At 39.8% G+C, this 288358-nt stretch overlaps 6 protein-coding genes and 1 long non-coding RNA gene across 12 annotated transcripts in view; 4 read left to right on the forward strand and 3 right to left on the reverse strand.

The window, feature by feature from the left end:
* Positions 1–1711: 1711 nt before the first annotated feature.
* On the forward strand, positions 1712–2041 carry LOC131681012 (uncharacterized). Its single transcript, XM_058961721.1, has one exon. The coding sequence runs from the start codon at positions 1712–1714 to the stop codon at positions 2039–2041; it is 330 nt and encodes a 109-aa protein (XP_058817704.1).
* A 28514-nt stretch (positions 2042–30555) lies between these two features.
* Positions 30556–31189, forward strand: LOC131682038 (uncharacterized). Its single transcript, XM_058963209.1, has 2 exons — positions 30556–30841; positions 30900–31189. Exons 1-2 carry the CDS (start codon positions 30636–30638, stop codon positions 31138–31140), a joined length of 447 nt encoding a protein of 148 aa, XP_058819192.1. The 5' UTR covers positions 30556–30635; the 3' UTR covers positions 31141–31189.
* A 13731-nt stretch (positions 31190–44920) lies between these two features.
* On the forward strand, positions 44921–181201 carry LOC131685520 (band 7 protein AGAP004871-like). 4 transcript variants are annotated; one of them, XM_058969312.1, is made up of 5 exons: positions 119473–119657; positions 152991–153537; positions 168860–169010; positions 180177–180542; positions 180602–181201. In XM_058969312.1, exons 2-5 carry the CDS (start codon positions 153480–153482, stop codon positions 180921–180923), a joined length of 897 nt encoding a protein of 298 aa, XP_058825295.1. In that variant the 5' UTR covers positions 119473–119657; positions 152991–153479; the 3' UTR covers positions 180924–181201. The 4 variants fall into 4 exon arrangements, with proteins under 4 accessions (XP_058825292.1, XP_058825294.1, XP_058825293.1 ...); XM_058969309.1 differs by lacking the exons at positions 119473–119657; positions 152991–153537 and adding an exon at positions 44921–45595; XM_058969311.1 differs by lacking the exons at positions 119473–119657; positions 152991–153537 and adding an exon at positions 81226–81643.
* Positions 181202–192512: 11311 nt separating this feature from the next.
* Positions 192513–195619, forward strand: LOC131685522 (uncharacterized). The gene is made up of 3 exons (XM_058969313.1): positions 192513–192561; positions 192618–193447; positions 193748–195619. The coding sequence occupies exons 2-3, from the start codon at positions 192764–192766 to the stop codon at positions 194813–194815; spliced, it is 1752 nt and encodes a 583-aa protein (XP_058825296.1). The 5' UTR covers positions 192513–192561; positions 192618–192763; the 3' UTR covers positions 194816–195619.
* Positions 195620–207433: 11814 nt separating this feature from the next.
* On the reverse strand, positions 207434–223487 carry LOC131685523 (uncharacterized). Its single transcript, XR_009304831.1, has 2 exons — positions 213679–223487; positions 207434–213466 (listed from the first exon to the last, which is right to left on the reverse strand). It is a non-coding gene; the product is annotated as an uncharacterized LOC131685523 (long non-coding RNA).
* Positions 223488–223499: 12 nt separating this feature from the next.
* LOC131681013 (putative uncharacterized protein DDB_G0271606) lies at positions 223500–228614 on the reverse strand (the record flags this gene model as incomplete). The annotated part of the gene is made up of 2 exons (XM_058961722.1): positions 223500–227566; positions 227622–228614. Coding segments are annotated over 2 exons (1938 nt in total), but the record flags the coding sequence as incomplete, so codon positions are not given.
* Positions 228379–288358, reverse strand: part of LOC131685524 (protein tweety-2-like) — a 280502-nt gene continuing 220522 nt past the window's right edge. Inside the window, exons 5-9 of one of the 3 annotated variants that reach the window (XM_058969314.1) lie at positions 260687–260929; positions 229563–229960; positions 229229–229501; positions 228572–228747; positions 228379–228514 (exon numbers count right to left, since the gene is read on the reverse strand). In XM_058969314.1, the coding sequence (XP_058825297.1) occupies positions 228615–228747; positions 229229–229501; positions 229563–229960; positions 260687–260929 (1047 nt within the window). In that variant the 3' untranslated portion in view covers positions 228379–228514; positions 228572–228614. Of the gene's footprint in view, positions 228515–228571; positions 228748–229228; positions 229502–229562; positions 229961–260686; positions 260930–288358 lie in introns of those variants that run through there. The other 2 variants (XM_058969316.1, XM_058969317.1) reach the window with 2 other exon arrangements.

A 288358-nucleotide genomic window follows, 5' to 3' on the forward strand; every position in this document is an offset into this window, starting at 1 on the left:
ACGATGGTACGACGGTCGACATTCAGTTATTGACGGTACCTTCTGCAGCCCAGGGCTGGTTGGAAGTTTAAATTGGAGAGTGTGCGAGGGATACACCCACAGCGACCACCAAGCGATCCGGTACACTATCGGAAGCAGTAGACAGTCGGAAGCGCGTATGATCCAATCAAACGAGCGGAGGTGGAAAACAACGAAGTTCGACAAGGGAGTCTCTGTCGAAGCGTTAAGGCGTGGAGATGAAGTGACAACGGCATTAGCAAGAGCGTGCGATGCAACCATGCCAAGAGAAGGTAAACCAAGGTACACTCGCCGCCCAGCCTTCTGGTGGAATTCGGCGATTGCCGACCTACGTACATGCTGCCACCGAGCCCAGAGGAAGATGCAGAGAGCCCGAAACGTCGCGGAAAGAGATGCTCAAAGACCAGCGTATAAGGCGGCAAGAGCCGCACTTAACAAGGAAATCAAGCTCAGTAATAAAGCCTGCCTAGAAGAGCTTTATCGCAACGTCAATTCGAACCCGTGGGGCGACACCTACCGAGTTGCCATGGCGAAGATAAGATGACCGGCAGTGCCACCGGATAGGTGCCCGGAGAGGATGAGAGCCATCGTAGAAGCACTATTCCCGCAGCATGGACAGCCTGGCCGCCCACGCCATACGGGACGCAGTATGACTACGAAGAAGAAGCTCGAGTAACCAACGAGGAGCTGATGGTGGTGGCAAAAACCTTGAGAATCAAAAAGGCCCCGGGACCAGACGGTATCCCCAACGTGGCTGTGAAAACAGCAATCCTACCGAACCCGGATATGTTTAGGAGTGCGTTGCAAAAGTGCTTCGACGATGGTGACTTCCCCGACATCTGGAAGCGACAAAAGCTGATGCTGTTGCCGAAGCCAGGCAAGCCCCCTGGAGATCCTTCAGCATACAGGCCGATATGCCTGTTGGATACAGTCGGCAAAGTGCTTGAAAGAGTAATCCTTAACAGGCTTACAACATACACAGAGGGAGAGAATGGACTATCCAATATGCAGTTCGATTTCCGGAAAGGTAGATCCACTGTGGACGCCATACGAACGGTCGTGGAAACTATGGAGGCTGCACAGAAGCAAAAGAGAAGAGGAAACCGCTACTGCGGAGTGGTTACACTGTACGTAAAAAATGCCTTCAACAGTGCTAGCTGGGCTGCAATCGCCGATTCGCTGCACAGACTGAAAGTTCCCGAGTACCTCTGCAGGATCCTGAGGAGCAACTTCCAGAACCGGCAACTGATCTACGAAACTGACGCCGGAAAAAGAAGTGTAACCGTAACAGCGGGCGTTCCACAGGGTTCCAGTCTCGGCCCAACTCTCTGGTATGCTATGTACGACGGAATGCTGAAGCTGAGCCTCCCCAGAGGCGTGAAGATTGTCGGTTTTGCGGACGACGTGGTGCTCCTAGTGACCGGCGAATCACTTTAGGAAGTGGAAATACTCACAACGGAGGCGATAGACGTTGTGGAAGACTGGATGCGCGAGAAGAAGCTGACGTTAGCTCACCACAAAACTAAAATGGTTCTGATAAGCAACCGAAAGTCAGTACAGCAGGCAAGAATTTCGGTCGGAGCGGGAAGCTAAACAACTGGGAGTGATGATAGGCGACCGGCTAAGCTTTAATAGCCACATCGACCATGCATGCGGGAGGGCCGTAAAAGTGATTTCGGCACTATCTCGGATCATGCCCAACAATTCGACGATCAGCAGCAGTAAAAAGCGACTACTGGCGAGTGTTTCCACATCGGTGCTCAGATATGCAGAACCTGCTTGGGTGACGGCACTGCAGACGAAGAGGAACACATCTCGGCTGAACAGCACGTTTAGGCTGATGGCCATGCGGGTGTCTAGCGCGTACCGAACTATCTCGTCAGAGGCAGCCTACGTGATAGGTGGAACTATTCCCATAAATCTCCTACTCGAAGAAGATAGCGAGTGTTATAGGGATCGAGGCACGAGAGGAGTCCGTAAACGAGTCCGAGCTGACACCTTAATCAAGTGGCAGCATCAGTGAGATAACGCTGTTAACTGCAGATGGACCCATCGACTAATTCCACGCTTGTCGGTCTGGGTGAACAGAGCACACGGGGAGGTGAACTTCCACATGATGCAGTTCTTGTCAGGTCACGGCTGTTTCAAAAAGTATCTGAACAGGTTCGGCAACGCGAGTTCGCCGTTCTGCATCGCGTGCGGTGATGCAGAGGAGACGCCTGAGCATGTTGTCCTCGAATGCCCGCGATTCGAGCACGAGTAAAACGAAATGAGAACCATTGTCGGTGAGGACGTTAACATGAACAATATTGTTCAAAGAATGTGCGCGGATAAAGAAAAACGGGACGCGGTGAACAGAACAGTCGTTCAAATCATGTCAGCGTTGCAACGAAGCTGGCGAGAGGAGCAACGACCATCAAAGTAGCAGTACACGGCTTCGAGCCATCGAAGCTCCGATGAACTGGAAGTTACACTCCAACTGGAATCGCCGGATCAACCATGGTGTAGACTAGGTCCACCGACGGGGACATGTAGTACATGTAGTAGTACGCGACGTAGCACCGGGTTCGGGTCGTCGGGGCGCCAGTGAACCGGACGTCAGGCTTCACCGGAATCGCCGGACCGACCTCGACACCCTACCGGGTAGCTCGAGAGTAGGCTAGATCCACCGCCGGGGATTAGACCGAGTAGACCGCATCGTACAGCTAGCGGTGGGTCGTTGGGGCGCCAGTGAACCCGGAGCTATGCTCCACTCGGAATTGCTGGGTGGACCTCAGCACTTACTGGCTGGCCCGTTGAGTAGACTTGATTCACCGCCGGGAACTAGATCGAGCAGATCGGGACGATGCGGAGAGCTAAATGGCTCACGGAAACGAACAACGGTATCGGCGGAAATCTAACGCTCGGTTTCGGGAGAACCTCTCTCGCCGGGGAATTCTCCGTCGGAGTAGGCTAGATCCACTGCTAAATGGCACCGTACAGGGAGCCAAAGGGCTCAAGAAATTGTGGTGCTAAAACAAAAGAAGAATCGATATCGGGAGAGCTTCCTTCGCCGGGGAATTCTCCGTCGGCGTAAGCTAGATTCACCGCCGGGGACTAGACTGAGTAGACCGCGACGAGATACCACCAGTCGCAGGTCGTCGGGGCATCAGCGAACCGGACGCACTGCTCCACCGAAATCGCCAAACTGACCTCGACACCTGGTTGGTTGGCTCAGTTTCGGGAGAACTTCTCTCGCCGAGGAATTCTCCGTCGGAGTAGGCTAGGTCCATCGTCGGGGACTAGACCGAGTAGTTCGCGAACAAGTCTGGTGCTCAACGAGTAAACGGCGCTGAATGGTGCGAGAAGGGAGTTGCGGTGCTAACTGGCACAAGGGAACCGAAGGGCTCGGTGAATTAGACAGTCTGAAGTTTGCTGCCCAGATTGTCTTCGTAGGGGAGGAGCACTCGACTCACAGCCAGCTTTCCGGCTGCCATGCAGAAATTGCCAGTCTGTGTGGATGGTGGGGAATTGGGGGTGTATCGAGGAGTGGGTCTGTAACCCTGCGGAAGAAACGAACTAGTAAATAGTTGAATTAGAGTGTGTGCTACGCACATAAAAACCCCTCCCCGAAGTAATGCCGTAAGGTAGTGCCGGGGAGGAATCAGGTTCTGGGCAAGAGCAGTGGTTTTTAGCGGGTCGGGTGATGGCAGCCCAAACCCGTTCTCTGAGACATTGGGGTTTTTGTACATTTTCCCTCAGGTCTCAGGGTTTTCCTGAAATTTTTTTACTGCCCTCTCAAAAAAAAAAGAAAAAGTGGTATATGAGACTCGGCCCTCCGGGCCTCGGAGTAATTTTTCAAAGTTTGAGCGAATCCTATACATTTATTTTGTAAGAAATATAAAAAGCCAATTGTTTGATCTTGGTAAAATTAGAACCACCCTAACTGTTGTTTCAACAAAAAGAAGGGACTCATAAACTACGAAAACTTTACCAAAAACATAATAAGGCTAAGTGGTTTGGTTTTAGTAAAATCCAAAAATACCTGCTAAATTTTCATTCTGAACCACCGTGCGGTGTGGACGAGAATGTAACCCGTCAGTTTAGTACTGGGTGAAAATATACCTACTTTTGCTTACTCTCTCCGCATATTTTGTTTACGCAAATTAATGCTCACCACTATCCCACATGATCGTTCACATTTCTCTCTGAAATTCGTTTGTATTTACTGCTGTGAACGTTTCGGTAGGTCTAAAGGGTATAAATACCTGGGGAATTTGATCGCGGGATTTGAGCCGGGTTTTTGTGCCGGATTTTGATCACAGAAAATTTTCCGCCGTTTTCCAAACTGTCAAAATTAAACTTCTGCTGCTTCTAAAAAATGCCAGTTGTTTCAGAACAGCACAGCTTTTTAAACGTAATAAAAACATAATTTTTCCCGACGGAAACAATTCATGTGGAATTGTTTCCGCCCGGATTTTCGGTGTGAGGACATTTTCCAGAATTGGGAATTTTGATTTTTCCGTGTGGGCTTTTTTCCGTCACGGAAAATCGAAAATCCATCTCCCATTAGAAATGGCTGGCGAACAAAATCTCGTGATTAAATTTCCGAGGCGTACAGAAGCCTTTAAATAGGTGTAGAAAACTTTATTCAGCTTTTTACGTACCATAATCTCAGTCTAAATTGTTCAGTTCGTAATACGTTTATTTGCCCTTTTTTGACAATAATCGTTTGCGTCAATCGCCCAGTGAGATTAAGTCATCCTACGTTAGTCCAATGCGTTGGATGTTCATTCAATGAACGCCCGACATCTTCAGCTGGGCGTTGCTGTCAAGCTGGCGTAAACGATTAATGTCAAAAAGGGCAATGAAACGTATTACGAACTGAACAATTTAGACCGCCATTATGACACGTAAAAAGTTGGATAAAGTTTTCTACACCTATTTAAAGGCTACTGTACACCCCGGGAATTTTGTGTAACTAGTGCTAAACTCGCTATTCAGCAAGCTATGGCGGCGGTAGTTGTGGCGGGCAGAGTATGTTATGGGTCGCGCAGCGAAGAAAAGAGAGGAAAAACGAGAGATCGATTCTACCCTTTTTTTCGGGAAGAAAATAGCACGCGTGTGAAAATCGGGCCCACAAGTTGATCCATGTTCATGAAAAATTCATGAATCTTCAGACTGGATCATTAACTCATTAAATTCAATTTTTGTAGTAGTGCTATAAAGTGGTCCTATTGTTTTTCGCTATTTTTTCAAGTCCAAATATAATTTCTTTTAATTTCAATGCAAAGGCGAGAAATATATATTCCATTCTGTTCTTATATACGAAAAGCAATCATAAATTAATTGATTTGCGTAAAAATAACTCGATATTCAAAGAGAGAGAATATAGTAAATGACTGATTTTCAATTTTGTATAAGGTGGTCTTATTGTTTTGTTCGTCACTGTATATGTAGGGATCTGGATAAAATAGAAAATGTGAAAATAAACTAGCCACATTTGCTCATGCTGTCGTACAGGGGCTTAGAATATTTCTTAAGGTAGAACAGAGAAAGGGCAAAAAACGAAAAAGCAGGTTTTTTCCACACCGTGTGTTAGATCTTCTTAAAAATCAATCAGTAGTACTGTAAGAACATTCTACATAAGCTGATTGATTTTTATGAAGATCTAACACACGGTGTTGAAAAAAATCTGATTTTTTTTGTTTTCGATTTTTGCCCATTCTCTGCCCAACCTTAATTTGTAATAAAGGGACCGTTGTGAATCTGGTTCAATCATTCATCCGAGAAACATCTATATCTCGAATCTCACTCTAGTTAAAACTATTTGCACACGAGGCGTCAGGACACACGCCACAAAAATATTCTCTACGGATTTTGTTCTAACTATTCCAACCATTCCAACACTAGCTGTTACCGCGTTGGAATAGCTAGAACAAAATCCTTAACTGATAACGGCTGTACTGGATCAACAGGGGGACCGTGAGAGCTTGTATCGTTGATGGTGCAGGCAATCGAAATGATTGGTATGGAGTAAACCTATATATTATAAATAAAATATTCCATCATCGATCTGCCCCGAAGCAAGATTCTCATCGGCCTATTGAATTGGAATAATTGGTAAACAAAAAAATAACACCAGATGGTACTTTATTAAGTTACTGGGAATGGGATGAAATAAATTACGGGATTAATCTGTGAATTCATTGTTTTCGATCGTATCGAGTGTAGTGTTAATAGCAAAGAGTACGAGTTGTACCCGAAGGGTTGTTTGGACTGAGGGCATAATATTGACGGTAAACGACGCACAATCAACAAAATTATATTAATCGTTTAGTTGATCTTGCTTGTAATGATCATAGTAGTCTAAAATTAAAAACTTTAAGTGTGTATCGAAACTTGAATAATTTAGAAAAAAACCAGTGGCAGAAAATGACTGTTAAATAATTACATCAGCCAAATTGATGCCGACAAGAGCTCCATATATTGTGCAGTTTCTCTTCAAACAGGGAAATGATTAAATAAATTTTAATTACATTATCCGAGCCATTATTTAATATTGTTCCGTTCTAGTAGATTTCAATGGTACACCGGAGAGCTACTTTATTCGGAATTGTTTCTGGATCTCGCGCGGTAAACCGATGTAATTGTTTCCATGTTCATGATCGATTTACGAGGAAAATAATTTTAAAATACTTTTCTGTGATTGAATTACTTTGCTTTGCTCATCGGTGTGTTCCATTTCATTAACCGTATCGATTTTATTCCCGCATAATATCAATCGCTTTGGCGCCATAAAGTAGGGCTACGGTTCCTCAACAACTTCCACAATTTGTTCCCATTACATCGAACTAGATGTTCTTGGTGATAACTTGTTTCTACTGCTCTACATGTTATGCAAATACTACACAGATAATAACGATGATTGCGTGGGAAAACGCCTGCTTACCGCATCCCATTGTGCATCGTGCGAAAATTAGCACCATTGAACTTTTTTTTCTGAGCAACACCTCCGCTGAAAAACTTTACTTCGATCTCTTTAGATCAAACCATCAGCACCAAAGGCAATTCATTCAATGGGTGGGAAATTAGATTTTTAGAAGAAATAAACGGATGGATCAAGTTCAATTCCATAAACAATGAACTTTAAAATGTTATCTAGTTCACACAACCTCGCGGCTGGCTGATAATGAATAGCGGATTGACAGGTTGTATATTTACATTCGTCATTATGGATAATTTCTGGAATAAAATAATAGTTTTAATCAGGTTGATTGAAGGCTAAGATGGAAACGAATCAATTAAAACTGCGTGAAAAAAAATCTGAACGCTGGCATGAAAAACCGGGGACCAGGATCTCGGTTATAGGATGGAATATTGGATTACAACGTCAAAGTTCGCATCGAATAACCTTATTTTCCAAGCAATCTGTACCTGTGGAAAACTAAGAGACATTTTCGTCAAAAGATCAATTGTAAATTTTCTCGAGAAAGATTCGAATAGTTTATCCAATATATATGTTACAATAATATAGTAGACATTTTCTATATTCCTTTATGAGATAACGGTAATCTGTTTTCTATGCGTGTTTAGATTAGATTTCATTTTTCCCAAAATTAGTTTTCAACAGATTTCACGTGTTCTTTGGAAGTTGGTTTTAAAAATGTACAAATATTCTGATGTGTGTAGCCCAAAGTACGCAAGGCCTGCTTTCCTTTGACATTTCAGTATAACAACATGGTTCAAAATTACCTACAACATGTACAAATTACCTTATTTCCGAAATATATATGTACATATTTGGCAAACTGATACCTACAGTGACGTAAGTTACACACCAGCATTCTAAGGTTGTTCGCAATGCTGATGTATTTTATATGAGCTATTCTATTTTACTTTACCGACTAAAACAGATCCATCGCAATGCTGAGATGCAGTATTTTTCGAGCACTTTTTTGGAACAGAACAACTCGACTGTTTCGTTTAAAATTTTCCGCAATTTGAAATACGAATAGAATACTGTTTGAAATATTTTTCATTAGTTCACAGAGAACAAACGTTCAACTTCAGCTTTAAAGTTGTGTAAAAATTGAAAACGTTGTCGAATGTAGTTGGGATACTATCACCAGGTGCGCTACTGTCGTCATTTCATTTGGTGGGTGAGTTCGACCAGGGTTACCACATATATAGATTATTCTGTATTTTTAAGATTTTTCTAGATAATTTTCGATCAAGATTCTGTATTTACAGATTACAGATTTGTAGATATGTAGTACCCAGCCTATCAGAATTTCAAACAACACTTAAAAGGCACCATTATTTTTTGGGAAGCTTCTAGTTATTTTTTGAATACAGATTTTCGATACAGAATTTTTTTCCTGTGATGCAGATTTCCAGATTCTTTTCACGAAAATTATAGATTTTAATGTGGTAACCCTGAGTTCGACTGAATTGACAGCGGCTCGCTAGACATTTTAAGATACCTGACACAATTATACCTCTATCCAGTCAAACCATTCCGAAACCGATTCGGAATTCTGAGTGGATTCAAGATGGATTCCAGCTCAAATGCTACCACCGATTTGTGATATCTTAGAAATTACAATGTAAAATACCTTATAATATCCTATTTCAATGTGGAGTAACCTCCAACCGTTTATTCACTCACTGACATAACACACTGTCTGTCTTTTTGCTCACAGACACACGGACCCGTTAATCTCTAGATACCACATCCTCCCCTGGCAAACAATGAGAGACAAAACATCATGTTGCTATGAGCTAGTGTCCCAATGCGCCTTCAAGCTCCAAGCTGTCGATGTACCTTTGTGGTCGTTTTATTGTTCTGCCATTGCCTCGCCTTGGAACCGGCTCATCATCGTTCAATTCTTGACCTTCAATGCACTGGTCTTCAGATAAACGTTTCATAGACGATCTTTGATTAGAACTGCGTTGAGGTTGTGTCGATGATTCCGGTACGTCGTCCCGCGGTTTTACTATAAATAAATGAGAAAAAAAAATAGAGATTGTATAGGTGTAATTCAGCTTTTTGTTTTCACCATTGGAATTCGACTCGTCCTTTTTAACATATTTCTTCAAATCTTTAACATTTCTGTCATATGTTTTGTTTGTCGTCATATCCACGATGGTCGCTCTACCAGCTCCAGTTATTTGTACCACTTTGTGGAACGCATTTTTGTACGATGAGTCAGTCTTGTCTCGTTTCTGTTGAGCAACTAACACGGTATCGCCCACTCTGATTTGTGACTCGCGAGCACAGCGTCGTGTATCTTCCCTGGAATTACGAGTGAACTTCGCTTCTTTGTCACGATCACGTAACTCATCATCTATGATATTTCGTCGATCTGTACGCACATCCGGTAGCAGGCTCCTGACAGCTCGTCCAAACATGAGTTCCGCTGGCGGTACTTTTGTCACATGGTGTGGCCACTAGGGTGGGACAAAAAATAGAATCCAGCTCCGAGCAACTTTTCAGATACCATTTGGGTCCTAGAACAACTGTGCAAATTCTTAGCTCGATCCCTGAAACTATATTTTTGCGCCCACTGTTTAAAGTTTACATGGGATTTTGCATGGAAAAACTAACTTTCACAAAATAATTCCTCCGGAAGTCGCCCATTGCTTCCTAAAAATAAATCGTTATGTGGCTTTTATAGGAAATTTAACAAAGAAACGAAGTCTCGAAAACCACGAAACGATCTGACGCTTGAGAAAAAAGTTATTAAGCAGAAACCGATTGATGCTCTGACGATTGATAAAATGTTCATTTTTTCTAGCACCACTGCTGTTGGTTTTCCAATTCTATGCAATTTGGTTTGGTCTTCTCTTAATGTGTTTAAATTACTTATCTATGCTGTTTGGCCACTTCGCAAGGGGTTTGGGGGATAAATTGGGGCTTCTTTTGTACATAATAAGAGAAAGTTAAAAATTTTGTATATAATTCGACCGTCAGCAGCAGTGATGCTATGAAAAGTGAAAATTTCACCGATCTTCAGGGCATCAATCGGTTTTTTCTTAATAACTTTTTCCACAAGCATCAGATCGTTTCGTGGTCTTCTAGACTTTGTTTCCATGACAAATTTCCTATAAAAATCAGTCATCTATTTATTTTTAGGCGATAACGGGAGACTCTTGGAAGAATTATTTTGCAAAAGTAGATTTCCCCATACGAAATCCCATGTAAACTTTAAACCATGGGCGCAAAAATATAGTTTCACCGATCGAACTAAAAATTTACAGAGTTGTTCTGGGAGCTAAATGGGACCCAAAAAGTTACTCGGAGCGAAATTTTATTTTTTTCATATAACCATGTCCCACTCTAGTGGCCACGAGTTATACGCAGCTACATAGTCAGCCAAAACATCTTTCCAATTTTGCTTTCCAAGTTTTGCAATAGCCGAGATTTTATTTATACCTTGCATACTTCTTTCAACGAGACCATTTTCCGTGGGATTCATTGGAGTACTGTGGATAAGTTTTACGCCCCATTTGTCTTTTAGCCATGTTTGGAGTCCTACACTATTAAAAGGCGGCCCGTTGTCTGCTTTCAACGTTTTTGGAATGTAGTAGGTGTTGAAAACCCTGTGAAGTACTTTTTTTACGGCTTCGGTATCGGTTTTGTCCATAGGAATCGCAACAAGAAAACGAGAGTAGTTATCAGTCAGGACTAAGGCTTTCCAACTATGCAGATCGGAAGCGGTTGAAAAATCCATTGATACATAATCCCACGGATTTTTAGGAAGTTCAGTCATCGTGATGGGTGGAGGATGACTGTGTGTAGTAACTAGTTGGCATTCTGGGCAGCTTTTGACAAACTCTTCAACTTCTCGGTCCATCTTTGGCCACCATAATCCTTGTCTTAGGAAATTTTTCATTGTGGACATACCAGGGTGACTTCGGTGCGCTAACATTACAGCTCTACTTCGTAGTGTTTTTGGTATCACCATTTTCTCCTGCTTCATGAGTAAATCACTCTGCATATATAAATCTCCTTGAAATGCTTGATACTGCGAAATGTGAGCTGGCCATTTAACACTTTTGTTGAGCCATTTAATGACTTCCTGAAGTTCTTCGTCTTTGAGCAATTCCTCTCTAACTTCTTTGTTAGTCATCGCTAACAGTTCCTTATTCAGGGTAGCAGGGTTGGCTGTTACATTGCATAGCTCATATGGTTCCTTTTTCGCCCCAAACTCTTTATCGTTTCGCTTGACACACATTCTAGAAGCAGCATCAGCAATGTTATCCTTTCCTGCAACGTGTTCAAACGTATAACAAAAATGATCCATTCTAAGCAGCCAGCCTTCAGCTCTCGATATTACTCGTTTACCCACATCTTTGTGGTATTTATTCTTAGTCATGAACATTAAAGCTTCGCTATCAGATCTTAAAATAAAACTCCGTCCAAGAAGATAATAGGAAAATCTCTCCATAGCCCAAACGATGGACAAGGCTTCGCGATGTAGTTGTGGATATCGACATTCTACTGACGTTAAACTTTTAGATGCACAAGCGATAATACGATATTCTCCCGAGCACGCCTTTTGTTGCGCTAAAACTGCTCCAAGTCCCCACGGGGAGGCGTCTGTATAAAGGATAGTTTTGTCATTGTCGTCAAAGTATCCTCTTTTTATCAAATCATATTCTACAGCTTGCTTTAGCTCGTCAAACGCCTCTTGGTGAGGTTTATCCCATGTGAAACTTCGATTTACCGTTAACAGATCTCGTAACGGCTTGGTTCTGTGCGAAAAATGTTTAATGAACGGGCTAATGAAGGTTAACATCCCAATGAAACTACGAAGTTCATGAACATTTTTAGGCCTCTCGAACAACTGTATATCTGAGAGTTTCTTTCTCGTTGGGAGGATTCCAGTACCATCAATGGTGAAGCCGAGAATGTCTACCGTTGTCTGGTCATACGTTGACTTCTCCTCGTTAATTGTAAGGTTGTTCTCAGTCAACCTTCTCTTAACATCTTCCACATGCTTCCTTAGTTCCTCTAATGTTCGACCGTAAATTAAAATATCATCTAGATACACGATGACGTTTTTGCATTTAATCATGAGTCTCTCCATCACCTTCTGGAACAGTTCCGGGGCACATGACAATCCGAATGGTAGTCGTTTAAAACGCATCAAGCCATTAGCGGTCATAAAAGTGGTAAGATGACGGACTTCTTCATGCAGTTCTATGTGAAAGTATGCATCTTTTAGATCCAGTTTTGTAAAGAATAAAACCCCATCACCGTTAGGAATCTCTGTCCAGATTTTCTCCAGAGATGGCATGGGATACGGTTCGCGAATAATTGCCTTGTTGACTGCTCGATAATCTACGACAATCCGAAAATCGTTAGTACCTTTCGGAACTAGCACCATTCTCATTATCTGCTCTTTCAATAATTCCTTTAGCTTCCATAACCCTTAACCTTTCATTTGTATCTTTCTCGAATGCCTTTGGTATATTGTACCGGATAATTTGTTTCGGTGACACTGATTCGTCCATTTTAAATTTAACGCCGTCGATCGGAATTTTAGGGAAATCTTGTTGTTTGTCCGTCGGATTTGACATACATGGTTTAGAAATGTCGCCTTCTGTGACCCTACAGATTGTTGAGTCATCGTATTCATTAACGAAGACTTGATATCCAATACGTATTAAACCCAAACTGCATGCTGTCTCATAGCTGAGTAATGATATCAGGGCTCCATTAACTACGAAAAACTTGGCAAGTTGTAACGGGTGATGGCCGTTCGTAACGCTAATATAAGCTTTAAAGGAGCACTCGATATCCAGTGGTTGCTGATTTGCGTAACTTTTTATAACTTCTTCAGGATGGATAACCAGATCTTGAACTACAGTACGACAGTTTCGTTTAATCCTTTCCCATACATGAGGTGTGATTGTATTCACAGTAGCCCCAGAATCAATCATGAATTGTAGGCTTTCAGTTCCGATTGTGCAATCAATATACCTAGGGTCATCGGTCATTCGTGCGAGGTTTTTACTTCCAGTAATCAACTGTAATAAATAAATGAATAAATGCCAAACGTTTATAACTTATATTAAAATGATTTATTTCTTTAGCAGGATTAATTTTCTCTACTTGAACCTATCTAACTATCTTGTGATTGCTCACTATCTACCTGGTTGATTCTGCCAGCTTCATTTTTCACTTTTTCACGGTGATCGGCATAAGTCTGGATTCTGTGGTGTGTACCATTGTTATTTGATGATCGGCAAAAATCGGCGAAATGACCTAATTTCCCACATCCGTAACATTTTACACGAAAAGCTCTGCAATGTTTTGGTCCATGAGTTCGACCACATTTCGAACAATTAAATACAGCATCCCTGCCGCGCTCGATTTGCGTTTGTGGATTCCATGTGCGATGTCGTAAACCAGATCGTTCGCGCTCAGAACGAAAATTACGATAGGGTTCGTAACGATTTTGGGCGGATCTTGGCTTATGTAAATGCAAAGCATTCAACGGTTTCACCTCGACTGCTGTTTCACTAGCATACCTGTCACTTTTTGTTGACGTTGCTTCCTGAGCTTCCGATCTGATAAAATCAAGATGATTTCCATGGTTAATGATTTTCTCCAAGTTATTGTTGAAGATACTGGATATCTCATATAACTTTTCTGAGATCATTGGAATTGATCTTCTCAACAACGCTTGAATGAACTCTTCTTCCCGTTGCTGCTCACCGAAATCGCAGAATTTTGCTTGAGTTTCCAAGCGTAACACCCAATCAGCAAACGGTTCTGTCATTTTCATTTGCAGTTCCCGGAATTTCATTCGCTCTTTCGTCGTGTCGCAAGTTTGATTAAAATAGTTATTAAGAGCTGTGAGAGTTGCTTTGTAGATGTCTTCCGAACCACCCGGAACAAGTTTCTCTTGCATTTCAATTATAGTCAATAAGTAGTTTCCTGCAAAAATTTTTAACCCGGTTAGCTTCGTGATGGAATCCACGGGCGCCTTGCAAGAAACGATGCGTTCGTATTGATCACGAAATCGGATCCATTCCGCTTTACGCTTATTATTCGTTAATGAATCGTCGAATGGTTGCAGTGGCCATGACCCTGAAAGCCATTCCGCTTTTCGTTCCTTTCCTGCATCATTCTGACTAGGCTGTTGATTCATGTTGCAATCGGATGTATTTTCCGGGATCATCTGCTGTCGCTCTTCGATTCCGCCTAGCTGGTCAATCTCGTTTTCTGACTTTTCCGTGCGCGAAACGTCGCTTACATGCCAAAACCCACTCATTTTTTTCCTTCCTCCGAAAAATGCGACTGATGGTGCATAGGTTGCTTGTACAATAAATCCGTTTTTTCTACACGTTTCACATTTTAATGCTCTCGACATACGTCCACGCCAGTTGTTGTCTTCTCACTCTTCCTTGTTTTGAAATAGCTTCTAAATAGATCAGTGCAGCCGTTTACATCTGTGCACCCGACGTACGTTTCGATTGAGTATCTATTCGTCTTGTTCTTTGGTATGCTCCAACTTTATGAGAACACATGCACTACACACATACCTATTGGAATAGAAAAAGACACGTAATATAAACGCCAGAAAAATTTCTCTGGAAATGGTGAGCCTCAACCTATCCCAGCAAAAGGACTGGCGACTAGGTGGTTTCAACTAGATGCTGGCAAGCGGTAGGCAACTGGAACTTGGTTCTGGGCTACTCGCTGTAACCTGCCGCTTTATGGAAAAACTTGTTTGGGATGTTTAGCGTGCGGGTAGTCAGATAGAGTAAACAGATGTGATTAAATGTCATTTTGAAGGTATTAGTAACGGAATGAAAATTAAAGGTGTATGGAAATCATAATTGGTCACGTCACAAATTTATAGTAAGAGAGAGAGAGAGCAATAGCGTTGGCTTACTTCTGTAAAATGCACGCCATTGGTTTTGATTGTTGTTTTCAGCTTTTAGAATCTATGCTGTTTCTTTTAGCTTGGGTGTATTATTTAATTTGTCTTGAGCTTTACTCGACGAAATTTATCACCGGTCTTGGGCAAAACCCGACTCAGTGGAAAGTTATCTCTTGGCATTGAGCTGAAACTCTGCGCAAGTTTCGCATTGAATTTCTCTTGGCTTTAAGCTTAACTTAGCGCAAGTTGGATTTTGTACTTCTCTCTCCCTCTTGCATTCCCATTTCTTTCCGTCATATGTACTTGCGATTTTCAGCGCTTTTGTATCATTTTGATGGCTCATTACGTTGAACTTTATATATTCAATGAAATGCAACTATCGTGGCAGGATCGCCAATGTGATATCTTAGAAATTACAATGTAAAATACCTTATAATATCCTATTTCAATGTGGAGTAACCTCCAACCGTTTATTCACTCACTGACATAACACACTGTCTGTCTTTTTGCTCACAGACACACGGACCCGTTAATCTCTAGATACCACACGATTGAGTCGGAATCGATTGTTTCCTTTGAGCTGGAATCCATACTGAATCCACAAAGAACAGACATCCATGATCCAACAACAATATTTAAAAGGCGTGTGTGAACATTTGAATTAATATACGATAAACACTAGCGCCGCCACATCAACCTATCCCAACTATCCGTCAAATCCATTGCGGAACCGGTTCGAAATCCTGAATGGATTCAGTATGGAATCTTGCTCAAAGAAAACAACCGATTCCGTCTATCAGTTGATGCATTTGAGCTGGAGTTCATACTGGAAGTCCGAACCGGTTCCGGACTAGTTTGACTGGGTAGAGGAATAACCGCTGTCAATTCTGTCGAACTCTGCCACAAAACCTATTTTAATCCACCTAGCGGTGCAATTGTGCCTTTCTCAATCATGAATCACGAGAATGTGTGCGTTGTTTATATTCATTAAAAACTTTTAAATGCATATATTACATTTTATTATTATACATCACATGACAACTATATACAGGAAAATAAATCATTATTCGAGTTCTAAAATTTTGAAAAAGAAAAAATAGCCATTGTAATATTGAACTGAAAAAAGGTGCGAAATCGGCAAAGTCCCAAAAAGTCGATTTTTATAAAAAAAAATTTTTTCGAGATAACATAAAATCTCGACGTTTCATGCATTTTAAAGATGTTTGGCATCAAAAATACGAATTCGATTTCTGAAATTTCATGAGGTCCCCCCATTGAAAAAAAAATTGAGTTCCGGCTTATATGGGAATTTCATATGTGACCGGACGATTTAGTCTATATTTCCGGACCCATATAAGCGATCCGTACGAAATTTTATAGACATCTGTGGGGATATTATAGCTATCATTTGGGACTAAGTTTGTGAAAATCGGCCAAACCATTACCGGGAAACTGATGTGAGTTCGCAAATTTTGAAAGATGGCCGCTTTTCCCGGGCACTTCCGGAACCATCTATAGTGGTCAATGTAGTCAACGAAAGTTTGGTTGGCCGTCGGTGACCTAGAACAGCAAATTTAAGTTGTTTGAGAGACATTTTAGCGAAATTTTTACCTTTTTTGCTTTCATCGGAGTATCGGTTTGAATCACAATTTGCTATGTGATCGCACGCCACAACCTGTAACTCCGGAACCGGAAGTCGGATCGGGATGAAATTAAATAGCCATTTACGGGGACGCAATACCTTTCATTTGAGGCCAAGCTTAGTCGAATCGGTCTAGCCAATTTTAGATTTAGATACTTCCGCCGGGGCTTCCGGAACCGATGATGGTGGCCAATGTGGCCAAATAGACTTTGAATGGATGTTAGTGACCTAATACTACAAATCGAAGCAGTTGTGGTCATATTTTGGAAAAAAAATTCACCTTTATACATTCATTGCAGAATTTATTAAAATCGACATTTCCTTCGTGTTCGTACTCATCACCCTGTAATTCCGGAACCGGAAGTCGGATCCATTAGAAATTCAATAGCAGCCTATGGGAACGTTGCACCTTTCATTTGAGACTAAGTTTGTCAAAATCGGTTCAGCCATCTCTGAGAAAAACGAGTGACATTTTTGGTCACATACACACACACACATACGCACATACACACACACACATACATACATACACACATACATACACACACACAGAAATTTGCCGAACTCGACGAACTGAATCGAATGGTATATGTCACTCGGCCCTCCGGGCCTCCGTTAAAAAGTCGGTTTTCAGAGCAATTGCAATACCTTTCTATTGAAAAAGGCAAAAACATGACGACAGTAGCGCACCTGGCTTGGATATCCCAACTACCTTCGAAACCGTTAGAGATTTTACACAAGTTAAATGCTGAAGATGGACGTCTGTTCTCTGTGCTGAATCCATTCGAGATTCCGAACTGGTTCCGGAATGGGTTTGACGGGTATTTGGGATAAGGGATGGCGGCGCTAGTGTTTCTTCATTAGGGTGTTTAACCCTCTAAAAGGAAAGTAAAATTTGTGACTTCAAGAAGCATCGCTCCGAAGACCCAATGAAATCAATAGCCTCGTTTTGTCATTTTATCAGTAAATCGAAAGCACCAACAAATTTGAATTTATAACTACAAGTTCTTTAATGCTAGAGAACTGTAACTAGCCGGACCTCTGAGACCCCCTTGCCTTTTTGAGTTAGGTTAATTCCATTCATTCATTGAAACCTATTTTAATTCAAATAAGTTTTATGAACCCTTGAACGTTGCACTGGGGTAAAAATGTACCCCACGCCTTCTTTGGAGCCGTGTGAAAATGACAATTCGGCATTTACCGACCTGGGACCCTAACCATAACTCAATTTAGAGTTCCTAGTAAGAGTAGGAAAAGATGGTATACCAGCCAGTTTGCTTATATAGCCTTTGTGGAAGCAGGTGTCCAAGTTGGCGTGGGAACATTTGTACCCCAGTGTACGGTTGCCGTTAGTGTTTCGTCAGGTTTGGTGCTGTCAGTAGAAATGTGATTCGTGACAATGCCAGTTTAAATGCTGGTTGTTTTACTACGTAAGCAACAATTAGTATTATATAATCTTTTTTAATCATTTATTTAATTTATTTAATATAATATTGAAGCGGAATAAAATATCGTTCTCATTTTTGCTGATTTTTATTGTTTTATTGTTTAGTTTTTATAGTTTTTTCAAAGCAATGGCTCGCAAGTGTAATCTGCGAACAATAACAGCTGTAACAGTAACGTTGTGTGTTACCAATGTATTACTGATCAGAAATATTTTTTCATTTCAATTTCCACCCCATTTCGTGGAATTTTCCAAAACACGATTTTTAAACTTTCACTCCTCAAAATAATTGCACTTTTACAAAAATATCGAAATTCCATTTTATACCGTTCAAGACCATTCTTTCAAATTTTGGAATCATTTGATTTTTTTCAAATCGGTTGAAAATTCGCAAAGTTATAGTAATTTTTGTAAAAAAGTCCAAACCGCGGATTTTTCCTTTTTTTTGGTTCAAACCAATTTATGTATCATTGATTCAATAAATTACTTACTTTCACTTACACAGCTGTTTTCGCAATTAAAAAACGAAGAAAATTATGTATTATACATTTCTTTTGTTTGCATTTTTACCTGCGAAAATTGCGATCAAATGCGCGGGGTACATTTATACCCCAGTGCAACGTTCTAGGGTGCAGAACGCAAGTGCAACGTTCTAGGGTTAATATATTTCGCGGATGTCTGTTCGCTGTGATAGACTGCCCGCAATGCTGTGGTGTATTGCGAATATTTTCTTAAATCCACATTGCGGCTTTTCAGTCATGCGCCCATTTAACCCATTCATGCCCATGTTGTTTGTGGACAACAACGTTTTTAAACAACTATAACTTTTGATTGAGGCAAGATTTTCTCACAATAACAAGTAACGCTAATAAACGTGACTATTGCCTTTCATTTGAGTATTAACAGTTACAAGGATCAGTTCTAGAACTGAAGTTATTGCAATTAGTCTGATTGGATTCCGATGAAGCAGTGCAGCCAGAGACAGTTTACGTTGACGACGGAAAATAAATTTTTCATATATCTTCGTAATGTTGCAATATTATTGAAAACTGATAAAACTTATCAATTTAAACTATCTTTGGCTACGTTTTCCACGAAATTGGACTGTTTTTTTTTTTTTTCAATTTGTTTATTTGATAAGGCACGTATGCGTTAGCTTAAAGGTGCCATTTTTTCATTGTTTTACATTTTGAATTTCTTAAAACTAGGGGGATACACATTTCAATATTATTTTGTTTTATATAATAAAACTAAAAAAAAACTACAGCTAACTTATACATATAAAAGAGGGTATAATATAATATTCGTAAGATTTGGGGGACGGGTCATTTGTGTGTTCTTTGTATAGTAATTCACTTTATGATTTTTAGAAGGGAGATTGTAGAAAAAATAATTATTAACTAAGCGGAACATTTTACAAGCTTATTAACTAGAGATAACTAGAAAGAGTGGTTCAAGATTAAGGGGAATTAATTAGGGCTATTTTAAAGTAGTGGTACTGTTGCGCATTTCTTAACGAGATTAAATATTGTTCAACTAAAACTAGAAGATAGGGGGGCACATAAATTTTGGGAAGATATTCAAGGGGAGAAGGGAGTGAAGTCATACATCTGTGTATCAGAGACATGGGAGGGTGGGTGGACAAGGCTGAAGGGGGGGGGGGGGGGGGTGAGATATAAACTTTCAGTTTCCGGCATCAGGAATTAACGGCCAGGATTACAGATTCGAATGGATTGATCAACTAACACTAGAAGATAGGGGGGGCACATAAGTTTTGGGAAGATATTCAAGGGGAGAAGGGGGTGAAGACATACATCTATGTATCAGAGACATGGGAGAGAGGGTGGACAAGACTGAACGGGGGGGGGGGGGATATAAACTTCAGTTTCCGGCATCAGGAATCAACGGCCAGGATTACAGATTCGAACGGATGTATCAAGTATTGGGACGCCGGGCGGTTTTCCTCGAGCCGGCAGGGGTTCCTCCAAACGATTTCGTAGTACGGCTCAGATACGGATCGGGAACACACCGCGCTGCGCGTGTGATGTTGTACTGTAGATCTCGTGTTGTTGGTTCATTCGACAGATGTTTTGTCTCGTCTTGGAGTCGTATCAAACCATCGTTGGGGTACGGTAGGCGGAAGAGGGTACTTCTGGGAATGATAAGAGAAAAGATAGGGGCATTTAAATTTGGATATTGATGGTTTTGAGGAACGTGTATATAAGGGACATGTAGAGAATATCGCGGCTTGCTAGTACATCTCGAACCGGGACATTGGGTGATCTTCCTCGGGCCCGAAGGGAATCGAATAGTTGAGATCTGGCAGAACAGTACTCGGCACATGCCCAGACAACATGTTCGATTTCGTGATAACCGTTGCCACAAGCGCAGACACCGCTATCCATGAGCCCAATACGCCGGAGATGTGCGTCCAGCGTGTAGTGATTGGACATGAGCCGAGACATCACGCGAATGAAATCCCGACCCACATCCATCCCTCTGAACCAAGGTTTCGTCGATACCTTAGGGATTATCGAATGTAGCCACCTTCCCAGTTCACCATTGCTCCATGATGTTTGCCAACTTTCGAGGGTTCTCTGATGAGTAATACTGAAAAATTCGCTGAAGCTAATTGGTCTTTCATATATGTCACCTTGCAAAGCGCCCGCCTTAGCTAAAGAGTCCGCTTCTTCATTACCTGGAATGGAGCAATGCGAGGGAACCCAAACTAAGGTAATCTTGTACGATCTTGCAGACAAAGCACGCAGGCGCTCCCAGATTTTCCCCAGAAAATATGGAATGTGCTTTCTCGGTTTCATTGAACGGAGAGCCTCGATTGAGCTGAGGCTATCCGAGACAATAAAGTAATGATCGGTGGGCAAAGTATCAATGATCCCAAGGGTATACTGAATAGCAGCAAGTTCTGCGACGTAAACTGAAGCAGGATCATTGAGTTTGAATGAGGCGGTGAGGTTTTGATTGAATATACCGAAGCCAGTGGAGCCGTCGAGGCTTGACCCGTCGGTGTAAAACATCTTGTTGCAGTCGACTTCTCGAAATTTACTATGAAAGATACTTGGGATCACTTGCGGGCGTATGTGATCCGGGATTCCACGAATCTCGTCTTTCATGGATGTGTCAAAGAAAACAGTTGAATCAGAAGCATGAAAGAGATTGACACGGTTGGGATAGTATGAAGAAGGATTGATATTTTGTGCCATGTAATCGAAGTACAAGGACATAAATCGGGTTTGAGAATTGAGCTCGATAAGCCTTTCGAAATTTGCAATTACTAACGGGTTCAAGATATCGCATCGGATGAGCAATCGATAGGAGAGTTCCCAAAATCGATTTTTCAGCGGAAGGACGCCCGCCAGCACTTCTAAACTCATCGTATGTGTCGAGTGCATACAACCCAAAGCAATACGCAAACAACAATATTGGATTCGCTCTAGTTTGATGAAATGTATGTTCGCAGCGGAGCGGAAACAGAAACTCCCGTACTCCATCACCGACAATATTGTTGTTTGGTACAGCCTGATCAGGTCTCCTGGGTGGGCACCCCACCATGTTCCGGTTATTGTACGGAGAAAGTTGATCCTTTGCTGGCACTTCTGTTTCAGATACCTAATGTGACATCCCCAGGTTCCTTTAGAGTCGAACCAGACCCCGAGATATTTGAAAGTTGAAACCTGAGCAATAGTTTGACCCATTAATTGAAGCTGTAGTTGCGCTGGTTCACGCTTCCTTGAAAATACGACTAGCTCAGTTTTCTCCGTGGAGAACTCGATACCTAGCTGGAGGGCCCAAGCAGACAAATTGTCCAAGGTATCTTGCAATGGTCCTTGCAGATCGACGGCTTTGGGACCTGTAATAGAGACCACACCGTCATCTGCAAGCTGCCTTAGCGTGCAGGAATTGACAAGACATTCGTCAATGTCATTCACGTAAAAGTTATAGAGAAGGGGGCTTAGACATGAGCCCTGGGGAAGACCCATGTAGCTAATTCGTGATGTCGATAAATCACCATGCGAAAAATGCATATGTTTTTCAGACAGCAAGTTTAGCAAAAAGTTGTTTAGAGTCGGTGAAAGACCATGCTGGTGCAGCTTCTCAGAAAGAATTTTGATAGAAACTGAATCAAAAGCCCCCTTTATATCTAGGAAAACTGATGCCATCTGCTCTTTGCTAGCATAAGCCATTTGAATTTCTGTTGAGAGCAACGCAAGACAATCGTTCGTCCCTTTGCCTTTGCGGAAACCAAATTGTGTATCTGACAGTAAGCCATTTGCTTCAACCCAATTATCGAGGCGAAACAAGATCATTTTCTCGAACAACTTTCGGATACAGGACAGCATCGCAATCGGTCGATACGAGTTGTGGTCGGAGGCTGGTTTTCCTGGTTTTTGAATGGCAATGACCTTCACTTGCCTCCAGTCATGAGGGACAATATTACCCTCAAGAAACTTATTAAATAAATTCAACAAGCGTCTCTTGGCAGAGTCTGGCAGATTCTTTAACAAGTTAAATTTGATTCTGTCTGGCCCTGGGGCTTTATTGTTACATGATAAGAGAGCAAGTGAGAACTCCACCATCGAAAACGGTGTTTCGTTCGCGTTATTGTGAGGGGACGCGGCGCGGTAGATCTTCTGTGCCGGGGCGGAATCCGGACAAACCTTCTTGGCAAAATCGAATATCCAACGGTTTGAATATTCCACGCTCTCATTGGTACTGTTTCGGTTTCGTAAGCGCCGGGCCGTACTCCAAAGAGTGCTCATCGATGTTTCTCTCGTTAGTCCGTCGACGAACCGGCGCCAGTAGCTACGTTTTTTGGCTTTTATCAAACTCTTCATGCGCGTTTCCGCCATCGCGTACTGTCGGTAGCTAGCTGGCAGCCCGTCGTCCCGGAAGGTCTTATACGCAGCGGCCTTCTCCGCGTACACCTCTGAGCACTCTTTGTCCCACCATGGATTGGGAGGACGCCCGCGTGAATTCGCGTCTGGTACGCGTTTAGTCTGAGCTTGAATCGCGGTATCGAGAATCAAGCCAGCCAGGAACCCGTACTCTTCCTCCGGAGGAAGCTCTTGTGTCGATTCTACTTTTTCGGATATCGCGGACGCGTAGCTCTTCCAATCAATATTTCGTGTGAGGTCATACGAAACATTGATTGTATTCGGTGGCCCTGAACCGTTAGCAATATTAATTACGATTGGCAGATGGTCGCTGCCGTGGGGATCAGAGACTACCTTCCACATGCAATCTAACCGCAGCGATGTCGAGCAGAGGGACAGATCTAAGGCGCTCGGTCGCGCTGGAGGGACAGGAATCCGTGTCATTTCACCCGTATTCAAAATAGTCATATTGAAGTTGTCGCAAAGCTCATGGAGTAGGGTAGATCGATTATCGTCATGAAGGCAACCCCATGCCGTGCCGTGGGAGTTAAAGTCACCTAAAACTAGCCTCGGTGCGGGGAGGAGTTCCGCAATATCGCAAAGCCGTCGGTGGCTAACTGAGGCTCTAGGGGGGATGTAGGTGGAAGCAATGCAAAGTTCTTTGCCTTTAATTCTAGTTTGGCAAGCGACAACTTCAATGCCTGGTGTCGAGGGGAGGTCGATCCGATTGAAAGAATAGCACTTTTTGATCCCCAAAAGTACTCCTCCGTAAGAGTCTTCTCGATCCAAGCGAATAATATTAAAATCGTGGAAGTGTAGGGTTATTTCTGAAGTGAGCCATGTCTCGCATAGGGCAAATGCATCGCATTTCAAATTATTTAGTAAGATTTTAAACGAATCGATTTTCGGGATAATGCTTCTGCAATTCCACTGTAGAACAGTGATTAAATCCTTGACCTCGTTCGATGAATTAGCCATCGAAGGATACAATCGCTGAAAGGAGGGGCCATTTCGCAGTGAACTGCATCAAGAATGTTTTTACTGCGGGGAGAAAGCTTATCAAGATACTTTTAAGGGGGTCAGAAATGTTTAACGCTGTAAGAATACGGTCCACAATGTCAGAGAAATTTATTAAGCCAGCACTGTTTTCTTTCTCTGGCTGTGATATGGGAACACTTGGGGTTTTTGATGTTCCTGGAAGTGCTGGGAACTCCTTTTCTGAGCTCAGGTTACTGAGACCGGGAGCGACTTGCTTCGGTTTTGCACCAGTACTTCCTTGAGTAGTTATTTTAGGGGGACCATGAAGAGACACCTTCTGGCCTTTACGACGAAGCTTGGAAGAGGAAATATTTTTCCTTTTTCTACTACTTCTAGGCACAGCAGAAGATGTTCCCTCCTGGGGTTCATCACAGTCGCCTTCGTCAGTAGACAAGTTGGTAAAGATGTTCGTAGAGACAGGTGGCGTAGCTATCTTAAGCATTTCTGCAAAAGATCGCTTAGAGCGTCCCTGAAGGGAACGCTTAAGATTTTCCTCGCGCTGTTTGTACGCGGGACATGAAGGGAGATCATGTGGGTTTCCCCCACAGTAGAGGCACTTTTCGACATCTCTACCACAGGAATCATCCTCATGATTCCCACCGCATTTCCCACAGCGGGCTTTATTGCTACAATGGGAGGCTGTGTGTCCCAATTGTTTGCAATTAGTACAGTTCATGACCCGCGGCACAAATAGGCGAACAGGTAGACGAACCTTGTCAAAAAGGAGGTAATTAGGCAGGGCAGAGCCGGCGAAGGTCACCCGATAAGAGTCTGAGTTGACGTATGTTTTCTTCCCGTCAGCTGCGACTGATGCTGAATGCAAACGTTTGCATTCCAGTATCTTCACTGGCTTAAGCATGGGGTCTTTGAAACAGCCAGTCCCATATTTTAGCAGGTCCTCGCAATTCAGACTCGAATCGGAAACGACCCCACTGACTTCAACCCTGCTAGCTGGAATATACACCCTGTACTCCCTCGAAAAGGGCTCGTATCCAGCAATATCGTTTGCCTGAGTTGAACTGTTAACCACCACCCGAAGCTTATCAGGCCGAATTTTCGATATTTCTGTCACGGCCGAATACCGATCCGTCAGAACTCGAGAAATCTGCAACAGATTCAAACACTTTTTTTCTTTGGTCCGAAAGAAGATCACAAATGGCCCGGTGGCCGAGCTCGGATATACCTTGAGCCGGGGAGCCGATTTTATTTCGACGTCCATCTCACCTTGAGATGAACCGCCGTCAGGGGAAGTCATTTTTGCACGGGCCTATTGCCCAGTGCACGTTATTAAGACAACCAAGAAGGGAAAACGAAAACTAATACTTAGCTTGTGTATGTAACGGTATCCAGACGGCTTACTAGAAGAACACTGTTTCACTTCACTGACCGGCTAACGGTACTCAGAAACAGAAACACAAAAGAAGGGAAAAAATACTGAAACCTCAACTAGGCGCAGAGTGTGTAAATAACCTTGAACGCGGATTAACACTATTTGTCGCTATAGAGTGTACGGACCGATGACAAAAGACTTCTATCTCGACTGAGTGCTCGATAACGAATGAAATTGGACTGTTGTAAATATTCTAGGAGAAGTGCATTGAGCATTGATAGGTAAAAATTGAGCAGCTTCTAGCACTGCGAGGAAAGCATCTATCTGTATGAGAAAAATTTTTTTTCGTATTTCTTGAGCCCACCTTTTTCAAGGAAAAATAGTTTTGAACCCCTACTTGCACTAGAAAAAAGTTGGGCATGAAAGAGTTAATTTGCATCAGTGCGAGTGAGAAAACATTTTGACGTTTGTTTTTGTTTCGAGCACTCGAGTGTTTCCCATATATTAACAACTTGACGAAATACTAGATTGTCTCGAGATAGACAATAAATCTGTTTCCGATTGACAAGCAGTCGGATAATTTGGATCTGTCAAAAATACATCTAGAACACGGTGTTCCTACAGTTTATATATTGGGTGTACCCAATACGATGATATAGCCATCCTGTTCTGAATATTGTTTTCTTTGATTTTGTCATTGTTTATCACTTATGTGACACATATTGTTTCTTCTGCAGATATTCCGGTTTATTTTTTAACATCAATTCCGATATTCCGATGAAGCTTTTAAATATACCGATTTTTTTGTTTGCCTTAAAACACCGATTTTTAAATATTACAATTTCTTAATACTACGAATGGCTCTTTTTGAAAAGTGCCCATAACATTCCACATTAAGTAATCCGGAAATTGATTCAGAAATGTATCTGGATTGATCTCAGTAAATTTCATTACATATTAGAAAGAACTATAATTCAACGAATTTCACCGTTTTCAGAGCATTTTTGTTATTTTCTTGGTTCTTAACAACAAAGACTGTTGATGCCAATTTGTAGTTTTTTGAATGATTTTTCCATTTTGGCCGGCTGTAAAAAATCGTTAATGATCAAAATATTGCTTGCGATTTTGTAGGTTACAACTCCCGAGAATGTTGTCTTCTTTTAGGCGGGCAAAAACCGAAGTTGATTGGCTGAGTGATTCAGAAATGAGAATGCCCGCAGAATCGAAAAATCTTGTTCCGAGCAAGCCGCCATTTTGGACACCATTTTTGACACCTTACACTCGAAAAATTTTATTTTATAGATGAAACCATAATAAACATTTTGCAGAATAGCGCACATGTCTAAGTCATTTTACAGCTTCAAAAAAAAAATATTAAACATTAGGTACTTATTGCCACAATTATATAAGAAAACCCCCTTAATGAATTAATGAGGCACGCTCCTTTATATGGTGAAAATAGGAACTTTATCCTACATAAACTTCATACCGATGAATACCGAAATTTTATTAAGAGCCATACCAATATTATATGAAATAATAATATAAAATCAGGAGCAATTCTTGGCTTCTGCCGCCGGATGCCAAACTGGATTTGCCCGGAGCAAGGTAATAGTGATACCAACCACCTAGTGAACACCAAACCCTAGTATTCTGGTTGCAGTTGAAAACAGGGATTCCATTATGCCAGATTTATCTGGCATATCCAGACAAAAAGACAAACCTTTCATTCTGCCAGATTTTTAAGTTTTAGAAGCTGATACAGACACATTTTGGAAATTTGGGTAAAATTGTCCCAAATTTTACAAAAATCCATTGATGCAGATTCTATAAAAACAAAAATGTATACCAAATTTCGATGACTTTGAGGTCGCTGTCAAGTGCCAGATTTTGCCAGACATTTTTAGTTGAACTGTAAGATTTTCTTTGAAAAATAGTGGCAACCCTGGTTGAAAATCGAAAGACTGAACTTTCACTCATCGGTTTTTTCCCTATTTGCAGAGTGGGCAACTAATGCGCATCTTGTGTACATGATAGAGAATCAACTTGCGCCACATCTACACGAGTTCGAGTACGCTTTAGTTGCTTACGTTAATAAAAATAGGAGAAAACTTAAAAGCGCAAGTTCTCTATTTCGATTTTCAACTGCAACCAGAATATTAATAATTTGAAAATCGACGATGTTAAAAAAAACGAGCTTATTAAAAAGAGCTATTAGGTTTTTCCCCCGTGCCAAGACGAAAAATTCTCCCAAAAGGCACAGTTTATAAAGAACAGTTGCGCAAAGCCTGAAGCAAATCTACCTATCGAACACTCAAAATGTCTACCTATCGAACACGAAGAATAACAATGCTCGAATGCGTGGGGAGTATCGTTATTATGTGATCATAATTATAAGAAAAAATTCAATGATGTAATATTAACATTATTTCAAACCAGGAATATTTCGCTTAAAGATATAATTATTAAAAAAAAATATATGCACTGATATTTAAATTTCGTACTATTTAAAACACCGGAACAGCTCTGGGTAGTGTTAATAATGTTCCACTGACAGTGGAAATATGAAAGTATTCCTCATAGTTAAAGTGCAGCTAAAATTTTGACAAATTTGTGTATGCATTCCACTTATGTACTTATTCAAATTTATCTTACGCTGCAAATTCGACTGTTTTTATCACTCCCCAATCAGACGGCAAGCGGCAAAAATCAATACATTTCGTTCTTAGTAGCGGATCAGTTGGAATCCAGAAAAGCTTAAATTCTTTATACGATGTTATCGTACTAATTTTCACAAAATAAAACTAAACACTTAATTTTAAATTTTAAAATGCGCAAAATTAACTTCTAACTGAAGCGTTCGGATGAAGTCATTTGAAATTTAACTAAAAATAAAAGGTTGCCAAAATTTAAAAAAGATCAATGATTGATCCAATGTTGCCAATCCTCTTTACGCAACTCTACCATTAAAAACTCTGCCAAAAGGTAATAACTCGCGCTCGCAGATTAGTTCTTTGGTTGAAAATTTCACGTGTAGAGGTCGACACCTTGCACTATTTTATGGCACCTTGCATTCAACATTTGCTGCACGCAGAAAAATATCAGTACACCGAGCCAAAAGCAGTATTTCATAAGTCTCAGCATATGAACCAGCCTTCTGACGAAGCAATTGAACACTGTCAGAATGTCATAGGCAGGCTTATGAATTCATTTATCTTTATTCATGCACTCCATAGAAGTTAAAATAATGTATTTCTCAAGATTCCGCTCCATAAGGATTTCTTATGAAACCCATATGAGATATCCAGCCTTATTCTGCCTTACGACGGATCGCTTTTTCGAACAACGTGATTTGCATGCTCAATAACGACAGCAAAACCAAACGGGAGCCTGCTTCGATCGAACCACATTCGTTCGAAAATGTGATCCGTCGTAATGCAGAATAAGGCTGATCGTCGCTGTTGTGCTATCTTATGACAAACAAAAGAGATTATAACTACTAAAGAGAGTAAAGCGCTACTGTCTCCATGTATTCACGAACTGAAACATGGGGTCTCGCTCTAGCATATTGTATCTTATTACTTTGACATGTGTATACCCGGGGCAATATGTGTCAAAATTACGAGCCTAGCATTTGTAAGAGCGAGGTGATAAATTTTCAGTGCTAACAGCGACATACGACCTCTAGTAGTTATAATTTCTTTTATTGGCCATTAAAATTCGAGCCGTTATGAATGAGAGTGTGAAGCCGAAGCACCCTGCGGAAATTTTCAATAGTTGCATGCAACCTAGGATAGGATCCGCCAGCTCTGTCTACTGTTTTTGAACCAATTCTGAACCAGCTCGTGATTGGACGAAAGTGACATTGGCAAACGTTCGGCTTGGAAACTAAAAGTACTAAAGGGCTGCTTGGAAGTGTTGTCGTATTGTGATATAAAACGTAAAACAACGTTTGTTTACCGTTTTGTTTTTTTTGGTTTTCTTGAGATTCCGCTTTCTTTCCATAACGTCCGTCTGTAATTATGAAGTGAAAGGCATTTTCTGGCAGACGAATTCAAACATATTATCTCTCTTTTCGAAGTCTAACCGAGTAACTGACTATTTAGCCTAAGTATGAACATTATTTCAACTTCATGTAAAAATTGTCTTTGTTCCAGCGCCGAGTAAATTGGGAGTATTGTCTATCGCGGGATAATATAGCATTTCGTCGAGTTGTTGCTATATGGGATACACACGAGTGCGGTCGAAACAAAAACAAACGTCAAAATGTTTTCTCACTCGCACTGATGCAAACTTGATGGGCGCGTAATTCAACGCACGGCCCTGTGGCGCATGGCTGAAAAGTCGCAATGTGGATTTAAGAAAAGATTCGCAATACTTTGGGGCAAATCGTGAGAGTTATCCTGGAAATCGCTAGTTGTTCTTCTTTTAGTATTATCGATACAGTTGAATTTTACAGTTTTTAACCGCATCAATTATCGGTGGAAATAGGAGCGTGTTATTTTCTACTGCTGTTTTCTCCGAAAAAATCACATGAAGTACTGGAACAAACCTAAACACCTATACAAACTAAACAAAAATTAAGCCTTGCAAAAAAAGTAGTTTTAGAATATTTAAACCAAATGCGAACAGAGAAGATTGATCTTGTGAATGAGGTTGCTCGACTCAGAAAACAACTTACAAAAATTAAGAGCATGGAAATATTTTTCGTAATGGCCAACAACAAATCTCGACAAACATATGATTACGGCCTAAAAGCCAACTGTCAAAATCTACTTTGAATGGAAATTCCGGACAAACCGTTACACGCCAATCACAGATGTTGGTAGTAAATGAAAGAGAAAAGTTTTATCTTTCATAAACTGTTGTGAACTGTGTTCGACTAGTAACGGTTTGTCTAGAATTTCCATTCAAAGTGGATTTTGACAGTTGGCTTTTAGGCCGTAATCATATGTTTGTCGAGAAATATATATTATTTTGCTTTGCTGTATTCCGATGGAAGACCCGTAATGATCATTTAAATGCGGATATAAAGACTAAATCATTGATTTTTCCCGGAGCGTGAAATTGATACATAATATAGAATATTTTAATCAGAACAATTTAAGTTTTGGACACGACCGTAACAAAACAAATATTTTGGCAACATTGGTCGAGTGGGGGTATGTCGTTTTTAGCAGGGATTAGCAAAAAATAAGAAGAAGCCAGCTGGCGGATCCTATCCTAGCATGCAACCTTGCTCGCAATAATACTTTTACATCAGGCATGAGGCGAAAAACGTGAGAGCGTGAGAGCGTCACTTTTAGCTCATTTCAATTTGTTTACAAACAAAACATCTGGCGCTTGCTGACTAGCACCGAAGCCAGTTTCTTGTATTCCAGGTTCAAAATCCATGTCTACCGACGATGACAACTGGTCAATCCAGTGCTGCGAACTGGATGACCTGGTGCCGTCTCCAGAGGAACTGGAAGACGCATACGCTGCATTAGAAAATGGAACCTACTCGCTTGAGTTGAACTGGAAGTGTCCCGGCCGAAGGCCTCCCTCACCGGTACAGAAGGACGAACCAAAGGTAGCGGAGGTCGTGGAAAAGGAATCGTGAGTCGCCTTAGCTAGTAGTGCTTAAAACTTTTTCAGTAACAGGTTTGTTTTACAGACCAACCAAAAACAAAGAGTTTGATTTCATGGACGACGTTGCCCTGCCACAGATGCGTGTCCGAACGCAAAACAGCGGACCGAAGGGGTCCGCTAAAAAGAAGACAACCAATTTCGCTGGTGTTCTAGATCAGATGAAGAAACATGGGCGGCTAACGCCGCTGAAAGAGGGTGCTAGTAGCGCGGGTTCCAGTGGGACTGCCAGTACACCCACCACCGGTGGAAGCGTACCGTCTAGTTGAGCTGTTCGAATTAATAGTTTAGAAAATAAGAGTAAAACGTATTAATCGGAAAAAATAAATAATATTGAAAATGAAATTATTTATGACAAATATTGTATGTAACTATCATTTCATTATCGCTTTTGTTGGCTATTTTCGGTAAATTTAAGACTACGAGAAACGAAAACAATTAAATTGATCATCACCAGCACTTATTGTACAGCAACTAGAAGAAACCAAACACGTTGGCTAATAATCGCCTATAGCGAACCCCGAAATGGAGATTAGTGACATGACCATCATTTAAATTCCACAATTTGCGAAAAAACAAACGTCCACTGTGTCGCTTAACATAGCAAGGACAATACCCACGACACTTCGTTCGCCACTGGCATATTTTAATCATGCCAGCCATTCAGTCTTCGGCATAGAGAAACACTCGAGAGTTGCCTCATACATGGGATCTGGAACCCAGAAGATCAATTTTTGGCTGAGATACTTGAACACGCCAGATGTCACACGGCCTCTAGACTGGTTTGTCAGGAGAAATATATTAAAAAGCACTGTTTTTGTGCGAGTTAATGGAATGTTATTAAACATTTATTTATTTAGTGTTTCGACGTCGTTTCATCAGTAACTGACAGGACCGACGTGTTGGAAAATAAATCCTAAAAAAAGTCATCCTACTTGTATGTACGGTTGAACAAGTCGAGACTGACGTGTAGGGGTGTCTTCTCGTTCACGATCACAACCACGTTGCGCTTCACAGAGAAGACATCCTTAACGAGCACCTTCAGTCGTTGTTTTTTGGGTAACCGCTTGTACCCACCTTTCTTCCGAAGCGCCATGTTGCCGTATGGCAGTATCCGGTCAACACAAAGTGCGCCACGATGACGGACCTCTGGGTGGAGCCGGCGGTAATTACAAACCATCGAACGTACTTCCATCGCTGCTTTCGCCATGGCTGCTGTAAACGAACTGATGGAGTCAGGGATGCCAGGTGATGTTTTGAAAAATCTGTGCGCGGCCTATTTAAAAATCTGTGTCAAGGAAAACGTACAAATCTCGCCAAACATATGATTACGGCTTAAAAGCCAACTGTCAAAATTCTCTTTGAAAGAAAATTCCGGACAAACCGTTACTGGCTAAACACAGTTCATAGCAGTTAATGAAAGAGAAAACTTTTCTCTTTTGTACACTACCAGTTTATCTGTGTTTGGCGAGTAACGGTTTGTCTGGAATTTTGACAGTTGGCTTTTAAGCCGTAATCATATGTTTATCGAGAAATTTGGCTGAAAACAAGATGTGGTGACAATTTTTTTGGTTTTTGCGCGAGTCAAAAATTAAGCGCAAGGTAAAAAATTGAGAAATCTGTGCTAATCTGTGCATTCTAGAAGAAAGCTGTGAAAATCTGTGCGTTAAAACAGAAAACTGTGGAAATCTGTGTAGTTTTCGCAATCTGTGCAGCGTATTGAAAATCTGTGAAACACAGATAAATCTGTGCACCTGGTATCCCTGGATGGAGTAGTCAAAATCAAAGCTGATCGAAATTACAAAACACTCAGCTTGGTTATAAGGTTGCCTTTTCAGATCTACTGTTTGTAGATGCCACTTTAGATTGTGATTGCAAACTGATACACAGCGAATTGCGAAAGTACCAAATCACGTGATGTGGGTGCAGGAATCATGTTTCCCAGTTTAACATAGGGCGAATGAACATGTTAACAGATAATCACTATAAGGTGAATTGAACTTTGTTTTCTTTGGGTTTAAAATCATAATAAGTCATTAAAACTCAAAAACAATATGAATAAAAGGACCGAAAGGACAGCCGGTATCGATCAATATGATTAGTTTTCCAAATAAAAAACTTTTTGACGATTTAAGAAAGCCGTCAGTTTTTAGTTAGGGATGGTTGTGCTAAGATAGCACTAGCGTTTAAATGGAATTGCATTCAAATCTGCAATAAACAAACATTACTAATAAGACTACATTTCGAACATGGATGCAACGACATAGGAATTTGTTCTCAGTGAGGGCAGTCCATAAAACATGTTAACCATCTAATAATAAATCCCCAGAAGACCAGCTATTTTCCTCGTTCAACCATTAATCAGCCAAACTTTCTAACGTTTCCCGCCGATAGTGCAACCAGAAAAGTGCCCGAAACTCTGACTCATCCCAGCTGTTGAGCAAATCGCATTAGCACATGATTAGTAAAAATTACTACCCCCAAGACTAACTCTAATGTAAGCAAATGGATGCAATGTTCATATGAACCAACAAACAGAATTTCTCCTCCAGAGACACCCAGACTGCCGTTTTGAGCGCCGAACCGAGCACCCAACAACCAAACCGACCGATCGACGGACGCAAGCAGCTGGGGCTAATCCACATCAATCCAAGAGATCCCGAACCACCAAAGACGATGCGCGATGGCGGCGGCAGAGGCAGTGGTCGATGATATTTTTGTCGAAACGGAATTGAGTGCCTACTCCTTCATCCATTCCTTTTTCCCATTCCGTGGTTTGGCCTCTTTAGCGTCAATGCGCACCATTGAGGCGGCGGTGGCGGCGGCTTTGCAAAACACACATGTTCTGCCTGCCCGCATGCGTGGGGCCAAACCAACGTATAGATGGGCTGATTGAAGAACGCGATTTTTCTTCTCGCTGAATGTTACTGATGTAAACATAAGCTATGTGTAGTGGATTAGCGCATAATGTTTGGATGCTGGTGTGGTACTTGCGGCGGCTGCAAAGATCTAAGCCTGGTTCATTCAAATTTTGTTCCAATTAATGAGTCGTTGCGCCGAAAGGTCATCACTAGTATGATTAAAAAAAACTTTTAACTGGAAATTTAATACGCCAAGCTCTTGACAGTAACTGAAGCAATTTGCAGTCAAATTGGTTTCTGTTATAAAAGAAATGTATAGAATTCGCTTAAACTTTGAAAACTTTTTCCAAGGCCCCGTAGGGCAGAGTGTCATATATCAATCGACTCAGCTCGACAAATTGGGACAATGTCTGTATGTGTATGTGTGGGTGTAAGTATGCGCACTTAGAAATAAAAATATGATGAGTTCGCATACTTTCTATTCCCGTCTCTTTTATTATGCAGTGATTTTTATGAATTTCTAGCATATACTTCTAGTAAGCATTCAATGAGTGGACAGACCGAATATATCCAATGGATAAAAGTTATTGCAGAAGAAACGAGAGGCAAATAGAAAAGTATGCTATAGATGAATAAATAAAGTTCTGTTCTGCGTGTACACTAATATCATGCAATTCACTCAGCAACAGCTGAACGCTTAACGAAATTAGTTTCAAATGAAAGGCCTAACGTGACCATTTGACACTATTGTGCTTGCAGAAATAAATCAAAATATCGGCGCGACCAATTTGACATTGGCCTCTGTGTATAAAGGACGCTATCACCGCAGACAAATATTGTGCCTTGCAGGATAATCATTCGATATGCGATTATATGAAAGCTCAATCCAGATAGGTGCGTGACAGCCGCCTATATAAATTCATAAGCAGCTTATTCTTTGAAGCTTTTTAAAAGCACAAAGCCTCCAGAAAAATAAACAAACATTGCAAGAGAAGATCCTCTACATTCATTTGCAATAGAGACTGATTATCTCTCCTATAGTTCGCTTATGTTCGACAGTCTAGTGAAGTATGATAGTATAATTCATGTCATAAGTGAGCTATACTGTTTTCGAATCAAATTAGTACGTTGAAGAAATTGAAGAACAATTGCGCTTGTTTAGCATTTTTCTGTACTAGGGAAGGTTAAGCAACCCCTTTTACAGATTACCATCGTGAGTGGTTGATTGGTGTTACAGAAATGGTACACATGAGTTTTACGACTTCCAAATCTTAATTTCTTTGCGTACATATTTCAAAATTATAAATGAATAAATTAGTTTAGTTGAATTAGAAGAACGTCATCCGACAATTTAGTGAACCTTTTTTCGGAATATAAACGATTTATTCTTTCTCTCGGTGGTTTTAGTGCGAAGAAAAAATAGAACAACGACCTTACAGAGACAGGAAACTGAGATACAGTGGGCCGAAAAAATTACATGCTCAAGTTCACTAGCGCCTCCTAGCGGAAGAATCCCATATTATTCGATGTACAACCTCGAAGGTTTTAATCTCGTGAGCAACTTTTCCGAATGCACTTACTCGCTAAAAAATCAGGAAATTGAGATAAAGGGCTTACACGAAATTATTGCGAAACCGAAAATGTCATGCCAATTTTCTTATAATGTTTAAAATCAAACCAAAATTTTAGGGTAGTTTTATACATATATTTACTTCAAAAATCAAAAGAAAAGTTAATCGATGGAGCCTTGAGTGTAAAATTGAACGCATTTTCGCTTGATGCCCTCCATCAAAGACTTTACAGTGTAATCCGGTACCAGTTTCTCAGGTTTTTTTTCCATTTTCTTAACATGTCCTCGTCTTTGACTATCTTCTTGCTCTTCCGAAGTTCCCGCTTCATCATTGCCCAGTACTGCTCCACCGGGCGCAGCTCCGGACAGTTTGACGGATTCATGTCCTTTGGAACAAAATGGACAGAATTGGCCTCATACCACTCCAGGACACTTTTAGAATAGTGGCATGATGCCAAATCTGGCCAAAATAGCGGAGCTTCGTCGTGCTGCTGCAAGAACGGTAAAAGGCACTTCTCGAGGCACTCAGATTTGTAGATCTCGCCATTTACTGTGCCATTTGTCACGAAAGGCTCACTCCTCAGTCCGCAAGAGCAGATGGCCTGCCAAATGAGATATTTGGAGGCGAACTTCGACATTTTCTTCTTCTTAAATTTGTCGTCCACATAGAACTTGCTCTTGCTGGTGAAAAACTCCAACCCCAGAATTTGCTTAAAATCGGCTTTTATATACGTTTCGTCGTCCATCACACAGCAGCCATATTTTGTCAGCATCTTCTCGTAGAGCTTCCGTGTCCGAGTTTTAGCTGTCGATTGTTGCCGCTCATCGCGGTTTGGAAAGTTCTGTGCCTTATATGTATGTACTCCAGCTCTCTTCTTTGCATTCTGGACGTAGCTCTGCGACATGCCGATCTTTTTAGCCAAATTACGGCTTGAGACGATGGGATTTGCTTTAATCATCCGCTTCACCTTTCCCTCCGTCTTTTTGCTCTCCGGTCCCGGTTTTCTTCCAGCTCCTTTGTCGTGGTCCAACGTCAACCGCTCCTGGAACCGCTGCAACACTCTGGAGACAGTTGAATAGTGAATGTTCAACATTTTTCCCATCTGCCACAGGTCAGGAAATTCCAGGTGTTTGGAAAGAATTTGTTCTGTCGACTCGCGTTGGTTCACCTCCCTTTTCGTTGAATCGAAAAACACGACTTCGAGTTTGACAGCATGTAAACAATGCACATCCATGAGAAAGTGTGCAAAATTTGGTTGATTTTTACCCAATAATAAAAAAGTTATGCCCTGTTGAATGTGTCGCAATAATTTCGTGTTCGCCCTTTACATTAGGTTGAACAACTGACAGCTCACTAACGCCGCCTAACGGTAGTTTTCTGAAGTATCTGTGTCTTGGAGAGAATCTTCAGACACTGTTCTTTTCTTTATGTCGATGCGCTGCCCGTTATTTCTATCGTCGTATGTGAAAATGGTCATGGGTTGTTCGCGATCGTAAACTATTTTTCTGGATTTAAACCAGTTAACTTTTTTGGTTTTATCTCATCCAATTTACGATTGGTTATTAATTTGTTAATTTCTGATATCGATACGAAATGTTCCATATTCATTTTTGCAACAATGAATCGGTACAATTTATTTCGCATTTTCGATCACAGAAATTCATCTATCTGGAGTTTCAACGCATTTATAGCGTTTTAACGTTGTTCAGTTATTCCAAATTGTCTGTCACAACTATTATAACTATGCCCCGACAAAAAAATGTTGTTCTATTAAACCCATATCACTTATAAACAGAAAATGTAGAAGCAGCTTTACAGTTGCTGGAATATGCTCACGAAAATACTGCTGAACACAAGAACCGATTTCTTGTCCACCTCTACTTGGCACATTTTCCGACCACACGTACATGAACGCTGCAATCTGCAAATAATGCCGGAAGGTTAAGTGTCAAATAATTCAGATTGAAAAAAAAAACTAAGAAGCACCCGATCAGTGATGTACCGCCGGGAAAAATTCCATCTTCCCGGGTTTTTATTTTGGGTTTTTAGCGGGTTTTTTTTTCCCAAATCGTAACCGTAACATAGGTTTTTAAGTTTTATCGATTTTATGAGGTTCTTTTAACGTTTTAAAAAATCTAGCATTTATATTCGAACGACCGAAAATAAAAGCCGCAAGGATACTTTCCAATCCTGCTTCAAATTAGAATTTGAAACTAATTTGCTTCAAATTAGAAAAAAATGTATTTAAAATCCATTTTTGCATCAACTTTGAACTCCCTCGCAGAAAAGATTGTTTAACAATCGTCCTACGTTGATTCACTTTGTTCGATGTTTTGTTGAATGTAGGGCTGGTTTTTTGTAGGGTTTTGACGTCTTACACGCAACGCAAAATGCATTATGAATTTCTATTTTGATGAAAAGAAATGCAATTAATTTAGCTGATTTAAAAATCGCATGGACCAAATCGGGATTTTATAATTTTAGGGGGAAAACCCAAGGTTTTTCTCGGTTAAAACGGCTTTTTCATGGGAAGATTGGGGTTTTTGCAATTTTTCGATATTTTAATAACTGAACATTTATGTATTGTTTTCCAAACATTTTTTTAGTTATGAGCACTATTGTCATTAATTTTTTCTTAAATCCTAAAATTCTGATAAATTTTGGTCAATTTAATCATTTGTCCAATCGCTGACACCACGTTTACTTGCAAATTTTTCAGTTAAATACGTGATATGTTAGCTGTTCAACATGTTCCAAGCTAAGTCGATTGCGTTTCTCACTGTTAAGGTAGGTATTTTGAGTGAATACCCACCTTATTTCGTCAAAAGTGGAACAGCCCCTAAAATAAGAAACAAGTACGATAAAGGTGGCTCGGGCACTATCATTCTGATTTTCATTAGTCAGAGTAACTATGTCTATTGTTCGCTATATAAAATTTATCTTTATTATCTAAGACGAGCTACAATATTTGGCTGCAAACTAAATGGGACACCAAAAATAAAAATCGCAGAAACAGAACATGCTTCGTAAAACCCGTTTCACATATATTAGAATGTAAAAACAGAATATAAACTTCAAGCGTAAAATTCGGACGGAAGCTCTTCGATATAAGAATCAATTAAAAAAAACCTTCAGTATAAAAACCCAGAAAAATGTATCCGATTCTTACCAAGGACTTTCCTATATTGGTAACGTTATGCTGATTTTCCTGCGAGAAACTGTAGGTTTATCCTTGCCTACTTTTTCGGGTGAGAACTTTCAAAGCGATTCTTATGCTGAAGGAATTGTATATTCGATTTTTACATTATAAGATAGTTTTAATGGGATTGGAACTAGTGGCAGATCACGTGTGATGCATGTTTAAAAATCAGCCAAATTAAATGCATTTCTTTCCATCATAATAGAAATTCTTAATGCATTTTGCGTTGCGTGTAAGACGTCAAAACCCTACAAAAAACCAGCCCTACATTCAACAAAACATCGAACAAAGTGAATCAACGTAGGACAACTGTTAAACAATCTTTTCTGCGAGGGAGTTCAAAGTTGATGCAAAAATGGAAATTAAATATATTTTATTCTAATTTGAAGCAAATTAGGGTGGATGTACCAATAGTCGCATACTTAAGGAAAACTTTTGCTAAAAAATCGATGAATAGACCTATGGGCAATGTTATTACATTAATCGAATGCTTTCAATCCCTATTTTATTGGAAAAATATAAAGATTGTTTAATAACCAATTTATGTATTCAAAACCGCTTGTACCACTATAGGAACACATGTACCAATAGTGGTGCAATCGCTAATTTCGGGTCCTATTGTTGCAAATCCCATTGATTTCTTATGGGACTTGCAACTATAGGTGCAAGGGAGCTCAAAATTCAAAGAACACCATTTTTTCAATAGTTATTTGAGCAAATTTCAAGGATAACAGTTTTGTTGTCGCATAATTTTAGTGCGATGAATCGATAAAAAAATATTTGTTGATGGTTGGTACCTTAGGCGTAACCCACTACCGCAGACTAACAGACATAACACTCAAAAACAAAGCTTCGCCCGCTTTAACGGTCATTTTAAAAATATTTGTGGTTGGGACTGTGGCCACATTTTAAATTATGGCGCCACTGACATATAAACAAGCATATGGGGGATAGACCACTAGTGAAAAATTGTTCCCAAACCTGAGGGGTAACCCACCAGTAAATGAGTGTTTGGGACTGTGAATAAAAGGTGGAACTAGTGTTCTGGGAAAATTGTCGGATCGATGTTTTTTGAGGAAATTCCCTTATAGTGTTATGTCTGTTAGTCTGTGCCACTACTGCAACTATTGGTACATCTCAACTATAGAAACACCCACCCTAGCTTCAAATTCTAATTTGAAGCAGGATTGGAAACTATCCTTGCGGCTTTTATTTTTCGTTGATCGAATATAAAGGCTACATTTTTAAAAACGTTAAATGAACCTCATAAAATCGATAAAACTAAAAAACCCATGTTACGGTCAGGGTTAAAACGGTTTGGGAAAAAACCCGATAAAAACCCAAAAATAAAAACCCGGGAAGATGGAATTTTTCCCTGCGGTACATCACTGGCCATGACTACTGGGACGACTCGTCAACTAAGCCAAGAATATACTGTTTACGTTAACCAGCTGCAAGAAATTGTTGGCTTTGATTTGTTCTAAGCCCGCACTCAAGAATTTTAAAAACCTGGACCCGAACCCGAAAGTTTAAAATTTGAAACATCCCAAATATAATCCGAGAATTAAAATTCGAACCCAACTATCTCCAATCCACTATGCTATATTTCTCTCGAACGGAGAAAATTTTAGGTAAAAACTAATTTTTCCAGCAAGGAGAAAATTGCTTAAAACCACATTTGCGTGAAGGGCACATGTTATGGAGTTTGCGTTTCGACTAATACTATGTTCACACTACAGAGTTAAAACACGTTATAATAATTAGCAACAAGAAAAATGTCATCAAGATAGCGTTAAAACACGTTTTAACTCGTAGTGTGAACGTAGTATAAGTCTCATCAGAATCCGATACTAGCTTAGTCCTGGTAGTAAGGCAGTATATAATTTTGATGAGACGAAGTGGAAAGGCAAATTCCATAACTTATTCATCTCTAATCATTACTCAATCAAACGGTTCTAAAACATAACTACCCAGAAAATCTAACCGGAAAATGGGCCAAAATTCTGGCTGGCTCTAGTAAGTATATAAATAAGCCAGCCAGAAATCCGACTGGACTTACCAACGACACGACCAGACACTCGATGAAATAAACCGAAAAAAAAGTGTCCGAGCCATTTACCACCACTTACCAGTACATCGAGTGACCCCTCGGTAACGATGAAAAATGAATTTCTTACGCAACACTGCTTCGATTTTCGTATCCAAGCAATCGATAAACTTTAACAGAAAATAAATCTTTTTGGGAAAAGTACAAATTATGAAAATTAACGAAAGGTGTTTTATTTCGTTAAATAGAGAACAAATCCAAAGTGAAAAGCACTTAAATGAATTGTGTGAGGCTATTAACTTTAGTTGTTGCGTGCCTCCTTTTCCAATGCACGAAAATGTCAGCAAATATTCTGGTTGCAGTTGAAAGCTTGAAAATCCATCCAGCGACAATCGCTTTTTCTGTGCTAAGCTGTTTAGTGCTAATCCATGATGTCGGAAGTAGTGCGCTGGATAGCGCATCATTGTACAAAAAAGCGCACTACTTTCGACGTAATTCCATTGTTTAGAACCAGAGAAAATACGATTGTCGCTGGTTGGATTTTCCAGTTTGCAACTGCAACCAGAATAATAGAATGCGAATGTTCCAATCAGTTTTCACGGTAATCACTCCAATTCCATCAGTCCCATCGCCCTCGTTTAAGCCAAATTCTTCGGATGTTGGATTAGAACGAGACACTGATCCCTTCTTGCAATCCACAGATGACAGCGTTCCGCCGAGACACATTAGTCGACCGTCAATATTGTTGGCGGAATTGCGGCCAGCTCTTTGAAACTGTATGGGATTCTATGTTTATAAATATACATCTATTGAAATCAAGACCTACGTTCCAAGGTCATTTTTGAAATAATTATGGCTGCTGTTTGGAGCTTTTATAAAATATTGATGCAAATTTGCGTAAAAGATCGCAAAATTTAATAATGATTTCAAATAATTACAATTATTATTTGTGACAATTACTATCACCATGAATACTTTGATATGTGACAATAATTTGAAATTAGAATACTGATATCTAGTAAATTAGTAAGTTTGTATTTATCAATTCCCAGAATCCACTGAAAATAGTCCCATAGGAGTTCTCCGGGAACCATGCTTCACACAGAATTTTCTTATTTTTTGACAATACTATTTGTAACGAGATTTTTTTGGAATTGGAATCCTAAACTATTCGATTTGATAAACTTGTTAATGTGAATGACGAAGTAGTCCCACTCTTTGTATAATCAATTATCAAACATCGTGTTTGCCACCTACCCAAATACAGCGCAAATCCGTTAGTTGGGTGTTCACTAATTGGGTCATGCCCCAACTAAAAAGCAACTGGATGTCAAATTCACATTGACAACTAAGCAGACAATAGGTGGAAATGTGAGCAGTTTCATTCTACACTCTACTTAATCTCTTTTGCCGGTTTTTGGCATTGGCAAATCGACCCAACTAGCGAATCGTATTCATTAGTTGGGGTGGGGTCGTGACCCACCTAACGAATCTGCGCTGTAGATGATCAGGTAATTGAAAGTTTGATGGCAATAATAAGTAAAATATTACTTATTATTGCCATCGGTACGGTGTATTAGTATTTATTTCTTATATAAAATGTCAACACTTATTGGTTACGGCATACTATCGAAGGTTCAATAAGTAGATACTTTCGGATGCAGGCTTATGATCGACGTAGTTGACCCTTTGCAAAACATCACACTTGTGTGGCCGGTTTTCGGTGTGAATGTGCTTGTGACGACACTCGAGTTTTGTAGTATCAATCTATTTTCGTAAAATTTTGAACCTTTGAAACATGCCAACGTATTTGTGTGGACGTTTTACTATGTGCCTGTTTTCGTAGCTAACGAGCTGATTTGTTACAATAGAAATTAAGGAATCCTTGTACTGATAGAGCTTTTAACTAATCTGCATTTTTAAATATAAGTAGAATACATTGATTGAATCCTTTGCTACAAATCTTACACTGCAATTTGTTTGCGTTCCATAAACTGCCTTACGTTGCTCTTCCTCATCCATTTGCTCTCCTCAAACTCTTCGAAAGATTACCTTTTCCTAAACAAACCACAAGCTGTCCAGAAATTCGGTCTGTCATTTCTATAGTAGGACAATATCCTTGCAATTTCCGTCACTGCCATCTGTCAGTGCCGATGAGGCAACGCTCCTTGATGAACTCACGACAACGTATTATGTACCCTATTGGATGAAGCAGCATTTTATGAGGAAGCTTCAGCGAGTTTTTAAATCCTCCAGATCATTGTTATACTAAACCCCAGTGCCCTTCTAAACGTCATCTATTCTGCTTGACTTCAGCTTCCGGTTGATGTTTGCCTCTACTTCTTTCTACAGGTTACCCGGTGCCTCGAAGTTCTTTTTGCGTACATTTCCGGACTGATCTGTAGTGCTGATTTTAAAAACAAAAAAATCATGGATTCTAGTTCGAAAATGCACGTCCACTTACCGAGCGCAGATTCTTATACCAAGTACGATATCACGGCAAGAAGAACATCCTCCCCGATAGCAAATCCTCCACAGATCTCAACGGTACTGCTGAAGGTACCTCAAGTCTTAGCCTCAACCGGCAGACCGCATTCGCACTCTGTTTCGTCTCGATCTCCAGATCTCCTCAGCTATTCCTGAATGTATCAGATTCAGTGACTGTTGACAGTCGGATAGGCGTTACCGATTTCAAATATTATAACTCACTTCCGGTGAAAATGTCAACGTGTCGACATGTTGGTTTTCACCGAGTGCTAGATAATTCGCTTTTTTCACCTTGATTGGGCGAATTACTCGTGCTGTGGTGGACCAATTTTGTGGCTTTGCGAGTTTATCGTCGGTTAGTCACAGAAAGTAAAGTCCATTGGACTATAAACGAAGATTAACTGGCAATATAGCTTTATATGCTGTGTCATTTTGGGCTTTGTTTCACAAACAAGCCAAACAGAGGCGAAGAAGAAGAAGAAATATTATAACTAAAGCAGCGGGCTTAAATCCGGTCTTGCATGATAGCCTTAATATCACCAGCACAGTAGTTCATCAAATTTCGGAAATCCTGGTAATCGTTGTCCAGGAAGAAAAATATTTCGCTTTTTCTTGTCAACCTTATAACCAAAACAAAGCGTAACCAAGGGTTGCAATGGTTACTATACATATGCTATTTGGAAAAAAAATAACAGATCCATCAGCGTTGCTAGTTTTATGAATTTTCAAATCAAAAGTCAATTTTGACAGTACCAGTTACCTGAGTCACTGAGGGGTAGTCAGATTTGGGATACAATTTCAGATTGCTAGTGTCTAGTCGTGTCGTTGGACTTACTGAGTAGGTCGCTAGTACACTGTTACTCCATTTGTTTTGACTGAGTAACAGCGGCCGTCGTGCATTGAAAAAGACTTTTTGCTTTTCCTGAGATGAGAAAAATTACTCTTCCAATAACATTGGCATTGCGTGCTTTATGCTTCCAACGATTTATTGCCACCTGATCGTTATGGTTTGAAATGAACATTGCTTTGCATTGCAGTAGTCGCCTGTAAATTAGCCCTGTAGTGTCAACAAAAACAATTATCCCACGCATGACCAGCTCTTGGATATTACCGTAACATAACAAGAAAAATGGCGAAGAAAAGCAGCGATTGCTGAGACCCATCAATCAATCTGTCAAAACAGTGGGAAAATGTCGCGCTATTGTTGTACTCCCTACAGACCCATTTCTCTAACTCGATGATAGAAAAGCGATGATTCACTGTTTCTGGAATTCTCCCGGAAAATTAATCACTCCAACATCTGAAAACCACCGAATCAGAAATAATTCTGCTTATTTTTGGCCGGAATTTGAACTCGGAAAACACATATACCAACATGATGCTTTTCTGATAATTCCCGATCCATGTTTTGCGACTGTATTTTCCCATCACAACCATCCCATCATCATCGGTCTGTGGCCGTCGAACGTAACCCGCCACTTTTTTTTCGCCCATGTTTATATTTTCCTCTGACCAAGCCAAAGCCAAACTGCCCGTGTACTCTTTGCGCTCTGGATCTCGTGGCCGCGTGCGCATCGGTCTTAAATCTGCGTTTAGTAGCTACCGGACGCGTGCTCAAATCGGTTCTCAGCTCACTTTCTCCAACGAGCCGCAGTGGAAGCAAGAAGCGGCCAAAATAATCATAATAATATCTCGTACTCGCCGGATTTGCAGTAAACAAATTTCTGCAATTGAACAGCCTAATGAGCTAAAGGAAGCTGCGGCCAGAACAGAGCACATCTGACCATCTCACTCTTGCTTTCTCTCTCTGTCTGTCTGTCTGTCTGTCTTACTTCGGCACCCGGGAAGGAAAGGCCCGAAATCTTTCCGTAGGACGGTGGTTGTCAAAATATTTGAATCTGCAGCGAAACGGATTCCATTTAGTAGCGCAATCGACCAGTTCGTACCGGAGTCCCGCTCCAGAGAGTTCCGATCACGGCGCCGCTTGATCGATCTCCATCAGCGTTCGACCAAAGTTTGGCGCTTTGTTTATTCCCCTTCACGGTGCTGGGGTCTGCGTTCGTTGTTTATTGGCGATTGATTTATTTCTACCCTGGAGCCGAAAGTTGCACACCCACGCGCGTCGGTTTCGTCCGTTCAATGATACAGTGCCGTCGCGACGCTTCCGTTTCGATTACGCGCGAAAACAGCATAACAGTGCGACTGTGGAAGAGGGGTCAACACTCGCGGAGAAGATTTCGCGTTGAATCACTGGTGCTTAAAAGAAAATAGTAAACATGATCACCTCGGTTAATCCACTAGATGATATAGTTGTCCCGGAAGTTCAATTATACCAGCACCATTTGGGACCGGCAGTTCCAGTGTCACTGTCGCAATCGCAAACTCCTCAACAACAGCTGCAATTGCAGCAACAGCAGCAGCAGCAGCAGCAACAACAACAGCAGCAGCAGCAACAACAACAACAGCAATCTCAGTCACCAGTGCCTCCACGGTCACAGTCTACGTTCAACCCGCCTACTTTGGCAATTCCTATCTCGGATGTGCATAGGATTCGAACAGGTTAGTTGTTTGGCAATGTTAATCGTAATGGTTCGCCTGAGCGATTTTACTGTGGTCAGTTAGTTTATTTTCAACTGATTGACTCTGGCAAAAGTGTGTTCTACGACAGAGAGAAATCGTGTCAGATTTGCGATTAACTTAGGAGTAGGGCGGCGAAGATAGTTGTCAAAATTCACTCTAAGAAAAAAATCCGGACGAACCGTTACTCGACAAGTGCCGCTGTTGATGGTAAACAAAAGATGGCAGTTTTCTTTTTCATTGACTACTGTGATCTGCTCTTGGCCAATAACGTTTTGTCCGGAAATCTCACTCAAAGTTGACGTTCGAAATCTCACTCAAAGTTGACGGTTTGACTATTTGTCCTAATTCGAAGTTAATAGAGAAATATTCTAAGTTTGTGGGTGGAATAATTTTATGCCTCTATAATATTTTTTTCTGAAAAAGAAATCTGTGAAATATAAAAATAAGAAATTAGGTGCCAAAAAAGGTGGTGATTGAGCTCGACATCGTGAAATGTAAGGCAATACTTGTCGACCAACGAGATTAAACTGTAATAAGTATTCCCATTAGTGTGTCACTAGTTGTGGAAACATAATCTAGTAATTGAAAACCGCCGTAATCCAACTGGTGGTAGGCTAGAATTTTGCCACTGTATGTAAGGTTATGATTTTTACAGTTACGTTCTATCAGAATGATGGAACGTGACAACTCAGAGATGCTCAATTTCATCATACCTACCTTGTTTTAATCCACATTTTCTTAAATACAGATCCGTCTTAATACTACTCGGGGCCCCTGGGCACTATTGCACGAATGGGCCCTTATAGTTGATCTGACGTTAACAGAATATCGGCTACATTCAATGAATATGATTAAGCTTCACAGAGATGTATTCACCGTATCGTATTTTACTTCAAGGGTTCCAAAATGGGACATTTTTTGGTGGCAATTGAAAAGATAAGAAAACAATTAAAGGCTAGAAGCAGCTAGAAGTATTCTCTTAATAGCATCCGTAAAATTAAATGCGCAGTTAGAAGTATACTAACAGAGCTAACAATAGTAATTTGACCTGGTTAGTTGCGTGGTTTACACTGATAGAATATATTCGTAAATCGCTGCGAATTAGATTCGTACAGACAATTTTCATAAAATATACGAATATGACGAATCATTCGTAGTTCAATTGAAACACTTTTATTTTTTATTACGAGTTTTTCGTAAAAACCACGAAACGATTTTCGTTGTCTTATTACGAAACGGCTTCATTAGGCAAACGAAGTCTTCGTAATATTTACGAGCATCATTCGTCAAACCGTCAACGTCAAAAGAGAGGTAGAATATGGATCAATTGAATTAAAATTTTTTTAAAAAAATCGTTTTTGTCATGGATCATTGTTGTGATCCTAAAAGAACGATTGAAAAAATATGGTAATAAATGCGAAAACTTTTCTAAGATAAACGAAATGAATTCGTGCAACCAACAAAATCGTCCGTATTATACGCAAACATTTATTAAAATAAACGAATCATTTCGTTTCATTTACCAAAACTATGTCGTTACCAACGACAACAATCGTGCAATGTACACTAAATAAGTAAATATTACGAAAACTTTCGTTCATCAAGCGGCCATTTTTTCATACCACAGTAAAATCGATTTTGCCAGATCGGTTTTTTAAATAAAAAAATCGGTGTTGCCAAATATCGATCTCAAAAGATCGAGTGAAGAAAATATGCTAATAAATACGAAAACTTTTCTAAGACGAACGAAATGAATTCGTGAGACAAACGAAATCGTTCGTAATATTCACAACCGTTTATTAAAATAAACGAAACATTTCGTTTCATTCCCGAAAAATAACATCGTTTTCAACAATAGCATTCGTTCAACGTACACTAAATATGTAAAATTTACGAAAACTTTCGTTCATCAAACGACCATTTCTTCATACCACAAAAAAATTGATTTGGCCAGATCGATTTTTTTAAATTAAAAAAACGGTGTTGTCAAACATTGATCCCAAAAGATCGAATGACAAAAATAATATGCTAATAAATACGAAAACTTTTCTATGATGAACGAAATGCATTCGTGAGGCAAACGAAATCGTTCATTATATTCACAAACGTTTATTAAAATAAACAAAACATTTCGTTTCATTCACGAAAAATAATGTCGTTATCAACGATAACATTCGTGCAGTGTATACCAAATATGTAAAATTTACGAAAACCTTCGTTCCTCAAGCGGCCATTCTTGTTCATGAAATGAACGAAATCTAATATTTACAATGCACGAAAATACTTCGTTGCAGAAAACGACGAATGAATTCGTGTATTTCAGGTTCAATTTCAAAATATTTACGAATTTATATTATCAGTGTAAGGATGAAGAGATTTTAGATCAAGAAGAAGGAATAATGGAGCAGGGTTGATTTACCCTAAATTCATCACTCAAACTATCTTCGAGCGTTTAAGGGGGGCGTCTGGTGTGGTGGGCTAAAAAATCGAATTCTTTTTTATCCGCTTAATTTTTAGTATTGAACCTCTAGAATAGTCTCCCGCAGACTCGGTGGCCCCGCTGAACTTCTTTTGCTTTAAGCAGCCATGCATTCCTCGCGCATATTTGCTATAACACACGCAGATTTCATTCTGTCGGCAACAATTTTCGAAAAACTGACAGCGATACAAATACGGTGTAAACAATACACTCTAAATTGCTTCTATCCAAATTTTCAAACGAAAGTACCCAATGGGAAATTTTCTACAGCGTTTTTTTTTCCGTGATGCAATTTGATGTTGGACACCCTTTAACAGCGATTTTCAAATTGGCGAACACGATAACTCAAAAACTAATCAACGAAATGACTTGATTTTTTTATGAGAATGGACAGTGTGTGTAGCCTGTCGATGAACCACAGGAAACTGAATAAAAAAAATTCTCCCTATTATTTTGAAGAAAAGTGAACGAATTTTAGAGTATAATATGAGATTTTTCGACTTTCATGAAGCCATTTTCCGAAAATCGAACTTTTTTCTAATTTTCGTGATTCATCGACTAACTACAAGTCTAAGCTTTACAAAACTTATTGAATTTACCGAATCAAACAATTTTATCAAGAGATATCGCGTTCGCTGCAGCGCTCCTCGACGTGGATATGGTTGGACGTCTACTCTTGGAACGCTCGTATGTGTGGCTCTGCGTAACTGAAAATATTCGCATATTTGATATATACTCATGGAGGGTCATAATATTAACCCCAGAACGTTGCACTGGGGTACAAATCTAACCCACACTTTCTTTGGAGCCGTGTGAAAACGAGAATTCGCCATTTACCGACCTGGGACCCTAACAATAATTCAATTTAGAGTTCCTAGTAAGAGTAGGAAAAGGTGGTATAGTTTGCTTATAGCCTTTGTGGAAGCAGGTGTCAAAGTTGGCGTGGGGTACATTTGTACCCCAGTGTACGAATGCCGTTAGTGTTTCGTCAGGTTTCGTGCTGTCAGTGGAAATGTGATTCGTGACAATAGCAGTTTAAATACTGGTTGTTTTACTATGTAAGTAACAATTAGTATTATACAATCGTTTTTAATCATTTATTTAATTTAATTTTGAAGCGAAACAAAAATCGTTTTCATTTTTACAATTTTTTATTGTTTTATTGTTTATTTTTTATCGTTTTTCAAAGCAATGGCTCGCAAGTATAATTTGCGCACAATAACTGCTGTTACAGTGACGTTGCGTGCTCAGGCCCGTCGAGAGCCGCGTCGGACCCCAGGTATTACTGCTGCGTCCTTTTAAACCTAAGCTTTTAGTTCAACATGAGTTAGTATCTCTTCAGCCATGGGTATGTCGTGAGTCCATGGTTTCTATTTGTCTCCGGTTGACTCATATTGCCACATCCACAAATAGCGTGCCAGACAGGTGAATTTCGACAGCTTCTTATTTCGTGTATTCGCACCTCGCTTGTGTCATCGATTGCGAAACAAACTCTTCTGCTTGATTGATGGTCTAGAACATAATCAGAACGCTATGTTTAACATGGTGAAATTGTTAGGGTTAACATTGGCCATCTGTAGCTCCATTTGTACTTTTAACACGAGCTTTAAGGAATGAAAGATAAACAGTAATACAGTTTGACCACAATAGGCCACTTATAATCGTCACTCATTTTCTTCGACATAGTGGGTTGAAACACTATATTTTGCTTCTACTGTGCAGACAAAGCAACACACGGATTGATTTATTTGCTGGTTTGCGGTGGAGCAATTTTTAGCTTTCGTTGCAAACAAGATGAGAAGATAACAGATGCAGCTCGAAATTCTTATTTAAAAATATTAAATTAAAAAGATCTTCAATTTACTTAAGTTTATCTCATATTGAATCCAAGAAAACCGTTTCTAATCATAAATTTTATGTAGGTTTTGGTAATTAACAATGTGACATGTCTAACGTAGGAGCCGGTTTTGATATGCTACGAGAATATGTAGGACCCGGCAACAAATAGACACAGAACGCAGTAAACAACTGCGAGTACAGCAGGCAACCGACTACTGCAGCTGTTGGCTGAACTGAACTGATTGGATTTCGCACATTATAATTGGGTTCTTATAGGCATCCCACTGGTGAGGCCAAAAAACACTGTTCTATCTCAACACAATGCATTCCTTGAACGTGCTTTATAGCACAATACAAAAATATAAAAAATATCCATTTTAATCACCGGCTAATTAGAATCAGTCTACCTTCTCATCTCGCCCAGAATAGAAGCTAAAAATCGTTCCTCTATAGATACACGACAAAAACGACTGCAGACGAATGTGTTGCTATTGATTTTTGGAAATGTTCTGTAAGACCAGCTACTCGGGAAGCGAAACAATTACTAAACGTGCAGATTGTGCTCAATCCGGGAGAAGTAAACACCCTGCAAATGCACCAGATCAAATATTAAGAAACACAGTCGTTTGTTTCGCGGAATAACATGCAGCACACCAATGAAAGCTGCAACGTTTACAACATCATTCACGTATATATATATAGGCAAGGGCTCTAGAGAGATGCGCTTACATGAATTATATTCACACACCCCTGACATCATGACTAAAAAAATTATGTCAAGGTACGGAAAACTAACCTCCATAACAGCTGAAACTACGCGTTTCCAGGGTGTCCCAAACGTTGTTCTTGTGGTGAGAACTCTTTTGTACGAACCAACTCCTTAATCGTAACCATTTTATGTGGATCAACCGAAAATGGGACTATTCATCAGACAAAACTGGTAGATTTCTATGCACGAATTCTGCAAAAAGACACTGCACAACAGCAAACATTGTGCAAAAGCGGCTAAGAAAAGCCCGCCTACTATAACTGTGAACATCACACCATTATCTTATGCCAAACCACAAACGGCTACAAAAATATCTACGGATCTGACAGGAACAAATATTCACTCAACAACAAATGCGCCCAGTGTCTCGAAACCAACAACCGCCACCACCAGCGTAGAAGCTAACCTAGAAGAGGACGGATGCGTTTGTCCATGCGCTCGCATTCCTGTTTGACGCTATATTGCTTTCTACGAAAATACTTTGAATAGGCTTCTCAATATTTTGTGGTATATTCCGCCAAATTGGTTTTACATCTTGTGCAAAAATTAGGCAACTAAAAAAACCCTTAAGAACGTTTGTTTTAACAAATGTCAACTATTAAATAAAGTTTTCATTTTTTAAAGCTTTCATTACATCACATTTTAATAAGGCGAATAATAATAAAGAAATTACTATTACTATTTTTATTGCTCTTCTATGAATTCCGGGTAAAAACGCGGGCCCCCAAATACGATCCGGGCCCCAGGGCAATTGCCCCCTCTCATCGAGCCTGTGCGTGTTACCAATGTATTACTGGTCAGAAATATTTTTTCATTTCAAATTGCACCTCATTTCGTGGAGTTATCCAAAACACGATTTTTAAACTTTCACTCTTCAAAATAATTGTACTTTTTCAAAACTATCGAAACTTTTATACCGTTCTAAGACCATTCTTTCAACTTTTGGAATTATTTGTTTTTTTGCAAATCGGTTGAAAATTCGCAGTTATAGTAATTTTGTGAAAAAATCAAAACAGCGATTTTTTAATTTTTGTTTTGTTGAAACCATTTTTTTTTCATTCAATAAATTCCTTAAATGATGTAGAATAAAGTGCCTATTTTCACCATACTAAGTAGGCTGCCTCACTGATTCATTAATTACTCGGCCTACAAACAATGGAATGCGTACAACTTGGCATCAGCAGCTTTGCTTCGTTGTTAAAAATCAAGATAATAACATACATGCGCTGAAAACAGTGAAATTCTCGTGTTTGAGCGCAACGAGTGCCCCTATTGTTGCGCTACAATTTGCCCCTATTGTTGCGCTACAATTTGCCTCAAGCCGTTAAACAAAGATGGCACTGCTCTAACCAACGGCTTCAAATGGGTAGGGTGATAATAGAAACAAAGGGATAATAGGCCCGTCACTCTATTATACATTTCTTCTGTTTGCATTTTTACCTGCGAATATTGCGATCAAACGCGTGGGTACATTTATACCCCAGTGCAACGTTCTAGCACAGAGAACAGACGTCCATCTTCAGCATTGAACTTGTGTAAAAATCTCTAACGGTTTCGAAGGTACTTGGGATATCCAAACCAGGTGCGCTACTGTCGTCATGTTTTTTTTTGTGGCTGAGTTCGACTGAATTGACAGCGGTTATTCCTCTACCTAGTCCGGGACCGGTTCGGACTTCCAGTATGAATTTCAGCTCAAATGCATCTACCGATAGAGTTGGAATCGGTTCTTTTCTTTGAGCAAGATTCCATACTGAACCCATTCAGGATTTCGAACCGGTTCCGGAATGGATTTGACGGATAGTTGGGATAAGTTCGTTTGGCGGCGCTAGTGTTTATCGTATATTAATTCAAATGTTTACACACGTTTTTTAAATATTTTTGTTCGATCATGGATGTCTGTTCTCTGTGGTTTTAGGGTGGAAAACGCAAGTGCAACGTTCTAGGGTTAAGCTCAATGAGGTATTGCGTCCAATTGATATTTATAGTCATCCAAGAACTTATTGAAACTGAATTCCTTGTTTTAAAATTTTTCATGAAAAAAAATCTTTTGCCCCCTCTCTTGTATATAGAATCATATTTCTAGTCTTAGAATAGCTGTAAAATTTCTCTCTTTTATAAAAAAAATATTTCAACGTTGTAACCTCCTAGTTTTAAAATATCAAAAATGTAAAAACAAAAGAATTTGGCACCGCCAAGCTAACGCATTTGTTCCTATCAAATAAACGAAATGAATAAAAAAGAACTTGTTGAAATGCAGAACATCTATAAGAAATGCAGAAGATCTATAAGTGTAATAAGTAATATGATGATGACTTTTTTCTCCGTATGCTCTTTGACATAATGCGCCATATAGTATAAAGTTCAACGGATGTCCCAAGTAAATTAAAGTCGTTTTTTGGCAGAGGTCTAAAGATTTTCAAAACCATTGTGAAGAATAGCAGCCAAAATGAATAGATCAAAATGCAAGTGAAGTAAATCAAGAAATTCTCACAACTGGCTTGACGAGTATCTTACGGATATTAAATATTTTTGAAACGGGCTTGACAAGTTGCTTGCGGAAATCGATGAGTGACGTCATTTTAAAATCCAAGATAGTAACTGCCTGTTCACAAAACTTTTACAATATGGGTATTTTTGGAACAGGCGTGACAAGTAGATGACGAAAATCGATGAGGGACGTCGATTTGAAATCCAAAATGGCGACTATCGGTTGAGTAAAACTCTTCAAACCGCAACAATATCGTTTTTTTGGAACGGGCGTAACAAGTAGATAACGGAAATCGACGAGTGACGTCATTTTGGAATCCAAAATAACTTTCGGTCGTGCACAATTTGCTAAAACCCTTACAATACGGGTATTGAAACGGGTTTGTCGAGTAGATAGCAATTGAAAGTCGCCATTTTCAATTTTCAAGTTGTATCATATATTGACTTGCGGATTCCGGGATCAACTCCGCCAGTTTTAAAATATCCATATTGTATATAAATATAAATGTGATTTATACTAACCATTCTACCAATTTCACGAATGTGAATTTTTTTAATTTTTTTTTGCTTTATTCGTTTTTTAATTTTATTTTTTTTATTCGTGTTCTGCAAACTAATGATTGATCAAACAGTGATATGTGTAAAAAATGTCTCATCTCACTGCTAGGTGAATTAAATCATTTTTTTATAATTCGTTTATTTCACATGGCTTATTGTGGTAATTTAATGGACCTGTGGATATTTTACATATTTGCAGTAAAAAAATAAAGAAAAACAATTACTGTGCGAATATCCTCGGAACTCGCACACGCAACTTACTTTTCGTTCACCTAAATGTCACCATTGTTAATGCACAAATCCTCTTTATGCTATCGGTTGAGATGCATTATCCTCAGCATCTTCCGCGTAACGTTTTTCATGATATGCCAAAAGTATTTGAATGTAGGAATTTATCTTTGATGGTGCATAGCATGGTGTGTTTGATTATAGTTTCGCGAGTTTTACATTCATCATCACCATAGAAACTTTCTGCTTGGGTTAACGTGTTGCATGATATCAGCACTGAATTGCGCAAGTGATGATCCTGAATATAGGCGACTTCCGCCCAACTTCGATTTTCACCTTCAAAAAATATTCCTCCTCACGAAAACTCGCACAGAGCACAATTTGAGGTCAACGATCATGATGTGGGACCGAATCAGTGTTTTTTTTATCAATATCACTAATGCTAGCAAAGAATAAATTTAATGTTTCCTTTGTTCTTGACACAATGTACAGTGGGATTACTAATTGTCGTTCATACTGCGGGTTTCTAGCTCTTACTTGCCAGCAGTCAAAAGTAGCCTGAACGGTTTACTTTGTCTTCAAACAATGCACACAAGACAAAAGCAACAGTTTTGTCATTCGCTTTGCGCTGGCCCGAGCAGTAGAAAAAAGCACACCGAATATCGTGAGGGATGTCTTTAGTGGTTGGGAATAGACTGCACTTTTTTCCTGTCAGCCTGTAATTATTAAAATTGCAAACGACTTTTCGGAGTTGATTATTCTTCTGGCCGTATTCATTACCCTGTAAGGAAGACTTTCACTCGAGCTCAACCAGCTTGAATTTTGTGTGTCGAATTTAGTTCGTCAGTAACTAGCAGCAGCTTGCGCTCAGTGGTTATGCTGAATCGAAGTGGTCGCGCAACTGAACGCCTAAAGTAATCGGCTACTCCCGAGTGATGTCTCGGGAAGCGAGCACAGAAGCTTTCGTTAACTAACTAAAAAGCGGAAACACACTTTTGTTTTGAGTTGAGAACCAAACGTTTGGCCCTGTGTAAAATTTGTTCCCTAAAAGGAAAATTTGGATGGAACCAATTTGTACATAAGGGCATTGGACTTAGAAAGGTTGCATTTCTCGCAGAAGAAATCATCACGACAGTGCGAATTTGGTGCTAGTTACTGGCGAGAAGAATTCCAAACACCGTGCTCAACTTTTCTAAGTTAGGTTCTATATTCTTGTGCTCAAATTGGTTAAATCCATACTTTTTCTTAGTGAGTTAGTTTGCATATTAAAGTGTGCCCCATATTTAGACGTTTGTAAGAGCAGTGTTGCGCTTGTCTTCCCTTTTTTTCTTCTTTCGAGCATGTAGGTCTCTTCCATGTACCGAATTGGTGACTGCATTTACTTTGGAAAATATTCCAAAATTATTTCATAAGTATAAGCAAGTAAGCAAAAAAGCAAGAGCTTGAAGTTTTTCATCATTATTTTTATGGAAAGCGTTTATCAAGCGCATTTTAAAGCTAGTCAGGCTCAGCTCGGAGGCCAACTCTACTTCAATCTGGGTAGACACTTTAATCGATTTCCTAATGAGCTTTTGTACAGGTTTTGCCGCTCATTAAGTCTTAATCCATCGAAATAGTGTTTGTGTGATAGGGCCCAATACTTCAATAAAGTTGACATCTCCCGCCCAGTATCGTATTAGTACCAGCCTTCTTAGATTCTGGTGAGGTCCTGGCACAGTTTGCCCACACGTATATGGCACCCCTATCCCATTTGTATTGAACTGACATAAGTCAACATCTCAGCGGGCACACAAATAGTGGGCCCCACTGACAGTTCAAATTGCTCTGCTTGTTTTGCTCGAAGCTCGATTTTCACTAGTCGGATACCGTACGGCATAACTTAATTTTTAGACATTTGTTAAAAAGCGAAAATATTGGACAACTAATTGAAGAAATGTGTTGTTTTGGAGATGTCGGCGAATAACAAAAACTTTACACAATTGTGCACCAACAAATTAACCGAACTCGACTATCACAAAATTGTGTCGAATGAAATTGATTCTGTTTATTGTGGATCGACCCTAACTCGACGTTTTAGATGTTGGCTTTGAAATCATGGCGACGTAGCAGATACCTGTTTGCCCATTATTGGTTGTCACTTTTCCATGCAAGCATTAAAAACAATCCAGTATTCAAGTCATGCCCTACTATGTTCAAACCGCAGTTGCTAGTTGCATCATTCATTCAAACATCACAGCCGCTCAATCATTTTCATTCGTTTTCAATTTCATTGGCCCCTTGACAGCTCTCTACTAGGTTCTGTACTGACACAGTTAACCTCACTTTTTTGACAATCCCTCTTGTAATGGAATTAGAACAATTTTGTGGACCACTCAAAGCAAATCTTTATGTTTGACTTTGTTTTTATATTTGACATATCCACATCGAAACTCGACTTACCAATCGAGGCCAAAATTTCAAGTACTATTCGACACAGTTCGTCATTCAAACAATTGAAAACATGTTGTATTCGATACACTTTAGCTGATTGTATGAGACATAAACTATAAATCCTTCAATAATATCAAGTTAAAAACTGACTTTGACCGGGTTCAACAGTATATAGCCCCATAAACAAACAGCGAAATTGCAAAGCAAATTCGCAGCCTCATCCTATTCTACACTATTATATAATTTATTTTTAAATACTTGCGCTCATTTATTCTTATAAAATGAGTCGTTGCAACATAACAGTAGCATAATTTTTACGACTAATAAACCGATAGAAGAAATGTTGCTAAATGAGGCCAACCGAGCTGCTTATCTTTTTGGTTTCATTGGGGCTGAAATTCACAACTAGCTAAAAAGCACCGACTGGCGAACTGATGGCGTCCGTCTAAACGACTGCATTTTCGCCTTCTGCTTAACGTTCCACCTACCTATCTCGAAGGAGAAGCAATTTTGGCTACCATCCCATTATACAACCAACGACCGGCTCGATTTCCCGAAAGAAACTGGAGATCTTCCACTGCGCTGCTGTCCCGCTACAACACGTAACCTCCGACGCGACAGCCTGCGGGCGGTGACACCGTGGCACACCACACCACATCCAATGTAATGAGAGAATTTTCTTTGGAATCTTACGATAACTTCCATTCATGCATAGACGGCAAAACATTTCGGAAGCACCGAGACACCGGGCCATCGAAATGAGTATCCCGTTTTAGACAGTAGTTATCCTATGACCATTTCTTATTTGCCGAGTTCTTTGAAAAATCCAGAGAAGAAAAGACAGGAAATTTTGTTTCTTTATATGTACCTTCATAGTCGAGGTGCAGTTCTGGTGTTGGGGAAATCGTCCGCTTGTCAGTACAATTATAAGTTTCTTAATAGTAGACATTTGTGACGCCTGGTAACGATTGTGCAGCAAGTAATTTTTATCGCGCGCCGAAAATTCGTGAACCAGAAAATTCCCAATGCGCTTACATTTGCTTAACCAAGACAAACTACTATGATATCAGTTGACTATGTTACCTAATTTGACGTTTCGATTTCCTCATTTTCTCCTACTTATATGGAAAAAGTTATAGTAAAGACTACAACTGCCTTTCCCGCATTACTACCGTTGTATTTGCGTTGAAGGCAAACAATATTCTTCAGGGGATTGTTAGGTCGAACGATCAGGCAAGGAAAGGTTAAATTAGTTAACGATCGATTTCTACTCGGAGTTTATGTGGAGAGATAGTAGAGTCAAAATCTCCCAAGCGTGCAAAACATTTTTTCGCCGATCGAGCTTTTCGAGAAAAATATTTTTCTAAGAAAAAATATCTCGGCAAAATATAATCAAAAACTGTTTTTGAAGTAGCAGTAAGGTAATTTCACAGGAAAGTTGCCGCGTTGGGTGAGATGCTATACTCTCTACATCTCGCATATAGAGTCACTTTAAAATTACTTGGGTTCTTACTCTGCCTGCCCGGCCGACCCCAGATGACAGGGCGGCCAAGGAGCTTCTACTAGTATTTCGGATTTTCGTAAACACACAAAAACAAAAAAGATGGGTGGATAATGTCATAACCGACATAACCGGAGAGATGTTAAAAGGTGTTTTGGACCAGGAATATTTCAAATTATTCTTGTGGAAATAAAAAGCACAATTTTTGGTGGTGTTATTGTCATCCGCATTGGTGGGGAAAATGCGATGGCTTCGATTCTTGCTGGATGCTTCAGACTTCTCACTATCATGGCCCTATTAGACATCATAGATCACGGTACCGAAAAACACGGAAAACACAAAATCCACCAACTCGCTAGGGACTTTAAACAAAATTACTGCCAAGCAAAGGCAATACTACCAACGGCTTTCTTTGCTTTCGTCCCAAGAATGGAAAGACTGACCTTCCTTCACCAAATATATAGGTATATTTTTAACTGACTTATTTACAATCTGTGATCGCGATGATAGTTTAATTTTCCTCTCTTTCTCTCTCTATATACATATGACAGATTCAGATCGAAGCTATGATCGCAACGATCATTTTCGCAAGTCCTCCTTTTACACTACAGTACTATCACAACAATACTCGCGTCTATAGTGCTGCTCGTTGTGAACTATTCATCTTTCCAAGTTATGCTGCTTCAATTGATAGAAAGTAGCACTCTAAACTTGATATTATCACATTTCAAATGTAGGTAATAAGTTCCGATTATAGTGATTAGGTTGTAAATATTAATAAGGTTTAAAGTTTTAGAAAGTAGTGAGGTATTTAGTATTTATCTTTTAGACATTAGCTTGTGTGCCGAACAGCTACCGAAATTACCCTTACTTTTAGCATGAGCGCATTTCCAATACCATGAAGTATGAGCTTTTAAAAGTGAGTGAGTCCCCTCCCCCATGTAACAAAATGTCACAAATTTCTCTTTAACTCCCTTCCTTATTACGTAACAAATTCCGGGAAAAAATTTCTTTTCTTCATTAAAAACATGTTACGTAACGATCTAGCTTACTCCCCCTCCACCATATGTCACAACATTTTACAATTTGCCGTACCCCCTTCCCCTAAAAGCGTTATGTAATTTATGGATGGTCCTTTTTGAGATTTTGAAAATAATTTTCAGTAGAACCTGGTCTTGACTTGGAAACGACCCCATCGATTGTGACCTGGTTCGCTGGTACATATACTCTTTACTCCTCCATAAAAGATCTCTAAGCAGCAATATCAATTTCCTGATTCAGACAATTGTAGCCGACGCTGACCGATCTTTTGAAGCACGTACTTTTAGCGCCACTCCTTTCGGAGACTACCGGCAAGTTTGAAATGCCCGGATGAGATTGCAGGAATGCTAGTCAGGAAAAGAATCCTTTCTTTGATAGAATCCAGTTCGGTTCAGCTACAGGCACGTAGCCAGAGGGGGGGCTAGGGGGCTAAAGCCCCTCCCGAAACTCTTCTGAAAAAATATTTTCTTTGCGAAATTTCGACTAATCCTACCCAACTTATAATACACTTTCATCTAGTGCATACTCAAGAACTGGTTCGAACATCGTATTGTGAAAATGTTGTGAAAGATATAATATAGAAAACTTAGCGATAAAATTTCCAAAACCAATTCTAGCCCGCTATTGATTGCTACGATAATAAACAACAGATAATTGCTTATACAGGTATTCAATAAGAGTTAAACGTCAGTTAAGTCAGACCGGGTTAGGTCGCAAAACATAAATAAATTAGATAACGATAGCACTGGATAAAGAATTTTTTCAGCTACATTCGGTTTTTGCCAGAATTGAAATATGTAACAATTAGCAAAAAGTTATAGTACAAAGGATGCTGCCTACTGGATTCAAACTTTAAACTCGTTTTTCTCCAAATCAATAAATTGTCACTTAGTCCGGTCTGACTTAACACCGACCACTTGAGCACGTAAACACTAGTAGTATTGGACAAAATTTTTAAGGGGTTCTCATACAAAATTTCCAAAAAATTGATTTTTTACTTTGCTTTTGTGAAAAGTATGAGTGTCTACTGTATTGTGTTAGACGTGTTTTTCGATTCACGTATCAAAAAAGTTCCTATGGGCCATTGTTTGAAGCGGAGTCCTGGCCGCCATGGGAAACTCTCGGCACGAGACGCGCGCCTCAGGTAGAAACCTTTTTATGGCATTATGCACGTTCCCAGAAAGCTTCGTGTTGCACTGTACGTATGTAAACAGGTCTCGTGAACGATTTTCACGGCTTGCTCCGTAGAGGCATCGCAAACTAATCAAAAAACCACAGAAAATTGTGAGAAACGAAAAATGTTGGTGAATATTGTTGAAGTCACATTTTAGTCCGCCATATTGGAATCGCAACTTTTATTTATTATGTTGATTTATATAAACTTTAACTATTGTTTGCAAATCACAAAACCTTTTTTCTTGCTTTTGGATGAAATACCATTTATTTTTTTAGTGGTAGTGCGCCATATTGGAAAGGCTATTTTGAATTTTGAGAAACTTAAAAACCCATAATTCTATGTAATATTGACATTCTACCACTAATAGTTCATCGAAAGTGTTCTCAAAACTTTAAACGCGTTTATCTCAAAACACGATTTTTCAAAACTGCCTGCAATCTCATTGGAAAATGGTTCAATTTAAAAACTATCTTTTGACCTGTCGAAAGAAAACCTGTTTCACTCGAGGAAACCTATAAAATCTACCAATTTTTTGTATTCACTATTTTTAATGAAGCCCTTAAGTGGAAAAAAAGACTAAAAAATCGATCTCAGAGTTTGAGATCGCACTATTACGTCAGATTTGATGTTTTTTACCCGTACTTAGATCGCTCCTCAAATAAATTGAGTTTACTTGAAAACCTCCCCTTAAAATAAGCCACGTGATTCAGTCGTCTCTTTTAGTCAGATGCCGATCACATATAAGTTCAATAGTCACATTAATTTATATCAATTTATACTTCCATCATTGTTCTTAGGTGATTTTATCATTACTATCAGTAGCAACATTTTAGTCTTTTTACATGATTGTATATACAGGTGCAATGTATGATGAAACAGCAGAGACATCAAAACGTAATCTGCGTATGGCACCCCCAAATTAACAGCCAGCAGGAAGCTAATACCAAAGACAGTTTGTGATCCGTAAGTTGAGACAAGAAAGAACATCTGAACACGAACACCATCACAACGTTAACGATAACGATAACGACATGGAGAGTGATTTGGATGACCGCTAAGATAAAGTAGGCGAATAAGCCTTTGTTCCTCTCAGATGAAAGAAAACATTCAGAGCAAATAGCAAATTGCGTGTGCGTGATCTGTCGGATTTTCACTTTTTGTTTTAAGTTTCACACATTGTAAATATATGATAGATCCACGGCTTCGTTAACCTAGCACATTGAGCCGTGTTGCGAGTGATTAAGTCTTTAAGTTGCTCGCAAATACATAGGCTTAGACAGCAACGATGTTTCGAAATATCATTAGCTTTTCTGGTGCTGTGTGCTCGGTCATCTCAAATCATAAACACTATTAAATTTTCATATTGTATTCTTAGCCCCTCCCGAAAAAAAAATCCTGGCTACGGGCCTGTTCAGCTAGGCACATAATCTGAACCCAAGAAATTGGTCCAAATATCCTAGATGGCTAAACTCTCCAAGAACCAAAGTTCAATTTTTGAATCCCACAGTCGAAACTCCCGCATAGCAAAAGCTTACCACCACTGGTAGGGGTGAAAGTCGCAGCAACGCGCAATGGCTATTAGCTAGTTGTCTATACAGACCTAGCGTCCATTGTGTGCATTTTATTCTCTATATATCTGTTCCTCTGTGTGCTTCCAAAATTCGACTGAACTCATGCTACGGTGCTTTCACCCAGAGCGGCAAACGAAGTGCGACTACTGTTTCTACACCCGGGTGTTCATTACATGTGCGTCTCGAGGGTGCTACCGAGAACGTCGTCACATGTGCACATGGATCTTTGATTAAGTCATGAACGTGGCCCGACTGTAAGCGGGGGCTCGGAAAACTGAGCGGTGGAAGGTCTCAAACTTTTCTACGGGTCGTCCTCTCTGGACGTCACTTCACCACTAATAATTTAAAACGGACTCACCAATTCAGCTTCTGTGGAATGAAGACGGTGATGATCATTTTGCTGTTGCACATTTTACCTCCTTCTATCACCTCGCACACAGAAACGGTTCGCACTATTACGCTTTCTACGCACATACACTCAAATTTTAGCTAGTAGGAGAAATAGAAATTTAAAACTTACTGGAATATTAGTCACGTGGGGTAATGGGTATACAAGCGGAAAATTAATCGCGTCACTTCTAACTATAATCCTGTTTTCATCAGATTAAGAAAGGAAATCTCAAAGTACCCGGAAGTACGCCATTTCCGGAGAATTCTTCAGGATTACTCGTGATCTCAGATCATTCAACCATCTAGTTCGCTCTGGCGTAAGCAAGCGGTCTAACTTTTACTTTCCTTCAACTTTGCTGGAAGGATTCTTCTTGGAATTAGTATTCCCGCTATCTCACTCGGACTTGAAAGAAACGAGTGTGATTTTCGGATACAAAAACGGTTGGACTTATCGAATATAGGACACATAGCCTAGATTTTGGCGGATGGAAGAATTAGCTTTGATTGAAGTAGTTGAATGTGGATTCCATGTCTGATAATTTATAACTTATTTGTCGGATTGTGAGTGTAAATTGTAGTAAATTTCTGTCACGGCCAAATATCGCTCCGTCATTTTTGTTATTTGGCCCGGCAAAAGATAACAAAGAGCCCGGTTGAGGAACTTGGATAAAGCGTGAGCCGGGGAGTCGATTTTATTCTGACATCCATCTCACCTTGAGATGAATCATTATCTGTGGAAGTTATTTTTGCACGGCTCTAGAGCCCAGTGCAGAATGGTAGCCGAAACAAGGATAGTATAACGTAGTATAATTGTGGTACTTAGCTTGTGCAACGGTATACACGCGGCTCACAAGCAAAGACACACGCACAAGATAACCTTGAAAGCGGATTAGCAAGCTTTATAGCGCTATACTACAAAAAACGTCCTTTTCGTCTGAGAGGCACTCTACAAATGAAGTTTAAAGCAATAGAGTAAGCTGTTTTGTACCTTCTAATGGAGAAGGCTGATGGAAGAAATCAATTGTTTCAAAATGACTACAATAATAGTAGTCAGGAAATATTAATTTCGTGGATGCGGTAAACCATTTTACGGATACGGTAGATGCTAAGTTTAATAACAATGCGAGATATCGTCAAATTTATTTTGATAATAACAATTGCAATCATAGTTTTTATAAATGAGAAAAGCTTAATTGTACTGCTAGGTGGATTACAACAGGTTTTTCAGTTATCATTACCACCAAAAACTTTCAATAAATTCGGCAAACTTCCAGCTTTCTGGCAATGAAACACTGCTATATGGTTAGAGCATGTTCAGGAGTGTTTCAGTTTTAGATTTATAATTTTGACAGTTCTATAATATAAAACTGAACATTTTAAAACTGGAACTTTCTGTTCTCAGCAGCAGTTTTAGCGGGTGTTCTATTCAGTTTAAAAATCATGTCTCGCCATGCCTTCAGCGTTACTGCATTCAAATTTATTTTTCTCCAGTCTATCGGTTCTAAGTGTCTGTGCTGGAAACTTTGCATGTATTTAAAACACAGTTCTAAACGTGTCTTAAAATCAGCAACAAATAGAACGGCGTCGTATAACAGCTTTAAATTTTGAAACAAAACTGTTCGAATTAATAAAACAATGCGCTCTGCTGGGGATGTCAATGTTTTAGTTCCAGTTCTACTTTGAAACTCCTATATAAAATAAAACGCTCCTGAACATGCCCTTATGTTTGGGCGTCATTGCTTTTTTGAATCTCCTCTTCCAACCTAAACACCGGCAACTTAGACTCGACTTATTCCATCAAGAGCGGCGCTTCGCCTAAATTTATAAAACAAAACATGGTAGAAGGATGGTTTCGTCGGTGAAGATTTAGAACTGACAACATCATGTACTAAGTTACGTGTTTATATACCCCCAAAAAGCCGCACAAAATATACTAAATCGGCATATACGTTTCAAACTGGAAGCGATATACGTACATAACGATTGGAATCGACGATTTCTGACAACAATATACACTTTAAGCGCGATAGTTTCTAGTATTTAATACGATATCCATAACAAGTATACGATTCCGCAACACGTATATACGATTAACTCTGATTAGTCGATAAGGAAGATCGAATGCTACAAACAGTAATTAGGCACATCAATCATCTCCAGCACAACAAAAATACGTAAAAAATCGGGCTCTGGCAAAAACTGATGCCAAACCAACCATAGTACACCTCCTTGTTGTTAAGATCGGATTCGAACTTGTGACGTTTGGATTGTAGAGCAGGACTGACTACTCGGAGCTATTTTGATTATTACAAGTGTGGCAATATTTCGTAATCATATGTCATCTTCAAGTAGAGAAACTCTATTCCGATAAACATTCGCCATAAATGCAGCATTCTCATTTCAAAGATATGAGATAAGTAGGGTCGCGAAATTGGTGTTCTTATATGTTGTGAAATATTAAGTCGTATCTAACTTTTTGAAGTTGTTAATCCGACATTGATCGAAGTAATATACGATCAAATGTGAGCAGGAAATACGATTTTTAAAAATTTATATAGTTGAAGCTAAATGAATATAAGTTGTCAGTGCTATACGACCAACTCCGATCGAATACGATTTAACTAGAACATCAGAGCGATTTTGAATGAAAGATCGTATTCAAATCATGTTTATGGTAATATGCGATGCAAATCAATATCTACAGACTAAAATCGACTGTCATAACGATTTTGACTCTTTGCAGACATATTTACGAATCTTTATTTACTTTGTTATACGATTTATGGTTTGCTGGAAGGTGATACGCATTTGAAAAAGCCAATATATCCTGACTCCTGCGGTAGAATACACAGGCTTAAGTCGTCGGGAAATTTTAAGCTTGCTCACATGACCCTATTCCACGCTTTTCTAAAACTTTCTTCCTTCAACTCCTTGCTCTTCCGTGAGTACTATCCCGATCAGAACGGCATAACTGATTTATAACACCTGGAGTTATTTATTTCAAAAATATTTTGAAACAGAACATGTTATAAATCCGGCTGGTTAGTTGTTATATATATATATATATATATATATATATATATATATATATATATATATATATATATATATATATATATATATATATATATATATATATATATATATATATATATATATATATATATATATATATATATATATATATATATATATATATATATATATATATATATATATATATATATATATATATATATATATATATATATATATATATATATATATTGTTGTTATATATATATAACAAAAAATAAAACAAAAACCTGGCTAATGGTAACAAATTTGTAACAAAATTTGCTATTATTATATCAAAGTTAAAACTAAATGAGATATAATTTTTTTCCAAAAGTATATACGTCCTCTGTGAGGGAACTGTATTAGATATAATCATCTAATGACAATGACCTGGTAACAAACGATAAATTCATAAATTGATGATCTCATAATAGATTATGTTATAATATTGATAGTAAAGAAAACTGTCCGCAATCCACTTTCAATTCCGTTATCTAAATATAACTACAGTTATTATAAATATCAACCATAGTTATAATAGTGTTATTGTTTTGTTATGCTCTTCTGATCGGGATGGCTCCTAATATTGAAACATGTTTCACACCTTCACGTTCCTTGCTAAATCAATATCGTTACAACATAGAAAAGAAAGAACTGACTCACTCTAATAGTTTTAATTAGTTGCTCAAGCCCAAAAAGTACCATCAAACAAAAATTGGGTGGGATGAAGTTGGAGTAAAAAATTGTTTTCTAAAAAGTACTGAGGAAAAATGAAAAAAAAAGCTATACTATTGCGCTGAAACTAAGTAAGTTTTAGGTAAAAATCAGCTATTGAAAATATTTTTCAAGAAATGTCCATTACCTCACAACGTTTAGGACATACATAGTTAGTACTTTCAGGAGAGTTGCTCAAAATTACACTGTAAAACTTTTGTGAAGAAAACAGTTTTTTGCTAAAATTGTGCAATCTATTAATTACCCCTAAATCGTTAGATTTGGGTTGTTGACGTCTTCGGAGGAATTGGTAGCAATGACAGCCCATCCATATGGTGTTTTAGTGAATAATCCCCTTAAGAGTGAGATATATTTACCAACTTTCACTTGCACGCATATATTAAAATTATGTCTTCGGCAAAGTTGTAGAGCAAACTTTTGCGAACAATGTAGCCGAAGGCATAAAGTCTTTATCTTTAATATTTTCAACATTATTGCTGGTTGTTTGTGGATGATCCCTTTAAAGCCAATTCTTTACTATAACCTTTAAATATCATTCTGACAAGTTCGGTATGTTGCGTAAAAAGCTTTGAATTACCAAAGTGGACAACTTTCTACATTATCAATGACAATGGCTTATCTCTAGTATTTTCAAAGTAATTTGGCAGTTTATCTTCTGACCTCGCACAAAGCAAAAGCAAAACGCTACGCTGTAGCAGGCTATAAGCACCAGTGAATCAGGCCAGCTTTTGTTCTATATCGGTGCACAAACAAATTGTATCGTTGCCCCCGGCTGCGGAGTGAAATGAGTTTGCCAAATGAAACAAAAGTGCTCATGCTACGGGATAACATGATTTCGATCGACTTTAATAAAACTCGTGTTAGACCCGCAGTTCAGGAAGTGGAACAATTAGTTAAAGTTTTTTTTTTATTTCGATTATGGAGGTTTTAACCTTCTAACCTCTTCGGGTTAGAAAAGTCTCTTATGAACAATTTCTAACCCTATGTGCGGGGTCGGGACTCGAACCCAGGTGCGCTGCGTACGAGGCAATCGATTTATCAACTACGCTATGCCCACCCCAGTGAAAGTTAAAATGGTGCTTAATCTCGCTGAAGTTACGTACATTCAGCTACACCACGTTAAAAACTGTATTTTGATCACGTTTAGAAGTATAGCACAGGCAGAAGACTTCATTGCAAAGAACAACATGCAACACGAGGTCGAATTTAATAACACCAGATTCAAGAACCCCGTGCATATGGAAAACGACATGATGGACGTGCGTATTCATCCATTCCATCCAGATTGAAAAAAAGTAATTTGGCAATTTTTCAAAAATAAAGTGTTTCAAATTGATTGTTAACTTGAAAACGGCCTGGTTTGCGTCAATAATGTTTTACTCATACAAAAATAGCAAGGTTTGTCATTTTCTGATATGATTTTCGTGATTGTTCCTTCTATAAGTGATATTTTTTAGCAATTTTTTTCTGCTAAGAGCAATGAGCTAACGTCGCTGGAAAAGTTTTGGAGATTACTTTCACAAATGTCTGCTAAATATATTATGTCTCTTCTTTTAATGCTTAGGAAGATATAACTCGCTATATTTGGATGGCCCCCAAAATTATTTTTTACAATATCTTTTCAATTATTATTCCTACGGGTTTCATATATTCTACGAAGTTATTTCAATCGTCAAGGTACACAATTTTTATAAACCCATAATTTCCCTTGTTTCGAGTGTTTTCGAAAATATTGAACATTTTTTGAAAACAATATTTTTTTCAAATCATCTATAACTCTACTAGAGACAAGTGACTTATTTTGAGTTTTGATGTAGCATTTTTAATTGCAGGTAGCTGGTTTCCCGTTCAAAATTTATTACTTTTAAAACTTTTACTAATTTCACCAAAAAATACACCATAACTTCTAAGCCACAAGAGATAGACCAATCTTCTGGAAAGATATGTATCTTGGTATGACGAACAGCTTTCTGGAACATGATGAAGATCTACCTACGATATTTAACGAGTCATGTTGAAATTTTTTTTTCAGGGAATCATTCAACAAACTTCGGGTTTAAATCAACTTTAAATAGAAATTTTTGGACTTAATATGCTCGCAAAAGCAAGTTCATTAACATTTCTGAAGACTGCATCTTGTTTGTTATACTTAGAAAAAAAAATGTAGCAAATAACTCACTGCAAGGAGGATTAATCACTATAACTACATCAGCAAAATGAAGGTCAAGGATCATCATAAAACATCCTCGAAGACATCATTGCTGTTCGCTTTACCATTTTTGCGTGAATAAGTTTCTGCGCGTTGTTGGCGAAAAAACACTGTGCAGTGGCAGTGTTCCGAACTGTTCCTGCGGCTACATGTATGTCTATACACTAAACATAAACTTTGCTGAAGACACTATGCTTCTGTAACGTAACCACAGTGAAGTCCAGTAATAGTGGAAGATGCTAAATCCAGCCAATATAATGTCGGGTCTTCTTGCATTTGCATTCGGAGACAATTCCTAAATGTAATGAAAAAATGAAGCATCCCGCAGATCGCTTGCCAGATAATAATTTTTTGATAAATTTCGACACCTGCTTCCACTTCCACTTGTAAATATTCCTTTCATATGTTTTGGTCACTGTGCTTTGCTTGCCCCTCCAGTTCGGTGTCTCTCGAGCTGTCCAAAGTCCAAAATATTCTATCGCTATTGCTCAAAATAAATTGAAACATGAAATGAAAGGTTGGATCGACGCTTGATTACCATCCTGACACTGGTGTGTCGTGCTTCTACCATCGTTCCCATTAGTTGTCAGATGCTAATTGAACGTTTTGATCACGGGGGACACGGTTCATTTGCGATTACCGATCCATAAATAAGGGCCGAAGCTGCATTATACATTAGCTTCAATTTAATTTTAGCCACACGCATTTTCGAATACTTTCTTTAGTATAATGAATTTATATCAATCCTGAGTGATAGGTCCCAGTGTCACTGGCCCTAGCCTAGCGTGTCCATGCGTAAAGACCACTGTTCTGTAATCTAGTGAAAGCACGAACATTTTCACAGGTGAAATAAGACAACTCATTCTAGCCTTCTAGAGCGACGCACATTGAATTCAAATGAGACAGTTTTCTGTGCCTACTTTGTACACGATTCGTTAGGATGTGATGTATTTTGCAGAATTAGCTATTTCTAGCATTGACCGTGGCATGATAAGAGGAGCTCTCTCATAACCGAGGGTTTCGAAACCAAGATGCAGTAATAAAATGGTGGAAACATTTGTCATTTTTGTATGTGTGTTGTGATGTCATGTTTGCGAAAATAATCTAAACGAATGCCTCATACCAACAAAACCAACTAATCGAAATGAAGACTGTAAGCGTATGAGGAAAACAATTTTGCTCACAAATAGATAAATAAGAACACCTTACATAGTACACCATGTTTCGGAACCAGCAAGCCATCAGTCGCCAGGATATATTTATTCATAAGTTTATGCTAATTAACTGGCTGACATACAAATCACAATCGAGCTCTGTGACCGAGAATTTTGCTTTGTTTAGCTCAATTATTTTTTCTTATGGTTTGGACAAAAGGAGCAAGGCCAACGGCCTCGACTTCCGAGCAGTGCAGCTTGGACGGAACAAGACTTTGGAACGGAATCAAAAACATGCCAATCGTATCTGCTCCGTTGCAATCGACCATCATCGTGCATCGTGTTCATCGGAGGGTCGCATTCCAACCGGCAACAATGTTGGCGACGACACGAGACGGTCCAGAATGCGGAACAATAATCAGTAGGAAAAAGTCTGCGAACAATAAATTCTATCGGGGAAATTGGATTCGGTCAATGCGTTCTAGTGCGGGGATACAGTTTCTGTCGTTGCGGAACTCCAAAAGTGTATTAATTGGATTAGTTTTAAAACTTTTTTAATTCGTTTTATGCGTGCTTTAATTCGGCATTGGGAACTTGGCCCACAAATCTTAAATTTTTCGTAATGATGTCAAAACTGTAATGTTAAACGAAAACTAGAACTGCCAGCCTAATCCTGTTTTGTTTCGTGTACATTTAAAAACAACATTTTTCACCCCTTCGTCAGACGAGCGCCCCGAATTAACATTCGGCATCGGACAAGAAAACAAACAAATTCCTGCGCCTTCGGAAACACGCTTCAGTTGCGCCACTCGAAAGTCCATTCATTTCGATCCGAAAGCAAATTTTCAAACAGAGTTGAAACAACAAACACCAATGATCCAAGTTTAATGTCCCATTCGTGGCACCATTACGGGGGTGGAGCTGATGTTAACCTCCCGCAGTACCGAAGCACATAAATCTACTCAATTTCGTTCATCTTATCTGGGTGATTAACGTTGTCGTATGTCGTTTTTTTTTGTGTGTGGCTATGTTCTTCATTGACACCGTTGGCTGCCGGGGGCAATTTGAAAAGCCGCAAAAATGTGTTTAACCAGCCGACGCACATTGGTCGGCTCTTGCCGTCATTAATCTAAGCTGAACCGCAAGTAGAAAAACTATTCAGAATCGGTTCTCAATTATCTGAAATATTATCGTGATCGAGTGGACTCGCTTCAGAAGATTGATGCTGCGAGCTTATATCAATATGTTCCCATGGCAATGATAATAACAATTCAGAAGACCTTGGAAATTATTCATGACGGAAAAGTCTAGGCTTTAAATTTCCAACTCATTGTACACAAAATATTTAATCTCGTCGCATTCTACATTTAAAGGATAAACACCCAACCCTCTCCTACTTACTCTACAGACACAGCGGACTTATTACAACACCCCCATTACAAAGTACTTCTTAGCATGTGCCGAAGGAAAAGGAAACAAATTTCATCCCGCTCCCAGCAGGGGCTGTAAATAGTTTTAGCAAAAAGCTTCGTAGCCTAATCCGCTTCATGGTTTTCGGAACAATCTGTTTTTTTCTCTCTCTCTCTGTAGCCGGATAGTTTTTCCCTTCAAATTGGAGGGACGACCTCTTCCGGCGTCATAATCTCCTGCCTGTTACCAATCCTGCAAATCTCGGCCGTCTTCCGCTTCGCCGCTGTCGACACATTTTGTGCTTTTATAGCTCATTCAGTATTCAGTTGATATAAGCTACTATTAAGAGTAGGTGAGCTTATTTTGGGTCCATCTCGAAATGTGGTACTGATTAAAGAAACAATTTTTCATCCTAAATTAAATAATTCATTATAGTTTTACAAATTATTTTGATACTGACGAGGTGGACGAGAAAAGCGTAAACACCCTTATTCTACGAAGCGCCAAGCTGCATGACTAAACACAACGGAGAAGCGGAGAGTTAATTTCATATCCTGTTTACCGTGCTCGCTCCATTCACTGAGAAACGGTAGCACTATTCATTCATCATCCTGCTTCCAGTCCCAAGACAGTATCGTTGCTCCTCTCACCGCAAGAGTGCCCGTTAAATGTAGTACCACTGTACCACTTAATGATAAGAAATACCTTAGAAAAATACTTCGATACAACAAGTATAAGAACAAAAAGAAAAGAGCAAACCGAAAACCAAAGAGTAAAAGAGCAAGAGAGCAAAGCAGCAAAAGCACAAAAAAGCAAAAAAAAACAAGGAGCAAAACCGAAAAAACGCAAAATAAGACAACAGCAAATCAGCTGAAAAGCAAAAGAACAAAAGAGCAACAGAGAAAGAGAGGAAAAGCACAGAAGAACAAAAGAACAAAAGAACAAAAGAACAAAAGAACAAAAGAACAAAAGAACAAAAGAACAAAAGAACAAAAGAACAAAAGAACAAAAGAACAAAAGAACAAAAGAACAAAAGAACAAAAGAACAAAAGAACAAAAGAACAAAAGAACAAAAGGACAAAAGAGCAAAAGAACAAAAGAACAAAAGAACAAAAGAACAAAAGAACAAAAGAACAAAAGAACAAAAGAACAAAAGAACAAAAGAACAAAAGAACAAAAGAACAAAAGAACAAAAGAACAAAAGAACAAAAGAACAAAAGAACAAAAGAACAAAAGAACAAAAGAACAAAAGAACAAAAGAACAAAAGAACAAAAGAACAAAAGAACAAAATAACAAAAGAACAAAAGAACAAAAGAACAAAAGAACAAAAGAACAAAAGAACAAAAGAACAAAAGAACAAAAGAACAAAAGAACAAAAGAACAAAAGAACAAAAGAACAAAAGAACAAAAGAACAAAAGAACAAAAGAACAAAAGAACAAAAGAACAAAAGAACAAAAGAACAAAAGAACAAAAGAACAAAAGAACAAAAGAACAAAAGAACAAAAGAACAAAAGAACAAAAGAACAAAAGAACAAAAGAACAAAAGAACAAAAGAACAAAAGAACAAAAGAACAAAAGAACAAAAGAACAAAAGAACAAAAGAACAAAAGAACAAAAGAACAAAAGAACAAAAGAACAAAAGAACAAAAGAACAAAAGAACAAAAGAACAAAAGAACAAAAGAACAAAAGAACAAAAGAACAAAAGAACAAAAGAACAAAAGAACAAAAGAACAAAAGAACAAAAGAACAAAAGAACAAAAGAACAAAAGAACAAAAGAACAAAAGAACAAAAGAACAAAAGAACAAAAGAACAAAAGAACAAAAGAACAAAAGAACAAAAGAACAAAAGAACAAAAGAACAAAAGAACAAAAGAACAAAAGAACAAAAGAACAAAAGAACAAAAGAACAAAAGAACAAAAGAACAAAAGAACAAAAGAACAAAAGAACAAAAGAACAAAAGAACAAAAGAACAAAAGAACAAAAGAACAAAAGAACAAAAGAACAAAAGAACAAAAGAACAAAAGAACAAAAGAACAAAAGAACAAAAGAACAAAAGAACAAAAGAACAAAAGAACAAAAGAACAAAAGAACAAAAGAACAAAAGAACAAAAGAACAAAAGAACAAAAGAACAAAAGAACAAAAGAACAAAAGAACAAAAGAACAAAAGAACAAAAGAACAAAAGAACAAAAGAACAAAAGAACAAAAGAACAAAAGAACAAAAGAACAAAAGAACAAAAGAACAAAAGAACAAAAGAACAAAAGAACAAAAGAACAAAAGAACAAAAGAACAAAAGAACAAAAGAACAAAAGAACAAAAGAACAAAAGAACAAAAGAACAAAAGAACAAAAGAACAAAAGAACAAAAGAACAAAAGAACAAAAGAACAAAAGAACAAAAGAACAAAAGAACAAAAGAACAAAAGAACAAAAGAACAAAAGAACAAAAGAACAAAAGAACAAAAGAACAAAAGAACAAAAGAACAAAAGAACAAAAGAACAAAAGAACAAAAGAACAAAAGAACAAAAGAACAAAAGAACAAAAGAACAAAAGAACAAAAGAACAAAAGAACAAAAGAACAAAAGAACAAAAGAACAAAAGAACAAAAGAACAAAAGAACAAAAGAACAAAAGAACAAAAGAACAAAAGAACAAAAGAACAAAAGAACAAAAGAACAAAAGAACAAAAGAACAAAAGAACAAAAGAACAAAAGAACAAAAGAACAAAAGAACAAAAGAACAAAAGAACAAAAGAACAAAAGAACAAAAGAACAAAAGAACAAAAGAACAAAAGAACAAAAGAACAAAAGAACAAAAGAACAAAAGAACAAAAGAACAAAAGAACAAAAGAACAAAAGAACAAAAGAACAAAAGAACAAAAGAACAAAAGAACAAAAGAACAAAAGAACAAAAGAACAAAAGAACAAAAGAACAAAAGAACAAAAGAACAAAAGAACAAAAGAACAAAAGAACAAAAGAACAAAAGAACAAAAGAACAAAAGAACAAAAGAACAAAAGAACAAAAGAACAAAAGAACAAAAGAACAAAAGAACAAAAGAACAAAAGAACAAAAGAACAAAAGAACAAAAGAACAAAAGAACAAAAGAACAAAAGAACAAAAGAACAAAAGAACAAAAGAACAAAAGAACAAAAGAACAAAAGAACAAAAGAACAAAAGAACAAAAGAACAAAAGAACAAAAGAACAAAAGAACAAAAGAACAAAAGAACAAAAGAACAAAAGAACAAAAGAACAAAAGAACAAAAGAACAAAAGAACAAAAGAACAAAAGAACAAAAGAACAAAAGAACAAAAGAACAAAAGAACAAAAGAACAAAAGAACAAGGGAACAAAAGAACAAAACAACAAAAGATTTTCAAGTTACCACATTTCCAAGCTTCTATGTTTCTATACTTCCGAGTTTCCAAGCTAGCAAACTTCCAAGCCTTCAAACTTTCAAGCTTTCATGTTTTCAAGTTTCTCAGTTTTTAAGTTTACAGATTTTCTAGTGTCCATGTTTCGAAGCTTCCAAGTGTCCAAATTGACAAATTTCCAAACATCCCAGTACACAAGTATACAAGTGTACAAGTTACAACTTTCCAAGTTTCCAAATTTTCAAAGTTCATAGTTCTCAAGTTTCCAAGTTACTAAGTTTTCAAGCTTCCAAGTTAACAAGTTTTCTAATTTCCAGGTATCCAAATTTCCTAGTTTTCAAGTTTTATTGTCTCCAAGTTTCAAAATTGCCAAGTTTTCAAGCTTCCAAGTTGCCAAGTTTCCAAGAATCCAAGTTTCAAATTTTCCAAGTTTCCAATTTCCAGTTTTCCTGGCTCCCAAATGTCCAAGTTTCCAAATTTCAAAATTCCCAAGCTCCCATGTTTCCAAGTATTCAAGCTTCCAAACTCCCAAACTTCTAACCTCACAAGTTTTCAATCTTCCAAATTTCCTAGCTCCCGACTTTTCTAATTTCCATGTTTTCTAGTTTCCAAGCTTCCATATTTTCTAGCTTCTAAGTTTTCTAATTTCCAAGTTTCCTAGTTTCCAAGTTTCGAAGGTTGCCTAGTTTCCAAGTTTCCTAGATTACAAGAATCAAAGTTTTCTAATTTACATGCTTTCAAGTTTCATTTCTAACATTCAAAGTTTGCTGACTTCCAAGTTTTCTGATTTCCAATTTTCCAAGTTACCTACCGAGTTACCGATTTCAAGTTTCTTAGTTTTCAAGTTTCCAAATTTCTATGTTTCCCAGTTTCCATGTTCCTAAGTTCTCATATTCCAACCCTAGTAACAATTGTAGTTTTATGGCGTACTTAAAGCCGCTCTTAAAACTTAGATTGTACTTGTAGTATGCCATAAAACTTCAATTGTTACTTGGGAAGTGTCCATAATTCCAAGTTTCTAAGCTCTCAAACTTTCAAACTTCCTAGGTTACATATTTTCAAATTTCCATGTTTCCAGGTTTCCAAGTTTCCTGGTTTCCTAGTTTCCAAGTTTTCTAGCTTCCAAGTTTCCAAGCTTCCAAATGTCCAAGTTTCCAATTATCCAAGTGTCCAAGTATTCAAGTATCCAAATATCCAAGTTTTAAAGTTTCCAAGTTTGCATGTTTCCAAATTTTCAAGTTTCCAAGTTTCTAATTTTCTAAGTTTGTTCAAATATCCTAATATCCAAGTATTCGAGTATCCAAGCATCCAAGTATCCAAGTATCCAAGTATCCAAGTATCCAAGCATCCAAGTATCCAAGTATCCAAGTATCCAAGTATCCAAGTATCCAAGTATCCAAGTATCCAAGTATCCAAGTATCCAAGTATCCAAGTATCCAACTATCCAACTATCCAACTATCCAAGTATCCAAGTATCCAAGTATCCAAGTATCCAAGTATCCAAGTATCCAAGTATCCAAATATCCAAGTATCCAAGTATCCAAGTATCCAAATATCCAAGTATTGAAGTATCCAAGTATTCAATTATTCAAGTATCCAAGTACCCAAGTATCCAAGTATCCAAGTATCCAAGTATCCAGGTATCCAAGTATCCAAGTATCCAAGTATCCAAGTATCCAAGTATCCAAGTATCCAAGTATCCAGGTATCCAAGTATCCAAGTATCCAAGTATCCAAGTATCCAAGCATCCAAGTATCCAAGTATCCAGGTACCCAAGTATCCAAGTATCCAAGCATCCAAGTATCCAAGTATCCAAGTATCCAAGTATCCAAGTATCCAAGTATCCAGGTATCCAAGTATCCAAGTATCCAAGTATCCAAGTGTCCAAGTATGCAAGTATCCAAGTATCCAAGTATCCAAGTATCCAAGTATCCAAGTATCCAAGTATCCAAGTATCCAAGTATCCAAGTATCCAAGTATCCAAGTATCCAAGTATCCAAGTATCCAAGTATCCAAGTATCCAAGTATCCAAGTATTCAAGTATTCAAGTATCCAAGTATCCAAGTATCCAAGTATCCAAGTATCCAGGTATCCAAGTATCCAAGTGTCCAAGTATGCAAGTATCCAAGTATCAAAGTATCCAAGTATCAAAGTATCCAAGTTTCCAAGTATCCAAGTATCTAAATATCCAAGTATCCAAGTATTCAAGAACCCAAGTATCCAAGTATCCAAATATCCAAGTATTCAAGTATCCAAGTACCCAAGTATCCAAGTATCCAAGTATCCAAGCATCCAAGTATTCAATTATTTAAGCATCCAAGTATCCAAGTATCCAAGTATCCAAGTATTCAAGTATCGAAGTATCCAAGTATCCAAGTATCCAAGTATCCAAGTATCCAAGTATCCAAGTATCCAAGTATCCAAGTATCCAAGTATCCAAGTATCCAAGTATCCAAGTATCCAAGTATCCAAGTATCCAAGTATCCAAGTATCCAAGTATCCAAGTATCCAAGTATCCAAGTATCCAAGTATCCAAGTATCCAAGTATCCAAGTATCCAAGTATCCAAGTATCCAAGTATCCAAGTATCCAAGTATCCAAGTATCCAAGTATCCAAGTATCCAAGTATCCAAGTATCCAAGTATCCAAGTATCCAAGTATCCAAGTATCCAAGTATCCAAGTATCCAAGTATCCAAGTATCCAAGTATCCAAGTATCCAAGTATCCAAGTATCCAAGTATCCAAGTATCCAAGTATCCAAGTATCCAAGTATCCAAGTATCCAAGTATCCAAGTATCCAAGTATCCAAGTATCCAAGTATCCAAGTATCCAAGTATCCAAGTATCCAAGTATCCAAGTATCCAAGTATCCAAGTATCCAAGTATCCAAGTATCCAAGTATCCAGGTATCCAAGTATCCAAGTATCCTGGTATCCTGGTATCCAAGTATCCAAGTATCCAAGTATCCAGGTATCCAAGTATCCAAGTATGCAAGTATGCAAGTATCCAAGTATCAAAGTATCAAAGTATCAAAGTATCAAAGTATCAAAGTATCAAAGTATCAAAGTATCCAAGTATCAAAGTATCCAAGTTTCCAAGTATCCAAGTATCTAAATATCCAAGTATCCAAGTATCCCAGTTTCCAAATTTTCAAGTTTCCAAGTTCCCAAATTTTTAAGTTTTGATGTTTCTATGTTTCCAAATTTACAATTTCCAAGCTCCGAAGCTCCCAAGCTTCAATTGTTTTAAGTTTCGAAGTTTACGTCTTTCAAAGTGCCAAGTTTTGTTTCCAAATTACCAAGTATCCAAACTTCCAAGTTTCCAGGTTTCCAAGATTTTAATCTTCCAAGTTTCCCATTTTCCAAGTTTTCAAGCTCTCAAAGTTTCCAAATATTCCAAATTGCCAAGTTTCCAAACGCCCAAGTTCCCAAGCCCCCATGTTTCCAAGTTTCTATGTTTTCAAGTTTCCAAGCTTGCAAGTTTCTAGGTTGCCAAGCTTCCGAACTTCCCAGCTTCCAACCATCCAAGTTTCCTTGTTTCCAACTTTCCATTTTTACAAGTTTCCAAGTTTTGAAATTTTCAACTTTCTAAGCTTCCTTATTTTCAAATTCACATTCCATGTTCCCAAGTTTCCCAAATATTCAAGTTTCCACGTTAATGGGTTGGCAAGATTTCAAGATCTCAAATTTCTATGTTTCTAAGATTTAAATTTTTTGAGTTTCTAAATTTGCAATTTGGTAAGTTTCAAACTTTTTATTTTTAAAGTTTCCAGGTTTCTAAGTTTCTAAGTCTCCAAGTTTCTAAGTTTCCAAGATTCCAAATTTCCAAGTTTCCAAATCTCCAAGTTTTCAAGTTTACAACTTTCTGAATTTTCAAATTTCCAGGTTTCCAAGCTTCCATGTTTTCAAGTTTCTAAGTTTGCAATTTGTCAAATTTCAAAGTTTGCATTTTTGAAGTTTCCAGGTTTCCAAGTTTTTAAGTTTCCAAATTTCCAAATTTCCAAGTTTCCAAATTAACAAGTTTCCAAGCTACCAAGATTCCAAATTACCAAGTTTCCAAATCTCCATGTTTTCAAGTTTCCAACTTTCTGAGTTTCCAAGTTTCCAGGTTTCCAAGTTTTCAAGTTTCCAATCTTCCAGCTTTCCAAGTTTCCAGCTTTCAAGTTTCCAAGGATCCAAGTTTCCATATTTCCCTGTTTCCAAATTTCCACGTTTCCAAGCTTCCAAACTCTCAAGCGTCCAAGTTTTCATAAGCTGGATTTGAATGCTTCGTTTTTCACTCGCCAGTAACTGACACCAACTCGATATCAGTTCCTAATCTTACAAGTTTCCGAATTATCAAGTTGTCTAGTTTTTAAGGGGGGCATCTGGTGTAGTGGGCAAAAAATCGCTTAATTGTTAGCATTGAATCTTTAGAATAGTCTCCGCAATCTCGGCGGCCACGCTGGCTTTCTTTTGTTTTAAACAGTCATGAATTCCTCGCGTGTATTTGCTGTAACACAGGTAGATTTCAATCTCTCGGCAAATTTAATGGCGTTTATCTCAAAACCGCGTTTTTCAAATTGGCGAACACGATAACTAATCAATGAATTGACTTGATTTTTTATGAGAATGCAGAATATGCGTAACCTGTCGATGGACCCGAGAAAAAATAAAAATTTCTTCCTATTATTTGAAGATAAACTGAGCGAATTTTACAGTAAAATATGAGATTTTCGGTGTTTATGAACCCATTTTCCGAAACTCGAACTTTTTTCTATTTTTTTATTTATCCAGTAACTATAAGTCTAAGCTTTACAAATCTTATTGAATTTCCTGTGTCAGACAATTTTATCAAGATTCATCGTGTACGCCTCGTCGCCCCTCGACGTGGAAATGGTTAGACGGCTGCTTGTGGAACGCTCGTAAGTGCAGCTCAGCGTGACTGAAAATATTTTTTTCACACAATGAATTTATAAATAAAACTTAACATTACACAATAGATTCATTGTTACCTTCTCTTTAAAATCGTAAAACAAAATAACTGAGCACTTTATACCAGACGCCCCCCTTAAGTTTCCAAGTTTCCTAATCTCTAAGATTTTCTAGTTTCGTAGTTCCAAATTTCATGTTTCAAATTTCTATTATTTCAGAGTTTCAAGTGTCGAAATTTCCAAGTTCAAGGGGTTGAATACATTTGTTTCCATGTTTCCAACATGGAATTATTTTTTTTTTTTGGATTTTGACGTAAGTGCCAATACTTTATTTAAGATTATAATTTTATCCTTTTGGCGGTGTCCAAAGGGAAAACAAATAGAAATGGTGAGTTAAACGAGAGCAATTATGTGAAAAAAATTCTCTCCAAAGGCAGGATTCGAACCTGCAACCCTTGAGGCTTCAACCCAATGCACAAACCCTTATGCTATCCCTGAGCTATGATGACGTCCCAGCAAAACACATTATCTAATACCCATCGACAAAATCAACAGTCTCCATTAGCACATTCCCACCGAAGTTCGAATGTGCATTGAACCGGAGTCCCGAGGGTTGCAGGTTCGAATTCTGCTTCCAGGGGAAACTTTTTGACACAGTTGATTTCGTTTAACTTACAATTTAGATCTGTTTTCCCCAAGTTGCAAGTTTGCGAGTTAACAAGTTTCCAAATTTCCATATGTCTTACTGATAAGTTTTGACGTTTACAAAATTTCAAATTTCCAAGTATCAGATTTCTCATGTTTTCGAATTTTTGGATTTACATTTACATTCACATTTTCGACATACCGAAATTCTGTGTTTCAGTGTTTTCCAATATTCAAAATTCAGTTTAGAGCTTTTCAAGATTTCTAGTTTCGAACGTTCTTTACAGGATAGATTAAAAGCTTCTCTAAGGTTCAGGGTTTCAAACTATCCTAGATAAAAATTATCGGAAGTTTAGCGATGGTTTAAGAATTTACAACTCGTGCACCTATTTTAAAGATTCAATTCTGTAACGTTTCAAGTTGTCTTTAGTGAAATTATAAATAAAATTCGTCGTCAGCAAATGAGTTAAATAAACTAACTATTTTTTCGAACCATAGCCTGTACAGTAAGTTTATGTTCCTTGTTTATGCGGGCTCGCGCGAATGATGCAAACTAAGTAAGTTATGAAAATTGCCTGTGGAGCTGTTACAAACATGCTCTTTATTGTTATGTTTACAACATAGGGCTTCTACTGTCCTTAGCTGAGTCTGTATGGAATTGGGAGAAGAACAGTGCCAAGATTCAGGTCGAAATTAAATTGAGCACCTTTCAGCATCCCAACGAAGCAGCCGGATCAGCTAAAAGTGCTGTTATGCGTTTCGTGAACACGTGCACTCTGGCATACATAAGTAACTCAACGAAGATGTTCGGAGAAATTTTGCTGTCCGTGGCTCGTGCCACTTGGTACTCAAAACCGTTGAAATAGCGGAGGTGGAGTGGTCCTTAAATTTATGGAACAAAGTTAATAAGTAATTAATTAATTTTTGGTTTGATCTAGCTCAAGGCAATTTTTTTCTAGCAGTTTTTGTAATTATAAGCAGTAGATCAATCAGTTTTGCTGCCTTAAGAAAACGCACGTCGCAGTGCTCAAAAATTCTTTTGAACTTTACCCTACCCTAACTTTCGCATAGTATTTCTCCACACAGCATTTTCCGTAGTTCTCTTTTTCTCTCTCTCTCGCACCAAAGATTGCTATCGTATGTCGAAATCGGATTCTGAGCTCGCACAGCTGTGCTAAAGACATCCGACACGACGAACCGACGATGATAATATGCACAACCAGTTTCCCTGCTCGTTCCTGGTCGCATCCAGATGGGGTATCCGGTATGTTTCCCAGCAAGACACGCCGACTCGTGGTCGTAGCCTTTGACCCAACTTGTACAGTGCCGAATGGAGAGTTTGTTAGATCGGGCGGCGTTGATAGCAGCTGAGTGGCGGTGGCGGCAAGCTACACAACGATAACATGCACAACCGAGCGAATGGAACCGGTCTGTTAGCAGCAGGGTATTAGTTGGAGAGTACAACACCGCTTAGTGCCAACAGTAGCTAGCTCCACTGACAACCGCCAGTAGCAGCATCCCGGCTTTGCTTTGTTTCGTTCGGGCTGCTGCCTTTGGCTGTTGTAACAAATTTTCCGAGTAAAAGCAATCGAGGCAGGCGACACGCAGCAGCAGCAGCAGCAGCTCCACACGATGGGCCGACGAGACAACAAAAAAGTCGTCCCCCGTTCAGTAGCACGTTGGAAATTCTCGACACCGGGCGGAAGAAGTGCGGCGAGTCGTTTGTTATACGAAACCTACGTACGTTCCTTAGCGTATGGTCGTGGCCGCGTTGTACGATGTCGTAGTGGCGATTACCCAATAGCGATAGGCGAGAGTGTATCGTCTCTAAATAAATACCCGCTCCCGAAGATTCGTGATTGTGTAATTTATGACCACCGGTTGTGTACCCATCCGTAGCATTATTATTGTTAGTGCCGGGCACAGAAAAGAAGCAGGCCAACAAATTCACTCGACGTGACCTGGGTCACGGCGAATGCGGATCCGGATCCAGCTGGCATCCCCCCGGTCAGGAACAACGCAAGGCATGCAGATGTACGAACCGCCCAAGTGGAGAGTCAAAAGTACGTAAGAAATCCGTTTTTTTGTTTCGGGGAATCGACCGCTAGAAGAGGCGATGATCGATGTGTTTGGGTTTGATCCCACGCACACGTGTGTCCGCGGTCTCAACTAACTGCAGGCTATTATAGTTTAAAATTAAACAGGTGCCAAATCTACGTGCTGTCTGATTTTAAACTATCCGAGACGGTGTGATAATCTATTGATCGGTACGTGATTTTGGGACCGGCTGGTCCTGGAATGGAACCGGGTAGGGATCGAGCGGTGTTTGTGAATGAATAGTTTCGGTAATCATTCCGAGACGCATACGTCGCTAGGCAACCGTACGTGGGTTGATTGTTTACTAATTCGGCGCGAGTAAAAGCAACGGCGGGTAGAATTGGATTACGAAAGAGTGACGACTGTGGGGATTATCCAAAAAACTATCAATGTTACGGGGTAATAACTATTACAGTACAGATCACGATCGTCAAGTGAGGAAATTTTAAGTTGGCTTAATCCTTATTTTTTGACAACTGAATACATGTGTCCAATTGTGAAAGAACAATGATTTCTTTTAGGTTCTTGAAACTAAATTTAATAACTTTTCATTTGAGGTACAGCAGTTCAGAAGCAATGATTTTTTTTTAAATCTACTTTTTAAAAATCAGGATTTTTTGGGCCAGCCTAACGTGAAAAGCGACACTTAACGACGAAATAAAAAAGCGTGTCTAGCGTTTATCGATTAGAAACAATTCCACCCGATCTTACGAAATTCTAAAAGATCGTAGAACTTTTTTCAGGGAATTTCTGTATGAAGAATGAAGCTTAGTTCTGTAACGGTTTTATTTTAATGAGTAAGCTTACGAATTTATTATATTTATGTATTTACACGTAGGTTTTTATGCCTTTTTGAAAAGTGATTAGAATTGCATTTAACTCAAAGGGGCTTTTCCCTACTTAATAAAATTATCGAGTAATAAATAAATATAGAAATAAAAAAAAACATTTGCGCATCAGGCATCAGAATATATTGGCTCAAATGGCACGTTCCTGTATGTAGTCGATGATGTGTGCCACGCCGTGTCCTTTCATAATTTTTCTGGTCGTTAGGAAAAGAGAAGGAGGAAGTATAATTGGAGGGGTGGAAAAAATGATCCCATAAAAAAACAGCAGGTAAATTATTTTTTTACTATTTTTGTTAACCATTTTTGTTAACGACCTATTGAGTCAATTTGTCAACTGTTGTTTCGGCATTTAATTAGCAAGGAACTGAAAGGTGAAGTATATTTTTCAATATTATGAGCCATAGTACTCAAGGGAGAGCAAGGAATTGAAGAGAGAAAGTTTAGAAAAGCGCGGAAGGGTCATTAGAGCAAGCTTAGAGTTTACCGGCGACTTAATCCTTTGTCTGCTACCGTAGGAGTCAAGGTTTTTGGCATTAGAAATGCGAATCAAGTCACGGTAAACTTCCACACTAAGCATTTGCGACGTTGAAACTCATTGGTCCCTCACCAATTGCCTGCCTGGGTTTTTTATTTATCGACTATTGTGACTGTATCAGCGTCTTTGATATATGGTCACATGGACACGCCGTAGACTCAGGTGATTCGCATTTCTAATGCCAAAAGATCTTGACTTCTACGGTAGCAGACAAAAGGTTTAGTCGCCGGTAAACTTCAAGCTTGCACATATGATCCTTCCACGCTTTTCTAAACTTACTCCTTTCAATTCCTTGCTCTCCCTTGAGTACTATGGCTCTTAATATTGAAAAATATACTTCACCTGACAATCCCTTGCTAATTAAATGCCGAAACAACAGTTGACAGGAAAATTAAACTTACAAATAATTCTAATTGCCTGCAAGAAAGCCACCGCACTGGATTGGAATGACTCCATGGTCAGATTCACCACAAAGATCACAGGCAATGACTCAGTGCGCTGAATAGTTGCCATGTGATAATTGAGTTTGAAGTTGCCTGTTAAAGCCCTAGTCAGCAAGTCACTGTGGCACGATTTTTTTTTCCAAAAAAACTGTTGTTTGACGACAAGTTTGTGGCTTGCTTCAATAGTTACAGTGCTCGGTTTAAGACCAAGACCGGATCTTTAATGCAACTTTTTTTTCGAGAGTTGTCCTACTGGAGCTGTAGAGCTAGGTTCTCGGAAGGGCTCCCCGTCAGAATCACATACTACAATTTGCAGACGAGACAGGCAATGTCGCCCAATAAAACACTGCATTAGGCCAATTGTAGCGGGCCGTGATTCTGAATGTGATATTCATTGTACGGTTCAGGCAACGACACGACTAGACACATAATGAAATATAAAGAAGAAAAAATGTCCGAGTGATTTACCGCCAGTTACCCGTACATTGACTCACCCCTCGATAATAATGAAAAATTAATTTCTCGAGCAACATTGCTTTGTTTTTGCGTATCCTGACAATCAGTTCACCGCAAACATAAACAAAGCTTCCAACTAATGAAAAAACGGTGAAACTTGCGAAACTAGACTTAAATGCTACTTTTGGTGAGTTTGAAAGATTTTATTTGATTTACATGCGATTTAAAATTGACTGGTGATGTAATCTCGTTGCAGCTCTCACAATGATTCGAAAAATGTTTCTGAAAGTTATTACTACTAGCTGCTGAGAAGACAGTGTACATACCTAGCTACCGACTGTTTTGTTCATTGGCAATCTAGGATAATTTGTCTCCATTAAAGTACGGGAAACCAAATACCTGCAGCCGGTGACGGCTCTGTTCCGATGGTTCACATTTTCGGTTATGACCAGCATAGCAATCGGTTTTTTCGCGCAGCAACCGGATCTACGGATGGTGCGCAAACCGTACTAGCCCTTGCATTTATTTTTTATGTGTCATCACTGTTCATTGACACCGATCGCCAACAAGAAAACAGTCACCTGAATGGAATGTTTGCCTTCAACGACGCTAAGGATGTGTACACTCTGAACGTATCTCTAACCCGGACTAAAACAGCGATTTCCTGAAAGCAATCGTAAGCTTCCTGATCGCAGCTCAGCAACCTGCAGAAACTGTTCATCGCACAGAGGAGTAACTAGAACAAATTCTTGGCCAAAAACCAAAATATTTTTTTTTCGATTTTTTTGTTTCATTATATTTTTTTTACATACCTAAGAACCTACTATATAACGTGGCAAAATTAGGAGTATATCAAAAATTGTAAAAGAATTTTTGCATGTATGCCCAATGGTGATATTTTAAGGGATATTTTAATCGTTTTCGTTATATATTCAGCAAAATTGCTTTCTAGTGATGATGACTGTATTAAATAAGATAATATTATTACAAACGTAGTTCAACACAACCGTTTGTTTAACTTCAGCCTAAAACTAACTAAAAAAAGTAAACTTGCTGTGTATTGCACCAACTTTAAAAAATACCTTGTTTTAACATTTTATTCCAAATTTGAAGTATAAAAAAGTTACATTATACGGCTAGATCCGGCAAAGTTGCTGAAGCAGTATTACAATACAAGATTTCAGCTATACAAAAAATATTCGAACTCTTCTGATCTTGTCCGATCCACCAATCCCCAGCGATTTGAAAATATTGAAATTTTGACTAATTTGAGGTACACCGAAATGCTGTAGGGCCAAATATTATGTTTGCCAACATGTATCTCTATGAAAATATGCACAGGCGTCCCTTTTCTTCTCCCTTTCCCACTGATCAAATGTTTATGCAACTGGAAAAATAAATGTATTCACAAAGATCAAATAACTAGTATTTAAAAGGATATAGAAAATTGGCCTCTGCACTGGTAGGTGGGTAGATGCCAAATTGTTCCAAAAACTAGTAATTGTCTATTTTTAGTTCATATTAAGGCATAATAACAAACATTGCAGCAGCAAATAATTTTGGCCAGGATTCGACCCCAATTACTCCTCTGTGCATCGGCACGATTCAGCTGAATTCGTACAATTTCTTCGTGCGCCGGTTGTTTTTTTCTACTAGCGGTTCTAGCATCGATCGTGGGCTTCTTCGCCGAATATCATTTTGCTGGTTGGGCTCACAGGGTGCTATGCTGGAACCATTATGCACTATTTTATTCATGTGTTTCTCGGGTTACGAGCGAGGCGAACCCGCGATAGCATTATCAATCTTGGAATCGTGAACGAATTTCGCAAGCCATTCAAAAGATATCTTTAGCTACTGCTGATTGTACCGTGTCCGATCTGGTGCTGGTGATAATCGATCTAATGAAGTAGCTAAAGTATGTGGGAGAAGGCATGCCGAAAGTTCCAGCGTTGAATATCTGATTATACAAAATTTTACCGTAGGCAAATGTATATGATTGGTTGGTGATAATATATTTTAGAATACCATAAGATTGTTTTGACTCGTTCTGTAATATTTACTGCTATTTACGGTTTAAAAGAGTGTACGACGAATTTGATGGTAATAGCCTTTTATTTTTCGTTCCTTATACAAGAGAAAGAGAGAGCAAACAGTACCACTAGCAACAATTCCAATCAGGTTCTGTCTTCTATAGAAATATTGCATATTTGAAAATTTTCATTTGAGATAGATTGAATTGAAACAATATCGTCGTCCAATTGAATTGAAACAATGCAGTTGTCTAATGCCACAGAATAAATAACTGCATGTAGATAACAGCCGACAAATAGCAGTATCATCACAGACTAACAGACATAACACTATGAGGGAATTTCAAAAAAAATATCGATCCGGCAATCTACCCAAAACACAAGCCCCACCTTTTACTCACGGTCCCAAACACTCATTTGCTGGTGGGTTACCCCTCAGGTTTGGAAACAATTTTTCATGTATGGTATTGGTATGTCTGTTAGTCTGTGGTATCATTTCTACAAAAGATTGATAATGTATATAGAAAAATTGTGGCAAACGGTAATATTAATCACACCGAAACTGTCATTAACGACTGAACACACCAAATTGTTTTCTAGTCCGGTCACTCGTATCATTTTAGGTAGCGCTCGTCGCCGAAAAGTAACGAAAGAGATATCAGCTTTCGTATGACGTTCTATATATTAACAGCGAGACTGGACGACAGCTGCAGTGTGCGCTATCGCGTCGTGAAATAAAAACCTTTAATAAATGCACATAATTATCAATCAGCGAAAAATTGCAATTGAAGCAAAAAACTTACACAAACATCGCCACACGATCTCGTAATAAAATCTCGGGCCCCACCATTTTTTTAGAGACGGACCACTGCGACCAACATTTAGATCTTTTGTGGGAGCAGCTGGTCGATGATCAAGAACACTAGATCTTGTAGATTCAGGATCTTACTTGCGTCCACCAAGAAGCGTGGTTCAACCGGAATACAATGAAACACCAGCAGTGCTGGACGATGTGCCGCATGCGCTCATACGAGCTAAGCACGCCGAATCTCCTTTTGCGATTCTTTCCACTGATTATATTTCATCCAGTTACTAATTCGGCGGCATCTGATTTTTCTCGCTTCAGTGACGAATCTCTGCAGGAGTAGTTTTTAACTTGAAATTAGAGTAAATAAATGAGCACTTAAGCAATTTTTAATAGATTTATTGCAATAAAACTTACCTTGAGTCGAAATGCTGGCTAGTCCTAGCTCATATTCCAGCTCAAGTACAAACATAGCATATTAGTTAGAATCGGTTGTCACTAGAGCCGGAATGCCAGTTAGAACCAGCCGGAATTCCGGCTCATTTCCTGTTGAATATTACTAAGTTGCCTCGTACTTATGTACGGCACATCTGGATATTCCTAAACACCATGGATTTTCAAAGAGACCAGTAACTTTCGATGCTTAACACAGAACTTTTTTTTTAATCCGTGTACAACAGATAGAATTATGTTATGAAAAAAGTTTAGCAACGGTAACTATAGGAGCGTAGAAACAGATTGTTAAAAGAAAGTAACAGATTCATAAGTGCTGCTAGTTTCATACATTTTCTAACCAAAAGTCATATTTGACATTACCAGTTACCCGAGTCACTGAGGGGTAATCAGATTTGTGATACAGTTTTGGAATGCCAGTGTCTAGTCGTGTCGTTGGTTCAGGTATGTGCGGACGTAGGGACTCGCGATCGCATGTATCATCGCGAAGGGTTCGAGCATTTGTACGTTAACGTGTTCGATCGCGTGTGCGTTTGTATGTCGCGTGTGTTAACGTGTATGTAACCTCGCGTATATAAAATCTATTTTATAACCGTGTGCATTTCGCATATTCGCGTGTGTTCTTTGATAATCGTGCGCGGACCGTGAATCTAATACTTTATATTTGGTGTACGGCTCAGATGCTAAATGAAAGTGAGATCTTCCATATCACGAGTTCCCGGCGATGTCGCCGTTGAGCGTGTGGTCTAGTGGATATGAGCTTTATTTTTTTGATTGGTCCAACTGAATGTATAGACCTAAATTACTAGAATGAAGGCTAAAGATTTCCGGACGTGACCGATTCACGATCGCGCGCGTTTGCGGATTTGCGTTCGTAACTTCGTAAGTACTAAAACGTTCACATAATTACCGGAGTGTTATCAAGTTTGCGCGATAGCGGGCATAGGTGTGCGTAGATGATCGCAAAGAGCTTAAGCGTTCGTATGTTGACGTGTTTGTCGCGTGTGCTCACGTGTATGTGACTTCGCGTGTATAAATTCGATTTTGAAACCCTGCGGCCATTCATATATTCGCGGACCGTCATTCTGATATTTAGTTTGGTGTACGGATCACATTCTGACAGGGAGTGAGTTTTCCCATATCACTAGAGTTCCCGGTCATGTCACCATGGAACGTTTTGTCTAGTGGATATGGGAGCAATTTTTTTTTAATTCTTCAATTTTATTTATTTTTTTTTAATAAACATGGACCTAGACTGTTGGTATCGAGGATAGAGACTTCCGGACGATTCCGATTCATGATGGCGCAAACGCGGGAGTTTGTAGATTAACGCTTGAGATCGCGTTGGTAAGTTTATGAGCGCTGAGACGTTAACCTTATCACCGGGGTATAATCATGCTTGCGAGTTGGTGGGCGTAGGTTGTTTAGAAAATCGCGAGGGGTTTGTACGCTAACGTGATTTTCTAACATATTTGCGTGTGTTGTGTGGTCTTGAATGGTCGCGCGAACCGTGAGTCTGATATTAAATTTTCGGTGTGCGGCCAGAATTCTGGCAGAGAGTGGGATCCCTTATATCGATGAGCTTCCCGGTTATGTCGCCATGAGACGTGCCGCCGAATAGGTATGAGCGTATTTGCCCAATTGGTCCAGCTGAAGGCATGGACCCAGGCTTCTGGGATCAAGGGTAGACCTCCGTACGTGACCGATTCGTAATCGCGCGCGCGAGGGCATTTTTGTAGGTTCCCGCTTGAGACCGCGTTTGAGAATGTGTGAGTCTTAAGATGTTGGCTATCACCATCTTTGCTGACCCAGCTGAAGGCGAGAGTAGAATGGCAGTATAGGATTCGAAAAGAAGAGATAAAAGACAATATATGAGAGACGCAATAGATAAAACAGGTACAAGATACAGCTAAAGTTATGATCATAACATGAAAGACATACATTAGTAATTCAAACACTACTAATACTTGAATACCCAACCACCACACATAGCACATCCTTTCTCAATTATCTATTTGTTACTAGTTGATTGTTGTTTATGAGCGGGTGAATAGAAGAAAGATAAAGAACAGAAAAAAGGCTCCTATCAGCCCTCCCGGCCTCCTCGATACACCACTATCGAGGCGTATTGTAATCAACATCTTGAAGCGGGCTTCTTATATAAATAAAATCTTGCGTCATAATGATTGGTGGATTATTGACATAAGAACTAATTAACCTCTAGTAGTAGCACTTGGTGCAAATAGAAACCAAAAAGAGCGAAGGGTCCTTATATTTAGATAATTCTATTTAGTCTATTGTGGCTTGATGATGTTTACAATACCGTCAATCCTCTTGCGAGAGGGATAAAGAAATAGATATTAATAGATAATAGAATAGATAAGATAATAGATAACACAGAAATAGATATTACATGCATCTAAACTACTTTTTGGTGTTTGGTGATGTGGTTCACGTGGATTGGATTTCTTCAAAAACTACGTGTTTCAGTTTATTAAGTTGATCTAGTAGAGCATTAACTAGTGGCTGAACAGTATGTTTAAGAGAAGGTTCCATCCATAAGAGATTGTCATCTCTGTTTCTGAAAACAGCGAATCCGATTCGTTATAAACGAGTGTTACTCGCCATCTTCACGAGCCAGAGCGACAGAGCGATTTAAGAGAAAAAAAACACCCACCTTCAGTCTGATCATCTCTTATAGATGACAGTCCATCGATCCGAATCGAATGAATGACTCGATCACTCTGCTCATGATCAAATGAGTCCCCGAACAATCGAACCAGCATGTTCCCCCATTTGAAAGTAGAAACATCCATATCAGCCGCCGGCCAAAACACTCGATCGAATGATTATTAGTCATGAGATTCATAGGTCAATGAACCAGCACTCGCTCGGATCTCCCACTCTTATCGACCAAGCAAGAGCCCATTAGGCTCATCACCCAAGCCCAGGGTAAGACCGGATCTTTAATGCAACTTGTTACAAATTGGTAAAGCAGGCTCAGGTCCAACAATATCTGCGCCTGCTCTGGTCAATTCGTCGACCCTTTCAATTTTAGTAATGCAAAAATGTCCGAACACCCAACGAAGTTGATAGTATTGTTAATGCTAAATTCTACTATTTGAATTCGGCATGCAATCGCTAGCTTGGCTCGGGGCAGAAGTTCATGCCTGACGAGCTCTGTTGAAGAGCCGATTGTACACCGCATATAATCGCGAAGATTTCTGTTTGGAATGTAGTACAGTATCTGCCAAGCGATCGAGACTGCTCCAATCTCATTTCACGACAGTAGACACCAGCACCAGCACGTCCCTCCATCAGAGAAGAGTCAGTGTAACAGGTCACTTGCGTTTGTTGTTGTCTCTTCACGCAGCCTGTTGCGGAAGCTTTATCTTCCTGCATAAGTCAAGATAAATTCATAGTTACTGTTCATTTATGCTGGAGATTGATTTGTGGAATTCTAACCATTGTTGATTAGAAAACTGTTCATTTCATTTACAACATACAACAATTGCACAACAACTAGAGGACAACGACCAAGTTGGGATGTTAACGCATATACCGAGCTATATCAGGTTTACGATCAGTTGATACTCACTATTTGCGATGAAAATAATGGTCCACTGTGTGCGAGTAATAAAGGACTACATCGGTTACATGCCCTTTCATAAAGTTGAGATCGACGGTGTGGTCACTGATTCAAATTTCTCGTTTGAGGCATGATGGTTCAAGAACCTGCTTTGCGGTTAAATACGTCTTCTTTGAAAAGGATTGTCTGCCCGGTCGTTTGTTTGTACCTCTCGTCATGCATCGCACTAAATAAATGAAATGGATCATTGTAGCAATAAGGCTCTGTGTGCCACTGTCGAAGAAAATCATCTGGATAACTCTTGCGTTGTAAATGCTATAATATGTGTCTATTGTGGGGAGAGTCTACATGATCTATTACCATGCCCCGCGTACAAACAGCGTCCGATGAATCTGAAGTGTTCTCTTGAAAGACACTTTAAGCACTCTTTGGTAGAAATACTAAAAAGAACTGATCCACTCACCACGACAAATCATTATGCTCCTTTGGATCAGGAAAACTGTGACTATTCTCATGTAGTGACATCGTTTACTGCTGCTAAAATTTTTGGGCTAAGGTTTAAACAAACAGCTGCTGGGCTTATAAAATGAAGACCAAACAAGGAGCTTCCAGCGCTTCTAAGAACACCCAAGTAAAGATTCCAACATAGTGCAAGACAGGTTAGGGTTAGGTTGGGCAACGGCTACTTTGTTATATTGCGGATCTTCTCCTGCCACCTAGTGCACTTCAATCCACTCGTTACGGCATGGGATTGTAATCTCGATGACAATTGATCTAGCATATTCCACGATTTTCGCTACAACTTTAAGGAGTATAAGTCATATCTGTCCACTCGTGTTTCTACTTTACTTATCCTCACTTATTTTGTATAGTGCAGCGCCCTTCTAAGTATGGCGCCCTTGACGGGGGCCAAGCCGGTCAACCGCACACCACGAGTAGGGTTGTGGTACCGGTATTACCGGCTCCGAACATCCCGGGAATTCCGACCAAAATACCGGTAATGAATAAAGATAAGTACCGGTATTTGCGGTACTATACAAAAGCTTCAATGGGGAATTCCACCCTTATTCTATATTGCAACGGATCGCTGTGCTACAAAGAACGAAACGAAAAATTGTTGGTTTCACTGTTTAGTGGAAAATAAATTACAGATAACTGAACGTTTAATTATAAACTTTGCAATGTAACACCTTGAATAATTTCCGTTTTTCATAGTGTGGGGTAAGTTACGTCGTTACGTTATTTTATTTGCTGTTGTATGTTTCTCTATAAAAGAACGAACACCGATTTTTAAACTCTCCATGTTGGAATTGGCAGGTATATGAACCGCATAGAGTGGCATTACATCATCATTAGCTGGCAAGCGGGAAAGGCAGTAACCATCAATAAGCCTAAATATATACAGGAAGATGTGGAAAAACACTCCTACGAATTGTAGCAAAAAAGAGGAGCTGGCGAACCGTGCTGCTACATAAAGCCACTTTGGAATAAATTGTGATGTGTTACATTCGCTGCATTCAAGTGAACCTCCACGATGCAAGTTCACAACAAAGTAGTTCGATATTATTTGTCACTGTATATAATTTGCTTGCGTTTTTCCAACTTTCTAGCTTTGATTTGTTGTAGCAGCTATCGAAATCGAAAAAAATCGCGCAACAGAATAAATGATTCCAAAAGCCTTCTAGACGTCGATGGCAAAAAGAAGCAGGATCAGTAAAAAATCTAACGAAATGTGAACTTCGACGTGGTTTGTTGACCAGAATAGATTTTAAAGATAATTTTAAAAAGCCCTTTTCCGCACTAAAACGTTTCTCACTATATTAAGAAAAAATCTTCGAGTACTGGTATTTTACAGGTATTACCGGTACTGAAGGATTCGGTGCCGTAGAACCGGTTCTCGCCAAAATGGTTCAGTACTGCGAACCCTAGCTACGGGTGTAACAAACGACTAGCTCAATAGGGTTTTATTTCACCCAGGATCGGTTTTCACACTGCTCGAGGGAGGACTCACAACATTTGACGAAAGAAACAGATCAACATTTAAGACAGGCATAAGGCTCCGAGTTAAAGAAAGTTATACAAAACAAAATCAAAAGAAATGCATCTTATTGTATTTATTTAATTTTCTTTCATGTCGTATACTGATGTTGTCGTCAGGAACTGTTGGGGCCCTTGCTGCTTCGCAGATGAAAAGAGGGCGAGAAGCTGGAGCCTTTCGTTGCTGCACGCTGGGTGCTGGTTCGTAGGTAGGTGTGTATAGAGCTATCCTGAGCATGGACTTAGCTCATCACCAAATCGGTATGTGTTGTGACAAAGGGTGCTCGGGAAACTTGTAACGGTTGCTCTATTCGCGGTGCCCGAAGACGCCGTGGGAGCTCATCGGTCTAGGTGTAGACTCAAACCTCCAAAAGGATCGTTCTCGCACTCAGCGAAAGCGTGTGACATGGCGTTGGGCCACCAGCGCCTTTCCGGTGTCCAAGTGTTGGGTTCACATAGTGGAGATCGATAGTCCCGATAACCTCCTTCGAACCGTGTTGTCTTTCTCTCTCTCTCTCTCTCTGCGGTAACAACTGGCTCAAATGGCACGTTCCTTATGTTGATCGGAGATTTGTGCCTTGGCATGATTTGTCTTTTCGTCATTTCCCTGATGGGCAGGATTGGGGAAGTGGTAAGGTTAGGGATAAGGAAAATAACGACACAGAGAACATAGACAATACGGAAGAATTCTTCACTCTCAAGGAAAAAAACTTCTCGATGAGCAGATATATCAACACCCCCAAGGGGACATTGAGATAACAGAACGATAACACTCCTGAAGAGATACTGTCATTCAAATTCGGTTTGAACCGATTTAGGGTTATAAACTATCGTCATGACATTTGAAAGCCATAGTTCAGCTGATAATCCTTTTTCACTAGAAATTTTAAAGAACGGTCGTCGATACTGCAAAAATACTGCTGTATTTTCTCTGAAAGCGACTTGGTTCTCAGGACTTCCCAGCAAACTGCCCACGAACCAGGATTATGGAACTCTAGCCTCATCAAAACATCAGTACTCTTCAAACACTCCTTGGGATTCGACGGAATGTAATATCAGCTGTTGAGATTTCGGCAAAAGATTCAAAAAAACTGAGATTCCGCAGAAAAAATTAAGTGTGAAGGCTATATGGTTCGCCAATAAAACGAAAGTCCCCTGCCTTCTCACTTATCTCCTCCAATTTATATTTCAGCCAGGTACAGCTTTGTTCGTTACCCGGAGAGAACCAAACAATGCCATACCTAGCCAAACTCACTGAAACTGGAGATGAACGAGTTAGGAGGGATTGAAAGGAGACACCCGTGAATATCTTTTAAGTGTTAACAGATCATCCGAGATCGCAAATAGCATCCTACTGCCTAATGGCCGGAAATTGTTGCCGAAGTAATGTAAAAAATAAACTATAATAGCGCCTAACGGGGCTACCCACATCGCTTCTATCCGTGTGCTCGGACCTCAAATGAAAAAAAGTATTTGTAATATCCAGACAATGAAAACAATGCGAAATTCGTTTAATCGATATAGGAAAATTTAGCTCATGCCGGGAAGCCCCGAAAGCTGTGTAGGATAAGCTTCGGTTCCCTTTCCCTCCTTTCTATTAAGCATCCGATCTGAAGCCCATTCAGCCTAATGACCATTCGGCCTAATGCCTATTCGGCCTAATGCCCATTGGGCCTAATGACCATATGGCCTAATGTCCTTCGGCCTAGTGACCTGCGGCCTAATGGCCGGACACCGTTGTGGCACATGACTCAATTTTCGATTCCCCGAAAATTCCAAAAGGATCTACACGCATCAACGATTTCATCAATACGAGTGGGAATTTACAATCTATCAAAGTCTATACAATTAAATCCAAATTTTTCTACCACTTATTCAAAATTGAATTATCACACAGTAGAACCGCAAGACGTTGCTCCATCTAGGCGTTCAAATGAGCGAAGACGACGGTTCGAGCTCGTTGGGTACGAGCCAGTTTACCAACTCATGTGTAATACAGTCAGATCAGAGAGTTACATCTAATACCTCTTCTTTGCCAGATCGTGCGAATCGTGATTTGCTACATTATGTATATGCAAATTTGTGCCGCTTAAACAGTCCATCAATTTGGTGCCTCTCAAATTGATATCTAAGGGATCATCCATGAATGACGTAGCATTATATGGGAGAGGGGGAGTTTTGTATTTTGTGATGATGTGTGACAACAGGGGGGTAGGGGGTCATGTCATGCTACGTAGCTTCTTTAAAGGGGAATAGGGGTTGGCCTGATGTCACGACGACCTTACCCGTTTCATCTAACTAACATCGTTTATTATATTTTTTTAAATTTTTGCGGGAACAAGGGGGGAAATTTACCGTTAAGTTACGTAATTACCAGGGGGTATTTAGAGTTTTGTGACGAAATGCTACGATGGGGTAGCGGGTATTAAAAATCGCTCAAAAAATGCTACGTCATTTATGGATAATCCCTAAGCTGCCTCAAATTATGTGGTGGGTATTTGCATCATTGCCGATTGTGAGTGGAAATCCATTTATGCCACAGTATGATACAACCCTTTTGAATCCTTTGCTGTATGGCCGCACTTTTCAACCCGTAACTCCGGAACCAGAATCCCTATCGAACCGAAATCGATAGTAACCGATGGTAAGGTTTTACCTTTCATCCAAAAGTATGTTTGTGCAAATCGGTTCATCCATCTCTCAGAAACAGAGGCAATATTATTTGCAACATAGGCACATACGGTATACGGCCATTAGGCCGAAGGCCGTAAGGCCGAAGGTCATTCGTCCGAAGGCCGTAAGGCCGAAGGTCATTCGTCCGAAGGGCATTAGGCCGAATGGTCATTAGGCCGAATGGTTATTAGGCCGAATGGTCATTGGGCCGAATGGTCATTGGGCCGAATGGTTATTAGGCCGAATGGTCATTAGGCCGAATGGTCATTAGGCCGAATGGTCATTAGGCCGAATGGTCATTAGGCCGAATGGTCATTAGGCCGAATGGTCATTAGGCCGAATGGTCATTAGGCCGAATGGTCATTAGGCCGAATGGTCATTAGGCCGAATGGTCATTAGGCCGAATGGTCATTAGGCCGAATGGTCATTAGGCCGAATGGTCATTAGGCCGAATGGTCATTAGGCCGAATGGTCATTAGGCCGAATGGTCATTAGGCCGAATGGTCATTAGGCCGAATGCTCATTAGGCCGAATGGTCATTAGGCCGAATGGTCATTAGGCCAAATGGTCATTAGGCCAAATGGTCATTAGGCCGAATGGTCATTAGGCCGAATGGTCATTAGGCCGAATGGTCATTAGGCCGAATGGTCATTAGGCCGAATGGTCATTAGGCCGAATGGTCATTAGGCCGAATGGTCATTAGGCCGAATGGTCATTAGGCCGAATGGTCATTAGGCCGAATGGTCATTAGGCCGAATGGTCATTAGGCCGAATGGTTATAAGGCCGAATGGTCATTAGGCCGAATGGTCATTAGGCCGAATGCTCATTAGGCCGAATGGTCATTAGGCCGAATAGTCATTAGGCCGAATGGTCATTAGGCCGAATAGTCATTAGGCCGAATGGTCATTAGGCCAAATGGTCATTAGGCCAAATGGTCATTAGGCCAAATGGTCATTAGGCCGAATGGACTTTAGGTCGGGTGCTTAATAGAGAGGAGGGAAAGGGATCCGAAAAGAGGGATCCTAAGCTTATCCCGTACAGCTTTCGGAGCTTCTCGGTATGAGCTAAATTTTCGTATCTCTATTTAACGAATCTCGTATTGTTTTCATTGTCTGGATATCATGAATATTTTTTTTTTCATTTGAGGTCCGAGCACACGGATTGAAGCGATGCGGGGTAGCCACGGTAGGCGCTATTATAATTTATTTTTTACATTACGTCGGCAACAATGTCCGGCCATTAGGCAGAAGGATGCTAAGCACATTAAATGTGTCTGTAATTAAAATAATCTGTTCTATGATAATTTAATCAATAATGCATTATAAAGTCTTGTGGAATGGAAACAATCCAACAATTTCTTCTTTCATATTCCTTCTCTACCATTTTGTTTCACCTTCTTCCACTATCTCTAACTTTTCTATTTTGTTCTACATTCTCTCTCAAAATCTCTAATTATTTCCCTAACTCAATTAATTTAAATCACTAATGTTTTATCGTTCTTTTTAATAAGAGCTGTTCTTTCAAATTATATCCTGTGCATTCCACGACTTCTATCCAGCTATTCAAGTTACGGAAGTTGACCTAGATGACAATTCACATTCATAAAACATTGTATACAACTTTTACTAAAGTTCAATCTCTTTAATTCGATTACGGTAATTAAAACGGATAACTTATTCTAGTTGTCATTGTACATGTCACTAAGTTGCAATTTTTTTAGAAGGCATGAACAAAAACACTGTCGGGTCAAATATTTCACTAGAAACACGCATATTTATTTATTTACTTTTTGAACTTTCTACCGCATGCAGCGAAGCCTGTGTGATGCGGCTTTGCCGCATAACCTAGGCCAAGGATCCGAAGCAGCGTAAAGTTGCTGAGGATCCGCCGGACGAGGTGGCCGCCGACCCACCGTCGGAAGCGGCGGCCCCTCGCAAGCGAAGTTGTGATCTACTCGTTTGCCCGGATTATTCAAACATATGGGCTATCAATTAGTTTAAGTCCGACGGAGCGGTAGCGATGTCGGACATCACCCGGATTGAAGCGATGTGGCGTAGCCACATTAGGCGTCCATTTTATTTTTTATTCCATGCAGTCAATAAATCAGCGAGAAATGGGGTGTAAATATGCTAAACGTTATTATTTTAAGTTAAAAAAAATCTACACCCAGGTTTTTTTCACGCGGTTTTTTGCGCGGTTTTTTACGAGGTTTTTTTACGCGGATTTTCCAATTAACGCGGTTTTTGCAAAAATATTCTAAGTCCTTTTGAATGCAAAAGACTTAGACTCTTTTCTGAAAAAAATTTCTAAGTCCTTTTTAATGCAAAAGACTTATAAGATTTTCGGAAAGATGGAAGAGACGGGTCTGGAAGATTCCTTATGGCCCGCACCCCAACAATATGGGTATTTTCGGAATGGACTTGATGAGTAGGTGCCAGAAATTGATTTTTGACGCCATTTTGACATCAAAGATCGCGACTTCCGGTTTAGTGAAATTCGCTATAACTCAATTAATATGGGTATTTTCGGAATGGTATTGACAGGTAGGTGCTAGAAATTTATGCTTGACGCCATTTTGAAATCCAAGATGGCGATATCCGGTTTAGCGGAAATTCCCTAAAACCCATGCAATATGGGTATTTTCGGAATGGTCTTGACGAGTAGTAGACAAAGATCGATGTTTGACGCCATTTTGAATTCCAAGATGGCGACATCCGGTTTAGCGGAAATTCCCTACAACCCATGCAATATGGGTATTTTCGGAATGGTCTTGACGAGTAGTAGACAAAGATCGATGTTTGACGCCATTTTGAATTCCAAGATAGCGACTTCCGGGTTAGCCACATTCACTATAACCCAGTCAATATGAGTGTTTTTGGAATGATATTAACGAGTAGGTTCCAAAAATTGATTTTTGACTCCATTTTTAAATCCAAGATGGCGATTTCCGATTTCACGAAATTCGCTATAGCCCAATCAATATTGGTATTTTTGGAAGTTGAAGTTGTAGTATAAATAGTTTTAATTAAACAGTTGAATTTACTTAAATTTAAGCAATATGTTTAATTTGAATAAATTCAAACCCCCAACTCACACCACATACGTCTCTTTCTTCTCTCTCTCTCTTCCATTCTCACCGCACTTTCCTGGATGAACAAATAAAAATATTTTGCATTTTCCTGGTTTATGATTAGATCTTATTTTTGAGGATGATTTAGATGATTGTCCAAATTTTTCATGCGGGAATTTCGGTAAACCGGAAGTCGCCATCTAGAATTGTAAAATGACGGCAAACATCGCCGTTTGTCTGCTTCTCGTCAAAACCATTCCGAAAATACTCATGTTGATTGAGTTGTAGACAATCTCGCGAAACCGGAAGCCGCCATTTGGGATTTGAAAATGGCGCCAAATATCAATTTTCATGGAAAACCTTGCGGGGAAGGTGCAGATTTATTTATTTCTGGCACCTACTCGTCAAGACCATTCCGAAAATACCCATATTGATTGGGTTACAACGAATTTCGCTAAACTGGAAGTCGCCATCTTGGATTGCAAAATGGCGTCAAAAATCAATTTCTGGCACCTACTCATGAAGACCCTCCCAAAAATATCAATACAGTAATGACCCGTTTTTATCAACCAACCGAAACATTTTGGTTGATAAAACGGGTAAGTTGATAAAATAGGGAATTTTTTTTTAACTTCTTTTTTCCATCCTACATAATTAGAAGCAACTTGAGAATTGTCTCAAGTTGTTAATTTGCAGAAAAATTAACCCTAATGCCGTATCAGTGCAAAAAATCGTATTCAACCGAACCGCTCGACAGTTGTCTAATCCAACTTCCAAGCAAAGGATCGATCTGAAATTAGACTCATTATAAATGACAATGCATTCTGTAAACGAAGTTTAACAGTTAATCTCCTTAAAAGTGAGAAGCAGAAATTATTCTTTGATTAATTAGACACAGAGCGTTGGTAGTTTACTGTCATTCTACTCCTATGTTCTAAAACTGATAACTAAGAAAAACGCGATGGACGATGAAAACTAAATTAGTGATCTGGAGAGAAACGGTGGATCAAATGAAGCTTTACAGTCTAAAATTACGTTCATAATCAATGTTTCTAGTGTAATTAGTCCAGTTTTTCATTAGAAAAATTTAATTTACGGAAGATTTTACGAAAAATGCTCAGTGGGAAAATCTTACAGAAATCGGATAATTCTGAGCATATTGGTCCAAGTTTGCGCTGAGAGCTTTCTTGTTAAGCGACTTCAAGTTTTACTAAAATCGGAAATGGATGAGTTCGCCATGTTTTAAGTTTTTGGAAGCGACGACAGAGATGAATAGTTGTGCAGAATCGATCTCACTATTGCAGTTTGTAATATCGTACCCATTTCTTAGTTGACACACTTAATATTTACTTTTCTGATTATTTTATTTGTGGGACAGTTATGTGTAGAATTTCAACAGGGAGAAAAACAGGCTTGTTATGTTTTAAGGGTTTTCATCATCAAACAATATTCCGTAACGGATATCAAAGAATTTGGAACCGGCACACGTATTTATTATGGAGATGGGCGGTTTGAGCCTAGATCAGTGGCTTTCGACTGGCATGACCCATTCTCGTTGGTTCGGACTGGTTGGTTTGTTCCTACTTACAAGTGAATAGATCAATTCGCTTGGATGACATAGGAGATAACAATAGAAAACTGGAACAAGAATCAGTTATTGATTCAATTCGAAGTTTGTTTAGTGATGACTCAAGAGCGCTGGCAGGACATCGTTTTATAGGAGTAGATAAACTAGAGAACAGACATCACAGTCTCTAAGACAAACATGCGCTAAATTGTATCCTCGGGACTAGTGTTTACAGATAGTCCGCAAAAAATAGTCTTTGGTATAAATTTTGTTTGCAGTTTGTCATGAACTACGACATATTTAAGATATAATATTGCTAAATATAAAATTTTTACTACATACGGTGTCTCTTCCAATTGTTATGTTTTCCACGGAGAATATGTGAAAGTGTGTTATTTTATCATGAAAACCCACAGCATTGTTTTTTTGAGAATTCAAGCAAAATGTGATTGTAGTTTTCAATTACCTTAAATAGGACCAAAATTGGGTAAACTACCCTACATTTTGACTGCTACTTAACAATGCAAAACTCATTACCTTAATTGTATCAATTGTAAAATTGTAGGTCTGAATTGCTGGCATAAAATGATGAATTAACGGGAGGTTGATAAAATCGGGTACAAAAAGTTCATAAAATCGGGGGTGCATAAAACCGGGAGTTTATAAAAACGGGTCGAAACTGTATTGATTGGGTTATAGCGAATTTCGCTAAACCGGAAGTCGCCTTCTTTGATTTCAAAATGACGTCAAAAATCAATTTCTGGCACCTACTCTTCAAGACCATTCCGAAAATACCCATATTGATTGGGTAATAGCGAATTTCGCTAAACCGGAAGTCGCCATCTTGGATTGCAAAATGACGTCAAAATTCAATTTCTGGCACCTACTCTTCAAGACCATTCCGAAAATATCCATATTGATTGAGTTATAGCGGATTTCGCTAAACCGGAAGTCGCCATCTTCGATTTCAAAATTACGTCAAAAATCAATTTCTGGCACCTACTCTTCAAGACCATTCCGAAAATACCCATATTGATTGGGTTATAGCGAATTTCGCTAAACCGGAAGTCGCCATCTTTGATTTCAAAATGGCGTCAAAATCAATTTCTGGCACCTACTCATGAAGACCCTCCCAAAAATACCAATATTGATTGGGTTATAGCGAATTTCGCTAAACCGGAAGTCGCCATCTTTGATTTCAAAATGACGTCAAAAATCAATTTCTGGCACATACTCTTCAAGACCATTCCGAAAATACCCATATTGATTGGGTTATAGCGAATTTCGCTAAACCGGAAGTCACCATCTTTGATTTCAAAATGACGTTCAAAATCAATTTCTGGCACCTACTCCTCAAGACCATTCCGAAAATACCCATATTGATTGGGTTATAGCGAATTTCGCTAAACCGGAAGTCGCCATCTTGGATTGCAAAATGACGTTCAAAATCAATTTCTGGCACCTATTCTTCAAGACCATTCCGAAAATACCCATATTGATTGGGTTATAGCGAATTTCGCTAAACCGGAAGTCGCCATCTTGGATTGCAAAATGACGTTCAAAATCAATTTCTGGTGCCTATTCTTCAAGACCATTCCGAAAATACCCATATTGATTGGGTTATAGCGAGTTTCGCTAAACCGGAAGTCGCCATCTTTGATTTCAAAATGGCGTCAAAAATCAATTTCTGGCACCTACTCATGAAGACCCTCCCAAAAATACCAATATTGATTGGGTTATAGCGAATTTCGCTAAACCGGAAGTCACCATCTTTGATTTCAAAATGACGTTCAAAATCAATTTCTGGCACCTACTCTTCAAGACCATTCCGAAAATACCCATAATGATTGGGTTATAGCGAATTTCGCTAAACCGGAAGTCGCCATCTTTGATTTCAAAATGGCGTCAAAAATCAATTTCTGAACCTACTCTTCAAGACCATTCCAAAAATACCCATATTGTTGGGGTGCGGGCCATAAGGAATCTTCCAGACCCGTCTCTTCCATCTTTCCGAAAATCTTTTGCATTAAAAAAGACTTTTTTGCAAAAACCGTTTTAATTGCGAAATTCGCGCAAAAAAAAACTTCCGAAAATATTCTAAGTCTTTTGCTGAGAGTTTTTTTTGCGCGTTTTTTTACGCGGATTTTCCAATTAACGCGGTTTTTTTACGCGGATTTTCCAATTACGGCGGTTTTTTTACGAGGATTTTCCAATTAACGCGGTTTTTTACGCGTTTTTTTACGCGGTACGTATCCCCCGCGTAAAAAACCTGGGTGTAAATAAATCATCCTTCATTGAAAACTGATCATTCTTTCCCGTTCCAACCACTTCATCTATCACTCTCTTTGGTTTATTTGTTCTAATGGCCATTCAGCCTTTTGCATTCGGATGAATGACCATTCGGTCTAATGACCATTCGGCCTATGAACATTCGGCCTAATGCCCTTCGGCCGAATGACCTTCGGCCTAACGGCCTTCGGCCTAATGACCCAGCATCGTCGAATGGTATCCAAGACACGGCTCTCCGGGCCTCCGTCAAAAAGTCGATGTTTGGAGCGATTGCATAACCTTTCTATATGAGAACGACAAATTGGTCCATCTGTTACCATAAAAATTGCCCCGTGTTACCGAGAGTGGAGCGAGTAAAGCGATTATGACGCATAACCAAATACATCACTTGGTTTCCACACACACACTCTAAAACGAAGCCATATTTAAATCGTACGTTACCATGAACGAATGAAAAAGACCTAAAATCGAAAAGAGTTCCTATCGATGCTCTCGAGACAGAAATCTATAAGAGAAAGGTAAAATGTTTTATATGGAAAAATCACGAGTGATCGGATTCTTTTACTTATCTCCGAAACCAATACTTCGTTGAAATGAAATTCGGTAGCAATCAATGTGAATACTACACCTTTCAAATTGTGAGAATCCAGTCAGCAATATATGAGAAACAAGTGTGAATCTAATTTTGAACATGGAACATGCCCATTTCCTCGAATTTGTGGGATACTCAACAGTTCTGCAATTAGTTCTGCAATTAGTGATCTGGACCAATTTAAAGCAATTTAGAACTTTTTTCAATTAGTTTTACATCATTTAGATATAGTGATTATACATACCGGTTTGCATGGAAATTTCGCATGTGACCGCATACTTCAAACCGTAACACGGGAACCAGAACTACGATTCCAATGAAATTCATTGACAGTCAATAGGGATTCCGTAGCTTTCATTTGAGACCAAATTTGAAAAAAAATAGAGTCAGACATTTCTAAGAAGCAGATGAGAATTCACTTCAAACAAATTCCAAACAAATAATATATTAGAATACGAATTTAGAAAAATCCAACAAATATTAAAAATAAATATTAGATTATCAAACTTCGGAAATGAGAGCCCAATAGAAAAATTGTCCAATTTCGTGCGACCAATTTAATGTTATATCACCTTCCTTAATGGAAAATGAGTCAAACTTACTTCAATTGTTAAATGTGACACTTATTGTATTCACACCTTTAAGTTGTAGGTCATGCATCCACTGAAACGAACGAAACAATAGTGCCCATCGTAACTGGTTTGTTTGCAGTACGACACTTCTGAAAACGCACATCGTTCCAATATACATTTTTAATAGCTTCTCATTAGGCAAGTTTTCCGGTTTAGTTGCTCCATAGGAGCCGGAATACAGGACAGAAATGTGCACCCTGAAAATGTGTAGTGTAGATTGGTTTGTATCTGGTTCAATGGTTCCCGTGAATGTATTACGATATATAGAGAACCACATCTAGATGGTAGGATAGTGGGTCATTATAATTGTACTACACGCAGTAGGCTGGTTCCGTTATGTGAATCTATTGTTTAGTTTCCTTTGTCGTACAGTGGTTTACTTATTTATCACTTGGCTCGAGATTGTATTCAGAGAACTTGCAACACAATTGTCGTAAAATACTGTGTGAGTAGTACTAGGGTGGATGTACCAATAGTCGCATGCTTAAGGAAAACTTTTGATAAAAAATCGATTAATAGACCTATGGAGAATGTTAATACATTAAACGAAAGCTTTCAGTCCCTACTTCATAGGAAAAATATAAAGAGGGCTTAATAACCAATTTATGTATTCAAAACCGCTTGTACCACTATAGGAACACATGTACCAATAGTGGTGCAATCGCTAATTTCGGTTCCTATTGTTGCAAATCCCATTGCTTTCTTATGGGACTTGCAACTATAGGTACACTACATCAACTATAGGTGCAAGGGAGCTCAAAATTCTAAGAAAATCATTTTTTTTTCAATAGTTATTTGAGCAAATTTCAAGGATAACAGTTTTATTGTCGCATAATTTTAGTGCGATGAATCGATAAAAAAATATTTGTTGGTGGTTGGTACCTTAGTTAGGCGTATAACCCACTACTGCAACTATTGGTACACCTCAACTATAGGAGCACCCACCCTATTAAATGAAAATGTATGCATACCGTGTTAGAATCATTCCATAAATTTTCGATAAAAGGACACCGACTTAAATATAAATTTCTTTAGACTTTTAATGAACATCTATCTTGAATTATAACAAATATTATTAGAACTTTTTTTTCTGAAATGCAATGTTGACATAAACTGGTAATGATTTTTATTGCCCTACTGATGTGATAAGATTTGTGGTCACTCAGAACATACTTGGCCGAACAAGCAGCTGCTGCTGCTGCTACGTACCATTACTTTTTATGGAAAGTTTGCATGTTTCATTGAAAATTATGGCTACGAATATCAGTTTCATTCCAGTTGGGCCCTTCCAATAATGATTTAGTGTAGCTGATTCGAAATGACATTATCGACAATAGTGTGTTTTTAACCATTGCTTTCCTTCTCGCCGAAGACGCCTGGTAGCACCACCAATCCTCGATAGTCGCATCATAGCCCATAAAACATACATATTTTATGAATCGCTCACTTCCCCAACCCTAACGAGCGCATCTTTAAAGATTTTCTCTTCCAGCAGTTGGCAGACACTCGACCGAGTTCTGCTGCACAAACCCATATTTCTTGATAATTGCAAAGCCATTAAACACCACACAATATACTGGCGTTTACACATTCGTGAAGTTGGCTCACACCTCGTAAACATTTCCCATTTGCATCAATTTCCCACTAATTTTGCAACCCGTCCCGGGTCCGACCGCCTTACCGCATTGTCGTCGTCGTCACGGTCGCTGGGGGGCTGAGCTTGAAGCATGGACGATGGAGTGTCTGGGAAGCTGATCTTCACTGAATGGCCAAGCCGAGTCGAGTCGGGTCGAGCCAGGAACGGTGATGAAAGGCGTTATCTCAAGAGGACACCACATGCTGCACGGTTCGTTCGCTGTTCTTGTTTTAAAATCTCGCTCACTCTCTATCTCCCTATCCAAAGATAGAGAAGGTGGGTGTCGAAGAAAACGTGTTCATTAATCCCTGGCCGGTAGGAAAGAATAGGAATCACTTCGGCCAGCATTATGATATGGTCTCCAACCATCATTATAGCACGTCCCACGGTAAATTGTTCTTCGATGCGGACCGCACCAGCACCGGTATTTAAACACTGTTAAAAATAATAAATAAACAAAAAACTGTAATGGCCAAATATTGGTTCAGTTGTTTTTTTCTGTACGGACGTCGTGTCAACACGCGGGTTGATGGCATTTTAAAATGGTTTGTCAACATCGTTATATAGGGACATTAGGGGGAGAAAATGAGTTCTCACGGGATGCCGACTGTTGAACGACTATTACTTTCACGAGGTATACATAAAAACGGAAAAACATCTGTTACTGGCACCTAAAATTTTAATTATTTTTTAATCTGTCCGATTTTCACTTCCATCATTGGACGAACGATTTTTATAGTGCTCCCTGGGCAAAGACGGCTGCTACGATTGGATCAATCTTGCCCACTCAAGATAACCTTGTCTGTTTTGATGTTGTCTCGCTCGCTATGTGTTATGTTTTGCACTCTCGATGCTGTTGGCCTAGTAATGTGATTAAACTTGGAACAGTGTAGAGCAATCACGAAGCCGACGAAATCGCGAACACGTGGTGACATATTTATAAAGTGAAGACCTAAGGCCAGGACACCTGACACAGAAAATAACGAGATCGTTGTGTGGATTTGCTGTCTTGTTATTAGGACTTGAAAATTTTTAATGCAAATGTTTGTCTTCTCCGTTTTTCAGTTAGATTAACCCGGAGACTTTTTGGTGAGTCATTGAGAATTGAGAAATTCAGTTTCAAACACAAGTAAAGTATACAAGGAAAATTACCCAAACAATTACTAAACTCTTACTAATAGCATTATTTAAGTTCCATCTTTCGTCGCTGCGACCACCAAAAAAAAATCGTATTCTATTCTATTTTATTCTAACCCTTACACAGCCAGGATTGAAAGCATCCTGGAAAACACTGCAGTTATGCTGTGGTGTTTTTCTTGTCTTGTCGCAAATAGTAAAACGGCCAGGCGTACTGTGCAGAGTGGGGTTGAAGATGTTTCAACAATAGACGTTAATTAAATTATTCATTTAATTAATAATTTAACTAACAAATTGATTTGAATCTTAAAGGAGGAAGAAACGAGGACAACCGTACCGACCGTATCAGTTTGAAGGGGATATAATAAATCGTTGGGAGTGACTTTGCTAAGAAGGTTAATGTCACTCCTTTGGTCCTCTGGAATGGGACAGAGGTATTTACACCTTGCCCCGGGCTAATAAGCCTAGGTCATAGCGCCTTTACTCGCTCGCTGAGACCACCAAAAAATTCGTACAGGAAAAAGTCACAAATCATAGTCCTATACCCACAGTGCTGTGAATCGCGTGCTTTAATCCTTTGCTCTACCTTCCGGCGGAATTAAATGGGCTTAGTTCTCACGTGAAGAAATCAAGCTAAGCCAAATGCCGATGGCAAACCACAAACGATAACGAACATCATCGTCTTATCTGTGGTCTACGTCAACTACAAATAATAGATAACAAGCGATTGCATTATCTGTAGTGTTGACTTTCGAAAACAAAAGCTAAAGCTTGTTTCAGTTAGAATCTGGACGAACAATTTGTTGCACAACATGTCATGGAGAGGACTGATGTGGTAGTGCACATATAGCGTTTATTAATATTTACTATTCGTTGTGCGCAAAGCGTGAAGGCCTGTGAGCGAAAGGATGACGGGGTTTGCCAGTAAATAAATTTCCACTGAGTGACAGTTATTCGTATTGGTCACCTAAGAGGTTTCAATACCCGCAATACCGAGGCACAGAAGGGCGACAATAATTAAAATGAAAAAAGTCGCTCAACCTACACCCTCCAGCAAGGCCGTCGAGAGCCGCGACGACATAAAATACTAACAATATGTGTATTATAGTAACATATGTAAGTATGACAAATAAATTGGCTGCACTGCCAATCTCGCTAGCCACATCCCAGTTAAACTCATTCCGGAACCGGTTCGGATTTCTGAATGGAGTCATTATGGATTCCAAATCAAATGCAACAACCGATTCCGACTCAGAATCGGTTGTTGCATTTGATTTGGAATCCATACTGACTCCATTCAGGATTCCGAATCAAATTCCGAATGGTTTGACCGGGATGAAGTCATCTATCAACAATTATTTAGCAGGGCACAAGAAAGGCAAGCAAACCAAAATTTAGTTCTATAAGATGACAAGACGAGAGAACTCATGATGAATTAAGTTCATGTTTGATAATTCTTGAGCCTTTTTTTCAAAAAGACATATCTACAATGAGTTACTCTCTTTGTTTACTTTCTCTTTCTTTTTTACGGCGTCACTATAGCACTTTTCACTTATTTTACAGTACAGATCGAAAGACAGTGGTTTTGACTAGCGTATTATGCAAAGAGTTGAGGGATAAATGTTAAAGCGACTGAATTATTAACAGAAGAGAAAGTAAACAAAGAGAGTCACTCATTGTAAATATGTCGTTTTGAATAAAAGGTCTAGAATTCTCGGTGGTTTGTTTACTTTGTCGGTTGTTTGAGTGCGAGTGCAACGGGTGCTCATCTGTTACAATCGGACTCACATAATTCCCATGTAAACAAACCAACGACAATTGTCAAACGAAGCTCATCCGTCTTATTTTTTGGGGTTATGCCCTGACGAGCATCCCGATTCTTTGGCGCACGATGAAAAGAGAGAAAATGGCGGGTTTCACCTTGGATCTTCCGATTCGCTTACTTAGTGACACTTTTCATCTTCAAACTACTGATAAAAATAATTATTATTACCCAAACAAAACAAAACTTATATCAACAGAAAAACCCACTAAGTCATTTGTTTATACTTTTCTTTTTCATATCCTCCTGATTTATCGGCTTCATCGAAGAAAAATGATAACCTACTTCATCCACACTGATAAAATCAAGTACCCATTAATGCGTAGAAAACTAATCATTTTCAATAAAAGTGGAATAACCCATTAAATAGGTAAAGCATTTGTACCCATAAATGAGTACAGACCTTGTACGTCAAACTGGGTATGTTTCACCCATTATTTTTCGCAGAACTGTTACAACAAAATGCGTAAAAAATACCCATTCATGAAATTCGCGCCAGAATGAAAAATACTGTCAATAGAATTATTCCTGAATTAAAAAAAAAACATAAAATAACATTCATTTCACATTATTGTTTCCTTATAAAAGTATAGGAATCTAGATAGATATTCTATTCTATAACTACTTAACAAAATAAAACCGCCAACTGGATATATTTTTGATGGCTGGATCTTTTGGCTGCTCTAAAAATGCTGAACTGGCGCATATTTTCAACATCCTCAGTAGTCTAAACAGACGTTGTTTTCGGAGCATTGCCGAAATGTTCCGTTTCCACCACGGACTCCGATACAGGGCGATAATTTGCAGGTTCCACTACGATCCTTAGTTTGCAGGTTAACTCGCTTGAAATAATGCTTAAGAATTTTTCACCCATTATCAAGATCAATATACCCATTGACATTACCTAATCGAGTAGTTGTGAAATGGATAAAAAGTACTCATAGTTAGAAACAAAAAAATACCCATTTTTTGACAGCTCGAATAACTTCCGAAAATGGACAATTTGAATACATAAAATGGGTAAAGTTTTTTTAGCGTGCAGCGAAAAAAAAAGTTCCTAGCTGTATCCCAGGGTGGCCAGACCTACCGATTTATCGGTAGTCCTAGTGAAGACTACCGATTCACAGACGACCAACGCAAAACTACCGATATATTGTTATCCCTACCGAAAACTACCGATTTTTATTGATTTTGTACAGATCCTACTTAACATTCATTTTTTGGGTTGGATTTGGTCTGAGATCTGTGTTTTCAGTATTTTACAATTCTATGTCAACACTACGTTTTTGGGACAACAGCCCGGCCTACCCCTCTATTTTCAGGTTCTGCGATATCCATTAATTTATACGGGTTTTTTAATATTGAACTATGGGAATACATAAACTATATAGCAATAGAAAAAAATCTCGATTAATTCCGAATTGTTTGGTAGTAAAAAGACGGAGATCCATCCATACATAACAGGGATATTAGCATTGAAAATAGTGACGCAAAACGTGAAAACGTTTAATTTTAAAGTTTGGAATGATACCCATCCCCAGATAGTGCAGTAAGACATTTTCAATGTCAAAGCTCATATACTTTACCTAACAGGAAGATCTAAGCATTCTGATACTATTCATCACGAATGTTTCTTCCATTTAAACTATCAATTGTCCCATAAATAGGCCGTTATTTGTTCGAGTTCTGATCAGAAATTATTCTCAGTTTCCGCAGAAGTGATGCATTGTATTAACCTTGTGGTGGCCCAAATTAATCTGGGCGTTTCAAATTAATCTGGGAAGTGAATAAATAATCCGAAAAAACGACCTTAGAACAAAATTTTAAGAAGGAACCTAAAACAATTAACAGACTAATCATTTTTATGCAAACTTTAAATGCTTCTGCTAATAGAGCTTCTTTATGTGTCTTGTATCATCAGCCAATTGTTTGAGTTAATGTTAAAAAATTGTAATAAATTATATTAGAATGATTCAATCTCACTATTAAGTGAATTTAATCGTTGCGCTACGTCCAATAGATTCAGAAAATTTCTCTGGAAAATTCTTATGAAGACACCAAGTCTCTGAGATGAACATGATGTTTAAGGTATTAACAACATTAGGTCCAATTTCAGGATTCATAATACTAAATATTTTCAATGAGAGAAATATGTTACGATTACTGTTTTTATGGTATGAAGTTTTTTATATTTTTCCTCAATCTCCACCAACATTTCTATAATCAGATAAACATGCGGGCCTCTAAAATAGACCCGAGTGACCGGGAGTTGCCCCCTGACCCCCTCCCCTCTCGTCGGGCCTGTCCCCTTGTGTCGTTTTAAATCAAGCAAAAATGACACTGCCCAAATTTGGGCGAAATCAATTAACCCTAACCACTTCCTCAAAGAGCATAAAGTTTGTATGGGATTTGTGGCCAAAATGTATGGAAAAATACCCGCAGTTATCAAAATCTCCGCTAGAGGTCGCTGCATGGATGGAGTTAAGCTTATGAGAATATGCCGAACAACTTTGTCGGAGACTGCAAGACAATCCAATCAACTGTTGAATAGTTATTAACATTTAAGTTTGGATACTGCTGCTGAACATCCGCAAAGGGCGTACTCCGCTTAAAAAATTGGAGAAGCTTTTCGTTCCAAGGACTTAGAATTTAAATTTCATTGTAATGCTTTCCAAATGCATGAAACGTCAAGATCCAACATTAAAGCAAAAAGTGCCGTGCTGAGCAGTGATGCCACAAGTACTGATTTATCTACAAAGGTACAGATTTTTTAAGTATTTTTGGTACAGATTCTGTACGGTACAGATTACAGATTTTTGTAACAAAGTACAGATTGGTACAGAATTTTTTTTAACGTGACTGCATCGTAAAATAATTAAACGCTGCAAACCCAGTGAACAGTTGGTAAATATTGAGTAAGACCACTGACAAAATGGCAGCGAGAAGCTGAGCTGGACCTGTCAACATTAGGATGCGAGATATGAGAAATCTGCTTGCAGTAAATCAAATGGTGCATACCAGAGTAACACTAGATAATCCGTGTAGATGCGCTTTTCAACTTTCTGTACAGATTTAAATATGGCAACACTGGTGTTGAGTATTGGCATTTTACTATGTGCTTTTCTTCCCGTATATCGCTTGCTCTCATCGCAGAAATGTGGTGTATCGTGTCGCGCGTCGGTGGTTGTTGGTTGCCTCTCGCAGTAGAGGCATACCTAATGCGCTGTGAACCCAACTGGGCTGACATTGGTTGTACGATTACGGGGCTTATATTTTGGTGATGAGCGAGTGCTATTAGGAACATTTGACTTAGTGACTTTTTCGTCATATCTGGTATCGCCTAACACTTGGGAATGGGTAATCAAAAAATAATCTGTCACATTACATAGACTGACCGGATCAGGTACAAAATTCCGTTAGAGCATTGCCAGTTTGGGAAAAGTACCTTGGTAGGCAACAATCTAATTCGCGCAATGATTTAATTCTTAAAATACTTCTAACTCAAAAAGTACATATTATATAAGAATTCCACGAAGATCCGTCCGAAAATCTCCAAAATCGTGACTGAACATCTTATATTCCGATGAAACTTTACAGTTTTCACCCTATACCCTATTTTATACAACAAAACTATCTTCGAATGAGTTACAGGGAATGAATACTTCTTCATGAAAAAATATACACTGAAAAAATGTTGTGTAAATTTTCTACATGTTTTTAAATTTCATACTAATTGACAAACAAATCTTTCAATAGAAAAGTCATACCGTTGCTTAAAAATAAGCGCATATAGCTCTACAACGACAATGTTATGACATACACATTTTTATTTTTATTATGATGCTTATTATTATTATTTATTAAGGCTTTAACCACGGGGGTCATTCGCCTATTTATGACAATAATATTTAAGTCATGAAAGATAAAAACAAAAAAAAAATACCGAAAGTTATTGCTGCCGTCTATTCTGGGCGCTCTGCTTTCCGTTTCTCGTATTAATTTTCTTTCTTGGTGGTGAACAATGGTCAGGTTTACCCCATGTTGCTTGCTTCTCCCTCGCTCGTGTTTGCCTCTATGTTATTGTCGCTAGAGTAGCTCTGATTTTCACTGTTAGATGTTTGGTGCTTTCTATGTTTTCGAGTGACTCTGGTATTGCCGTCTTCTTTCTTATTTGTTTTTCCCTAGGTATGTTAACTATCGGCTTAGGGATTGGATATAGTAGATGAGTTTGCTTTAGTTGTTTTATTGCATCGCTTACTGTAGTGTGCCGTCTGGTTACAGATCTGACACGTGGACGTCTGCGCAGAGTATGTGCACAAGGACAGAGTTAAAAATAATCAAAGCTTTTTTTTTGACGGCTGAATATCAACCTGATGCGGCTCGTGGTGACTAGAAAACATATTCATTCGAAAATTCATGTTATTCATTCAGTTGAATATCGTACAATAACATTCATTTCACTAATTATCTAGGTAAATGTTTCCAAATGTTGGAAAAGCATATAGAATAAAAATTATCATCGTTTACATTGTATCGCAGCCAGTGGTGCAAATTTTCATTTTCAAATGCAAACTTTCAGTTCAATCAAACCCAACCATGATTCAAATTCAAAGCCTCCCTCAATCATTCACTTTCAATTTGGCGGGATTTTCATAACTGAATCGTACGTCTTCATTTCAAATTGATGCTTTTTCATTCACCACCCAAAGCTGTCATCTGCTCTGTAGAGGCCAGTTTAGGTTAAATGTCAACATGTTTTGCGTTTTCAAGCTTACATGGACAGTAAGAACCAGAGTCGGAAAATGTTTTTTTCATTTGCCAAAATCAGGCGAAACTGACGAAAGAACGAAGCTTCTTTCCATACCACTAGCACTTTGCGAAATCGAAAATGACACAACGGGCTAGGACAAAGCAAGCATGTAGCAGAGCGTTTTCATTATTCTCTCCGCACGCTCGTTTTCGCTTTGAGATTCAGAATGATATTGGTAACTTCGATATTGATCTTACTGCTGGGGAAACGAAAATAAACTAGCAATGATATTTATTTGTCCATGCTCGATTCTGTAGATTTGCGAGCTAATGATAGTATTGTAAGACGGAAGCCTGATCGGTGTGCATATTTCTCAATTTAACTATGTTCTAGTTGCATTATTAGATGCACATTGCATTAATTTCATTTAATGAATGATAATCGCAAATTACAGAGAATACATCAAAACGAAATTGAAATTCGGATTGTCATAGGAAAACGAAAGTCGCTGCTGCTGCTACTCGTTTTCGTAGAATCGAGAGAGGAGGGGAATCGCATTTATTGTTTTATTTTTTCATGCATTTAGCGACGAAAGAGGAAAGGAAAGGACGAAGATGAATTCTCTGAATTTCGTCGTTCATTGAATAGGTATGAGAATTTTAGGCTCTGGTAAGAACTATGTTCAGAGTAGTTTTGTTGGACAAACCTAGTCAATACCCCAGTAAAGAGATATTCACAGGGTCAATGAAATTGAAAATGAATGGAAAATGATTGAGCAGGTCGCCTGTATGAATGAATAATGGAAACGAACAACTGCGAGTTGAACATAGTAGGGCATGATTTGAGATTTTTTCCTCCTTCAAGTTCAAAACAAACTGTTGAAAATTTGCAGCTCTGATCGCAGCCTACTTTGATACGTTTGATTCGTTGCTGCACGTTCGCTTCGTGCAATATTCGGAGATGAATGAAAATCTGCATTGAATGAATGGGCAGTTTGTTCGTTTGACGTTTTCAGTTGCGCCACTTAATATTGAAAATGAATGCTGCTGAATATGATCAATTTTCATTCAATGAATTTGAATATTTTTAACTCTACACAGGGATCTTTGTATGTAGTTTACACCTTGAGATGACCTGCCCACGAAAGTCAAATGAGACGGTATGGGTTAAGAGAATAAGTTTCTCCAAGTGTCGATGGTGATGGATTTCACTTATCCATATTTCGACAAAAAAAATTTTAATAAAACCCGTGCTAGTAGGAGGTGCTAAATCGTGTAGGCGAATTTCCGACAGATCAAGGTCCATATACACGGGGATCTTGGATTTGATATTTTCTTATTCGACGTCGTGTTGCATTTTGTTCTTTGCAATGAAGCTTTTTTCCTCGGCTAAGGAGTTGAACTTTACTAGTACTGGTTATCTTGTATGATGTAGCTGTATGTGTGACATTTCTGTAAGAGCATGTCCCATTTTTACCTTTATCAACTGTTCCACCTTGCGCGCTATAGGACGGGTCTCCGAAAAGTCATTCGCGATTGTGTTCTCTCGTAATGGGCGAAATTGATTTTGTGGTATTGGCGCCTTCTACGCGGTAAAATGCGGCACTAACATTTTCTAGTTAAAAGATGGCTCATATTATGCATTAGAATTATTTTTTTTTTCAAACTTCTGCTACGGAAGTTGGATTGATTTGCAGTCTTCAACAAAGTTGTAGACAATTCAATAATCTATCTTATTTCAACTTGCAATGATAAACTGATACATACAGTGCCACCTAGCCGTGAAAATGCAAGTTACTGCACTTTCTCCATGTAAACTGTCGAAAAATCCCTTTCAAGCTTCGAACACGTTGCACAGTGTTTCCAAATAGGCAAAATCGTAATCGAAATTATTTTGATCACACAAAATCGATTTTCGAGCTAGCGAGCTAACAAGATTATAACAGAACGTCATTTTTGTAGTAAGCTGTGTTATAAATTTGGTCTCGCTTGAAGTTAAAATAACAAAAAATTAAAACAAGTAACAGCGCGAGATATAGCTTTGAAACGTTTTTGTTATGTGTTTCGGATGAGGTAGTGTCTTCAGCAAAGTTTGTCCATGAAGTGTTCCCCTCATTTCGAACTAATACTTTAATAAAATGGGGAATATTTCATGACAAACTTTGCTGATGACGCCATAGCTTGAAAATCGTTTTTTCGCTGTCAAAACAATTTCGATCGCATTTTTGCCCACTTGGAAATATTGTGCGTTGGTCCGGTAGCTGGACTTGTCCGAATTGGTTCAAATTTTGACATTCCTGGTGGGACTAACAACCGACTCGTCCGATGGGGATCATGTGTTTTCTCGTTACTCCAACAAGGACTTGCGGTATCGAAAGATTCATTCAAAACATTTTTTTATTGGCAAGTACGATTTTTTAAAAATACATTTTTCCATCGGAAAAATATAAAAACAATTCATAACATTGATATGAAAATTTGGACGAGTAAACGGAATATTTTGAAAAAAAAAAAAAGATTGATTCAAAACTTTTTCGGTAATCCTAATCACCGCAACGATATTAACACTATAACTTTGCTTCTACTGCTTGGTTCTCTATATAAATTTGAAATGACATTCCTACGAAACTCTGCTTTATGATAAAACATTTTAAAAATCGATTTTTTGACCGGCCTCAACAAATATAACCACGTAATGATGAGCTTTTTCCAAAGTCTTCGCAAGGGTGTTCATGTGATGAAAATGCGTCTGACAAAATTTAACCAGCGAACATTGTATACGCACCAATGACCAATCCCTACGTTTGATATTGTAAACACACTAATAATAATTCATGCACTGTTGTTCGATGTACGTATGTACGCTTGCTCTTTCTATAAACATTTCACAGGGCGAATCCAAAAAAATGGGGTGCGAGGGGCCTAAATTTCGATACAGTGAAGACCCGATTTTATCAGCATCCGATTTTATCAGTCCCCGATTTTGTCTACCCCCGATTTAATTAGCTTTTTGACCCGATTTGGTCAGCCTTATATGAAAATTGATAGTTGGTAGTTTGAAGGGGCTCCAGTAGACGAACCAAGTTGATTTCGAGTAAATCCTTTCTTAAGCATATTTTTCTTATCTTAGAGATTTTTTTTAATTTAGTAGCTGGACTTGTCCGAAAAGAGAAATTTAAACTAAATAATCAGAAAAGTTATGAGGTTATATGTAGGGATCAAATAGGAATATTTTAAGAGCTTCGGTTTATTAAAAAGAAAAATTTATGTCCCGATTTTGTCAATGTCCCCGTTTTATCAGCCTAAACTTCACCAAGGGGCTGATACAAACGGGTCATTACTGTAATGAAATTAACATTGTACAATACGTAATACACCGGGCGGAGTTGAATTAACCCATTATTGCCCAACCTACTATATATAGTAGGTGCTAAGAAGAACTCCTATTACTAAAACAATAACGCAGACCAGGCATTACCAATGAGTTAATATTGTTCATATACTCTTGCATAATACGTTTAGAGAAGTTAGAGTGATTAAACTGGCGTTTATGTTTTGTTTTCAATCAATTTTTCCTTAAGGGGTTACACATTTTTGTCAGGATGAAAAAAATCGAATTTTTGCAAATTAGATATTCTGAAACTACATACGCTGAGGAAAATTTTCTCAAAATTTCATTAAGATCAGAATACTACATCTTGAGTTACAGCTATTCAAAGGCCGCTACCCATCGACCACTAGTAGGCGGCGCGTAGTGTTTGATACGCTAGACTGCTGACTCGCTGCACCGACAGTAAAACTCGATTATCTCGGAATTGTATTTTATTGAAAAGTTCATTCGCGGCGATCACGATATCTCAAGAACCAATTTATCGATCAATCTGAAATTTTCACAGGTTGTTCCTTATTATATCAGCTACTTTAAGTACAGAAATAATTATACTGGAATGACCACATCATTTTTTCCGATCGGAAAACTTAATTTGTGATGCGCGTGAAAAATAAGTTGGGCAATAATGGGTTAACTCATTACCGCAGTCAGATTGACAGCGAGGACCTATGTTAAGTTGTAGAAGTTGAATCAATGTTGCCGGGTTCAGATCTCGTCCAGAGAAAAAAGACTTTCCTGAGCCTCAAAATTACTCGAATCTATAAATATGAGCGCTAAAAAACATTCAGCTAGTCGAGTGTGTATCAAATTACTCTGGCGCCCTATGCAGTCGATTTTCATCCATCCAGATTTATGAATTTTAATTTCGGAATTCTGATTACTGAACTCCTATTTCTGCTTTTGACTTTTGGTTTCCACAAGTCACTAAAATCAAACTTTCTTATTATGTGGCCTAGCGATCTGGTATCCTCGACATAAAGAGTGTACGGAATAAAATTGCACCACTTTCACATTGCTGTAACTTTATTTTCAATAGGTATTTTCTATTGGAATTTTGGGTGAAATTAGTTCAATGTATATTGTTTACAAGTGTCACTAGCAATCATGCGACCGTTGCAAATCGCAAGCACATCGCTCTGGTGTGAATAAATTTTGTCCACTTTACGGTTAGTCGTGTTTTGAAATGGTACAACGATCGTTTGAACGTCGATCGGAAGGAAAATGTTTTTCTAGTAGGATTTAGCCTTTGGTACCAAATCCAGCGAACACACTGGAATTGCGGCTAATTGAGAAATTCTAGGCTATCATGAAACAGGCACTCCGGAAGCATCATAAGGAAGTGCAATTGGAAGCGGAAATGAGGAAAAATAGATTTTCACACAAAAATAAGTTGACCCAAACGTTGTACAAGACCTTATGAGTAGTGGTAAAAGGAAAGTAGGACATGTTTTAGTATATAGTTATGTAATTAAATAAAACGAACATGGGTAATGTTTAGTAATGACTTCTATTTTATTCCCTGAAAACGTTCGTTTTAATGGGTAAATTTTGGCAAACGTTTTCCTGTGATTTGATTTGATTCCGTACACCCTTTAGTTATGTATGTAATAATATTATATAATATTGCCTAGGGTATCAAAATTTCAAAGCCTACTGGTACAAAATTTAGTAATAAATAAAGATATAAATCATTATAAACTGATTAAAAACATCAACACAATCAATACTTAAACAGAAACCCAACCTCATGTGCTACGTGTGCAATAATCAAGTCACGCACATTATCTGATAATCTAATATTGCTTTTTAAATTTAAGCTACACAAATGCATCGAGCGAATGAGACATACTTATTATACCTAAGCTTTAGTGAGTGTTGTCGAAATAACACTAGCAATTGCAAAAAACGATTACCCCATAAAAAGTTCACTTCTAGTACCATCTGATGTCACCCGTTTATCACGGATTGGGATGTACATGAGGTTACACAAGTTTACATCATACTAGAACGTCAACAATCCGGTTTGACCACTTTCAGTTGACTGATTAACTGATTCTGTTGCAGTGTTCTATGAAATGCGGTTGGCGCTGAAATTGTAATTAAATCCACTTCCTCGGCGTGAATCAATAGTTTATATTAGAGTGATTCAAAAGTTGATTTTTTGCACGATTCAATTATAAGTCATGCTAGATCGAGGGCCAACGGGTGCAGGTTTCCATGGAGCAAATTCGCATGATTGTGTCGCATATCGAATAGAACACAAAAATACCCGGAACGCGTCATTATTACTATTTGCCATTAACTTAGAACTTCCTGTGCCACGGCAGTAATATTTGTTTGAAGCTTTGTCGCGTGATTTAACGATAATTTTACAGCGTTGAAGAATGAAAATAAACGATTTCGTTGTGGGATTCCCCTTAAAATGATTATTTTTTCACCCTCGTATTGTTTGAATACTTCCAGATGCAATAAATGAATAGGGTTTACATTCCATAATCAAAACGTCATCGAATAGTGGGATCGTACGAGCCATAAATAATTCTAGATTCCTTATGAAGAACTTTTTAAGCAAATCTGTATAACAAAAAACAAAAAAACGCACACACAAAATGTGACATAACAGAAGAAATCAACAAGAAACCTTTTGATGGTACATCAACCCTAAAAGCAATTCGGTTGTTATTGTCATACTGACGAGTTAGATAATGTGATTAGCTAATCAGTCTCAAATCAGATATGATCAGAGCCGTCACAATTTCAAAATTTGCCTTCTAATTGAATTTCCATAAAAATTGAATCCTCATTTCGAAATATGTAAAAGTAATTTACAATTTGCGCAAATACAACCATTTCTAGAATTTTGTCTTTAATCTTCTATTTTTAAACCGGCACTTAACTCACTATGACAATGATACAATCAAACCAACAACCGACCGCCTCGCAGCAACCGCGCTGTTATCTTCAATGACTAAAGGCCTAGTTGGCGTTGCGCCGTATTCTTTCTTCGCAACGCGTACTCTCCACCGGTCGATTCAGACAGTTTGTGTTTACATTCGAAGCGCGACCGACGTGTGACATATTGCTGTTGTTCTGTTTTGGTTTGACTTTTTTACGTGTGTGATCGCTCTTGGACAATGACAGCACAATCATCGGCCCCCACAGCCGGTTCCAGCAATACGAGGGTTACGATTCCGTCAGGGCCTACTCAAGCCGTAACAATCCGATGTAAGTTTACTGATTCATAGCAGATGTTTTTTATGGGACATATTTGTCCCATTTGAAACTCGATTCTCAAATCAACTGAATTATTAGTTTAGTGAGTGCTGTCAATTTATTCTAGTTTCCCCTGACTGATTGAAACTTATGGCAATCATTAACAAAGTTTACGAAGGACAATTTGGGCATTGGACCCCTTACAAAACCCGCTTTAAAATTAAAACTTTATGAACTGGCAGTGGTTGGGTTAGAACCTGGCTCAGTTTCGGGATCAAGCATAAACGGGATTAGATTACACTCGGGGGGTGGGCGTAGCGTATTGGTAAATCGATTGCCTTGTACGCAGCGCACCTGGGTTCGAGTCCCGACCCCGTACATAGGGTTAGAAATTTTTCCTAAGAGATTTTTCTAACCCGAAGAGGCGAATGACCTTAAGGTTAAAACCTCTATAATTGAAATAAAAAAAAAAAAATAGATTACACTCGTAGGGTGATGTATAAAACGTAAATTTCCACTTTGAATTATTAATTACAATATTTAAAGGGTTTATCCTCAACCGATCAAAGCTTTTAAGAAGGGCATGACAATTAAAAGCAACGAGTGAATTGTTTTATGTCGAACAAACAAGCAAATCTGTGACTAACACTGCAGGCGAGGATTGGCTTTCACCGTCTCATGGGTCTTATCAGCTATCACACTTTTGAGTGCAAGTCAATTACGTCTATTTATCAGTATTTAATAGCTTTGAATGTGGCTATAGCGCTGCTCAAATGAAAAACATTAATAGAAACGTGGAAAAATGACTATTGTTAGGACGGCGCCAGCACTCATCATCGCAATGACAGATTTTGCATTTTCAATGTTATTGGTAGCGAACAAGTTATGCGTTTGTGTATGAGTGTGTGGGTTTCACTGTATAGGACCACAGGAAGATTGACAGCATTCCTCCCAAAGGAAAACCTCTAGTGGTACTCATGGTTATAGTCTCGCATCCCAGTGACGCTATCACAGTTCGGCAGCACAATATTTCAGTAATTCAATCGACAATAGTTCACTTTCACCGTAGATTCAGTCACATGCTAAGCCCATTCGTAGGCAGTGTTGTCGAAAACTTCCTCAAGATCGCGGCATTTTCAATCTTTTTGATAAGATTGTGTAATGCTGTATTAGTTGATTTTCCAGATTGAAAAGCAAACTGTTTATTATTAAGTGGATGCTTGCTGAGAAATTTAAAAATACATTTTAGAAAAAAAAAGTCGTCGGAGTGATTAGTCCAATTGGGTCCAATCCGCGTTAAGCTGATTAACATCATCATCATCAAGCTTTTTATGGCTCTGTAGTTCATTTGTTATGCCAATTCCGCGCAGTTTATTATTAATTATTACTCCAAGATACTTTTAGTCCAGATCAAATTCGATAGTGGTTCCACTTAGAATAAGTGGTTTCATTTCGACTTTCCTTTTCATTATAAATGCAATTGCTGTGATTTTTTGAGGATTTATGCCAAGATTTCCTCCTTTACACCATTGCCATGCCACGTTTAAAGCAGCTTAAATACGAGCTGAAATCATGGATTCATCCTTACCATAAACAGTGATGACAATATCGTCGGTGTAGCTCGTTGCGTCGAATCCAGTTTGATGAGGAGAAAATTCACTACCATGGACCATAGAAGCTGTGACAGCATTCCTCCCTGAAGACAGCCTGTAGAGGTTCTCATAGTTATGATCTCTCCTCCCAACGGCAGTCCAACAACACAACATTTCCGTAATTCATTCGAGAATAGATCGCTCTTTCATCGCACGCCAAATCGATTTGAACACAGTATTGTCGATGAAAAGCGATATTGAGTATTCTTTGTTTCGCAGAGTATTTTTAATCTTTTTGACTAGTTTATGCAATGTCGTAACAATTGATTTCCCAAATTGATGTGTATTTTGATTATTATTCAGTGGATGTCTGCTAGAAGTGCAATCCTTACGTGCGAATCTGTTACCGTTTTTATACCTTTCAGAAGACAAGATATAAGGGTAATTAGTCCAATTGGGTCCAATCCGCGTTAGGCTGGTCAATGGTATGTCTACCTGTTTCTAGTATGCATACTATCCTGTCTCGTCTCCAGCATACCGGCACGTATTCCAAAGTAAAATTTTACCTAAAGATCCGTACCAGACCTTTTTTGATGAATCCTGGAAATATTCTATCCAAACCCGATGTTTTGTAGGGTCCGAAAGATTGGATTGCCCCCCCCCCCCCCCCTTTGAAGATTGAACATTCCTTTGGTTACCGGTATGCATCTTGACGGTTCTAATGTTTCCGATGCAGATTAATCGACCAGTTGAATCATGGGAATGTCAGTACTGATAAGCAACTAAATCGTTTCCTTTTGATTTAAAGTGGGTTTTCTGGTTCCCTCAGTGTAGCAATCTCATCACAGTGATCTTTGCTGAGAATAACCCAGATATAGGTGATGCGGCACGGGGTAGTTTAATGATGAATAATAGAGTTATGTACATGAGAAATTGATAAAATTGATCAATCGCATAGGTTCCATTTGATTTCTGTGATTTTTTTACATTATAAAATAACATGCAATACATGATGTGTAGCATAGAGCAGAAATGTTAATAGAAAGTATGTATTCCGGAGACAAAATAAACAAAACTTCCACACTTCCTGTATTATGAAAAAAGAGATATCCAGCATTCTACATGCCATAATGGCGGTCTAAATTGTTCAGTTCGTAATACGGCCCTTTTTTGACAATAAACGTTTACGCCAGCTTGACAGCAACGAGCAGTTGAAGATGTCGGGCGTTCATTGGATAAACATCCAACGCATTGGACTAACGTAGGATGCCTTAATCTCACTGGGCGGTTGACGTAAACGATTATTGTCAAAGAAGGGTCATTAAACGTATTACGAACTGAACAATTTAGACCTCCATTATGGCACCTAAAAAGCTGGATATGCCTCACATCTATGATATATGGGACCTTTCTTTTTTATACAGTTCGTTTATTTAATAAGCACAAATGCGTTAGCTTGGCGGTGCCAAATTCTTTTTTTTACATTTTGAATATCTTAAAATTAAAAGGTTACAATGCACAAATATTTTTTTAATATTGAGAGGAACATTGTTTACAATTATCTTAAACTAAAAATACGATTCGATATACAAGATTGAACAATAATTATTTTTTACAAAAAATTTTTTTACAGCTATCTTAAGACTAGGAATGTAGAATAATATAAAAGAAGGGGAACAAATTTTTATGAGAAATTTCACAGCTATCTTAAAACTAGGAATACAATTAGATATACAAGATGGGAAACGAAAAAAATGGAAAGGTTTAAGACTATCTTAAAACTAAGAATATAATTCAAATTGGTTTTTGTAACAGCAGCAGGAGTTGTATCAGGAACAGGGGGAGTAAGGGAGCACGACGACGGGGAAAGAAGAACAAAACTTGCAACTTTCAGGCAAAGAGAATAACAGTGACATGAGTTAGAGCCTCAGGCTTGGAGATGGTAGATGCCTAGGATCGGGTTAACGGTGGAGAATCCTTCAAGAGTGATCAGACCATCGACCTGCTCTCGCTTTGACTTCATTTTTGCAGGCATGGTAAAGGTGCCGGCAGTCACATAGTGGCACTCTGGTGCTCCGAAAGGAAGGACAGGGAACTTCTAAAAACGAGATATAAAGAATATGGGCTAGATTAAGATATTTGTCGATTTAATAAAAAGATAGATGAGGAAAATCGCGACTTGCCAGGATATCCCGAACTGGAACATCGAGTGGTCTACCTCGGGCCCGAAGGGAATCCTTTAACTGAGACCTGGCGTCATAATACCCGGCGCACACCCAGACAACGTGCTCGATGTCGTGATACCCCTCGTCACAAGCGCACAGACTACCCTCTGCAGGCCCAATACGCCGCAAATGCGCATCCAATATGTAGTGGTTGGACATAAGCCGGGACATTACACGTATCCCGACCCACATCCATCCCCTTGAACCAAGGCTTCGTTGATACCTTTGGGATAATCGAATGTAGCCATCGTCCAAGCTCCCCATTGCTCCACTAGGTTTGCCAACTGTTGAGTGTCCTCTGACGACAAATACTAAAAAATTCGTCGAAGCAAATTGGTCTTTCGTATATGTCACCATCTAATGTGCCCACCTTGGCTAATGAGTCGGCCTTTTCATTGCCCGGGATAAAGCAATGAGAGGGGACCCAAACAAAGGTAGTCTGATAAGATTTTTCAGATAACGTACACAAGGACTCCCGTATCTTCCCCAGGAAATATGGGAATTGCTTTTTGGGCTTCATCGAACGAAGAGCCTCGATAGAGCTGAGGCTGTCCGAAATGATGAAGTAGTGATCTGTGGGCAATGTGTCGATGATCCCAAGGGTGTACTGAATAGCAGCTAATTCGGCGACGTAAACTGAAGTAGGATCATCGAGCTTGAATGAAGCGGTGACATTATCATTGAAGATACCGAAGCCAGTGGACCCATCGAGATTTGATCCGTCGGTGTAAAACATTTTGTCGCAGTCGACTTCTCGGAATTTCTTATAATATACATTGGGGATCACTTGCGGGCGTATATGGTCCGGGATTCCACGAATCTCTTCCTTCATGGATGTGTCGAAGAACACAGTAGAATCAGAAGTATCTAGGAGACGGACGCGGTTGATATTATACGAAGAAGGATTGATGCTCTGTACCATGTAGTCGAGGTACAAGGTCATAAATCGGGTTTGAGAATTAAGCTCGACTAGCCTCTCGAAGTTTTCGATAACCAACGGGTTCAAGATGTCGCATCGGATGAGCAATCAATATGAGAGTTCCCAAAATCGATTTTTAGCGGGAGAACGAACGCCCGCCAGCACTTCAAGACTCATCGTATGGGTCAATTGCATGCAACCCAAGACAATGCGCAAACAACGATACTGGATTCTCTCCAGTTTGATGAAGCCTATATTCGCAGCGGAGCGGAAACAGAAACACCCGTACTCCATCACGGTCAATATCGTTGTTTTGTATAACCTGATCAGGTCTCCTGGGTGTGCACCCCACCATGTTCCAGTTATTGTCCGGAGAAAATTGATCCTTTGTTGGCATTTCTGTTTCAGATACCTAATGTGACATCCCCAGGTACCTTTAGAGTCGAACCAGACCCCGATATATTTAAATGTGAAAATCTGGTTGATCGTTTCACCCATTAATAGAAACTGGAGTTGCGCCGGTTCACGCTTCCTAGAAAAGACAACCAATTCAGTTTTCTCCGTGGAGACATACAAATTGTCCAAAGTATCTTGCAATGGTCCTTGCAAATCGGCAGCATTGGACCCTGTAACAGAGACCACCCCGTCGTCTGCAAGTTGCCTTAGCGTGCATGAATTGGCAAGACAATCGTCAATGTCATTCACGTAGAAATTGTAGAGCAGGGGACTTAGACATGAGCCCTGGGGAAGACCCATGTAGCTAAATCGCGATGTTGTTAAATCGCCATGCGAAAAGTGCATGTGCTTTTCAGACAACAGGTTTAGCAAAAAGTTATTTAAAATTGGTGAAAGACCATACTGGTGCAGCATCTCTGGCAGAATGTTGATAGAAACTAAGTCAAAAGCCCCCTTAATATCCAAGAAGACTGATGCCATCTGCTCTTTGTTAGCATAGGCGATTTGGATTTCTGTAGAAAGCAACGCAAGGCAATCGTTCGTCCCTTTGCCTTTGCGGAAGCCAAATTGTGTATCTGACAGTAAGCCATTTGCTTCAACCCAATTGTCGAGGCGAAACAAGATCATTTTCTCGACCAACTTCCGAATACAGGACAGCATTGCAATCGGTCGATACGAATTGTGGTCGGAGGCTGGTTTTCCTGGTTTTTGAATGGCGATGACCTTCACTTGCCTCCAGTCATGAGGGACAATGTTACCCTCGAGGAACTTGTTAAAAATGTCGAGCATAGGGATAAGTCCAACGCGCTTGCGCATGCTGGTGGTGTAGGAATCCGCGTCATTTCTCCCGTGTTTAAGATGGTCATGTTGAAATTGTCGCATAGATCTTGGATTAATGTTGATCTATTATCATCGTGAAGACAACCACATACCGTACCGTACGAGTTGATTAGAACTGGACAAGCGACAATTTCAATGCCTGGTGTCGAAGGGAGGTTAATTCGATTGAAAGAATATCACTTTTTGAATCCCTAAAAGTACTCCTCCATAGGGGTTTTCTCGATCCAGACGAATTATAATAAAGTCGTGGAAGTTGAAATTTATATCGGAAGTTAACCAAGTTTCACATAATGCAAAAGCATCACATTTTAAACTATTTAGTAAAAATTTAAAGGAATCGATTTTCGGGAGGATACTTCTCCTGTTCCACTGTTGAACAGTGATCGAATCGGTGACCTCGTTCGAAGACTTAGCCATCGAAGGATACGATCGCTGAAAGGAGGGGTCATTTAGTAGTCAACTGCTTCAAAAATGTTTGTAAACGTTAGCGAGAAAACGTATCAGAAAACTTTAAGAGGCTCAGTAACATTGAAAGCTGTGAAAATTAAGTCCACGATATCAGAAAATTTCATTATTCCATTACTGGACTCAGTGTCTATTTGAAAAAGGAGGACACCTGGGGTTTCTGGTGTCCCCGGGAGTGGTGGGTACTCCTTGTTAGAATTAAGGTTTCCAAGTCCTGGAGCAACTTGCTTTGGGTTTTTGGTAGCACTTCCGTTGGATTTATTAGATGTGGTTGGCGCACTCTCAGAGGAGGACATCTTGGGACCCTTACGAGGTAGTCTAGGGGAGGCTAGAGTTCTCCTCTTCCTGGACTCCCCCAGGTTAACGAGAGATGTTCCCTCTTGAGGGTTGTCAGATTCTTGCTCAACGCGAGCCAAATCAGCAAAGAGATTTTCAGACAGGACAGATGGCGAAGCATTCTTTAGCATTTGTGCATAAGAACGCCTCGAGCGTTCCTTAAGGGAGCGTTCAATTTTATCCCCGCGCTGTTTGTATGCAGGGCATGATTTAAGAGCATGCGAAGGGCCTCAGTAAATACACTTTTCAGTGTCTTTGTCACAAGAGTCATACTCACATGCTCTCCACCGCATCTGCCACATCGTTTTTTATTGTCACAATAGGTGGCTGTGTGGCCCAACTGTTTGCAGTTGTTGCAGTTCATTACCCGCGGTACGAACAGGTGAACTTTGTCAAGGAAGATGTAATTGGGAAGAGAAGACCCGGCGAAGGTCATCAGAAGCAAACCTGATTGAGAGTAGGTAGTCTTACCTCCCTCGGTGTTTGCGGTATACAATTGTTTGCATTCTAAGATCTTAATCTGTTGAAGTGAGGGGTCGTTAAAGCAGCCAACCCCGCGCTCCAACAGTTCTTCGCACTTCAGGCCCGGTTCTGACACAACCCCATCGATTTCTATCGCCATACAAAGCAAGTATGCTTTAAATTCCCGCGTAAAGCGCTCACAGCAAGCAATCGCGTTTGCCTGGCCGAGATCATTCACTAGAACACGTATCTTGTTTGCTCGAACACGTGTTGTCTGAGCTACGGCCAGGTAGTTAGCAGTCAGATCCCGAGAAAGTTTCAATATATTAAACGGTTTCTCCCCGGTCCGAAAGTACACTACCCATGGCCCGTGTTAGGGGAATCAGGGACTTCCATGAGAATATCAGATGGTATTTCGCCCTCGGCCATTTAAGCACGAGGGCAAAGCGTTGTATATACGGGAATGTGTCTTAATATTACAAGGTAGAATAAAAAAGAGAAAAGGAAAGAAAGCAAATGAGAGGAAAAAACAGACAAAACTTAACTGCAGTAACGTCGATTGTTCCGCACCAGCGAAAACAATATACTTGACTTGCCACCGGCACGGCAGCTAACAAACGAACAAAAGCTGACCTTCACTCACTGAAACTTACACACCGAACACCACTGTGAAGTATAACGATCTGCTCCGTTGAAAGGCTCGGAAACAACTGAAAAGTCAAAAATTGAACCATTCTAATTCGCATTTCTACCTCATATGGATTTTAAGTGGTTTGAAGCAAATAAAATTAATGTTTGGATTTTTATCAGTGTATCTACACACATACACATACAGACATTGTCTCAATTTGTCGAGCTAAGTCAGGTGGTATATAAGACTCGGCTCTCCGGGCCTCGGAAAAAGTTTTCAAAGTTTGAGCGAATCATATACATTTCTTTTGTAAGAAATGCCAAACCTCCGACAAGCGACATCAGAAATTGAGAATAATACCAATGATAATGTTCTAGACAGTGCTGTGCAATCTCACGATGGTCTTTGGATTGTGACGGTGAATATGAAATAACCGCATCATCACAAAAATGACCGTTATTTCATTTCCATTTTCCTCGCATTGTGTTTCTGTTAACTATCTCTCACAGGAGCCGTGCGAGGAAGAGAGCGCATTGAAATGATAGACAAATTGAATATTTTGTATTGGTATGGTAAACGAAACATTATCAGTATATTATATTCAGGCAGCATGCGGTGCTTTATTGGTTTTTCCTCCATTTTCCTGTTTCTTTTATGCTATTTGTGTGAAACTGCCTGTTTGTATCAGCTCGTTGTTTGTAATAAGATGACCATCATAACCATATTTACATTGTAAACAAAATGATGGTCAGTTTCATTCCTCTCATCAATGATTCCAATGAGTTAGAGATTCAGAAGAGAACCGTCTTACTGTTGTCAATTTATTGGAGTGAGAACCGTAACTCAATAAGCATTGCTTACTGTTTTAACTGCTAACCGTTTCATTCTCTTTTGTCTAGTAGATTTGCCATCAGTACCGTAATGGAGCTCAGCACTATTTCTAGACTGAAAAGTTCAGTACTGTCTGTACCAGTAGGCTTTAAAGCAATGCATTAAGCACTACTGGTAAGACATAATAAGCCTGCTTTGTATGCCAATAAATTACTCCTCTTGCGCTTTGTTCCACTCACAGCCCAATCAACAGAAGCAGAGTAGCAAATTTAGAATAGAACACAGTAAAGAGAAGTACTAAAAGCAAACGTCTCAACGAGCACTGCAAACGAGATGCCTTAATTTTGCCTCTACTACTTGAGTCCATCTTAGTAATGTGCATCCCGCGAAAACAAGCTTATTACCAGTGACTCATTATAAAACATTGAATAGCTCCATTCAGTGGGAAACAGCTGCTGCTTTTCTCGAAACATATTCATATGCAAGTTTCCTCTTTGGAAGCTCATCCGGTCCGATATCTGCTTGCTAGATAAACAAACTACAACACTCGGCTGCCGAACAAGCCATAAGGGAGGCGATTGAGAATGGTTGCTATGTAACATCGTGATTCCAAGCATCAGTAGTGTGGCGTGCGTCGATGAGATTGATGATGCCGTCGATGATGCGGCAGAAGTCTATACATTGCTAAACAACGTAGTAATCGATGAAACATATATGTGAAGGATATTATCCAGTTCATTAACTTGATTAGATTTACGAAACGTGGCGGAAGTCTTGACATGGTAATGGCTATCGAAACGATTTGTAGGAGAAATGTTTAATCACTCGATATCCAAACATTGTATAACTAATGTCACAAATTTCAGAGAAAATCCCATGCCCGCTTCAAAAACAGCTTCGCCACTCAGAATTATTGGCCCAACTAGCGGCGGAAGATTAGCGAAAAGAATGTGACTGCCGCCTACGGGAAATTGTTTTTCTTGGCCCCATCTTTAACGTAAACACCATCGACGATCGGCCAGTGAATGAAAGGAAATGTAATACGACGATGAAATTATCGCATAAATTTGTACAACCGGAACGGAAAGCATGTGCTAGAATTCCTAATTAGCGCAAGAATCCACGCCGCATTGCTTTGACCAAATCGTAAAGGGAGTGCTTTGGTTTCGACTCGAGCTCACGGACAGAGCAGCAAAAATCTATATCTGGGCGCTTGTTTTTCCCCCGTCGTTCACTAATCTCTCAATCTTAATCCGGGCGACGAACAGTGAGTGGAAACCACAATATTAGCCGGAACCAGTGACATAGACCGGAAAATTACGCCTGCCGATGGGTGATGGGCAATAAAATTGACTATAGTTCCAGGGAAGTCCGCTTAACTCCCGCACTCATGCGGCTATCGTAAGAACATGGAAAACTGATGACGGAAGGGAAAACAAACATCGTCCTCCTCCCCAGTTTGCGATGGTTGATTGGCGGACGGCGGAGATCGTCTTCGCCGGGGAGATGCGTTTATTTTCAGCTGTCCAGAGTTGAGCTCGCCGACTATAATTTCCCCTGTGGATGCAGTTTCAGTTGAGTTTGCAAAAGCTGCTCGGTCGGTCAGGGATCACAGGGTTATAATGCGAAGTAGTTTGATTATTTATATATCGTAAACCTTTGATCTTATAGAAAGAGGTATAGAATGTTACTGCAATATGTTCCAAAAAACCGAAGCTGCTTTCTACCAAAGTGACAAACATTCTGGCTAAACAAATTATGGAAATTTCTCATTCCTATTTCAACTAATATCTCCCTGAAACCGCATGCCAAAACAAAAAACAGCTGTGCTGTGACACAACAGCAACTTATCGTTTGCTTACTACAAATTTGCACCATTTATCCGTTCCCAGTGGGTTCATTAATCAAACGGCGTATTTATAAATCCGCTTAACGAGCCCTCCCCGCAACCGCGAGAGTGGAGCACTTGAACGTTGACTAGCCGGGAGAAAGAAGTGCCTTTTTCCCACTCGTATGAACTGCTACTGGGTGCGAGTCAATGGGATACTATTTATATTTGTTCCAAAATAAATCATAAAGTCTAGTCGGTTCTGTAAATAGTTTCAGAGCTGATTTCCTGGCAGGAATGAAGTGTTTCTAATAAAAAACATCCCAGTCCGACATAATTTCTTCAGCGGCACTCACTAGAGAGAGTTCAATTACTTATTTAAATTTCGGTGATCTTTTTTATCCTACAGAATAGAGGAATCATCTACCAATCGCGATAAATCTCCTCAGTGACCCTTGACGATGAGCGGTCCCAGTGTAATTTGCTACCTTAAAACCTGAAAAATTATGACACTTAGTCAAAACAGTAGCACGGGGCGCCTGGTTTCCCCAACAGTGATTGATGGGCACTTGAAGAGTTTTGAATGAGGACTTAAAAAGTCTGTCCGTTGGGAATGTGTGATCTTGACATGGGGGGAAGATCCACAACACGCCAACCACTTGCGCTTGTGAGTGAGGTCGGAAAAAAGGGAAAAACATGTTTCTCGTCAAACAGATGAACTCTGACTGGCAGAAAAACAATTACGTTCTTATGTTACGAATGGGGGCAACAAGTGGTGTGAATCAGTCAGCAATTGGATTCTAGTGAGGAATACTAATTTGACAGGAGAAGTGAATTGAAGATGAGCTGTTTCTCGCTGGGATTAGGAACGAAAATACTGGAAATACTACCGCTTCGTAACTAAATTGAGATACACCCATACTGTTTTTGTGCTCAAGCCCGTAGTGTGCGGTTGGCCGGGTTAGACCCCGCCAAGAGCACCAGCCCTACACAGAAAAAAATATTTTGACCACCTTAGATTCCTATGAAACTTTACACATTTCATCGGCATGGAAGACTAAACATTTTCCACAATCAGTAAGATTGTTTTGACTCTAGAGCATTTTTTCAAAAGGGCGTAAACGTTTCTAAGTGCATTAATTTCAAAAAAAATTCTTCGATTACCGATAAAATTCGCGACTCTGCACTAGTTGATTCTCATTCTGAATCATTGACTTCTGTTTCCGCGATGGCGCAACTCACTGACGAAATCATGATTATCGGCGATTTCAACCTTTCTACAATAAAGTGGCGTTCCGTTCATAACGGATTTCTACAACCCGACCCAGGCGAATCTGTTTTTCATCCTGGCAGCATTACTCTTCTGGATGGCTATAGCACGGCTACACTTCAGCAGATCAACAGCACCACGAACGAGAACGACCAGATTTTAGATCTATGCTTCGTTAATGCCAGAGATCAATCGCTGCATATTTCCACCGCCCTCATCCCGCTAGTAAAGTATGTTCGCCACCATCCGCCTCTACATCTTACACACCAGGACGTACCGCCTATGAAGTTTTCGAGCCACGCGCCCACCGTGTGTTACAATTATAAGTGAGCCGACTATAGCAGCATTCTGAATATTTTACAAAGCATTAACTGGGATTCTGTGCTAAGCAAGGATGATGTGAACTCCGCCGCTGAAACGTTCTGCCATATAATGAGCAACCTTATCGATCGTCATGTCCCAAAGTGTAATCAACGAAGTGATCAATTCCCCTGGCAGACAGCCGAGCTACGTCAGCTAAAAACTGCGAAAAGAGCAGCATTACGAAAGTTTACCAAACGCCGTACCTTGTCACTGAGAGCTTATTATGTAAGGCTCAATAACGATTTTACAAAACTGAACAGTTCTTGTTTTTCAAACTACCAACGAAAAATGCAACGTAAGCTTAAGTCGGATCCTAAATCGTTTTGGAGATACGTCAATGAGCAGCGGAAAGAAACCGGCTTACCTTCTACAATGTTTTTGAATGGTGAAGTTGGGCTGATCACCATAAATACATTAAAGAGCCACGAATCGTGTTCGTGATACAGTTCATGGGACAAGCTCCCGCTTATCAGTCACACATTTGTTATGAACATCAGTCACTTGACACTGCACGTGTCAAATTCGAAAGTAAGCGCTAGAATAAAATATCTTGATAACGTGCAAATAAATTATGAAAATCGTGACTAAGATCCTAAAATCAAGAACTTAAATTATACTATTTTTTCGAGAGCTATCCTACTGGAGCTGTAGAGCTAGGTTCTCGGATGGTCAGAATCACACACCACAATTGCAGGCGAGACAGGCAATGGCGTCCACTAAAACACTGCTTTAGGCCAATTGTAGCGGGCCGTGATTCTGAAAGTGATAGTCATTATACGGGTCAAGTATGTGCGGACGTAGGGACTTTGCGATCGTGTGTTTTATCGCGAAGGACTCGAGTATTTGTATGTTAATCTGTTCGATCGCGTGTGCGTTTGTATGTCGCGTGTGTTAACGTGTATGTAACTTCGCGTGTATAAATTCTATTTTATAACTGTGAATCTTTCGCGTGTTTTGGATGATCGCACGCGGACCATGAATCTGATACTTAATGTTCGGTGTACAGTTCAGGTGCTAGAAGAAAGTGAGTTCTTCCATATCACTAGAGTCCCCGGTAATGTCACCATGGAACGTGTTACCTAGTGGACATGAAATTTGTCCAACTGAATGTATGGACCTAAATTGTTAGGACAGAGGGTAAAGTTTTCCGGACGTGACCGATTCATGATCGCGCAAACATGGACGTTTGTGGATTCGCGTTTGAGACAGCGTTTTCAACTTCGTAAGTACTAAAACGTTCACATTATTACCGGGGTGTTATTAAGTTTGCGTGATCGCGGACGTAGGTGCACGTATATGCTCGCGAAAGGTTTAAGCGTTCGTATGTTAACGTGTTTGTCGCGTGTGCTCGCGTGTATGTGAGTTCTTGTGTATACAGTAGATTTTGTAACCGTGTTGCTATTCACATATTCGCGTGTATTCTTAGATCATCACGCGGAACGTCATTCTGATATTTAGTTTTCGGTGTACGGATCACATTCTGACAGGGATATCCCTAGTTGTCCAGTGGATATGCGAGATTTCTTTTTTGATTGGTCTAATTGAACGCATGGGCCTACTCTAGTAGCAATTAAGGTTTTATTCTAGTTTTATAGCCACTCATAAAACTTAGGTTGCGCTTCTAGCGTGCATTAAACTTCGATTATTACTTGGGTAGACTGGTGGTACCGAGGATAAACTTCTGGAAGTGAGCCATTCATGTCGCGCGAGCGCGTGTGTTTCAGGAATCAGAATATATTGGCTCAAATGGCACGTTCCCCGCACATAGTCGGGGATTTGTGCCTTGCCGTGTGTTTTCATCATTTCCTGAGCGGAAGGAAAGGACAAGGAGGTGTGGGGAAGTAGACTTGGAAGGGTGGGAAAAACAGTACAAAACAAAAAATAAACAACAGGTAAATTAAACTCACAAGTAGTTCAACTTGCCTGCGAATAAGCCTAAAGCTCTTTACCACATTGGATAAGAAACTTTAGTATGTCTCTGAGTTTCAGTCGACCAAACATGGTTTCGTCTATATAAGGACGGCTGAAGACTCGTAATCGCAATTGCGCTAGCGCTGGGCAGTTGCATATCAGATGATATGAAGTTCCGTAGTCGGATTCACAAAGATCACATGAAAAAGACTCAGCGCGCTGAATAGTTGCCATGTGATAATTGAGTTTGCAGTGGCCGGTTAAAGCCCTGGTCAGCATGCCGCAGTGGAGCTTCGAAAAATGTAAGAGATTTTTCGAAACCACTGGGCATGGTTGTTCTAGAAACGCCTTTGTTTGGCGACACGTTTGTAGATTTCTCCAATAATTGCGGTGCTCGGACGAAGCCCAGGACCGTATTTTTTCCCTTATCCAACTTGTCGAAATTGGCAGCGCGGGCTCAGGACCAACGAAGTCAATCGCTGAACCTGCCCTGGCCAATTCGTCAGCCCATTCATTTCCAGTAATACCGCAATGTCCGGGCACCCAGACAAGGTAGATAGTGTTGACAATGCTTAGTTCTTCGATTTGGGTTCGGCACGCGATCACTAGCTTGGACCGGGATTTGTCTGAGCTAAGGGCCTTGATTGCAGCCTGACTATCGGAGCAGAAGTTTATAACTCTGCCGGACAAACTCAGTTGAGGGGCCGATTGCACCCCGCACATAATCGCAAAGATTTCTGCTTGGAATACAGTACAGTATTTACCTAGTGAGTGAGATTGTTCCAATCTCATTTCACGACAGTAGACACCAGCACCAGCACGTCCCTCCATCAGAGAACCGTCAGTGTAACAAACCACTTGCGTTTGTTGTTGTCTTTCCATAAAGCCAGACAACCACTCCTCTCGAGAGGAACTACAAGTGAGTATAATATCGCTGGGAGCAAGAATATCTTCACCCCATGTAACCATTTGTGACCACAATCGTGTATGACTGGTAGCAAGATCAACATGATTACTGTTCCAAAGCCCAGTAACCTGCAGTCTGTATGCACATGATAGTGCTTCTTGTTTTAAGTGTATGTGTAATGGTTTGATATTTAGAAGTGCCTCAAGAGCAGCAGTCGGAGTCGTGGTGAAAGCACCAGTCAACGCCATGAGCGCCATTCTTTGCAGATGGTTTAGCTTTGACTGGACTGTCACCACCTCTCCCCTCTGCCACCACACAAGGCATCCGTATGACAGTATTGGACGTACAATTGTCGTGTAAATCCAATAGATGTATTTAGGTTTGAGACCCCAGGTCTTTCCAAAAGTTCGTCTGCACTGCCCGAAGGCCATGCACGCTTTCTTGACTCTGAACTCAATGTGAGCAGACCAATTCAGTTTGGAATCCAATATGACTCCAACGTATTTGACTTGATCTGCACACAGCAGCTCAGAATCAAAGAACTGCAAGGGACGAACCCCGGTTGTTATTCGCTTCTTCGTGAAAAGAACCATTGAAGTTTTGCTTGGGTTAACTGATAGTTTAACTTGTCGACACCACTGTTCGACAGCTCTTAATGCCTGTTGCATCAAGTCAAAGATTGTTCCGATGCAAAATCCAGTAATTAGTATTTGGTAATCGTCAGCAAACCCGTAGGTTGGAAATCCAAGCTCATTGAGTTTCTTCAACAAGCCGTCAGCTACTAAGTTCCATAACAAAGGTGACAGAACGCCGCCCTGAGGACAACCGCAAATACTCAACTTCCGTATCTCAGCCTGTCGCAGTGACGAGCAAAGTATGCGGTTACTAAGCATTGCGTTTATCCAACCTGAGATACATGCAGGTATCCCATGACCGCGCGTCGCTTCCAGAATAGACTGGAAGGACACATTGTCAAAAGCACCCTCCATATCTAGGAATACACCCAAGCTAGATTGCTTGAGCGAGAAGGCTTTCTCAATGTTGTAAACAACATCGTGAAGCAGAGTGATCGTGGATTTCCCACACTGATATGCATGTTGCATTTTGTGCAGAGGATATTCAACTAAACTAACGTTCCTGATGTGATGATCGATTATCCGTTCCAAAGCTTTCAGAAGAAAAGAACTTAAGCTGATAGGCCTAAAACTCTTGGCTTCTTCATAGCTTGAGCGCCCCCCTTTGGGAATAAATCTAACAGTTATTTCTCGCCATGCTTTCGGGATATACCCGGTAGCAAGACTGGAAAGCAAAATCTTTTTCAAGACATGTTTAAGAATATCAAATCCCTTTTGCAGTAGCACGGGAAGTATTCCATCTTTTCCGGGTGATTTGTATGGAGCAAAGCTGTCAACTGCCCACTTGACCGATTCAGTGGAAACCAATGTGCGTGCTAGCGCCCACGAGTCCGAATCACCAGAATGAGATCTGTGAACATTGATCAACTCCGGATCGATACAACCTGGAAAGTGTGTGTCGAAGAGACAATTAAGAACATCTTTTTCGTCTGTCACATAAACACCATCTCTGGTTTTCAAGGAGTTCATCTGAAAATCATTCGATTTGGAGAGAATTTTATTTAATCTGCTAGCCTCGTTCAGACTAGAGACATTAGTGCATAGGCTTTGCCAGCCAGCCCGTTCTGCAGATCTAAGACATTTCTTATATGCACTACGAGCTGACCTGAAAGCCCTGGAGTCATCACGCTGACGCCGGTTCCAAGCTCTTCTCATAACTTTCTTCATTCTATCAAGCTCAGCCCTCCACCAAGGGGTTCCCCTAGTCGATTTAACAGTACGAAGTGGACAAGCTTCTTCGTAGGATGCTAATATGAATGAGTTTGTCGTATCCACGACGTCATCTATGTCATCTAGTTGACTAATTGTTGGAAAATATCCATGAAATTTAGTCGCTAAGTTTTCCAAAAAGAGGTCCCAGTTTGTAGATTTAGGATTACGATATGTCACCACATTGAAGGTGACATCAAAATGCTCGAAAAATATGTATTTATGATCGGATAGAGACGGTTCAGTTTCATTTGGAACCTGCCAATTTCCCAGTTCATGCAAAATTCTATCAGAGCAAAGTGTTATGTCTAACACCTCCTCCCTCCCAGACCTCGCAAAAGTTGGTCGGTTTCCCACATTCAGAATATGGAGATTTGTACTACTTATGTACTCCATCAGTTCAGAGCCTCTCAGATTGATGTCTGAGCTGCCCCAAATGATGTGATGAGCATTCGCATCACTGCCGATAATGAGCGGAAGCCCATTTCTGCTACAATATGATACAACGCTTTTGAAATCATCAGAAGGAGATGATTCGTTATGCGGTAGGTATGCTGAACAATATATATATTTTTTGTCTACGTTTCCGACAGTCAATGTAACTGTGACAACACAGATATCGCGAGTTGTGAGCTCCGATATGAGACACGCGTCAATAGCCTTATTTGCAAGAATGCAAGCACGAGGCATTTCACGTGGGTTAGTCATGCCCGTCTTGTTGTAAGCAATGAAGGCAGTGTTAAGTAACTTTTCAAAATAGAAGTTTCCTTTATGGAAATACGGTTCTTGAACCAATGCTATGGAAGCTTTACCTTCCTGCATGAGTCGAGATAAATTCATAGTTGCTGTACGTTTATGTTGGAGATTGACTTGTGCTATTCTAACCATTGTTGATTAGAGAACTGCACATTTCATCTCCAACACAAATTGCACAACAACTAGAGGACACCAAGCGAGTTGGGATGTTAACGCATTTAGCGAGCCATATCAGGTTTAAATGGGACATGATCATTTGATTCCCACGATTTGCGAAGAAAATAATGGTCCACTGTGTCAGAGATTCGCATAACACAGCAAGGGCAAAACCCAAAATGCTCCGTGCGCGACTGGCATATTTTAGACCCTCCAATCATTAAGTCCTCGGCACGGAACTACACCTTGACTTAGGGTCTCCTACTTTCAGTCGCCTCCTACGACATGGCAGCAGGACTCCAGTGGCTCAATTCTAGGCCGGATACCACACGGCCTCTGGGCAGGTTCATCTGTACACATCGAAATTTGATAATCGAGACTCAACAAAACTTCACCGAACTACCATCAGCCGAGAGTCTCTGCAAACCCCCAGCCAACAAAAATTCGGCAAAATTAAGTGGATCATCGGTGAAAAAATCGGTGTGTAGAGTGAACGTTCCGCTGCGTAATGCAGTATACTGGGGAATTCGCCCGACTCTTCCCAGGCTCCGTTCGCCATTGAGAATGTTTTAAACCCCCTCAACAATTTTACCCATAGCACGGGTCGCATGACACTATGGAATTGGGGTTCCCTGTTTGGTAGATTTTTACCACTGAAACAGGTAGTCCGTAGTGTAATTCTTAGCCGGTTGAAACAACCACTACCGACACTACATGGCTTATCTAGGCTGTTCGGTGAAAGAAGCTGACATTGAAGAACAGCTTCCATATTTAGATGGGCGAACAGCCGCAGAAGGAAGGAAGGAAGGAAGGATAACGGGAGGAGAGGGATTTGGGCTAAGCGCTTATTTAAAGGCGGCACTGGCTCGCCTTGTCAGGGCTGCTTTAGGGCATGTGGTATTTAGGCCTAGGACGTATAGGGCCCACTACCTCGTCCTACCACACCCGCAGTCAGCCCCCGCTGCTGGTTCGGGTCGCGAATCACAACTAGTTGCTATCGCGATTAAGCATTATCCACCACCTATGACCCGCCCGGTTGCTTGCAGCTCAGCTTCCCACGTAGCGTTCCTCCACCACCACGGGGCCCGGGTACCGAGGATAAACTTCTGGAAGTGAGCCATTCATGTCGCGCGAGCGCGTGTGTTTGTAGGTTCACGCTTGAGACCGCGGTTGAAAAGGAAAAGTACTGAGACGTTCACCTCATCACGGGGATTTTATCATGTTGGCGAAATCGCGGATGTAGATTGCGTGGATGATCGCGAAGGGCTCAAGCATTTCTATGTTAACGTGTTTATCGCATGTATGCGACTTCGCGTGTCTAAATTTGATTTTATAAACGTGTGTCCATTCACATATTCTCGTGTGTTTTAGATGATCGCGCGCGGACCGTGAATCTAATACTTAATTTCCAGTGTACGGTTCAGATGCTAGAAGAGAGTGTTCTATCATACCACTAGATTTCGCCATGGAACTTGTTATCTAATGAATATTAGCGTCATTTTTATTGGTCCAACTGAAGGCATGAAGCTGCTGGGATCAAGGGGAGAGACTTCCGGACGAGACCGATTCATGATCGCGTGAGCGGTGGGTTAATGCTTGAGACCGCGTTTGTAAATTTATAAATGCTAAAACATTCAATTAATTACCGAATTGTTTTAATTGTGGTAAACTCGCGAGTGTAAGTATGTGTTAATGATTGCAATTTCATGCTCCTATTTGTGGTTTGTGTTATCGGCCACGAGCATTTGTAAACATATGGGGGAGAGATAGGCAGATTGTACGTTTAGAATGGAAGAGAATATGCAATTTATTGTGTTAGTGAGTCAGTATGAATCTGATTCATGATATTGTAATAAAAGGAAAAATAAGTTAAGCAAAAATAGATAGAGTTAGAACACAAATAGAGATTATTTTTAGTTTGCAAGGATAATGCTAGAGCAGATTAAGTCAAAAAAGTGGAAGAATATAGAGATTTTCTACACTATTGAGTAAATGAAATTATATTAGCTGCATAAAGAAATAGATATTACATGCATCTAAATTACTTTTAGGTGTTTGATGGTGTGGTTCGCGTGGATTGGATTTCTTCATAAACTACGTGTTTCAGTTTATTATGTAGGCAAGTTGAGCATTAACTGTGACTGAACCATGTGTTTAAGAATAAGTTCCATCCATAGAAGATAGTCGTTCCTGTTTCTGAAAACAGCGAATCCGATTCGTTATAGACAAGTGTTACTCGCCATCTTCACGAGCCAGAGCGACTGTTCTAGCGATTTAAAAGATAAAACACCCACGCCACACAGTGGTCCCATTCCTTAAGAGAGGCGGTCATAAATATATTTATTGCCAATTTTGATGCAAAACTGCTTTTCTATAATAAATTTGGGTCGCTGAATTCAAATTTCGCAATAAAAAATCGATTATATCCACCTAACAGTGTGATACATCCTTTCTTATTACATTATGATTCACATTTACTTTTTTTTTGTTCCAGATTTTTTTTAGTATCGAATTGTAAAGGTTGTGCTGCGCTGGCAAATACGCAAATATTATGATATCGTCTTCGGTGAGCATAATATCTCGAATTTTAAATAAATCGTGTATTTTTTTCATTTAAATGATGGTTTCCGTGAATGAAAAATGTGTTTTCCTACAATAAAAATTATCCCATAATAAAAAAAACTCCGCGCACCAGCTATTTTAAAATGGAAAACGTTTTTAATCCACCTAACAGTGTGAGGAGAAATTTCTTATAACTCTTATCACTCTTCATTTAGACAAAACATAACATTTAGAACTTGATGCTTCGCGATGTTTTTGACATACTACATGGGATAGTGGCAGGACTCAGAGAATCGCTCAAATCAGCATAGGACAACATCAGTGCTAGAAATCTCAAACCAAGTCAATGGGAAAGCGAAAAAATGACCCATAAAATAGACCTACCAACGAATTATTGTTAATGCTCTGTTAATGAAATATCTATATTGTGGTGGAAAAACTGAATTTTCCTAAAGGTGTTATATATTGTACTGAGCCAAAATAATCGAATTTTTTTTTAATCTATTTGAAGTTTATACTTTACTCAAATTTCCAACGCGACTGAGAACTAAGAAATCGACGCTTTTTCTTGAAAAGGGCGATACTAGCAGTGATACCATTCAAAGAAAATCAACAGTGAATATTTCCAGACTTGGTTTTATTTCCTATTCAAGAACTATTGTGTTTTTTACATCCTAGATTGCATGATTCAGTGATCGAAACCCAAAACTTCATAAAGTATTTGAAATTATTAAATTAAAATTTGTTTTTGCTATTGAAATTGACAAAATGATAGTATCGCCCCTTTGGCGATTGTTTACTTTTTCGGTCCCACCTATCAGCATTGAAGTATCGCCCTTACGTTTTTTACAATAACTACCGTTTTACACCACCGATTTCGTCCGGGTTTTTTCAATAGCGATCATTGTTACTATTTACAGCTGATAATCCTAAAAAATACGAAAAAAAACAGTTTCGCCTCTAAACTGCTAGCAAAAAAAAGTATCGCCCTGTTTGTTTGCATGGAGCGTGGAGAGCGAAACTTTAAATGAACAAACAAAATACAGTTTCGCCCGTCGTATTTTTTGCTGTAGTTTAAGAAAGCAATATCGTAGAATTCAAATTTTTAGGTAAATTTGTTGCGTTTCAAAGACCTCATTCGCATGTATGAAAAAGCCTTATGTTTACATTTGTAAGTATCGCCTTTTCGTTGAAATGAAATCGCAGCTCCTGATATCACGCTATCTCTGAAGTGCTTGCGTGCATCGTTCCAAATTTTACTTCGACATCGACAGCGAATAATACAATAAAGACCCATTTTTATCAGTCTCATGGTGTATTTTAGGCTGAAAAAAGGGGACATTGACTAAATCGGGCAATTTTTTTCTTTATAATAAACTGAAGCTGTTAAAATATTCTTCTCGTCCCTTGATGTAGTCTGATAACTATTTCTGATTATGATGAACTTTTTATTTTCGCATATCTTCACGATAAGGAAAACGTGCTCAAGAAAGGATTTACTCGAATTCAGTCTTGTTCGTCTGCTAGAGCCCATCAAAGATATGTTCATATTTGGCTGATAAAATCGGGGTTTCAATGTGTTATAATAGATATTCAGCATTCGAAGAAGTTTCTTTTGAACGAGTGTAGAACGACTTTGTTTCTACTTACTTGAAATCAGCGGCGTAGCCAGAAATTCGGTTTGGTGAAAATCGATCATACTGTCCAAACGGCATAATTCCGAAACCGTAATTTTTTAATTTTTTAATTTTTCAGAAAATAGTAACATAGTTCGTGTCTTTTAAAGACTTTATTGTAGTCATGAATATTAACCTGAGCAAATTCACCATAAAAACTTCTTGGACGATATACCGTCAACGTTGTTTAACGTTTATAAAACTCATCGAAGATACTAACCCTCCGAAATTGGCGTTTTCAAAATGATGCTATCTTGACCTTAAATTACTGTTTTTAAACATTTGACCTACACATATAATTGGTCATACAACAAAAATCAAATGCTCATCAAAATCGATCAGAACGTGCTAGAGTCGAATGGAAATCGTCATTTTTCATAAATTTCTCTCTACATTCGGAAAGTGTTATCCTCGTTATTAAGCATATTACGTTTACGTCTCAACTCGACGCATTCCCAAAATAAAAACCTGTTTTAATCCACCTAGTGGTGCAATTGTGCTTGTCTCATTTGTCCAGACTACGATTCCATGGCTGGTTATGTTCAATACAATGGTGGGAATGAATATTACATGTTCAGTACGATTTGCACATACATACAATGGATCGACAGCCACGATCTTGAGATACTATGTGATATTGAAACATCGCTTGAAACCAGCGGCGGATAATGGAGAAAGATCCGGGAGGTCCAGGTCTTGCAGAAAATGTTCAGAAATTTTAAACTAGTTTTAATTTTAAAGTAGCAACCCCTCACTGCATACTCCCTCCGGGCCGGTATGATTGACGATTTTTGGAGTGATTGCATAACCTTTCTATATGAGAAAGACAAAAAATGTACCAAAGTCCAAAGAAGTCAATTTTTGTCAAACATCTCAATGTATCATGCATTTTAAAGTCATTTGGCATCAAAAATACAAATTAGATTTAGAAATTTTTTCATTTCAGTTTATATGGGAATTTGCTGCGTGATTGCACTCTTCAACTCGTAACCCCGGAACCGGAAGTCCAATCAATAAAAAATTCAATAGCAGCCGATGGGAAGGTTGTACCTTTCATTTGAGACTAACTTTGTGCAAATCGGTCCAGCCATCTCTGAGAAACAGAGGTCACATTTTTTTCCACATACACACATACACACACATACACACATACAAAAACACACAAACATTTTCCGATATCGACGAACTCAGTCGATTGGCATATGACACTCGGCCCTCCGGGTCGGGATTAGATTGACGAGACCCTTATTACAGTACATCTCTACAAAAACGAGATCAATTTGAAAATAAATCTGAGGATTATGATTGATTACAGAACTCTGGAATTTTATATTGGAATGTTTTCAGGCAGGAATTTGATATTGATGCAATTAGACAACTGTGAAATCAAGACCAATAGATCAGTTACATATCAGGACCCCATTCCGACAATTTATCAAAAGTCCTCATGATGTTTACAACAACAGATTATCAATCTACGGATCAGATAATTGTTATTGTAATATTGAATTAAATCAGTCAGCATCAATAAATTTTCAACTTCAATCCAATATTTTTAATTTTTGGTGTGGTGGAGGAGGGGGGGGGGGGGTTGTATGGTGTTAAACCACAAAACCTTCTCTTGGCTACGCCGTTGCTTGGAGTTATTTATTTCGCTTTTCATTTTCCGATATATTTCAGAACGATCCGATTGTTATAAGTTAGAAAAATTGCAGTCAGAAGGCTCGCACAAATGAACATTTTTGTACTGATAAGTTATCAAGTTCCTTCCAGACAACTTGGAAGTGTTCGGTGATTATTTCTAGCGGTTGAAGATAGTAAAATGAAATACAAAATTCGTTTTATCGAAATAATGTTTAGCTTATTTCAATTGATTATTACTATATTGAACAATAAATAGGCGACAAAGAGTAATCCACAAACAACAAGCCATAACCTTTAAAGTATTCAAAATAGATATTTAAAGTCTTTAGTAAAGTTATTCGCAAAAGTAAGAGCTACAAATTTGCTGAAGACACCATTTCGATATAATCACTTCCAAGAAAATTTGTGAAAATATCTCACTCATAGGGGGATTAATCAGCAAAAGCACAATACCAAAAGAAAGGGTATATTTCCTCCATTAAATTCACCGAAGATACTATTGACCTAAAATAAACCGTTTTGGCGTTAAAAATAGATTACATGTTTTTGGTCATATTTCTGGCAATGGGAAATGATAAAAATCTTTCGTCCGCATTTAATGTTAAATATCTCTTTTGATAATAGTTTGATTTCAACAATCTATAGCTTGTTCGAAAGGTATTCGTTAAAGCTATCTAAAAACATATAAATTGTTAATCAATATTGTCAATTTCGGCAGATAATTCAAAAAAACTGCAAAAAACGCCATTTTTACGCATTCAAACATTCATATCTTGGAAACTAAACATCAGAATCAAAAACAAATTAATAGCGTTCATACTGTTTTTTAGTTCTTTCATTTAAAATTGGATAAGATCGGTTCAGCCATTGCTGAGAAACACGAATGTGAATTTGTCCGTTATATATATACACACACAGATACACACACACACAGACATTGTCCCAACTCGTCGAGCTGAGTCGATTGGTATATAAGACTCGGCCCTCCGGGCCTCGGGAAAAATCTTGAAAGTTTGAACGAATTCTATACATTTCTTTTATAAGAAATGTAATAAGAAATGTAAAAATAGTTTATAATTTCAAGTTTATTGGTAAATATTAATCGTGTTGGGCTTTTTTAACGTACTTGAGAACGTAGTTGTAATACGAAGTTGAGTGAGACATTTGCATCGTACATCGAATATTCCGTAGTGACTTGTGTTTCAATGAGAAGCGTCAAATAAATCAATATAACTCAAGTTCTAATGGTTCGATCGATATGAAATGTTGGGAAAATAATAATCAAGCTATATAGTTTCGAGATCATTAGTAATTATTATCGTAATATAATTTGACAATCTGATATAAAGTGTTTCGTCTTGCATTATCCCATTAAACATGTACAACATCTTAGATTTTCTAGGCATTCTGGGCGCAGAGATGCGCAGCTGAAGCCTAGTTTAAGTGGAAGTGGAACGTCTGACGACCATTTTGAAAAGAAGTTCGGGAAGGATATCGAGGGACAAAGTTAGTTAAAGTCATTTTGCAAATTTTTGGGTTAATTTTTCTATTACATATACAAATAAACCCATATTTCTGCTCTCTCTACACTCCAAAAACTGAAAATTGTCATTCAATACAAAACTAATAGTAGTGTTATCTGAAAAAAAATTGAATATTAAAAATTACAGATCGACAAAAACATTTTTCTCGATTATTGATATTATTTACATTATCGGTAAATAACGAGCCTATGCATTCTTCTATATACTTAGAAAACCAGTTCAGTATTGACAAAATTAATTATGAAACTATAAAATATACATCCAGAACGATGTAAAAACATGCCTTCGTCGAAATATTTTTATTGTATTATTGGCCTATGGGGGGACCACTGTGCGCCAGTCTGATCATCTCTTATAGTTGACAGTCCAGACAGATCTGAATCGAATGAATCCATCACTATGCACAAGGCCAAATGAGTCTTCGACCCAGCTGAACCAATATGTCCCTCCATTTGGAAGCAAAAACATCCATACCAGCTGTCCGCCAAAACACTCGATCTAATGATTATTAGTCATGAGATTCGGAGATCAAAGAACCAGCACTCGCTCGGATCTCCCACTTTTATACACCACCCAAGAGTACGTGCCCTTAGGCTCATCATCGAAGCCGTAAAACTACAAATCCTTAGACTTCAAACATCTCAAAACGACCAAAAATATATCAATGTTCACCGCAAAATTATTTTCGAAATAATTTATCCGATTATAAGATAACACTATTTTTTTTTTTGGTAAAGAAACATCAATAAATTACTACTTTTCATGCATTTCTTCAGAACAAACACACGCGAAACGATATTAATTTCTATTCAAACAAATTTTATAGACATACCAATCAATCAATTAATTTATAAACATTTCCTGCTCCTTTCAGGTAAATATCTTTCCCCAATAACCGCGTATGTAATGTACATTCCTCCCGAATCCCAATACCTGGTAAATATCGGCGTCGATTTATTTACAGGCAATATATCAAATCCAGACCTTTCGGCATAAACAGCCATCAGCAGGTTGGGAGCGAGCAAAAAAAAAGAAAACAGAAAACCGGAGGCCAATTGGCCGTCAGCCGTCGGAGGATGAAAATAAATCCATAACATAAATAGACACCGGCAGCGGTTGTGGGGCCAGCGCAAAACATAAACTATTTTCTCCTGTTCGTCGTACGCGAGCTGATCCGATGCATCGCCAAATAATCATCTGCGTTGCACCCCGTTTTCTCGCCACAGCACTAATCCTCTGAAAGCTAATCCTGGCCGTTTGGCAGCAGTACATGGTTTACAACTAAATAAACCAAAATATTTAGAACGGCAGATACATTTCACCACAAGGTGCGGAATTGATTTTCTTTCCATTCCGCTGAGTTTTTAATGCAATTTCGAGAAGAATTCGATGCTCGTAGAACTATTGCTTCAACGATTTTTACGCTCCCCTTGCTATTTTGGGGAGAAAAAAATCTTCCTGTTAATTATAAACAAATTACGGCTCTTGGTGTAAGTACTTTTTACGATCAAGCTCATCCGGTTACTGGGGATGATCGCATTTGAAATGTTTTGGTCGTTTGTTTGCTTTTCAAACTTATTAACACTACCGATTCAATATAGGGACCTGTTTCAAAACGTTCGGTAAGAATTATTTCAAATATTTCAGAAGCTAGTACTTTTGAAAGGCACGAGCGATGATCTGAATGAGTTGAAAATATATCTCGTATGTTTCATAACACAAGCCTATTATATCGTTGATTGATCAAAGAAAGCCGTTTAATTTGTGTTTTCAGTATACAACAATAAAAATACAATAAACAATAATCGATTGAAAATAGTACAGTTACAATGAAAAAAATGCTGGTAATAAACCATGTACGAAACTCACGACCAAGCTCCCGAAATCATGAATATTAATCTTCGTATTCATGAAACTATTTTTGCTTACAAAAAACTGGTTCATGCCAATAAATTCACGAACGAATTTCGCGCTAAATCGTATTCAGAGTTGGCAGCATCCTCTCAGATTTGAATGAAACTTTCTGTACATGAAGACTTTGCCAATTTGCATACTTTGTTTTCCAAAAATGATCTAGAAAATGTTTTTGAATCAAAATATTGAAAAAATTCTTCATCGACTCCTACACTGGAAAAAGTCAATTTTAAAAAGTCGAATTACAAAAAACCCCATCTTTGATTTGGATCAAATTTTGTTCCAAAATAGGTAATTATGTTCCCTACCTACTGTCAAAAATTCAAGTTGGGCACTTTCAAGAAAAAAAAAGTTATTGGAAAAAAACTTTTCCTTGTACAAACTGAATTTTGTTTTAGTTTATTTTCATTCAGGGTCTATAGCCAAGAGACCAGAACCTAGAATCCCGAGGAGAGAACCCAGTCTCCAGATTCCATACCCCAGAGTTTAGAGTCCCGAGGAGAGAGACCAGAAACCAGAATCGCGAGTCCTTAACCCTATTGAGGGGAGTCTAGATTCCAGAATCCAGAGTATGTACAGCTTAGCGAATGCCGATTCCAGAGTCCATTACGTAGCGATCAGAACCCAGAGTTCCAAAGGGAGAGCTCACAGTCTATAATCCAGAGTTCTGAGTGCAGATTTTCAGAACCCAGAGCGCAAAGTTCAGAGCCCAGAGTTCAGATGCCAGAGCCTAGAGTCTAAAACCTAGAGTCCAGAGCCCGGAGATCAGAAAGCAGAGTCTGGAGTTCTTATCCCAAAATACTGAGCCCAGAGCTCACAGCACATAATCCAGAGCCCAGAGCCCCTAACCGAAAATTGTGAGACCAGAGTTTAGAGTCCAGATTTCAGAGCTCAGATTCGATAATCCAGAGTTTAGATTACAGAACCCAGAGTCCAGAGGAGAGAGCCCAGAGTCCGGAGTCCAGAATTCAGAGTCTCGAGTGTAGAGTGTATAGTCCAGAACTTAGAGTCCGGAGTCCACAGTTCAAAGTTCAAAGTCCAGAATCAAGACCCAGAGCCCATAGCTCAGAGACCACAGTCTACAGTCCAGAGTTCATAGTACAGAATCTCGAGGCGACAGCTTAGAATCCAGAGTTAAGAATGCAGAGTCCAGAGTTCAAAGTGCAGAGAACAGAGTCGAGAATCCTGGGTCCAGAGTACAGAGCGCAGAGTCCTCAACCCAAATTTCTGTGGCTAGAGGTCAGAACTCCCAAAATACTGAGGCAAGAGTTCAGACTCCAGAGCACAGAGCCCAGAACCATCAGGCCAGAATCCAAAGTCCATAACACAGAATTTCGAGGAAGCAGTCCAGAGTCTAGAACACAGCATGAAGAGTGCAGCATCAAGAGTTCAAGGTCCAGAATCAGCTCAGAGTCCAGAGACGAGAATTCTGAGACCAGAGTTCGGAGTCCAGAGACCAGAGTCCTCAACCCAAAATATTAAACCCAGTGTCACGAGTTCAGAGCCCAGAGTCCAGAGCTCAGAGCCCAGAGTCCAGAGCACGGAACCCAGAATCCAGAGTACCGAGGGAAGAGCCAAGAGTCCAGAATCCAGAGTCCCGAGTGCAGATTCCAGAGTTCAGAGTCCAGACTCTAACTCCGCTAGCGAATGACGGATCTCAATCTATTGAGAACCAGAGCTACAGGTCCCAAGCCCTGGTAAAGGAGGATGGTTGTGATGATCTGGGCCGCGGTCACCACGTAAAGCAAGATAGGTCATAACCCCAATTCCAAGGCGTGAAGCGACCCGTGCCGAGAGATGAGTGATCGAGGGGGTGAAAAGATGCTCGATCGTTAACGGAGCCTGTGGGGTACCTGGGCAACCCCCACAGTAAGCGTCCCTTACCACGTTAATGCGGAGCTCTGGCGTGGCGGACATTTATTCTCGCGCTACTCGTGGGATCAAACATGGAGTCAACTAAAAACAAAAACAAACAAACGGAGGTGCCAAACACCCTTTGCTAGAGGTGGTTTGGCGAGGTCTCCCCCCGTGGGGAGAGTAGTGGAGCGACGAGTGCTGCATCTGATAGCACCAGTGACCCCCCAGTAGTGGTAGGAAATAGCCCTACCAACGCACTGGACGGGCCACTATCCGCGATGCGCAAAGTGGTGGAGCAGCTCGATTCAATAATCGAGTCCACTAGCGCAAAGCAAAACATAAGCAAGGAGTTAAAGCAGAGTCTCCTGGAGCTCCGGAAAACTGTTCGTGTCGTAAGACAGAAACAGCAGGCTTATGCCAAGAGGGTGGAATGTCGGGAGAAGTCCGACAGAGAAACCCAGACAGTGGCCTCCAAGAGGGAGGGAAGAGGGAAGGTCGATACAGGCACTCAGGCAGTGGCCTTCACCTTCTATGGAGCAGCCATGTCGCTCGAAGCGGCGGCCGAGTTCCCCTCGAAGGGAAAAGGCAAGGGCAAGGGCAATCGTAAAACGGCGTCGAACGCGAAGCGCCCTAGGAAGTCGCCAGGCGAGGGTGCAAAAACCGACACCACACGACGTGCAACCGTTAAGGCCAAACGCCGTCTGGCCGAGGTAAGCGAGGGCGACAGTGACCTCGCTGAGCAGAGCGTTGGTACCAGCAACCCGGCGCGACCTGGGCAGGGGGGCGTTAACCCCTGGACGCTGGTCACCAGGAAGAAGCCGGCACCGACACCGGAGGTACCGCGGCCCGCGAAGAAGGCCAAGGACAGAGACGAGGCCTTGTGGTTAAAAACCGACAAGAACAAATACGCCGACGTCGTAAAGTCGATGAAGGCGGCCGAAAGCCTTTCGGCCCTTGGGCAAGATGTGCGTAGCGTGAGACGCACCAACACGGGAGAAATGCTTCTGGCGCTGAAGCGAGGCGCACAACCTAGTGCGGTATACAAGGCCTTGGCCCAAGAGGTCCTTGGCGAAGGCGCCCAGGTCAGGTCGCTAGGAGCGGAAATGACTCTCCAGTGCAAGCATCTGGACGAGTTCACGACCGCAGAAGATGTCGTCGCAGCCATTAAGGGACAATGCGACGTCACAATCGAGCGGGCCTCTGTGCGATTTGGAGATGGACCCTCTGGCACCCAAGTAGCCTACCTCAGGCTACTGAAGGTGGGTGCCAAAAAGGTAACCGAGAAAGGGAAGCTGAAGATCGGCTGGTCGGTATGTCCTATTAGCATACCCCAGCCGCCTTCAGTGGATAGGTGCTATCGGTGCCTTGAGTCCGGTCACAAAGCCTACGAGTGCAAGAACATAGACATGAGTAAACTATGTCGTCGCTGCGGCGAGGAGGGGCATAAGGAGCGGGGCTGCACTAAGGCGTACAAGTGTCTTATCTGCACCGCTAAGAAGCAAGCCCATAAACATGCTATGGGAGGACCTTCGTGTCCCTTCGGTGAGTTAAATATGAAGAAGCCGTGAACGTCACACAGCTAAATCTTAACCATTGTGCAGCAGCCCAACAGCTGCTGTGGCAGTCGGTCTCGGAGTCGAGGACAGATGTCGCCCTCTTATCAGACCCGTACCGCATCCCTGCCGGCAACGGCAATTGGGTGTCAGACGGGTCTGGAATGGTAGCAATCTGTACAACGGGACGGTTCCCGGTTCAAGAGGTAATACACTCCTCCGCCGAGGGTGTTGCGATTGCCAAAATCAATGGTGTGTTCTATTGCAGCTGCTACGCTCCACCAAGGTGGCCAATAGAACAGTTCAACCAGATGATCGACAGGCTCTCGTCGGACCTAGTGGGCCGGAAACCGGTAGTCATAGCGGGAGACTTTAACGCTTGAGTAGTGGAGTGGGGCAGCCGCTGTACAAATAGCAGGGGTCAATCGCTAATGGAGGCGCTTGCGAAACTCGATACTGTGCTAGCTAATAATGGCTCCGCTAGTACATTCCGTAGAAACGGGATGGAGGCGTGGATTGACGTAACATTTGCCAGCCCGAGTCTGGCTCCAGGCATGGAATGGAGGGTAGACGAAGGCTACACCCATAGCGATCATTTAGCAATCCGCTTTAGGATCAACTATGGTGTGCAGCATCCGAGGGCGAGAGATCCCTGTCAGGTACGCGGGTGGAAGTCCAATCACTTCGACAGCGAAGCTTTCACCGCGGCCCTGGGACTGGAGGCCAACACCGACAGTCTAAGCGGGGATGCGCTGGTAGCTGTTCTATCGTGCGACGCCACTATGCCGAGAAAAACACTGCCAAAAAACGGCAGATGCCCGGTATACTGGTGGAGTGCCGAGATTGCAGCTCTACGGTCAGCCTGCCTCAGAGCTAGACGTAGGATGCAAAGAGCTCGCACCGAGGATGCAAGAGAGCACCGCCGTGAAGTGTTTCGAGCTGCGAAATTGGCCCTTAACAAGGCCATTAAAAGCAGCAAGAGAGCGTGTTTCGACAACCTGTGTGAGAGTGCCAACGCGAATCCGTGGGGTGACGCCTACAGGATTGTGATGGCCAAGACCAAAGGGGGCTCCTCACCCCCAGAACGGTCTCCGGACCGGTTGGCAACGATTATCGAAGTACTCTTCCCGTCTCGAGCCACAAGCCCCTGGCCACCTGCACTACGAGACAGTTCGGGCACGGCCGAAATGGTGGCTCCAGTGACGAATGAAGAACTACTAGCAGTGGCTAAATCCCTAGCAATGAACAAAGCTCCAGGGCCGGATGGAGTCCCAAACAACGCTCTCAAGGCAGCGATCATAGCGAACCCGAACATGCTCATGCTAGCTATGCAGAGATGCCTTGACGAGTGCCGTTTCCCCGATAGATGGAAAAGGCAGACATTGGTGCTGTTGCCGAAGCCCGGGAATCCGCCAGGCGACCCATCGGCGTACAGACCAATCTGTCTGATCCACACGACTGGCAAACTGCTTGAGAGGATCATCCTCAACAGGCTCACCCCGTACGCGGAAGGTACGGACGGTCTGTCGAGCAACCAGTTTGGTTATCGAATGGGTAAGTCCACGGTGGACGCTAGCAACTCGGTGGTAAAGACTGCCGAGATAGCGATCCAACGGAATGTGAAGAACACATTCAACAGCGCAAGCTGGGATGCCATCGCGGTCTCGTTACGCCGGCTTAACCTGCCGGTGGGTCTGTACCGGATCTTGGAAAGCTACTTCCAGAACCGTGTACTACTATACGACACCGATGCCGGTCAGAGAAGCGTTCCTATTACCACAGGAATCCCACAAGGCTCGATTCTGGGCCCGGTATTATGGAACCTTATGTATGACGGGGTTCTGAGATTAAAGTTCCCTCCTGGTGTCAAGATCTTCGGCATCGTAACCTTGGAGGTCTACGGGGAGTCAATCCCCGAGGTAGAACTGACTGCAACACACGCGATCAGCACTGTGGCGGAATGGATGAGCGCGTGAGGCCTGGAGCTCGCTTAACATAATACGGAGGTGATTATCGTCAACAACCGCAAGTCGGTACAACATGCAGTTATTCAAGTGGGAGAAGTCGTGATGACTTCAAAGCGGAGTCTGAAGAGTCTTGGGTCAATAGATGACTAGCTGACCTTCGGCAGCCATGTCGACTATGCGTGCAAGAGGGCTTCGACGGCTGTTGCGGCATTATCCAGTATGATGTCCAACAGCTCTAAGGTGTGCGCCAGTGGACGATACATAGATTAGCTTCGATGATTATTAGAGAGTTGACTGAAAATTTTGTAACTCGTACTGTCAAATGAACGTCAGTTTGACAGTACGAGTTACAAAATTTTGCGTCGACTCTCTAATAATATCTTGCCAAATTTGAAAATACAGTTCCATGTCAGTTTGTCGGTGATAGGTAAATAACCATTCAGCCCACCACCAGGCTACTTATCCAGCTTACGACAAAAAAGGTTTGGTTGTCGATTTTCAGAGTGATTGCATAACCTTCTATGTGAGATATTTTCCAATATTCGCAAAGTGACATCCAATAGCAGGGTGTGTATTGTAACGTGTAATTAAAATCAATGTCATTTGGCTTAAATCAATATTTGTTACCACATAGGAAAATTAAACCTCTCACTACACCACCGTCCAGCTCAATCCAACATATAGTAACTGAATCTTTCTCTTACGCCAATCAACCAACCCAGCTAGGCAACCAGCCGTTGACTCGTCCCACCCGCACGGTTCTACCACGCGGGAGCAGAAATGAGATAGCGTGTATTCCGCGTTAACGTGATTTTTTTTCTCGATTTCTTCACCAGGGAGAATTAAAATCAACACCGCATTCATCAGTTCGCGATCGTGAACAAGTGGGATCGGTTTGAGAATTAGACTTTTCCGTTCCGAATTCGTTCTCTCGGGGAGCAGTGCGCGGTTCGCGAACCGGTTGAGCGGTGTAATTTGTTGAGATCTCAATCTCGTTGGCGATTCGGTGATTCGCGGTAACATATGTGTGACAGACGGTGACGTGTGTGATATTCCGCCACCCTCCACTATTGTCGGCAGGTGGGCGAATCGTCCCAGTACCTTGCGTTCTCATTCTGTATGTATTTTGGATGCCATAACATTCGGTCAGCACCCACCTGCTGCTACTGAGCCAGTGCAGAAACACTATATAGAGTCCAATTGGAGTGACGTGTTTCGATCAGCTGTTTGCTGCGCAGGAATTCGTTATTTTATGATATTTTCTCGATCGGCGGCGGTAGCTAGCAAAACTGAAGAAATTATGTGCATGTCCGGGGTTGCCGAAGATGAACACCGATTGTCTCACGACCGACTCCGGAGGCTGTGAGTGTTACGTGGATGTGCGTAAGTAAACTTACAGATTGTTCAACGAAACTGCAGATTTTTCGCTTTTGGAAAATTGTGGAATTCCGAAAAATCTTTTTTATCCACCTAGTTGTGCAATTGTACTTTTCTCATTTATAAACATTTCATGATTTTTTTATTCAATATATTTATTCGATAGGATACATTTCGTTAGCTAGATGGTGCCAATTTCTTTGATCTACATTTTAAACTTCCTTAAACTAGGAGGTGATAACAAACATTCTTTATATTAAAACTAAGGGAAACAATTTTACAACTATTTAAAAACTAAGAATACCGTTAGATATAGAAGGGAACAATTGAATTTATTGCGAGTAAGATAGTTTTTTCAACAAGTAATGCAGTTTGGTATTTGAAACTACACATTGGAAAACTAGACTGAACAAATTGAAGAATGGTGAACGACACATATTTTTCTATGCTATTGAATGTAAACTCTTGCGAAATGTAAATATTTCTAATATTTCTGTATTTATATTGGCTTTTTGTAAGAGAGGGAAAACAATCATTTCAACAGAACACAAACTTGTAGCTTTCTGACAAACGGAAGCTCAACGACACCCACTATAGCCTCCAAGTGTCAAGATATCGTGAGCTGATTTACTGTGTGGTCCTCCTCGTTCTTACTAGGAAATTTTTTTGAAGGGATCGAACTTTCAGATCGCTCTTAGTGACCGATCGCTAGCTTGGCAGCTTTAGATCTTCAAACGATCTCGTAGTAGAGCTCCGATGCGGATCGGTAACACACCGAGTTGCGCAGATGATTTCAAGGTCTAGAACCCGTGCTGGTTAGCTATATCATACCGCCTTGAGCTCGCTCAAAGCCATCGATGGTATTATAATTATATAATATGGAGTAGAATTTGGATATTTTTGGCTTTAAGAAGGCGAATATTAAAGTACACATAAGGAAGACTGCGGTTTGCCAGACTACGTCGAACTGGAACATGGGTGATCTTTCTCGGACCCGAAAAGGAATCCTTTAACTGAGACTGACGTCCCAATACCCGGGGCTTACCCAGGCAACTTGCTCGATGTCGTGACAGATATCACAACAAGACAGATCTTCACAACTCCAAGGCCGCCGCAGATGTCTATCCAATGTGTAGTAGTTGAACATTAGCCGAGAAATCACATGAATGGAACCCAACCCCATGAATCAAAGTTTCATTGAACCTTCGAAATGATAGAATGTAGCCGTCGTCCAACCTCTTTTTGCCTTTATCATCATATATCACGAAGTCGTATCCAGTTCATTCGGTCCGGGGTCGTTTCTTGCCAGCCTCGCAGAGCACGAAGTCTTCTCAGGTTTCCTTCAATTTGGTAGATCGACCTTGCTCGCTTCCTATTTTTATTTGTGGGATCAGCTCCGAAAACCATTGTACTGGATCGCTGTGCGTCATTCTGATGATATGCTCAGCACATTGCCTCCTCTCCTTGTTTAAACAGCACATATGACAGTCGCACATGCCGGCTTATGTCATATTGCCGTTGCAGCAACGATGCTTGTATAAATTCGTATAAATATATCGCGTAATAGCTGCTCCATTACCTAGCTGTCTAACTGGCGCCCATTTGGTATTAGTTTGGATTTATCGTCTAACTGGCAGCAGGTTGGTGTCAGTTACTGACGAGTAGAACACGAAACATTCAAATCCAACTTCTCTATGTTAGGTATTGTGTCCTTATGCGTAAATTGGTACATCCATTTTCTTAAGGAAAAATAAATTTCGCGTACATTTATAGTAATTGTAATTTTGTAAATAAGCTATTAACTGCCAAACACAATGAAAACGGTCTAGGTCTAAAACTAAAATTTGAAAATCTACCAGCGTCATGAAAATGTGACAGAATAGTTGCCATTGGTCGTGCTAGTTTTGATCAATTCGCTTCACCCAAGTTCTCGTTCAAGTTCTAAAAAAATCGCAAAAAAAGTTTTTCTTTTCACGCTGAAACACTTACAACCCCCGCTAAAATGACGCAAACCCATCAACAATTAATTGTTGATGGGTTTGCGTCATTTTAGCGGGGTTGTAAGTGTTTCAGCGTGAAAAGAAAAACTTTTTTTGCGATTTTTTTAGAACTTGAACGAGAACTTGGGTGAAGCGAATTGATCAAAACTAGCACGACCAATGGCATTTGCAATCTGTTCGCAAAACATTTTTTGAGTGCATTTGAAACAGTTCCCATGACTACAGCACATGTTGAAACCGGACTACGCACTGTTTCCAGAGACGTGGATAAGTCTTGATAACATCAGTTTTCCTGATGAAGATATTGTTTCTGGCATTGAAAAAATGAAACCCCCAACATCAGCTAGACCCGATGGAATTCGTGCCGTTATCTTAAAAAATGCAATCTCTACTCCTCTAATGCTAATTTTTAATCAATCATTATCGCAAACGACGTTTCCTACATGAGTTGCGTAAGCACGGTATACTTCGTAGATTGCAGACTGATGACTCTCATATCCACCCAGATTACTTGAGGAGCATTGTTTGGGAATAACAATTGATCCAGTCCAAACGAGAATTTCGCCTGAGAACCACCATTGCGGACCATGACCATCTTTACCGTAACTTGGGATACGAGAAAGGAAGTGTTGATGCGGTACTTACTTAACGGAAGGCCCCGACTCAGTGGCACTCCCATAAGTACCACGGATTGAGTAGCGGGTGGGTTGTTAGTCAAGATTCGTCTCAAACAAGCGATGCGACTGAGAATATATTTTCGTGCATAAAAAGTTTGAATAGTTTATTGACTGTAGGATACGTAAATGTTCTAGATGTGAACTCCGGACAGCCGGCTACCGGGAGAGTTGTCGACAATAAAAATTAAAAGTGGTGTTGTGGACCATTCATAAATTATGTCACGCAAGGATTGCCCAATACTAACTAGCTTTCTCTCATATTATCACGCTCTTTATCCCCATGGTCTAATATTAACCAAATGATTTCATTTTCTTTTTTGTAGGATCTCAATACTGCCACTGCACGCAAAAAGTGTCCATGTTCTATGGAATTTCCTATTCGTAGATTCGTGCGTAGAGCGGTCGATTGCGTCAAAGCGCATGACGTGCTCTCCGTCCCATTTATGTCACTATTTGTCATAGATCTTCCTTCTAATGGAGTGCAGAATTTATAAATGGTCCTTTATAGGTATTATCACAAACATATTGAGATCCCGTACTTGAAATTTTCCACCTCTTTCGAGTAAACGTTGCAATATTACAATTAAGACGCTAAATAGAAAAAAATATCGATGCTGCGTTCCTAAACGATATTAATATCATGCACGAATCAAACACATCCCATCTCTATATAGTACGTACTTATTCTTAGCTCAGTATAATTGACTGACCACTTAATGGACTAAAAGTAAATCATTAAATAATTGTCATTTGTCAACGTTTTATGAAAAAAAATATGACAATAAAACATTTGTTCCTCGTGCTGAAACGATTGCCCCAAATTGGTAATTCGTTTTGAATTGTTCTTGCGAGTTGTCAATTCTCAACCCTCATACATAATTCAAAAGTCATCATTCACTCAGCCAATACCGTGCGTATTCCCCACGTGCATTAAAGACCCAGTGGATTCGTTTCCTAGTTGGTCAAATAAACACTAAACAAACAAATACATTTGCTCAGTCTAAAGAAATGTCAGATCGATTGGCATCAACCGGTGGATAGGTGTTCCCTTACAATGCCATCAAATCAAAGAAAATTAAAAATTACATGTGACAAAATATGTGCACTTCAGAATATAAACAAATAAAAATAATTTAATTATTTGCATTTAAAAAAGATCGGAAGAAATTAGTTGCAAACCAAGGTGATTCATTTTCAAAGATAGCACTGCTGCTGAATCACTATATAAAAATAGGTGATAAGGGACGCAGACGAAAATAGCTGACCGCCGCCCGCAAGCGACGTTTCCTATGTGTTGGAAAAAGTCGGTTATGTTTCCCGTCTTTAAAAACAGGCGACAAGCAGGACATGGGAAAATATCGAGGTATAACAATCCTCTGTGCCTATTCCAAGCTATTCGAAATTCTAGTAAGCAACGTGTTATTCCAGGAAGCCAAAACGTATATATCGACAGATCAACATGGTTTCTTCCAGGTAGTTCAACATCCTCAAATTTGGCACAATTCATTTCACACTGCATTAAAAGTATAGAAAACGGACACACAAGTAAATACTGTCTACACAGACCATAAAGAGGAGTTTGCTCGTGTCAATAACTCGCTCCTACTGGCTAAGATAGAGAAACTAGGAACAACATCTAATTTCACTAAGTGGCTTACATCAAATCTTGATGGTTGCACCCTATCTGTCAAACTGGGAAATAGCGAATTACATAACATCATAAATCTATCAGGTGTACCTCAAGGTAGCAATCTCGGACCCTTACTATTCTCCCTGTTCTTTAATGACGTCTGCAATATCCTTCCACCAGGATGCAAACTGATCTCTGCAGGTGATCTTAAACAGTTTCTCATGGTGCGGTCTGAATTAGACTGCATTGAACTAAAGTGGCAACTAGATGAGTTCTTTAATTGGTGTACTCTAAACTAGTTAATTCTTAGTGTATTCAAATATTCAGAATCGAAAAATGTCTTTATCATCCACCAAAATCAGTCGATAATGACGAAAGAGCGACGCTACTTTCCAAATAGCCAGAACTTTACGAAATCGAAAATGAGACAATGACTTGTTAAAAGCATGCGTGTAAATTCAAAACAGAGCATTTTCATTAAATCGTAAAAAACACAAAATTTAATCCAAAATCCCACAGTAACTCTGAATACCTAAAATTTAAGAACAAAATAGCTTATTCTATAACAATCATTTTAGTTGAAATGTGCTTTTGGATTGAAGGTCAGTGGACTCATGTATTCAACTTTAAAGGCGAACAGAATTTTTGAAAACCTCCTATTCTAAATTTATATGAGAATATCTTTTTACTACAATATCGGATTAACTTACAGTATTCGGCAATGTTGATTCTTGCACCCAAAACTATATTGCTTGGGATGCCAAAGATGATTCTCGGACTTTTTACTGATTTTTTTGTTTCCATCGCCGATTGTTTATATATTTCATCATACAAACTTGAAAATTCTTGTGAGTAAACCAGAAGCAAACGCCCAAGCTCACATTTAGTATTCAACGTATGGACCTTTCGATAAAACGGTGTTCCAAAAAAAGGCAATTTTGGTGCCGGTCTTTCAAATGACACATATTGACGATGGTTTTCACTATTTTTTGGTAACCGGATGTCGCCGTTTTGGATTTAAAAATGGCCTTAATCCTCACTTTCAGATATCTACTGACCAACCCCATTCAAATGACAGCCGTATTGATGATGCTTCTCCATATTTTCTAGTATCCGGAAGTCGCAATCTTGGATTTCCAAATGGCGTTAATCATTAAATTCAGATATTTACTGACCATCCCATTTCAAATGGCATCCATGTTGATGATTTTCACTGGTAACCGGTAACTAGAAATCCCATCTGGAATCACAAAATGGCGTTAATCGATCAATTTCAAATGACACCCAAACTGATGATGGTTCTCTATATATTTTCTGATACTCGGAAGTCGCCATCTTGGATTCCCAAACGGCGTCAATCACTAATTTCTGCTGTCTGCTAACCACATGACACCCATATTGATGATGGTGCTCTCTATTTTCTGGTAACCGGAAGTCGCCACCACGGATTTCAAAAAGGGAATTAATCATGACTCCCATATTGATGATGGTTTTCTCAGTTTTGTGGTTACCGATAGTCGCCATCTTGGATTGCTTTAATCAAGAATTTCCGATATCTACTGACCACACCCTTTCAAATGACACCCATGTAGACAATAGTTCTCTCTATCTTCTAGTAAATGAAGTCGCCATTTTGGATTTTAAAATCATACATTTCCGATGTGTACTGACGACCGCCTTTCAAATGACACCCATATTGATGATGGATTACACCGATTTGTGATAAGTAATTTCTGAAACTATTTTTATGATAAAAATGGAATATTTCCTATCTCAGGGAAAAAGTGGTACATTTTTAAAATCCATTTTGCGGTTTTTATCCCTTTACTGCTCTTACTGGCACTTAAATCGTGTTTACTCTTAATAAAATATATACCGTTTAGGCTCGCAGTGAAATTTTAACCCACTCTTGCTCTCTGCCTGTCACATACAAATGAATATGAAAATAAAACATTTGTTCTTTGAGCTGATATGACTGCCACAGATTGGTGAATTATTTTCGATCCTTTTCGCGAATTATCTATTCTCAATTCTCTTACGTGATTTAACAAATAACATTCCACTCAGAAAGGACCATGCGTATTTTCCACACATTAAATATCCTTAGGAATATTTCTCTAGTTGGTTAAATAAACACTAAACAAATAAAGAAATCAATTTTTCCAGTCAAAGATGTATCAGCGCGATTTGCATCAACCGGCGGATACGCGTTGCCTTGCAAAGCTATATTATCAACGAACCTGTAAAATTTGCGGGAGAGGGGTGTCAGTGAAACAGAAGATGTGATGAGGGGGTTTGATGGGGAGATGTGAGGGAAAAACTTACAAAACGCGGACGAGTAACCCTTCCCCGCACATTCCTAACTATGGCCTCGTTAAAATTCAGAAATCCTATCTTAGCAAAAAAAATTGTCCCGTCGCCGGCGTTATGTTGTCGATTTTCAGAGATTTTCATTTAAGGGGTTACATACCTTTTTGTGCGAAAAATGCCAAGAAAATTTTAATTTACGTAAAGGTATAAAGCAATGATTTCATTATATCAAACTTATAGTATTTTGTTAGTACATTTTTCAGTGAAATAACCAAGCATAAGTTTATAATATATTGGTAATTGGCGGAGTTATGGCTTTTCCCCCGAAACACTATTTTAATAAGCAGGTTTGTGGTGATCACGATTGAAGACCAATAAATCAACGAATATTCAAAAACTCGAAAAAATCATTAGTATATGAGTATTTTTTCCTGCATTCGGGAATGTTTTTCCTAAAAAAATCCATGTTTTAAGCTCTAAAAAATGTATTAAAAATTCTCATCTACAAAACAAAAGTTTACTCCTAAAACAGAAATCATTTAGGTACGAGAAAAATTAAGTACGATCAATTTAAAAAAAATTGAAGAAAATCGGTTGAGTGGTTTTTCAGCAATAGTTATCACGGAAAAACCATTTTTGGAAGAACGACATTTCGAGATAATCGAATTTAAAATTTCAAGTTACCACTGCTGTTGGTAGATGAAGCGTGCTTGGAAGCGCTGTAACTTTCGTTCTATTTCTCGAATCTCTATAAAAATTTGAGAAAATATTCTAAAGAAGTTGTGCTTTCAGGTAAAGTAATAAAAAATTTGGATTTTTCGAAAAATTAAAAGGTATGTAACTCCTTAACCTACAACTTCCATATCTAAAATTTCCCTTACAACCCCTATTGAAAATTTTTCAGTTCTTGCTTCTATAGAAACAAGAGCAGTCGTAGGTTGCCAATGTGGTCAAAGCGACTTTGGTTAGTGACCTGTAATCCAACTAGTTTTGCACCAGTTGATTACAACTGCACATCATAGCCGATACAAATTTACAGGAGATTGTGTGTCCTCGTTCTTCAACTTGTATTGTACGTTTCATTGGAAACGAGCCATTCAATCATTTTGATGTGACGAATTGAATTGGCGCATTTGATAATAAATACTCAAAAACGTCGAAAAATATGTATTACCCAAGTTTAACGTGTGCTAATTATTAACTTAACTGAATTTGTCAAAAAACTGACTGAAAACTGTGCTTCTAAAGTTTCAGGTTTTCGTATGATTTATTTACAGTAAGGTTGTTACACAAAATTACACCACCTTTTATTAAAGTGTCATTCATCTGATACGATACACATTGCGACGAGTCGTGCGCCAAATAGCGCTACGAATCTTGCTGCGACGAAAAATAATCGTCGCGTCTCCTTTGTTAATGCACGGACAATAACTCCGGAGCAAGAAATCTGCTTCAAATGAAAATTAATAGCAGCGTATGGTGATGTATGCGCTTTTATTTGAGCATTCCAATAGGTCAAGTCATTCCAATATTCCAATAGGTCAAGTCATATCAAAGAAAAATGACACATACACACAGACATTTTCTGATCACGACGAACTGAGTCGGATGATGTATGACTCTCGACCCTTCGGCCCAATCCCGGGTTAGCAATTTTCAGAGTAATTTCAGAACCTTTCCATACGGCAAAGGCAAAAAGATTCAGGATATTTCCTGTGTGACCTCACTCTTCAACTTATAACTCTGGAACCAGAACTTTGATCCAAACCGAAATTCAAGAACAGTACTCCTTTAAGATTATGAGAATCGAGTCAGCCGTCCCAGAGAAAGGGGTTACGTTGTTGATGGCCAAAGCTGTCAGTGACGATTTAATTGGGCGTCAGTGAGCCAATTTTGAAAATATTTTAACAATTTTTTACGTCGCTAAGATAACAAAATGATACCGGTTTATATTGGAATTCGCTGTACAACCGCCTTTTAAATCCGGAACCAGATTTCGAATCAGAATAAAATTCAATAGCAGCCTATGGGAACGTTTTACTTTGTAAAAATCGGTTCAGCGATCCCCGACTATCCGATGCGAGATTGTTGTTCACACACGCCCACAAAGATATTTACAGAACTCGACGATCTGATGTGAATAGTATATGAGACTCGACCCCATTTAATTTGTTAATTTTTCGAAGCCCTAAAATAATTTTTTTAATTTGTTAAGGAAAATGGTGAATATATTTTATTTTCATGTTATTTATAAAATGAGCTATCAAATGAAGTGATTTGCATAAAAATAAGTCAATATCCAACATACGCATAAAGAGAAAAAGTCTATGTCTACGTTTTGATGACATGATCTTATTATAATTTTTTCCCTTTTTTATTAACGACTAAGAGAGAGTCAATTTTTCCTTTTTTATGTCTTTAACGACATTCAATCAGCAAGGGACTATATAGTGAAGTATCCTTTTCAATATTAAGAGTCATAGTACTCAAGGGAGAGCAAGGAGTGGAAGGAAGAAAGTTTTGAAAAGCGCAGAAAAGGGTCATATGAGCAAGCTTAGAGTTTACTGGCGACTTAACTCTTTGTCTGCTACCGCAGGAGTCGCGATCTTTTGGCATTATAAACACAGACTAACAGACATAACACTATGAGGAAATTCCCTCAAAAAACATCGATCCGACAATTTTCCCAGAACACTAGCTCCACCTTTTATTCACAGTCCCAAACACTCATTTACTGGTGGGTTACCCCTCAGGTTTGGGAACAATTTTTCACTAGTGGTCTATCCCCGGTATGCTTGTTCATATGTCAGTGGCGCCATAATTTCAAATGTGGCCACAGTCCCAACTAGAAATATATTTAAAATGACCGTTAATGCGGGCGAAGCTTTGTTTTTGAGTGTTATGTCTGTTAGTCTGTGTTATAAATGCGAATCATCTAAGTCTGCGGCATGTCCGGACGAGCGTGAAGTAACTTATTACTTCATGCTGTCGGACATGACGAGCATAAAGTAAATTGTAAGTTTTGAAGCTATTTTAGTTATATGCAATATATTGGTTGTACGTCAAGTAATTAACGCAAGTTGAGTTTCCGCATGCCAAACATTCGGTCTGCTTCTTTTATATGAACAAACATTTCTTCAAGTATGCACAGCAGAATAAAATGTTGATGGAGTTTGATCAGCTTCCAGAGTAATTCTACTACATCAAAAAAAGTTCAAACATTCACCGCAAAAAATAAGTTCCGTTAAATGATACTTCAATATGATAATTAATGCCTAACGTCCATTATGCCTAATTTACGTATGCCAAAAGTCCGTATGCCCAACGTACTTATGCCTAATGGGGTACACATTTCCTGGACATTTCAGTAAACGTTCAGAATATCCGATAAAATCCCAACAAAACGCAGAATATTTCCGCAATACATTCCTAAAAACGAACAAAATCCTTTCTCGCATAACGAACCATCGATGTCTTGGAATGGCCTGCTATCAGCTCTGATCTAAGCTCTAAAGAGAACATTTGAGGTATTTTGTCTTAGCGTGTATTCGCAAATGGGAAACAATTCGATACAGCCAGGGCCGCAGAGAGAAAATACAGGCCCAGGGGGGGGGGTCCAACGTACGGGCCCCCATCATTGTGTATTGCCTCAGTACAAAAAAGTTAATGTTTGAAATCCATTGGAGTTCATTGATATTAAGTATAGTACACTGAAATTTTACATTTATCTACGAGTTTTTTGCTCTAGTTGTTTGTAGTGCCAATGAAGGAAAAAACGAAGAGCTTTTTATACTTTGGGCGTTTTTTAATACCTCTTCGACAGTTTTGGTGACTTTGAAAAGCATCATTTTTTCAAGGGACCATCCATAAATGACGTAGCATTATATGGGGGAGGGGGGAGTTTTGTATTTTGTGATGATGTGTGACGACAGGGGGTTACGGGGTCATGTCATGCTACGTAGCTTGTTAAAGGGGAATAGGGGTTGACCTGATTTCACGACAATCTTACCCGTTTCATCTAACTAACATCGTTTTTGATTTTTTTAAAAAAATTTACGGGGACAACGAGGGGGGTGAGGGTTACCGTCAAGCTACGTAATTATATAGAATTTTGTGATGAAATGCTACGATGGGGGAGGGGGGTGTTAAAAATCACTCAAAAAATGCTACGTCATTTATGGATCATCCCCAATAGTATTTGTAAAAGTAAGGAAATGGAAAGATTAAAAATGTTGTAATTACAAAAATTAAAAATATCTAAACTGCAATCAACGGCAAAAGATAAAAATAATAATAGGAAAACTAAATATTAAAATAATGTACAAAAGAGATAAAAACAACAAAATCAACCAAATAAACAAAATAATGTCAATTGTCAAAAAATTTATAATCGAGAAAAACCCAAACAAAAGCTATAAAAAATTGATAAAAGAATACAGGAAACTAGTAAAACATATTGCGAAGATTAATGAAGTCGAACATTATTGGACAAATGGTGAAAATAATGAAAAATCGATAGGAAAGCAGGAAAAATTTTAAGAATCAATGAAAATGAGAAAAAAAACTGCTAAAAAGAATACAAACATTGATATAAAATATGCATAAAGCTGAAAACTCAACGAATCAAGAATAATAAAATTTATTTAACATTAAAAACAAGACATATTTAAAGCAATAGAAAAAGTAAATAAAACGTAAAGAATGCCTACAATTAGAAGAGTATAAATAAAAGACAAGAATAAAATAACCATAGAGAAATTAAAAAAAAGGACGAACCGGAAAATTTTGAAAAACTGGAAAATTGGAATGATGAAAAGACGAAAAAGTAAAGAAAATTGAAAGTATTGAACAAAAACGGAGCAATATAGAAACACAAAAAATGCAGAAATTAACACGAAGAAAATTAATAAAATGGATAAAGTTATCTAAAGAATAGAAAAAAAAAACACTAGAAATGAAATTTGAAATAAATTCAAGCAACGAACTAAATGTAAAATGAAGGAAAATTGCGCTTAGTGTCAATAAATCATAAATCAAATGTTTTTTAGGAAAATAAAAAAAATCAATGTAAACTTGAATGGGAACAATGGGAAAAAATAAAACTACGAAAAACGGAAAGCTAAAAACTAGAAAAAAAGGTAGAAAAAAGTAGGAAAAAAAGGAAATAGAAAAAGGCTATGATAAGAAAAAATGTAGTAAATGGATAAATTTTAAAAATTAGATGGAATGACAAAAGAAACAAATAAAAAAGCAGGGTATTAAAATATGAAACAAAAAGAAAAATAAACTAAAGAAAGTAGAATTTTCTAGAAAAATTGCGAATGAAATGAAATAACGGAGAAAAAACTATAAATTAAAGTAAGTGATAGTGATAGCAATAGAAAAAAAGAAAAAGTAAAGAACGCAAAAAGGTGGATAAAATAAAAGTATGGAAATAGATAAAAAAGGCAGAAACTTAAAATTGTATAAATTCAAATACAATTGACAACTTGAAAAAATAGATCAATGAAATTTTAACAAAACAAAAAAATCCATGTGGGAATAAAAAAATAAGAAACATTGATCAAATTTCAAATAACGGTTGTGGTTGGATTTTACGCTATGCTGGTTTAAAAAAAAAATATAGACTTCAAGAGACACATGGGTATGCGTTGAAATCAATTAGAATTTCGAATTAAAGTGATCACTGGATAGAATTTTGGAGCGCTTTCGTTGCTCTTTATTGTATAAAACGCTTAAAAACAAATAAATATTTATGCACTGTTTTATTTCTTATGTAGCTCGTAGCACTAGGAGGAAAAATATCTTATTTTATTCACATTCACCGTAGAGTGTAATGTTTTGGTACAGAACTGTGCCGTTCACATTTAGTTTTATTTTTTAGTATTTGTGAACAGTTTTGTTGATTTAGTTGGGTGTAGTACTTCGCTTCTAAAAGCACCAGCCACTCTCGCTGTGAAGGACAACCCGAGCAAGCTTTGCTCTGCTTTGTTGTGAAATCACACTTCAGTTTCTTTCGAGAACCTTTGTGAGGAACATTGATCCATTGAAGCGAAGGTTCAATGGGGTAAAGTAAACCCAAATGGCACTTTTAAAATAATATTTGTCAACGCCAAGAGGGGCCCTTTTTAACAATTAGGGCCTAAAGCCCGACGATAATGTTTATAAGAACTGGGTGCTGGACGATTCCTGGTAAAGAAAAGGGCAACGCAAAATTGCAAAATAATCCAATGGATTCTTCCGGGGAATTCGGATTTACCTGAACGAAGACACGGAATTTGCCTCCTAAAACCGGTGTGGCAACCCTAAACAGGGTTTTTTCTTCCAAAAATTACTTTCCATACTAATCCAGCGCTTTCGAAGATTGGAAATCCAATAAAACAAAAAAATCGATTTCATCGGATTCGAACTCAGGTGAACTGCTTACATGGTATTCAGTGTACAAATTCCGCTATGCCCGCTCGAATCTGATCTTGTTTCGATGCGAGAATTAGGTTGGTATAAACATAGTTGATATCAAATATGCAGTAGTTTAGAATTTTCGCTGTTCTAGTTACCTCATACAAAAGATATTGAATTTTTAATTGCATTCTCAAATAATTTTTTGTCGAAAAAGTATTTGTAAAATTTTTAGTTTCTGTTAAAAATCCGGGCCCAGGGGAAACACCCTGGTCCCGTCCCCCCTCTCGGCGTCCCAGGATATGGAAAAATTCATGTCACGACCTTTGGCATGATTTTTTATGTCACGACCTTTAGCAAATGTTGTTAGAGCTCTAGGAGGACAAACAAAGTATTAGGTCTCCAATTAAAATCTGATGAATGATAATGGTTGATTCAGATTTTCACGGTATAATTATTTCCTATGCATTTTTTGTAATTTAAATAATTTAAAAATAAGAAGCATAGCAATAAACCAAATATATGTTTAATTCAATCTAAAAGAATATTTCATTTTGATTTGGGTCGTAAAACTATTATTTTAAGATTTTCCTAGTATGCGGTACACTTGTCTCACGCGCTGTAGCTATCTATATTGTTAACAGAAACATGGAGGTAGACATAGCGTAATTGCTAATTTGATAACCTTATGCTCAGCTCATGTGGGTTCGAATACCAACCCGCTGTATATAGCGTTAGAAATTTGTGACCCAAATAAAAAGGCGATACCAAAAGGTTAAAACCTCTATAATCATATTAAGCAACAGAAACATTTATGAAGAATTGAAATTAAATTTCTAGATGTAGCTATATTGTAAAAAAATAATAGAATTTAACCACCCACCCTTGGTGGTCTACGCAATCAAGCTCATGTGAAATTGGAAAAGCCGGCGCGAAACATGTGCTCAACTAAACAAAAATTCGACCCCCCGTATGCAACCAGCTACTCAAGTAGGCTATGTCTAATTGGGTGAAAGGCATAACTTATAAACCGCCAGTAGTGTAAGCGAAAATGAGAACTTTCTGGCATGTAGTGCATGGTTTTATTGGGATGGGCTGGCGGGAGGGGGGTACACAACGCGGCCAGGAAACCGAACGTCAAAAGTTTGTGTTTGGAGCAGAGATGCCAGATTTGCAGACAAGTCTGCAAATTCGCAGACTTTTAATTTAAGCTGCAGATTTTTTCGATGGCGCAGATATTTGCAGATTTTTCCGTTTGGTTGCAGATATTTGCAGATTTTTTAGTTTGGTTGCAGATATTTGCAGATTTTTGAATATAAAGGCTTTTGGTTACACTAGCTTTCCTCACATTTTTTGTTCTTCCCAGACTTTTAAAATTATTACTGCAGACATTTGAAAACAGTACCTGGCATCTCTGGTTTGGAGTAAATATTTCGTTAGTCGTTTTGCCTTCTCGACTCGACTGACCGCAGTATCTCTGGCCCAGAGCGCTCCGCGAAAGAGAGTGCGAAGGAGCTCCGGAATAAACACAATTTGCGCGTGAAGTGTGTACCGAACGTGCCAAGGAAAAACATCGCATGCGAGCGTTAGAATGGAAAAATTATAGCTCGTGGTAATTTGGTGAATCGTTTGAAGAATTTTCGTGGGAAAGCAGTAAAAGCTGTGAGCTGATTGTCGAAATTGTTGATTTAAAAGTGATTCGAAAACCGTGAATATGAAAATTAGGTTCCTAAATTTCAAATTAGAACAAAAATAAACCGAAGGCAGAAGACTGTTGGAATCGTCTACAGCATCGCAGCGCCGATCCGTCGTTCCTTCTCGTACGTATGAAGGTGGTACTGAAAACATCTGGCGGCAATTTCTTGAAAGTTAAGTAGCGATTCATGTTTTATTTTTCTTCTGTCCAATTCGAAAACAAAGTTAAACGGCATTTTAACTCTTTTTTCGGTTTATTGCCTACTTTTCACCACGTTGTTCCTATGAGTAATTTATTTCTGTTCAGCAGATTTATGATGTTAGTAAATTTAGCGTAAATTATTCCACTGGTACGGGGACACAACGAATTGGCGGTGGATAATATAATTAGGAAGATAGGAATGCAAAAAAGAAACACTCGTAAATTATGATGTAAGATATGGCCGAATCGTTTAAGCTGTGCTTTGAATTAATTTGGCTAATTGTTTCACGGGTCCTCGTCACACTTGACCAACAATCGATAATTGAATAAATCCTACCTGTTTATTTATTATACGAGCGACATAAATTAATACAGTCAAATGAATAATGAATTTTTTATGTTCGTTTTTTTACAGCTGAAGCGGAATCGATAGGATGCGTGGAGGTAATGGCGACGGTCTGTTCGACCATTCTGATGTTCCTGACATTGCCCATCTCGATCTTTCTCTGCTTCAAGGTCGTGCAGGAGTATGAACGAGCGGTTATCTTTCGGCTGGGACGTTTGCGGTAATTTTATTTGATTTGTTACCAACACTGCCATTATTTCTCCCACTAAGGAGGTGAAAATTGGTTTGAGGCATTTGAGCTAATAGACTCTTCAGGCATTTGAACTAAACTTCAGAAAGTTAGGTTAACGTTTTGTTTTGATGGTTAAACAAAATGATCCGTCACTGACACAGCGTTAGGCCCGATTTGAAAATTCCCATTCTCATTTCCACGACTTATACCCACGTCCTATCACCCTTCCCATTCTTATTTACATACCCATTCGCATTCCCAAACTCGTTTCTATTTCCAATCCCATTTCGACAGCCGTTCTCGAGCAAACGAAAAGTCCATAATACCCCCATGCTCATGGGGCTTGACATGGGTGTTTGAAATGGGTTCAACCCATGAAAACACCATTACCATGGTCCGGTAGATCCCACATAAAACACCATATGTTGGTGTATTTATGGGTTATTGAGACCATTTTATGGTGTCTTGATGGTTGGGAATTTTGGCACGGACCATGTTTAAGGTCTTTTCAAGGAGCTGTGTGGTGTTTGAACCCATGACTATTTGCTCGGGTTTCCATTATAATTCATATTTTCATTCCTACTCCCATAGTATTACTTTAACCCTTAAATGCGCAATGTTGTTTTAAAACAACATCCTGAAAATCGCCTTTATGGCTTAAAGCACGTTAACAAAAAAATGCTATCTCGAAAATACGCATGTTCAAAAAAAAGCTTAAATACATGGACCATTTCACGAAATTCTCCGGGCTCTATCGGTTCACATTTCAATTTCCGTTCCCATTCTAAGCGCTATTCCCATTTACACTTCCATTCCCATTCCAAATGCCATTCCCAATCCTATTCCAACTCCCATTCTCTCACACCTTATTTCTAATTATATTTCTATTCCAACTCACCCCATTTTATTTCTTATTTCATTTCTCACATACATTTCTATTAACATTCCTGTTCCTATTTCCATTTTATTATTGTTCCCATTCCCTTTCGCATTCCATGTCCCATTCCATTTCCCATTCTCATTCTCATCCTCATTCGCATAACAATTTCTACTAACAGTACCATTCATATTCCCTCGCATATGCCAGCTTCCATATCTATTCGGATTCACATTATTACTCCAATGATGCCCATTTCAATTCCCATCCTCAATCCCATTTCCATTTCAGTTCCAATTCCCATTCTTATTCACATTCCATAGCCATTCCCATGCAAATTATCGTTTCTATTTCGATTTGCATTCCCATTATTATTTCCACTTCTATTCCCGTACCTATTCTCAGTCCAATTTCCATTTTCATCCCCTCTCCAATTGCCGTTCTTTTCTCTATATCATTCCTATTCTCATTTTCATTATGGTTCCCATTCACGTTCCTATACCTATTATTTTAATGGGGTGTTTCCATTCCAAAATCAATTTCATAACAATTCTAAGAAAATCAGTCTCATCTCCTTCCAATTCCCACACACACTCGCATTCCCATTACTTCAGTTAGGCCCGTTTTCATTCCCATTGCCATTCACCGATTCCATTTTCAATTCTGATTCTTATTATTTTTCCAGTTCTCATCCCCATTTCTATTTATCTTTCCGTTCCAATTATCAGTCGAATTATTCTATCAATTCCCAATCATATTTCTCTTAACATTTCCGTTTCCATCCCTATACCGAATTTCCATATCCTATTCCCATTCCTACTTCCATTTACGATCTCATTTTCATTCCGTTCCATTTCATTCATTTCATTTCATTGCTCCAATCAGACCCGTTTCCATTCCCAAATCCCATTGCCAGTTCCTTTCCAATTTTCATTCTCATTCTCATTCTCATTCACATTCTTCCCATTCTCGTTCTATTTCCCATTGTCATTTCTATATCCATTCTTATTCCTCTTCGCATCCCATTCTCGTCATTCCCATCCTTGTTGCCATTCTTATTCCCTATCTCAATTCTATTCTGTTTCCCATATCCGATTACCGTTCCCATTACAACTTCCATTAAAGAATGCGAATTCCCATGCCAATTATCATTTCTATTCCCATTCCCATGCCCTTCCCAGTTCCTATTATTATTCCCGTTACCTGTCCCATTTCCCATTCCTATTCTTATTCCTGCACTCATTCGCTTTTACTTTTCTATTCCCATTACTTCAATTCGCTCCCATTCCCAATCCTTTCGTTTTCAATTCAAATTCTATTTACATGGATCCCATCCACAATTCTATTTACTTTCCTGTTCGAATCACCATTCAAATTATCGTTCCAACTCGTAATCCCATTCCCATTTCTATTCAAATTCCCATCCCAATTCAGATTTTCCATATCCTATTCTGCCCATAAAAACATAAGAAATCCCACATTGAAAAACAGTAAGCCGAAGAATAATCTGTTCAAGATTTACATTTTCATTGAGCTTTATGGATGGGACAACCATGTTTTGGTATTTTTTCGATATATTATAAACAAACCGGGTGATCTTATTTCGTCGCTGTTGTGCTATCTTATGACAAGCACCATTTAGCACTTTTCGAGAAAAACGATTTTTAAAGCTTGAGATTGAATATCTTAAAATTTATAAATGCTAGAAGCTTTTCGGAGAAGACATTCGATACTTCTATCTTTTCTGAAGTAATCTCTCGATTTGTGTGAAGATCGGTTGACTACACTTACAGTTTTTGCTTAAAATGTAAATCAAAGTCGCTCGCATACGTGTCATAAGTGTGTATTCATGATAAAATATGTATGACGTGTCACAAATGTGCACAGAAGATTTCATATAAAAATGAATTATAACTGATTCGTAAAATTATGCTTTATAGATCACTATGTCCAATATTATACTTTTCCATGCGATAGCAGCAATATCAGGTTGCAAAATGATAGTACTGGAACACAAAGTTTTCCCAATTTTCCTCCTTTATTCAGGACAAACAATAAACAAAAGTTGGTTTCATTGACAATTTAGAGACAATGTCTATCAAACAATGTTATTGTTGACAGGTGACTAGACGAAACAAATATTCTTCTTGCATAATCCATCACTACATTTCGGTATACTTTCCAAAACAAGTGGAAATCTCAAAAGGAAATTTGTTCAATAATCATGAATATATAAGCCAACCATTCCCAGAAAAAAACTATGGTGAGAAAAGTTTTGCTCCCGAGGCAAGAACCTAGCTAATGCTTATGGTTGATCTGCATAGGAATTACCTATGTCATCACAGACATCTGTTGGCTTGCTATAAGCTTTTCGGCTTATAGCAAGCCAACAAACTAAGAATGTTGTCTCTTTTTTCTTTGTCATAAGATAGCACAACTCGATCACTCGAGAAATTGGCGCTTGTCATAATCGTGTTTCGCTATATCTCAGTAACCCAGCAGAATTTCAAAATTCTGAAAACGCAACTTTATGGAGATTTTAAAATTTAGTAACATGGCATATCTAACTCAGTTCGCCCCAAAATGGCGTTTGTCATAAGATAGCACAACAGCGACGATTTGTGCATTGTGATTCAGTGGTGATGCAGAATACAATCCAACAGATAACTCATTTTCGACAAAAATCCATATGGGACTCTTATGCTTTTATGGGCAGTATTCCCAATCCTAGTTCCACTCACATTGCAATTTCCATTGACTTTCCCAATTCTCAATGCTCCGATTAGATCTGTTTATATTCTAAAATCCCAATATCATTTCTATTCCAATTTTCATTCGCATTCCCATTGTCATTTCCATTTAATTTTTTTATTCCCATTTCCATTCTCTCTATCACTTCTATTCCCATTCTCATTATCATTCCTGTTTCAATCCCAATTTTTCTTCCCATTTTCATTTCAATTTCAAACACCTTCCTCATTCCCATTATTAATAATTCTCCCATTTCCATTCCAATTTCCATCGTTCTTTCCATTCTCATTCCTATTTATATTAGCATTCCTTCTCTCTTTCCTATTCCCATTCCAATTCGTATTCTTTTTCCATTCCCACGCTAATTTCCATTCTTTTACCCATTCCCTATGTCATTTCTACTACCATTCCCATTCCAATCCCCATTCTCATCCCCATTTCTAATGACATTGCTATTCCCATTGCTCTTCCAATTGAGTCATAAAACCATATGATGGTTTTGATTTTTTCCGATTCAACTGACGTTAAAGATACCTACGAAGTCGAATATTTTTTATCACTTCTTCGTACGCAAAAAAACAAATGATTTTTTTTATAAAATTGAAATATTACGAACACACCTTCCATTGAACTGCGTTGATCCCTATCGTTTTGCTGAGATTACTGTCACAAATTTTAATCTAAGTGGCTAAATTCATTATCAAGGAAGATAGTGTCGAACGAGGACGTGTTTAGATTTTCTTAGAAAATCAATTATTAAATCAATCCAATTCTTCTGAGTTTAAATATTTTTCCAAAGCTTTTCTGGCAAGTCGGGTACTAAATGGCAACTCTGATTACGCAATCGTTTCGCGAAAACGTCATCTAATACTTTTAGTTATGGTTCTTACTCCTGCAAATACTGCCAAAATTTGTGCACGACGTTTAGTATTAACATTCAATATTATGTTAATTTATGAATAATTCGTAAGTTTGAGTTTGATACTTTCAATGATTTTTTAGAACAATGACGAATAGAAAAAAAATCATTAAAAAAAGTTTTGTTGAAAAAGTCCTATTTATTTTGTTACGAAATACAAAACATGCATTGCTGGATAGTAATTTTAACATACAGGCCAGCCCGTTGCAACTAGTATTTTTTTTTTGTAGTACTTTTCACTGTCTTTCTCATAAAATCGAAATGTCTTCCACATATTTCCACATCTCCTAGTAATTAACGTTCAAAATGGCGGTATTTTCAACCTAGTTTATTCTATAACTCTTAAGTTTGCGAATAGAAAATGTTGACGTTTTCGACAAATATTTGCAGGTTCTCAATTCCAGCAACTTCTTAGAACATTTAAAGAATTGAAAAAATCACAGAAAATGAATGTTACAATGAAAAAATCTTTTTTTGGGTGCCTTCTACCGACAACGCGCTTTATCTCAACACCATTACATTTTGGAGAGTTCGCATGTTTAGCAAGTTTCCTCGTAGTAGAATTATCTTCAACTTTGTCATTGACATCATGAATGACTCTTTCTCGAAATTTAGTAAAAATAAATTTTCTATCTCACTTTTAGGTGAATTAGTTACAATTCAGTATACATCAAAACAAGAGGACTTACATTCCAAAAAAGTATTCCTAACACACATAACCACTAAAATCAACTCCTAGAGCACAATTAATTAAACACACGTTTTGTTACTATTGCAACCACTATGCACTCCAGGACATCATTTGAATAGTAGCACGAAGTTAGATCCGGCCAGAAAATCGTAGGGACTTCATGGTGCTTCAACAGAGGAAGCAAACGCTTCTGTAAACACTCCTTGAGGTGGATCGCCCCATTTACAGTCCCGGTGGTCACTAACGACGCACTCCGTTTGCCACATTAGCAGATCGCTTGCCAAAACATATATTTATTGGCGGTGTAGATACGTAGCCCCGGAAGCTGCCGGATCCATAATGAGACAATGAGACTAGGTGGACTAGCATCTAGGTGTACAGTTTCCGGGCCCGTGATTTTGCACCGTATTTTGACGTTCGTCACGAATTGAAACCTTCTACACTTTGTACGTATGCAGTCCCTCTTGGTCCTTGGCTCTGGTCCTTGCTGTTATTTTGGCTATCTCCTCTTCAACGGGCAAATCGGTAGGATACCGATGTCGGTCCAGTAATTCCAGGTGGAGTGTCACCCGCACCGAGGATGCATGAGAGAAACGCCGTGAAGTGTTTCGAGCTGCGAAACTAGCCCTTAACAAGGCTATTAAAAGCAGCAAGAGAGCGTGTTTCGACAACCTGTGCGAGAGTACCAACGCGAATCCGTGGGGTGACGCCTACAGAATCGTGATGGCTAAGACCAAAGGAGGCTCTCCACCCCCAGAAGGTCTCCGGACCGGTTGGCAAGTATTATCGAAGTACTCTTCCCGTCTCGAACCACAAGCCCCTGGCCACCCGCACCGCAAATGTGGGCGCGGCCGAAATGGTGGGTCCGGTGACGAATGAAGAAGTACTCGCAGTGGATAATTCCCTAGCAATGAACAAAGCCCCAGGGCTCCAAGGCAGCGATCATAGCGAACCCGAACATATTCGGCTAGCTATGCAGAGATGCCTTGACGAGTGCCGTATCCCCGATAGATGGCAAAGGCAGAAATTGGTGTTGTTGCCGAAGCCCGGGAAGCCGCCAGGCGACCCATCGGCGTACAGACCAATCTGTCTGATCAACACGACTGGCAAATTGCCGGAGAGGATCATCCTCAACAGGCTAACCCCGTACTCAGAAGACACGGACGGCCTGTCAAGCAACCAGTTTGATTTTCAAAAGGGTAAGTCCATGGTGAACACTATCAACTGAGTGATAAAGACTGCCGAGATAGCGATCCAACGGAAAAGGCGAGGCATTCGATACTGTGCGTTAGTGACACTTGACGTGAAGAACGCATTCAACAGCGCAAGCTGGGATGCCATCGCGCTCTCGTTACACCGGCTTAGCCTACCGGTGAGTCTGTACCGGATCCTGGAAAGTTACTTCCAGAACCGCGTACTGCTATACGAGACCGATGCCGGTCAGAAAAGAGTTCCTATTACCGCCGGAGTCCCGCAGGGCTCGATCCTAGGCCCGGTATTATGGAACCTCATGTATGACGGGGTTCTGAGACTAAAGTTCCCTCCTGGGGTCAAGATCGTCGGCTTTGCCGACGACGTAACCTTGGAGATCTATGGGTAGTCAATCCCCGAGGTAGAACTAATCGCAGAACACGCGATCAACACTGTGGCGGAATGGATGAGCGCGAGAGGCCTGGAGCTCGCTCCGCATAAGACGGAGGTGGTTATCGACAACAACTGGAAGTCGGCACAACATGAAGTTATCCATGTGGAAGAAGTCGCAATTACTTCACAGCGGAGTCTGAAGTCTCTCGGAGTCATCATACTCCGGCAGCCATGTCGACTATACGTGCAAGAGAGCTTCGACTGCTGTTGCGGCATTATCGAGGATGCTCAAAGGTGTGCGCCAGTAGACGTAGGCTACTGGCAGGCGTTGCCGTATCTATCCTCAGGTACGGCGGCCCATCATGGTCAAGAGCACTGAAGGTAACCAGTTACCTGCAGAAACTGGAGAGCACCTACCGCGTGATGTGCCTCAGAGTGATGTCTGCTTACCGCACGGTATCACACGATGCGTCCTGCGCGATAACGAGCATGATTCCAGTCGGGCTGGTCATCCGGAAAGATGAGGAGTGCTTTGAGCTGCGTGGCAATAGAAGAGCCCGCGAGCGCGCCACCCTGGTCGCCAGATGGCAGCGTGAGTGGGATAACTCCTCGAAAGGTAGGTGGACCCACCGACTGACGACCGACTGCCGAGCACATACTGTTCGTATGTCCTCGTTTCGACGTCGAAAGGAGAGTAATGCTTGACGTCTGTGACTGGGACACAACCCCTGATACCCTTATTCAGCGGATGTGTCAAGCGGTGGAGAAGTGAAACGCAGTCTCGACTGAAACCACCCAGCTTGCCTGCAGGCTACAGAGAATCTGGCGCACTGAGCAACAGACGACGGGCACGACTAACTAATGAATGGTTAGTTGGAGCGGAAAAGGCCGAGCGCGAAAAAGTTCATGCTGAGGCAGGTTTGGCGCAGCGACTGGCAACCACGTAAGGAGTAAACCCAGTCACCCCGAAGCGCAAAGCAAGGCAGAAGAGTGAGTGAATAGGCGTATATATGGACTGCCTCATGCCAAGATGTGAGGGTCGTAGCGTAGTATGTTGCGACTTCGCCATTAACCCCTGGTGGCGTTGCAGAGGAGTGAGAGGTGAGCATCCAAGTCAGCCTAACACGGTATGTTAGGGGTGAGCACAAAAGTAAGGCTCATATGGAGTGTTAGAGAGTGAATCAGGGTGTGACAGAGCGAGCACCCAAGTAAGCCTCATGCAGGATGTATGAACGCGTGAGCGAGAGTGAGTAAGTACATCAAGCACAGCCATCCCCCCAGAAGTAATACCGAGAGGTAGTCCCTGGGGAGAATAACGGCGGAGCCCAATGGAGTTTAGTCAGTATTACCTTGTCATGGTGGAGCCCGACACTCCAGTACACTCCGTGTGGTAGCTTGGCATCTACGTGTACTGGGTCAGTGCGTAAATTGCATTCTTCATTGTAAAAAAGGTGGAGTGTCACGTCCGGTACGATGGCACACCGGCGATCCAAAACCAGAACTTCATCTCACACCATTCATTTAGTCTCCGGCGATGGAATTAGACTACACATACGAAGAGTTGCCAGGCACTGGAAGTTCTCCCAAGTCCGATTTGTTGTTTCATGGCAATTTTCTAGACGGCGGTGCAACTTCGTTGATCCCTTCGCCAATTCCTCTGTAGCTCGAAGAAAATCCGCGTCACTAATCCGTTGACAGAGTCCCCGATTTGTTCGCCGGGGCATATCTCTTCGACTAGATTGTCGACTACCACATCGGACATGCCCTTTCGAACTTCTTCGAACCTAGTGCACCCAAAGTTCACGCGTTCCAGTGTCTCTTGTTCATCCACACACTCCGGGTAAAGAGGTAACGAAGCATGTCAAAACCAATTCAGATACTTCATGCCATGTCCGGACAAAAGCTGCATCAGATGGAAATTCAGCCCAGGCGTCCTAAATATGTACCCACGTCGACACATGTGGGATGTGTTGGTGGATCCACCTCTCTTCTTTCTACGCATTATCCTACTCTTGCTACCACTTAGCCTGCAATTTCGCCCAGACAAGTCTTCTTGGATTTGGTGTATTCCTCCGCTGGTAGCATTCTACATCCTCAGACAAAAAGATGCAGATGGGTACAATCCTGGCAATGACGCATACTGCCTCCGACGATATCGTTCTGTACGCGCTCACAACAGCATCAACCATTACGCGAAACGAGCTCGTCAGTTTCGTCCTGTTCCACTTTGAGTCTAGCGGAGTAGCTCAAGCCGAAACGATATACCACAGTATTCAGTATGAGACATCCGCCAGAAGACATCTCTTGCTGTGTCTCGCTTCTTCGTTTTGCGGTGAGCTAGTTGCAACTTTCAGGTTTCAACGATGCCCATCGTGTCTGCAATCAGCATTTTCAGCTTCACCTAGGGTCACGGCGGGTATTAAGACTTCGTTGTACTTCATCTTACACAAAGTTGAACCGAGTATGGAGCCCTGTGGTGTGCCATGACCTCTACCTGACCCTTTCCAGAAGTTTAACAAGAGCATCCAGCATGCATCTAGGTTGATACAACACCAGCTTCTGGATCTTCCATCAATCCGGGATGTATCCTTCGTCCGAGCATTTCTGTAGCACTGTCCGAAACATGTCTGGAAACGTCAGGATCGTGGTCTTCAGTGCCACGAAGGGGTTACCGTCCAGACCGTGAGCTTTCTTCGCTTTCAACACTTTCACCACTGTAAGGAGCTCGTCGTAGAATACCCGATTGTCACCAACATTTCCACCGTCTGCATCGACGTACGGTGTGGGCGGCCATGTGGTTGGGTCGTGCTTCAGGAAGAGTCCCTCCACGATAGTCTTCAAAGCTATCAGCTGGCGTTGTTGGACCCTTCATGTTGACCAAAATTACACTGTAAGCATTGCCCCGGCGGTTCGCGTCTGCTTCTCTGCACATCGCGAGTAGTGTCTCTGACCTGAGTAGTTCGCTAGTGTGTCCCGAATCGAGGAGAGCTGGTAATGGAGTCGTCGCAGCTCTGCCGGCAGTTTAGGTGTAGGCGATCTACCGTGAGTCTTGTGGAGCAAGTCGTACGTGGGTGATGGTGTGGGTATGGGTCATCTTCGTGTGTCCTACCCGTAGGTGCGAGAGTGATCTTTGTTCCCTCTGGTTTCCTCGCAGTCTATCTACTTCTCGAGATCTCTTTTTACTTTCTGAGGGTAGCCTCGAAGGTTCCTCCAGTGCGCGGTAAAGTGCTCCGAGGCTTTTGCCTTGAATGGCGGCCGAGTGCGGTCAAACGATCAGCCTCCTTGTTACCGCGGATTCCACTGTCCCCGGGAACCCAGCATATGGTGGTTGACGGGCCGCAGGATTGCTCTATGGCTTGAACGTAGGAGTGTTTGGACTCCCCTGATTACAGTACTTTGATGACTAAGAGAGAATCGGAGAAAAATACCGCCGAAGTAGCTTGAGGTGTCTTGATGATGACAATTGCGATGGCGGCAACTTCTACGGAGAAAACTGATCAAACAGAGGGTAGACGACGGGCGAGACCTTCTCCTATTCCGCTCTCACCCATTCTCTGTGTTTTTAAGCTATTTAGTCCCGAACTCCACTCGCCCAGCGCCCACTTTCAAGCGGTAAATTACTGCAACGCATTTAGCTCTGGTTTTCGTCGGCCCATTTTGGGAGTCATTTAGCTCCCAGATTTGTCATGATCTACTCAGATTGTTCCCGGCGGTGAATTCACTTTACTCTGATTGAGAGTGCACTCGCGGCGGAATTTCTCCCGAAACCAATACCTGCTTCCTTGAGCCATTTAGCTTCCAAATTTATCCAGATTTCCCGGCGGTGATGCTCGTTTTCAAGAGCATTTAGCTCTCCGTTTCGTCGCGATCTACTTGATGTAGGCCCTGGTGGTGGACTTAGCCTCCACAACGAGCCAACCGTTTCGAGGTGTAGAGATCTGTCACCTATTTTCGCTACAAGAAACTTATAAAATTATCTCAGAATATAACTTTAGCAAAAGAAACTTAGCGAATTCCAAATTAATCGGACACATTTTAGTCCAACACATTCAATTTTTCAAATTTCAATGAAATATTCCGAGCAGGGCGAAGGGCTTCTGCTACAACGCCACTGCCATATACTTTTCCATTCCCATTCCAATTTCCTTGCTCACGTCCATTCCAATCACTTTTCCAATTGCATTTCTTCTCCAGTTAGGCTTGTTCTCATTTCCATTTAAAAAAGATTAAAAACTGAATTGTCAGAAACTGAATTTGTAGTCTGAGGACTGACAAAACAATTATATTGAAGGAACTGTATAACAAAAAAATATTCTTCATTCATTTCCACAGATCCGGCGGTGCACGCGGGCCCGGTGTGTTCTTCGTGCTTCCCTGCATCGACAACTATTGCAAGGTGGATCTCCGAACCGTTTCGTTCGATGTGCCGCCACAGGAGGTCCTAACTCGCGATTCCGTCACCGTGTCTGTAGATGCCGTCGTGTACTACCGCATCCGTGATCCTTTAAACGCCGTTGTCCAGGTAGCGAACTACAGTCACTCAACCCGACTGCTAGCTGCCACTACACTGCGAAACGTGCTGGGTACGAGAAACCTGTCGGAGCTACTATCGGAACGAGAGACCATTTCCCATTCGATGCAGGTGACCCTGGATGAAGCAACCGATCCGTGGGGTGTTCAAGTGGAACGGGTGGAAATGTGAGTAGTTTGGAAATCAGTTTGTAAGAACTCCCGTGTCTAATAGTTAACCATTGCAGTAAGGACGTTTCGCTGCCGGAATCACTACAGCGATCGATGGCAGCTGAGGCGGAGGCCGCTCGTGAAGCCCGTGCCAAGGTGATTGCCGCCGAGGGTGAGATGAAGTCATCCCGTGCACTGAAGGAAGCCTCCGACATCATGTGTGAGAGTCCGGCGGCTCTGCAGTTGCGTTACCTGCAAACCCTAAGCAGCATTGCCGGCGAGAAAAACTCCACCATAATTTTCCCGTTGCCAATCGAACTAATCGGACCGCTGATGAACATGTCGTCCAGCTGCATGCAGAGAGCAGCGACGCCGTCAATCCCAACCCCGGTAGAATAGCATTATCCATTGGAATGTAGTATATTTCGGTTCGATTCCATCTAGACGAGTCGAATTAAGGGGAGAGGCTAGTTTTCCTTACCCACGGAAGAGGTAAAAGAGTACACCAATTTACAGAGAAATTACGCTATTATGATCAGAATAATCAACGTAGTATTCAATGCTAAACGCAGTGTGTTTGCTGAGAAGATAAGCCATATAATTGCCAAGGTTAGTCACGCAGTCTTTTTTGCAGTAGATGTTTTTTGTAAATAAAAAGTTTTACACATTATCAGAAATGATGAGAATTGTTTGAGTGTAGAGAAATCCCTTCGCTGCTAACTAAAGAGTGTTAGTAGGGTCATGGGTTGAGTTCATAGCCTTTTTCAATGCAGCTGACTTTAAATGTAAGTACAGTGAAGCAACTTTGCATCAGTCGACATTGCCACATCTACATCGTCTACGCTTATAAGATCGTGTTCGTCGCGATGGGAAGCACCATTTGGCGAACCCGTCGAATACTTCAAGCCGCCATACAAGCAGTACGCCTCCAACAAGACGACTAATCTCACCTCACTCCAGAGATGCCAGGTACTTTTTTCAAATGTCTGCAATAATAATTTTAAAAGTCTGGGAAGAACAAAAAATGTCAGAAAAGCTAGTGTAACCAAAAGCCTTTATATTAAACAATCTGTAAATATCTGCAACCAAACTAAAAAATCTGCAAATATCTGCGTCATCGAAAAAATCTGCAGCTTAAATTAAGTCTGCAAATCTGGCATCTCTGCTTCACTCTACGTTACGTCCCACTCTACTTTTACAGAAAACTGGTCACTGCACAGTGACGTCATGCATTAAATGTGACAGGTGGTGGTCCTGTTGATTACATTTTGAATTTAAAGATTATTCGTATTCTCAAAATAAAGCATTCAAAATATATTGGGAATCATATTTTTAGAAGTATAAATGTTCTCTAGAGCGCCTTACAAATAAATTGTGCTATTCCCTACTGTGCGAAAATGTATATGAAAGATCTAATAAGTGAACTAATTATTTGTTTTTCAATTACTTCTAGTGTTCTCTGAATCGGTAAGTAGTTTGCGGTTAAATTTCTTGGTAATTAATTATTAGCACTAAGCTTATTTCAATGGAATTCAAATTTGTTAAGTACAAACTGTAAACAAAAGGACCAGCACCTGTCAAATTTGTGAGGTTAAGGCATTTCATACAATGGTCAACGGCAAGTTACGGCGGGTAGCCTAGAACAAAGTTTCAATAGCCTACCGATCGCCAGCGTATAGTTAAACCCACCAAGCCGCCTTTTCATTTACTGAGGTAAGAGACTTAAACATTATTTCGGCATCTCTACGGCACCGATAACATACCGGGCAGATGGGCACTCCCTCGTGCAAAAATTTGGTAAAAAGCCGGATGCAAATGTGTCAACGTCGACAGTAGGAAAAAGAACAGGTGATTCTAAAAGGTTCAGGTGAGGTCTACTTTATAAATGTCGTTTTCGCTTGATACAGAAACTCAGTTTCGGACCTGACTGCTGTCACACATAATATGAAAGTACGCCGCACAGTGGGACCAATCTAAAAAAGGTGGGACAAAAACCAATTTGAGGCCTTAGATGTCATTTTAGAACCAGCATTTCTTCGTATGATATGTTCACAATATTATTCTGCAACTTTTTAAATAGAATATTTTGTTGTTGGACTAAAGTAGAGTACCCGAGCAAAATTTTTTTTTTTTCAAAAAATTGTTTTAGAGGGTCGGTGTCTTCGACAAATTATGTTTTGAATAACTTCTTCTAAGATACCGCAGACATCAGACCTCAAATTTGAGGCAAAATTGTTGTTTTTTGAAAATATGATCAAAAAATCAGTTTTTCGATATTTCCATGCTAAAAACCTTAATTGAATAATTGAATATGTTCTACAAACTTGCAGGTAACACTAAAATACAACTTACACAAAAAATACAAAATTTTGGCTTCCAAAACTATTTTTCATATAAATTTACTCTACTTTCATCAAAGATTTCGGTTTTTAGGTGCACTTTTGTGCAGCCAAACTTTGGCTATTCCGATACTCTATTATTCGTAGAATAAAATTAATACTACATAGAAACAGGATATAGTTGGACGCGTTGTTTGGGTAACCATTCATGTACGACGGTTTATATCATAAAATGTGCTTATATTATGTTTAATTTATATACATTATTAACTATTAACAAAATCTTATATTTTGCACGCACATATTGAGTTGATCAATTAAGGTTACAATATGGAAAAGTGAAAAAATAATATAAATTTTGAATTTAAATTGCCAAAGAACAACGATTTCGGATTAAAAAAATAAATCTACAGTATATATAAGGTATTTTTAACAAAAATGTTCGAAATTGAATATTATACAACTTTGCTGAAGTCCTCAACCATCTAAAAAAATAGAAATGATTCAATTATATTGTGAATATTTTTCGACATACTTAGATTCTATCATATCTAAGGCCTCAAATAGTTATTATTCTACTTTTAAGAATTTGTAGAACTAATCTTATTGGTTAAACTAAAGTAGAAATCCCGAACTAAATAAACCAAATTTTGTTTAAGTGGTTGAGGTCTTCAGCAAAGTTGTCAAATATTGTATTTGGAACAATAGGGATCTTTAGGGGTGTGCGGGTTAAGGCATATTCTGATGCAGATTAGTACCGTGAGTTAATATCTCAGTCCTTTTTCAATGTTTTGGCCCGAAACTATTGAAAAAACATTTTTTAGTTTGTTTCCTTTTAGGACAATAACACATCCAAACCCATGCGACTTGCACGACCCTGTAGGTTGCCTTATCAGATCTACCATAGTTTGCAGATGAAACTTGAGATGGCAGGTTGCTAGCAGATTGACAAAGTATCAGATCATGCTGTGTGGGGTGCCTTCCCGGTTAACAATGAGGCGAACGAGACATTTGCAGATACGTCATTTAGTAGGACAACTGTCAGTTTGCTGGTTGAATTTAATTTGTTTTTTTTAATTTAAAAATCATAAAAGAATAATTAAGCTTTAAGAATGATATGAGTGTACTCGTAAGGACACCCGCTACCAATACATAGGAAAAACTGGCACAATTTTTCCAAATTAAAGATCCCTATTCTGTTGAAAATACCATTTATTTATTTTTTGAGCCGAAATCGTTGTTCTTTGGCAGTTTAAATTCAAAATTTATATTATTTTTTCACTTTTTCATATTGTAACCGTAATTGATCAACTAAATATTTTCTATATGCTTGTAAGTGCGTACAAAATGTAAGATTTGGTTAATAGCTAATAATGTATATACATTAAAAATAATATAGACACATTTTATGTTATAAACCGTCGTACATGAATGGTTACCCAAACAATGCGTCCAACTCTATCCTGTTTCTATGTAGTATAAGTTTTATTCTACGAATAATAGAGTATTGCAATGGCCAAAGTTTGGCTGCACAAAAGTGCACCTAAAAACAGAAATCTTTGATGAAAGTAGAGTAAATTTATATGAAAAATAGTTTTAGAAGCCAAAATATTGATTTTAGGTTATTAGTTCCTTCAACAAAAAGTTGTATTTTAGTATTACCTGAAAGTTTGTAGAACATATTAAATTAATCAATTAAGGTTTTTAGCATGGAAATATCGTAAAACTGATTTTTGATCATATTTTCAAAAAACAACAATTTTGCCTCAAATTTGAGGTCTGATGTCTGTGGTATCTTAGAAGAAGTTATTCAAACCATAATATTCTACAACTTTGTCGAAGACATCGACCCTCTAATAAAAATTGTTGAAATTTTTTTTTTTGCTCGGGTACTCTACTTTAGTCCTACAACAAAATATTCTATTTAAAAAGTTGCAGAATAATATTGTGAACATATCCTACTAAGAAATGCTGGCTCAAAAATGACATCTAAGGCCTCAAATAGGTTTTGTCCCACCTTTTTTGGATTGGTCCCACTGTGCGCCGTTGCTTTGGTATCGGTGAAACGTGAAACACAGAAGAGTGTTACAGAAAGATTTAATAAAATTCAGTTGTGAAAAATAATCACGAATTTTCGACTCGCATCCTTCCCGAAACCGGCCAAGGGAGGATCCATTCGGAGGTGATAAATTTAGTGCCTATTGCACAAATAAGGTTTACTGAATTGCAGTCCACTCTGTTGCGTAAAACGCGTTATTAGAGGATACATACATACGGAAAACAAACAGTTTGACGCAAAATTCGATAAAAAATTTTTGCCAGTGGTTGCCATTTTCGGAGCCTTGACCATATATGAGAAACACATACCGAACGTTGGACCACTCAAACAATTTCGCAACAAGCATACAATATGGGAGGACATAGCTAACATAATGGCCTCCACCTTGGGTAGTCAATATACTCCTCTACAAGTTGAAAATCGCTATAAGAACGTATTGAAGCAAACAGATAAATCGAAACAAAGCAATGCCTCATCCGGAAACGTCTTAACCCAGATGGTATATAAGTAAAACATGGCTAAGAAATAGCAGCCATTGACGACTCAGTGGATCCATTCTATATTACACAGCAAGAACTCCATCGTACAAACAGTTCATCGTCAAATGTTGATAACTCAATGCCATCTCAGGGTAGACAAAAAAGAATGAACACAAACAATCTTTGGTCGAGGTATATAAAGAAACTTGTGTGAAACGAAAATTGCAATATGAGAATCGGCAACAAGCAGAAAGAGATAAAGAAGAAATACGTCAGAAAAAATGGATATTTTGAGGGATTTAGTCAAAGAAGTTTGCGATAGCTCAAATGTATGATGAGTGATGAACCAAGGATTTTCGGACAAAGTGCGTTTACTACTATCAAATGAATTTTAAAAATCCGAACCGAATCAAAAAATAAGGAGATAAAATCGGATGCTATTGAAAATCTTTACACTACATATATACACACACCACACTCGCAGATACCATACACAAATTCATACCTCCTATACACACCTCATACACACATCTCACACTCACATAAAAGGGAGCAAAACAAAGCAACCCACGCATACGGAGCAGGCACGGTGAATCCGTTCACCAGAGGCAGTTTAGTGAGGTCACCACCAACAAGCGCAGCTGAAATCATTCAGCAAGAACAGGAGGAGGGAAAACAGCAGCAACACCTTAAATTCTAGATTACACTTGTAGTGTGCTATAAAACCTCAATTGTTACTTGGGAGAGGAGCTCCACAAGTTTGTGGACGCGAGAAACAATGTCAATGACATTAAGAAGATGGTCACCAGAATCAGAAAGGCGCTACTGTCTGCCGTGAAGGAGTATGACACGGCAACGCGGAGGGCGGATGTGTCGGCTAAGGCTACTAGCTTCCTAGCCCCTCCGAAACAAAGCAAGAAGAAGTAGATTGGAATGGACGGAATGGCGGACGCTGTTGTTGCGGAAGGAAGGGACGTCACTCGACAGGGAGAAAGCTGGAGTACCGTTGTAGGTCGGAAGGAAAAACACAGGAAACAGTAAAAAAGAAGGAGGAGCAAAAAGGGGAGTAACCGTGTTCGTCAAAGCCAATGACGTGACGACGTATGGAGCGCTGATCAAGAAGGATAGAGAGGACCCGGAGCTGAAGGATTTGGGGGAAAACGTGGTAAGAATCAAACGTACATAAAAAGGTGAGATTCTCCACTAGCTGAAGAAACGACTAGCAGCTCGACCTTGCAGGAGACTATTACCAAATCAATGGGTGAAAAAGCAGGAGTTAAAGCCTTAAACCCGGAGATGGAAATTGTGTGTAAAGACCTTTATGAAATCACGACGGAAGACTAGCAAAGAGGTGCACTGAAGCAGCAGTGTAACCTGGGCGAAGTGCACATGATGATCCGGTTAAGGAAGAGATACGGAGAAAGTGAGACAGCGATGACTCGTTTACCGGTAACCGCTCCAGACAAGGCACTGGAGATAGGCAAAGTTACGGTTGGATGGTTGATATGCCCACTGAGACAAGTTATGGGCAGATTTCCCATTCAAGAAGTGATAGAGCACTCATACGAAAGCTTCGTAATTGCGAAAATCAACGGCGTTTTCGTATGTAGCTGTTACGTTCCTTCAAGGTGGACAGTAGAACAGTTCAGCCTAATGCTGGAGCAGTTAACCGAGCAGTTGATCTATCGAAACCCGGTAGTCATTGGTAGTGACTTCAAAGTTTGGGCTGTGGAAAAGGGGCAGTAGAGTAACCATCATAAGAGGGTGTATCCTGCAAGAAGCTCCAGCGAAGTTAGACGTACGATTGTGCAATGAAGGTTATGTTAGAACATTTTGGAGAGACGGGAGGAAGTCTATCATCGACGTCACATTCTGGACTCCTTCATTGACGGCGAACATGGATTGGAGAGTATGCGAAACGTATACGCATAGTGATCACCAGGCGATTCGCTATCGTATCAGTCAACGAAACACTGCTGCAGTACGGAGTGGGAAAATCGGCGCACGAACGTGGAAGGCGAAAGCCTTCAACAAAGACCTCTTCATTGAGGCACTTCGGCTGAATGGCGAGACCGAGAACGTGGATGCGGCTGACCTAATAAGAGGGATTGTCCAGCGTTTCAGTTCGGCGTCCAGCTTACTGGTGGAACGAGACGCTTAGTACGCTACGCGCTGCTTGTCTCGTAGCCAGAAAGAGAAGAACGCAAGGCAGCGTTTCATGAAGTTAGGTCCGCTTTAAAACGGCAGATCAGACTTAGCAAGTCAGATTGCCACAAGAAGCTGTGCCGAGAAGTAGACGCAAATCCCTGCGGCGACGCGTATCGAGTCGTGATGGCGAAAATGAAGGGCTTGACGATGCCTGCCGAAATGTACCCGATTAAGCTGAAAACCATCGTCGAGGGTCTTTGCCTGAAGCACGATCCAACTGTCTGGCCACCAACACCGTCCGGCAAAGAAGAAGGAGCAAACACGGACGATCGGTAAATGACTAATGACGAGCTCGCAGAAGCTCCTAGCGCCTGAAATCATAGAAAGCCCACGGCCCAGTTGGAATACCAAACGTAGTGCTGAAAGCTGCGATCCTAGCATATCCGGATATGTTCAGGATGATGCTGCCGAAATGAGGAAGGTTCAGTAGCTGGTGTTGCTATCGAAGCCGGGGAAGCCACGGGGTGATCCATATGTCTGCTGGTTACACTCGGGAAATTCCTGAAAAGGATCATCCTTAGGTTGACGAAATTCAGGGAATGTGAGCGCGGACTGTCCAAGATGCAGTTCGGATTCCGCAAAGGAGCATTGGCAGTGAATGAAATTCGAACAGTGCTCGAGAGTGCTGAGAAGGCATCTAAACAGAAGTGAAGAGGAGATCGATACTGCGCTCTGGTCACGATAAATGTGAAGGTTCCAATTAACAGCACCAGCTGGGAAGCTATCGCTGCCGCGTTGCACAGAATGAGGGTTCCCGACTATCTATGCCAGATCCTGAAGAGCTATTTCCAGAGCAAAGTGCTATTGTACGAGACGAGCAAAGGGCACAAGACAATGCGAGTCACAGCGGGCGTCCCTCAGGGCTTCATCCGCGATTCAACTATTTGGAACGGGATGTACGATAGAGTCTTAGCACTGCGGTTGTTTAGGAAAATGAAAATCGTGGGTTTGGCGGACGACCTGTCACTAACACTTGACACTTGAAGAAGTGGAGGTGTCGGTGACGGAGACAATAGACGCGATCTATTGCATTTGATTTGGAATCCATACTGACTCCATTCAGGATTCCGAATCAAGTTCCGAATGGTTTGACCGGGTGGGAGTGATAATCGACGACTGATTGAGCTTCAACAACCATGTTGACTACGCTTGTGAAAAATCGGCAAAAGCAACGAACGCAATAGCGAGAATCATGCCAAACGTCGGCGTCCCGAGATGCAGCACGAGACGTCTGCTATCTATTGTTTCGTCATCATTACTCCAATGTGGGGTTCCTGCCTGGGGTGCTGCGCTGAAAACCAAACAAAATCGTGCAAAGCTGAACAGGACATTCCGGCTAATGGCACGGAAAGGTAAACTTCTATTTGACGCAGTTTTTGTCCGGGCACGGATGCTTCCGGAAGTACTTACATCGGTTTGGACATGCTTCGTCACCCCTTTTCACGGAGTGTGCGAACGTGCAAGAGACCTCGGAACATGTGGTCGTTGACTGCCCTAGGATGTTCGTAGGGGTATGCTTGGTGTGACAGTTTACAATATCGTCGAAGAGATGTACCACGACGAGCATATCTGGGACGCTGTCAACAGAGTGGCTACGAGTATACTCTCCGAGCTGCAGAGGAAGTGGTGAAGGGACCAACAAAATAGCACCATTTGCTAGAAAGTCGGGTTTCTAGAGAAAAACAAATCGAAAATAGCTTTGTGCTACCTAATAGTTGAGATTAGGTGGGTTGATTTAGATACGGAATATATTTGCCGTGAAATTGGATTTATCAGTGGATCACCTCGACTGTCAACACCTGCACTCTTTAATCTAGTGATTTTCGCCCACTATAGTGTTTTCTATCTAAATTTCAATCTAGGAACTTGATTTTATTATAAACTGAAACCGGAATGTAATGTAACAAACAAAAATATCATCTAGATATTTTTCAGAGGTGGGAAACATATTTTCTTCGTCAATACTACTTTTTATTAGAAGAAAAAACACTTAATTGTAATATTGATTGAACTATAAAATTCAAAATTTACTTTTAGATGCGTTTTGACAGATAAAAATGAGACCATAATCATTGCACTTTCGTGCCATCTTGCGGTCTACATCCAGCTTTAGATCGCGAATAACGAAACATTGAATTTCTTTAGAAATTTTATTTATTGTTAAGCTTGCATTGAATGCCCAGTAACATCCATATGTATAACACTTACAATGCACGTGTTTTGCTATTGAAAAGGTATCTCAACTGCCTTGTATATGAATTTTATGTGGTTTGTCTTATAGCACAGCTCTGAGAGCGAAACACTTAACAGTAAGCTTATCCAGCTGCGTTGGTATTGTGCCGTTCTTACGTTTGAATTGGGAGGGAAACAAATCGTTTACATGACGAAGGAAAACAAACCGCTTCTGGGCTTAAGCTTAGGGCTTAAGGGGAGGTTGGTAGCAGCGATGCCAGATTTACAGACATGTCTGTATTTTACAGACTTTTGATAGCCTCCTACAGACGTAGCCAGAGATCTACAGACTGTTCAAAGAGTAACAGTGTTTAGCAAAATTGCACTAGAATAACTGTAATCGAACACGAGTGATTCCTTCTTAATAGAATTCTATTTTCGATCTACTTTTAAAGTAATATTCTAGTGTAACTAGGATTTACACAACCATCTACAGACTTTTACAGACATTTTAATTATTCTTCAACAGACATTTAAAAAAACATGTGGCATCACTGGTTGGTAGTATAAAAATGCGAGATCTCAGTGCGCGTATTTTAAACGTTAGATATGATAACTCAATAAACGTACGCACTGATAAAATAAAGTACCCATTAATGCGTAGAAAACTACGCATTTTCAATAAAAGTGGAATAACCCATTAAATGGATAGAGTTTGTACTTATAAATGAGTACAGACCTTCTTGTACGTCAATCTGGGTATGTTGTACCCATTATTTTTCGCAGAACTGTTACAACAAAATGCGTAAAAAATACCCATTCATGAAAATCGCGCCAGAATGCAAAAAACCTGTTATTAGAATTATTTCTGAATTGAAAAAAAAAAACAAAATGACATTCATCCACATTATTGTCTCCTTATAAAAGTATAGGAATCTAGATAGATATCCTATACTAAAACTACTTAACAAAATAAAACCGCCAACTCGATATATTTTTGATGGCTGGATTTTTTGGCTGCTCTGAAAATGCCGAACTGGCGCATATTTGCAACATCCTCAGTAGTCTAAACAGCCGTTGTTTTCGGAGCATTGCCGAAATGTTCCGTTTCCGCCACGGACTCCGATGCAGGCTGATAATTTGCAGGTTCCGCTACAGATATGCCAGGTACTTTTTTCAAATATCTGCAATAATAATTTTAAAAGTCTGGGAAGAACAAAAAATGTCAGGAAAGCTAGTGTAACCAAAAGCCTTTATATTCAAAAATCTGTAACTATTTGCAACCAAACTAAAAAATCTGCAAATATCTGCGTCATCGAAAAAATCTGCAGATTAAATTAAAAGTCTGCGAATTTGCAGACTTGTCTGCAAATCTGGCAACTCTGTTCCGCTACGATCCTTAGTTAACTCGCTTGAAATACTTCTTAAGGATTTTTCACCCATTATTAAGATCAATATACCTACCCATTGACATTACCTCATCGAGTAGTTGTGAAATGGATAAAAAGTACTCATTGTTAGAAACAAAAAATACCCATTCTTTTGACAGCTCGAATAATTTCCGAAAATGAGCAATTTGAATACATAAAATAAGTAGTTTTTTTTACCGTGCGGATTATCAGTGTGTCGCTTACGACCTATTGAAAATCCAACCGCGATTAGGGTCCATTCATAAATGACGTAGCTTTTTGGGGGTAGGGAGGGTATACCAAATTTGTGGCGAAGTGTGACGAGGGAGAGGGTAGGGTCAGAAGTTGTGCGACGTAACATTAAGTTTAAATTTTTTTGACGAGCATCAAAACCCATTGATTAGAGAAAACAATTTAATGTTTCTCCATTCCCAAGACAATTAAATTTAAATTCACATAAATTACAATATATACGCGAACGGAGGTCTTAGTGGAATGTACGTAATGTTTCAAAGGTTTTCTTCCATTTAATTCCACTATGTGTGTGGAATATAGTGGAATTAAATGGAAGAAAACCTTTGAAACATCACATAAATTACTTTTCATGCGGTTTTTCATTAGGTAAATTTTACGATTCGCGGACTTACAAGCTCGCAAAAATACGAAAAGATTCAGTATGCGGATTTAACTTGCTACATTAGTTAGCTAATGTTGCTAACTTATAGACGTAGTTTGGTAACTCAATTAAATTTCTCTATGGATTCAAGCAAACGAAATTTAGTAATTAAGATGAACGTATGCTTCTAAGAATCATTGGCAGCTGCAGGATTGTGAGCTGAGTGAACTTTATGCTCCCCTAAAATTCAAAACAAAACCATCAATACTATATTTGTCGTGAAATGGACTTATTTTGTACGCAATTTGCTGTTATAATGAAAATGTTAATAAATGTCGTCAAACATTTTGAAAGGACATGTATTCAAAATAATTGAAAAACATATGTAATTTTTTTTGTCATCCTCCCGCCACGTTGCACAGGGGGGAGGGGGATCGGTAAATGCTACGTTATACACGAAGGGGAGGTTAGCATTTTGTGACCAAATGCTACGAGGGAGGAGAGGGGTAAAAAATGCCGAAAAAATCTACGTCATTTATGTACGACCCTTACACCATTCCAATCTCGCGCCATCTGGGTTTGGAAAATTCTTGCTATATTGCAAATCTGACGTATAAAGGACGCCACTGTTGCGCTATAAAACGTGCTATAAAACAATGGCTCAAATCGGCACTACCAACTGTAATGGCGCTCAAAACAAAATTCCGTTTGTATGAATGAAGTGTGAAGAAAGGTGACCTGTAGTTTTCTACAAAGTAAGTTGATTTTTAAATTAGGAGTGAATTAAATCGATTGTTTTGTAAAAAATCAGGTGGAATTGTGGCTGTAATATTTAAAAAAACCAGTTTGCTCGGAGTGATTGCGTACTGTAAAACAGTTTCTGAGTTCGCTCGTCTCGGACCGTGGTTTGACCGTTTATTTTCATAACAGTGAAGGTCACTCGATCGGTACACAGTAATGGCTCCGATAGTGGACAACAACCAGTTTGAATTGTTACCACCGCCACCAGCAGTAGAAACTCCTGGCAAGAAACGCAAACGAAATGCAGAAACCAATCCGTTTCTTTCCTTCTCGGACCAAACATTCAGCATTCCGTCATCCACTCCAATTCACAACAAACAGATCGATGGTAGTGCCTTCGAGAATCCTAGCTTCCGTTACAACAGTAGCAACAAGGAGAATTACAACATTTTCTCCGAATCATGCATGGAGGTGAAATCGATTGCCGAACTGGCATCGGTTGCCGGGGAAAACCCATACGAGGTGATTAGAAAACCTCCGAAGAAAAAGAAAAAGCAATCGGATTTTGAGGACAGTTGCTTCGTTAATCCGGGATTAAACTTAGCTGCAATTGATAAGCCATCGGTTAACCCGTTCGAAGTTGTACGAAGCGAGGAACCAGAAAGAAAAGGAAATGATTCCTGCTTTGTAAACGGCGCACTCAACATCAAGGGACGAGATAAGGGAGAAGGAATTAATCCGTTTGAGATCCTTCGTCCAACGGCTGCGGTTGAAGCAGCTGTACGCGAGAGCAGTTCGGCCGATGGGTTGAAAGGTATAGAAAATCCGGCTTTGGAAATGCCGACTTATGCGTTGGCTGTACCGTTTACTCCATCGATTAATCACCGAATAAATTTTCAGGTAGTATCTGATTATTTCCATATTAAATTTACAAAAGGGCGAATAAGATTTGTAAACAAACTTTTATTTTGATGGTTTCTCTTAATTTATTATAACTTCAACGCAGAAAACAATTGAAATTACTTCTACGAAGGGTAAAAATTTACATTAACGCATATTTTTCATGAAATTCCACTCTGCAGCAGACTAATGAGCGAAACAAGTTTGTTTACAAAAAACAGTTTCGCCCTTTTGACGAATTAATATTGATTTGTCCTAATCATTTTATTTTTATTTAAATGAGTGCGTATTTTTTTCTAGGAACTATCACCGAGTGCCTTAACTCCTTGTCAGATGCTTACCAAGAATTTGGTCTTTAGCCCAGACCCGACCAAAGACAGCAACCTGATTACGCCCAAGCGTAACGCAATCGTCACGAAGCGTAAATCACTTTCGGTTATCAACGAAGAACCGTTGGATATCGGAGAAGAGCTTGATTGCTATCAGCTGGAACTGGAAAACAGCATCAACGAAGCCAAAGCACTGAAGCAGAAAACCGTTGGGGATTCGACGGGTGGCCGGAAAAGTCGACGTAGTTTAATAGATGTCAAGCACATTAGCAATCTTTCGATGAAGTTAGAGCAGCTTGAAGAGTCGGACGGTGAAGGTGAAGAACGTGAAGTTACTGAATCGGTTGAGCCAAAAACCGAAGAGACGACTAATATAACTGAAATAACCACTCCAGCTCAAGCAACATTTACTGTTGTTAAAGAAACTTCTATCAGAGAAGAGATTCGTATCAACGTGACCAATCCGGACGTTCAATTCGAAGAAGTGGATGACTTTGAAGACGAAGAACAGGATGTGGATTTGTTTGCCAATCCGGCACCTTTTCAGCGAGCATATCGAAAGAAGGAAGACCCAAAACCTCAGCCGGAAGCTGATTTCAAACAACCGGAACCAGTGAGTGCCGGCCTCAAATCACATAAATTTAAAGAAACCATCCGACGCAGCTTTCGGAAGCTAATGCATCCTAAACATCAGGAGTTAGAGGTCGAATGTCACGAGAAGCCTAAACCGGAGGAACCCCACAGCGGTGGTTTGATGTCCACCATTCGTCACAGCTTGCGTCGAAAGACGCATAAAGGTAAGGCGGAAGAGGAAGAAGATCGACAGAACGACGAGGCGGTGTTGGAGATGTCTATAATAGTAGAAACACCAAGGACGGTGTTTAAACAACCGTCTAACGATGGATACAAACCCATTGCCGGTGGTTCGGTTGATAAGATGGGATCAACGCTGCGCAGCAGTTTGCGCAGGTCGACCAAAGACATGAAGAAGCACGTGATGAAAAGTGTGTTCAAGCAAAAGGTGGGCGACGAGAAGTAGTAGGTGTTGGAAAATATTCACGGAACATACTACAAAAATTTAAGTACCAAAATATGAATACCAAATTACTAACATCATTGCCAGTGTTTAATTTTAAACATTATTTATCTATATTTATTTGTTGATTTGTAAACAGGCTTCTTCTGCATTAGGGCGGATTGTTTCTTTGAGAGATTGGGATTTGCTGTGACGTAGGTAGTATACTTAATCGCAACAGCAAAATCAAACGGGGCTCAGATTTGAATTATCCATATTTGTTTGAAAAAGATTCCTCGTTTGGGCAGGAATATACTTAATTATATTTGTGTAACTATTTAGCATATCGAATTATAAGTGAAAATGTACTGTTTTTAGGTTAAAATACTGCTCTAATTTTTATCAGAACTTTCCGACTAAGCAGTTTTAGTATTATTAAAAGTTAAATTTTACATTCTACTTTTAGACCAGTATTTGTTGAAGAGACTCAAAAAATAGATTAACTGATAAGAATTTACTTACCAGCCTTTGAAGGCTGGTAGCAAGCGCACATGCGGCAAATAGTAGCCGCATGTACCACTATTGCAAACTGATTTTGAGTAAATTTAAAAAAAAATCTTAAAGATAAAGATCTCGTAATTCTGAGTTTTTCTAAAACAATTAACAATCGCTTAATTGGCGCTGACAGAATGATTTTTGTCAAAGTTTAGTGACCATGAAAGTAACATGTGAAGAAAAGAAAATGTGCTTGCCGCATCTTTATCCAAAGAAAAAAATGATAGATTTTATCAAAATAGAACAAATAGTTTAAGATTTTTTACTATCATATTTACCATCATCACACATTTTTTTTAAATTTTATGCACGTTTTCGTTTAAGCTTGATAATAAAAAATAACTAACAAGAACTTACTATTTTCCCTTTTGAAAGACACCTGCCCATTCAGTCTTGAATCATATCAAACTGTATCGAAAAGTCGTCTTCAATTTATTTGACCCATCGCTAGCTTCTCAGGGCAAAGAGACATCTCAGATCATGACAGCGCAATTTTTCGCAGTGAGAACGATGATAGCTGGTTCTGCAAGTAACTGTTACATTGGAGAGAAATCCCACCATCGCTCAAGGAAACGGGCATCGGTATCGCGAGAAATTCCGCCGCCAGGGAACACTCAGTCGGAGCAAAGTGACCTCTTCGCCGGGAACTATCCGAGTAGATCGCGACAAAGCTGAGATCTAAACGGCTCATGGAATACAAAGCTTAATGGCTTGTGGTAATTTACCGTCGGAGAATATTCAAGTGAAGTAACTAAATGCACCTCTTGATAACGGTAACCGGGTTGTGGATAGTGCAGGGATGACGGAAATCTAAATGATGGGCGGATTCCCTGACCAAGAGGCAGTGAATTGCATACACGAATGCTTTGTGATCGTCGAAATCAATGGTGTATTCGTCTGTAACTGTTGTGCTTTCCCACGGTGGAGTTCAGAGCAGTAAAATCGGATGCCGGACGTAGCATTTAACGTACCAATGCCAAGGTAATTGGAGCTGATAAACTTCGGACGTACGGCGTATTAGTAAAATAAAAGGTTCATCATCCTCCGTGCCGCCCCCCCCCAGAACAGATAGAAGACGAAGGGTTCAGATAGCAAGATCAGGAGCAGTTTGAGAAGAGCGTAAGTTGAAGTTTCTGACGGTCAGGACCACTTTTAAACGTGGGATTGTGTTGAGCAAGTCCACCGACGCCAAGATCAAGGGTCCAACGACGCCAGCTGAAATGTGCGCTGCCAAACTGAAGATTGTCGTGGACGATCTTTTTCCGAAGCACAACCGCGTGGCCGTACGTCGATGCAGACTCGGTGTCTCCAACGACCGCTTTCTTACAGTGGAAAAAGGACTTAGCTGGAAAGGCAAACCTAGGGTCATCTAGAATTAAATTGAATTGATCTGCAATAATTACCTGTTTTTCACATGGTATACAATAACAAAGCTATGACCATGAACTTCTCCAGTATTGACGCACGTGTAAACAGCTTTCTTATACGTTGAAAGTAACCTTTATTTTTCAATCCAACAAGCTTTATCGAAATAATGCATTCAGTCATTTTGAATCAATCATAGGCATGCTTTTGCTTTAATCACAGATTATTTTATAACAATAAATAATTTGGTTGATCTTCGAAATGCGCACACAAAAAAATTGTAAGATTGATTCAATAGATATTCTTGTTGATCCAGCCCAAAATTCGGTTTGCTTCAAAAAATTTCTTGATTTAAAATAAAAAACGTTCTGAATTTTAAAAGGAACAAATAATTTTTCGAATCAAACATGGACAATTATTTTGCGTGTACGGGTATTTTTACCCGATACCCGACCCGAACCCGTACCCGTAGGAATCGGGGCGGGTTCGGGTTTTGTTATCACCGGGTACGGGTCGGGTCGGGTACATTAAAAAAATATTTATTCCGGGTACGGGTCGGGTCGGGTTTTTACGAAATATTTCGCATTTACCCGTATAAATATTTTTGAATGTTTGGGTGACCTTTTCCCGTCAACATCAAAAAGTGATAACTTATCCTCGTAGAAAAATATTAAAACAAGCGTTAAATTCCCATTTTGACATACAGTCGTCCTATAGGTCAGCGTGTATTGACTGAACGGGACTATCCATAGATTTTGAACTGGAAGTTCATAATCTAAATTTTGCTGTACCCTTAAACGGGGAAACAATGCTTTTTGTGAAGTTCCTCGAGCATTTTTTTTATTAATGTTGTAAATTTCCTTCATCTTACCAACATTCAGAAAGAAAAACAAGTGTATGGGATGTATGTTTCTATCGACCTGTTTAAGGAAAATAGTCTAAATTAACACCAAACATAAAAATGTAGATTTTTTATGGTTTTATTGACAAAAACGTTTAGCGTTACTACAAAATTCCCTGGGCTTGGGTGATGAGCCTGATGGGCGCGTACTCTTGCTTGGTCGATAAGAGTGGGAGATCCGAGCGAGTGCTGGTTCATTGATCTCTGAATCTCATGACTAATAATCATTCGATCGAGTGTTTTGGCGGACGGCTGATATGGATGTTTCTACTTTCAAATGGGGGAACATGCTGGTTCGGTTGTTCGGGTACTCATTTGATCTTGAGCATAGTGATGGAGTCATTCGATTCGGATCGATGGACTGTCATCTATAAGAGATGATCAGACTGAAGGTGGGTGTTTTTATCTCTTAAATCGCTCTGTCGCTCTGGCTCGTGAAGATGGCGAGTAACACTCGTTTATAAAGATTCGGATTCGCTGTTTTCAGAAACAGAGATGACAATCTCTTATGGATGGAACCTTCTCTTAAACATACTGTTCAGCCACTAGTTAATGCTCAACTAAATCAACTTAATAAACTGAAACACGTAGTTTTTGAAGAAATCCAATCCACGTGAACCACATCGCCAAACACCTAAAAGTAGTTTAGATGCATGTAATATCTATTAAATAGAATTTTTAAATTAAATTTAAATTTAATTAAATAGAATAAAAATAGAAAATGAAATAGAATAGAATTAAATAGAATTAAAGAAATTTTCTTTATCGCTCTCGCAGGTTGATGGAATTGACAATATTGTAAACATCATCAAGCCACAGTAGATTCAATAGAGTTATCTAAATATAAGGACCTTCGCTCTTTTTAGTTTCTATTTGCACCAAGTTCTACTACTACAGGTTAATTAGTTCTCAAGTTAATAATCCACCAATCATTATGACTACTCAGGATTTTATTTATATAAGAAACCCGCTTCAAGATGTTGATTACAATACGCCTCGATAGTGGTGTATCGAGCCTTTTTCTGTTCTATACCTTTCCTCTATTTACCCTCTCATAGCCGACAATCAACCAGTAACAAATAGATAATTGAGAAAGGATGTGCTATGTGTGGTGGTTGGCTATTCAAGTATTGGTAGAGTTTGAAGTACTAATGTATGTCTTTCATGTGATGATCATGAATTCAGCTGTGTCTTGTACCTATCTAATCTATTACGTCTTTCATATGTTGTCCTTTATTTCTTCTTTCCGAGTCTTACACTGCCATTCTACACCCGCCTTCAGCTGGGTCAGCAAAGATGGTGATAGTGAACGTCTTAACACTCACACATTCTCAAACGCGGTCTCAAGCGGAAACCTATAAAAATGCCCTCGCGCACGCGATTACGAATCGATCACTTCCGAAAGTCTATCCTTCATCCTAGAAGCCTAGGTCCATGCCTTCAGCTGGACCAATTAAGAAAATACGCTCATACCTATTAGACAACACGTCTCATGGCGACATGACCGGGAACCCTATCGATATAAGGGATCCCACTCTGCCAGAATTCTAACCGCGCACCGAAAATTAATATCAGACTCACGGTTCGTGCAACCATTCAAGAACACACGTTATAAAATCACGTTAGCCCACAAACGTTAGAGCCCCTCGCGATTTTCCAAGCAACCTACGCCCACGAACTTGCAAACATGATTACACCCCGGTGATAAGGTGAAAATCTCAGCACTCATAAACTTACTAACGCGATCTCAGGCGTCAACCTACAAACTCCCGCGCTCGCGCCATCATGAATCGGGATCGTCCGGAAGTCTCTATCCTCGGTACCAACAATCTAGGTCCTTGTTAATTAATAAAAAAATAATAAAATTGAAAAATAACTTCCATATCCACTAGACAAAACGTTCCATGGCGACATGACCGGAAACTCTAGTGATATGTGGTAACTCTCTCCCTGTCAGAATGTGATCGGTACACCGAAAACTAAAGATCAGAATGACGGTCCGCGAATATATGAATCGCCGCATGGTTTCAAAATCGAATTTATACACGCGAAGTCACATACACGCGAGCACACGCGACAAACACGTCAACATACGAACGCTTAAGTCCTTCGCGATCATCTACGCACACCTATGCCCGCGATCGCGTAAACTTGATAACACTCCGGCAATTGTGTGAACGTTTTAGTACTTACGAAGTTACAAACGCGGTCTCGAACGCGAATCCGCAAATGCGCGCGATCAAGAATCGGTCACGTCCGGAAATCTTTAGCCTTCATTCTATTTAGGTCCATACATTCAGTTGGACCAATAAAAAAAAATAAAGCTCATATCCACTAGAACACGCGTTCTACGACGACATGATTGGGAACTCTTATGATATGGAAGAAGCCACTTTCTTCTGGAATCTGAACCGTACACAAAAAATTAAGTATCAGATTCACGGTCCGCGCGTGGTCATTCTAGAACACACGCGAATATGCGAAATGAAATAGAATTTATACGGGCGAAGTTACATACACACGCGACATACAAACGCACACGCGATCGAACACGTTAACGTACAAATGCTTGAGCATTCGCGATGATACACGCGATCGCGAGTCCCTACGCCCGCACATACCTGTACCGTACAATGAATATCACATTCAGAATCACGGCCCGCTACAATTGGCCTAATGCAGTGTTTTAGTGGGCGACATTGCCTGTCTTGTCCACAAATTGTAGTATGTGATTCTGACGGGGAGCCCTTCCGAGAACCTAGCTCTACAGCTCCAGTAGTACAACTCTCGAAAAAAAAGTTTAGCGTTACTACAAAATTTATTGATACACAAGATTATTCCGATTAATCAAAAATAAGCAGATAAATTGTACCCTTTTACATTGTAAGATTACTTAATAAATTACAAAACAATCATGGATAGAATGAAATTGATTTTTGTTTAGATGTTTTTTGGAAGAATTTATCTTATCGAAAATTTACTGAAAGAAGCCCATATAAACTGAAATATACCCTGATTTTAAGGTAAAATAGTTTCGTAAAAAATGTCCTCGCATCTCACTAACTACACCGTGATTTGTGACAGCTTCTATGTTTGTTGTTGTTTCCGAGAGGAATTTGGAACTGTGGCATTTCTGGTTTCGTTCACATGTAAAGATTTATGCCGAAAGATAAGCATTTCTGAACTCAATAAATTGATAGTCATTTTCAATGTAAAATCGTATACTGAATCCAGAATCCAAAAAGTCCAAAAAATTTACCGTAGACAGTTTTCGACTTAGAGTGAAGAAGTGAATTTCATCTTTAAAATAAAATGTAAGTTTTGTAAAGCACAAATATCTACGGTTAAAGTGCATCGACATGGAATATTATTATGTTAAAGTTAGGGTAATTGCATGTATTTTTGGTTGTCCGAGCCTTCTGTTTTAATGCGACTAATAGCTCTGACCGTTTTTACGAGTTTGCTGAACTTTTTCTTATTTTTTCCTCGTTCATCTAGAAAAATGATTACTTGGTCAAAATTTTGAGCAAGATAAAGCAATCCCAAAAATTATTTTTGAGGGAAACTGAAAGCTTGCTAACATCCAATGAAAATAAACACTTGTTTGTTTGAATCAGATGAAAATTGCGAAAGTAATTCTTATTTTTTTGTAAAATAGAATTTTTTTGAGTTTTTTTGGGTCAATTTATTGAACAGTCTCGAACTTTTCTAGGGCTCATAAAATATGCAGCGCTCTTTTTCAAAACTCTGTTAAAAAAATGAAGAATTTTGAGAGATTTTGAGCTGTGGTAATATTCAACAATAACAACAATTTTAGGCTCATTGAAGTGATAAGTGAACAGTGAGAAACAAAAATATGCATAGTTAGCATACTTTCTTTTCCCGTTTATTTTCTTATGGTGTGATTTTTATACATTTTCATGCATACACTTCTAGTAAGCATTCAATGAGTGGATAGACCGAATATGTCCTATGCATAAAATTTACAGTAGAAGAAACGAGAGGCATATAGAAAAGTATGCCATCGATGCATAAATAAAATTCTGCGTGAATGATTGGGATACAATACTGCGTGTAATATTCACACGTGTTATACAGAAAATAACACTTTTATGATACAAAATTCGTTGTAAACTCAACCCTCACACATCATAAAGTCCATATCTTGAAAGTAGCTGTAGGACTATGTTTTGTGCAATGATAATACAAACTACATACGTCAAGTATTGTAAAACTAATTATTTGTAAAACTAATATTTTTTTTCTTTCCTAGAACATCTAGTTGTTCGTACAAGACTCATTTTAGTTTTAACACCTGAAATGTGAAGTTCAAAATAATTTGAAAAACTTAAAATATTTTGTAACTTACGCACGTAACACTTCTGCAATGTATTTTAATATAGAAGTTTTGTGGATCAGTGCAGTGAAATCGATACGTCGTAAAAGCCTATGTGAATCCAGTATAATTTCAAATTACAAACTTCTAGCCGTTTTATTGAAACTGTTCTACTAAAAAATTTTCGAACTTCTTGATCGGATTCAGCACACAAATCTACATCGAAAATGGAGGTGATATATTGAAGTTCAGAATTTTATTATTATTTTGTTTACTAGTGTAATAATAGGAGATCCTTGGCCTAGTTCGCGGAAGGCAAAAGTTGGCGGAGTTTCTTTTTCTTTGTTTGAATTTAGCACATGACACTGTCTCTTATTTTTTACCTCAAATTATATAAAATATGTTTTCATATATTGCATTTCATTTTGTTCTGTAAAATTAATGGATAACAGTTTTCGAACGTAATAAGCGAAATTTCTTTAAAAATTAAAACACCGCTATGTAGCCTTGGGCTCGCCTATTCCTTCGAATCAAGTAGATTAAATTTATTGATTGAAAATCGGGATCGAGTCGGGCACGGTTTTTAATTTTTTTTAATGCGGGTTCGGGTCGGGTACGGTCGGATTCGGGTTCGGATTTTTTTGTCATGCCCTGGTACGGGTCGGGTTCTGGTTTTGCATTTTTATAAAATCCGGATACGGGTCGGGTTCGGGTAAGCTTACAAAAATAATATTCGGGTCGGGTCCGGGTACGAAAAATCCCATACCCGCCTATCTCTAGTATATACAAGCAGTATTTTTCGCTTCGCTGCTTTCACCCTTCCCAGCTCACGTCACCTCCACTGCGCCAAGGAACTACTCGTGCCGACTGCAAATCAACAAAAAAATGCCAAAAACTATATACAGTTGCAGCTTTAGCAACCATCAGGTCGTTCTGTCGGTGTAACAATAAGATGCCAGCGCTCCCCGGCTGTGGTGAAATGAATCTGCCAGCATCGGTTACAGCTTCCTCGGTAAGCATTTTGGACAGTATATGTCCTGCCGAAGCAAAATATGATACTACCATCCTGAGCTATTGTTGCTACTCCCGTCTACACAAGCAGTTATGTTGGTCTCCCTGCTCCTGCCACTGCCGTGACAACATTCAGCTGGCGGTGTCAACATGTCCACGAACAGTTTTCCCACGATCGAAATGGCTGAAAGGGACAAAACTCGATGCCCTGAATACCTTTATCCGGTCCGCCGAACTAGATGTTATCCTCCTGCATAATTACACAAATTGAAAACTTTACTTGTATGTCAGTTCTCAGTTGACAGATAAATGGTAAACAAACAGCCTCCTGTCAAGGACGACGTCTCTGTGCAGCCAGCATCACTGCCATGAAAGGCAAAACATTGATTTTGAACCGAATAATTAGAAGCTGTATTTAGTTACAAAATGTCGATTTTCTGAATGATATGATATTAAATCATCCCACAAGATGCAAAACGTCGTGTGGAATGCTTGAATATAGAGCGTAGTGCCGAACATAATTCTTTGTTTGGGGCTTTATAGCTATAACGCCCCATATATGTCGGTCGCTGTCAAACTCCATATGATGGTATAGGGTTGCCAGAGGGCTGTAAACAAACGATAGATATGGCGAGTCCCGCGAGTCCTTATCCAGAGAGAATTTGCGTCTTTAATGTGTATTAAAGACCCTGAATTAATGTATAAAGACTCGAGGGATTGCCCTTCCTATGATCATTCTCAGGGATAGACCGTTCCAACATCAAATTATGGTCTTGTCAAATTTTAGTCTTTGCAAACTGCAAATGACGTGAAAACCAAAGATGGTACCAGATAAGGTATAGGCATACGTAAAGCGAGAGTTTTGGATTTACGATTGGCAAGATCGACATTGCGTAAATACTGATTCATTTCCCAAAAAAGAGGTAAATAAAAACGAAATTAATTAAAACGTTTTGAATATAGAAACTAGTGCTTTCAGCCTCTCAAAGCGTTTGCCACCAAAAATATTATTGTACACACATGCATACACCTTATGCAGATTATCTTGAATCTGTTTTGCATTTGTCAAATCTGCCACTCTTCTTATTCTTATCCGGACACGCCCTTTTTCCCTTTGGGGCAGACCCTCGTAAAGACTCGCCATCTTATCCCTACCAAATAAAATGGTTTGGCAACATTATTTTCTGCAAACTAGTACCACTGTTACAGCGTAAAGTTGTCTTGTATACTACAGTTACCGCAGAGTTGCAACGTCGATAATTTTTTAAACATGAAGTGCTGTGTGAAGTTTTGTACCAATAAAACTACCGCCGGTTTTAAAAATATTGGTTCTTTCGCTTCCCGGTAAACTACCCGGATAGAATTTTACAATAGCATTTACCCTACAAACAATCAAAACAATAAATATTATAGTTATTACTGTTTCAACATTGTTCGATGCCAAGTTCTCACAGTAGATTTACAATAAAATTTCATGTAACAATAAATTTCACTGTTCAGCAAAAAACTGATACAGTGTATTCACATTAAATTTTACTGTTTTCGATAAAAAAATGTATGGAGAAAAAATGATTTTTTTAATGTTAAGATACATAACCACCACCCTTTTTCACTGCAAAAGTCTATTTTACATTGAAATTTACTATAAAAACGTCAAAGTTTATTGGTTTTGTATTGTAGCATAACACTAAAACTTACTGGAAATTATTGTTAAATTACTGTACTGTCACAGTGAAAATCATGGTTTTGTTACTGTACATTTCTATTCGGGTACGACCTTCGTGCGGAATGGGTCCTGTTCTGTGGTTTACCAGAAAATTACAACATTGCAGATAGCTGCAATGGTTGAAGCAACTTTTAGTAGGCGCTGTAATGATATAAGTTACATGTTTTACCTTGCCTTAGAGATTCGATTTAGAAATTTATTTAAAATTAGTTTAAATCACTATCGCAATACTGTCCAAAATTCATTCATCAGATTGCAACATTTGACAAGTCTTCTGATCGATTGGAATGACAATGACAGATAAATGGTAAAAAAACGATTGACGTGTCGAGTCTACAACCAGAGGGACTCAGCGTCGTTAATGTGTATGTAAACAAACGAAACCCATTGCATGAAAAAATAGTGACTGTGTTATGCGGTTTATACGCGAATGGTATCCGGGGCTCAGTTGTGTTCATAAATGATACTAAAAACAAAATCAACATCACTGCCGAGCAATATCAAAACATTAGGTTCTTTACTGACACAGTTAACCCACTTTTCTTGACAGTTCGCTTGTACTGTTTACATGGACTTTGAAAAATTTATGGACGACTAGATTCGCTCAAAGCAAATTGTACAGAATTTTTCTAAGTTCATGTAAACAGTACAAGCGAACTGTCAAAAATGAACACTCAGTTAATTTGTGACGTCACCGTAAAGTATTCAATTGTCTAGAGCTGGTCGCTTTCAAGTGTTGCTCCACAAGGTTTGGAAGACTTGTGCACTTCCCACCAACCTGGACTCCGCACTTTCAAAATGCGAGTGATCAAACTGCTACTGAGATCTGTCAAAACACATGTAATTCGGGCCCATATTATTGGCTCGAATCAAAACTCGTCGAAATGTCAATTGACGATAGGTTCATCCGAAGTGTTCATTTGTGTTTACATTTTGCTAGCGTTGCCAATTTTATTTTATGTCCACCACCCAATGTGGCTACGCCACATCGCTTTTGCGCGTGCTGTAAACTAGGGATAGCCCCTATGTTTGAGTAAGCCGGGCAAACGAGTGGGTCACAGGTTCGCTTGCTTCCGACGGCGGGTCGGTGGCCACCTCGCCCGGCGGAGCCTCAGCGGCTTTGCGCCGCTTCGGTTCCTAGGCCTCGGTTATGCAGCTAAGCCGCATCGAAATGGTACCCCTTAAACATTCTAACTAGAACCGGTTGTGTCACCGGAGCCGGAATACGACTTAGAACCAGCCAGCATTCCGGCTGGGCTTAACTGGGAAGTTTAGTAAAATTTAATCTGGAAATAAAAATTTTCTGGCAACGCTCCAACACCCCGTTGAATTCTAACGATTTTACCACCTGGGCGCCATGTTGACGATATGAAATGAACTTTGTTTACTTTCGATAAGTTTTGATTCGAGCCAACAACATCCAGCCAGTCGAACTAACCAGTCTATGAGAAGAATTTAATAGAAGAATAGTAAGTGCGCAGTGCGGTTAGAATCCAGTTTTTGGTGCCACAAGCAATATAACGAGCACGTGTCTCTATAGTAACGGTTTTATTTAGTTTGAACAAAACACAGTTTGTTTTCGGTTGAATATGGTTGGAAGAGTGGAACAATTGGTTGATCTTAACGATTTTCAACTTTTCCGAATGGAAAATTGCTCATTGATCCAACCGAATGGTACTGTGTACATTCAATACAGCGCAGGTTAGCATTAAAATCTATAAAATCTTTTAAAATGTGAATTAATAGTGTAATATTGTTCTTCATTATTTTAGGTTTGCCAATGTATAAGTACAGGTAGATACTGTGAAGAACCACTTTTACCATACAGAGATTCCTGGTGCCTTCGATATATTATTATGTGGACTCTCTGGAACAAACGATGCATTCGCTAGTGAACAGAATTCCGGAGACCAGGCTGTCAAGATAGGCATTGCATGGACTGAATTTCAGGCTAAATATATATGCTTACGTCGTATAAGGAGTATATGGAGGTCGTAGGGGCTATATAAAATGTAAGAGGAAAAAGATATCTGGGAAACTATCACGGTGAAGATGGGGTTAAGTTTTTCAGATCGCATGTCAAGAACCGGTACCAATATGCAATCAAACGCAACGAAAATGTATAAAAGCACAACTCTACCAGGAGCAATACACGCCAAACGTTCGAATACGAGCAAGAGGTCGGAATGATCACTGTTCTGGGTGATTCGCTCTAGTCGGAGGTAATTATGCACGACAACGAAGAGAAAGACATCTGCGATAAGCAACATAGATGACCTCCTAGCTGGAACGGATGAAGGCTTTGCATGAGCTCACCAAAGTATTACACAAAATATTCCAAAAATAAACTGAAGAATTAAATAAGAAAAAAACTGTCTTCAACGACAGAATTTGATATTATTTGTTTGAATGTAGTGGTGCAACCCGTAAAATGTTTCAGAGCGAATCCTCGGCTGCTGGAGTCAGATCCAGGGCAACCTTGCTGCAACGAACATTTTAACAAATGTCCGAACAACTTTCGGGCTGCTTCAGAGACACTATCGATATGAAACAAAAACAGTTTTGGTTAATAGTTACTGGGTAATCGGTCATTGCTACAAAGGTTGACTCGAAGGGAAGGCCATATCGACTGTTGGAATACATACATAATTTTCACAAAAGTACACAACAGTCCCATATTATTTTGTGCATGTACCAACACTTCACGAAATATGTGATATTTGCAATCAAAACGCCCGACCATCGATCTAAATTTTCCTTTCGTTTATTTATTCGCTTTCAATAGTAGAAAAAATAAAAATCGACATCAAAATAAATACATAAAATACAAGTTTGGCTTACATTCCGTTACAGTGACAATCCGTGCTCACCACTATCACCGGGGCTGGTCCTTGGTAGTGAGCATTACAGATTCGCTCTTCTATCGCATGTTTCGCTCAATACTTCCCCTACGCTACGCGGATAGTGAATGTTTTGTTTTGTATGTCTGTATGTGTATGTTTGTGTTTGTAAGTGTTTTGATGAATTTTCATAATTACCGACACTTGCTAATTGTGCAAAATTATGGCGTGTGTTCTGTGAATGCTCGCACGTCCCATTCACGTAGCTTAGAAGGTTTTGGGTTGAGCTCTAGCGTGCGACTTAAATGGCTAATGAAACAACTCAATATTATTGTTCTTGAGAGTAACAACGAAAAATGTTTCCTCTTTTTCAAATTCAAATTGAGTACACAGTGGAGAGAAAAAAAATGTAGACAAAAATAATCTAGTTTCACTATTCTACTTGTTTAAAAACGATGGCACCCTTTTTGCTTGAGTAATATGTCTCTCCGCTTTCGTTTTAGTCTGTTTAAAACACGATAACTGTTCGCTTGTTCAATCTGCTATCTCCCTCTCTTTTTCCCTTTCTGTCTCATTTAATTGAAGAGCTTTCCAGCTATTCCTAAAAATAATTACAAATCTTACAAAATAGGTGAAATATTTTGAATGTCTAACGGTTCAGTTTATTTTTGTATTTTTTATTACTGTGTCGTTTTTCTTTATTATTTATCATAACCTTAAAAATTACTACGCTTACACCGGAAGAGGTTGTCTTGCTTATGTTTTTGTGTCGTTTACCTTCTAAATTCATCTTCATTTTAGTTTGTTTCATCTAATTCAGTGAGTTTTAATTTTAACGTAAATTTTGTTGGTTGTAGTGTAATTTTTATGTTTTGTTTTAATTGTTCAGACTATTTCTTGGTATTGATTTTTTTGTCTTGTTCGTGCCTCTAAACGATCCACTTTCTCTAATTATCAAATATTCAAACATTACAATTTCTATTTTACATATTGCGCTCGTCGCAGCATCTAGACTACAGTTCAAGCTCGGTCCGATAGATGGCAGCGTTAGTAAAAAAACAACCATTAATCCGTCGTCAGTTTAGAATGCTGGGAACTCGATTCGCTTGGAATGTTTGAACAAAGATGAACACGAAACGGAACGAAACCCGGGTGGTGGCAAAACGGGAATGTCTGAATAGCACTATGCTTGAAGCCAAGGGACAAAGAAGGGCACAGGTTAGAAACTACTAAGCACTGCCATCTAGCGGAAAACGAGCTCGACACTCTCATCACACGAAAAAGGTATCTACACAGGCGGTTTCGGGTTAAAAATAGGGTCCCTGATAAAATACTGACGATACTCGCTCACAAACCCGTCGTTCGACCGCCTACTCCGGCGCGTTTGGGAGTTCACTCAGACACACACACATGCACGCTGGCAACCGTTAAAAATCTACACTCACAACCAACGTAAAATAATAACCGAAGATGTAGTTGAGACGTGTTGAGAAAAATCACCAATTTTACCGTGTTCCCCGCTGTCTTTGATTAAATTGACCCCAAAGTATGTGTCTGTGTGTATGTTAGTGTGTATGTGTTCGGTAAGAACAACCGTATCACTACGATTTCATGCAGTTTTTAGTATAGTTTTCCGTTTAACTCTAACCTTTTCAGTTCTATACAAAAATGTGCCTTTAGCTTTTGTTTGTTACTAGTTTACACGACATTTTTTATTCGAGTCCTAAAATTCTCTCTTGTTTCTTTTATCGCTTATACCTAATAATCATAACGAGTTTTATTTTGAGCTTTTCTCCGCAGTTATCTTAATTTTTGTCTGAGTCATTCTTGTTTTAGGTTTATTTTTTAAATGTAAACTTCAACGAGTTTTCAACTATAGAATAAGTTTTTGAATGGGTTTGTGTGAGTGTGTGCTGGTCTGGCTGTCACACGGTTCGCCTCTTTATCTACATCTACATCAACAAACACCGCTCATTATTATGTTCCATCAGTGAACAGTGAGTGAGTCTCGCTACGTACGTTTAAAGTGATGTTTTGAATATTACTTTTTGTTGTTGCTTTATTCTTAGAAAGTTTGGTATAAAAACACTCGTCTGTCTCGGGGGGTGTATACAGACTGTGCGGTTCGAGCTTTCTTTTCTTCGACCGTTGTTCTTCCGGTGCCCTCATTCGGTGACACAGAGTACGAGTTTTGTCGTTGGTTTTGTTAAAACTAGATAACTACAATCTAAGGATAATTATACTGTTTCCGAGTTCTATATGTACACTATGCCGGGAAAGGGCAGCCCTTTTCGTACAAATTAGATAAAAAACTGACAGGTCGTGTATGGCATAAATGAAATAGGGGACGTTTCTATTGCGTTGTTAAATTTCTCATTTTTAATCGATTTAATAAATCAAAAGCATTGAATGACTACTGAGTGGTATACAATTTCCAGGAACAACGCTTTTGTTTTTCGCTGGTTAGAATCGAACCCAGCGCGAGTACTTTTTGTATGCAGCAATCAAAGTAGGCCAAAGTTCAAGCAGTTATCTACGAATTATGTAATTAGGTACTTTACTGACACAGTTAACCTCACTTTTCTTGACAGTTCGCTTGTACTGTTTACATGGACTTAGAAAAATTGGTGGACGACTAGATTCGCTCGAAACAAATCGTACGGAATTTTTCTAAGTCCATGTAAACAGTACAAGCGAACTGTCAAAAATGAACACTCAGTTCATTTGTGACGTCAGCGTAAAGTATTCAATAGACTTATATTCAGCGGATCTATATTATAGCCTCCCAGAAAGTTGGTCATCAGTTGTTTGTGCAACTCTGCCCGAGATCGTCTGAGAATTTTCACGGTTTACAATTTAACTAAAATTAAGGCAGTTTGATAGAACGAACATAAGCTCACTTGCACGTTGGCTCCCACGGGTCTAAAAATGGTAGTAACTTGGTAAGAAGTGAGGTCAACATGCAAACGGAAAATCCAAGCAAAGTTCAGGTGAAGATATGTGGAAGCCAGGAACGCACACTTGTTGCTAGGCACCGACCCGACACGCTTGTTTACATTGAGAAAAAAAATGGAATTCGAAGTGAAAATTCAAATGCACAAATGAGCGTTTTCGGACATTTTCCTTCGGTCATCTGCACTTTGGTAGAAAATTTGAAGTTTAGTTAGTAAACGATTAAAGTTTCGCGGATTTTGTTCAGTGGTGTGTGATTAAAGAGCACTTCAAAGTGTTCTGAAAATGAGAAGAACAAAAATAAGTTTCGAAAGGAAACCCCAAGTGAAGAGTGTCGTGTCCGGATGTCACAAAACCACAACTTCCTCACTCAAAGTCAATCACACAACTGACGAACTTTTTTCCATTCGTTTAATTCTATCCGTCGCTCCTGTATATTCTCTTTACGCATTCTCGCGCCTTCAACTTCATATATGTTTTTCTCTCTCCTCTCTCAATCCCTACATCCTTCACTACCTCTACTCTCTCTTTGAATATATTAACCAAAACTGCAAGTTTGGCTCAATGAATTAGATCAAACCGAGAACTACTTATCGTAGATTTAAAAAAAAAACAACGTGCTGAACGTTCCTGAACACGTGCCGATATAACCAAGCATAAATTTCGATACGGAGAGATGACAAGACGGCAGACACCGAATACAATTTGCAATTTTCTTGCTCCCGAAAACACGACGCGCGTTTGATAGTGAACCTGTGTCGAAACCCATTTTCGGTTACTAATACAGTCAAATATGACGTTCTCCAACCACTTTTAAATACAGCACGACAATATATAATTCATACTCTCATCTCATGTGCGCACCATGTGAAAACGAACATACACGGATGCACATCGAATAAAATGCAAAATGCTAGGTGCTCATATCATGTGTGCTCAATAAACGAATCCATACCAACTATCCATTACCGTACGAAAAAGCTATAACGATTTCAGCTAGAACTTTCTTCGTTTCCAAAAAACTACTGGTTTGTGTAGGTGAATCGATGCACCCATGCTAGCACCACTGGTAACCAGCGCGAGGATATATATATATTCTAGCTTTGCCTACACACCACATGTGTGAAAACAACGTACCGCAATACAACCAAGCGAAGCGGTGCCGAAACTTTAGTTCTGGCGAACGGAGAAGGCGCTAGGTACATGGTGAGTTCATATTTTCTCGGTTTTTTTCGCACACGTGTGTTATAGAAACGAGCCATGGTAATGACCATAAGATGTCCTTGCACGAGTTAGCACACTCACACTACCTAAGCAAATGAGAATTCCGCACTCTCATTAACCCTATATACCAACGACCATGCTTCTTTTCGATACGAAAAGGTGACAGCAAATTTAGTAGAAATTTCCTAGCACCGAAAACACGCGCATACAAGCGATCCGGTACGAAGTTCAAGCAATCATCCATGCAGAACGAAAATGCGGTTGCGTGTTTCCACTTTTTTTGCTTCGTTTGTATAGCATGTATCCATATGGCAAATAAATGGTCCATGACAATGTACTCCCGCGATATGAAGAGGCAACTATAAGATTAAATTTTGATCTTGCATATTCATCGCTCTCCGAAGTATGACCCATGACACATGCGCGAACTGGTACCGAAGAGCAAGAGCGCACCCGCGCAAAACGAAAAGGTAATAGCGAGTATAATTTTTCTTACCTTAACTATGCGAATTATATCGCGCAAATTCCTCTCTAAAACACAGCACCGCGTACGCTCAATACACGAACCGGTGCAATGACGAAACCCAAGACCTCTTACAAAAAGAAATACCATTAAAACATATTAGAGTAACGTGCCGTCATGAAAATGCCACCCTATTAGAGATTATCACTAATTCATTAGTTACTCGGCCTACAATCGATGGAATGCATACAATTTGGCATCAATAGCTTTGCTTCGTTGTTAAAAACCAAGAAAATAACACAGTCGCCCTGAAAATGGCGAAATGCTCGCGTTTGAGCGCAACGAAAACTCGAATCAAGTGCCCTACGCTGCTCTAACCAACGGCTTCAAATGGGTAGGATAATAGAAACATGACGAAAATAGGCTCATTACCCTATATGTAGCAACATGTATCTGTGTCCACACACCACAGATCTGGCAAAACGAAAGGACCGCGATTTTATGATTTCTGGCTTTATCCGCAACCCGCATGTATGAACAATCGGAATCAAGTGCACGACCAGTAGGTATCTGCTACGCCGCCATGTTTTGCAATCTAAGATCTAAAAAGTTGTATGAAGATCAATTTACAATCGAAGGAATTGATTCCATACGACACGGCTATTCGATGTTCAAATTCGTTTTATTATCGCTATATCATGGAAGAAAGTGTTTCTCATCCATCAACATGACGAAAACATCACTTTTCTACCATTTATTGTTTACTATTTTAGCTCGATGACAAACATCCAAAGATCGAGTCATGCCGCATCGTTTCTATCTAGTGCGAACCGAGCTTGCAGAGAAATGAGCAGAACAATTAGAACTGTCATGGGGGCCCATAATTTGTGTGCCCGCAGAGATGTTGGCTCATATCAGTTGAATACATTCGGGATATGGGTGCCATATACGTGAAGGCCAGACACTCTCGAAAGAGAAATCACCCCCTTTTTTGCTATAGAAATACGACCCACAGGTCCAAATGCAGTCTCTCTGTTGTAAATTTTCTCTTCTCTCTTCTGCATATGAGAAAGACGAACCCATGCCAAGCCATTCATTTTTACTCTGTTCACACACGCAATACTTGCTTTCATTCTGGAAACTCACGAGAGGCAAAGAGGCAAGTTCAGACTCGGTATATTTCCATTCGCTTCGGAAACACATACCATGTGTACAAACGGGTACCAGTAACGAAACCCACACTCTAGCAAAACGAAAAGGTGAGTTAATACCTTCTCGTTCTGTCCGCAGTTATGTATAGATCTAACCGATCTAACTCCCACGAACGATCGAGCACTCAATGTAACGTAGAGGCAACAGTAAATTCACTCATTTTTTTTTATTGCTACGACAATACATATACAATGCAAACGGGTACAATAGAAAGAAAACCAAAGGCCATACATTCTCGCTCTGTCCGTGTGTGCAGAAAAGTAACCATGCCAACGATCAAGAACTCTAGAGATACGGTGGACATCATGCTCAGATTGTTTTTTTTCACACGCTTCGGAAACGTTACCACGTATGTATACGATTAAGAAAAAACGAAACTAACAGACTCGCGTTATGAAAATGCGATAATGTTCTCATATTTTCTTACTGTATCCAGACAGTGTGTGGTATACACTGCGCATGAGAAAAATCAACAATCCGCGAACTTTAAATTCTACAAATTTATAGTTTCCCTCTCTGGGGCAGTACATATGAAAAATCCGTTCAGGGAAACATATTTTGATTACCCTCTCGGATGAATTATTCTTGGAAATACCCACTCGGGGGAATTATTCTTATGACAACCCTCTCGGGGGCAATACTTACAATGCCCTCACAGGGGTTTATACTTGGTGTACCCTCTCGGGGGAATTACTTTTACAAATACCCACTCGGGGGAATTATTCTTATCGAAACCCTCTCGGGGGAATTACTTTTACAAATACCCACTCGGGGGAATTATTCTTATCAAAACCCTCTCGGGGGCAATACTTGCATAGCCCTCACAAGGGTTTAAACTTGATATACCCTCTCGGGGGAATTATTCGTTTTTTTTATACTCACTTATTTACCGGACTGCGCCATTGTCGTGTCCGGATGTCACAAAACCACAACTTCCTCACTCAAAGTCAATCACACAACTGACGAACTTTTTTCCATTCGTTTAATTCTATCCGTCGCTCCTGTATATTCTCTTTACGCATTCTCGCGCCTTCAACTTCATATATGTTTTTCTCTCTCCTCTCTCAATCCCTACAAAGAGGCGTGGTATTTTCACACAAAATAAGAGCTACAGATGGAATTCCGTCAAAAACTCGGGTTGATTGTATAGGAAACTGTTCTAGCTTCCTCAAGTAGCAGTTTCGTGGTACACGTACGTATTTTTATATTTGCTCATGTCAGATACATGGTTAAGCAGGGGAGAGGGGTATGTGCGGCGTAGGAGCTATGTTGTGGCCCGCATGTATAATGTCCTTAAATCGAGATGTCGGTTCTCATGGTAAAGAGGTACAAGTTTGTCTCTGCCGTGAGACATGTTGGTAGACTTGACGGTTCGTAGTAACTCTCAGAGCCGTAGCGTTCGGTTGGCCAGGATGGCCCCCGCCAAGGGCGCGAAGCTTAAGGGGGCCCTAAAATCTTGTCTGCTTTATAAAATAAGTGAGGATGGCAGTATCATTCCCAGGTACACACAAAATTATTGTTTCGACAGTCGAACTGAAAAGAAAAGCTAAAGCAGACATCAAAAGGCGCAGAACTGAAAATCTACCAAACAACAAACATATGTTGCCGGCGTCGGCGGTAAAACATGATGATGAGTTATGTTCTACCATAGACCATGCGGTAGACTTGGGTGCAACGCCCAACTCCTACTCTGCATAAGGCAAAGAATTCTTCACATTTCCTTTCGATCATGCCCATATGAGCCTGCCTAGTTCTAGTTTTCCGTTCTAAGTTTATAACTGATTCGCTCTAGAATACCTATCCGTCTTTCAATTTCATTGCTTTCGTTTCTCTTAGTCTCAAATTTGCCGAAAATAGCCAACAAAATCGATACAGCAGAACCTTGCGGCAATTAAAACATAGTAACAACAAACATATGACTTCAAATTTCAACCAAAATAGCGAAAATAATTGCAAACTTTTTTCGCTCGTTTTCTCAGTTTCATAGGAACAAGGGGAACGGAAATGTGATCATGAGCAGTACAACAGGCCGCTTTTATAAAGCAGTAGCAAATATCGTAGAGTAAGCTAGATTAATTATCATCGAGATGATAAACCCATGTCTCCTCGATGCCAGGAGGAGTTCCGCAATATCACAAAGTTGCCGGTTCCCAACCTAGGTCCACCCAATCCTGCATTAATTTGAATCACTGGTTGCAATATCACATAAGGTTTGTGGTGTTCCTGGAAGCGTTGTTCTTCTGAATTGTGAATCTTCTGAATTGTATGGATTTGTGGCAGAGTTTTTTCTTGCTGCTATATTTAGCGACCTTTCAAGAGAGAAAAAAGTTATTCTTACAAAAACCTATTTGCTTGTAATTAGTGGAATACTGCATGCATGACGCGCGGCACAAACAACCGACCATGTAGATGATCCTCGTCGAAGAATATGCAAAAGCAGTCTCCCATAGGGTCACTCGACATTAGTTTGAAGGGACACCCCATTTTGTCCCGTCCAGTGCAATCGTCACGCAAAATCTTCGCTCACTGGAGCAAGAGGCCATTGAAACAGACAATCCCGTTCTTCAGTAGATCCACGCATGCCAAGTTCGAATCGATAATTACACCGTCGATCTCAACTTTGTGAGCGGACATGTAAACGCATTAGCTCTTCATGAAAGTCTTGTCGCCAGTAACGTCATTTGTTTGCTTTAGACAAAATATCACAATTCTGAACTTATCTGGACGAACTTTCGAGATATCTGATACAGCTGAATATTTATACGGCTTGTTGAATATTAGACTACTTCGGGGACTATCTTTGATGTGAAAGAAGATCCGATACAGACAAATCCAGTTCAACGTGTTTGATTTTAAATGGAAGCTCGGAGTCTTTGGCGACGAATCCTGTTCGACATACGTTTTAGGATCATTTGAGTCAATTCAGGAGAGTTTATTCATGCAGCCAGATGCAAAGCGACAACTGAAGAATAAGAAAGAAGAGACTGAAATCATGGGGGGTTTTAATTTGAAAGACAAGTCTGAATTTGATAGTAAAGGACTAAAATGGCCATCTATCTTCACACGATATATGGCTGGATGCAAACTATTTTATTAGTTACTGGAGCAAAGAATATGTGAAAAACTTAATCAGCAATAGATCATAAAAGCATCTTTGTCTCATTTGCTTGTGCAAAAAGATGGATGGATTCTTTCTGGAATATAACCGGAATGCCGTGACTGCCCTTGGACTGGTAATTCAAATCTATTGATATGCACCGTAATCAAAAATTCACCAATCAATTCAAAGTTGTCTCCTCAGTATACTTGATACACGGTAGAGTGCCACTATTTATGGTCTTCCTGAAATTTCAAATCGGACACGCCTCGAAAGTATTGGACCTCGACAAAAGTCACCATGCAATGTCAGCGTTAAGATATAGTGTAATGTTGAAAAAATGTCTTCGTGGTGCAAGAAAAATTCTTGAATTGAGATGGGACTTGAGTTTGAGAATGCAGTTTTTATTTTTTTTTTGCATGCCAAATGTTTTAAAAATCAATGAAATGTCAAAATCTGGTGTCAATTCGAAACAAAAATTATTTTTTTTCGTTTTTATTTGAAGATCTCAGTTTAAACATTAAAAGCACCAGAGAGGAAACTTTAACAAAACTATTGTTTATGAGAAGATACAAGATCCCTTGTTTCATGCATTTCTAAGACATCTGGCATGGAAAATATATTAAAAGCAGCCTTTTCAAACCCCACTATTAACTCAAATCCAGAATTTTCCAAGTTCCATAAAAGCTCTCTTATAAAAAATCAGGGTGGACGTAGATCTCGACGTTTCATTACATCTTAAGCATCAAAAATGCGAATTCAGTTTTTGAATATTCTGTAGGTCCTTTTGTATTTTTCATGGGTGAAAATTTTTGCACTTTCGCCGTTTCGCACAACCCCTTAATCGTGTTCGATTGAGCTAAACTTTTGCAAAGAGACTTTCGTCGAGGTGCTAATGCTATTGAGGTGCGTCTGGTTATTAAATGCGATGATCACCTGTTTTCCATACATGCCATGGCACCCTAATATACAGTCTTCTAAATAGATGCTCCCTCCGTCGCCTTCAAACACCTAGCGTCAACTGATTTCATGAATATACAGTAAAATATTTGTGGCTGGAATTTACAAGAAATGAACGACAGTCAAACAAGAAACAAGTAGGGAGTAGGTGCGCCATTTCCATGTACACAAATTATTATTTGAATGTCGAACTGAAAAAGAAAGCCAAAGTATACACCAAAGGGACGCACAGCTGAGAATTTGATATGACCACGCTACGACTAAGGTCGAGTCCTGCCAGTAGAAGAAAACGATTTGTTCGTAGGATTTTAAGCTTGTTCGCTAGGGTTCCTAGTACGGATCCTTTTTCGTATGAACCGGTTTCCCGGTACTGTATCCCTCAGTACCGATAAAATACAGGAACTGGAATGTTTTTGCCAAAAAAAACAAATACCAGAGCAACATAACATGTTGAAAAATATCCTTTTATTGGTGAGCTTTTATATGTTTCAGCCTACCTTCTTATCTCGTCCAGAGCAGAAACAAAAATACTCTGTGATTTGTGCTGCTTTGTTGCTTATTCACTGCACAAATAGTACAATATCGTTCCTCTGGCTGAGAAGTGATATTAGGAAACAACACATGAGTGAAACGTGCTTCTACTACGAGAATTTCCATTGCGACTGACTTTGAACAAATTCTTATTAGACCAAATGTGTGCTTGGTAGAATAGTTCCTAAACCGGCGATAAACCTCACAAAGGAGTTACACCGTGGACGTAATGAAGTACTGCCAACGTTCATAGAAATTTAACCGAGGTTGGAAGCGTCATTGTGAAGAATTTCATGTAACACAACATTGAATTTGAGCAAAAATTCCCGTGTATATGGATGATGGTAAAATCAAGGTACATCGATTTACACCACGCACCAACTTGGAATTTCTAAAAAAAATCATCGAATGAAGGAGAATTGAAATCTATTCGTCAAAGCTACTTTTTCCCATGTATTTCCCACAGTTCATGTTGTGAGAATTCAGATGACGAAACATATTTCCTCATAGCTGGCTTTGGATGCAAATCACATATATTCAAACAACGCTGATCGGATCCCTACGTGCTCTATTCGGATTGAGGTTAGGTACTAAGTCGGTGCTCCTGCTTTTATAGATTAATATTTAACAGCAGAATGTATACAGGCGTGACTTAGATCTGAATCTTCGGCACATAGCGAATAAACGCTTATAAGACATTCAAAAAAAAACAAATCAATTTTTATTTTATTCATGCTAGTTCACAATACATTAACGAAAGATCGTTGTATTTATTTATTCGTTCTCAATTTCTTCACGCCGGTACCAGTGGCTTCAAACGGCGAAACAAGAAAACGAGGATTACATCACATACTCCTGTAAAGTGAACACAGCTTGTATCCATTTCAAGCTGCAAGAACTGTAGGAAGATCAGTTTAAATGTTTAATCTTTGTGTGCGGCCTGATATCGCCGAAGGATGCGGATATACGAATTGTTCTTGTATCGCGTCAAAATCAAGTTCAAAGTGTTCATGGAAAGCAACAGCTACACACCAAAAATTGATTGTCAGCCATTTGAAGTACGTTCAGCGCTATGTGGAGACAGCGATATACATCTACCGGTTGAACTGCAGCTGGACTCTAGCTCAGATATAACCATTATATCAATGCAAAACTGGATCAACATCGGGGTCCCAAAGACAACTCCACTGGATAGTCAAGTGCGGGCAGCTTCAGGGGACAGATTGATTACTGCTATATTTTGTTGTGCTGACCTTGAATGTTTTAGGCTCCGATCTGATGGCTCAGTTTGGGTTCTGAGACGTATCATTTTTAGCCAACAACCAGATCAGCAGATAATAGATTTTGAAAACAATGTTCCCCGAAGTGTAAGCCAACCTTATGGGTCTGTGCACTACAACACAAGTGCGACTTACTCTCAAGTCGGACGCTCGGCCAGCGACCATTTTCATACAATATGGAAGCGTTTGTCAAAGACAAACTGAAGTGACTGAAAGATTTGGGCATCCTGTCACCTATGTGGATGGTGCAGACCCCATCGTGGTGGTCCTCAAGTCAGATCGCTCCGTTCGTATTTGCGCATATTTCTCCACTGGATTGTACAGTGCGCTCGAATCAAACAGCTACCCATTTCCACTCCTAGAAGACCTTTTTCAACGGATGGCAAAATGCACGATGTTTAGCCCCATCGATCTGTCCAACGCATATCTTCAAGTCGAGGTCGACGAGGAAAGTTTGAAGCTTATCACGATCAACACCCACAAGTGGTTCTATCGTTTCAACCGGGATTCCCCTGGGGCCAAGAGCACTCCCGACGCTTTTTAGCAAATCATGGATGCCATGCTGAGTGGACTAACATGTACATCTCCGTATCTCGACGACATGCAGATCGGTGGTTGCACGGCACAAGCCGAATCTGTATCATGTTCTGCCTAGACCAATAGTACGGATTTACGGTAAAGTTTGAGAAGTGTCGTTTTTATGCGCAAGGTGTAGCACCTGGATCAGCTTCATGATACGGACATTATCAGCCCTGACCTAGACAAGGTCGAGGTTATCGTCAATATGCCTCCGTATCATGTTGTTCCCGCGTTGTACACCGGTTTTCCAGACGCATCAGAGAAAGCAATCTACCATGCCGGAAGTTTTGATGACGGACAACGGCCCGCAGCTCACCAGTGATACCTTCGAAGAGTTTTGCGAGGCTAATGAGATCATGCATCTCAAAATAGTACAATTCCACCTCCAAAGCAAAGTACAGGCGGAACGCTTGTTGACAAAGGGACTGTCAAAAAAATTCAAGCAGGAGGAGAAGATTTTGACGACCTGCTGAAATCCTTCTTGGTCGACAGATACGAACGTCCTTGAAATGACTTCGTTACTTCGAAAGAGAAGAGCTTTGACGTGATAAACAAAGTGTATGCTCAAGTGCACCAAGACAACAACTGGTGCTGGATCCTGGAACGTGTTGGACCAGTAGAGTATAATGAGTGGCTTCCGGAACGACAACGAATAATCCGCTCACACAACAATCAGCTGCGGAAACGTTGATGCTGCTACCACTGTAACAGCGCCACCATCAGCTGAGCCGGAAAGATTGAACGAATTACAGTGAAAGTTCTTCGAGCCGGTGATTCAGCAACGACATTGTGCTCGAGCTCTTGCTACCGGACCTGATCATGATGAAGCGCTTCAACGTCGTCCTTCGAGATAACGATTTGTACTGATCTGCCACAAGCCGTGCCAGGAGAGGTGTTGAACTACCACCCTATTCTTCGGACACCCACGCCTATCAACCGATAGCTGTAAACCGACCGCTGTCATCCAACCGTATGTGATCGATGCCACCTGCCAACGAAGACGTCAGACATCCACAGCCGGCTGAACACGAGACGTGTACTTTAATTTAGTTGTAATTAATAGTGTTTGTTGCGATATCGTCTCGTTTACTTCCACTTCGTAACAAATATGGCTGATCGGCGTTTCATCTGAAAATAACAGTCCCTTGGCATCCAACAAACGAATAGACCGCAAACCTACAACAAGAACTACGGGTTTTTTTTTATTCTCGTCCGTCGGCCTTTGTACACACTGAGTTCAAATCAGCGACGCCAGGGAGGTGACTCCACCATCTGAACCATTGATATCGGCCCATCAACCCATGGACCGGGCCAAAGGCATTATTTTCATACCGAAGGAAGATGTGACCACAGATTTTTCACCTAAGAACCCAGACCCACTGGGACGAGTGACGGTCAAGCTTACCACTCAACAATCGGCGCCGTCAGCTAAGGGGGTTACGAAGTGTACACCAGACGAACTTCGTTATTGAAAAACCTCATCGACTGCAGACAATATTGGCTTATGTAAAACATAGTTTATTCATTTCAGAACTCAAGCAAGAAACGTGGGGATTCGCCAAAAAAGAGAACGGTTCAACGTGAACGGGACAGATTGGAGTTCCGCTTTAGGGTTGTCACCCCTCCGGGTGTAACCCGGAGACTCCGGTTTTTGGAGACGACCTTCGGGCCTCCGGGTATAACACCGATTTCGCCGGGTCTAGTGAGACGACAAATAATTTTAACTTTATTTGTTTCAAACGAGTTCTTCCGGTGTTAGTATTGACTGCTTCTGCAACAGTCCTCAACTCTTGACCCTTTGTTGGAACTTCCCTAGCGACTGTGATAACAAATAACCAATTTGTTGCGCCCGCAAAAAAAATCCGGAAGACACCGCAATGTGTCCTAGGCGATTCAGCTTTCTTGCCAACTTCACTCTACTTCTCGAGTTAGCTGTGGCAGAGGTTAATCCTTGTTCGGCTTATCCTCCACAGCGAGAGTGGCTAGCGCTTTCGGTTTTTTTTGTTAGTCAGGGAAGTGAAATGCTCTAAGACCAGCATATTAGGCGGCAACAACCGCACTTAACCAGGAAATCAAACTCAGTATGAAAATCTGCCTAAAGTTATTACCGCAACGCCAATTCAAATCCATAGGGCGACGCCTATAGAGTTGCCTTGGCGAAGACCACCGGATAGGTGCCCGGAGAGGATGAGAGTCATCGTAGAAGCGGTATTTCCACATCATGAACTGACGGCCTGGCCACCCATGCCATACGGGACGCAGAATGACTACAAAGAAGAAGCTCGGGTAAATAACGAGAAGCTCATGGTGATGGCAAAAGCCTTGAGAACCAGGAAGGCCCCGGGACCAGACGGTATCTCAAACGTGGCTCTGAAAACAGCAATCCTATCGGACCCGGATATGTTTAGGACCGCGTTGAAAAAGTGCATCGACGATGGTGACTTCTACGACATCTGGAAGCGAAAAAAGCTGCTACTGTTGCAAGCCCCCTGGAGATCTTCAGCGTACAGACTGACATGCCTGTTGGATACAGTCGGCAAGGTGCTTGAAAGAGTAATCTTTAACAGGCTTACAACATACAGAGAGGGAGAGAATGGACTACCAAATATGCAGTTCTGTTTCCGGAAAGGTAGATCCACCGTGGATGTCATACGAACGGTCGTGGAAACTATGGAACTTCCTCTGTAGGATTCTGAGGAGCTACTTCCGGAACCGGTAACTGATTTACGAAACTGGCGCCGGAAAAAGAAGTGTAACCGTAACAGCGGGCGTTCCACAGGGTTCCATACTCGGCCCAACTCTTTGAAATGCTACGATGAAGTACCGAAGGAGAGCCGTCGATTTTGTGCACGACGTGGTGCTTATTATGATCGGCGAATCACTAGAGAAAGTAGAAGTACTCGCAACGGAGGCGATAGATGCTGACGCTAGCTTACCACGAAACCGATATGGTTTTGATAATCAACCGAAAGGCAGTGCATCAGGCAAGAATGTCGGTCGGAGATAGTATCATCAACTCAAAGCGGGAAGTTACACAACTGGGAGTGACGACCGGCTAAGCTTTAATAAGTGATCTCGGCACTATCTCGGATCATGCCCAACAATTCGGCGAACAGCAGCAGTAAAAAGCTATTACTGGTCCACATCGGTGCTCAGATACGCACGACCTGATTGGGTGACGGAACTGCAGACGAAGAGGAATACATCTCAGTTGAACAGCACGTTCAGGCAGATGGCCATGCGGGTGTACAGCGTGTACCGCACTATCTCGTCAGAGGCAGCTTACGTGATAGTTAGAACGATTCCCATAAACCTTCTACTCGAAGAGGATAGCAAGTGTTATAGGGATCGAGGCACGAGAGGAATCCGTAAACGAGCCCGAGGTGATACCTTAATCAAGTGGCAGCATCAGTGGGATAATGCTGTAAACGAAAGATAGACCCATCGACTAATTCCATGCTTGTCGGTGTACCTGAACAGAGCGCACGGTAAGCTGAACTTCCACATGACGCAGTTGTCTTGTCATGGCTGTTTCAAAAAGTACCTGAACAGGTTTGGCCACGCGAGTTCGCCGTTCTGCATCGCGTGCGGTGATGCAGAGGAAACACCTGAGTACGTCGTTCTCGAATGCCCGCGATTCGAGCACGAGCAAAACGAAATGAGAACCATTAACCCTTCATGCACTAGAAAAAAGTTGGGCATGCAAGGGTTAAATTGGCTGACAGCTGGAGGAAAACAAACCCCCAATTTGTGTTTGTGTGTGTGTATGTGTGTGTGTGTGTGTGAAATGATTTGCCCAGAATTCTATTGATAAATGCGCACAGTGGATCGCGCTGATTCAGTGTAACTGGTGATGGTGTCTCTTTCCTTTATGTCGAAACGAAGACTGCCTTTAGAAATTTGCTTCGCTATGTAACTCTACTAAATTCAATGTCAAGAAACATGGCGACAAAGACAACGACCACACTTTTGTCAAGTCGTTGAACCGATACACACACCACTGCGACAAAGATGTGGACAGATTGGATGACTGGATGGGGATTCTATTGATCCCACGGATTACGAGCGCTGGTAAATCATGTTGATTTTGATGATTGGCTCCTGTCGTCTTTGTTCGGAAACCGGAACCATGAATATTCTGCTAGTGACAGGAGTCTCTCACAGTCGTAAAAGAATGTCTAATGCCAGAATTATTCCTTAAATGGGTAAAACTGTCTAAGTGATATACCCTGGACCTGAACGAATGCGCTTCATTGCCTGTCAAGACGTTTAATAGTAAAATATCAACGTAAATATTTCCAAGCTGATTGAAGCCTGCAATGGGTGCGCTATTGGGGCGAAAAATAACATAAACGCAGCCTTGGAAATAACCGTGGCAACGGATATATCTAGATTATGCCGACCCTATCAAAGGTTAGTTCTCGCTTAGGTGAATTCGTTTTCAAAGAAGCCCGAAGTGATTCAAATAAAAGACATCACTATAAAACTATAAACTATCACTATAAAAGACATCACAAAACAATCATACGCCTCAAAACTGCCTATTTCCATCCGAAGAAGGCTTCACCGATTCGTAGATAATTCGAAAAGAGCAATTCGCTAAATTTCTGCAAGTAACCGTAGATGAAGCCTCCGATGGAAGTCTCGGTTGATATGCATGTGCGAACCTCTCTGGAGCTACTCGGGCTCACAAACTGTTCAGTACTAATACTCACAACTACCTAGCGGAATAATTCTACCAAAAGCATGGTGTAAAAGCTATATGTCATCAACCATAAGATACAATCTATGCAAAATTGTTCCTGAGCAATAAACGGTGCTGAAAATTTGGCTATTGAACGTATAGGTATGTGTTATAGATGCTGATGATCATCGGACGTCGGTTTGATACAAACGAAAGCAGCGCGACGTCAATGCGTTGAAAGCCTCCACTCAGATCACGGAACTAGAAACTTTTCTATGACGTTGATCATGATCAGGATAGTTTTCAGCAAATTGAGGAATCAGATCCCAAATGTTTCAACTAAGGGGAGAAATATCCTGTCACCACGGATGTCTGTTCAATAAGGAATCTACCAGAAAACAGTTGCAGTGGAAATCAAACTCAGGTGACTCACATTCGATAAAAGTGCCAAAATATCCTGATTTCTGCGGTAGAAGACAAAAGGTTAAGTCGTCGATAAACTCTAAGCTTGCTCATATGATCCTATTCCACGCTTTTCTAAACTTTCTTCCTTCACACCCTTGATCTTCCTTGAGTCCGATGGCTCCTAATACTAAAGAATACGTCTTCTCATCCAGTTCCTTGCTAATTGAATGTCGTTAAAACATAAAAAGAAACAAGTTCACTCTCTCGGCTCTGCTTTTGTAGCCATGAAAACTGCATACCACCCTGACACATGTCAATCGCTGATTACGCACTAATTTATCTTTCGAATATTTTTTTCAAAATTAAAAAACTAACTCAAAGCAAAATTTTGATGTTTTCCGTATTTTTCTAAATGTATTTTTGATTTTCCTAAATGGTGTTACGGTTTTCAACAACTTCGGGTTTCGTGTCGCAGCAAGCGAACCGATGGAATGGATGCTTAAATGTGCCTAAGGTAATACAGATGAATGTCATCGAATGATTGTGTGATTTGGCTTGTTTGGGGTCGTTATTTTTTTCCTGGTACATCTAACCTTAGCGTTGACCAATTTGCATTACTTTCAATTGCTATAGTGTAAATCCCATCAGTTGTATGAGTGGATTGATAGAATTGTGTTGAGCTTTTACTTTCAGATTGACTAATTCCTATCTTAATACACTTGTTTTCGTATTGTTTTGCTTTTTCGTCTATACTATGAAGATTATCAGTAACATTAACAACAATCGCATGATCGCGTGCGCTCCTAAGGGGTGCAGCATCAGTTTTTCTTTTGTTTCTCATCTGTCTATATTTAAATCGTGAGAAATGTTGGTTTTGAGCTAAAATACACTGCGTTTTAGTTAAGTAAAAACAGTACTCTATCCGTCTATGTACAAACTCTGCCACTACCGGTGCTGTCAGATCGGAACGATCTGTTCTGGTTTGTTAGTTTGTGTGTATGCTAGTTTCGTTTGGTTACGTATTGTTTTCGTTTTGCTTTCTGCTGCACCTGCCAGCCTGTCTACCTGTCTTGCCGGGGAATGGGGGCTCACGTAATCGGGATGTTGACAGTCCTTGATGGATAACTTATCCAACTTATCGAAAATAAAATTCAAGCGACCGGTTTCCCGGTTCTGCGCCGACGGTAATTCGTTTATCGTTGCACTATTGATAACCTCATTCCAGATTTCAAATGGAGGGCAGTACGAAAAAGATTCGTAAACATGGATAACTTTATCGCGGTGGATGTTTGATATTATTTGATTTTGTGAGATTGTTTTAAAAATTAAAACGAAAAAAACCTTGACAGTAAAGGTTTTTTGCGACAGAATAGTTTCTGTTAATGAAAAACATCTATTTCGGAGATACCCAGATAAAATTACAATAGGGCTTTTAGTCATTAGCAACTGACTGCTATGGTCGTTGCATAGCAAATATCCATCAAAATATGCAGAAACATAACTAACAGATGTTCAGAGATTTACACAACGTTAACGGTAAGTAACAATGTTTGGATCTCATTCAGAAATGACCCAATAGACAAGTACCGATAGAGAAATAGAAAATTCTGAGAAAGAAACCCTTCAAACATCCACCAAGTCCATCCGACAAGTTCCCGAAAGAAAAAACCAAACCACATCTAGAAACAAACTTAAAAATCAAACCTTTCTCACAATTCCGTCACCGAGTAGAGATCATTGTTGGCCTGTAGTCCGCCCCGCTGCAGCGATCGGTAGTAAACGTTCGGATTCTTGCTGGCCTCCGAGCGTGCATCATGGTGATACTCGTGGCTGCTGTGGCCTCGATGCGCACTCCGTTCACGTTCCCGATCGCGATCACGATCTCGGTCCCGGTCACGTTCCCGTTGCTCCCGTTCACGCTCTCGCTCCCTAGCCTCGTTGGACCGCGATTTGCTCAGAATGCTTTTCGGTTGTGGTGCCTGCTGAGTCACAGCCTGCTGTGACTGCTGATGGTGTGGTTGCTGTTGCATTTGTTGTTGTTGTTGTGGCTGTTGCGGCGGGTAGTGGTGATGGTGTGACATAGCCTGTTGCTGCTGTTGCTGCGCAGGCGATTGAGTAGTAAAGGACGACGTGTTGGCTCCCTGACCGTGATAGTGGTGATGATTCTTGGGCAGTGTTTGGTAGCTTTGCTTCTGTTTTTCGATATTGCTCGATTTTTGCTGTTGTTGATGCTGCTGCTGCTGTTGCTGCTGATGTAACTGTTCGCGATCGCTACTACCAGAGTAGGATCGGTTTCGGCTAGATTTTTGCTCGTATCCACGTTCATGAGCAGCGTAGCTGTGTTGTTGGTATGCTGCGTTATGGCCGGACAGCTGCTCCCGTTGCCAGGGCTGCTGGGTTAGTTGATGGTACTGTTTGAAGTGCAGTTGATTTTGCAGCTGTTGCTGAATTGCGTTAAAGTTTGTCTTAGTGACGTGGCCACTGCCAGTACCAGCGAGTCCGTACGATTGTAGCGAAGATGAGGATGACTGATGCGAGGGAGGTTGAGGTAATGGTTGCTGAGGTCTTATGGAGGATGAGACCGATGCGGTCCGAGACTGATATACGGCGTCGTCTTTATGACGATTCTTCGGGGGAAGCATCGGTGGAGTAACCTATAAAACGTAGAGGAATTAACGGGTGAGAAATGAGGGGTTTCAATAGCCTTACCTTGGGCGGTATCGACGGCTTCTGCTGTATTTGTGGTGGAGGATGATGCTGTGACTGTGGTTGCGGAGACGATTCCTTCAGTGTCAGGCCGCTCTGCTTGTTGGGTCGCTGCAGTGATCGATACTGGTTGAGCGTGGCAGCACAAAGTGGCTGTTGATTGTTTTTCATGCTTTGAGCGGAAATCGGAATCTCTGGCAGTGGTTGATTGATAATCGACACGTTACTCCTGGTGGTGGCCGTAGATGCTGAAGATGGCGGTGGGCTAGCGAATGCTGATCCAGCTCCCGTTTCGTGGTATAACTGATTGGTGCTGGAAAGCGAACGGTGATGCTGTTGAGTTGATTGAGCAGCCTGCTGGTGGTAGGACGTGTCGATACTGTAAACCGTCGGGTGATGCTTGTTGTCTAGATTGCTTTCCTTTTTTAGTATTGACGTAGTAACCTGTTCCGAGAATCCACTGGGTTTTTTGTACGGAAGAGTAGCACACGAGTACGACTGATTGTAATCTTTGGAGACGGTTGAAATGTTTAATTTTTGTTGATTCGATGATTGGCGATCCGGTTTGTCCTGTAGCTGGGTATGCTGCTGCTGAGGATGCTTAAAATGCGCATTGCTTTGGGCCACAACAGGTTGTTGCACATTTTTCAGTAGTGGACTAGGACTGGTACCGCGTCCTCCTCCAGCAACCCCAGCCGTTAGAGAACCTCCGTAGCGACCTCCATGCCGCAAAGTGGCACATTTGTTCACGTTGGTCGTCATCTGGTTCCCTACTGCCCGGATCGCCTTTGGACCGATGCTGACGTATTTTGGATCGAAGCGGTTGAAGCCGTTGTTACTAATGTCTCGAGGATCTTTGTCCGATAGGGTCGTCGTAGATGCTGTCAGTTTTAAATCTGCAAGCGAACTGTTCGCGTTATACGGATGAGGAGAGGTGGGAGTTCCGAACTCACCTAACTTATTGCTGCCTGCAGACCGATTGCAGGCAGGCGATTCTCAGTAGAAATCGCTCGACTCGAGTGTTTTACACTGTTTACTAAGCGTTGCGTATTTCCCGTTGTTCGGCCCGCTCAGGTTATTCTGCTGTTGATGCGACGGTAGTCGGCCTAGCGTGTGGTGCCCGGAGGCTCTGCGTTTGTGAGGAGGAAGAAAAATCAGATCAGTACTAATTTTGGAACAGTGATGAATTATGTGCAGTGGGACTTTCAGTGTGACATCTAGATCGTCGTTGGCGCATGTTTATTTTGGATGGGGAAACTACAGAGTAAACGATTTACTTCTAGCTAACGGCAAGTTTTAATTGGCCAAATTAAAATAAACCGATTTGGAAAAATATTATAAAATCCTTCAAAATAATTGACCACATTGATGAAAGTAATTTCTTCGTTAAAGTCAAACATAATTGAAAGAGCAAATTATGCGAAAATAAAGTGCAACGGTATGTCACTGAATACCTTTTCCTAACGGTCAAATTTTACCCTTCCGATCGCATCCTTACATCACATTTACGCACAGGAGAAAAGACGTATAATAAACAACGACAAGTTGCTTTCGCATTTAACGAAAGTTCAATCAAATCAAGGAAAATAAATAACCAAAAAAAGCCATGCCTGTTATCATGCACCACAACATTATAATCTGGTGGCGGCGACTCATCGCCACTGTAGGATGCCACCAACCCGCGCAATCCGTGTGTGGTCCCGTTGCGGCCACTGCTCGGTATCAGCCCGCCACCGGTGCTACCGTTGGTCGTGGCTGCCTGCGCATGCAGCAGTGTACGGTTCACCGTCATCGTTCCCGAGTTTATTGGAGCGGATGGTGAGGCTGTCGCTGCCCCGGCCGGGAATAGCGGTGTCGTTTCCGATTTGTCCTCGTAGGGTCGTCTGAAAAAGCGGGAAGCAAAATTAGCTAACGATAGCGGGAGCCAAATTGCACATCACTCACTTCTTCGTCAAATAGATCCAAGTGTGCGAATCGACACACACCAGCAAGCTGAGGATGGCAGCCGACACCAAGCTGGCCAGCAGCATAAGGGTCAATCCCAGTAGGCCACCCTCGCATAGGCCTCGTGTTGCGTTGGCATAGTGCTCCATGACAGTTCGCCGGTCAGCCATGGCGGATAGGGCTATCAGCTGGCGCTTGCTATCATCCAGTTCGCCGTTGAGGCGATTAATTTTCGAGCTCATTTCGAAACGGGGATACAGATCGATGGCGATACGTGTCACCGTCTCCAACGATTCCTTCGCCCGGTCAACGTAGTCTTTGGATTCGTTCAGCCGTAGAACGTAGCGATTGGTGCCGACCGAGCTGCAGTACGTATACTGGACGTCTTTCAGTTTTTGCTGTGAATGAAAAGAAAATTGGTTTCAATGGAAGGAAGCATCAATTATGTATTGAAAACCACCGAAGAAAAAGTGGAAAATTCTACTTGAAGAATGACTGGTTTCGGTTCCCTACAACGTATGCACTTTTCCGGCGCATAAGAGCAAAGTTCGTGCATGTACATGTTTTTGCCCCTTTTTCTTGGTCAGCATGAATGACTAACCTAATGTGCTTTGGCGCCAGGGAGGCACTTAGATTAGTTTGGAATGTTCCACATTACATTTCTCTAGAGTCGGTAGCGTAGTTAGTGGTTTGATTCAGGGGGGATCTCTATAAATTAATAATGACTAAAATAATGTATATTCAAAAGCAGAAGATTCAAACGATCCCTGTGACGATTATCGGAACAACCTTTAAAAGAGTGCAACATTTCTAGAGAATTAAGAAAAAAATATTCGAAAGTCCTGGTATTGAAGTACCGTAAACCGGGGTGACTTTGATCATCGGGGTGATTAAATCGAAACTTTTTTCGTAGATCGCTTATTTAGCCAGAATAGTCTACCGAATCAGTTAAATTTGAAATGAGTTTTACTCTAAACTTAAAAAATACTGATTTGTTATGCTTTTTGAGTACATTGTTCGGTTTTTTGGCACAAAAACTACAAAAACCGAAATTTGACTTTACCTTATTTCCCGAAGTTTCGTAAAGTCTCAATTTTTTATAAAACAAATAAATCTAAGATTTAAGCAAAAGTAATAAATTCCAAGCGAGTTTTTATTTTTCTTTAAAATGGGACGTGCCAAATTTGCTTTTATGAGTTTGCTTAATTTCAGAGGCGACGCGTCGGTACGTTCAACCTGTTCATTGAACAGGTAAGCCAAATCAGACAAACCGAAACCCATTTTAAGTTTAAATTAACTGTAGAACCCTGCAAAATATTTTCAATGAGCAGAAAAATAAAACACTAAAATTATTCAGATTTGAACGATAAACCAACCGGTCTCCAGTAAAATTTCAGAAAATGGTTTCACCGGTCATCCTCAAACATGCACGCATCTCGTACTCTCACCGTACGCTTTGGATGGAGCAGCAGCAACAGCATGGGTGATGGCTGCAACAGCAGCCTGATAGCCATGGACGACGGTTTTTTTTTCTATTCTCTTTTGCACCGGTTCAAATTAAATATTGAACCAGCGTGCATTGTAGCGATGTCCATATACTCGTTAGATCTCTGTGTGCGAAACGAGAGCGCTTTTAATTTTCCAACACGCTTCGCAGTTGTGCCATATATTCACAGCTGTCGGTCGAACGCTTGTTTTCTTGGGTAGTCTAACCAGATGTTGATGCCCTTGGGACATATTAATTATAAGCACGTATGGATTTGGTTGGTTCAACGAAAGTAATGAACCATCTTTCTGCTTCGTAGAAATTTTTTGTTCTTTGCATTTACACATTGAAAACATGTCTACTGTAAAATGGACATAATGGATTTCATTCGAATCGTTTCGCGTTCTATTGCAGTAATATTAAAAGAGGAAAATGAATTTTCTGGAATTGCATATGGAACATTTAAATTTCTCTCCTGTTTGGTAGAATTAATAGATGATTTCAAACAGGTTAATAAATGTTTCAACCTATCTTATACTGAAGAAGGAATAATTCTCGGTGAAAAACTAAGATTCTACATTGTAGGTTGATTCGAATCATAAAATGACTTATGAGTATTCAATAATGACTTTAGACATGGTTGTTGAAATTTAAGTTGAGAAATCTTTTTCAATACAAAGTAAGTAGTTGCCTATACGGATGTAATATATCTTTTTTGTTTTTCTGCGGGACTTTCTTGAATTAGTTATTCCACAAGATGTTTATTTGACAATTCACCGATGGGTTTTGACAACAAATTTGTTTTGCTCAACTGCGATCAGAAAAACCCGTCCGCCGAACATCTTTCGTTGGTACTATTCGTTTGATGTTAGAATCGTCGATTTTGAGGGATTTTGTGGTATTGAACAGGTTGACGGTGGAACCACGCGTCGCCTCTGCTTAATTTAAAAACAATTTTTTTGTGAAACTAGTTGGCAATTATTTCAAATTATTTCAAGCTAAAATTAGAAATATTTTTTTATATTCAATATTCCAACGTGTTAAAATGGATGAAACTTTTTGTACATTGATAAACCACTGAAATAAAACAAATTCAGCAGTTTTAAATGTATCAGATTCTTTCATTCTAGTTCGCCCCAAATATAAGAAGTTTGGTCACTCAAATTTTACAGTATACTGAAACACTGTGTACAATACCAATTAACATCTATTTAACAATAAGTATCTTATCAAAATTAGTTTAAATAAACATTTGAATGGAAAACATTGACATCAAAAACTTAATATGGGTGAACATGCAGGTTATCAAAGTCATCCCAGAATACGAAAACGGACTTCAACTTGAATTTTTTTTTTGGAAAAATAGCTGTAAGCGGACAATTTTAGGTAAAACCATTGAATCTTGACCTCTGTACATCAGTACATGGTTTAAAAATATTAAACCTAAAAAATATGTTTTGCGTCAAAAGATATGTAATAATTACTTCGAAAAGTGATCAATGTCACCCCGATTTACGGTAACTGAAGTACGGTGGTCCCCTTCTGCCACATCCCTGAGTATATTTTAAAACACGAAAGAAGAACACGCAAACGAGATGCAATCATCATCATTGAATAAAAAAGAATATGCCAGTGCAGGGTGTTGCATTTCCCAAAGCTTTGCAGGGCTGTTTTACCATGTTTGAATGCATTCGCCAAAACTCGTAGGATTTTTTTTTTGTTTTTTTATTCCAGCACAGTTATTTCCATTTGGAGCAATTCTACCATTGCTACACTAAAGTTAGGTGTAAAATAAAAGCCCTACCACAACAAGTTAAGAGAAATGTTAGATTCAATACTCTGTAACCTTGTCAAATATCAATATATTTGTAATAAAATATATCTGCTTCATGCTCAATACATTGACACTATAAGAGGTGAATACGGAATTATTGCAACATAGAAAATCTACTAGAAAGTCTCAAACATTTGTCAGATGAAAAGCAAATTTCTTGGGTAGTTTGTAGATCTCATAGCGAGTGTTTGGTGTTGGTCGTCAAACGGTGGGATAACAAAATTCTCACAAGTTTCCTATCTCATGCCTCCACGCGAGTCTAAGTCTATTGATGACATTTGGTCCTTAGACCGGCGACGACTGGGTGCTATTAGCCTTCTGCCGATAGTAGCAGAATGAGAGGGTGCGAACAGATCTAGTCGAGAAAACATTGCCGTAAAAATGAATAGTTGATCGGAAATTAGCCCCAATACGAATAATCTGACTAGTATCTATGATCACGGGTCAATACGTATTGAAAATTCGCCGCGTCTGTTTTTATGAACCTAATTTCAAGCTCCGTTATTGCTAACAAGCCCGTGCATCAGGTTAACAACCCTTTATATTTCCCTTCAGTGTTCGTTATTATCGCTCGTATACTTGTATTCCACAAATCTGATATGGAAAATAAAAAATACTTTCCTTGATTTATAACATCTCGCGCTATTTTTGCCTGTATAATGTGTCACTCCGAGTGGAGTTCAAATTGCTTTTGTTTAGGGAACATAGTATACTCTCGGTAGCCGGCTGCCCAGAGTTTAAAAAAAACAAAAACTAAACAAGATCTTATTTTCGAGTGATCGTACACTCGAAGACTAACTAAACAACTACGTAATAAAATATGCTTTACAGGTCGCATCGCTTGCTTGGAGCGAATCCTAGACCTGATACCCTTCCAAACTACCAACTCCGCGACACCTATGGAAGAGTCTGATGAATCGTCGTCCTTCCGTTAAGTAGGTGGAGCATCAACACTTCCTGTCTACCTTATCCTTTATCCTTCCCCGTGAACGATAGAGATGGGGGCGGCCGGCAATGATGGCTATCATGCTGTTGAGGTTTTAATATGGGTCGAATTGGTATGAATTCCTGCTTACCATTTCCTAAGCAACTCTTATTAGATAATCAGCAGTCAAACATGATGAAGTCAGTGTGCAATCCGTCAAAATCATCGTCACAATGCAACACAACGCAACGCAACGCTCATAGCGAGTGTTTGGTGTTCTTCAGGAGTGATAGATTACATTTAGAGAAAACAAGCTATTGTTACTATCACATTTCAAGCGTCATAGAGTTATTTAACTTTTTCAGAAATTGCCTTGTTTATCTTGAAATGTCTACAATTCGCAAGGTATGGCAGAGTCGCTGGATATGGCAGTTAAACTTGAAGTTGAAATGGTCGCGTGATTTTTTTTTATTATTTGCAACAAGTAAGCAATTAAATTATTGAATGGCCATTGCAATTTTCGCACGCAATTTATCAGTGCGTTAACGCCTGAGGGTCATTCGGTCAGTTCCTGTGGTGCTTTAGACGATTGGAGTCTTTTTTTTTTTTTTTTTTAACAATGGAGAAGACCTTTATGTCCTAACCCAGTACACGTGCTATTGGTAGGGTCCAATCTACCGCACGGGGTGCACTGGGGGCGTGTCGGACTCGAATGGTGACCAGCCATTAATACCGACTAAACTCCATTGGGCTCCGCCATCCATCCCCAGGAACTACCTTTCGGCATTACTTCTGGGGGGATGGCCGTACTTAGCGTACGCTCTCACTCGTGCCTTACATTATCGCACACTCACTCCCATCTTGGCATGGGTAGACCATACCTTCGTCTATCATCCGCCAATTCACTCACTCTAACTCCTCGCCTGCTGCTCGGCGCTCCATGCTCTCTGCAGCCGGCAGGCAATCTGAGTGGTGGCAGTCGAAACTGCGTTCCACTTCTCTACCGCTTGGCACATCCCCTGTACAAGGGTATCAGGGGTTGTGTCCAAGCCGCAGACGCCTAGCATAGCGCCTCTTTCGACGTCGAAGCGGGGACATACGAATAGTACGTGCTCCGCAGTTTCGTCGACACCTGGGCAGTCTGGGCAGACTGGGGCCTCAGCGTGCCCAAACCTGTGGAGGTACTGTCGGAAACAGCCATGGCCTGACAGGAATTGTGTCAGATGGAAGTGAACTTCCCCATTGGGTCTTCCCACCCAGCTAGATATGTTGGGTATCAGCCGGTGGGTCCACCTACCTCTCGACGAGTTGTCCCATTCGCGTTGCCATCTGGCGACCGAGGTCACCCTGGCACGCTCACGGACTCCCCTATTGCCACGCAATTCGAAACAATCTTCGTCTTCCCGGATGACCAGCCCGACTGGCATCATACCCGCTATCACGCAGGATGCATCATGTGATACCGTGCGGTAGGCAGATATCACTCTGAGACACATCAAGCGATAGGTGCTCTCCAATTTGCGACGGTAACTGGTTACTCCCAGTGCCCTCGCCCAGGACGGTCCACCGTACCTAAGAATAGATACGGCGACACCGGCCAGTAGCCTGCGTCTACTGGCGCACACCTTGGAGCTGTTGGACATCATCCTCGATAATGCCGCAACAGCCACCGAAGCCTTCTTGCACGCATAGTCGACATGACTGCCGAAGGTCAGCTTGTCGTCTATGATGGCCCCAAGAATCTTCAGACTCCGCTTAGAAGTTATCTCAACTTCTCCCGCTTGGATAACTGCTTGTTGTGCCGACTTGCGGTTATTGACAACAACCACCTCCGTCTTGTGATGGGCGAGCTCTAGGCCTCTCGCGCTCATCCATTCCGCTACTATGCTTATCGCGTGTGTCGCCGTTAGTTCTACCTCTGAGATTGACTCCCCGTAGACCGCCAGGGTGACATCGTCGGCGAAACCGACGATTTTCACACCCGGAGGGAACTTTAGTCTCAGAACCCCGTCATACATAAGGTTCCATAGTACCGGGCCCAGGATTGAACCTTGCGGAACTCCTGCGGTAATAAGAACACTTTGCTGACCGGCATCGGTCTCGTATAATAGTACACGGTTCTGGAAGTAGCTTTCCAAGATCCGGTACAGGCCCACCGGCAGGCCAAGCCGGTGTAACGAGAGCGCGATGGCATCCCAGCTTGCGCTGTTGAATGCGTTCTTCACGTCAAGTGTCACTAACGCGCAATATCGAATGCCCCGCCTCTTCCGTTGGATCGCTATCTCGGCAGTCCTTACCACTGAGTTGATAGCGTCCACCGTGGACTTTCCCTTTCGAAAACCGAACTGATTACTTGACAGGCCCTCCATACCTTCTGCGTATGGAGTTAGCCTGTTGAGGATAATCCTCTCAAGTAATTTGCCCGTCGTGTCAATCAGACAGATTGGTCTGTACGCCGATGGGTCGCCAGGCGGCTTCCCGGCCTTCGGCAACAGTACCAGCTTCTGCCTTTTCCATCTATCCGGAAAACGGCACTCGTCAAGGCATCTCTGCATAGCCAACCTGAACATGTTCGGGTTCGCCATGATTGCTGACTTGAGAGCGCTGTTTGGAACTCCATCAGGCCCTGGAGCTTTATTCACCGCTAGAGAATTAGCAACTGCAAGTAGCTCTTCGTTCGTCACCGGGGCCACCATGTCGTCCGTACCCGCCGTGCCTTGCGGCGCTGGGGGCCAGGGACTTATGGTTCGGGACGGGAAGAGTACTTCGATAATTCTCGCCAACCGTTCTGGCGACCGTTCAGGAGGTGAGGAGCCCCCTTTGGTCTTTGCCATCACGATCCTGTAGGCATCGCCCCACGGATTCACGTTGGCCTCCTCGCACAATTTGTCAAAACACGCTCTCTTGCTGCGCTTGATGGCCTTGTTAAGGGCCGATTTCGCAGCACGAAACACTTCACGTCGTTCCACTCTACCCTCCTCAGTGCGGGCTCGCTGCATCCTACGTCTAGCTTGTAGGCAAGCTGACCGTAGGGCTGCGATCTCAGCACTCCACCAATATACCGAGCGTCTGCCATTTCTTGGCAGGGTCTTCCTCGGCATAGTGGCGTCGCACGCGCGTGATAGAACAGCTACCAGCGCATCCCCACTTAGACTGTCGGTGTTGACCTCCAGTCCCAGGGCCGCGGTGAAAACTTCGCTGTCGAAGTGATTGGTCTTCCACCCGCGTACCTGACAGGGATTACCCGCCCTAGAATGCTGCACACCAAAGTTGATCTTGAAGCGTATTGCTAGGTGATCACTATGGGTGTAGCCTTCGTCTACCCTCCAGTCCATGTCTGGGACCAAACTTGGACTGGCAAACGTTACGTCAATCCACGACTCGACCCCATTCCTACGGAATGTGCTAGCGGAACCATCATTGACTAGCACTGCGTCGAGTTTCGCAAGCGCCTCCAGAAGCGCTTGGCCCCTACCATTTGTATAGCGGCTGCCCCACTCCACCGCCCAAGCGTTGAAGTCACCCGCTATGACAAACGGCTTTCGTCCCACCATGTCAGACGAGAGCCTATCGATCATCTGGTTGAACTGTTCTATTGGCCACATAGGTGGGGCATAGCAGCTACAATAGAACACACCATTGATCTTGGCAATCGCGACACCCTCCGCAGAGGACTGTACTACCTCCTGGACCGGGAACCGACCCGTTGCACAGATTGCCGCCATTCCAGACCCGTCCGCCACCCAGTTGCCGTTGTCGGCAGGGACGTTGTACGGGTCGGATAGAAGGGCGACATCTGTCCCCGACTCCAATACCGACTGCCACAGTAACTGCTGAGCAGGTGCGCAGTGGTTAAGATTCAGCTGTGTGACGATTGCCATTACTTCCTCTTTCCCGCCTCCCCGAAGGGACAAGCAGGTCCGCCCATAACATGGTTGCGGCCCTGCTTCTTGCTAGCGCAGATGAGACACTTGGGTGCCCTCTCGCATTTCAGCGCCTTGTGTCCCTCCTCGCCGCAGCGACGACACAACTTGCTCCTGTCTGGGCCCTTACAGTCGTATGACTTGTGGCCTGGCTCCAGACATTTAAAACATCGGTCCACTGAAGGCGGCTGGAGTATGCTAACTGGGCATACTGACCATCCGATCTTCAACTTCCCTTTGTCGGTTACTTTCTTGGCTTCCGCGGCCGGTAACTTGAAGTAAGCTACCTGCGTGCCAAGCAACCGCTCCCTGATACGTACAGAGTTCTGATCGATCTCGACGCCGCACTGCTGCTTAACGGCCGAGACGACGTCCTCTGCGTTTGTGATCTCGTCCAGTTGCTTACACTGGAGAGTCACTTCCGCTCCCAACGACCTCACCTGAGCGCCGTTTCCCAAGACCTCTTGGGCCAACCTCCTATACGTTACTCCATTGGATTGTGATCCACGCTTCAACACCAAGATCATTTCGCCATCTTTGGTGCGTCTGACGCTTCGCACATCCTGTCCTAAATTCGAGAGGCTTTCAGCCGCCCGCATCGATTTTAGGACATCCGCATAGCTGCCCCCGTTGGTTTTCACCAACAGGGCCTCTCCTCTATCCCTCGCCTTCTTCTTAGCGGGTCGAGGTGCGTTGGACTTCCGCTCCCTGCTAACCACCTGCCATTCGCCATCTTGTACCGATGGCGCCGGCAGGCTGGTGCCAGGTCGCTCCGCAGTGCGCGCCCGATTGGCGGCTTTCGCCTTTTTTGGCTGGGAGGTCGCCTTCTCGGGACGCCGCCCTGCGGGATCCTTCGCACCCGGATCCGCACCACCCAAGCGACGTTTGGCCTTGTTGGTTGCCCGTCGTTTGGCATTGCTGCGCGTGCCTACATTAGGCCTAGGCCGCTTCGCAGTCTCCCCCTCCATTAAGCGTTTGGTGGCCGATAAGGCGAAATCTATCGCCTCCTGCGCCATCGTCGCTCCGCCATGGAAGGAGAAGGCCTCGGTTTGGATACCGCGGTCGGCCTTCTCTCTTTCCGTCCACCTCTTCATGTAGGCTACTTGTTCTTGTCTTGCGACTCGAACAGCCTGACGAAGCACCAGCAGGTTCTGTTTTAGATCCTTACTGATGTTACTCCTCCCGCTCGTGAATTCGATGATGCTATCCAGCTGCTTGGCAACTTCCTGCATCGCAGGTAGTGGTCCGCCAAGCGTGCTGGTAGTATCATCTCCTACCACCTCCATTTCACCATTGGTGCCGTTATTTGCGGCCACCTTCACTCCGCTGTCAGCCCCTGTTGGGGGAGACCTCGCCAGACCCCCTTTGGCAAAGGGGTTCAGCGCCGTAAACACTTCCGCCTCCTTATCGCATACTTTTTTATTGTTATTGCAAAGACTCATATTAAGACCCACGAGTTGCGCGAGAAAATAGGTCCGCCACGCCAGAGCTCCGCATTAACGTGGTAAGAGACACTTACTGTGGGGGGTGCCCAGGTACCCCACAGGCTCCGTTAACGATCGGGCATCATTTTCACCCCCCCGATCATTCATCCCTCGGCACGGATCGCTTCACGCCTTGGAATTGGGGTTACCCCGTTTGGTGGGCCCATATCACCGGAACGGGTGGTCCGTAGCGCTATTGTATGCCGGCAACTACACGATTGGAGTCTGGAATTGTAAAAGGTGCTAGCTTCCATCCATAAGTAGGTGATTCTCAGTTTTTATACGTTTTTTTAATATGGTTTTTTGCACGGTTTTCGCAATTAGCACAGTTTTAGCAAAAATATTCTAAGCCCTTTTGAAGGCAAAGACGATGTTTGAACAAGTTTTTTGCACGGATTTTGAAATTAACGCGGTTTTGTCTTGTATTCCAGTTCCTTTGAACGCAAAGAACTTTACAGATTTCTGGAAAAGGGGTAAAGGCGCATCTTGAATGATATAACAATATGATTGTTTTCGGAACAGTATTAACGAGTAGACGCCAAATGTCTGTCGGATGCCATTTTGAAAACCAAGATGGCGACTTCCGGTTTCGTGAAATTCTCTAAAACCCGATCAATATGGGTATTTTTGGACGAAGCCAAATATCGATGTCTGAGACCAATTTAAATTGTTATTAAATTAATCTTCGCATGTATAACTTCTTAAACTATTTAAGGTATTATTCCTTGACCTGATATATAGTTCTAAACTGGCAGGCTATCGTACGATTAATAATAACAAACAATAAACAAATTTTTAAAAAGCAAGATGACAACATCCGATTAAGTGGATTTCTCTAAAACCGCATCAATGTGGGTATTTTTGGAACGAGTTTAATGAGTAGACGCCAAATTTTGGTGACTGACTCCATTTTGAAAAGCAAGATGGCGACTTTCGGTTTAGCGGAATTCTCTAAAACCCTATGAATATGGGCGTTTCTAGGACAGGCTTGACGAGTAGACGCCAAATATCGATGTCTGATGCTATTTTGAAAATCAAGATGGCGACTTCCGATTAAGTGGAAACCCAATCAATATTTGTTTATTTGTTTAGTACCAGTGGCGTAGCCAAAAATTTGGTTTGGAGGGGATTTTGATGAAAATCGCAATTTTTTTGAAAAAATCTTAAAATTTAATATGAGTTTGATAAATTATTGAAAACTCAAAAACATAAGTAGTCTAGCAGACGTCATTCCAGTCTACAAACAAGAAGGATCAACATGGAACAGTTTTCAAACCTCTATAGATTATTTTCTTGTATAATATGTCAATGAAGTCAAAAATTGCGATCTTTTAAAGTGGGATAAATGATCTAAAAAAATTTCAACGTTCAAGATCACCTAATATAATAATCATTGACTTTGAAGGTTTGACAACTTCGGGAAGTTATCAACATAAAACAGCACCTGCTTTGATATAGAAATTTTAGTGTTTAATTCTCATAGAGGTAATTATGGTGAATGAATTTTTCAAAAATATTAAGAGACATGGTGCCTTCAGCAAAGTTTTTGATAATGTCATTTCAAAAAATTTTGTTGAAAATATGAAGGCTACATGAATTCAACATATAGGGATTTAAATGGACTGGGCATGCTATATTTCTCCTTAGTGGAGAAAAATTTAGGTGAAAACTATTTTTTTCTGCGCTGCGGATAAAATTGTTTGAAACAATCATTGCGAGTTGAGAACAACTAAATTATGGATGGATGGAACTGAAACATGCGTTTCGACTTCATCTCATCAGAATCCGACACTAACTTGGTGGGCGGAGTAAGCTAGCGCCGAATTGATGCTAGCTCCTGAAAAAGAATCACTCTTTGTGTTTTTGAGTCCTTTTAATATCTGGGAATTATTTGTTTTAAATCCAGTTCCCTTATTTTTTTGTAAGCTTCAAAGGCACCTTGAACGCAATGTGAATTTATTATTTAATTACCGCAGAAGAGATTTATCAAATACAGTAATTTCAGAACAGCTTGTTGTAAAGGTTTTCTACTACTATATTTCGATACTCTGAATTTGTGGGATATTTATGTCTTGACAAAGTTGTTTGAAATAGCACTTTCGAAAACTTTGCTGAAGACATTAAGTCTCGACCTAAATTTGCTTGAACAGTAATTCTTCTCTATAATTACTTCTAGGAGAATTAACCGTCAAAATTATTCTATCAGGAGATGAACAGTTTTACGTTTTGAAATTCTTCAATGTTACTTAACATCGAAATTTGGCAGTTTCGAATGAATGTGATCGTGACCGTTAAAATTTTATCGAGCATTAATTTTACTTTTCTTCATTAGTCAACCTCACAACTTGCAGTACGTAGCACACAAAATTTTAGTACACCATTCATTGCATCCTGCTAAGAGGCTATTCATATAGTTGATAATACAACAAAAATCCAATGCTCACAAAACCGATTCTGACCTGCTAGAGACAAAATTACACCAGTTTTCAACTAGTTTCTGAAATGTTATATTACCATATTGAATTGTTGTCTAAACTCTACACAATCTAAAAAAATACATTTTCAGCAAATGTTGAAATGTATGCAAGTTTTCGTTAAAACAAGCTTATCTTTTATATGCAATCAACCTATTCAAATTTCGATTCCCATTCGAAAAATTGTCTCTAATCCATATTTTGAAGCATCTTTCCAAAAATGAGCTCATAATAATTCAGACAGTTATTTTATTTTACATTGAAGTAATTTGACAACTATGGGATTTTGGTTAAGAGATAAGTTACAAGATCCCCTTCCCACAATTTTCCAAAAGTTCTCATGACGCTTTAAACACAGTTCTCAATGTAGTGATCAGAGAATTTTTTTTTTTAAATATTTTGTGGAATATTAAATTAAATTCGTCAGTATCAATTTTTATCCAATCCAATTAATTTTGGTTTGGGGGGGGGGGGTTTAACCCCCAACCCCCCCCCCCTGGCTACGTCACTGTTTAGTACATCAACAGGCATAACCCCAATGATGTTGGCCTGAATACTAATCTTATGACACATTCTTTCGTGACGTTTACAACGATTTGACGAATCTTCATTCGACAAATATGTTATAGCTTTATCAAATGAACACCTACATCAAATTCAGAAAGTACACAAAATTTCACGAAAGATTCAATCAACATAAACTGAATATACTAGAATTTGATGATTTGACTTTTATTGAAATACGTTGAAAGTTCTAATTTGTGACGCGTTGTAACGTCACGTTACATTATCGGCTATAAAACAATCCTCTTCCAGTATATTCAGTTAATGTTGATTCAATCTTTCGTGAAATTTTGTCTACTTTCTGAATCTGTAATAACTTTTGATGTTGGCGTTCATTTGATAAAGTTATAACATATTTGTCGAATGAAGATTCGTCAAATCGTTGTAACGTCACAAAAGAATGTGTCTTATTTCTAATAATCAAGTCGCACATAAAAACAATAATCATACAATAATTACAAACAAAGAATAAAAAGGTCAAGTGTTGTTAATGAATTGATTAAAAAATCTGGAAAAACGTAAACGCAGAGTTTGTCAAGAAACGTGAAATCGAATGCTGAAGCTACCTGGTTAAAAATTCGTTGCAGACCTGTGATGGCTCCATACATACTATAATTTGTGCGTCGGAATGGTAATCGGAACGTAATGTTGTTGCGTAGTGCTCTAGGTGCGACGTTTATGTTGATTTGTTCCAAAAAACCTGGGGCATCTATACGGCCTTGCAGAGTGTCAGCGATGAACAAAGCTCTTGTGGTATTCCTTCGAACATGTAGGGTAGACTGCCCAGAAAAATAATGAATTTTTGAAAACTCAATCGGCCCACCCCTGAGTCGATTCCACCAGGAGTACTTGCTCCAAATTTAAAGCAAATCGGACAAGTCTAGCTACCGGACCAACATGCCTGAAGTTTGTATGAAATTTTTCGACAATTCACATGGAGAAAACCCACTAACTCGCATTTTTGCCGCTAGGTGGCACTGTATGGATCGTATTATCACTGTCAGTGAAAATAAGAAAGATAATTTAATTGTCTACAACTTTGTCGAAGACTGAACATACTATTAAGCTAAATCTATCGGTTATTTCACAAAAATGTTTAGTTCGTGGGAATCGAGTACTGATACACAACCATTCACTGCTAGGCCCCATGGAAAACTGACTCAGACATCACTTCGTTAAAAGTTTAACAACTTTTTTAACAAAGCCGGATTCACTAGAAGTCTTCGACAAAGTTGTAGACAATTAAATTATCTGTCTTATTTTCACTTACAGTGATAATAGAATGCGAATAGGTGGCACTAGCGGCGAAAATGTGAGCTAGTGGCTTTTCTGCGTGTAAATTGTCGCAAAATCTCATACAAACTTCAAGCAAGTTGGTCCAGTAGCTAGACTTGTCCGATTTGCTTCAAATTTGGAGCAAGTACTCCTGGTGGGACCAGAAATCGACTCAGGGGTGGGCCAATAGGGGTCATTTTTTTCCTGTCACTCTAATGTAGGGGCTCTAGTTGAATCAGCTGACATCGGTTTTCATAGCTAGGTAGTCGGACAGGGTCTCTCCACGGCAATCTACGGAGCGCGAAACGTAAAAAGCGACGCTGCACACTTTCAATTCTCTCAACGCTATCATTATAGTTTGGGCTCCACACTCCAGGGCAATATTCTAGAATTGATCGGAATAAAGAGCAGTACAGCGATTATTCTGAAGATGTATCCCAGTGCTCGAGACGCTTTATCAACTGCATAGGAGACGTGTTGTTTAAACGTAAGTTGATAATCCAGAATCACTCCTAGATCCTTCACGTGACTGACACGTTCGATTTCTGTTTCTAGTAGACGGTAGGTAAAATAAATCAAATCCTTCTTCCGCGAAAAAGATATTACCGAGCGCTTCTTCTGGTTTACATACATGCAGTTCGTATTGCACCAATCAGCAAAGACTTGAAGCAGCTGTTGGAGAACTCTGCCATCTTCAATTGAACGAATTAGGCGAAAAATCTTTAGGTCATCCGTGAAGGATAGTCATGGAGTCTTCAGAATTAAGATGTACACCATTGAAGTATATCAGAAACACCAACGGTCCCAAGTGGCTTCCTTGAGGTATTCCAGAGGTAGAAGTGAATGTAGGAGCCTGGCATTCTCCTATGATAACCGCTATCTCTCGAGGTAGGATCGAAATCACTGCAAAATACTACCATTTATTCCAAATCTCTCCATTTTTGCTATTGCGATATCGTGGTTTATCTAGTCAAAAGCGGCAGATAAGTCGGTGTAAACAACGTCGGTTTGAGGGCGATGTTCCATACTCTCTGTTATGAAGGATTAAACATAACAGGTTAGACGCTGACCGTCCAGGTGTGAAGCCGTGTTGATCGTCACATAGGAACTGCTTACAGTGAGCCTCAACAATGTGTGTGAAAAATATAATAATACACTGAAGAGCCGATTTTATCTACAACCGATTTAGTCAGCTATTTGACTCGATTTTGTCGGCCTCGTGTGAAAATCCGTTCGATGGGCTTTAGCAGACGAATCAAATTCGTGTAGATCCATTCATGAGCACATTCTTCTTATCTTATAATGCAAAAAACAAAAGCAAAGAGCCTCTAGAAGTGCGCCGCGCCGCCGATTTCAGGTAAAAATAGTCATCGCGCTTACTATTTTTACCTGAAATCGTCGGCGCGGCGCGCACCTCTACTCTAAACTATTAAATAATCAGAACCATTTTGGATGTTAAAATGACGTCAGACCTCTGGCCACTGCATTGTTGGGGATCTTGCTGTCCTTCGGCTAACCTTTAGTTTCCTTCGATGTGGTAGACGAAAATATGCTGACCAGATCCGTCTTGCTGTCCCTGGTCATGCCCTTGGCAGCTAATCTGCCTGGAGTTCCAGACTTTCACCACACAGCGATTAAAACATGCACCGAACGGATTGCACTTAAAACACATTTATTTGCCTAACTTTAATATTTATTAGGATCTAATTCAGCCACAAAAGATAATGTGAATAGTGGTCGCAGCGGCAAAGTTTCCCCTAACAAAAAAGGTCTAGTTATAATTACTACACATTAAAAAATAGTAATGGTTCAACCTCTGTTCAATAATGTGGCAGAAGGATGTATGAAAAAAATACCACAGAACCAAGTTAGAAAAATGTGCAATTGGTAAACAAATTCCTACGCTAAATCTGAATCAAGTCTATGGGAGCATCTTTTAGCACAAGCGAATCTAAGTTTGTATGGAGTTTACTATGAGAAACCAATGCATTTCTATTAAATACATAAATATGTCGTTTGGGGTCCCTAAAAATATATTGTATGCTACATTCTATAGATTCAGTCAAGTAGAACCATTTCTCCTGAAGACGGTTCATAGCTATGACAGCTGGTTCATGAGTTATTACAAAATTAAACTTTCGTTGCCCTGAAAGTTATGAAAATAGTGCTGTCTCTGGCTACACGGCGAGTTGAGCCTTCAGTCAAGTTAACCTTGACGCATTTGATGTGGTCTACAGTTATACCGTTGGTGTAAAGTGGAAATATAGTTCAGATGGTATCGTCAGAAACATGTGATCTGAAGAACGCGGGATCGCAATCTAACAGAATTATTTTGATGTTTTTTTGGGTGTACAATTATATGCACTGAACAAATTAAAATAGAAACGAGAGAAGAAGGAAACGATTCCCGTTATTTTGAAAGCTCAACTGATGTTGGAGCTGGAACTGGAACAACTATAGAGTGCCTCGTGAACTGAAAGTAGGTGTATTGCGTGAACTACCTGTTACTAAGCGCCAGCAAGAGAGTGTCTCCGGCCATGAAGCACGATTTGATTTTAACCAAAACTTTTGAACGGAGCATCCAGAGATTAAGAATGGAGTAGCATCATGAAGATAATGTTAGATCATAACTTTGGTAAAAATACAATAAAAGATGTTCGCAACGCAGCATTTCGCCGCAAGATAAATAACACGTCAGAAATAACGGTTATGATCTCCCTTATTACTTTATTAGAAAATAACAATTCTACATAATAATGTTCACGCTTTACAGGCAGCAAAAAAATTAAGACCCGAACTCATGTCCTTCAGATTGGCTGTTTAAGACGCTCGCATCGTGGTTTCTGAGCGACTGCCTGATTCGATCGCGGACGATCGAGATGATCTCTATCCCGATGATTCCCTCGTTCTCTCGTGCCGGACCGAGACGACCCGTGAGGTTAAGTGGGTCACCAACCCAGATAACTCTTTCGGATCAGCGATCCATTGGCTGCGTACTTTAACTATGCTCTGGGTATCAGGGTAGTCTTTCAATCCAACCTGCATATTTGTCTGGCCCGTTCCAAAACAATCCATGTTGTCTGAGTTAAGCCGAATATCACTAAGCTGGTATTTCAAAATGGCCTCCGACATTAATCTATATCATGCGCTCATTAAGCCCGCTCTGAAAATATCTTGGTTTTCAAAATGATGTCAGGTATAGATATTTGGCGTCAACTCGTTAATTCTTAAAGTTTTAAAACAACATCGCAAAAACCATCTCAAAATTATCATAGGTGTGAGACAATTTTCAAAAAATTTGAAAAGCATTCACGCCTTTTAGGGTTGTTCCAATACAACCATATTGTTGAAGCGCGGGACAAAAAAATTAAAGGATTGTGTGCTGGACACGACCACGGTGACATTGAAAATGTAGTATGCAGGCGGTAAACTTGGGTGGAAACCCCAACTCCTACCAGCAGAAGGCAATGGATTCTTCACATTTCTTTTCGATCATGGCCACATGAGTCTGCCTTGCCGAAAATAGCCAACAAAATCGATACAATAATCGAAATATCGCACGTTTACTCTTGTCAACTTCGAGTTAAATTACAAGATATTTCGATTTTCGCTTTACCATTTCGATCAATGCGTTGAACTTAATGCATACGGTTTTAAACAACATCCAGTACGGTACCATGGTTCCATGCATAAATGACGTAGCACTTTAGGGGGTAGAGGGGTGTAACAAATTTATGACGATGTGTGACGAGGGGGAATATTGTGAAAAATGCTACGAGGGGGGGAGGGGGGTAAATTCGCCGAAAAAAGCTACATCATTTATGTACGGCCCCAATGGGTAGGGTTACGGAAGCGGTCGAGCTAACTAGGGCTCAACATTTTCGATGCGCACAAATCAATCAGCCGAGATTTTAATCTTTTATGCAGAACGAGTGTCTAAATAAATCAAATCTTTCCGACACGCACCGAAATGAGCAAGAGAGTATGCTGGTGTAAATACACTCAGGTTTTTTTACGCGGGGGATACAGGCCGTGTAAATGAAAACTGCGTAAATGAAAACCGCGTAAATTTCATAATCCGCTTAAATTTAAGAATCCGTATTGATGAAAACTTCGTTAATGGATACCGCGTAAATTCAAAAATCCGCGTAAATGAAAACCGTGTAAATTTCAAAAACCGCATAAATACAAAAATCCGCGTAAAAAACTGCTTAAAAATACCGTACAAAAAACCGCGTAAAAAACCTAAGTGTACACTGAGTTTCAAGCTCAAAATAATCGGCTTTCCAAATTTGAGAACCGTCGATTTGTTTTTTGTCGAAGTTTAAAACTCTAGTATCACAAAAAGCAACGCGGTACTAGATTCATCGCAACGGCATGCTCTCAACTAATTTAAATAGATCTGTCGGCTACTGCTATCGTCTCCGCTCCGACGTTCGACCAGAGAATGAGCTCGCCCGAGCAATACTGAAAGTTATATCACAGACTAACAGACATAACACTCAAAAATAATGCTTCGCCCATTTTAACGGTCATTTTAAATGTATTCGTAGTTGGGACTGTGGCCGCTTTTGAAATTATGCCGCCACTGATATATGAACAAGCATATGGGGGATAGACCATTAGTGAAAAATTGTTTCCAAGCCGGAGGGGTAACTCACTAGCGAATGAGTGTTTGGGACAGTGAACAAAAGGTGGAGCTGGTGTTCTGGGAAAATTGCCGGATCGATATTTTTTAAGAGAGTTCCCTCATAGTGTTATGTCTGTTGGTCTGTGGTTATATATCCGAGGATGATGTCATCGGCAAAATCAATACAGCCAATGGAAGAGAGACATCATATTCACGAGCGCTTTGCCGCTGGATGCCTAGACCTGTGGTCGTCCCCACCCCTAGCGGTAGCAGTGATCAAATACAGCACTCGTTGCTGCGCATTGTCTGAACATGTCTGGCTGCTACTGCTGTTCTTTACGGCCCGACGTTCGACAGGAGCATGAACTCGTCCGAGGAATGATATTCCTTAAATAGTCGAGGATGACTTTATTCATAGAAGCGTAGTGTGCTGGGTGCTCAAATCTGTCGTACGAGACGCTATAGCAACGATGTTACTTGTTTGGCAAAAGAGCAACTGCTGATTCAAACAGGCACGCGGTACATTTATTTATAACTTTTCGTGTTCGATTGAGTCACGTAGGTGCTTCCTATTGACGGCTCTGCCTCACGAATGGCAAATTTCCCTATTTTCGGGAACTTTTCAATTCATTTCAATTCTATCGATTTTCAAAAGACTGCTTTTATTGCAGAAATATTACATGTTTATTACCAATATTCAGGTTAAACATTTCTGAATCGGTTGTTGCATAAATGATTAAAATCTATCTAGTAATAGCGGAGTTATAAGCGTGTAAACCTTACATAGTTTCGTTACATAGGACATATTTTAGGTTTTAGAATGACACCTAGCCTTAGATAGTGGAGTAAGACATTTTCAATGTCAAAAACTTGAAGATTCGCCTTTTCGACTTTTCCAAAAATCTTCTGAGTTCTTTGCATTCAAAAAAGACTTACAATAAAACCAGAAACAGTATTAATTGCACAATCCGTGCAAAAAACGCGGTACGTATCATCAGTATTAAAAAAAAAAAAACTTAGTGTGCATACATGTGCGATCATCTGAGATTTTTCGTGACAGGACGATATGTCGGTTCCAGAAGAGAAGCTGAGCTGAGTTTTAATGTGTCTAGTCTCAATTTTCCGAAAGTTTGTGTTATGCATTTATGTATTTTGTTCGTGATACTGTAAAAACATAGTTCTAGTTTTCAGTAGAGATTGTCGGGTTTCCTTTATTCTTACGAACCAACCTGAGAAATTTAACATCGAAAAACCCGACTCTGATCCATGCCCGAAACTGTAAAAATTGAAACACTCGAATCCGAGTTGAGCCCGAGAAATTTAAAATTAAAACACATAAACCCAACCCGACTCCGAGAATATAAATTTTAGAAAACCGGACCTGAACCCGAGTAAAAAAATCTCAAATTTTGTCGAATTTTAGTATTCATGAAATTAGCTATACAATCCTGCTTTTTCAGGTTTTCGATAAAACTAAAAACTACAAGGGGCAGCCCTATGGGGTTGCACGAGCTGTAGACGTAGGACTATACTACTTAATGTAAAATAGTTATTTTCTTAGTACATTTATAGTAATAATAAATTAAATATATTTCTTACGTATGGTTTAATCACATCCAATCAACATCGAATATTACATATTGAACCAAACCTTCTTGGTTATCAGGTCATTTCATTTGTAGTAGGTGATCGAATCCGATTAAACTTATTTAAGAAGATCTGAAGAAAGAAGACAGAAAACTGTAACCGAACTAATATCTGGAACTAAATCTTTATAGCATAAGATTAGCCTGTAAAAACTTTTCGATTGTGTGTGGTAAAAAACCCGGACCAGTGAAGAAAAATCAAATTTTAGACAATATAATCACATTTCATGTATAGACCAAGCATTTTAGTTATATTTTGCCATTATTGTAACTTTCCTAAAGTACGACTACAAATATAGCGAATGCATTACCGAGACTATAAATATACAAGAATAGAAAACAATTTTATATATGGAAAACATGCGTTTTTGCAACAGTGGCAGTGTATTCATTCATAAATATACTTTGTAATATGTACCTATTAGTAGAATCAAAATACTATAGGCTGAGTGGGAATGAATGACGTGATGGGGAAATGAATCAATGAATTGATCGAACGTAAATAATAAACTTTCGTTGTGCAATTTAGTAACAAATTAGATCTACCTACCCACACATTCGCCTCAAACATTAAACCCACGCGCAAAGCAAAATGAATGAACGCTGATGGGTAGAGCGAAAGAGACAACTAATACCACGACACTATGTTAACCGTGTTTGCAAATGGAGCTTGCATGTACAAATTATTTTGTGTACGAATAATTATACATTAAAGTGTGCTGGAAACGAGCACAACACAAAAGATAGCATAGCGTACCACCACAGGCAGTGTAACGGACTTCTAACTCAGCTACACTGGCTGTGAAAACACACAGCGCAGTGATCTGCTTCACTTGCTGTTCAACAGGTAACTGAGCTGGTCCGGCAAAATCCGTCCGTTTAAATAGTCGACGATGACGTCATTCATAGAAGCGTAGCGCGCTAGGTACACAAATCTGTCGTGCTGGACTAGGGAAGCGCTATCTTCTGTGTGTAAACGCGCGATATTTTGACTAGGTTGTTCATTATTTAAATTTTTAATGCCATGTTATCAAAAATCTTTGGGTTTATCAATTGGAATCCATTCTTAGAAGCACTTCGGGGCGATATGCGCAAAAAAATTGAAAATTTATCGTGAGATGGCTGAATTATATGCGTTTAAAATTGGACCACTTTTCGTTACATACCATTTTTGTAGAATTTGCAACGTGCACCCCTATATCGAAAACAAAGACGTAATCCTACGTCAAAACATAAAGGTTAACTTATCTAACAAAAATTACATTTGGCGCTGCAACCTGCTATAAACTTGTATTTGACATATTTCACGACGCCACCCGCGTTACGATTTGGTACGAACAAACCGGTTAATCAAGATTGTCTGACGTGCACTTCGAGGGCGTATCATTAGCGTTTCTGCTATAAAGCGACAGATAGCATCGTTAGATTATAAGAATAATTTCTTATTCGCTACAAATAGTATGCGCCAGTAAAGCCAATGGAATTCTTGGAATGATTGCAAACCTGCCCATGTCCACCAGTGTGTGAGTTGGATACACATTATTTTTGATCAATTCTCGTGGATCTACGGTGCTATCATGAAAGATCATGCTATACCCCCTGTAGTCATTCGTTTAAAGGTTCTCATAAGACGTCTCTGGGGTTGATCCAGATAAAAAAACACTCGTAGTAGTCCGTCTCCATTTTTGGAGCTAGCGTCAATCCGGCTTTAGCTGAATCCCGCCACTAAGTTCGTGTCGGATTCGGGTGAGAAGAAGTCGAAACGTAAATTCTATAACTAATTTAGTTATAGGTTTTGTGCCCTTAACGCGCAAATGCGGTTTTAAACAATTTTCTCCATAATGGAGAAAAAAGCAAGTTCGCTTTTTCCATTGTCCATATACACACAGAACCACATATTTTAGATTATTACGCAAAATGAAATCGATTTTTTTCCTTCACCAAATGAATCATATCACGAATACTTTGTTTTATGCCACGTTTTTTGCTGAGTCTCATTCACCTTGATAGATTACCTCGGCAAGAATAAAATGTTCTTTAGACAACGCACACAAGATAAAAGTACAGTCGGGTCTCCTACTACGCAGATTCGTACTACGCGGATTCCTATTGCGCGGTGCCCGCGTAGTAGAAAGATGGATTATGGATAGATAAAATTGAAATAGATGCACCAGGCGGCATTAGTGAGCATGTTATATTGTCCAAGCTTTCCATACATTGTAGTTTGTGATACATGCAAAAAAATTTAATTTTATAAATTGGGTAGCAAAATTCTTGAAGAAGATAAAGTCACCTGATTATTGATAGAATTGACTCTTAATTGCGCAATGTTGTTTTAAAACAATTGTAAACAATTGTGAAAATCATCTCAAATTTATCATAGTAGGTATGGGACAGCTTTCACAAAATTAAAAAAAAAAAAAAGATTTGCGCCTTAATTGGACTAGACATGGCGCTAGTCACTTTGAAAAAAGTAATCCAAATCCCATGAACTATGGGATCCCTACAGTAGAGATGGTCGGTTTTAAATTTTTTTTCGAACACGAACCCGAGAGCTTCGAAACTGAAAACCCCGAACCCGACCCGAGGCCCGAGCTCGAGATTATACAAATTTAAAAACCCGGATCCGAGAATTTAAACTTGAAAAAACCCGAGTCCGACCCGAACCCGAGGATAAAAAATTTGTAAAACCCAAACCCGAGAAGTTCAGAATTGGAAAACCCGAACCCGACATGAGCCCGAAAATTTTAAATTTGAGAAACTCGATCCGAACCCGACTTGTTAATGTGAAGAAACAATCAAAACTTGTTAATATGAAGAAACAACCAAGTTTTTGAATTTTAAGTTCCAGAGCCTGATCCTAACTCATCTTAGAATCGCTTTAACCACAAGCGTCCAGATTTATCTTTCTATCGCAAAACGAATTACTGACGAGTGGAATGAACATTTAAATTAACTATTACCAAAAATAGAATTTGTAATGCGCTGAGAGACTAATAAATCGTCGTTATCTTGACCGGAAAGATCTACAAATATGGAGCTAACAAAGAAGACACAAAAAGCTCAATGATGACGGTTTTAAACAACCTTGCCCATCATGTTCAACCAAAATTTCTAATTTTTTTTACCGAAAACCGTTCCTGCAAAAACAGTTTTGAATAATTTATTACGTGTATTAAATTAAGCTATGGCAATTGGCAATTCGAGTTCGATAACCTACGTACTACGGGTTGGTATCGCTAAACATATGTCGGTGGTTGGTTTTCTGAGGCGTTCTTGATATCACATCATTAACGTTAGAATGTTCGTCTACGTCGAGTTCGATAGTCTACGTCTACGCGCCAATAGACATGCTTCGACATCTCCAAAGGAATTTTTGAAACGACTCCAAATCTCTACAAATACACTAAACAGAATTTACAATATTATTTGCGTCGATAATGCTGCCATTCTTACAGCATACTCCAATCATGTAGTTCTCCGGGTCCAGATGATGTAACTACCCTTGATATTCGTCATAACAGGGCATCAGTAGGAATTTTGTGTTCAAGTTCCGTATCCAAACTATTGCTAGCTAGTTATTTTAAACTGTATTTTTTTACTGTAAAGCTGGTCGCTCACGAGGCAACAGGACACATGCTACAAAAAACCTCATCTTTCCTTCGCTGACAACATAGAAGATTTTTCCACAGATACTGGATACAACCGATACAAAATTCCTTTACAGTGAACTGCAGTGCGCTTCAATACGTGGTGTGATCTGAACAGAACTGTTGTTCGGATTCATTCATTCAGAACGGGATTGACAGAATCGAGACTGTCCAATACCGGTTCATATGCTTTGCTTTTCGACATCTACTGTGTAACTACTCTAAGTATCCTTACATGTAACTACTCTAAGTAGTGGCCATTTGGGCTAAGTCTGTCGGTGTAGATACAACAAATAAACAAATAATCAAATAAACAAAGCGCCGTTATTGACATTTCGAAGTTTAGAACTCTTGAAACGTGAACATTGAGAATTAATAGCTAATCCCAGGCCCCATTCGTTGATTCTTTGTGCAATTTCGCTTATTCTGGCCAATCACGGAGTAGTAACTTAAGGGATGAGTGCTGTAGAGTAAAGTGTGGTGTGCTCGCAGTTCAATTAGCTATTTTTCCCTGCTTGAACATCTATAATTCGCCGCGCTAGTGACGATCTGCTTGAATACAGCAGAGGTTTTAAAACGCGCCAAAGTTTGCACTTCTAGTGATTATTAAGTGTGATAAAACGCAATCTAATTATCCAACACTATAGCATATACGATAAAAATCCCTTCAGTAGTTTTCGCTGTTGTTATACTTTGAGGACGTCACCGATCAATTGCTGCCAACCTATTAATCTGCACTGTCATAATGGTTCGCAACAAACATCGGAACCAAAGCAAACAGTGCAATGACAAACAAAAAAGTGTCGAAACGAATGGTGTTGTTACCCTTGATAGCCTATGGGCGAATATTCAAAAGCTGCTCGCCAATTCTAACGCGCGAGTATTGGCCAAAATTGAATCCTGGAAAGCTGAACTCGTACAACGAATGGACAATTTGGAGACTCACCTCGCTGCAATCAAGGTTGAGTACACTACCGGAATAAACGATTTGACAAAAGCAGTAAAGGAACTCCGCAATGAACTGGATGCTACTAATGAACGTGTAAGCCGAATGGATAGATCAAATGATCTCAGTATCTCTGGAATACCATACGTGCCGAACGAGAATTTGCCTCCTTATTTTTCGCAACATCTGTAAGGAGCTGTTGGATACGTGCGATGATCGTTCGCTCGTTCACTTGAAACGATTTTCAAAGCAAACTGTGACGACTGGATCAATTTCACCGATTATTTGTCAATTCGCCTTTCGCCACCATAGGGACTTTTTCTTCAAGAGATACGTTAGACATGGAGCGTTATGCCAGCGGCATGTAAGCTTCGATAACGACAACAGAGTTTTTATTAATGAGCATCTTACGTCTACTGCTATGGAAGTTCGTGCTGAAGCATACAAACTGAAGCTACGAGGGCGCATACAGAAGGTGTTTGCTCGTGATGGCCTTGTTCACGTGGAAGATCATGGAAAAGTGGAAGCCTTCCACTCGGTTCTACAGCTATCTACAAAATTCAGCTACCCTTTCCATTAAGCTCTTCTTTCCTACCTCATTTCCTTTGATACCTTCCCGATTTTTTCCTGTGTTTCCAACCTTTCCTAAAAGTCAAAATATTACACCTATCCTAGTTTTTGCCTTCATTCCCAAGTTGATTTTTATTGTCCTTTGTATCCGATCCTCAAGTTTTCCATGAATGTTCCCTCCTAAAAGTAATTGTTGCTGACAGTTTGTGCTGCGTCGTGCTACAATCATTCACACTTGATGATGGAGCGGACTGCTGTTGGTGCTGTTGCTGTTGTTGCTGCTATTGTTACTACTACGGATGCTGTTTCTATTGCTCCTGCGCTAATGTTATCGCGCTGCTAGTATTCTTTTGTGCTACGACAAATGAAATTTCCATTGATGCTGTTCCGTGCTTTTAATGATATTATTTTCAATTGTAAATTGAACTGCGACATAAGTGCATTATTTAATGTTAGAAGAAGCTTCTAGATGTAAGAATTTGTTCTCTATTATCGTTATCTTTTCACATGGGGAAGCCTTGCGAATTGCTTTTCGCGTAAAGTTTCTTGTATCTCATTGCACTGATTATGGTTAGGCAATTGTCTAACAATACCTCTACAAACATGATTATTCCTAAGTCTGTTCTAAATGCTGCCCTATACACAGATAAACTTAATATTTGTCATGTTAATGTCCAAAGTCTTTGTGCGCGAAGGTTTGCTAAGCTAAATGAAATAAGAATGTTGATCAATAACAGCAAAATAGACATCATTTGCATGTCAGAGACTTGGCTTGATGCTTCTATTATCGATCCTATGATTACTATAGACGGGTTCAAATTGTTCAGGAATGATCGTAACCGACACGGGGGCGGAGTATGCATATATGTGAAAAATAAGCTAATAAGTCGGATTGTGCGGAAATCCACACAAACAGATTTCACTCGTTCTATACCAGAATTTCTGCTGCTGGAGATCCAGTGCGGTATTGACAAGATTCGTTTAGGGGTCTACTACAACCCTCCGAATGTAGATTGCTCTGAAACACTACTACATCATTTCGATGAATATACTGTCACGTACAATTCCACATTTTTCCTGGGTGACTTCAACACAGACCTGCTGAAACACACTGGTAAATCGCAATATTTTAAGAATGCTTTATCGAACATGTCCTACACGTGTATCAATGATGAACCTACGTTTTTTCACCGAACGGGCTGTTCCTTGCCCGACCTTAATCTAACGGATTCCCCTAACGCAGTCCTTAGATTTGGACAGGTATCTCTGTCCGGAATATCAAAACATGACTTGATATTTTCTTCCCTTAACTTTTCAGCTAAATTTGAACCAGAACTCATACATTATAGGGACTACAAACGTTATGACACCCAGGGACTAAGTGAAGCCTTCGACAACATTGATTGGAGCGAATATATTAGTATTCATCACCCTGATATGCTAGTTAATATTTTGAATGGCCATTTATACCGAATTCATGATTCATTCTTTCCTCTGAGAGTTGCTAAACCTAGAATTAATCCCTGGTTCAATGCGAATATTGAAAGAGCTATGATCAGCAGAGATATAGCCTATAGAAATTGGAAGTGCACCAAAAGTGTTCAAGATCATGTCCATTATAAACGCCTCAGTAATAAAACAAATGAACTTATTAAAAAGTCTAAAATTGATTTTGACAGACGTAATTTTAATGTGGAAATTCCTAGTAAGCAACTTTGGAACAACATTAAAAAACTCGGTATTTCTAAAAAAGGAGCGGTTCAAAATAACTTTGATCATTCTGCAAACGATATCAATGAGTACTTTACTTCCCATTTTACCACCGACAACTCTTCGATTCCTACCTTCCCTACAAATAACAATGGTTTCCATTTTAGGCTTATCCAAGACTATGAAATTATGAACGCCGTATTCTCGATTAGTTCTAATGCAGTCGGGCTGGATAATATTCCCATACAATACATTAGATTAATCCTGCCACATGCAATGCCATATATACGACATTTGTTTAATTCAATTATAAAATCATCAGTGTTTCCTCGCATATGGAAATATGTAAAAGTAATTCCCATCAAGAAAAAAGGCAATCTCGCTTGTTTATCTAATCTTCGACCTATTAGCTTGCTCAGCGCGATGTCTAAAGCTATTGAAAAACTTCTTAAAGTACAAATTTCTTGTTTCATTAACGAAATGAATTTTCTACATCCGGCTTCAGAAAATTTCACAGCACTGAAACCGCATTGATGAAGGTGCATGATGATATTTCGCAAGTGATTGATAAACGCGGAATTGCAATTCTTCTGTTACTTGACTTTGCCAAAGCGTTTGACCGTGTATCACATAGCAAACTTTTATCGAAACTAGTATCGTCTTTTCAATTTTCTCATTTAGCGGCGAATTTGATCAAGTCATATCTGAGTGATCGAAGCCAGGCAGTTTTCTTTGATGGGATTATGTCTTCCTATCTGCCCATTGGGTCAGGAGTCCCACAAGGATCTGTACGTGGACCCATTTTGTTTTCACTTTTCATCAATGACTTACTATTAGTATTGGATTTTTGCTCGATACATTTATTTGCTGATGATGTTCAAATTTATTTTTGTGCAAATAAAACATATAGTATGCAATGTATAGCAAGAAAAATTAACCATGATCTAAGAAAAATTCTTTTTTGGTCCCAACAAAACCTACTGTTTATTAACCCCACGAAAACTAAAGCAATGTTACTAAGCAGGTCTGCCATTCTCCCGACTCCACCTCAACTTTATACAGACAATGCATTAATCCAATTTGTGAATCGCACTGTTAATCTAGGTGTTATATTCACGTCTAACTTGAGCTGGGATGATCAAGTAAATGCTCAGTGTGGAAAAATATACGGTACTCTGAAGCGTTTGAATCTAGTTACTAAACATTTCGAAATTACCACCAAAATTAAACTTTTCAAATCACTCGTTTTACCACATTTCATCTATGGAGACTTCATATTCTCAAATGCATCTGCAGCATCCTTGAATAAGCTGAGAGTTGCTTTAAACGCGTGTGTTCGCTATGTCTACAACCTCTCCAGGTATTCCCGAGTTTCTCATCTGCAAAAATCTCTCATCGGTTGCTCATTTGCAAACTTTTATGCTTATCGATCCAGTTTGATCCTATACCGACTTATTAGTTCCAAAAAACCTGCATATTTACATTGCAAACTAAGGCCGCTACTTAACCCACGTACACTAAATTATCAGTTACCTCAGCACAATACTGCTTATTACAACCAGTCCATGTTCGTTAGGGGTATTTCTATGTATAATAATTTGCCATACATTTTAAAATCCATTACCTCATTGAGAAACTTTAAACGAGAGCTGCTTGGTTACTTAAACAACGTGAATTAGAACGCGATATTAGAGAACAATTAGAATTAGATTAATTTAGATTTAGATTTGATACTTTTTCATATTATTTTTAAATGCAGCACAGAATTTCATCAAGATGTAACATTTGAAAAGACTTTGTCTTACGTTACATAATGTCAGTGAAATAAATAAATAAATAAAATAAATAAAAATAACTACGAATTGTATGGTCATTATGTTCATGCTCATGAAATAAGGGAGACCGGGGCTAGTTGGCGGTGTTTTCAGTTTTCAATTTTTACCGCTTTGATGTAGGTAGATCTTGCAAAATAGAACACGCGGTATGAAAGAGCAGACTGTTGGCAACATCTCTGATTTTTTTTTGAAATTGTTTGATGCATTGTCTCCTTTTTAGAGACAAAAATATGTGACGCGGAAAACCCGCCAACTTACCCCGAACCCGAGGTAAGTTGGCAGTATGTGACGATATGCCAAAAGCTAAGCAATCAATTACCTCAAGGGTCCTTTTGGAACGTGCTGAATGTCTTTTCGAGAAAACTGTATATTAACGGACATTTGCTATTATATTTCAGTTTCAATACCCCGGTATTTTGACTTTGACGCTTACTCCCTATTCAAAAGCAAATTTTCGAAATTTTTCGTGCAATTGGCCGGACTAAATGTCTCCAACATTGGCAAGATACACAAGAAAAAGATTTTCTTACTTTGGAGTGAATTCCAGAAATAAATTTTTTTTGATAACTTTGTTGCACTGTAAATAGTACCGCCAACTTACCCCGCGTGCAACACCGCCAACTTACCCCAACCGCATATTTTATTTAAAACTATATAAAAAATAATTGTGGATAGATGTAATATCTATACGGATATTGAAAGCTCTTTTCACGCGCTATTGAAAAATATAATCACCCTAAATACCGCTAAGTATTTAAAATTTAGAAAATTTACTTGGTATGCTCGAAAACACAATATTGCCCATAATTTCAACAAAACAAAATGTTTTGGAACAAAAACACATCGGATAATGTGTTTCAGATTACTTGAGGTACACAACGAGAGGCAACGCTTTATGTTTAATAGAAACGGAGAAAAGGGGCTTCCGCCAACTTACCCCAACCGCCAACTAGCTCCGGGCTCCCCTAAATTAAATTTAACGTTGTGTTCTTCAAGACATTTGTGATTACAGGAACAAAGAATATTTATTATTTATTATTGAGTTGCCATCACTAAGAGTAAATCTATTCCATACAGAACACCACCTTTAGGATGAAGGTGAATTGTGTAATTACATTGAAGTCATGTTGAAAACAATGTATTAGGCAAAAAAAAAATATGTTTAGTTCTCATTGTAAAACTAGAACTACACAAAAAAACGAGTGACGCAAACTAAAAGTAAACGTGCTCTCAGAAGTTAGCAATGTGCAATATGCAACGGAAGCAACACATTGAACTCAAAACTAAAATTTTACGACCATTCCCCGTTTAATGGGGCCGCCTGGTTATGTGTGCGGACTTATTTTTTTGTATCAGCCGGGCGAAAATAGGCAATTAGCTGCAGCGCGTTTGAGAAAAAACGACCCAACCCTGCCGGTTCCGTCCCTTTCGAAACCACAGAGAGGCCATCTGGCCCCCTTCTAGCAAAGCGCAATGGATTCACAATCCGTCGCCTCTGCCGGTGGGTTCGCAGCGCCTTGATCTAGGTTCTGTTACATTCCTCCATTACCCGTATGATGCACATACTCTCTCGTATGATGATGCACTTTGCCGCATTCTTTTATGTATCTGCACCGAGCAGGAAAACCGTGATTCAGAATACCATCGAAGGAGGCGTCGAGGGGAAACAGTGCGTGCGCGTCGCAATTTTTCAAACTTCAACTCGACGCTGGGTTGATGACTTTCAACGCGGAAGCGCACAAAATACCATGCGTTCCACTATTCATGCTAGCGGGAGAAGGGCAGGGCGGCGCGCGGGACTGAGTATGTACTAGATAATGGGAAACAGTCATTCCGGAACGATAACAAGAATGATACGCTTTTGTGGAACCAGCTGGTTGTACTCTATACTTTTAATAAAGTTTTACAAACTGACTTTAATGAAAGGAAAAGACTCGGTGGAACCGAAAAACTCACAACTCAGTCGTTACACACAAAATTATCCCATTACTCGGAGCACAAAGTTAATTGGATAATGAAGTTGGTGCAATTGTTGGTTTCTGGACTAGGAGAGAAAGTTTTGCCGGTTCTTTTCAGCTCGATGGCTTCATGGAATGTGGGGAGGAGACCAGTCCAGTATTGCCCGAGGATCTACCGCCGTTGGATGATGAATGAATACTCGGAAACACTCACCTGGCTGCAGATGAAATCGTTCGGTTTCATGCAGAAATCGCCCAGTGCCACGGCACTGGCTAGGTAAATGCCCGAAAGAAGCCAGCAAACCGTTACTGCCAGCAGACCGCACACACTGAAAAAAATCAGCGCACAGCGGGAACTCCGTGTAGCTCCGATCACCAGAATGATGCACAGCAGCAACAGGAAAGTCAGGAATCCTAGCGTAGCAGGCCATCGCAGCTCCTCGTAGAATTCGTACGTCTGAAAGAGATGAAAGAAAGAAATTGATTAGCAAAAGTTTGATCGAGTGTAGTGAAATATTGGCCCGCCATGGATGGGACCGTAAAAATCAAAGCTGCAGCTCTTTTCCAGTTGAGTGGCTTTACGAATAATAGCAATAACGAAAAAGTGGTCCATTAGAGGCTTGGTCAAAGTTTTCCCCCTTCCGGGTTAAAAATAGTTTTAATTGTCCGAAGGAATGGGAGACGGAAACCCCTTCCTTCACCCGTGTACTAACACAAGGAACCGTTTCGCCAGTCGGCTCACTGCCCTGCAGCTTTACTTAAATGAACACGAACCGTTAGAATGACTATATATCTACATATATATAGGAGAGAAACTTTATTGGGAGTCTCGTTAGCAAATGGAAAACGGGCGATGAGAAAAGTATGAGAAACTGTAGAACTAGAGCCTTAAAGTGGGCCTTCGTTTCTCGGCGAGGCCGCCAGGTAGGTAGGTGGTCCAAGAAGCGGGGGGGGGGGGGGAAATTAACACAGTTGCTGTAATTAGGTGGAACAAAGGCTCTGGGGCTTGGCTGTACTTTGAATCATGAAACATAATGAATCAGATAGTTCTATGGATACTTTCTATATACACTCAGGTTTTTTTTACGCGGGGGATACAGGCCGCGTAAATGAAAACCGCGTAAATTTCAAAATCCGCGTAAATGAAAACCGCGTAAATTTCAAAATCCGCGTAAATGAAGACCACTTAAATTTAAGAATCCGCGTTAAAGGGAACCTCGTTGATAGATACCGCGTAAATTCCAAAATCCGCGTAAATGAAAACCGCGTAAATTTCAAAAACCGCGTAAAAAAAACTTGAGTGTAGTTTACGCTTGGATATTTCCTAAATCCACAAAGTGGACTCTCCACTCTTTTGTTTATGTCGGGGGTTCTCGATCATTGAACACAAACCAACCACTATCTTCTAGTAATATGGTTTCTCTTTTGCTAGTTTTGAGATAAGAAAAACGAATGTAAGAACCATAATATCACACACGATCTGTTAACTTCCGTATATCAAAATTGAATGATGTTGGTATGCATGAACGATGGCCTATTTATAGATTCAAGTTATTTTGATGTATCACGATAAAATCAATTTTTGAACGATTGAAGCAATTTATATATATCGAATTATATTATAAGGGCATCTCCACCGCTGATCTAAATCTGGTATAAATATAAACACTTGGAACAAATTTAGATCTTCTCTACACCACCGCACACTAGTGAAAAATCGTGACTGAGGGATAATCCATTTACAAATAAGTATTTTGGACGGTGTTTATAAAGAAGAAGTCCACTGATGGATTCAGGGAGGGGCGTGCACGCCAGAAGCTGCTTTGAAGAGGGCATTTGCATTTCCTTCTGACGTATATACATTGGTTTGTGCACTTGGGCTTATAATTTCAGAGTCAGGCTATAAGGAATTGGTCGGGCATGTCGCAATCTCATCACTCGAACATCGTTGAGGACATCTGTGTAGCAGTTCAGTTAAATCTCAAATGAAATTGATCCCACTTCTCTTTGTTGTGCCGTCTCAGTCATCATCCTTGTACCCAGGGATGATAGTCACGAAAAGACGAACGGGTACGACAATACTAAACACAAACTGCTACGGTTTGATTTCACACAGCAAGTAATCAAAATGGGTCGAACATTTAAACTATTCAAGACTATTCACTTTTTTACATTCTAAGTTCAAAAATACTTAAATAGTATTGTAGATTCTAATAGCCAAAATTCTACTCAACGCATAATTGTCATAATTTTTAGATCCATAAATTAAATTTATATATCATGTTACAGTTTCTGGAACTTCTAACATCATCATAAAACTAACTGTGTTATTTCAAAGAAATTCTCGCATTTTTCTTTTGATGCCAGCTGATTTTACTCGAAAATTGCTGTTGATGTTAGCTGTTATTATGGCAGCTGTGTAAATGTGGATAAAACGTAACGAAACCGTCATAGGACCCAATGACGTAACGTAACGTAACGCAACCGTCATAGGACCCAATGAGGACAATCTGTTTATTGAGACATTTCCGTCACAAAAAAAACTGAGTGTTTTGCCACGGGTATAGATCTCTTGCCAAATCATATATTCACGAAAACAAACTTCAATCTTCTAGGAACACTGCCATGAGTAGAAGCCTTATAGAATTCGAGCCTAACGATTTGCTTGTAATTCTCATATATTTCATCGTCGATCAAGTCATGTTCTGAAAGCTAATCATAATCAGGAGACACTCAGGCTGTGATTTTTCGTATGGCCTTCGACCGCAGTTACCAGTAAACGGTTCCACTCGGATCGCACCCAGCGGGCAGTTGTGAGAATTTCCTCGTACTTTTAAATCACTTGAACCAGCATTTTTCCAGCTCCCGAGTTGACGCAGATTCTTTTCTCATTCTGCATGAGAAATAATTTGGAACTACGTTACAAACTACTGTAAAAAATTGACAGAGCGGAACTGTTTACACCAAATTTAAGTTTCCCTTACAGCCCAAATTATCTAGTCTTTAAAACTAAATATTTGCAGGTTATCACGATGGCACTATAGAGGTATTCTACAAACATAGCGGCATACATCGCATGCACCAAAGATCAATTGTGCTAGGAGACTTCCTTGAGTGAAACCTAATCATTTAATCTAATCTAAGATTATGCCAACCCTATATCGTAAAATATCGGATTTCAAACAACTGGCCAACGACTTGGAAACCCAACAGGTTGTAGAGATGGTCGGGTTTCAATTTTTTCGAACCCGAACCCGACCCGACCCCGAGAGCATGAAAATTTAAAAACCCGACCCGAGCCCGAAATCATAAAATTTGAAAACCCGAACCCGACCCGAGCCCGAACATTTTAAAACTTAAAAACCCGAACCCGACCCGTACCCGAGAATGAAAATTTTGTAAAACCCGAACCCGACCCGACCCGACCCGAGAGCTTTAAATTTGAAAACCCGAACCCGACCCGAACCCGAAAATTTAAAATTTGAGAAGCCCGATCCGAATCCAACCTGCTAATACGGACAATCAACCGAAGATCTTGAAGATTTTTAATTCTAGGCACCCGAGCTGGACCCTAGGCTCATCTAAGAATAGTAGAATCACTCGAATCTGAAGTAGCACCATACGCATTGAGTTATTTCTGCTTATGGCAAAACAAATCACTGCCGAGTAGAATCCGCATTTATATTTACTATTATTGAACGTCGAATTTGTAATGTTCTGAGAAACTTATAAATCGTCGATATCTTAACCGGAAATTAAGTTAAATCGGCGGCTAACTCATGGGGAAACAGAAAGCTTAATGGTCACAGTTTCCAACAACCTTGCCCGTCGTACTTAAGCAAAATTTCTAATTTTTATCAGAAACCATTCCTGCTAGGCAGTTTCATATAATTTATTACATTATTAAATTAAGCTATGGAAATTGGCAATTCGTGTTCGACAATTCACATGACGTCACCCACGTTACTGGTTGGAACGGTCAAACCTGTATCGAAGGGTATCAATCTTTTTCTGACGTGTTCTTGATGTATCATCATTAGCGTTAGGACGATCTATGATTGGTTATTTTATGCTTCAGATTATATGGTAAGCGCGCCAATAGAGATGCTTCGACATCTTCAATGGAGCTCTCGGAACGACTCCAAGCTTTTAAAAATCCGTTAATGGCTTCAACAGAACACACAAAATTTTTGCGATCTATTCCTTAAGTTCGTGGAAATTCATGTATTTTCATGAAGGAATCCGGATCATGCAATAGCTCAGCCCGGGAACAATCTGACAGAAAGTGCTTGTTCCATATATGTACCAATGATTTGATAGTGGTGCATTATACCTTCACCATATGAGTATCATAAACAACGAAACCTGGCGGAAGTAAAGCTAGGTTTAGGTCTGATGGAACAAAGACTATCTCTAGAAAATAAATTTGGCCAAAATTATCTGCTTTTAAAAAAATAATGTGCCCTTTTTAAATTTGACCAAATTTATGAGTTCAAATCCTTATTTTTCCGTTACAGTTTATTTTAATTGCAAGCAATCTCTATCATAAACCAATTTGATTATTAAACTTCCGTTAAAGCAGGTACAACCTATTTGTTTCATTTCACCAATTTAACAGTGCTTGCTTAAAGTTTGTTTGGGGTACAAATGTACCCCACAAAACCGTTTGCGTTAGTGTTTTGTCATGTGTACATAAATCAAAAAAAATATTATATCTTTTTTTAAAAGCAAAATATCGATACATAGTAAGCGAGAAACTTGTGAAAAATTGTATAAGTTCCAACTCTACCGAATAATAGTATCTGTTATTTGATATAACAAAGCACTACAGCAAAGTAACTAGAAAATGCATTTGGATCGGTATCGTAATTTTTGCTCTTGCGGATCAAAGAGTCAAAGCACATTCGTGAATATGATTTTTGAATATGATTATGCAAGACGCATCATTCGATTCGTTATCTTCTGCAGCAAAAGGAAATTTAATAAGCTTTACAACGTCGTATAAATGGTCAACATCGATTTGAAACGACCGGAGTAATAGAAATATAAAGAAAAAAGAGAATTTTGACGTATTTTAAAGACTTGTTCTATACAAAATGAAATATAACATAATTAAATAGTCAAAACACGAATATGTTTAAACAGGCTACTTTACGAATGATTCTAGAATAAAACTATCCAATTTAATTATAAATTTAATAGAAATTAGACATATTAGAGAGATTTTAGTTTTGGGGTACGAATGTACTCCACAAAACCGTTTACGTAGAGAAAAAGTCGCCACGGTCTAAGTATAGGTTTCAAAGTACCTGTCGAAATTTATATTCCATTAGAGAAAGTTGAGCCGATATTTTCCGATAAATTTCTGTTGGCTTGGTTTATTACTAATTGTGATGAAAAATAAATCGCAAAGAGATTTTGGATGTGAAACACGTATTGTTGAATGCATGAAAGAGCATTCAATGTTCGTTTAAAAATTGAATAATTCAGGCAGTTTGCGAATCTGAAGGGACGGAATTTTATGCATGAATGAAAAAATACAATATTTGAACACCAGAAAATACGACGAATTCTAGCGATTCAGAGGTACTAACATTTGGTACGGTTATATGTGTCATCACTACTACAAAAACCTGTTTTAATCCACCTAGCGGTGCAATTGTGCCTTTCTCAATCATGAACATGATGCATGCTTATATTTATTAAAAGCTTTCAAATGTATTCATTACAATTTTATTATACATGACTTGACAACTTGACTATATACAAGAAATCATTATTGGAGTTCTAAAATTTTGCAAAAGAAAAAGCAGCCAATATTGAATTGAAAAAGGAGCGAAATCGGCTAAGTCCTAAAAAGTCGATTTTTATAAAAAAAAATCGAGATAATATAAAATCTCGACGTTTCATGCATTTAAAAGAAGTTTGTCATCAAAAATACGAATTCGATTTCTAAAATTTCATGGGGTCCCCCCTGGCTTATATGGGAATTTCATATGTGACCGGACGGTTTAGTCTATATTTCCGGAACCATATAGACATATGTGGGGATATTACAGCTATCATTTAGGACTAAGTTTGTGAAATACGGCCCAACCATTTCCGGGAAACTGATGTGAGTTCGTTAATTGTGAAAAATGGCCGCTTTTCCCGGGCCCTTCCGGAACCGTCTATGGTGGTCAATGTAGTCAACAAAAGTTTGGTTGGCCGTCGGTGACCTAGAACTGCACATTTAAGTTGTTTGAAAGACATTTTAACGAAATTTTTACCCTTTTTTGCTTTCATCGGAGTATCGGTTTGAATCGCAATTTGATATGTTCCTTAACAAGTCGGTTTTCAGAGCAATTGCAATACCTTGCTATTAAGAAAGGCAAAAAGACTGTGTTTTGTGTATAGACGCAAATAGTGTCATGCAATGGTTGGGTTGTTTTGTTCAAACCCGAACCCGACCCGACCCCGATAATGTTTAATTTGAAAAACCCGAACCCGACCCGACCCCGAAAGTTCAAAATTTTAAAAACCCGGACCACCCCCGAACCCGAGAATTTCAAAGTTGAAAACCCGGATCCCGACCCGAACCCGAGAAGCTTAAATTTACAGAACCCGAACCCGACCCGAAACCCGTCGGGTTCGGGTCGGGTCCGGGTTTCGGGTCCAAGAACCCGAACCCGACCATCTCTAACATGTTGTAGCATATCAACTGTCTGACCTTTAATGTCAACATCTACTTGGACTTGTGCTAGTTTCTCTCTTAATCCTTCTTTTGGTGTTTTCTGAAAATACCGACTCCAACAGGGAAGCAGAGATAGCCTCGAGGGGTGAGTTGGAACTTTCCTAATCAGCATTTCATAAAACGAGGAATTTAGCTTAATCAGTGAAAGGCAAAGTTCGCCTCGGCCTAGTACATCATCCGAAAATCTTAATGAAACGTCTACTGACTGACGGTATTTGTTTGTACAAATGGTAGTTGGTATTAGCGTATCTTCTCAGTTTGGCAAAAAATCAGTTATCATGTAAGGAATCAATATTGGAACATCACTATACTCACTGTTATGTTAAAAATTTGAATCTATACCTTGTTGTCCACTTAAACGAAGATCCACCCGCACCCGCCTGATGATAGCACTCGGCTATCTTCAGTATCATCGCCTACGTAATGTAGGACTGATAGTTCACAGTAGAGATGGTCGGGTTCGGGTTTTTGGATCCGAAACCCGGACCCGGCCCGAACCCGATGGGTTTCGGGTCGGGTTCGGGCTCTGTTAATTTTAATTTCTCGGGTTCGGGTCGGGTTCCGGGTTTTCAAATTTGATATTCACGGGTTCGGGTCGGGTCCGGGTTTTTGAAATTTTCAACTATCGGGTTCGGGTTTTTCGAATTTGGAATTTTCGGGTTCGGGTAGGGTTCGGGTTATAAGCATATCAAACCCAACGATTTTTTGACGCTGTTTATCTATAAAACACCCAGTATCTTTTTGTGCACCCAAAACCCGATGGGTAGCTTTCTATTACTCTTAGGTAAGATTCTATTGTATTTTCGGTAGCAGATCATGCAATTGCGCATTGCAGTATTAAACTCATTTTCCTGCAAAGGTAGTAAACGGTAGAATGACGAATTTCTGTTGCTGTTCATGTATGTGCATCACACAACCAACCACTTTTTCAGTATGTGTCAACCTTGGCTCTGTTCGTATGTAGGAAAATTTGGTCGATTTCTATGATAGTATTAGTATCGAGTCAAACCAACCGTAATTCTGGCGGATTTCTGCCCAAATTCGGGCTGGAATCTGCCCCAATATTGGAAGAAACCAACTGGAAATACGAATTTTTTATTGGGTAGGCTGCGCAGTGAAATAAATTTTTTTGGCAGTTCTCGGATCCGGTCCAGTTGCCGGGTCCGGACCAGTTCCCGGATCCGGACCAGTTCCCGGTTCCGGATCCGGACCAGTACCCGGACCTGGGCCAGTTTTCAGATCCGGACCAGTACCCGGATCCGGGCCAGTCACTGGATCTGGTCTCTCCCCTTTTCCCTTTACCAGGTCCGGACCTGAACCAGGCCCAGAATTGGTGTTTAGATCCAGACAAGTGTTTGAATGTTTGAAACTAACCCCATTAAGTTTTTTGTTTCTCCATGAGTTAGCCGTCGATCTATCCTACTTTTCAGTTAAGATATCGACGATTTATAAGTTTTTCAGCACATTATGAATTCAATGTTCAATAATAGTAAAACGAACTCCCTTCTCAGGCGAGTATTTTGCTTTACATGACAGTTCGCTTTCTGAAAACCTCTTGGTTCATAGCATGCCGTTGCGTACAACTCCAGACTTCCTGTCCGTCTACTACCAGAACATTCGTGGAATGAGAACAAACACGCAGGCTTTCTTGCTTGCGCTCACTTCCTGCGACTATGACATTATCGTTCTCACCGAAACCTGGTTACGTGATGATATATTAAACACCGAGCTAACGACGAACTACACAATCTACCGATGCGATCGCAACTCATCTACCAGTTATCTACGTCGCGGAGGTGGTGTTCTCATAGCGATAAAGAAACATCTAACTGGGTCTATACTAAAAATGCCTGGATGTGAATGTTTGGAGCAAGTTGTCGTACGCGTTTCACTGCCAGGTCGATCGTTATATATTTGTTGCATTTATCTAAGGCCGAACAGTGATCCTGACTTGTACAATGTTCACTCTTCTGCAGTCCAAAGCATACTGGAGAAATGTAATAGGCGCGACAATGTACTTGTTGTAGGTGATTATAATCTTCCTAATCTTCGGTGGATTTTTGATGACGATTATAAGTGCTACCTTCCTGAAAATGCAACCACGGAACAAGAGACGGCCACCACAGAATCTTTGGTCGCTGGTGGCTTGTATCAAATCTTCTCTGTTAGCAACGTGAATGGACGAACCCTCGATTTAGCTTTCGTCAATGACACGGACGTGTTCGAACTGATTGAGCCTCCCACATCTATACTGAAGGTTGACCCTCACCATAAACCCTTCGTTTTAAGACTTGATATGCGTTCTGCTGACGGTGAAGCTTTTGATACAATTAACGACGACTTCAACTTTGACTTTACTCGATGCAACTTCGATGAAGTCTCAATGGCCATTGGTGCACTCAATTGGCGTGAGATGCTGGTTGGAAATGACTTAGATCAGGCAGTTGTGGCGTTCTATGATGCCATATATGAGATTCTTCGCCGTAATGTTCCTAAAAACGTCTCAGCAGAAAAGCAGAATATAAATTTCCGTGGTGGAACGCTGAGCTTGGTCGCCTACGCAACGTACTCCGGAAACAACGAAAGCGATATTTACATCATAGGACCGACGACAATAAAACTATTCTTCGTCAAACTGAACTGCAATATGAAACAGCCCGGAACAGTGCATTTGGTGAATATCTGAACCAAGTTCAGCGCAGCCTTCGAAATAATCCTTCGACATTCATAAACAGCAGAAAACGTTCCGTGGGTGTACCAGAAAATGTCTATCTTCGAGACAAAAATTCACAGTCCGCTGCCGAGTCGGCGAACCTTTTTGCAGATCACTTCCGAGATGTATTTTCCAGCCCTCCTGTCTATCCATCGCAGCAGTACCTTGGAACATGGCCAACGCATAATATCAACCTTCCTCAACCTAACGTAAATGTTTCTGATGTAGCGAGCGCTCTGTCCAGCGTTGATCCTTTGAAAGGGCCTGGTCCGGATTGCTTGCCTCCTGTGTTTATAAAGCATTGTGCCCGAGCACTTTCTGCACCAATTAGTATTATTTTTCAGCGTTCAATCTCGGAAAATATTTTCCCAATGGCATGGAAAGAAGCTACTATAGTTCCTATTCATAAGGCTGGAAATAGGCACAATGTTGAAAACTACAGAAGAATCTCGCTGCTGAACTGTCTAGCTAAAGTTCTGGAAAAGTTTGTGTACAATACGATGTACGCTGCTTCGACCAACATAATTGACGAACGACAACACGGATTTATGAAAAAACGCTCCGCCACTTCGAACTTGATGACGTACACGAGTCTTCTAGTTCCAGCTGTAGAGAAGCGTCAACAAGTGGACGCTATATATTTTGATTTCGCAAAAGCATTCGACAAGGTGCCCCACAACATTGCTGTTTTGAAGCTGGAGCGACTAGGCTTCCCTGAGTGGGTTACCAGATGGCTGCATTCTTACCTCTCACAACGATCTGCCTTCGTTAGAATTGGCACTACATGCTCAAGCGCATTCGTAACGTCAACCGGTGTGCCTCAAGGAAGTCACCTAGGGCCACTGATCTTTCTCTTATTCATGAACGACCTCTGCACCCGCATCAACTCTGAAAAACTGCTCTATGCTGATGATCTGAAAATCTTTCGTTCAATTGCTTCAGCACTCGATTCTGCTGTGCTCCAAGACGATATAGCCAATATAGAGGAATGGTGTTTGCTGAACGGTATGCAGATCAACATTGATAAATGTAAGATGATAAGTTTCGGACGCTCAGCAAATATAAGGCGTTGCGAATATACTCTTCAAGCCTGTGTCATCGAGCGGGTGGCTTCTATCCGTGACCTGGGAGTGTTATTCGACAGAAAACTTCATTTCGCCGACCACATCACTGCAACAACGGCGAAGGCTTTTGCAGCATTGGGTTTTCTAAAACGCAACGCTGTCGATTTTGTGGATTTCTACGCACTGAAATCTTGATACTGCGCACTGGTCCGGAGCACTTTGGAGTATGCTGTACAAGTATGGGCGCCATACAACGCCGTTCAAAGTAGCCGACTGGAGCGCGTTCAGAGAAGTTTTGTACGATTTGCTCTCAGAAAGTTGCCTTGGAACGACCCTATCCGTCTTCCGCCGTATAATAATAGATGCATGTTGCTAGATTTGCCAACGCTGGAGTCTCGCCGCACGTTCTTGCAAAGAATGTTCATTTTCGATATGTTGTCGAACAATATTGACTGTCCCGACATTCTCTCAAAGATTCATTTATTTGTTCCCCCTCGTGATATAAGGAATCGTCCGCTTCTGTGGATTCCCAGGCACCGCACAGCATATGGCCAGAACAATCCGCTAGACAGATGTTGTAGCAGATTCAACGAAACTGTTTTAGTTTATGACTTCCATACCACTAAATCTAATTATAAGTTAGCAATTAGAAATTTTTAACATTGACACTAGCAATAGAATTAAGTGTAATCTGTACGATATATATATCGAAGATGTAATAATAAAAAAATATATATATAAAAGTGAGTTCCACTCGCCAGTACTTCATTTTCAATAGGTAGACATAACTGGACGCGTCTGGTGCTATTTCAGGTTCAAATGATTCGATCATTTTTAGATGAATCTAATCCTGCGCGGGTGCCTAAAATTAAAATTCTCGGGAACTGTGGTTGATTCCCCCTATTAATAGGCCGGGTTCGAATCGGGTTTCTTAAATTTTAAATTTAGGTCAGGTTGGGGTTATCAAATTTTAAACTTCTCGGGTTCGGGTCGGGTTCGGGTTTTACAAAATTTTCATTCTCGGGTTCGGGTCGGGTTCGGGTTTTTTTAATTTTAAAATGTGCGGGCTCGGGTCGGGTTCGGGTTTTTAAAATATTGTAATTTCGGGCTCGGGTCGGGTTTGGGTTTTTCAATTTTCAAGTTATCGGGTTCGGGTCGGGTTTGGGTTCGAAAAAATTGAAACCCGACCATCTCTAGTTCACACGTTATACCAAGCCGAACGATTTATTTTGCAGAAGCCTGAAACACGTGGTTAAACTTGAAAACATTGCAAACAAGACTCTCGTGTATATGGAAAATGACAATATGAAGGTAAGGCTACATGACCTGTCATCACGTACCCCCTGTCAGCCAATGTAAAAATACATGCCGCAATTCGGAGAAGTAGAATCCATTAGAACTATTCCCGCTTACTTCACTATAGAACTCAAAATCCTCACGGAACTACTACAGAGCGATTCAATATAAGATTTTTTTAATCAGGAAAAAAACTAAAAAATGAACTACATCGCGAAATCTTTATTATCACTCGAAAGAACTTTCTTTGTTAGAAAACAATTTATTTCAATTGTTGACCAAAGCAGCTGTTGAGGACCTATAATACCACCGGTCTATTTTGCAAATTGATGTAACAATTGAGCCAGAAATGGGCCTCATTGCTGAACAGAATGAATTAGCCAGATACCAATTGAAATGATCGAACGCGTCATCAAAAGTAGGACCACTCGAACGGATTACCTCAGGTGCAGGTATGGCCAACATTTAGAGGAAATTTTTTTTAAACAATAAATGGCAAAAAACTTCGCGAATAATTCACTTTTTTATTAATTTTGCTGGTTTGAAAAAAACCTCATGATGAATCACCCTGTATTAAACAAACTACGTTATGCACCCACAAAGTGCAGAATGCCAATCGTGAGGTGAATGCATCACGACCGATTGCCCACTCATCCATGGTACACTAAATTAAAACACAGGCTTTAATTACCATTATCAGAAACCAGAAACGGTTGTCAATTTTGTGGCAGCTGTTCAGGCCATAATGTAAACTTTTATCGCAGCATCGAGCACCCCAACTTCAACAGCCAGCACTATCAACGAGTAGGCGACTACACAAATGTTTTTCCATCGCGAAAGAAGTGTAATCGAAAGCTCGGGATCCGACGAACATATTTGATATTTATCTATATTTTAGTTACATATTGTAAATATTGTAAATATTTGCGGCTTCATTAAGTTAACGCAATGAGCCTTGTTACATAAATGAATTCAATATTAATTCTTCAAAAGGGCTAAAGAGATTATGGTAAACAAACTTGTTTCGCTCATTATTCCGTTGCCGAGCGAGACTATCGTTTGGTAGTGCTTCGGGATGAGCTGTACTCTTGCACTTTTTTTTCCTGTAGGCCCTTAGCTTCAAGACGTAAACCGATTCGGATATGCCGAAAAAACGACTCTCATTCCTTTACAGGCAACCTTACAGAATTTTTAACGGATTTGAAACTGCTCGTGATGAACACGGACAAAATATTTTTCCTAAAATCGTGAATAAAGTGCGATGAATTCTGGAACAATCTCGTTTTTACGTTACGAAAACAGGACCATGAACGAAAATAATGTGTTTTGTAATTATATTTAACGCCGGCCTAACATTTTTATTAGCGGAAATATTTGTTTTTGTTTTGAGAACTTCAGTCACGTTGTCCGCCATGTTATTAGAAAATCGATATTCTGTATGTGACCAACGGTTGACTCATGATGTTATTCATAGATTTTGAAACATTAGTTCACACACTCAAAACATTTTCTAGTAAACTATTTCACGAATTTCGGAATTTTATTCATGAATCGATTCAGTCTTCGTGAACTAATCCATAATATAATATCCAATACTAATATTCGTTTGTTCTGGTTCATGATTCCGAGTACATGATTCACGATCTATTTTGCATGTTTGTGATATTTAGAAGATATCCCTAATCATTTTCAATTTCATGCAACAACAAAAATTTCATGACATTTTCTCGTGAACTAATTTGGAGTATTATTCGGGGAATCATTTTTGTTCCATGCATTATTCCTTGAAATGTCATACATGTCCAGTTACTAGTGACCAGTGATAGGTACGAGCAGTAGATATAACAAAAAAACTTTTAGGACCTCGATATTCATTTGATAAGGTTCAGTGTGTGTTCTGGGCAGAAAACGAAAACTGCGCTGAGCACCAAAAGTACATTATTGAGTTTCAAATCGTGTTCGTGATATATTTCACAAAAAGGAATCAGGCACACTTTTATGATCCAAAAAATGAAAAAATATTTCATTACTCAGTTCAAAAGTAAGCTCAGGAATAAAATATCACGACAATGTGCATATAAAATGCTTAGTTTTTGGTTCTTTTTAAACTCTGGGCAGCCGGCTACCGAGAGCATCCTATGTTTCCTAAACAAAAGCAATTTGAGCTCCACACAGTCGACCTAGAAAAGCTAATCTTATATGCGTAATGGGCCGGATCTCCATCTATTGTAACGGTATTTAGACAGAATTCGCTTCTTCTTCTTCTCTACGACTCTACGAGTGATAACACGTTATACAGACAAAGCGTTATGATAGCACGATATGTTTTACATCAAGGTAAGTATTTCCTATTTGACGTATCGAATGATTTGTAAAATACACGTAAACGAGCGATAATAACGACCATTGAAGAGTAATACAAAGAATTGTTAACCTGATACACGGGCTAGTTAGCAATAACCGAACTTGAAATTAGATTCATAAAAACAGACGCGGCGAATTTTCAGTATGTATTGACCCCCGAGCATCGACACTATTAAGATTAAAGTCTTGTTGCGACTGATTTCCGATCAGATATTCATTTTTACGGTAGTGTTTCCTTGATTAGATCTATTCGCACCCTCTCATTCTGCTAAGGATCAAATATCTTCAATAGACTTAGACTTGCGTGGAGGCATGAGATAGGAGACTTGTGAGAACTAAAGATTTTTTCAACCTTGGAAGTGCTCATCAAAAAACTGCAATGTCACATGAGATGGTTCGAAAACTCAAGAAGCGACTGGAGCGACATTCACGAGGAAGTGACAAAGAACTGAACATATCCGACCGCAGTGTCCAACGCATTTTGAAAAATTAGCTCAAGGTCCAGTCTTACAAATATCTCACACTGAAGCAGCAACCAGTTAGGCTTGAGAGAGCAAAGAAGTGGCTCGCTTGACAGAAAAGGTCAAATTGCGAAATTCGTAAACTCTCAAACGTTCAAGTTTGCTTGAACGACCGTTCATGCGAGAATTACGAGTCATAGGTTAGCCACCGGGAGGCAGAATCCTCCACGAATAATGGTTCGAGCCGCTGTAACCCCAGATGAGTTCTATCCAATCGTTGTCATCGAGTTTGGCGTAAATGCGACAAGCTTTCTGGAGTCTGCTTTGACGTCGCTGACCGTGGACGTTTCAACAAGACTCGGCACCATCTCATAAAAAGCGCGAGTGAACCAAGATAGGCTGGAAACCAACGTTTCGATTTTCATTACGATCACACAATGGTTCTCGTATTCATCAGACGTGAATCCATCGGATTATTTTCTCTGGGTCATTTTGGATAGCTAGATCTGCAGTAAAAAAGATGGTTGAGTACTGTCAGAGACATAACCGCAATGTAGTAGAATACACTTTTTTTTAATTCGTTTATTTGACACGGCTCATAGCGGTAGCTTTACGGAGCCGTGGATCTTTTATACGTTTACAATAAATATAAAAATAAAAATAAACAATAAATTAATTGGATCTCGTGCGCGCAACTTTTTATTGCGAGCGGAACCCTTTTTTCGCGAGGTCTGTTGGCAAACAGCGTCAGGGGGGTCATTTAATTCTCTCTTGTTTTTCACGTCCCGGTCGAAGCTGGCTTGGTGTCCGGAATCAGATGTTCTCCCTTGCTTCTTGCACTTATTGTTGATCAGTGTAAATCCGTCGTCATTGTTACTGCATTCGTTGCCGAAGTTGCTTACAGTTGCTTTTGGGGTGCTGGATGATTCTTTTGCGGTTGTCATTATGGTCTGTGCAACTGCTGCCACAAATTTGGCCACCGTTTGTGGTTCAGGCATTGGTATTGAAAACTCTGTTTTGGGTTGGTTTGCCGTAGATGAGTTGGCAATCGGCTGAGAAGCGTCTTCCTCTGCATCTTCCGCGCAAGGTTGTCCATGATGAGCTGTCTGATTACAATACTTGCACGTAGGAGTTTGCCCCTCATGGGTGCATAGCGTAGTTTGCATAATTGTAGTTCCATGAGTATTGAGTTTTATTGCCAAGTAGGAGGGTATAGGCCTTTCAACCCGCATCCTCACTACAAAAACGCCGTTAGGAGTACCCGGGAAGAAGTTTCTCCAAGTATCAGGTGTAACGGATTCTACTTCTCCGTATTGCGACATGCATTTTGCAATTGGCTCAGGAGGGGTACGAGGTGATAGGTCATATAACCTTACATCTATATAATCATTCTCAATGTATACGGGAATCTTAATTCCAACGTTGTCACTTTCAACCACGTGTTTTAAGTTGTTCTTCAAAACGAAACGCTCGGCTTGTGCTAACGTGTTGAATGATATTAACACTACATTGCGAAGATGATGATACTGAAGGTACAAGACTTCCGCAAGTCTAAGTTGCATTTTTACCTTCAGAAGGTATTCCACTTCACTAAAACTCGGTCGTTTTAAACAAAATTTAAAGTCAACGACCGCTGCGTTGGGTCGGAGTAGAGCTTTTTCGTCAACTTTACTCATGATGGCAAGAATAATCCGACATTTCCTTTGTTCTCGAGACAATGCACACTAGATCGAGAGGCCTATTGTTCACTTGGCTCGATTGTACGTCTGACTGCGGCAGAAGTAGAAAGTAGACTGTCAGTAGAATACACTTAAGTTTTGCCCTTCTAACTTGTGCAGTAAATTATCATCCGAATCTCCAAATAAGTCCTTTGGGATGATTCTTTTTTCAAATTCAAGTCCAGTAACGCTCAACACATTACGTGGCATGAAATTCAAACTAAAAAGAACGTCAATTTCCAGTTTTATGTTATAAATCTGTCAAAATTATGACTCTAAAACGGCTCCAGAGCGTGTTCTTAGGTCGTTATTTGACTCGAAATTATCTTCCTTAATCTATCGAGACTGAGTATATATGCTGAATATTCTTATTCAAAATATAGTTCTAAACATGTTTCGATCAATGAAGCAACAAAAAGAACGTTAGCGTACACCAGTTTTTAAATTCGAAGCAAACCTGTTCTTAATAATAAATCGAAACCCTCTGCTATGGATGGATGCTATGCTTTGGACTACTATATTAAAAACTATGCTGCTTAATATACCTTAAGGAACCTGATTGATATAAAATACTAATGATCGCAAACTTGTGATAACAATAAAAACCAATCAGTGCTTTATCTTGGTCAGATGGCATTACTTTTGGGTTGACTACCAAGAATCGCTATAATTTAGCTTAGCAACTTCTAGAAACAAACTGAAACTGATCTAATTCAATCTGTTCGCCTGCCAAAATCTACCACTAACATCCGTTTTTCTGTAGGCGCAAATCAAATTGAGTCCGCCCGTGCTTTAGAAATACCTACAGAACCATGTTGTCAGACGCCTCAATGATAAAAACACATCACGTATATTACGAAACATTGCTGCGAATTTTTATTCTCAAATGCCAATTTTCAGTTCAATCCACCCCAACCACGATTGAAATTCAAAGCATCGTTCAATCATCCCCTTTTCAAGTTGGCGGGATTTTCATGAAAAAATTGTACGTCTTCATTTCGAATTAATGCTTTTTCATTCACCAACCGAGGCTGTCATCTGCTCTGTAGAGTCCAATTTAGGTTAAATATTGGCATGTTTTGTTTTTCTAAGAATACATGAACGATAAGGAGTATGTTCAGAGTGATTTTGCTTGAAAAACCTAGTCAATACCCCAGTAGAGAGATATTCATGTTGCTCGTTTGCATGTGAGCGATGACTGATATAAAACGAACAGGTGAGACCTGTCTAAATAACCTTCCCGAATGTAATGAAACGCTTAGATGCTCCCTTTTGATAGCTCTGGTTGAAATGGGCTTGCAAATTTCACATTTTCCTCATCGTTTTAGAAAGATTTTCTGAAAATCCATTCTTGATTTATTAATAAAATTCGCACTACTATCGTTATTGTTACATAATAATTTTTGTTAAGCAACTTCTATAATTGAAAAATCTGACAGAAGGAAAGGTTGTTCGTTTTGTTTGGAAGCTGCAAAAATTTCTGTCTTTACCCAATAAATCTGGTATAAAGGCATCCCTGCGTGTTTATGCAAAGTCTCAAATTCCACAGCAGGGCGTAGAACGTACGACAAGCATTGCATGCAGCAAGAAAACGGATACTAGCCCCACACGGTTCAACTGTGTCAATGCGACCACTGCCGAAACCTCATAATAGACGCTTTGGATTTACGGCATAAACTCGCACATAGTTAAACCGCGTAAAACTAGCACCCCTGAACCTGCTGTGTGCAAAGTGTATCGCGCGCTCCCCACCCCGCCGTGCGACCCGAAACCCAGCATGTACACAAACGATTGTACCGTCCGGACGATATATTCATGGTGTTGCTCGTTTGGCATTCGAGCAACGAATGATTGAATTCATACACGTGGCAACTCTATGTGTAAACTAGCCGTATGCCAACGTTGCCGAAAATCCATGCGCTTAATGTACCGTTCGGAAAATACAGTCAACATGTTGCTCGTTTGACATGTGAGTGACGACTGATATAAAACGAACAGCTACAATTGCAAACTATTTGAAACTATATCATACCCGCATAAAGTGCAGCGCAAATATTAGTCACTGCTTTCAACATTGTTTGAATCTTTGTAAATCAATACTTTTATAGTTATGGGAACTGAATGGCACTTTAAATGGCTTTCTAGATGTGTCAGCTTTAAGATCTAGTCGTTTGGAACCAGCGATGCGAAAATCTAACTTTTGGTCAATTTTTCGGATCTATATTTTTAGATCTGATATAAAATAGAACAGAGATTTATATTTAGCGTTGGGAATGCCCTAATGATGAACGCAATTTAATGTTTGTCCACGAATTCCGTGCCGCTTAATTTTGAGAATTTTTTAATCGGAAAATAAAACGTTGTCACATTAAAATTACTATGCGGTTTACGGCTCAAAGTAATATGATTCACCCTGACAATTGAGTTGGTTTTACGTTATGATTCATTCAACCAGGGCTACTTAAAACACACAACATCAATTTGAAATATAAGTTACGTCGATCTCAACTCCATGCAGAGCATTGTTGAAGTGGGTGGAAAATTAATTGAAAATTGAATTTTCTTCTATTTGTTCAGCACACTTTAGTCAGAACAAAACCATCCCGGCGGCGGTGGCGTCGTCGACGACGACGACGGAATGGTAACCGAAAAAGCCGGACTGTGGCAAACGCGAGCGGGATTACCTTCGGGCGCTAATTTAAATATTTCATCTTTCAACTTCCGATGCTGCCCGCCCGATGGGGTTGGCGATAGTTTAACACTCGAGCGAAAAGTTTTCTATCAAGTGCTTTTCACTCCGGTCCGGTTCGAGTGGCCTGGCAGCGTGGGAGATTAAGTGCAGTGGCAGATTGGAAGAAAATTGAAATTGTGAATCGAACCGTATAGTTGGAATCCGATCGAACTTTTCTTTTCCGAACTTTACACTTTACGGGCAGATGGAGTTTTGGCCGTCGTAAAAATTAAGACAAAATATTAGTTAGAAGGTCGTATAAATTGAGATGTCAAAAAATAACAATCTGTTGGAGCCCGACGAACAGAGCAAAATTAACTGAACTGTCATTATAGTGATTATAAATTATTATAAGTTCATTTAATCTCGTTCAAGCTCGGACAGACACGTCCACGATGAGACAATTCCGATAAATCATTTCACACCGAGCAGAGATAAACAGGAAAAATCGGCAGCTCAGCAACCACAGTTTAGCCGGGCAGTAAATGTGTAATGATGGAATAAATTTTACAATATTTTACTTCTAAATTTAGGTCACGATAATTGAAATGGATGGGTGGGATGTAGCGAAGAAAAACCCGTACCGATCCTAAGTTCGGTGTCTGCTCTCACAGCACCACTCAATGATAGTTTATTTTAGTCTTGCATTTCCGGATTCATTCAATTCACTCCGGATGGCTGGGAAAAGTTTTCATTTCGAACGAACTGAGCTGCAGCAGCTTGAATGATAGTCACAATCTTGGAAGTGTGATTTCTTCAATGGGAAAAGTTGTGTGCTTGTCGCAAAGTTCAAACACGAAAACTCTCTGGTTGGCATTTATCGAAACGAATTGGATGGAATTGTTTGCATACCTATACAAACACACAAACATACTAATGTGAGCAGGCAGAAGTAACTGTGCGCTTTGATTTTTGATGTTCCCATAAATCGATGGTGGGTTGAAATTGGGGGGAATGAGGAGGAAGAATATTAGAATTTGCCGGAGACTTTGAAAGAGCAGTTTTTCGTAAAACGATTTTTGTTTGTTCCTATGTGCTGAATTGAATTAAGAGAACTCACAACCAGAAGGCCCATTTGGCTTTGAATTTATTGGGTAGAAACCTACATCGAAATGTAGGTTGCTATTTAGATGCAATAATCTGTCTTGAGGATTTGGTTTCTTTTTTCAATTGCCTTTATTTCGATAAAGCTGATTGAAGTACGTGGAAATATTGTCAAAGAAAAAATATTAAATGGCAAACAAAATCACGACAAAACTTAGTTTTTTCATGATACGGACATAAAATACCGATTTTCAAATACTTTATAGCTAGGCGCAAAACTTCCCATGGTGGATAGTCTGTCAACAGAACTGAGATGCAATCTGTTTCCAACTACTGAAGACAACGGTCACGATACTACATTGTGTAATGAGCAAAGAAAACCGTTATATCTAACCTTGCCGTAAGAATCTGTCCATGTAAATAAATTCCGTAAGAAGAAAGTAGAGCTCCAGCCAATTACGATGGACCACTGATTTTAGGTATTTTCGTATTCGACCGACCTAAAACACGTAGTCGAGTGCGATAGCCTTAGGATTAAGATCCCCGTATATTTGGACGATAACACCATCGAAGTACAACTGAACGATCTGGCACCCCACGTATGAGTGATATGACTTTTTATGTCGCAATACGGAGAAGTGCCATCCGTTACGTTTTTTTTGTTGGAGACGAACCACAGCGATTAGTATTTAGATCTATTGTGGTAATACGTTACGTTAGGTGGTCCCAATGGTGTATTTGTGGTAAAAATGCGATTAGACCAAACTAACCCCGTCTGGCTAGATCCTATAATATAAAACATAAAGTACTACCATTGCATAGGCAACGCCTTGCATATATCAACGACAACTCCCTACGTGCTAATTGCTGTCACCAAGGCGAACTTAACCACGTAAATCGACTCCAAAACATAGTCTGCAATACCAGCACCGGAATCACGAACGCTTTCCAAATATACGGCTACTATCCAAGTAACTATAAAAACTGAAAAAGCTGCGACTAGTGCATCCAAACCAACAGTCAGTCCCATCTGTTCGAAAGCAAATGCGAAAGACGACAACTTCACACTCGTTACCTAAAAGTGCAAGAAGTAAAAACATCCGATCGAGGGCACCATGATGGTGATTTTAGCAGGAATTATAACTTTTACTAAAACTAATTAACTTAGCCTTAAGGGAGAGGGGGATTCAGAAGATACTTTTTTTTAATTTGTTGCGGTGATACAGAGAGTGTTAGTATAGGAAAACCAGGGGCTATTCGGATCTATCTAAGCAAATAGCCCTTTTAGGTGAAAAGATATGAAAGAATTTATCGGTCAAGTCCTAATAAAAATTGATTTACACAACTCCATGGCAGCGCACAGTGGCACGACGAGTGACAAAACCCCAAAAATCGATGTCTTGTAATTCTTCAGTAAATATTTATTTTATTTTTCTCTCAGTTTGAATAAGGGTATCTCAAAATTTTACTATAATCGGATGAAAAATGAATTTTTAACATGTCGTTGAAGCAAGTGATGTCGAGGATTTCTGTTCAATTCAATTCATTAGAATTTTTGGTACCTTAGAGTTTCAAATGGCGATATCTCAAGAACTACACAACCGATTGGAGCAATTTTAAGTTAATTGAAAAGAAGAATGGATATGCTAAGCCATAGATGGGATATTTTTTGTGCAAAACTGATTTAGGTTTGTTCTGCATCAAAAAAAATCCATTTAAAAAGTTTCATGTCATATCAGTAATTTATCTTTATGCGTCTTCCAATTTTTAAGATAGTCTCCCATGGGTCACTTATCATGAATCTGACTCAAAATTTAGTGTAGTTTCAAGATATATAGGGCTCATCTTGCGCATTTTTACGCCGAAGTTGGTATATCTATGTTTTTGAAAATACCCATATGGAGACGCCCTGTAGCTCATAAATCTCCTTACAAATTAATTGCCTAAACAACATCATATTATTGAAAAATTAGTAATTTTTACTAGTTTTGTCAACCATTTCTGCTATCCGATGAGATTGGCTACTATGATTAATGTTTATGTTAACCCTTTAACGACCAACGCATTCAAATCGGTTTATATAAAAGTAGTCGAAAAAATGAAGAATGGATTATCAAAACTGATAGCAGAAATGGATTCAGCGACCCCAAATTAGTTAAAACCCCAAGTTTTAGCCACATAGGTCAATTTTTATAATTTTGTCACAACTTTGTATGAACAGGTGTCACTGTGCAGCGCTAGGCGACGTTTTGCAAAACTTTACGTTTTTCTATTTTTTTACAATGTGGGGTTAATTCGGACATCCTTACGGGGCAATTAGGACCGCCATTTTTAATTTTTTTACAATGGAATTAGGTTTACCTATGAAATCTTTATTGGAGAAATTCCTTAAGAAGCAAGAAAAAAATGTGTTAAAAAAATTAATCTGGGTTGTCGTAGTTGTCGTACTTAATCGTACTATAATCGTACTATAATCGTGTGCGAAGCCGCTGAACGGTGAATGATGGACTAGGGGGTCCGAATAGCTCTGCCCGCTCATTTCGTATGAAAGTGATGAACGTTTTAAAACTATTTGTCTTTACACACAAACCAAAATCATTCCATAAAATAGGAACCGCAAGCTTTTCACAACACTTATCTGTAATTTTTTTCACTTTTTTGTTACGTCAATCACGGTTTTACCATAATAATGATTTTTGTTTTGAGGATGGCGAAAAAATGAAACACGCAACACGATAGATAATCATTCTGCAGCTTTCTAAAAAGAAGCTGCAGAATGTGATTATCTATCAAAATTGATGTTTTTTAGAATGGCGCTTCCACGTTCTATATGGACAGTCTGAAAGTAATACGATTTTCTGAGATATCGAGAGGGTCTAAATTACCCTCACGGTCTTAATAGCCCCGGGCTGCCCTATTCATTAAAATCTCGTATAATAATGCCACAATTGAACAATATTTTCTCAAAATTTCATAAAAAATACTGAAAATTGAGCGAGTGACAGTGTACCTCCGGAAGGGTCTCGTCAAAAACTTGTTTTTAACTTTTGCATATTTATTCTTCATGTCACTTCCCGGGTAACTAAGGGAACTTTTATTTTTTGCTCTATCATCGAATTTTTTGCAGCATTTCGAAAACCGGATTTGGCTAAAAAAACGGTTTAATATGGCATTGTAAAATGAATTATAAAAACTTCATGAAAGCTCTTGTAGTTACCTGGGTAAATATGTCATCAAAAATTGTACAATATTCAGAACGTTTGGTTCAGGAAATTTTCAGTAATGATATACAATCTTTTTTTCGAGGTACCTCCTGAAGATTTACTGTCATTCACTCAATTTTCAATATTTTCAAAAAACAAAATTACGAAACTGTTGTTCAAATGTTACATTGTTGTATGGAAATTGTCTAAAAAAAACTAACATTCAACGAGTGGACTTTGAACGATTTCTTTCCAGCGCTCATTGACATCAAGACCTATATGGCAGGCTAACTCATTTGGTAAGTGAATCTGGTGAGTTAAATGTCTTCTAGTACAGCGTATAGCGCAATTCGAAGATTCATGTCACAATACGGTGAAGTGGTCTTTATTAAACATGACGTATGGAGAAATTTCATCCTTGCATTCCCAAATGTGTTCGCATGGTAAAAATGTGGTTAAACATCATGGTACCTCCTACGCACAAACTACACTATGTACATATGACAAACAAATCGCCACGTGTCACTTATGTGAACAATCCACGCATTATGAAAAATAGTGGTTTTTGAAATCGAACAAAGAGACGGCAGGGTGGGTGAATGGAGAACAGTGAGTCTAGTTTATGCTGAATTAAGGGTCCAAGATGGTTTTAGAACGTTCGGTGTAATATCGGATTTTGTTACTAGTTATTGTCAACTCATTTTCAACGGTTTTTACAAAGCCACCCGCGTTACGGTGGTTAAACTGGTGTTGATCTGGGATAATTTAGGTTATCTGATATGTTATTTAAGGTTACATCACTGGTTTTTCGGGTAATAATCGGCAGACAGCCTCGATTGATTATTAGCATAGAAACTAAATACTTGCCACAGTAATGTGGGCTGGCGGGCAACTAAGACACGATGAGGAGACAACAGGCATGATACCCAATTAACCCTCAAAGGCAAGCTGAAATTGTGATTTCAAGAAGCATCACTTCTAAGACCCAATGTAATCAAAAGTTTCGTTTTTGTCGTTTACCCGGTGAGAAAATCGAAAGCACGAAAACGCTCGATCATATGTATTTTAAATTACAAGTTCATAGAAACTAGAGAACTGTAACTAGCCGGGCCTCTGCTATCTCTTGCCTTTTTGAGGGTTAACCATAAGCATTAACCAATTGCATAATATTGGGTATACATTTGCACTAAAATTACATAAAAACCTTATTTTAGCATTGTAAATGCATAAAGACACATCTACGTATACAGTGCTGATATAACGCATAATTTCTTCAGGGATCCTAAAAGCATGCATGCTTTACACATGCATTTAGTGCTATTAAAAAGCTAATATAACGCTAACAGAATGCTGCGAGTTTATTAGGCATTTCCTCTTGAGAATTATATTCGACATATTTCATGCATTCAAACATATGTAATATAGCCTAGGTAGCAAAAGCAGCGTCCTCGTCGTGAATGACAAGGTAAAGTGCTATTGTTCGAGACTTGATACAGGAAATTTACGTAAAATAGGTTAATTGTTAAAGGTTAAAATATTCATCACATATATTTAGAAAAAAGTGAATTTCAGTTCTATACAATAATTTAGAAAACGGGCTGTTAAGCTCTGCACAGTAATAGCACAAAATTTCGCCTTTTCTGGCATCTGGTGATTAAACGTTTGGATGATTGTCCCAAAGTGCCAAAAAATCGTTGGTCTATTGAGCCAATCAGTCGTTTTTCCGCTAAATGACAGCTTGAAAGATGAAAACAAACCTGTTTTAATCCACCTAGCGGTGCAATTGTGCCTTTCTCAAACATGAACACGAGAATTTTTGCGTTGTTTATATTCATTATAAGCTTCCAAATGTATATATTACATTTTTATTATACACTACATGACAACTATATACAAGAATAGAAATCATTATTCGAGTTCTAAAACTTTGTAAAAGAAAAAAACAGCCACATTAATATTGAATTGAAAACCAGTTTTAATCCACCTAGCGGTGCAATTGTGCCTTTCTCATTTCTCTAAACTATGTCACGGAGGCTTTTTATGTTCAACATAATTGTGGAAATGTCCATTACATTCTTAGTACACTTTGCACTTATATACAATGGCATGCCAGCCACGAACTTGATGAGCTACGTGTCGACGGTGAAACACTTGAAACAAAAAAAATATCATACTCCATTAGCCTAATCAGCATTAGATCAATGTTATCTGCTTGCTAACTCATTTTGTCATGCGGGGGTGGGTATGTGAGGAGGGCGAAAGTCCCATGAACGAACGACTCCCCAGCTTAAATTGGTATGCTTTGTGATACAGTGGTGGTTTAAAGATGATGGGGTTGAAAGGGAGGGGTATGAGGGCTGGATGGGGTGGTGGTCTGAGGGGTGATTTAAGGAGATTTTTAAAGGAGGGGAGTGAACAGTAGAGGGGGGGTGTAACCCCTCTCCGTAAACCATCAACTACGCCCCTGTTAAAATCCAGAAACCTTATGCGAGTCAAAAAAAATTAGCCGGGATTAGGTTGACGTTTTTCAGAGTGATTGCATAACCTTTCTATATGAGAAAGGCAAAAAGGCAAAAATGTGCCAAAATCCAAAAAAGTGAACCGTCGTCAATTTTTTTTCCAGTTTGCATCAAATCTCGACGTTTCATGCACCTTGAACACATTTAGCATCAAAAATAAAAATTCTATTTTTAATTTTTCCTATAGTTTAAATGAGAAATTTCTGTGTGGCCGCACTCTGAAACCCGTAATTCCGGAACCAGAATTCCGATCGATCCAAAATTCAATAGCAGCCAATGGGAAGGTTGCACCTTTCATTTGAGACTAAGTTTGGGCAAATCGGTCCAGCCATCTCTAAGAAAAATGAGTGACATTATTTGACACATACGCACATACATACACCCACATACACACACATACACACACATACATACACACATACACACACACATACAGACTTTTTCCGATCTCGACGAACTGAGTCGAATGGGATATGACACTCGGCCATCCGGGCCGGGATTAGGTTGACGTTTTTCAGAGTGATTGCATAACCTTTCTATATGAGAAAGGCAAAAAAAGGTGCGAAATCGGCAGTCCCAAAAAGTCGATTTTTATAAAAAAAAAATTTTCGAGATAACATAAAATCTCGACGTTTCATGCATTTTAAAGATGTTTGGCATCAAAAATACGAATTCGATTTCTGAAATTTCATGAGGTCCCCCCTTTGAAAAAAAATTGAGTTCCGGCTTATATAGGAATTTCATATGTGACCGGACGATTTAGTCTATATTTCCGGACCCATATAAGCGATCCGTACGACATTTTAATGACATCTATGGGGATATTATAGCTATCATTTGGGACTAAGTTTGTGAAAATCGGCCCAACCATTTTCGGGAAACTGATGTGAGTTCGTAAATTTTGAAAGATGGCCGCTTTTCCCGGGCACTTCCGGAACCGTCTATGGTGGTCAATGTAGTCAACGAAAGTTTGGTTGGCCGTCGGTGACCTAGAAGAGCAAATTTAAGTTGTTTGAGAGACATTTTAGCGAAATTTTTACCTTTTTTTGCTTTCATCGGAGTATCGGTTTGAATCACAATTTGCTATGTGATCGCACGCCACAACCTGTAACTCCGGAACCGGAAGTCGGATAGGGATGAAATTCAATAGCCATTTACGGGGACGCAATACCTTTCATTTGAGGCCAAGTTTAGTCGAATCGGTCTAGCCATCTCCGAGCAACCGATGTGACTGTTATTCTGAATTTAGATACTTCCGCCGGGGCTTCCGGAAGCGATGATGGTGGCCAGGGATGTTAGTGACCTAATACTACAAATCGAAGCAGTTGTGGTCATATTTTGGAAAATTTTTCACCTTTATACATTCATTGCAGAATTTATTAAAATCGACATTTTCTGCGTGTTCGTACTCATCACCCTGTAATTCCGGAACCGGAAGTCGGATCCATTAGAAATTCAATAGCAGCCTATGGGAACGGTGCACCTTTCATTTGAGACTAAGTTTGTCAAAATCTGTTCAGCCATCTCTGAGAAAAATGAGTGACATTTTTGGTCACATACACACACACATACATACATACAGTGAAGCCAATTTTCATCAAAATTAACACTCATCACCAAATCAAACCTGATAGTAATCCATGGTTTCGATGCACGAATATGTGTACAGACGAAAACCTTCCATGGTAACCTATTTTCAAGTTGCAAACAAATCAGTATCGATGAAATGCGTAACCAAGTTAGCTTGGTTGCATTCCCTCCATTCATTCATTCCGCATGATCATTTTTCAATCTGAGTATGCTTCTTTGTGTTCGATTATTATCCATTCAGAAGTGAGACACGAGATCCATAATATTTTTCGAATTCAATCGAAATGATTGAAACAGTTTTGGCGCTCTTATGCATAAGAAAAGCATTTGAAAGCTATAGTTACGGGCCTTTATGGTACTAGAGCCTCGGATAGTACTATTGATGCCAAAATATTCTCATTTTCATGCCCAAAAAAATTGCAACGAATGCTATTTGATTCATTCATCAAG

The sequence above is a fragment of the Topomyia yanbarensis genome, chromosome 2 (genome assembly GCF_030247195.1).
Source record: "Topomyia yanbarensis strain Yona2022 chromosome 2, ASM3024719v1, whole genome shotgun sequence".
Classification (NCBI taxonomy): domain Eukaryota; kingdom Metazoa; phylum Arthropoda; class Insecta; order Diptera; family Culicidae; genus Topomyia; species Topomyia yanbarensis.

Coding starts and splice junctions, on each gene's coding strand:
- LOC131681012 (XM_058961721.1), top strand. CDS start 1,712: ATGCCCAACAATTCGACGATCAGCAGCAGTAAAAAGCGACTACTGGCG.
- LOC131682038 (XM_058963209.1), top strand. CDS start 30,636: ATGTCTACCGACGATGACAACTGGTCAATCCAGTGCTGCGAACTGGAT. Junction 30,842..30,899: donor GAGGTCGTGGAAAAGGAATC/GTGAGTCGCCTT, acceptor TTTGTTTTACAG/ACCAACCAAAAACAAAGAGT.
- LOC131685520 (XM_058969309.1), top strand. CDS start 45,313: ATGATCACCTCGGTTAATCCACTAGATGATATAGTTGTCCCGGAAGTT. Junction 45,596..168,859: donor TGTGCATAGGATTCGAACAG/GTTAGTTGTTTG, acceptor GTTTTTTTACAG/CTGAAGCGGAATCGATAGGA. Junction 180,543..180,601: donor CAAGTGGAACGGGTGGAAAT/GTGAGTAGTTTG, acceptor TAACCATTGCAG/TAAGGACGTTTCGCTGCCGG.
- LOC131685522 (XM_058969313.1), top strand. CDS start 192,764: ATGGCTCCGATAGTGGACAACAACCAGTTTGAATTGTTACCACCGCCA. Junction 193,448..193,747: donor ATCACCGAATAAATTTTCAG/GTAGTATCTGAT, acceptor ATTTTTTTCTAG/GAACTATCACCGAGTGCCTT.